This window comes from Acinonyx jubatus, chromosome C2 (genome assembly GCF_027475565.1).
Source record: "Acinonyx jubatus isolate Ajub_Pintada_27869175 chromosome C2, VMU_Ajub_asm_v1.0, whole genome shotgun sequence".
NCBI lineage: Eukaryota > Metazoa > Chordata > Mammalia > Carnivora > Felidae > Acinonyx > Acinonyx jubatus.
In genome coordinates, this window is record NC_069384.1 from 112,481,056 (window position 1) to 112,769,413 (window position 288,358).

The 288,358-nt window shown below is 38.0% G+C and overlaps 4 protein-coding genes, 2 long non-coding RNA genes and 2 pseudogenes across 15 annotated transcripts; 4 read left to right on the forward strand and 4 right to left on the reverse strand.

Moving 5' to 3' along the window:
- Window positions 1-5,390: 5,390 nt before the first annotated feature.
- Window positions 5,391-23,897, forward strand: PFN2 (profilin 2). 5 transcript variants are annotated; one of them, XM_053221314.1, is made up of 4 exons: window positions 5,391-5,750; window positions 7,957-8,149; window positions 13,167-13,208; window positions 13,709-23,897. In XM_053221314.1, exons 1-3 carry the CDS (start codon window positions 5,619-5,621, stop codon window positions 13,193-13,195), a joined length of 354 nt encoding a protein of 117 aa, XP_053077289.1. In that variant the 5' UTR covers window positions 5,391-5,618; the 3' UTR covers window positions 13,196-13,208; window positions 13,709-23,897. The 5 variants fall into 5 exon arrangements, with proteins under 5 accessions (XP_053077289.1, XP_053077288.1, XP_026917416.1 ...); XM_053221313.1 differs by having other exon boundaries at window positions 15,452-23,897; XM_027061615.2 differs by having other exon boundaries at window positions 23,824-23,897.
- On the reverse strand, window positions 14,357-171,400 carry RNF13 (ring finger protein 13). Of its 5 annotated transcripts, XM_027061609.2 has the most exons (11): window positions 170,557-170,832; window positions 150,354-150,430; window positions 145,006-145,135; window positions 137,023-137,103; window positions 109,022-109,147; window positions 80,209-80,296; window positions 73,317-73,407; window positions 63,441-63,546; window positions 54,543-54,636; window positions 16,064-16,144; window positions 14,357-15,775 (listed from the first exon to the last, which is right to left on the reverse strand). In XM_027061609.2, the coding sequence occupies exons 3-11, from the start codon at window positions 145,117-145,119 to the stop codon at window positions 15,411-15,413; spliced, it is 1,146 nt and encodes a 381-aa protein (XP_026917410.1). In that variant the 5' UTR covers window positions 145,120-145,135; window positions 150,354-150,430; window positions 170,557-170,832; the 3' UTR covers window positions 14,357-15,410. The 5 variants fall into 5 exon arrangements, with proteins under 5 accessions (XP_026917410.1, XP_014928002.1, XP_014928001.1 ...); XM_015072516.3 differs by lacking the exons at window positions 150,354-150,430; window positions 170,557-170,832 and adding an exon at window positions 171,169-171,400; XM_015072515.3 differs by lacking the exon at window positions 150,354-150,430 and having other exon boundaries at window positions 170,557-170,819.
- LOC128315278 (uncharacterized) lies at window positions 51,466-54,536 on the reverse strand. Its single transcript, XR_008297938.1, has 2 exons — window positions 54,187-54,536; window positions 51,466-54,156 (listed from the first exon to the last, which is right to left on the reverse strand). It is a non-coding gene; the product is annotated as an uncharacterized LOC128315278 (long non-coding RNA).
- Window positions 105,571-106,486, forward strand: LOC128315277 (GTP-binding nuclear protein Ran-like; annotated as a pseudogene).
- LOC106975207 (mitochondrial carrier homolog 2-like) lies at window positions 148,147-150,340 on the reverse strand (annotated as a pseudogene).
- A 19,478-nt stretch (window positions 171,401-190,878) lies between the features above and the next one.
- On the forward strand, window positions 190,879-221,066 carry ANKUB1 (ankyrin repeat and ubiquitin domain containing 1). Its single transcript, XM_015072518.3, has 6 exons — window positions 190,879-191,740; window positions 193,578-193,721; window positions 202,337-202,553; window positions 211,967-212,081; window positions 215,691-216,629; window positions 220,408-221,066. The coding sequence occupies exons 1-6, from the start codon at window positions 191,651-191,653 to the stop codon at window positions 220,535-220,537; spliced, it is 1,635 nt and encodes a 544-aa protein (XP_014928004.3). The 5' UTR covers window positions 190,879-191,650; the 3' UTR covers window positions 220,538-221,066.
- On the reverse strand, window positions 199,964-227,555 carry LOC113599927 (uncharacterized). Of its 2 annotated transcripts, none has more exons than XR_003420893.2 (3): window positions 227,299-227,550; window positions 227,015-227,137; window positions 199,964-201,237 (listed from the first exon to the last, which is right to left on the reverse strand). It is a non-coding gene; the product is annotated as an uncharacterized LOC113599927 (long non-coding RNA). The 2 variants fall into 2 exon arrangements; XR_008297939.1 differs by lacking the exon at window positions 199,964-201,237 and adding an exon at window positions 215,367-216,785 and having other exon boundaries at window positions 227,299-227,555.
- A 35-nt stretch (window positions 227,556-227,590) lies between these two features.
- COMMD2 (COMM domain containing 2) lies at window positions 227,591-235,514 on the forward strand. The gene is made up of 5 exons (XM_015072519.3): window positions 227,591-227,743; window positions 227,840-227,917; window positions 228,607-228,689; window positions 229,491-229,664; window positions 234,716-235,514. Exons 1-5 carry the CDS (start codon window positions 227,677-227,679, stop codon window positions 234,911-234,913), a joined length of 600 nt encoding a protein of 199 aa, XP_014928005.1. The 5' UTR covers window positions 227,591-227,676; the 3' UTR covers window positions 234,914-235,514.
- Window positions 235,515-288,358: the final 52,844 nt, after the last annotated feature.

Below are 288,358 nucleotides of genomic sequence, written 5' to 3' on the forward strand. Positions count from 1 at the left end.
AGAACCCTCTTCCCACCAAATAAAGAGAAATAAATCTTGCGCAGAAACTAGAGCAAGGGTCTACATGCACACTAGAGAGATGGGGTTGATCTGAGTGCAAATGCCCACAGCAGCTGTGTGTGAGGTGAATCAGATACTCCTGCATTTAGGGGACACCATAGAAAGGGTTAAAGTGGCCCCAGGTTGCTACAACTCCTGAGCACATGGCAGCAGATGCAAATCCTCTTTGAAAGAAAGTGTCCTCAATTTAAGCCATCAGAATTCCCACATGTTAAGATCAAGGAAATATGAATTCACAACCTCTAAAATCACCAAAGATACAGGAGGCAAACCACCACAGGTGAGAGAGATAAAAACATACAACTTATTTAGATATTGGGATTGTTAGATACAGAGAGTATAAAATAACTAGGTAAGAGATGTTTAAAGAAATAAAGTGTGGAACCACAAAGATAGGCAAGCAATTAGAGACCATCAGGAATGAGAAAGATCTGGGTAACAATAAAATGGAACTTCTAAAAATGACAAATAGATTTTTAGAAACAAAAACCTCAGTGTGTAGGGGTTTAACAACAAATGAAACAGAGCTGAAGTGTGAACTGGAGCATGTGGCTGAAGAAATTACCCAGAATGCAGCACAGAGAGAAGATGGAAGAGATGAAAGAAGCTAAGAGATACAGAGAACAGAAGAGTGTTTCCTGAACCCAAACACTACGAAACACTCTGAACCCAAAGATGAGAGAGAACTGAGGAAAAGGAATAATTGAAGAGATAATGATTGAGAATTTTCCGGAAGGGATCATGGACATAAGTCTATCTTACCAAGCAGAGTAAAAGAAACTCAGATATAGATACATCATAGTGAAACTGAAGAACAGCAAAAAGATTCCAAAAGTAGCCAGAGAAAGAACAGATCATTCATAAAAGTACAACCAGCAATGGTGAAAGCCAGAATTAATGCCATGTTTTGAAAGTGTCAGTCTTGCATTGTAAATCCAATCTATTTTTTAAGTATGAAAGTGATATAAAGGCATTTGGGGATAAACAAAAAGAATTTACCAAGAAACTTCCATTAAAAGAACTTCTAAAGATTTACTTCAGGAAGAAGGATAATAGAATGATGGTCTGAGACATAAGAAGGAATGGTAAGTTAGATAGCAAATGTATATGTATACAGTTGACCTTGAACAACACAGGGGTTAGGTGCACATACCCCTCATGTGGTAAAAAATCCATATATAACTTTTGACTCCCCCAAAACTTAACTACTAATAGACTACTGTTGACTGGAATCGTTACTGATTCAAATCATAAGGAAGAGAGTACTGTACTATATAAAAAAAAAAAAACAAACATGTATAAAAAAGCCAAAATCCAGCTATGTAAAGTTTACAAGAGACATCTAAAATTTAAGGACAGGGAAAGGGGGTGGTGGGGTGTGGGTTGAATAGGGAATGGGAGGTTGGGGGGTGAGGAAAAGAAAGGGGAGGGGACAGGGAAGGGGGAGGGAGAGAGAAATGACCAGATAAACATTAATAAAAAGAGAGCAGGAATAGTTACCTTAATATTTGACAAAATAAAAAATTAAGACAAAAAGCATTATTGGTGATAAAAGAGGGCCACTACTTAATGCAATGGTTAAATGTATCAGAATGAAAATATAACAATTTTAAGTTGTATGTATTCAATTAAATAACCTCAAGCTATTAAAAACAAAAATTCATAGAATTTCAAGATAAAATGAAGAAATCTAGAATTGTAGGTACTGTGTTCTTTACTATAAAAATCATAAATAGAACAATGAGTGAATATATTCAAAAGAAAACATGTATTACTTGTGGGATTAAGGGTGGTTTTTCTCCATTTTCTAAGTTTTGTTAATTGTTTCATAATTATTTTTACAACTAAAACACTTTTTTCAAGAACTAAATATGGATGTGAAAATTTTAGCTAATTGAGGGCTTGGGGTAGGCTTAGATAATTATGGTTTTACTATATTTGGGGGAAATTATATAGTTTTAGCCTACACCAATGTTTAACAGGTTAAGTACATTTTAACACAACTTAACTCCTTGTTTGTGCTTTTGGGAAAATGTCAAATAATTTACTCATGGACTTAAAATTCTCAGACACTCCTTGACTGATACATCAAGGGATCTGATTTATTACATAGTTTCTGTTTTCCTAAATAAGAATTTAAACATTTTGGAAAGAATGCATAACTCACTCTTAAATATGCTACCACTGTTTGTTAATTCTGGATATCTGTATCAGCAAGAGCTAAGATTTTTCTCTGCTTCTGCCCAGACATTGCTATTATCACTGTTACCCTGAAAAAAAAAAAAGTAGAGAATGATACAAATTGTTAATTCATTTTTTGTTTTTTAGATTGATACTCCTATGGACTTAACATATTGCTATTCCTAAATATGTTCTTCCTATACTTGTATCTTTTGATATAACGTTGTGGTAAGCAACTTATATGAAATTGTAACAGATCGTGGTGTACAAACAGAAAATAAGGCAACATGCTAGGAAGCTGGTTCTAAAGAAAATAGGTACAAAATTATTTTATTATAGTATAGATCTTCCTCAATTTACAGTGGGATTATATCCTGATAAACTCATGGCAAACTGGAAATATCTTAAATCAGCAATGCATTTAATATACCTAATATACGTATGATCTTACACGTCATAGCTTAACCTAGCGACCTTAAATGTGCTCAGAACATTTACATTAACCAACAGTTGGGCAAAATCATCTAACACACAGTCTATTTTATAATGAAGTATTGAATACTTCCTGTAATTTATTGAATACTGAAAGTGAAAAACAGAATGGTTACAAGTGTATCAGTTGTTTTCTCTTGTGATCACGTGGCTGACTGGGAGCTGACTGTTGACTGACTGCCCCAGCATCACAAGTATCACACTGTATACTGCTAACCTGGGGAAAGATAAAAATTCAAACTCTGAAGTACAGTTTCTGCTAAATGCCTATGGATTACCTGCCACGATACAGTTGAAAACATTAAGTTGAGCCATAATAACGACTGTCTGTACTTAAAACAGATAGTAGACTCTCTTTGAACATATTATTTAAAAACCTAAACTGTAAAACCTCAGTCTATTACATAAAATAAGTTTTTCATAGATTTTACTGTATGCAGTTCTGGGAAAGTAATAGCACTATGTTGAAAAAGTAAAACAGTAATTTTAAGGTGTAGTAAATTTTTTAAAATATGGAAAAATAATAGAAATTCTAAATTCTTTTTTTAAAGTTTATTCATTTTGAGACAGAGTGTGCGTGCTTGGGTGAGGGATAGAGAGAGCAGGAGAGAGAATCCCAGGCAGGCCCTGCACTGTCAGTGCAGAGCCTGAAGTGGGGCTCAACCCCCCTAACTGTGAGATCATGACCTGAGCTGAAACCAAGAGTTGGATGCTTAATCAACTAAGACCACCCAGGGACCCCAGAAATTCTAAATTCTTATGAATGTTTTACCCAATAGATGTGTTTGAGAATCTTTTTAGAATCTTTTGAGATTTGAATATCCAGAAAATTCAGTTGGTCTAATCCCTTTCCTGTTTAAAGACAAGAATAAAAGAATAAAAATGGAATGTAGTTATTTCTAACCCCTTGCTATAATATTCTAGAAATGATATCTCAGAAAAAAGCTTCAGAGTAGAATAAATAACTCAATTTCAATATACTTCAAGTTATTTTATTTTCTCACCTTTACTGTTTAAATTTATTGAATTATAACATGCATACTAACAGCACAAATCACAACTGTACAGCTTGATGAATTCTCACAAAGTGACCAGATCAGTGCTATCAGCACACTGTATCATTAACTTCTGAGGTGATAAATGGCTAAGATTGAAGTATTAAAACCGTCAATAACCACCACAAAGAGGCAAAGTAGTAAAGCAGTAAATGTAACTAAATCAGGTGGGAGCACACCTGCAAAAATAAAACAATTTGGCACACATTTTAGACCACACAGGTATTCTGTATCATCAGAACATGAGAAGATACAATGGTCTCAAACTGATACGTTCCTGACGTGGGGATTCTCCTACTGTGCTTCTCAACCCCCATCCCCCACCCCTTCCCTTGCGGTAGGGGATTTCAGCAGTAAAAATACAAAACTTCAGAATCAATTAGATTGCTTATCAACACTTTTGTCTTCTTTCATGAGCTACAGCTGTGTCCACAAATCGTGCCCTTATGCGTTAACCTTAAATTTGCAAATCAACTTTTCAACGTCTTAAATGAGCCTTCTTCTTTGCCTCGATTGGCAGATCGTTTTTGTTCACCTGAAATTAAAATTATTATAAGACGTCTCCTAATTCCTCGTTCAGTCAAAGCACCCAGAGGTTACTAAAGAGATGAGAGAATCACTGGGACTCTACCTTGTAAACACAACCTATTCTTAGATCTGGGTGCTGCAATTATTTTACCCTTGGATAGCAAAAATATTACCATATTCATCCAGGGAACCCTTTCTTAGAGTTTTTAAATTCTATTTTCAGCGATTTCTTTGACCCACCAATAACTTTCCCAGTTAACCAATAGTTTACATAGGTCGCTACTTGTTCGGAATTTACGAGCAATTTACCCACACGTGATTAGCAGCCTTAAGGGAGTTCTTACTGTCAAAGAATCCACAGAATGTGAGGCCCCGGTACCCCCAAAGCGGCAACAATGAAAGACTGGCAAAGCTCAGAAATGTTCGTGAAAGCCACAAACGGCAGCTCAGATTTCAGGTTGCCGGGGCGCGCCCGCGCGGCTGCCAGTATGGCCAAAGGACAGGGGGCTCCAACGAAGAGGATCCTATTGAGGACGCCCGAGACGAGCGTGGGCGACCTTGCCACTGCCACCCCCAACACGAACAGGAGTAAACACTCCACATCCCATCACCAGGGCAACTCCGCAATCCAACACCGAGCTCAAAATTCCGCATCCCCAGCCACCGGACAGAGAAGACAGGCGCATCGTGGCCCAGCAGCGGGAACTGGAGGCGTCCCAGACGCCCCTGTCCCTGAGGTGCCGAACGCGACGGAGAAGCCGCCCTCTCCGCGGGCCTACGGCATCACCGCCAGCGACCCCACAGCATCGCGACCTCACCGCCGCACGTGGCGGCCGTGATTGTCCCGGAGCGGTATCCCTCCGCGCCCCCGCCTCAGCCTCCCCCTCCCTTCCCGGGACCCTTCGAGTCGGGGCGCCGCGGAAGGATCGCACGCACGAGCGCGCGCACGCCCGCCCCGCCGTGGCCGCGGAGGACTGAAAGGTGCCGCGGTGAGGAGCAGCGGCCGCGGGCACCGTCGTCGCCGGCACTGCCGCTCCGCAGCCTCCCGCCGCTGGTTAGTCAGCCCCGCGGCTGCGGGCGGGCGGGCAGGCAGGCCGGGCGCGCTCCGCGGCTTGTCCCTCACCGTCGTCCCCGCGTCCTCCCTCCGCAGCTCCTCGGGGAGGGGGGCGGTCGGTGCCTGCGCAGAGCCGCCTCCTCCCCGCCCCCGCCCCGCCTCCCCCCGCGCCGCCGCCGCCGCCCGCTGCCGCCGCCGCTGCGCCTGCTGCTCCTCGCCGTCCCCGCTGCAGTGCGAAGGGCTCGAAGATGGCCGGTTGGCAGAGCTACGTGGATAACCTGATGTGCGATGGCTGCTGCCAGGAGGCCGCCATTGTCGGCTACTGCGACGCCAAATACGTCTGGGCAGCCACGGCCGGGGGCGTCTTCCAGAGCATTACGGTGAGGACCGGTGGCGGTCCGGGTTCCCGTTCCCATTCCCGGACCCGAGCGGGGCCGGCCGGCTGTGGGGCCACGGACGGCCGCGCCGGCAGGTGTGGTGGGCGGCCGGCGCCGAGGATGCGGCTGCCGGGCGGGCGGGGAGGCCGAGGCCCGGGGACGCCCCCTCTCCCGGGGCTGCGCTGACCGGCGGGGGCGGCGGCCTGGCTTCCCGGCTCCCGGGCTCCCTGACTGCTTAGGCGCCCCCTGCGTTCCCAGTGCCTGTCCGTGAAGCTGGGGGAGGGGGCGCGCACCGGTTGGGGCCGGGGGGGGGGGGCGGCTTTTTTCCCCTCGTGCGGCTCTCTTTGGTCCCTTGCAAGCCCTGAGGTTTGCTTTGCACGTTCCGGGGTGGAAGCGGGGGCTGGAGGTGCGGGCCGGAGCGCGCGGGGCCCGGGCGGGGGTCCTCCGGCAGCCGGGCTGCCCCTTGCTCCGCGGACAGCGCGCCGCCCGCGCCGCGGGCTGTGGGAGGCGGCGGCTGCCCGGCCCTCGGGATCCTCGCAGCGACTTTGCGTAGGTTTGCCGGTGTCCAGGCCTCTGGGGCTTGAGAGAAATGTACGCCGACAACGTAGGTGGATTCGTGAATCTCGACTTCAGCTCTGGTTCCATAGGATTTTTTTTTTTTTTTAATTCTCCAAGATGGCGAACTGCCATTGATTTCTCTTCTCCTCCTATGGAGATTCATTGATACACCGTTATCCCCAATTACGCAACATAGCTCTAAAAAGGGGGGGGGGTGCCTTTATGGGGCTTTCAATAATCTGTGAAGGCCGAGGGGACACTTCACTTCTCCAAGTCCCTCCCTCTTTAGTGAAGGTAGTAAAGGAACTAATGCAGATTATGCTTCACAGTGCCTGGTTTTCTTGTGACTTGATGGCTTTGACTTGGTTGCCACATGTTTGGGAAATGTTACTAAACCTCCAGTGCTGCTTTATTGTTTTGCCTCTTTCCGCACAAGGGCCTTTTTAAAATTGTGACGGTTGTGACAAATACAGGGGTATTCCCCTAATTTCTTGGCTCCACGCTCCCCTCCCCTCAAACGCCAAAATTCAGGCTCCCTATTATGGGTGCTGCTAATTATTCTGTACGACTTAACATGGTTCAAGATCTGGGTAGAACTCCGTCCTTGATGCTAATACTTTAAGGTCTCCTATAACCGCAGTGGACCACAGTTCTCATGGAGAATTGCCATCTGTCTGGTGATCAACTTTTTTTCTGCAGTCCTCTTGTCTTTGTGTGTGAGTTCCCGCTGCCTGGCTGGGAAGATTGCGGGAGTGTGCTTGGAAATGGCTGGGGCCTGCTATGACTCTGCAGTTCTGATGGGGGCGACGCCTTCCTTCTTATTCATGGAATGTTAGCATGCACGTTTTCTCCTTTCCGGTTCTGGTGGCTACCTCAGTTTCTTTCCCAGTCTCCCTCCATTTTCTCTCTCTTTTTTAAAACCATTACCTACTGCAGTGCTACCAGCAAAATCCTCTTTGCATTTGCCCAGCAAGAAAACTGATTACTGAGGTGGGAGGGGAAGGGAAGTTGCAGAGGAAAAGGAGAGTGGTTAGAAAAATAAAGAGGGAAATATGAATTTGTCAATGCGCTGAGGTCCAAGGTTTGAAGTTCATACTATGGGAGGGGGGGCGGGGGGCGGGGATATTTCAAGTCATTTAAAGCAGAGTAGGAAGGTCTGTTACGCTAGGGCATTTTTTCAAGAGGCTTCCAAGCAACTTTTAAGTTTGATGCAGCATAACTGTAATGTGACTGAATATGATTGACAGGCAGTTGTTAAAAGTTTATAGGTGAATTTTTACCATTACATAACTATTTTAGGTACCATCTGACTTTGAAACAGTTTATAAATCTGAAGTTTACAGTTTATCTGGTGTCAGCTGCCAGTTAACATAGATTCTCTTTGCATCAACTGGTCTTTAGTTGGTACACTGTTAACTGTGAAATTTAACTGTTACAAAACATGTAGTCCTATAGGATTAAGTAATTCTTTAGAAAAGACAAACTTGATTTTACATTAGTGAGATGTGAATGTCTTGTAGTATAGTAGTAGTACAATCTTGGCAAAGTTTTTCCACCAAATGGAGGCCTAAAAGGAATTGATTACAATTTCATGTTTTTTTTCTTTTCTTTCCTTTTTTTTTTTTTTCTTTTTTCCCATTGGCGGGGACAGCCAGTAGAAATAGATATGATTGTAGGAAAAGACCGGGAAGGTTTCTTTACCAACGGTTTGACTCTTGGCGCAAAGAAGTGCTCAGTGATCAGAGATAGCCTATACGTCGATGGTGACTGCACAATGGACATCCGGACAAAGAGTCAAGGTGGGGAGCCAACATACAACGTTGCTGTAGGCAGAGCTGGTAGAGGTAAGCACAGTACTCTTTTGGTTAAAATTTGCACGCTACAACTTATTAAGCAGTTTCCTTAACATTTTGAATAAAAGTGTTAGTCCATAATGGCTATTAAGGTGGTTTTTGTGAACTGCCCAGCACTGAAGGGAGGCACTCCCTTGCTTTTAGACTTACCTACTCTACAGCAGCTGCATATGCTCAGCTCAGCCTCTGAGATCCCGACTTTACTCTAAAATAGAATATTCACATCAACTCTTCAGTTTCAGCTTTAGTAAACTGAAAATCCAAATTTGCCTTTTAAACTGCTTCACATGTCGAATGATAATCTTACGGCACATCCAGATTGTTAAACTGTTCATATTGTTTGGTTACTTCAGTGTTTTTAGTCTTTCACCTTTGCATCTCTTTCTTTTCTTGCATTTTAATTATTCACTGCTCAGCATAAAAAAGGAAAAATGAACATTTGCTCATGTTTCTATTTGAAACATTGCTGGGGAAGAGCAAAATAATTAGAATGAGGTTTTGTAGTAAGCTGCCTATTTACTAGAATATTTTCAAAGACAGAGCGTGTCTGTGATTTAAATTTGAAAAGTAGGAAATTATATTTCATTTATATACTTGGTCCAGAAGTTCTGGTGCTTCCTGACTGTTTTCAACGTTGCAGAAATTCTTGTTTCACTATGTCTCACTACGTTTTTGGAAAAAACTTCCAAAATTGAGGTTTACTATGACATGTAATTGATTTACAAATACATTTAAATGTATTAACCTGTGTAAATATTTTGTAAATTAAGAGGGCTGTATAGCCTCAGATAGAATTGGCACAGCTGATTTTAAAACCAAATCTACCACGTGAATGAACTTGAAGCTACTCTGAGTAGCTGTTATTTGCCCCAGTGGTTCTACCAACTCCTTGTGATTATCTTAAAGGTTACTCTTGTTTTCGTGTGAGTTGACACTTAAAGTATCTTTCTGTAGGAAAATTAGATAACTGAAGTAGTAGACAAATCTCTAAACATTAGTTGACTTCAGATAAATATGTTAAAAAGAAGTATTAACCATGTGACATAAAACCAGAATAAGATTTTTATACTCTACAGCACTACTGACATCTAGTGGTAGCAAGTATAAAATCTGACTTCTGCATGTATTTTGGCGATAGACCTCTGAATTGCATCATAGAAGAACCTGTTGTTGGAAATAGTAAACCTGTTCTAGGATTTTCAACTCAAAAGCAAAGCATAATGAGCATATGAGTAAGCACAAGCCTTAAGTATTTTTTACTTGGTCTTTTCTGAATGGCTTTGAAAATGCTATTTAAAATTTGGTTTTGGTTTTCCTCTGGAAGTAATAGACACATTGAGTCTCAGTGGTAAGACTTAATGGTTTGTATTTAATGAAGCCTGTTAAAGTTGGGGAGAATTTTGTAAATAATCACCTGAGTTTTGTAAGGTTACATTTTGGGGGCCGTTCTGATAATTTGCCATACTAACTAGAAGTTTTTTGCCCTAAAATAGAATATAAATGATCACACATTTTTTTTCTTAGTATAAAAATATTTTTATAGAGCACTGGAGCTGCACTGATTGGACTTCCAAGATGCAGTTAACAGTGTTTTTAGCATATTACTAGTTTGAAAGTTCTCCTTTTTGGAGACCTAGATGACTTCAGTGCCTGACAGTTCATGGAAAACTAACTTAATGTTAACTTATTAATCGGGGTTCTGTCTGCTAAAACTTATGTGACTCTCTTGATTAACACTTCTTTTGAAACACTTTTCTTCTTTCTCTTTCAGTCTTGGTCTTTGTAATGGGAAAAGAAGGGGTCCATGGAGGCGGATTGAATAAGAAGGCATACTCAATGGCAAAATACTTGAGAGACTCTGGGTTCTAGCTGCTAGGCAGACTGTTAAGTATTAGGGTAAAATTGCTCTTAAACTTTCCTAGCTGTAAGCTTGAGTCTTAATTCTGGAAATTTTATTAGCAATGCAGGGTGATGGGGTATGAACCTGTGTCTCCTTTGTATCCCTCTGTTGGTGGGGAAAGGTGTCTTTCTTTCTGCCCTCCCCCCCCTTAAATAATTCTGTTCACTTTTGTTTTGTTTCCCTGTGTACTCCAGCATTGGTTATAGTCATGGGAAAGGAAGGTGTCCACGGAGGCACACTTAACAAGAAAGCATATGAACTCGCTTTATACCTGAGGAGGTCTGATGTGTAAGCAGCCTCTCCCCATCTACCTAGCAACTGTCTTCATCACCACCCCAATTATGGTCACAGTGCTACCAGACTGTAGATGGTAGCTAATTTTTCTTTACCTATTTTCTAATGTCGCGATTCCTGTTTACCCAATGGATCATTTGTATGTTAACCACTGTATGTAACCAACCCTTATCTGGCAACATAATTGCAGCACAATAATGATTTGCATGATACCTTGAAATTCGGGGGGAGGGGGCATGCCAAGTTGGGCATCACTTTGTCTTAGCAATTAATGGGATATTGATAACTAAAATAAGTTAATATTAAGCAAGGTGCCGGTTGTACAATCTCTAATTTGATCAATGTCTTTTCAGCACTTTGAGCATTTACTTAGCTCATTTAGTCTTCCTTTTGTAGCGCATGGTTGGGAGGAAAAAGTGCATGCATCTTTCCTTCACTCCTCTTTTCCCACCCTTCTCCCTTTGCACATAGGTATTTGGTTTGCTTCCATCTTTTATGCATTGCCTGGTTTATTTAACCAAGTAATATCCCTTTTGTTGATGAGCTATTGAAAGCTGCAGTAGTTTGCTTTTAGTATTGTTGTTGCACTTGAGTAGAGACAGACCTTTTGTCTACAAGCTATATGAAGAGTGCAACTGCAAAACAAGAGCAAAAGGCACTTCCTCCCACGACCTTACAGTAACCATACAGATCGAATCCCCAGGGACATTCCATCATTGCAATAGCTCAGATTTTTGTTCCTTTTTCTTTGCACACCAGCTCTATTCTTTAGTAAAATTGTAAAAGGCTGCCATTATGGACATTAGGTATCCCAACATAACCATCTGGAGTGTGTCCAGTTTGTTCTTCATAGGACCAATTTTTATTTGCAGCTTGAGTTTTTATATGAAGTTGCATTATTGTGGACTTGGCTGTCTTGTGATAAATTTTTTTCATATGTGTTCTGTGCCATACTATTGTTAAAATGAACTGTTGCTATTGTGAGATGGATTTTAACTGACCTATTAAAGGTTTCTTTCGAATGGCACTACTTTAGGGACATTCTAGTATTTGCTTCTATTGTTTGGGCCTTGTGGATAATGTACAGATTTAAAAACAAATCTTGTTGCTGATTTGTCCATTTCTTTCCCTGCACTTTGTTACATCTGGGATACAGTCTAACTCATCTGATTTAATATGCATTTAAAAAAATGCCATAACTATTAAACACCTTGTTTACAGACAGATGAAATAAATTTATTCCAACCAAATATTCTAGACTCCTGTTGTTTATGTAAATTGTTGTCTTATTGTTACAGTTGATTTTTGACACATTGGAATATACAGAATAGGCCAGGCTCTGTTACAAGCATAAAGTCTTAAAATTGAGCTTATGGCCTGAGCATTCCATATCCTGTACTATTTATTATAGATAAAATGAGTGCCTGGGAATTTCTTCTTAATGGGCTTTTATCTGTTTTTTTTTGTTTGTTTGTTTTTAAAGGCTTTTAGCCATCATTGGGTTTGTGAGAGGAAAATTGACTTGCCTACTAGAAATTAAATATGTTTTTTCTTGTTGCTGGTCTCTAGATGTGAAATCTAGTGAGCAATAAGGAGCCCAGTGCCAAGAAGGGTTTCTGCATTGTGGATTCTTCTGTGTTGAACTGTCATGTGACTTATTTAGCTTTGAAAGCTCTATTGGCATTGCTGAAGTCAAGCAGCTGGGACTCCCATAAGACAAGACCTTCCTTAGGCAGCATGTAAGATAACTGGGATATTCCTGCAGTGTCTGGCTTTGGAGTGACCTGTTAACTATGACTACGTAATGGTTATGTTTAATTTTATAGGTCATAAGGTCCATGGGATGTATTCAAGTTTTAGCAAATGTTTAATACTGGTTATGAACTGTCAAGCTCAGAGCAGGAATGCTCAAAAGTTGGGGGGTCTAAGGAAAACTGGGAAGCTGGGCAGATTCTGGGCTCTGGAAGTCCCTTTAGAAATAATTGTCAGGTCAGTCTGATTGATTTTAAGTGGCCTGTATGCTACCCTTTGAGAAATGGGTTAGGTAATGGGAATTTCTGCATTACTTAAAATATACTGTTCATAATTAAAAATTCTTTTGATAGTGTTGGGCATTAGTTCTGAATTAGTATATACAGGGAAATAAAAGTATGGAAGATAAGGAGTTTGGGGCTACGTTGGTAGTTGGGCATGTCTTCAATTTCTTCACCTGTTAAGATCCCAGTTATGAACAAAAGATGGGTCAAAAGAAAATTGGGTGCTTGGGTTGTGATGATTTGATATTTTACAGTAATAATATACTATAAAAGTAATAACACTGTAAAGAACTGTTAGGGTAACTATTTAGAAAGCAGTGACCAAAACTGTGAAACCCTTAATGAACCTATAAGTAGGTTGAAGGGATGTGTGTGTTGGTGTTGGCAGGGGAGTAGAAAATGAGAGAGGGCAACTGTATCGCTAAAATAGTAAATGATGAAACTAGCCATTGGCCCCTACCCACAAAAAACACTTACGAAAATGTATACATGTATCTTTATACTTCTAGGAACTTAGCCTAAGAAAATGGGACTATACAAATTTGTATACCAGAATGTCCATCACACCAAATTACTTAAAATAACTAAACTTGGAAAACTGCAAGATTTAACTTTCAGAGTGATGGGTTGAATAAATTATTCTATGTCCAGAGAATAAAACAGTCATTGAATAACATGAGAAAATGCTCACTGATAAATGTTCCATAATGAGGTAATAAACATGTTGCATACAGTGTAAACACATACAGTGTATAATGTATACATGTATTTTACATAGGTATTTCTGAAGGCAAAATATCAAGATAAATTCATCTCTGGGGTAAGTTTCCATGTAACTATACTTTCATACAATCAGAAAAGTTTTAAATTAGGAAAGTATTTTTTAATAGAAATTAGATTTAATTTTATTTAATGTCTTATTTAAAAAGCTATATAGCTCCACCAAGAAGAAATTATGAGAAATTTCAATGAATATTAAGAAAACTAGTAACAATCCTAGACAGTTGTTAATTGACACTTTATAATTTTTTTTTTTTTTGACCACTAAAAGTAACAGTTGGAGATTTTAAAAAGGAGGGCAATTTTTCCTCAGAAAAACTCCCAAGACTTAAGTTTAAAGGAACCAAGTCTTGGATCTGTAGTTTAAGGACTGAAGGGATACAACATTTAATAGCACATGTTATAGTCACTTTTAACTTTCCCTTTTAAAAAACGGTTTTAGGTATATTTTTATTATTTAACCTTAAAAATTATAAAATCTATTTTGTATTCATGTGGCAGATACTGAGTGCAGTGTTCTGTCTTCATACCCTACCTTAGGTTCAACGAAATTGTACAAATGACCAAACACGTTTGGAAAGGTCAGGACTGTGCAAGTACATCAAATTCCAAAGCTCTGCTTCACTACTATAATAAATCGACGATCTGTTTCTCAGGCCTGTGTATATGTAAAAGGAGGTTGGGGGTGAGATGACCTGGTGTCGGTGGATACCGAATTCAGCCTTTTATTTTCCTATGTGGAAATGACTATTTTTTAAATTATTTTTTCAAAAAGAAGTTCAGAAAGTAAAATTTCCCCAGTTGTGTTACATTTCTTTTAATTTTTTTTTCACATTAGACTCCTACACATTGTATCCTTAGTATTTTCTGATACGTTTTGTTGACTAAAAATTTTTCATGTCAATATAGCTTGATCCAGATATTTATTATTTCAAGGCTGTATAGAAGTCTACTGTAAGGATGTACCATAATTACAATAATGTACCATAACGTACACTATTATTGGAATGAATTTTGGCGGCAGTTTTAACTTTTGGGGGGGGGTCCCCAATTGGTTGTGAGCAGTTACCTTGTATAGAATTCTAAGGTGGTGGTTTTATCTGACCTAAATTACCTTAATTATTATGCCTTTGTAGCACTGTGCATATAAATAAGGCTAATGTGGGTAATATTACAGTGGAACAAATATTTGCCATTTCTTAAAGTGGAAAACGTGTTTATTAACATTCAAACTCCCTTCATACAAGGCCATATAAAAATTCTTAGCATTTTGATTATACATAAGTCTATATTTTCTACATAGTTACAGTGATGTATAATTTAGCTTTTCATAATACATTATTTAAATACATCATTAGTTCTGTTAAACATAAGCAATTATTTTCAAATCCAATACTTGAACAATTTCCTCTGTACATAGTTTAGCAGGGCTAATTAGCATAAGATGCTCTTTGTTAAGAGGTATGATCTGTATTAACAGAGTATTAACAGTTGCTGAAGTTTGGTATTTTTATACAGCATTTTCTTTTTTGATCATAACACAAAACCCTTAAGGATACTGAAATTCAGTAAGTCAAGTCCAGAGACATGTTACTTTAGCTGATGAATCAAATTCATACATAACACTATAGTATTTAAAACCTTGGCGGGGGGAAAAAACAAACCTATGAAATCTGCACTAGTACAGACCATTCCTGTCAGGATAAGACTACTTGGGAATAGAAAGAAAAAAAGAGAGCATTGAGTTTCTTTGTGGCGCTGATAGAAGGAAAAATACTAAATTGTTACCCCTATGAGTGATGGTAATTTGGGAAAATACAAAAACAAATATATTCCAACTCAACAACTCTAGGTAAACTTTATGCAAATGGAAGTTGCTTATTAGCTCATGCTAGGTGGCCACAGCATTGACCTTGTGTGTAAAACACGAAACATTTGCATACTGTGATCTAGGTCTTAACCGCAAGCTATACGGAGGCATTTTTTTTTTTTTAAATGTTTTGGCTATAGTTCATTCCAAAAGAAGAGTTGATTTGATGCTTGAGTTACGGCACCAGTCTATTACTAGTTATCAGTGAAATGAAGTATACTCCTGCAGATAAATACCAGATCAAAAAAACCTTCAGTAATCTGATAGAATACTAAAAAATAAGTTATTTCTACAGGAATCTCTGAAGGGAGCAAAAAAATTATATACCTAAATAAACATTTATTAGGAAATAACCCAATCACCCTCTGAAGGTCAAACAGTATTTGCTATGTTGTAATCTCGTTCACCATTAGGCTGCAGCTGGACTACAACACTATGTGCATTAATTTCGTTTTCTGCATCACTGCTGTCGGTATCTTCGTTGTCATCCTCTTCATAGTCTGAAGATTCTGTCATGTTCTGATGTGAGCGGGATTCCGACAAGGCCCCAAATGACTGGGTGCTGACAGATGCCAAAGGTCTAAGTAAAGGGGTACGTTCTGACACTTCATTTTCTTCTTGACTACTGTCTGTGTCAGAGTCTGAGTCGCCTTGAGAAGGAACAACTTTTTGCTTGCAGACTGGACAGGTTTTTTTGGTTTTAGTTAGCCAGGGGTCTACACACTTGCAGTGATAAGCTGTTAAAGCAAAATACACATCTTTTAGATAGTATATTTGGTTGAGAACATTACATTTTTAATTTCTTGCCATGTTTATTCACGTTCTTCTGATCTATAAGTATCATGTATGGGCAAGAGAAGAAAAGTTTGTGAATTTTTATAAATCTACCTCCATCCTTTAATGACACCACTAATTACTAAAAGACTTGGCCTATAGTGTACCACTAACTCTTTTGTCTCCTCCTCTAATACTGAGCCTAAATACAAATTACGTGTAAACTCAAAGCAGTATGTAATTATTCATACCATGGGAACAAGGAAGGATTCTGAGCTTGTCGCCATCTTCATATTCATCCAAACAAATGGCACATACATCATATTCATCTCCTATGACAGACAGTAGTAAATAAAATTAATGAAAAGAGGTAGAGAACTTTCAAATTCTTAAAGTGAGGTCTTCCTCAGTTATTTTAAATGTCTTTTGATTGACCTTTTGATCTGTAAATGATACCTTTGTCTTGTTTCCTGTCAGATCAGGGAGCTGCTTTAAGTTCAGGAACCTGAAGTTTTAATTTAAATAATTAACCTTTTACCTAAAATAAGAAATTAAAAATGGATGTCAAGTTTGTTTACCTTAACTTTGGAAAAGACTATTTTTAAAAGAATCATCATTGTAGTAGTGTTTCACAGGACTATTCAAATGCGGGTTTTGAAATACACAAAGACAACAAAATTTTACTCTTTAGATTTCTTAAAGTCTGGGTAATTTTTAAAGTAAAAATGGAAACAGAACATACTCGTGTTTTTTTTTAATATGTTAGTGGAAAAACATTTGGAATGAGACACTAAGCTTCAAATCTCCTTTCCAAGATTACTAGCTTTGTGATGCTTGGCAGGTTAGTCTTTGATATCCAGTTCTTTTATCTGTAAAGAGATTCTGTCTACCTTGCAGGTTTGTGAGTGAGCAAAAGGCCAGGCACATAGGTATTCACTAAATGGTGTTTATTAATACTGCTGCCCTTTTAATTTCTTATTTGAAGTTACTACCTTTAGAAATCACGAAGGTTTATTAATAGCTCTTTTTGGAATTCATGTGTACTTGATTTTAAAGAAATTAGCAGTCTTACATACAGCAGCTTTTGAAGTTGAGTCAGTAGTGGCAGTGACCCCTGTGACTGTTTTCAATTCGGTGTTTTCCATTAAGTGTATACGATAGGTACAAACTTAAAAATCCCAGGGAACAAAAGATAGATTCATCTGCCTTCACCTTGGAAGACAGATCAGAAATAAAGCCATTGTCTGTATAGTCTGGATGAACATGACCCATAAAGGGAATGATAGTTCGATCAATCCCTTTAACATCCTTTAGTCATTTAAAATTGTACATTCAGGAGGAGTTCTAAAAAGAAAGCTTTAATAACACTTACTATTTTTTGTTCAGTGTTTTGAACTTGGTTACCACAGAATCAAGTATCAAATGCATTTTATAACAAATACAAGCTTCTGTGTTAAAACTTTGTGGAATTCGGTGAGACCGATTATATGCATCTCAAACTATCAAAACTATTAAGCTCAAAGATCAAACTATTAAAAGAGTAAAAGACTCCACTATATCTGTAATTATACATTTGATCCATTTACATGGAGGATGGTTTTAATAAGTAATTCAGTCATCACTGATTTCTCATATCAAACTTTAAATTTTAGTGCCCATCAAACGGTTCTAGTTACCATTAGAGGAGGTAATCTGGTGGATAAAGGCCTCAGTCTTCTTCAGAGGGACGATTCTGAAGCACATGGCTCCTCAGAGGGACTCTGGGGGATGGAGACCCTGCCGTCCACAGAGGTAACTAGCTCAGTAAGACCCACTTCATTTATCATTCCCTCACTCTTCCCCACTCCCTCACTCTTGCTTCCTGAGGTTATTTCCCCAAGAAATCCCCTGCATCTTACTCCTTGTCTCAGGTTTTGCTCTCGGAAATTCACACCATTACAACAGTTTTAAACATTGGATTTTTAGTAACAATTTTACGTATATTCTGTCTTCGTGTATCTAATATCCTATTACTTTTTGCTGAAGATCTAATAAATTCCTGTTGGATCTTCAGCAAAAAGTAATAGGATATTCTGCTTGTACTTTATTATCATATGTGAGTCCTCAGATACTTCATTTTTAAAAATAAAGACAACAAGGGCAAAAGTTGTGTAACACATGGCCTAAAATCTAAAGGAAACTCTGCTATCTAGAAAAGTATCATTGGAAACATCTATTACAGAAGCTAAACTACAGGGTTAAAAATATCAGAGGTTAAGTTCTAATATTACTAAATTTATTTATAAGGCCATCATTGTATCTGGAAGAATTATTTGTGCCAAACCTACTGATTTTGTAGAATTGTACTGACATTTAATTGACCATCTCCTTGCTATTTTAAACTAAGCAATAACTTCCTATAGCCAATACCTCTTATAAATGGCTTTTAAGATGTGATTTGTGTTATTTAGTTCACTGTTACTGAGATGGAACCAATGATTTAGTATTTATTCTGAAGTGAAACACCTCACAATTTGTTTCCTTATAAAATGCCACACATTTTTCAGAAAATGATACAGTTAATATAACTGAACAGGAATGGACTGGTCCAGAACTGTGCCCCAAGGCTCTAAGCCTCATTTTCTTAAGATAGGGAGGTTATCCTGCATTAAGCCAGGTGGGCCCAGCATAATTACAGAGGTCCATAAAAGTGCAAGAGGGAGGCAGAAAAGTTCACAGTCAGGAGGATGTGACTGGATGAATGGTCAGGGAGATGCTATGTTACTGGCTTTGGAAGATGGAGGGGGAGATTAAGTCACTAAGTTTATGGTACTTTGTTACCACAGCAATAGGAAATTAATACAGGCAGTATTGGAGTTAGCCCTAAATATACGGACTTGATACTTCAGAGTCACTTAGCTTTCCTATCAGTCCTCTGAATTGTTCCAGGAGATGGAATTATAAGAAGATGATGGGTCAAGACTCAACAGTATAGTTTGTGATGGTGCACCAGACTGGAGCCCAGTGCTCTGTAGAGAACTAACCCCCCTGGCCTTGGACTTGTGATGAAATGGTAAAGCACACGTGAGAATGCTGGGGGTTTTCATCATAAAAATTTTATTTATTAGCTCTGTAACCTAGTGCAAGATACATCTCCATGTTTCAGTATTCTCAAAACAAAAATATTAACATACCTGTGTCTTAGGATTGTGGATTAAAAGAACTAACACAAGAATATTTTACATAGTGTTTGGTACAAATCGCCCCCTGATAAAACTGGCTGGGTAGGAATACTACTCATGACCTGGTGTACTGGGAGGAGGCTGCTCTCAAATAGCACCATGTGCTTCTGTCACACCAGATGAGCTGTGTGCCTAAAGAGAGGTATGAGCAGTGGTCATTGAATCTGTTGTATCACATAGGGTAATTATGTAATTTAATGAAATATTCAGCAGTTCTTGAACTGTGAGTATAAAAGACTGGTTTTATTTGACAAGCTAGGGTGACTATTAAGAACCCTTATAATAAAAGCTGTTGCTCCCCAACCCCCTCGCCAGCCAAAATGAGATTATATGAAGTATGGGTGAGAAATGTAAGAGATTGGACAAATTTATGTATTGATAAAAAGAATGAAAGCAGAATCCAATTTTGCCCCATTTTAAAATGTCTGAAACTAAAAATGGTAGGAATGCATCATGTACCATGACAACCTAGAAATCCAGTCAGTGGACTCCTACTCAAGACCGTGGCCCAACAGCAAATAACTGTTCAGTGGCTTTATCTGTAACTTAAAGTTAAATTTGAGGCATTTATTTGTATGGTTTATAACTTTAGCAGGTTTTTAAAAAATAACCAATTTGTCCTCGGTACTGGTAGCATAAAAGGGTTTTACAAGTGGTAATAAATGTTTGTTTTGTTACTGTCCGCACCATGCTATAAAATTTTGCTTAGTGTAAACCACTGGTTTTTAACTGGATAGGATTCTTCCCCCCAGGGACATTTGGTGACATCTGTAGACATTTATGGTTTTCACAACAGGGAGATGGTGCTGCTGGCATCTAGCAGGCCAGGGATGCTGCTTAAACATCCCACAATGCTCTGGACAGCCCCTCACAGAAAGGCTTATCCCATATAAATGCCAGTAGCACAGAAGTTGAGAAACCCTAATAGAAAGCCTCTCCAGGTTTTGTCAAATGACAGCGACTTTGCTAATTCGTTAGTGGATAGATGTTAAGTTACAGGAGGGATGAGATTCATGTCTGTTATTTGAAACAGTATGGAAACCTTTCTGTCTAGAATGTTTCTGGCATTATTATTACTTGAATAATGTTTTAGAAAAATTGCATGAATGCTCTTTTAAAGTCCCATCAGTCTGGAAATGTTCTATAAATAGACAGAACTTTGCTTTTCCTCCTGTAAATCTGTTCTTCCTTGTTTCTCTCCAAAACCTTGGATCATCAAATACAGCAAAGGCAATGACCCATCAGAATAGGAATCGCATAGACTTAAAGCAGCCATTGCAGTGGCATGAACTGCTGATCAGGCCTGGCGTGCCCTGAATGTCTCTTTTCCTTAGAGCCTATATTCAATCTGTCACGAAGTCCTGTAAATTTTTATCTGTAAAACATGTCCTGAATCTGTCCCCTTCTCCATTTCCACAATTACTCTGGGCCAATAGCTTGGATTACTAGAAGAGCCTCTAGTCTACCTCCTGTTCCTGCCGCCTGTGGTTTTTCTCCGGCGTGGCCAGCGTGATTTATTTTATTTTATTTTTTAACACATCATGTCAGTTTCATTTAGATGGTTCCCCATCTCACTTAGAATAAAATCTGAGCTCCTTATCATGACCTTCATAAAACTGTATATTATCTGACCCCCATCTCTTCCATCTCCTCTCACACCAGCCTTACCACCCCTTCACACATGCTTCAACCACACTGGCCTTTCATTCGTGAACAAACTAACACAAAAGTTAAGTGGTGACCTGCATTTAGCCATGTTGTGACAGAAACATTTGGACATAACATTAGATCTAGAAAGAGGAATCCCCATTTCTAGAGATGACTAAAAAATGAGCTAGTTTGAGATTAGCTATAGCACATACAAATTGATGCAAAACTTAATTTTTCAGTTTAATAACAAAATAGACCAAGGCTTAAGTCAACTAGAATATGTTTCCTTAAGTAAACGATACAAGAGTGAACATTTAGGGCTAAACATATACAGGTTTCATGAGAGATAATAACAAAAACATTTTAAATAACTTGCCCAGGGAAGATGTACCATTGGGTTCATGAGCTTCAAAGCAAAAATTACTGTTGTGGTAGAGAAAATACCTTGCCACTTATTCCCTACTTTACCAGTAAAGAAAAAAATGAACGCTCTTTCTAGCAAGTAAACTGAATTTTATCTTCTGTTCTCTTCTCCTCCGTACCAGTTCCCAAGAATTCTGAACAAAAGAACAGGACAAAATATTTTTAAACCCAGATTTGCTTGAGAATTCTTCCTGATTATTTTTAAGCCCTGGACAAAGGAACTAATATTTTTAAGGTTACAGTAAAGGCAGTTAAATGTAGTCATAAAAATTAAGCATTTCTCAGTTGATAGGTTAAAGAAACAAAAAACTATAAAACTGAGTATTGCTCCACTTTTACACATTCTGCTTTAAAATGCCGTATTGCTTTTTTCCTGTCCCTGAAATAATATCCTTTGCTTTTTACACCTATCTTGGAAAATCTCAATGATGAAGCTATAAGGCACAAGTGTCTGGTAACTTAAAGTTTATGTCTTGGGGATCAGGCTCCTTCACATCCTGACTGCAGGGGAGACAGCTCGCATGGAGACTGCCTCAATTGTTTAGTAGAAGGATTAAGTGAAAACATAAGGATTTTTCATCTGCTCTGAAACATGGTGTGTAGTAACCAGTCTTTTGGTTATAGACTTGGGAGAAATACATTAACCGAATGGGCCAAACCACAATTTCAATTGAAGAGCTATTTTTGAGGGCAATAATGAGTAGTAAAGAGCCAAAAGGAAGTTGGCTGCTTCAGAAGCAAGAAAACAACTAAAACACTATTATGTGTGTTAGAAATGGCTAACTTGATATTTAAATCACTTAAGTGTTAATCAGCACAAACACTTCTGAAAGAGCTGCCAAGTGAAGGTCAATGAGAAAGCAAGGTGATCACATCCCCAAAGTATGGTCAACTATGAGAGTACTGACTAACCTCACAGATACCGCTAGTGCCACGGCCTCAAGTGTGGTTTCTGTGGGTGGGATTCCAGAATATGCCTATGGAAAACTGGCAAATGCCAAATTTGTTTTGTTTGGCAGATATTTCCAAAATATTATAAATTCCCCTACAGTTAGCATTTCTACTACATTCTAAGCCTACAAGAATTTTCAAGACTTGCATGGTTTGGTGCTGTGACTCACTAGAGTGGTGAGTACCCATAGAAGTGTTATGTGTTTTCAGTCATCCATAGTTGTATTTACAACTGTGAGAAAATGGCAACGATTGGGATTTTTTTTTCTTTCTAACATCTATGTGTACTTTGTCAAAACCATTAGCATATGCTAGAACATGCATGACAAATAGTTCTTTTTTTTTTTTCCCCCTTTAAATGTCAAGTCTCGTGGTAACCAAAACATTTTAAAGCAAAAATACAACCAGCTCAAACTTAGGGCTACTTTCGGAAAGAAACTTCACGTGTAATATTTACAAAGTTACATATTTTTAAGCTGCTTCATGATTTTGGCAATCTTTTTTTTTTTTCATCATAAAGGAAATGTTTAATCACTGAATTTTTATAACACTAATATTTATGATTTTTACTTAAGGTTTTGTTTTTATAATAATTGCCACCAAGTGCTGTGTGCCAGGCACTGTGTTATAAGCATTTAACATACTGATTTCCATATTGATTTAAATCTTCTCCCACCCCGCTCCCCCCCTTGTGAAATACAGGTACTGTCAGTCACATTTACACGTGAAGGAGTATATGGAGAGTTTAAGAAACTTGCACAAGGTCACACAGCCAATAAATGGTGATCCAGAATGCCAGCACAGGTCTGTCAGACTAAAGTCCATCCATGGTCTTAACCATTAGGCCTGTATTGTCTTCCGGCACATCTACTTAGAATTTCACATTTAAATAATCCCCTTTGATTCACAATGTAAAAAGAGCAAGCGTTTAAGAAATACTTTTAACCTGTCACTTAATTAGAAATAAAAATGTTTCCAATTCATAAGCCAGAGCACTTTTTTCCTTCATATTGGTCCATATGGAAAAGGAGCAAAGATAGTTTATTTCTGTCTCCATGGCTTCATATTTTTACAAACCTTTCTAGGATGCTACAAAAGAGCAGCTATATTCTAAAAGTTTAATTGAAGAACACACATTCTTTGTGTTCTGATGATGAAATGTGATTGTGCACAGTAAGAAAACAAATGACTCCACTGAAGGAAAGAGCAGGACACTGGCAACTTTGTTTCTGGAAATGTGTTCATGAATTACTTCACTAATTAAGGATAAGAATAAAAAGTGCCTTAGAGGCCATAAATCCATATAACAAGTTTAAAATCCAAATTTAAGCATTGGCCAAATTCCATTTTGAGAGTGATTTTTTTTTTCTTTTTTAAATGTTTGTTTATTTTGAGGGAGAGGGGAGAGACAGAGGGAGAGGGAGAATCCCAAGCAGGCTCCCCAGTGCAGGGTTTGAGCTCACAAACCTTGAGATAAAACTGACTGAGCTACTCAGGTGCCCCCGAGTGATTTTCTTTTTAAACCTAAGTTTCCCTGTCTTCCCTATCTTACTTGGTTTTAACTTGATTGCATTATGCAGGTAAACTGGAGTTATACCCAAGATCTTTCTGGATACAGGAGCAAGTATATTAAAAGATTTGTCATTATCTTGAAGTTAAAAGGCAAAATTAAAGGGACTTGATAATGATAAATATTGTGCCAGACCTCAAGTACTTACATTAAGTACTAAAGGTATTGTTATTCTTTTTTCATTATTCCTTTTCAGGCCCCTAGAAGATCAAGATTTGCAACACCCTTCCAGAGCCAACATCAACAAACTCAAATTATGTATATCCCTAAGTAGTTGCGTGTTCTAATCCAGTAGTTATTTTTCTTTTCCCTCATATAAAAGAAATTAAACAAAAAACTTGAGCAGCTTCAGGCACCCTTGGAGTTAAAGTGGAGGATGCACTGGGCCTACATTACTTTTACATATAGCAGAATTACTTCTAGATACTTTTTTTTTTTTTAACGATTTTTCATTTTTGAGCGATGGAGAGGGACAGAGCATGAATGGGGGAGGGTCAGAAAGAGAGGGAGACAGAATCTTAAGCAGGCTCCAGGCTGTCAGCACAGAGCCTGATGCAGGGCTCGAACCCAGAGACTATGAGATCGTGACCTGTGCTGAAGTTGGACGCTTAACCGACTGAGCCACCCAGGCACCCCACCTCTAGATACTTTTGCCTATCAACTAGATTGGTCTAATATTTAATTACAACCCTCAGTGCAGCAAAAGTGACTTAAAAAAATCATACATTAAATGTCCTTCTAAAAAGTGCATACAGTTATAAGAACAGAAATATAAATAGGTAATTTACCTGGTTATTGTAGAATATGATAAAGTGAGTATTCTCATATACTGCTGGTAGACCTGAAACTTTGGGAAATTAGTTTCACCTCAAAAAAAAAAAAATTCTTTCTCTTTGACATAGTAAATTAGGAAGGAGGTTAAGTGCAGCTGGGGGTGGGGAGAGGACAAGAAAAGAGGAATGGGAAGGATTAAAGTCAGGAGACAACTTATTTTATTTTGAAATGGTAGTAACTGGAGAGTAAAGATAGGGTAGGTAGTATTTACAAGTACAGTGTCAGAAGTCAAGAATTTGCATTGCAGCCCTGATATATAATGTTTACCTGGCTTTGCACCCTCAGGTATTATACGTAATCTGTCTGAGTCTCATTTTCCTTATAAATGGTCATGATAGTACTTTCCTTAGTTGGTTGTTCCGAGAACTAAATGATGCAGAGTACATGATTTGCTTGCTTTTATATAATAGGTGTGATACATGCTTGCAAGATCTAAAATAGAAAATTACCAGATTTTTATTGGGTGCAATATGCCCATCCCAAGTCAGTTTAATTCCAGTTAACTCACTTGGTATAAAGGACACTGACTTCTTCAGTTAAAGGTTAATGGACTGAAGGTGTAGTTCTAGTAATCAGAGCTACGGGCCAATGATAAAGATCAAGAGTACTATGATACAAACCAACCTACAGGCTCTCAATCCCCTTCAGTCCACCTCAAAGCTACAATGCAGACCTTGAGATCTCTATTCCTGGACATGAAATAATAAAATAGTTCACCTTCAGGTAACTCAAGAATGCACTGATTTCTCAGAAGCCATAGGCGTGACAGTAACTCCTACCCAACTTGGAACCTCATTATTTTACTGCTTTGTGGCCATTATGTAAGTAAGTACTCCGTTAGAGGAACAGAGAAATATTTTCTTTTCTGATTTGGTTTTTAAGAGTAAATTCAGAACAGTTTTGCCCTGAAACAGTTCAACACAGAATATTAACTAGCATTAGTTATAGATTCTTAGCTTTGTGAAGAGATGGACTGTCTTTTACTCACCATTATATCCCCAGTGTTCATATAGTGCTTATTACAGACTGGGCTCCCAATAAATACATGCTAAATAACAAATACCACAAAGCCTTTGTTCGTTTCATGATGGCTGGTTAAACGGGCAGCATCTGCCTCTCACCTGGTACATCCCATATGAACTCTCCCTGCTTCACTATCAATCCCTAGTCTGTTCTCCATTCACCAGCATAAAGGATCCTTTGCCACAGTACTTTGAGCAGGTCATTCTAATGCTCAAAGCCCACCCAAGTTACAGCATCACATGATACAATCACAAGTCCTTGTCCTGGCACGATCTAGCTCCCCGTCTATCTCTGACTTCCTCTCTAATCACTCTTCCTCCACCCCACTACCACACTGGCCACAAGCTCTTTACTGTTCCCTGAATATGTCACACTGTTGTCTCAAGACCTATGTAGTTCTCTTCCTCTGGCTGCAGTGTTCTCCCCTTCCCTTCACTCCTGTTTATTCTCTGTTCAAAGTGTCCTCAGAGAAGTCTTCCCTGTCTTTTCTAAAATGGTATCCCATCTCCTCTCCCATCACTCATTTGTTTTTCTTTATTGCACTTACTGCTATATGACTTTATTTTTTATTTGTTCATTTGCCCCCACTAAGCTCCACAAAGGCTGGATTTTTTTTTCTTTTTTATTTATTGCAGCTTCCCTAGCACCTAGAAGAGTGCCTGGCACAGAGTAAAAGTACTCAGTAAATATTTATTGAAGGAATATATGATTAACTACCCAAGTTATTCCCAGGAAATCTTGATTTCTGCCTCCAATTGCTCATCAGAAGACCTAATCACATAAATCTAAGTACAAAAGGCTAAATATTTTTATATAATGTACATAAATTCTGTAGATCCTGACTGATGGAGTAAAGTTGGCCTCAGATTTTACTATCCAGGTCCAATGTTGAATATGCCAGCCAGCTCTAAAGACAACAAAAGTACTATAAAGATTATAATGTTTTGCACAGTGGCAATATCTGATCTTGTGGCTACTGATCATCAGATGGTATACAAGAAGGAAGAGCTCACTGTACTAGGAGATACAGGAGAAGGGTTCTTAGAGAGGGACTAGGGTCAGGCCTTCAAGATAATCTGGATTTAGAAAAACTAAGGAGGAAGATACTAATGGGAGAATAACGGTTGAAAAGCGTTTGCAAAGAAGAAATAAACATAGCAGAATCAGTTATGCAAGGTTAGAGATAAAGAGCAGTGGAAAATAAGGTTGGATGAGTGTGGTGGAGACAAATTATGAAAAGCTGTGAATACTAACAGGACTCTGAAATGACTTCTTAGGCCACAGAGATCAATTGAAAGCTTTCAAGCAGAGGAATGATTGATGTATGAAATAGCATCTTAACAACTGTTGATCAGTGTGCTGAAGGGACCCAGGCCTGGGATACAGAGCTCAGTGAGCCTAAAGACAGTAAGACTGACTGGATTGTCACTCCCAAGATTCAAGTAACAAACTGATGAAGGGCTTGCAAGAATGGATAGAGATGCTCTGATCCAATAATCATTTTGAAAGAACAACTCATTGAATCTGGGGACTAGGTGTACGTAATAAAAGAGAGGGGTTAAATCAAAGATGATGTATGTAATTTTAAATGATGGCTGTTTGCTTAACTTTTAAGTGTTTTACTTGGCATTATTAGGATACAACACGAGCAGGAGAGGGAATGGAAGCAATTAACAGGCTGGCAATTTCTTTTTTATTTTTTTTAACGTTTATTTTTTGAGACAGAGAGAGACAGAGCATGAACAGGGGAGGGTCAGAGAGAGAGGGAGACACAGAATCCGAAGTGGGCTCCAGGCTCTGAGCTGTCAGCACAGAGCCCGACGCGGGGCTCGAACTCACGGACCGTGAGATCGTGACCTGAGCCGAAGTCGGACGTTTAACCGACTGAGCCACCCAGGCGCCCCGCAATTTCTTTTTTAAATCAAGAATGGGGCACCTGGGTGGCTCAGTCAGTTAAGCGTCTGACTTCGGCTCAGGTCATGATCTCACAGTCTGTGAGTTCAAGCCCCGCGTCGGGCTCTGTGCTGACAGCTCAGAGCCTGGAGCCCGCTTTGGATTCTGTGTCTCCCTCTCTCTCTGACCCTCCCCCGTTCATGCTCTGTCTCTGTCTCAAAAATAAGCAAACGTTTAAAAAAAATTTTTTTTAATAAACCAAGAATGGATAAGTTAATTCTAAATAATAAAGAGATGGTTAGTGTTTTGTGATTATATTTTATCCTGAAATAATGTGTAACTGTTACTAAAGATTAATTATAGCCTGAACAACATTTGCAGCTTATTTAGACCACAGTGTGTCAGAACGCACTCTCTCTGCAAAGGTAGAGTATCTAGACTTTCTCACTGGATCACACATTTTATTGTAATATAAGAAATGTTGTATTGTGATGGGAAATCTTACTTTCCATGGAAATATATATAAATTACATTTGCCCTACATTAGAAATTCTTTGAAAATGGGAATCACATTTCTGATCTGTAAGTTTTTTAAAATGTCCATTATAATAACAGACATACAAGGACATTTACATGGCAAATATAGAATAAGTGCCTGCTCGACACCATGAATTATATTAAAGCAGAGGTTAAAGGAAGAATAGGGACTTAGAGGTAAACAAAGCAGGGATGTATGGGTGGCACAGGAAGTAGCCCATGTGGCTAGAATGTAAGATGCAAAGAGAATGGGATGAGGTGAGGGGTAAAAGCCAGGCTCAGACCATAAGACCCTTAGGCTTAAAGTAGAAGTTTGACTTTATTCTTACATATAAATGATTCTCAGAATAAACCATGGAGGTTTTCTTGCTGTATATCATTATGGACAGGGAGTTCCGATCTCCCAACACCAAACACAGTAGCTGGTCAAATATATGCTGACTAATGCAGAAGGGAAAACAGTTTGGGACATAATTAAGTGTGAAGATTGTATAGATTATCTAGGCAGAGATGTCTATTGGCTAACTGGAGATACGGGACTGGCCTGGAGCTTAGAAGAAAGGTCTGGGTAGGACATAAAACCATGGATGTCATCTGAAACAGCTCGCTAGGAAGAGGCAAGAACTAAGGAGAAGATAATCTGATATAAAGCCCACAGATCTGTGCCTAGCACACAAAACTCTCAAATGTTTGCTGTTAAGCAGTGAACCAAAAGATAAATGGCAGCAAAGGAGCCTCCTGTTTTACAGAAGAACAAGACTAAAAGTACTGATGACTGACCAGAAGCAGTGCTACCAAGTGCCTACTCAACCCACGACACGCCAGGACCAAGAAACAGGCATATAAGAGAAGTTACTGATGGCAGTGAATTGCACATGTAAAGTCTATGGCAGCATAAAGCAGACAAAGGTTGAGAATCTCTGGACCACAGCATACCTTTTTTACTCCTGGAGGGCAGAAACTGTAACCTAACTTTGTGAAAGTTTCATTGTTTCTTCCTGATTGTGGCCAACATGGAACCAGTTAAACGTGTGTTTAATTACTAAAATGAGTCACACAAGATGACCAGCCTGTGAAAGTTTGCTGACATAATACTATTGGATGGAGAAAAACATCTTTAAAAAAAATTCATAAAAATAGGTCATGGATTAAGAGGCCAAATGGAGCAATATACATGCAAACATTTCCCATAACAGAGTACTCAACAAATGTGCTTTGTATGGTTAGAAAACAATTCTGAGTACTTGAGAGGAATAACCATCTAATAAGACCTAAAGCAGACACTGTCACATAACAACTTCACATTTCTTTTTCTTCAGAAGTTAAGACATCCTGAATATAGTTAACAAGAGCCTAGACTTGCTTAGTTCTGGTCTACAATAATCTGCACTTGAAAAGTCATGATTTTGTCATTTGTACTTGAAAAGTCATGATTTTCTTCTCATATCTTAGAGGTACTTAGTGCAGGTATTATCAGAGGTAGGTTAAGTGGTTAGCTCGAGGTCACACATCTAGTCACAAAACCAAGTCTTTTGGTTCCAAATCTTGTATTTCCACCATACCATTTTGCTGACTTCCTAAAAATTAACTGCTGACTTGCACACCACTATGGGATTCATAAGAACTACTCCCACCCCTCCAGTTATTATGGCTGTGATACAAATTGCCAAAGTTTATCTGTGGTAGAAGAAAACCCAGGAACCAGCTCTAGGAAAGGAAATAACTTGTGACTTCAGCCGAATTTGGGGGCCCTCTATAATTCCTAAAATGGAACAATTCCTGCAGAAAGAAGAGGTAATATAATGAACATTGTTCACTGATTTCTACTGGATTTCTACTAGATCCAGTAAGAATATGTAGTTCCTTTTTTCTTTTTTAATGAGAGAAGTTTTCAAACATGCACAAAATTATAAGATGACTTCATATTACCATCACTGAGTTTCAGCAATTCTCAATATACTATTTTTGTTAGATCCACCTTCTACTTTTTTCCTTAAGATTTTGTTTTTGCTTTTTGTTTTTTTTTTTAGAGAAAGAGAAAGCATGAGTGGGATAGAGGGGCAGAAGGAGAGAATCCTAAGCAGGCTCCACGCTCAGTGCAGAGCCTGATGAAGGGCTCAATCCCATGACCCTAGGATCATAACCTGAGCTGAAATCAAGAGTTGGACACTCAGCCATCTGAGCCACCCAGCCCTTAAGTATTTTAAAGCAAACATTGAGACATAACATTTTAGCAACACATACTTTAGTATGTATCTCTAAACGATAAGGACATTAAAAAAACAACCACAGTGCTATTATCACATCTAAAAAAATGAACTATTTTCTTAATATCACCCAGTACCCAAGGCATATTCAGTTTCCTCAGTTGCCTCAAATCTGTAATTTTTTACAGATATTTACTCAAACTAGGATCCAAGCAGCATCCAAACATTGCACCTGGTTGGTAACCTGTCTCTTTTAATCTAAAAATACCGTGCCCCCATTGTGTATCTTATTTGTTAAATAAACTCGGTCCTTTGTCCCATAATGTGTCTGCATTCTGGATTTGGGTGATTGCATGGATGGTTGGTTTTCAAGATGGTTCTAGTGCTACATCAATCATTCTATGTTCAGAAATTCTACTGGCTCAGTTGGCACCTTTATGCACAGTATGCTTTTAAGAAAAAAGCAGTACTACCTTAAGGCACTTTATTACTCTCTGCCAAAAAATAATTGTTAAAAATAATAAAAATCTGATGGCAAAGAATGAACAATAACCTCCTAGAGCTGTGCAGTGTACAACCTGTGCAATTTTATGTTGCAGCCTGGATTTAGAATTCTTGGTAAGATAATTTACCACAAGAAAAAGTGGGTGGGATTTCTTTTTGACAAACTGGCTTACTTCAGTAAGTACTTACTGACTTAAACTTGAAAGGCATAGGGGCACCTGCGTGGCTCAGTTGGTTCAGTGTCCAACTCTTGATTTTGGCTCAGGTCATGATCTTGCAGTTCATGAGTTCAAGCCCCGTGCTGGGTTCTGTGCTAACAGCATGGAGCCTGCTTGGGATTCTCTGTCTCCCTCTCTGCCCCTCCACCACTCATGCTCAAAAACAAACATTTACAAAACAAAAAACTCAGTTTTCAACATTATCATTAGCCTTTGAAAGTGCAGAACCTGACAGTCTTTTCACACTCTCGACTGTGTAGCCCCAAGCATCTGAACCAAGAAATAAAAATCAAGTTTAAGGTTTTTGGCAAACTTTTTAAAAAAATGTGGTTTCCAATTCTATGTTGATATGGAAACCATTTTTTTTTATCTTAACCTTTTCATTCATAATTATGGGAAAGAAGTATGACTTTTTCACAGACAATAACAACTATTAAAATGTGTTTAGTCTGCCACTTCTAAGAGGAAATTAATCCGTTTACTCATTGGTTCTAAATTTCTCCTAATTTGGCTTAAAACAGGATAATCACAGGTATGTTAAGAACAAAGTTTTACACTCTCCAAATGTGGCTGTGCAAATTAGAAACTATTGTCTCTATTGTGTCAGTGGATACAATAGAGGACACATTAGCAAAGGTTTGGAACTCTGGCAGCTGCTGGTAACTATTTTTAGGGCTAGTGTAAATGAATTTAAATGGCTTATGATTTAACTATAATTTGGGGCAAATATTTAGGTTCCTACTAAGTAAGCCTTGCTAGGTATGAATGTTTCATAGAAATTGAAAATAATACAACACAAAAAAAATATCTTCAAGGTGTAGGCTAATTTTAAAATGAAAGGCCTAATTTTATGTATTGGGAAGTTACAAAAAGACGAATTAAATCAAAATGTTTTCTAAACTCTCTATTCGGTAAGGAAAACCAGTGTGAGATATTAATTTTATAAGAAACTTGAAATATGACAGTTCCTTGTTGATTTATGTTTACCATTGCATCCTTAATGTTTAGGTACAACAGTGTGCCTAGATAGAGCACAGCAAGGGCCTAGTATATATTTACTGAATGCATGAATAGATATTTAAATTCAGAATTAACTATAGAAGTTACGTAAGAGGAGTATTTTTTAAAAGCATTTTTCAAAAGTCATCTATAAATCAGTAGTAATATTAACAAATAGGGGCACTGGGGTGGCTCAGTTAGTTGAGTGACTCTTGATTTCAGGTCATGATCTCACAGTATGTAGTATCAAGCCCCATGTGAGCGTGGAGCCTAGTTGGGATTCTCTCTCCTCTTTCTCTACCCCTCCCCCTGCTCATGTGATCTCTCTCTCTCAAAATAAATATTAGAAATAACAAATAGCTTTCTTGGTACTAGAGCACAAAATGGAAGATTGGTAGACGTGATCAGACCTAAAACTTTATAAGGATACCAGACTGACCTGGAAATGTGTAAAATAACAGCAATTCTCATAGAACTCTTGTAGGATGGTAAACTGGTATAAACCCCTTGGAGTGTGGCACACTCATTAAATTTGATGACATACATATTTTGTGACTTGGCAGTTTCACTTCTAGGTAAATCAATGATCCAGAGAGACACATATAACCAAGGTGTGAATTTTCCACTCTGTGGGAACCCATATCAGGACAGAAGAACATAAATTGTAATTGATTAATTGCTGGAGGCTCAGTATGGACAAGTTTGAGAGTTGGAAACTCTGGGGTGGGGGTGGGGGGTTCTGGTCCAGCATAGAAGGAGCATAGAAGTCATCATTGTTCTAACAAAAAGCTGAGCAAACTGAAAAATCATTCCTTAGATCAGAGAAGTGAAGTCATAGGGCAAACTACTGCACCCAAAATTGGAGTTATAGACAGGTAGATACAGAGATCACAACTAATCAGAGCAGAAACTTCCTGAGCAGAGGCTTCCATGGGAACTACTACTGGGGTAGGGAAACCTAAACTGTAATTAATGAGTTGCCAGAGGCTCAGTCTGTACAAGCCGAAGAGTTAAGAATCCAGGGGAACTGGAACATTTTTGTTTTACCTTGTGAAGCTCTACCAGGTTCTCAGAGCAAATACTGGAGAATAATCCCCTTGGACTTCTGATAGGGGAGGGGGAAAAGTAGCCATTCTGAAATATGCCAGAGCATGCTGTTCTTAACAAATCTGCACCCAAGAAAAACTATTTAACCAGACCATAAACTACTGTGGTTTTCATCAGAGTCTAACATGTTAGAAGGCAAATACCCAGTTCCAACGTCTATAGCCATCAGGTCCCACCAAAGGCTGGGAAAAAACTGAGAAGCATTTGTGAAGTTCATAGCCCAAAGCCACAAGCTTTCTAAAAGACTGAGACAATCAAAGGACTAAAGAACACTTCTCATCCCCCCACACCTTATGACTACACCACCAATGACCTATTTCTGTAGTTCCTTTAACTCAGAACATCATGTTCAGCTTTCAACAAAAAATTACAAGGGACGCTAAATGGCAAAAAACCAGTTTGAAGAGACAGAACCAAACTCAGATATGACAAGGATATTGGAACTATCAGACCATGAATTTAAGACAACTAACATGCTAAGGGCTCTAATAAATAAAGCAGGCAACAAGAAAGAACAGATGGATAATGTAAGCAGAAAAATGAGAAGTCTAAGAATTTTTTTAAAATGCTAGTGATCAAAAAACACTAACAGAAGAATAACTCTGATGGGCTCATCAACAGACTGGACAAAGTTGAAGATAGACTCTGTGAATGATGCATCAATAGAAACCTCCAAAATTGAAAAGCAAAGGAAAAAAAAAAACAGAACAAAATACCCAAGAACTGTAGGATAACTAAAAGAATAAAGAAAAGTGTACCATATACACAATGAGAATATCAGAAGTGAGAAAAGCACAGAAACAGTATTTGAAGCAATGACTGAAAATTCTCCCTTATGTTAACATAAGATCTAAAAAGGAAAAAAAAAGGGAGGGGCAGGAATATCAGAGAACATGGAGCAGAATAAATTCTGAAAATACACTACACCTAGACAGGCATATCATATGCAAATTGCAGAAAAATCAAAGATACAAAAAAAGATTTTGAAAGAAGCCAGAGGGGGAAAAACACTTTACCTATATGGGCACAAAGATAAGAATTACATCTGATTCTCCTTGGAAACCATGTGAACAAAAAGAGTGAAGCGAATGTTTAAAGTCTTGAAGAAAAAAAACCCCACCAACCTAGAACTCTGTACCCTACAAAATTACCCTTCAAAAGCAAAGGAAAAGAATGATGTCAGCAAGATGACAGAAAAGAAAGCCCTAGATCTGCCTTTGGCCATGGAGACACAGACTTAATGACGGACCAAATGTTCCTGTAAAGAATCTAAAAAACAAAAGGTTTCTGTACCCCAGGCATGGGTGAAGCCAACAGCATCAAAAAGCCCAGTAGAAAATGCATGACACTATCCACTCTGTCATACCAAAGCCCCTCTTTCTTGACACATCATGTTTGGGAGGAAACCCCCAATTCCTGTTTTCTACCTGGGGAGGTAGAATGTATGTCCAAAGTCAGAATTTTAGAGGGACTGCCCAAGGGGAGTTTGTCTTGATGGGTCCACGTACCAACAGTCCCCAGGTTGGGGATCTCTGGGGGAAAAAAATCCAATAGGCCCTAGAGTCTGCAGTACTACAGGCACACACTAGGTAGAGCTCCAGTATCACAATTTACTATAGTACAAGAAGCTGCAATATTGTAGATGTACAACAGGGGGAGAGCCTGAGTAGAAACCAGCAAACCTCTCCAAACAGGAGATAACGTGCACAAGCCCAGAGAGGGTGCATACCCAGAAAGGGCTTGAGAGGTCTCCATATCTCTAGTCAGGGAGAAAGTCCTCTCTGTTAGAAACCAGACTGCAAAATCTGGGAGAGTTGGTTGATTATTCGAATGCCCAAATCCCAATAACAAATAAGATACACAAAGAAGCAAGGAAACATAACACATTTAAAAGAACAAAGTATATCTCCAGAAACCAAACTTAAAGAAAGAAATCTAAAAATTGCCCAAGAATTAAAAAGTATTGTTAAAAGGACCTTAAATGAATTAAAAAGAAGAAAGACAACAAAATAAGGAAATTGATACATGAGAAAAATAATATCCACAAAGCAAAACTATGAAAAACCAAACAAATTCTGGAACTGAAGAATACAAAAACTGAATTGAAAATTTCATAGAGGGTTTCAGCAGGAGACTTGACCAAGCAGAAGAATCTGTGAACTTGAAGATGGGCCTTTTGAAATTTCCAAGGTAGAGAACAAAAATAAAAAAGCAATGAAGAAAAATGAAGACAGCCTAAGGAACATCTGGGACATCATCAAACAGAAACCTATCCATTACTGGTATCCTAGAAGGAAGAAAAGAAAGGGGCAGAGAACCTACCTGAAGAACTGGCCAAAATATCCCAAATTTGGGGAGAGAAATAAACTTACAAAGTCAATAATCTCAAATAGTTCCAACAAGGAGAAGTCCAGAGAGATGTACTCCAAAACACATCGTAATCAAACTATCAAAAATCACAGATAAAGAATTTTGAAGGTAGCAAGAAAAATGTGACTTGTCACAAAGGAACTCCTTTTAAATTATCAGATTTCTCAGAAGAAACCTTGCAGGCTAGAAGGGAGTGGGATAATATATTTGAAGTACTGAATGAAAATAAATGCCAACAAAGAATACTATAGCTAGCAAAAAAGAACTTCTTCCAAAAACAATGGAGAAACTAAGACTTTGCCTGATTAAAAAAAAAAAAGAAAAACAAAACAGGAAACTCATCACCACTAGACCTTCCCTATAAGACATTCTGGAAAAAGTCCTATAAAATGAAATGAGAGGACAACACAAAGCAACACAAAACCAAATGAAACTATAAAATTCCCTGGTATAAGTAATGACAGATAAATATAGAATACTATAGTAGTGCAATTGCAGTGAGCAAATCACAAAAATGTAGAGAATACGTTTTTTAAAAGCATAAAAAGTAATTATAAATCAATGTTAATGGATATATGTAATATAAAAATCTGTATAATTAACAAAATGGGAGAAGGCAGATTTGGAGTAGTTTTTATACATAACTGAAGTCACCAGTTTACAACAGACTATAACTTTTAAGATGTTTTGTGTAATTGTAATGATAATCACAAATATTATTGATAGAATATACACAAAGGGAAATGAGAAAGAAATCAGAACATGTCATTATACACATAAAAAGCCAACAAAATATAAATGAAGACAGCAAGAGGGAAAGAGACCAAAAAAGCTACAAGACAGACTGGAAATGAATAAAATGACAATAGTAAGTCCTTCCCCATCAGTAAATACTTTAAATGTAAATGGCTTAAATAATGCCAATTAAAGACATAGATCAACTGAATGGATTTTTTAAAAATCCAAGGGGTGCCTGGGTGTTTTAGTCGGTTGAGCATCCAATTCTTTATTTGGGCTCAGGTCATGATACCAGGGTCACGGGATCAAGCTCCATGTCAGGCTCCATGCTGTGCGAGAAGCGTATTTAAGATTCTCTCTCTCTCTCTCTCTCTCTCTCTCTCTCTCTCTCTCTCTCTCTCTCTCTCTCCCTCTCCCCTGCTTGCACACACTCAAATAAATAAATAAAAGATCCAACTATTTGCTGTCTACAAGAGAATAATTTTATATCTAAGGACACATGGTAGAAGTGAAAAGGTCGAAAAAGATATTCTATGCCAATGAGAGCCTCAAGAGAGAAGTGGCCACACTTAAATCTAAGAAAACAGAATTTAAGATAAAAACTGTCATAAGAGCCAAAGACATTATATAATAATAGAGGGTCAATTCACTAGGAAAACATAGCAGTTACAAACATATATGCAACCTAACATTAGAGTACCAAATATATGAAGCAAACACTGACTAAAGGAAGAAAGAAAAAGCATGACAGTAGTAAGAAACTTCAATAACCTGACTTTCAGATATGGACAGAACCATCACACAAGTTCAATAAGGAAACAGAGTATGTGAACAACACTATAGGCCAATTATACCAAACAGTTGTAGTACAGAACACTCCAACCAGTAACAGTGGAATATACATTCTCCTCAAGAGCAACTGGAACATTCTCCAAGGTAAGGAGACATGTTGGGCCACAAAATAAATGTTAACAAATTTCAGAAGATTGAAATCAATAGAGTATCTTCTCCAACACAAGGGAATGAAACTAGAAATCAAGAGAAAGAAAACAGGAAAATCCACAAATAGGTAGAAACTCAGCAATGTGCTCTTAAATAACTAATGAGTCCAAGAATAAATCACAAAGAAAATTAAGAAAATATCTAGAGACAAATGGAAATGAAGACACAGCATACCAAAACTTATGGGATACAGCAAAAGCTGTACTAAGGAAAGTTTATAGCAGTAAACACTTATATTTAAAGAAGGAAGTTCTTAAATCAACAAACTAACATAGTATCTCAAGGAACTAGAAAAGGAAGAATAAACTCAAAGTTAGCAGAGGGAAGGAAATAATGAGGATTAGAGCAGAAATAATGAAATAGAGAATAAAAAAATGGGGAAAAATCAGCAAAAGAGTTGGTTTACTGAAAAGAGCAACACAATGGACAAACCATCAGTTAGAATAAGAAAGGGAGAAGATTCATGGCTAAAATTATAAATGAAATATGAGACATTACAACTGAAGTCCCCCAAATTAAAAGGATTAAAAGAGACTATTAGGAATAATTATAGGCCAGCAAAGTGGATAACCAAGAAAATATGGATAAACTCCTAGAATTGTACAACCTATCAAGAGTGAATCATGAAGAAATAAAAAACTTAACAGACCAATAACTAGTGAAGAAATTAAAGCAGTATTCCAAAATCTCCCAACAAAGAACAGCCCAAAACTATATGCCTGTTAAATTCTACCAGACATTTAAAGAACACCAATCCTCAAACTCTTCCAAAGAATCAAAGAGGAGGAACTATTCCCAAACTCATTGTACGAGGCCAGCATTACCCTAGAACCAAAACCAAAGACATAAAATCACAAACCAAATTCTTGAAGAATATTGATGCAAAAACTCTAAAGAAAATATTCTCAAACCAAATTCAACAGAACATTAAAAGGACCATACACTACAACTGAGTGAAATTAATACATGGAAAGCAAGGATGGTTCAACATATGAAAAATCAATATAATACACCATACTAACAAATGAAGGAGAGAAAACATGATCATCTCAATGCAGACAGGAAATTTGAGAAAGTTCAATACACTTCCATGATTTAAAAACAAAAACACGGGGCGCCTGGGTGGTGCAGTCGGTTAAGCGTCCGACTTCAGCCAGGTCACGATCTCGCGGTCCGTGGGTTCGGGCCCCGCGTCGGGCTCTGGGCTGATGGCTCAGAGCCTGGAGCCTGTTTCCGATTCTGTGTCTCCCTCTCTCTCTGCCCCCCTCCCCCCGTTCATGCTCTGTCTCTCTCTGTCCCAAAAATAAGTAAACGTTGAAAAAAAAATTTTTTTTTAAATAAATAAATAAATAAATAAATAAATAAATAAATAAATAAAAACAAAAACACAACAGGGGCGCCTGGGTGGCTAAGTCAGTTAAGCGTCCGACTTTGGCTCAAGTCATGATCTCACAGTCCGTGAGTTCAAGCCCTGCATCAGACTGTAATGACAGCTCAGATCCTGGAGTCTGCTTCAGATTCTGTGTCTCCTCCTCTCTCTGCCCCTCCCCCACTTTACAAATAAACATTTAAAAAATAAACATAAACATCAAAAGATTAAAAAACAAAATACAACAAATGGGAGTAGGATGAAATCACCCCAACATAATAAATTAAGCCATATATTAAAGACTCACAGCTAACATCATGTGCAGTGGGGAAAGACTGAAACTTTTATAGGTCAAGGATGCCCACTCCTCCCTCCCAAGAGGAATTACACAAGAAAAATGAAGAAAAGGAATACAAATTTGAAAGAAAAAAAAATTGTTGGCAGATGACTTGATCTTACATGTGGAGAGCCGTAAGTATTTCCAAGAAAAATTGTTAGAATAAGTAAATATGTTCAGCAAACTTACAGGATACAAAATGAAAAGTCAGTTGCATTCCTATACACTAATAATGATCAATGTAAAATGGAAACTAAGAAAATCCGATTTATTATAGCATAAAAAATATACTTAGGAATAAGTTTAGCCAACTAGGTTAAAGATTTGTACACTGAAAACTACAAAACACTTCTAAAAGAAATCAAAGAAGTTACCAATGAATGGGAAGATATCTTGTGCTCATGGATTGGAAGACTTAATATTCTTAAAATATTTACACTACCTAAAGTGATCTATAGATTCAATGCAATGTCCTTCAAAAATCCCAATGACATTTTTTGCAGATATAAGGCAAAAAAAAGTCCTGAAATTCAAATGGAATCCCAAAGGACACCAAAGAGCTAAAACAATCTTGAAAAAGAACAACAAAGTTGAAGGCCTCAGATTCTCTGATTTCAAAATTTAGTACAAAGCCACCGTAATTTTAAGTAATTAAGACAGTGTAGTACTGGGACAAAGACAGATACATAAGCCAAAAGAAAAGTAAAGCACCCAGAAATAAGCCCTTGCATGTATGGTCACATGATTTTTGGCTAGGGTGCCAAGTCTATACGGTGAGGAAAGGATAGTTTCTTCAATAAAAGGTGATGGGAAAACTAAATTTCCACATCTCAAAAGAGTGAAGTTGGACCTATATACAAAAATGAACACAAAATGGACGAGATACCTAAAAGTAAGACCTAAGCTCTTAGAAGAAAACATAGGGAAAAAGCTTTAGGACACCAGATTTGGCTGTGATTTCTTGGATATGACCCCAAAAGCACAGGCAATGAAAGAATAGACAAATTGAAAAAAAAAAAATTACATCAAATTAAATAACTTGTGTGTCAAAAGAAACACTCAACAAAGTAAAAAGGCAACATACAGAATGGAAGAAAGTAATTGCAAATCCTATATCTGAAAAATTAGTATCCAAAAATACATATATGGAGCTTCTACAAATAACCCAATGAAAACTTGGGTAAAGGACTTGAATAGACATGTCTCCAAAGATGATATAAAAATGGCTGATCAGCACATAAAAAAATACTCAGTATAACTAATCATTAGGGAAATGCAAGTCAAAACCATGAGATAGCCCCTTCACACCAATCAGGATGGCTATTATCAAAAGAACAGAAAATAAATGTTAGCAAGAATGTGGAAAAGTTGGAACCCTTATGTATGTATGGTTGGTGGAAATGTAAAATGGCACAGTAATTATAGAAAACAGTACCTAAATTTTACCAAAAAAAATTAAGAATAGAATTATTACATCATCTGGCAATCCCAACTCTGGATATATACCCAAAAGAATTCAGAATAAGGTCTCAAGTTATTTGCACATCCATGTTCACAACTGCATTATTCACAATCACCAAGAGGTGAAAGCAACCCAAATGTCCATCAACAGAAGCAAGAATAAAGAAAACTTTAGGTATATGCATACCGTGGAATACTATGCAGGCTTTAAAAAAAAAGGGAATTCTGTCATGTGCTATAACATGGATAAACCTAGAGGACACATTAAGCAAAATAGGTAAGTTAATAGAAGGACAAAAAATTATATGATTTTACTCATATGCAGTACCTACAGTATTCAAAACCATACAAATAGAAGGGAGAAAAGTGATTACCAAAAACTGGGAGGACTGGAAAGGTGAAATAAGTGCTTAATGAATATAGTTTCAGTGTTACAAGATTAAAAAGTTCTAGAAAACTAGGGGTGACTGGGTGACTCAGTCAGTTAAGCATCTGACTCTTGATTTCAGCTCAGGTCATGATCTCACAGTTCGTGAGTTTGAGGCCTGTGTCGGGCTCTGTGCTGACAGCATGGATCCTGTTTGGGATTTATTCTCTCTCTCTCTCTCTCTCTCTCTCTCTCTCTCAAACAAAAAAAGTTCTAGAAATCTACAATACAACAATATAATATGTTTAACACTGCTGAACCGTGTGTTTAAAAATGATTATGAGCATGAATTTAACGTTAGGTGTTTTTTACCAAAATTAAGAAAAAAAAAGATTTAAACACACACACAAAAGTGAAGGTAAAATACTTTCTCAGACAAACAAAACGAAGGAACATGTTGCAAGAGAAGTTAAAATAAGTTCTACAGAGAGAAGAAAAAGGATATAGGTCAGAAATGCAAATATACATAAAGGGAGGGGGAGTACTAGAGAAGGAATAAATTAAGGTAAAATACTTTCATTTTTATGATTCTTAATATAACAGATAACAGTTCCTTCAAAATAATAGTAGCGACAATGTATTCAGTTATGTATGCTTATCTAAATGTTTATATAGGTGTATGTATATATGAAATGAACAAAAGCAATGATACAAGCCATGGAAGGCGGGGTGAAGAAATTAGGAATATTTTGTTAGAAAGTATTTCACTACCAGTATATTGTTACTTGAAAGTTAGTTGTAAATGTATAGTGCAACTGTGGGGAAATCACTAGAATAAAGAAATATAATTAATATACTAAGGTAGGAGAAAAAGTAGAATCATTTAAATGCTCAACTGAAACCACTAAAGGCAGAAAAAGAATGGAAGACAAAAATAGGAACAAAGAATGAAGGCAACAATAATAAAAAGTACACTTACAAAATGGTAGATGTTAATACAACTAAATCAACAATCGCTTTAAATGTCAATGGTCTAAATACATCAACTAAAAGATTTTCAGAGTAGATCAAAACACAGGGGAGAGCCAACTATATGTTATCTATAAGAGACCCATTTGAAATAAAGGCACAGATTAAAAATAAAGGACAGGGAAAGGGATACCATGCCACTTTAGGTGAATGTTTGTGTCCCTCTAAAATTCTTATGTTGAAGCCTAATACCCAATGTGAGGAAATTTGGAACTTTGGGATGTGATTAAGTCAATAAGGGTGGAGCCCTCACAAATGGTATTAGTGACCTTATAAAAGAGACCCTAGAGGCTCCCTTGCTCCTCCTGCCATATGAGGACACAGTGAGAAGACAGTTGTCTACGAATCAGGAAGTAGGCTCTCAACAGACATCCAATCTGCTGGCATCTCAATCTTGGACTTCCTAGGCCCCATAACTATGTGACATAAATGTTTGTTGTTTACCCACTCTGTGGTATTTTTTGTCACAGTAGCCTGAACAGACGAAGATACATGCTAATAACACTAATAAAAGACAGCAGAGTAACTATGTTAATTTCAGATACAGCAGGCTTCAGAGCAAGGAAAGTTATCAAAGATAAAAAGGGGCATTATATGATGATAAGGGGCTCAATACTCCAAGAAGACATAACAATTCTTAATGTGTATGTGCCTAAAACCAGAGCACAAAATACCTAAAGGCAAACATTATCATAGAGCATTCCTACAAGAAGGCAAAGGAACCCACATTGAAAACTGTATTTACAGAGGACATAGTCCTATATATAGAAAATCCCAAAGAATCCATAAGAAAACTACTAGAGCTATAAATTCAGCAAAGTTGGAGGTTACAAGATTATATAAAAATCAGTTGGGTTTCTATACACCAGCAGTGAACAATCCAAAAAGGAAATTAAGAGATCAATTCCATTTGCAACAGCAGCTGAAAGAATAAAATACCTAGGAAAAAAATTAACAAAGTGGAACACTTGTACACTAAGAATTATAAGATAGTGGTGAAAGAAATTAAAGACAACCTAAATAAAATGGAAAGATGTTCCATGTTCATCAATTGGAAGGCTTAATATTAAGATGGCAATAATACCCTAAGCAATTTATAAATTCAACACAATCCTTATCAAAATTCCAATATCCTTTTTTGTAGATATGGAAAATGTGGTCCTCCAAATGTAATTGCAAGGGATCCTGAATATCTAAAACACTCTAAAAAAGTTGGAGAAGTCACACTTCCCAGTTCAAAATACACTGCAAATCTAAAGTAATCAAAACAGTGCAGTATGGCTTAAGGACAGACATACAGAACAATGAAAGAGACTTGAGTGTCTAGAAATAAACCCATACATGTATGGCCAAGATTTTTGACAAGGGTGAAAGACCATTCAATGAGGAAAAACGAATCTCCTCAACAAATGGTTCAAACTATTGCCTTTTAATGCTCTATGTATGTATGTGCGTGTATATACACATATATATGTAAATAAACTTGGAGCCTCACATTATATATAAAAAGTAACTTAAAACTGATCAAAGACCTAGTGTGAGCTAAAATCATAAAACTCTTAGAACATGCAAGAAAATCTTCATACCATGGATTTGGCTATTTTTAATTATGACAATAAAAGCATGAACAAAAAAAGAATAGAGACATTGGGACATCATAATTAAAAACTTTGTGTTTCAAAGGACATTGACAAGGATATGGAGAAATAAAAACCTTCTGCACGGATGCTCAGGATGTAAAGTGGTGCAGTGGCTGTAGAAGACAGTATGGGTGGTTCCTCAGAAAGTTAAACAGTGATTACCAAATGACGTGGCAATACCACACTTAAGTATGTACTCAAGAGAACTGAATTCAAGAACTCAAACATATACTTTTACAACAGTTTTTCATTGCAGCATTATTCATAAGAGCCAAAAGGTGGAAGCAACCCATGTATCCACTAGCAGATGACTAGATAAACAAAACATGGTAGAAACACACAATAAAATATTCCTCAGCCACTAAAAGGAATGAGGTTCTGGAACCTGGGAGGAAGATCACAGAATAGGAGGACCCTAAGCTCACCTCATCCCATGGATACAACTAGATAACATGTACATCAGTGTAAATAACCCAGAAAAGGACCCAAAAACTGGCAGAACAGACTCTCCACAACTCAATGTAGAGACAAGGCCACTCTGCAGACAGCAAGAAGGGTTGAGACATTGTCAAGAGCTCATTGGGACTGTCTAGGGGAGGGAGGGAAACCACAGGTACAGAAAGGGGAGAGGACCAGACCCTCACACCAATCACTTGTGGCATGGGGAAACCTGCATGAAAACCAAAGGGGCATAATTTTATGACTTCTTACAACCAGCTGGGCTTAACATCAGGAACTTTACAAATCAGCAGGCTCAGCTCTGAGAGACCCAGGTGGGTGAGAGGAAACAGAATCCCCACCCTTAAAGAGACAGCACAACGAACAGCCCCACGGAGATACAGCATAGAAGCATTAGTTTGGGGGGGAAAAAAAGCTTGGGGTATACAGGAAGGGGATATGGTTAATAATCTCAGAATGTGTGTTGGAGGCAAAACTTCTCCAGGAACAAAGGAGCTGGCAGGCCCCATTTTCTTCCCCCACCCCCCAGCCTAGATACATGGACACATCTGCAGGAACCAGCAAAGCAGCAACATTTCCTACCTAATTTGCTAACAGTGTGTCCCACCCTTGCATTCTCCTACAGACCTGCGTCCTCCAATATGCCCTTGCCTGGAGCCCATCCATAGTAGTGCTGCAAGCCTGGCCCAACAGGGTCCAGCACCCCTCCAAAGTGACTCCTGCCCCAGGGAGAAGGAAAGATAACCATACACACCATTCCAACTGCACCCCAGCAGTGGGCTGAGGGCTGATATCTGGTCTGACTGCAGGCCCCTCCCACCAGTAAAAGCTTCTCAAGGGACAATACAGGGAAAGTGCCCTGCAGTTATATGCTATTACATCTCTAGAAAATGCCTGGTCTGACTCAACTCAAGCCCAAGGTGGCCTCAGACTGTCCCACTAACAACATAGGGACCAAACCATGCCCACAATGGGCAAAGAGAGCCATTGCAGATGTTGGGCCTGAAAGTAAAAGCAACTCAGCCACAATAGTAGGGCAAACACAACACACATGGGAGACACCCCTGAAGCACCAAGTTCTGATGAACAGGGGACACTGCACTGCAGGACATTACAGGACCTCTTCTTCATACAGCCACTACTTTCAAGAGCAGGAGACAGCTGACTTTCCTAACACATAGGAACAGACACAGTTAAACAAAGTGAAGAGGCATAGGAATGTGTCTCAAATGAAAGAACAGGACAAAGTCCTAGCAAGAGACCTAACCAAAACAGATAACTAATATGCCTGACAAAGAACTTAAAGTAATGGTCCTAATGATACTCACTGGACTTGAGAAAAAAGTGAAGGACCTCAGTGAGATGCTTAACAAAGATATAGAAAAAATTTAAAAAGAACCAACCAAAGGTGAAGAATTCAATAACTGAAATTAAAAATATACTACAAGGAATAAACAGTAGACTAGAGGAAGCAGAAGAATGGATCAGTGACCTGGAGGACAGAGTAATGGAAAGTGATCTGGCTGAAGAGGAGAGACACAAAATAATAACAAAAACTGAAAACAGACTTAGCGAACTCAGTGACACCATCAAGTGTAATAACATCTGCATTATAGGGATCCTACAGGAAAAAAGAGAGAAAAGGGGGAAGAAAACCTATTTGAAGAAATAATAGCTGAAAACTTTCCAAATATGGGAAAGGAAACAGAAATCCAGATCCAAGAATCAAAGAACCGCCCTATAAAATCAACCTAAGGTGGTCCACACCAAGACACACAGTAATTAAAAAATGGCAGGAGCACCTGAGTGGCTCAATTGGTTAAGTGTCCAACTTTAGCTCAGGTCATGATCTTCTGGTTTGTGAGTTCGAGCCCCGTGTCAGGCTCTGTGCTGACAGCTCCGAGCCTGGAGCCTGCTTCAGATTCTGTGTCTCCCTCTCTTTCTGCCCCTCCCCTGCTCACACACTGTCTCTCTCTCAAAAATAAATAAACAAAAAAAATGGCAAAAAGTAGTGACAAAGAGAATTTTAAAAGCAGCAAGAGAAAACAATTACATACAAGGGAAACTCAATAAGCCTATCAACTGATATTTCAGCAGAAACTTTGTAGGCCAGAAGGGAGTGGCACGATATATTCAGAGTGCTGGAAAAAAAAAAAAAAAAAAAAAAAAAAAAAACCTGCAGCCAAGAATACTCTATACAGCAAAGCTGTATATACTCTATATAGCAAAGCTATTATTCAGAATAGAAGGAGAGATAAAGAGTTTCTCAGATAAACAGAAGTTAAAGGAATTCATCACCACTAAACTAGCCCTACAAGAAAAGTTAAAGGGGACTCTTTGAGTGGAAAGGAAAGTCCATAAGGAGGAGTAAAAAAAGTAGGAAACATAAAAGCAATAAAATTAAGTATATCTATAAAATTAGTCAAGAGATTCATAAAATAAAAAGATACAAAGTTTGACACACGTAACTAAAAGGTGAAAGGAGGAGTAAAGAATGGGCTCAAATTTAAGCAACCATCAACTTAATATAGACTGCTATATGCAAAAGATGTTATATACAAACCTAATGGGAATGACAAATCAAAACCAGGAACAGATATGCAAAAAATAAAGAAAGGAATCCAAGTATATAACTAAAGAAGACCAGCAAACCATGAGAGAAGAGAACAAGGAACAGAGAAGAACTATAAAAACAACCATAAAACGGTTAACTAAATGGCAATATGTACATACCTATCAATAATTACTTTGAATGTAAATAGACTAAATGCTCCAATCAAAAGACACAGGGTGATGGAATGGATAAAAAGCAAGACCCTGGGAATGCAAGCTGTTGCGGCCACTCTGGAAAACAGTATGGAGGTTTCTCAAAAAACTAAAACTAGAACTACCCTACGACCCAGCAATTGCACTACTAGGCATTTATCACAGGATACAGGTGTACTGTTTTGAAGGGACACATGCACCCCCATGTTTATAGCAGCACTATCAACAATAGCCAAAGTATGGAAAGAGCCCAAATGTCCATCAATGGATGAATGGAGAAAGAAGATGTGTATGTGTGTGTGCGTGTGTGTGTGTGTGTGTATAGAATATATATAGAATATATATATACACACATACACGTACACACGCACACACACACAATGGAATATTACTTGGCAATCAAAAAGAATGAAATCTTGCCATTTGCAGTACGTGGATGGAACTGGAGGGTATTATGCTAACTGAAATTAGAGAAAGACAAAATCATATGACTTCACTCATATGAGGACTTTAAGAGACAAAACAGATGAACATAAGGGAAGGGAAGCAAAAATAATATAAAAACAGGGAGGGGGACAAAACAGAAGAGACTCATAAATATGGAAAACAAACTGAGGGTTACGGGAGGGGTTGTGGGAGGGGGGATGGGGTAAATGGGTAAGGGGCACTAAGGAATCTACTCCTGAAATCATTGTTGCACTGCATGCTAACTAATTTGGATGTAAATTTTAAAAAATAAAAAATAAAATTAAAAAAATAATAAATCTTAAAAAAAAACAAGACCCATCCACATGTTGCATACAAGAGACTTCAGACCTAAAGACACATGCAACTTGAAAGTGAAAGGATGGAAAAGCATTTAAAATGCAAATGGAAGTGAAAAAAAAGCCAAGGTAGACAAAATAAATTTTAAAACAAAGAGTGGGGGCGCCTGGGTGGCGCAGTCGGTTAAGCGTCCGACTTCAGCCAGGTCACGATCTCGCGGTCCGTGAGTTCGAGCCCCGCGTCGGGCTCTGGGCTGATGGCTCAGAGCCTGGAGCCTGTTTCCGATTCTGTGTCTCCCTCTCTCTCTGCCCCTCCCCCGTTCATGCTCTGTCTCTCTCTGTCCCAAAAATAAATAAACGTTGAAAAAAAAATTAAAAAAAAAAACAAAACAAAGAGTGTAATAAGAGACAAAGTCACTGTATATAAAGAGTACAATCCGACAAGAAGATACAACAATTGTAAATAGTTATGCATCCAACATGGAAGCACCCAAATACATAAAGCAGCCAGTAACAAACATGAAGGAACTAATCGATTGTAATACCATAATAGTAGGTGACTTTACACCTCACTTACATGAATGAATAGATCATCCAAACAGAAAATAAATAAGGAAACTGGCTCTGAATGATATATTGGACCAGATGTATCTAACAGGTATATTCAGAAAATCCATCCTAAAACATCAGAATACACATTCTTTTCAAGTGCATATGGAAAATTCTCCAGAAGAGATCACATATTAGGCCAAAAACCAAATTTCAACAAATTAAAAAAGACTGAAGTCATACCTTGCATCTTTTCTGACCACAGCAGTGTAAAACTAGAAAGTAACCACAAGAAAATAATCTGGAAAGAGCACCAATACATGGAAGATAAATAACATTTAACTAAACAATGGATGGGTCAACCAAGAATCAAAGAGGAAATTAAAAAAAAAATACATAGCAACAAATGAAAATGAAAACACAGTGTTCCAAAATCTTTGGGATACAGCAAAGCTTTTATAAGTTTATAGCAATATAGGCCTAACTCAAGAAGCATGCAAACATCTCAAATAACCTAACCTTACACCTAAAGGAGCTAGAAAAAGAACAAAGGAAAGAAATAATAAAGATTAGAGCAGAAATAAAATAGAAACTAAAAAAACCAATAGAACAGATCAATGAAACCAGGAGCTGGTTCTTCGAAAAGATTACAAAATTGATACCCTTTTAGCCAGATTCATGAGAGAGAGATAAGTGAAACAAAATCAGAAATGATAGAGGAGAAATAACTATTGATACTACAGAAATCCAAAGGATTATGAGAGAATATTATGAAAAACTGCCTGAAAATTGGACAACCTGGAAGAAATGGATAAATTCCTAGACATACAACCTTCCAAAACTGAATTAGGAAGAAATAGAAAATTTGAACAGTGATTGCGAGCAATGCAATTGAATCACTCATCAAAAAACTCCCAACAAGCAAAAGTCCAGGACCAGATGGCTTCACAAGTAAATACTATCAAACATTTTACAGGAGAGTTAATACCTATTCTTGTCAAACTATTCTAAAAAATAGAAGAGGAAGAAAGGCTTCCAAATTCATTCTATGAGGCCAGCATTACCTTGATACCAAAACCAGATTAAGACACCACAAAATAGAAAGCTACAGGCCAGTATTTCTGATGCACATAGATGTAAAAATCCTCAACAAAAATATTAGCAAACCAAATCCAACTATACACTTAAAAAAAAATCACCAAGATCAAGTGGGATTTACTCCTGGGATGTGAGGCTGGTTTAATATTCACAAACCAATCAACTTGATATATAACATCAATAAAAGGATAAAAACCATAAAATCATTTCAGTAGGTAGAGAAAAAACATTTGGCAAAATACAACATTCATTCATGATAAAAACCCTCAATAAAGTAGGTTTAAAGGGAACATACATCAACATAATAAAGGCCATATATGAAAAACCAACAGCTAACATCATACTCGGTCAAGAACAGAACAAGGATGTCCATTCTCACCACTTTTCTATAGCATAGTACTAGAAGTCCTAGCCATAGCAATAAGACAACAAAAAGAACTAAAAGGCATCCAAATTGGTAAAGAAGAAGTAAAACGTTCACTATTTTCAGATGACAAGATCCTATTATACAGAAAGCCTTGAGGACGCCACCAATATCTAGAATTGATAAATGAATTCAGTAAGTTTGCAATATACAAAATCACTATACAGAAATCTGTTGCATTTCTATACACTAATAATGAAGCAGCAGAAAGAGAAATTAAAAATATAATCCCTTTTACAATTGTACCAAAAATAAAATACCTGGGAATAAACTTAATCAAGGAGGCGAAAGACTATACTCTGAAAACTATAAAAAGCTTATGAAAGAAATAGACGATGGCACAAAGCAACGGAAGGATATTCTATGCTTATGGATTGGAAGAATAAATATCATTAAAATGTCCATACTACTCAAAGCAATCTATAGATTTAATGCAATCCCTATCAAAATACCAACAGCACTTTTCATAGAACTTGAACAATCCTAAAATTGGTATGGAACCACAAAAGACCCCAAAGAGCCAAGCAGTCTTGAAAAAGAAGAACAAACATGGAGATATCACAATCCCAAATTTCAAGATATAATACAAAGCTGTAGTAATCAAAACAGTGCAGTACTGGCACAGAAATAGACACATAGATCAACAGACTGGAATAGAAAGAAACCCAGAAATAAAACCATGGTTATATGGTCAATTAATCTTTGACAAAGAAAACAAAACTATGCAATGAGAAAAAGTCTCTTCAACAAATTATGCTGGAAAAACTGGACAGCTATATGCAAAAGAATGAAAATGGACCACTTTCTTACACCATATACAAAAATAAACTCAAAATGGATTAAGGACCTAAATGTAAGACCTGAAACCATAAAAATCCCAGAAGAGAGCACAGACAGTAATTTCTCTGACATCGGCTATAGAAACGTTTTTCTAGATAGGTCTCCTGAGGCAAGGGAAACAAAAGCAAAAATAAACTGTTGGGACTACATCAAAATAAAAAAGCTTCTGCACAACAGCAAAGGAAACAACAAAACTAAAAGGCAACCTAGTGAATGGAAGAAAATATTTGCAAATTAACCCTCATAAAGGGTTAATACCCAAAATATATAAAGAACTTATAAAACTCAATTCCTGCTAAAACAAACAACAACAACAACAACAACAACAACAACAACAACAAATCCTCAACGTCCAAAAAAACAAATAATCCAGTTAAAAATGGGCAGGGGCACCTGAGTGGCTCAGTCAGTTAAGCATCTGACTTTGGGTCAGGTCATGATCTCTCAGTCTATGAGTACGAGCCCCACATCAGGGTCTGTGCTGACAGCTCAAAGCCTGGAGCTGCTTTGGATTCTGTTTCCTTTTCCCTCTGCCCCTCCCCAACTCGTGCTCGCTCTCTCTCTCTCTCTCTCTCAAAAATAAACAAACATTTAAAAAAAATGTTTAAAAATGGGCAGGAGACATGAACAGGCATTTTCCTAAAAAAGACACACAGATGGCCAACAGACACATGAACAGATGCTCATCATCACTCAACATTAGAGAAATGCAAATCAAAACAACAAGGAGATAACACGTCACACCTGTAAGAATAGCTAAAATCAAAAACACAAGAAACAACAGGTGTTGATGAGGATGTGGAGAAAAAGGAACACTCTTACACTGTTGGTGGGAATGTAAACTGGTGCAGTCACTCTGGACAATAGTGCGGACGTTCCTCAAAAAGTTAAAAATAGAACTATGACATGATCCAGCAATGACACTACTGGGTATTTCTCCAAAGAGTACAAAAACACTAATTCAAAGGGATACATGCACCCTGTGTTTACAGCAGCATTATTTACAATAGCCAAGATACGGAAGCAGCTCATGTATCAACTGATGAGTGGATAAAGAAGAGGTGGCATGTACATACAATTGAACACTATTCAACCATAAAAGAGAATGAAACCTTGCCATTTGCAATGACATGGATGGAGTATAATGCTAAGCAATATAAGTTAGCCAGGAAAGATGAATACCATATGACTGGCCAGAGAAAAATAACATATAAATACCATATGATTTCACACATGTGGAATTTATGAAACAGAGAGAGAGACAGAGGCAGAGAGAGAGAGAGAGAGAGAGAGAGAGGCAGGGAGAGAGAGAGACAGAAAGACAAACCAAGCAACAGACTCTTAACCATAGAGAACAGACTGATGGTTACCAGAGGAGGGGATGAGGTGATGGGGATTAAGAAGTAAGAAGTGCACTTGTTGTGATGAGCACCAAGTGATTAAAATAAAAACTTAAAAAAAATGCAATTCAAAAACAGGAAAAATTCAATCATATTGTTTTGGAATGAATACACAGGTGGTAAAACTTAATACAAAGACGACGAAATGATTATCATAATGGATGATCTTCCAATGAGAAGGAAAGGATTATAATCTAGAAGGGTACACAGTCGTTTCTGAGGTGCTAATTATGTTCTATTTCTTGTGTGTTATACTTCACACTAAAAACAAAAAACAGAAAAAAAAACCAACAAAAAAAAACAGGATGGTAAGGATAAACACCACTCCAGGGGTGCCTGGGTGGTTCTGTTGGTTAAGAGTCCGACTCTTGATTTTGGCTCAGGTCATGGTTTCATGAGTTTGAGCCCCATGTGGAGCTCTGTGCTGACAATGCAGAGCCTGCTTGAGATTCTCCCCATCTCTTGGCCCTTCAGCCACTTGCACTCTCTCTCTCAAAATAAATAAATGAGAAAAACACCATTATGTTGACTGGTTCATAAGAATAAACCTTAAAGGGAGGTTCAGGCTGCCAGGCAATCATAGTTCATTGCCCTGGTCCATCTGCCCACTTACTCTCCCAGAATATTTCATACCTTTCTGCTTTAAGCCTCCAGTATCTCCTCTCCCATCATCATCTACAGTCGATGACTGAAAATGGAAGAAAACTTCCAGACTTACCACCATCCATACCCATGTCCCAGGATTTTGCACCCACATATTTCCACCTTCCCTTAGCTCAACTCTCCATGTTACCATGTAAGGCCAGTCCACCGACTTGTGCACCAGCGCCCATTCCTCCTGCTCAAAGACGGTATTATAGCAGTTCTCCCATCGGTCACCTGTTATCATCAATTTCCTTCAGCAAATGTGCTATTTCTTAACCCGACTTCTCCACCAGCTAGCTGCTACCCCATTTCCTTGCTTCTGTTTGTGGTTAAATTTCTTGAAAAAATTGTCTGCAGTTACTGTCTCTGATCCTTTTCCTTCCATTCTGTCCTAAACCCATCACAACTGGTTTTTTGGCTTGTCAAAACTGCTCACCAAAGATAATCAATAACTTCTGAAGGTCAGCTGTCGGCTCTCATCTTACTTACCTATCAGGAGTATTTGACACAGGTTATCACTCCTTGCTCTTTGATGGACTTGCATCTCTTCAGTTTCCAGTAAACCACTCTCTTCTGATGTCCCCCCGACATAACTGTTCACTCCTGTTCTGTCTCTACTGCCTATTCTTCTTTCTTACTTAATGTTGGAATGCCCCAGTATGTCTTTGGTATTCTTCTGTCCACCTATACTTATTCTCTTAGTACTGTCACCCAGACTCATGATTTAAATACATCTTTATACAATACTTACAGTTCAGATCCCTCTCAAACTCCAGACTCATTTATAACATCTACTAGACATCTGAAATTCCATATATCCAAAACGAATTTCCTCAATTTTCACTAAGAACTTGCTCCACCATTCATTAACCATTCTTATTTCTGTTTAGGGCAATGCCATTCTTCCTGTTGCTGACACCAAAAATCTGGCATCATCCATGGTTTTTCTCCCCACATCTAGTCCACTAATAAATCCACTGTATTCAATCTTCCAGATATATCCAGAATTTAAGATTTCTTCACCTCTTCCACTGCTACCACTTAATCCAACCCACATTCATATCTCACTTGGATTACTGTAATGGCCTTTTATCTGGTCTCTCTGCATATAACCCTTATCCCTCTATACCCTGTTCTTAACATAGCAGCAGAAAGACCCTTTTAATATTTAACTGACATATTACCTTTCCTCTGCTTAAAATCCTATACTCCTCTTATTCTGATGAAAAACAAACTATGCATGCCCAGGACAGTATCAACTTTTTAAACTTTTTTTCTGGGTTTAGGAAACACACGAATAAGCACAAAATGGAGCTTAAAAAAAGTGATCCCCAAAGCCAGTCCTCAAACTACTTCTGGCCTATGAATAACTTCTACTTTAATCCACACTGAATGATGACAGTGCAGTACATTTTTATAAATGTCTCTATTTATTCCTCTTAACATGTGGTTTTTCCTTTTTTAATTAAATTTTATATTTTTCATAAAATAATGGTTATTATAAACGGAAGGTTTTAAAAACACTTTATTACTTGGAAAATAAAATTTTGGCAGAACTAAATTTTAATGCCTTCACCGTTTCTCCTCTCTATGCATTTTCTCTGCTGAATTAAAAAACAGAACACTTTTACTGGTATATAGAATTGAAGAGTCTGGGGACTACTAGCCAAAAGGATTTAACAAGCATGTACCTGCACTAAAAGCTCACTAAAGCATAAGCAGTAGAAATTACATTGGCTAGATTATTAGACACACACCCCTCCCCAGCTCTGTCAGTACTGGTTGTGTGGCATTAAAGTTTTTTGCCTCTCTGACCCTCTGTTTCCTCAACCATAATGCCCATTAAAGTACCCAGTTCACAGGAATATGAAAATCAAATCAAACAATATATTTAAAATACATTGACATATAATAGCTACATGTGTGTTTAGTTAATGCAACAGTATTAACTATGTGTTTAGTTAATGCAATGTTAATACAGTGGGTGGTATATGGTAGGAGAGAGAGTGGACCCAGTGTCAAGGAGAGTAGACCATCCTAATGCACAGAAGTATTTTATCCACTTAGGTTCAGAAATGCCGGCACATGATGACAAGAAGAAGCATTCTGGTCAAGTTTCACTACTGTTCATAAATTCTCTGCAGACCGTTTGCCCCTCTCTTGCCTTCACCAGAGTACCCCACAGCAAAAGACCACCTCCCACATCCGCTCACTGTTAACGGAGTATTAGGCACAGGGTATGGCAAAGATACAGAAGGTAGTTCTAGAGTAAGGTCAGAATGTATTCTTAAATAAACTAACGGTGATTATTTAGAAAATAAAAATATCCACTTACCTTTCTTGAATTTATGCACGGGGAGTTTCTTAAGTTGATCTTTACGAAGTCTGTTTCTTCTAGCTCTATGTCTATCCTGGACAAATTTTGTGATCTAAAAATAAAAGAAAAAAAAAGAAATCAGATATTAAACATGCAAATAGAAAATGGCTATTAAAATAATAGACATGTTTTAAGTGTCTGGATAGCTCCTGCAAATCAAATTCAGTTTACTTACACCCTAATCGTATTATTATTAATTGAAGCACTAATTAAAGCACTAATTACACAGGTGATTAGTTACCCCAAAAATTATGCTTTTGAATTTTTATTCATTGACCCAAATTATCTTTACTTACTTTAACAGAAACATTATAAATAACATAAAACTAGTTTTGTTTTGCAAATAGAAATGGTAGACCATAGATTACAAAGATTCCACTGGACCAAGAAGAAGGCAGAGTTGAAATTCCTGTCAATTATAAACTAATAAAATTTTCAAACATACATTTATTAGTCACCACACTCTCAGTTGTAGCAGCAAACTGAATAGAAGTACTACCTAACACCTGTACTATGAATATTCAGAAGTATTCAGATAAAATCTATAAGACACTTCAACTGTAAGTTACTATGCTTGAAAAAATGAAAAGTAGTCCACAGGGGCAGAGCCAAATGCCAAAATTATATCCATGAAAAGAAAATTTTGATCAATTTGGCTATATCAATATGAAGGACTTCTGTCCTCAGAAGACACTATTAAAAAATAAAAGACAAGACACAGACTGAGAGAAAATAGTTGCAAATTGCATATCTGATAAGGAATTGTATCCAGAATTTATAAAGAACTCAAAACACAATAACAACAACAAAAAAAATAAGCAACCCAATAGACAAAATAAAGGGCAAAATATGTAAATAAACACTTCACCACAGAAGATACAACCATGGTAAATAAGCACTGGAAGAGATACTCAATTCAACATAATTAGTTCAAATCACAAATACCACTATATAGAATAGAATGGCTAAAATTAAAAAGACTGACTATATCGAGTGTTGGCAAGGAGGTGGAGTTACTGGCACTGTGATACACTACTGGTACAACCACTCTGGATGCTGATGATTTCTTATAAATTTAAACACACAATTATCCTATACTCAATTACCCCACTCATACTTACAGAAATAAAAGTACACGTCTGTATAACAACTTGTACACAAATGTCCATGTCAGATTTATTTGTAATATCCAAAACCCAGAAACGACCCAAATGCCTATCGATGGGTAAATGGATTAAAAAAACAAAAACAAAAACAAAACCTGTGATATATTCATACAATCAAATACAACTGGGTTAAAAAAAAAAAAAAAGAATAAATATACTCAAAAACTATATTAACCTCAAAATAATTGTTCTGAGAGAAAGAAGGCAGACACAAAAGAGGACATAATATACAATTCCATGTGTAGAAAACTGAAGAAAATACAAACTAATCTATAGTGACCAAAAGCAGACCTGTAGTTGTCTAGGGATCGGGCGAGGAGGGGGCGGTGGGGGAGGATGAGGACATGACCCGTGAGAGGCAGGGATTATCAAGGAGCATGAGGAAATTTTTTGAGCTGACTGATATTTCAACAGTGATTGTGGTAGTGGTTTCACAGGTGTGTGTGTCAAAACTTACCAAACTGTACAATTTAAATATGTGCAGTTTGTCATGTGTTAATTATACCTCAATAAATGCTTTTTAAAAATTCAATAGTAACCACTAGAAGAACACTATAATCTAAGCTTTTAAACCAGTAGGAGAAAGTGGAGTCATCCAAATCTTCAAAGAAGAAGAAACAAACTAAAAGTAAACAATAGAAATTATTCCAAATGTATGTGTAATTGCAAAAATGTAAGTGGATTAAATTCACCAGGTTTTTTTTTTTTTTTCTGAAGAGTGTATCATATTGGATAAGGAAAAAAATCCAACTATATGCTACTTACAAGACACAAGATTAAAATTAATGACACATTAATAAAAATATAAAGGTAAAAAATAAAGGAATAAAGGTATGCCATGAAAATATTAAGCAAAAGAAAGCTGATGTATCAAGTAAAATAGAATTTAAGACAAAAATCATTAGGAGGTAACATGACAATACAAAAAAACAACACTTCATCTAAAAAGGACAAAATTATAGGAGAAATACCCAAATTCCAAGTTCAGTAATTTATAGCTAAAGCAGAGAAAAAATTTAAAGACTACAGACCTATGCTGCCTGATATAGTAGCCACTAGGTACATGTAGCTACTGAACACTCAATATATGGCTAGTCTCATTTGAGATTTGCTGTAAAATTATAAAATATACACCAGATTGTAAATACTTAGAACAAAAAGAATGTAAAACATATTTCATAATTACTTATATTAATTGAATACTGAAATACATTTTAGATTTAGTATTTAATCTCACCTTTTTCTTTTTATCTTTTTTTTTCTCTAAGTTTACTGATTTATTTTGAGAGAGAGAAAGTACACGAGTGGGTGAGGGGCAGAGACAGAGAAGGGGGGAGAAAGAATCCCAGGCAGGCTCCACACTCCGCACAGAACCCGCCCACATGGGGCTTTATCTCATGACTATGAGATCATGACCTGAGTATATCTCGAGAGTTGGACCCTCAGTCGACTGAGCAACCACGTGCCCCTCTTTTTATCTTTTTCATTTGACTACCAGAAAATTTTAAATTACAATAAATTTGGGTTCACAGTATTGTTCTATTGCCTAGCACTGTTTTAGAAAACAGAAAAGTACCAAACAAACATAGAGAATTGTGATGACTGCACAAATTCTATGAATATACTAAAAACCACTGAATTAGACACTTTAGGTGTGTCAATTTTATGTTATGTGAATTCTATGTCAAAATGGTTTTTAAAATAAAAAAAATACACAAAACAAATGCGAAAGCTCAAACTAATGTACATATATAGAACTTTGAACTCCACAATTCTTTTCACATACATGGGGAGTGTTCACAAAATATGGCCACAAAGCAGGTCTTTGGAAATAACCAAAGAATCTATAACATACAATGTCTTCTGACCACAATAAAATTGAATTAGAAATCAATAGAAAAAAAGAAGATACAGAAAAATATGTATGCTCTTTGGAAATGTAAAACTTTATTAAAATAGTTTATAAGTCTCAGAAGAAATCATAATGGACATTTGAGTTTCTGAGGGGGCCTTAAAATTAGCATGCCTCTTTGCCACCTGGATTCTAAATAACTTGAGAAATAAGATCATGAACTAGCAAATAGATGCAGGTGGAGTACCTAATGCAGTGGAGAAAGAATTAGAACTTTTTACTGAACCACAGAATGAGACTGCCTTACCCAGCCAGGTACAGACAAAACTTCTCTGGAATGGAACAGGCCTTCCCTTCACTCACCCCCAGAATTGCAGAACTAGTCCTGGAGAAGCTGGAAATAGGTTAATCCCAAGAGAAAGGTGGAGCTGAGCGACGCATGCGCTAGGTTTATTCTTCCCAAATACACCACACACATAAGATACTTCATCTCCCCTAAGACAAATGAGTGAGAGGGTAAGGAAGAGCTAGGAATTAGAGTAACTTGAGTTCTCCCTTCACATGAATGGAAACATCAAGAGTGCTAAAGAAATATTCTATATAACAACAAAAAATATTTTTAAATGTAAACCAAATTGAAATAATATTCCTTATCAAATGCTAGGAATTGAGGCTAACATCACTGTTAAACAGAAATTTATAATCTAAATGCATTTAAATCTAAATCTGGAAAGAAAAAAACTAATAAGCATTCAGCTGAACAAGCTAGAAAAAGAAAAGCAATATATCCAAACAAAACAGAAGAAAAATGATGCTAAGAGCAGAAATTCATGAGAGACATAAAACAGTGAAGACTTTAGAATATAATTTGCAGTGGAATCGAAGCTGCTTTACATCGGAGATTTTTTACCAATTTTAAGTACAGTGATGGATCTTCAGATCATAGAGCATTGCCTAATTCATCATAGATGTGAAATGAATATTTGTTTAGTGAAAGGAAAAAGAAAACCGTCAAGGTCTACTTCTTTGAAAGACAAAACAGATAAATTAATAACACTGTGAAAAGGCACGGGCAGATATGAATAAAGAGAACTCATTTCACATACAGTAGAAATTCTGAAAGAAAGAAAGAAAGAAAGAAAAAGAAAGAAAGAAAGAAAGAAAGAAAGAAAGAAAGAAAGAAAGAAAGAAAGAAAGGAAGGAAGGAAAAGGAAGGAAGGAAGGAAGGAAGGAAGGAAGGAAGGAAGGAAGGAAGGAAGGAAGAAATGCTCTTTAAATTGTTATGTGAAGGGTGCCTGCGTGGCTCAGTCAGCTAAGCGTCTGACTTCAGCTCAGGTCATGATCTCATGGTTTGAACCCCACATTGGGCTCTGCACTGTCAGTGCTTGGGATTCTCTCTCCCTCTTTCTCTCTGCCTGTCCCCCCACTTGCACTCTCTCTCTTTCTCTCAAGATAAATAAACTTAAAATATAGTTATGTGAATATATAAATATTAATCACCTGATCCCCCCTATACTTGAAAACAGATAAAATAGACAATTTCTTAGAAATATAATTTCGTAAGAAAAAGTAGACAACCATCTGAATGCCCAGGTAACTATGAACACAGTCAGCAGGTCTAGATGATTTTGTAAACAACCTTCACCAAAAAGTAATACATAACCCCAACTTTATCAAAAACTATGTTAGAAAACAGAAAATAAGGGTAATTAGTTTTATGGGGCTAGTTTGATCTAGTCTAGTTATTTATTTGTAACTGATTAGTGGACCCATGCAGTTCAAACCCATGTTACTCAAGGGTCAACTATATGGTAAAATACACATAACGCTAAATTTACTCTGAACCATTTTTAAGTGTATACCTGGGTGGCACTAACTACATTCACATTACTGTGCTACCATCACCACCATCCATCCATAAAACTCTTTTCATCTTGCAAAACTGAAACTCTGTGCCCATTAAACAATAATTCCCCACCTTCCCCCTCTCCACAGGTCCTGGCAACTACCATTCTACTTTGTGTCTCTGAATCTGACTACTCTAGGTATCATATATAAAGAGAATCATACACTATTTGTACTTTTGTAACTGTTTCATTTAGCAAGTCTTATTTCATTTAGCTTATTTCATTTCATTTATTTCATTTAGCATGTCTTTTTTCAAATTTTTTTTAATGTTTATTTTTGAGAGAGAGAGAGAGAGAGTGAGACAGAGAGTGAGCAGGCGGAGGGGCAGAGAGAGAGGGAGACACAGAATCTGAAGCAGGCTTGAGACTCTGAGCTGTCAGCACAGAGCCTAATGTGGGGCTTGAACCCATGAAACATGAGATCATGACCTGAGCCGACGTGGGACGCTTGACTGACTGAGACACCCAGGTACCCCTCATTTAGCATGTCTTTAAGGTTCACCCATACTGTACCTGTGCCAGAACTGCCTTCCTTTCTAAGGCTAACATTCCATTGTATGTCTATACCACATTTTGTTTCTCTATTCATCCATCGATGGACAATTTGGTTGCTTCCACCTTTCAGTATTGCAAATAATGCAGCTATGAACATAAGAGCACAAATATCTGTACAACTGTTTTCAATTCTTTTGGGTATATACCCAAAGTGGAATTGCTGGATATGATAACTCATTGTTTAATTTTTTGAGGAACTGTCATACTGTTTTTTATAGTGGCTGTTCCATGTGCTTATGGGATTGTCTGGTTTTGATGTTAAGATCATTCTAGCTCCATAATTCCAAAGCTTTCCCTTACCTGGACATTCAGAATGCTAATATTTTATTTAGGATTTTTTGCATCTATGTACAAATGTAGAACTGATCCATATTAGAAATCTGAGTAATCCAAAATGAAAGACAAAACTTACACATCATAATCAAATAAAGTGTATTCCAAATACAAGATTTTTATAATGTACAAAATAAATTAATGTGATCCACCATAAAAACAGACTAAAAGAGAAAAAAAACCCAATGATCATTACAACAGATAAAAGACATAATTCTGCGCCCATTCATCATTAAATAAGGAAAAAGAAAAGTTTGATTTCTTTATTTCTAAGCCTTATATGGCTTTTTTCTCTTGATTTATCAGAAAATTCGGCATAATGTTAAATAAGAAGTGCAACAACAGGCATCCTTTTTTGTCGTTTCTGACTTTCAAGGGATGTCTTTTTTTTAACGTTTATTTTTGAGAGAGAAAGAGAGAGAGCACAAGAAGGGAGAGACACTCTTTGAGAGAGAGAGAGGGAGACACAGAATCCAAAGCAGGCTCCAGGCTCCGACACGTCAGCACAGAGCCCGACAGAGGGCTTGAACCAACAAACTGTGAGATCATGGCCTGAGCCGAAGCTGGATGCCCAGAAACCCCTCAAGGGAAATCTTCTAATAAATTAACCATTTAATGATGTCCATTTTTCAGTTTTTAGTTAATAATCTTTATCAGCTTAAGAGTATTCACATCTACTGCTACTCTGCCTACATTTTTTGTATGTTGTTCTTTCTATTATTCCTTGCTCTATACTGAAAGCCCAAGAGAAAGAACAAATTCAAATTACCGTAGAATTCAGCAAGTTTGTAGATACAAGATTGATACATAAAAACAATGTCCACTGTCCAACTTTCGGTTTCTAAATACAACTCTTCAATAAAAGAAACCAGGGCTCCTTGGAGAAACATCTAATTCTAGGGCTGGGGCAAAAAAAATGTAAGAAGAGCCTGAAGCTTCTTATAGTACCAAATACAAAAGAAGTGCTTAGAAAAACAAAAAGATGGATCAAATCAAAGGGACACATGACCTAGTCTGACAGAGCTCCTCATGGCCAAAGCTCAAAATTTAAACAACATAAATAATGTGGTATTGGATTCTAACCCAAAGAATAAAATAAATATATAGGAGTATGTAACCAATATAAATAAATGATTGAATAAATAAATAAATGCCAAGAAGAGACAAATCTTTCTTACAAAAGAATTCCAAGAAATATGATATACGTGGCAGATACTCTCTCCTACTCCTCACTTCAGATCTTAATGCCTGCCCCTCCCCACCTATAGGATGGGTTATACTCAGTGCCTCACTTCCAAAGTAAGAACAGAATAGAAAAAGAGAAAAATATTAACTGTGCAGTGGAGAAATCTGGCTTAATCAAGGGATGAATGTTAATACCATTAGTTATGTTATGCAGATATCATGTACCCCCTGGCAGTTCATCTCTGTTTTTAAAAACCTACCCCCCACTCCTCAAAAAACCCATAACCCAGTCTAATCATAAGAAAAACTGCTATCAGATGAGGGACATCCTACAGGATACCTGGCCAACACTCCCTAAGACTAAGGTTATTAGAAACACGGAGAGACTAACTGAGAGACAGTCACAGAACAGAGGAGGCTGGGAAGACATGCTAACTGTGTGGTGCCCTGTTTTGGATCTTGGAACAGAAAGTGAGCATTAAAGGAAAAAATAGTGAAATCTATACAAAGTCTAGAGTTTAGTTACTAGTAAGGTACCAACGTCACTTTCTTAGTGACAAATGAACCACAGTAACATAAAATGTTAACAATGGGAGAAACTAGAAGAGGAATGTACAAGAATATTCTTCTTTGCGATTTTTGTGTAAATCTTAACATTCCAAAATTAAAAGTTTATTTAAAAAAAATCAATAATATTCTTATATCCTAATAATAACCATTTAGAAAATGCAATTTCAAAAGTCAAACAAAAGACATGCAAAATGTTTACAGAAAAAAATGATTAAACTGGTGGATATAAAAGTTCTAAACAAATGAGAAATACCACAGCATCACAGAAAGACTGAACATTTCAAAGATGGCATTTAATCTCTAAGTTAAACTATAATGCCCATATAAATAACAAACTCATTGGACATTAATATAAATATTATTTATAAAAAAATTAAAAAGTGAGTATACTGGGGTTATTTTATGTCATTGCAATTCTCTTTAGTATCTATCTTAATACAGTGGTTTTATCTGCTTCTGCCTTCAATTTGTTTTGATATCACAAACCACGTAGTTTCTAGAAACTTCCGCCTTAAACCGTGAAGGAATGAGAGTGACAAAGGCAAATAATATCTTAATATTATCATGAAAATAATTTTGACCTCACAGACCCATTAAGAGTCCTGGGAGCATACTTTGGTAACCACTGTTTTGGAGAAGTAATGTGTCATTGCCCTTACCCTCAAGCCCTCATACCATTCTTTATTTACATTTTAATATGAAAAATTTCAAAAATGGAGAAGAGTTGAAAGAATTTTATAATACCCATATATCCATTACCTAGATTCTATAACTGACTTTGAACTGCACTTTGTATCACCTATCTATCCAACCATCTATGTACCCATCAATACACCTCTTTTTCTAGTTTTTTTTTTTTTTTACAGTGTACTTCAAAGTAAGTTGCAGACAATCAGTATATGTCCCCCCAAATACTTTAGCATATAAATCATTGCTCAGAGTTTAGTATTTTTTTCCCCTTAGGTAAAATTTATATACAATGAAATGCACAAAATGTAAGTGATATGTATGCAACCTAAACCTCTCTCAAGATACAGAACATGACTTACCCTGAAAAGTTCCCTCATACCCTTGTCAGTAAATCCCTCACCCTTCTCTAGCCCCCCCAGAAGCAATCACTGCTCTGATTTTCCCTGCCCCCAGATTATCTTCACCTTTTCCAGACCCAATCATATAAATGGATTCATACGATAGGTACTCGTTTATGGAAGGCTCCTCTCACTCAATACAATGTTTTTAGAATCATCCCTACTATGTTTAAAAATATATTTAACATTGATTTACCTACCATGAAAATGACGATTAAGATGAGACAGATCCCCACTATGATAAGGAAGGGGATTAGATAGTATTCCAGAGGAAGACTAAATTCTGGAACTAAGACAATGTGGCCCCTACAACAAAACAGAAAGTAATAATTGAGAAATATTAAGGAGTGCCAAGTTATAATGTTAATTAAAAACAAAGAAAAACATTTTAAAAGGCAATTAGACATTACGATTCAGTCCACTAGACACATTTTCTAAAATATGATTTCTAATAATTTAAGAGATACTTTCTCCATCTTTCAGTTTATTTTCATATTTGCCAAAATAACTTGCCTGTATAATTAAAGAAGCTTTTAGAATGGGTAGAGGAAATCAGCCAATCAATACTTACTGTGTTCATCCCGGAAACATGTTATTTACTGAATTTAGTAACCTCGACAAAATTCTGCATGTTTTACATGCAACATCACATTAAAACAATGGTAGTACCTTGGGTGGTATGTCAACAAAAACCTCCACCCCAACCAAATTACTACTCAGCAGTCCCTCCTATGGTAAAACCCTGAAGCCACTATTAATAAAAATATACTCCCTCTTCTCTCATATATGCTTTCCACGAACTTCTTATACCAGGTACAATGGACACAGCCCCTGTACTCTATGTTCCTTTATGAGATGTGGTATAAAACACTGGCAAAGGAATTTACAGGAGCTGTACCTTCCTCTCTATTCTCCACCTTCTCCATTGCTTGACTGGAAAAAGCTACAAAAATATGTATGTTGTGGGTGGAGGGATGGAGAATGCTACATGCCTTACTCCCTTTTGTCATTAACCATGCTATTACTTACTGTGGTGTTACTATTCCATAAGTTGACAGGGACGCATAGAATGAAACTATGATCAGAATAGGAATAGTATTTTTGTTGTGTGAGCAAATTTGACACAGCTGCAAAATTCTGCATTGTAAAATACCTTCAGTCTAGGGAAGGGCCTATATAACGGTCAGTAATAGGACTGACTTCCCTGTTGTATTCCTGTGCTGCCAGTATAGTGACAGTAACACTACATGGTAATCCGCTGCTGGATGATGTTTTAGGCAGTGAAGCCTGGCACTTCATAACACAAGGGTCCAGTGCCACACAAAAAATCTCAATAAAAGGGAAATAAAACCAGGTCAAGTCCTCCCTTCACAGATGTTCAGGACACCATAGTACTTAAGAAAAAAAAAAACCAAAAACATGAAATCAAATTATGTCTATCCCCAAGCAATTTTTAAGTTTTAAGGCTATTGTTATATTCAAGCTTCACCAAATACAAAAACAAACAAAAATGATAACACAAGAAATTTGCCCCCAATAATTGAAATATCTTCTGAAAATATTTACAGATGGTTAAGAATACTAGAATAAAAATAGCTTTTTATTTCAACAGCTTTCCAGCAGAATCGGGGATGACAAAAGATTCACATGCATTTTTGTAGCTTTACATAAAATACTAAAATGATCTATCAGTATAAAAAGAGCAAAGCAGCAGACCTGGGCTGCTATATTTGGTACCATCTCTTCCAGCATGGAGCCAGCTCTGCAAATAACGTCTCTATGCTCCCACAAACCTTCTGAAACTGTGGGAGCTAAGGCTGAGATGCAGTCACAGGGGTGCCATAAGATGTTGATCTGCAATCTCCCTACCCTGCCCCTACCAACTTGCTATAAATTAACACTGTTAGGGATTAGAAGCCATACCTAAATTCATACCCATTCATGCTGCATATCTAAATTCAACCCATTATAGGATCTAAATATCTCAGCAATAGCAAACTTTACATCTTGTACATTGTTTTTTCTTCTTCTGTTACGTTAACAACTTCTTATCTCATAGACTTTATTGAAAACTTCCTATGTATGTGTAACCATACAAATGGAATCAATCCCAGAATTTTCTAGTAAGCACCGTGTTAGGATTCACAGACCTGGGTTCTAAATCTAGTGTTCTTCTATATGCCCAATTAATGCTTGCCTGCTATGCCTCAAACCATTTTAGTTTACTGTCAAGATGTACTAGAATTTTTAAGGGGTCTACAAATGATAGAAGGTTTTAAGCATCTTAAAGCAAGATGCTAAATGAATGTTCAAGACGCTGCTTTTTCTTTTTTTTTTTTTAATTTTTTAAAAATGTTTTATTTATTTTTGAGAAAGAGACAGACAGAGTGCGAATAAGGGAATGGCGGAGAGAGGGGTAGACACAGATTCTGAAGCAGGCTCCAGGCTCTGAGCTGTCAGCACAGAGCCCGATGCAGGGCTTGAACCCACGAAAAGTGAGATCACGACCTGAGCTGAAGTTGGATGCTTAACTGACTGAACCATCCAGGTGCCCCAAGACACTGCTTTTTCTTAACCAAATTGCTGATGGTGGAGGGTGGTAACAGTGATGGTACAGGGCAGGGAACTACAACAATCAGTCCTCTAGCTCTATTTCTATTTCTTCTGTCTAGGCTCTCACAGCTGAGTCTGCAGACTCATCCCTCATGTCCTAATCCCAGATGAATTTGTATTTGAAGGAGATACTTAAACAGCGTTAATAAGTATTTTTACACTGCCTCTACATCCACCCCTAAATATAGTACACTCTATGAGCTCTGCAGCTAAGATTTGATCATCAAAGCAGAGTCCTAAGCAACCCAGGAAATCATGTCTTATTCTCCTTTGCATGAATTCCCAGGCTAATTTCAAACCAGGTGTCTAGGCCTAAACTTTATAACAATAATACTCTAACTTCCCAATCCCTCTGGGAAATTAAAATGTGATGATGGCTGCACAAGTGTAATACACTAAAATCACTGAATTGTATACTTTAAAATTGGCAAATTTTATAGTGTATAAAATATGACTCAGTAAAGCCATACAGATTTTTGTTTGAAAGAACAAATAAGCAAGAATTCCTATAAAAAACCTGAAAGAGGGGGGTGGGAGTGGGGAAGGGCTAGCCTTTCAGATACCAATTATTATAAACCCTATAGCAAAAAACAGAGTGGTACTGGTGGGCCAAAGATAAAGAATAGAAAATTCAGTTATGTATGGAAATACAGCAACATTTCAAATGGGGTGAGGGGACACACATTTTCAGGAGTAGTGCTGGAGTAACTGGTTATTTGACAAAAGATATAACTGGTTCTATTCCTCAAGGTTTATATAGGATAAATTACAAATAAGCCAGAGATTTAATGTTAAAAGAGGAATCATAAAGTATAAATGTGGGTCAATTCTTCTATGACCCAGAAGCAGGGGACATTTTCCTAAGACCAGCAGCCCATTGGAAAAGATTAATATATCTGATTGCATTTAAAAAATAGCATCATAAATGAAATTAAAATTTCAAAGTATTAAAAAACACTTGTAATATATCACAAACAAATGGTTAACATACCTAATAAATAAAGAGCTTCTAAAAACAGAAAAGAAAATTGCCAGCAAGCTACTAGGAAAAATGAGCTAAACAGTTCATAGAAAATGACATGCCAACAGGCCCTATGCCTAAGAAAACATGCTCAGTTTGCTCATGGAAAGAAAATACATACTAAATCTACAACAGGAAACCATTTTTTACCTAACTAGTAAAAATGGAAAAATCTGACAACATTCTTTGTTGGTGAGGCTGTGGGGAAAGAGACATCATATATTGTTGGTACAACCTGGAGCGTGGAGCCTGCTTGGGATATTCATTCATTCCTTCATTCTCTCTCTCTCTCTCTCTCTCTCTCTCTCTCTCTGCCCCTCCCATGCTCATATTCTCTCTCAAAATAAATAAATAACATTTTAAAAATAAATAAATAAAATTGTTACTTTCAAAGGTAAGGATGGGAACAAGATGGACAGGGTGGATGACACTTTAGAAGCTGACCTTCTCTGAATACACATTGTGTTTTGGTGATTTTGACTTTAAGTTTATACATAATTATAAAAATCACAATGGGAGTAAAAAGCAGTCCCTAAAATCTAAAAGCAACATGAATCAAATAGACCTGTGTTTCCAGTTGCTATCATCAGCACACAGAATTATTTCACAGATTTTAAAACATGGTAATTTGATTTTAGATCCTTATTATGATAGAACTTAAAGAACTTAAACAAAGGCAATAGTGTTGGTATTGTTCTGAGTCTGTGTGTGTGTATTGTGCAATTAAAAAAAAATAATTATTTGGTATCTCTGAGCACAGAAAAATAAAATATAGATGTAAGATCAGCAAAATACAGTAAAAACGTACGGTCCTGAACTTAAGTTGGAAACAACAATATGTGCTCATGATTTATTGTATCTTTAAAAACATATTATTCTACCTGAAAGCCGTACCCTGTAAAACAAAAGCCAAAACCAAAAAATAAAAAGCAAAAAGCATATATACTTCTTAGCTGTGTCCACTAAAAAGCCCTAGAAATAATGACAAACCAAGGAGCAATGATCACCCCTCAGTCTCTAAATACCGTATTCAATTAAAAGGAACCAGAGCTTCTTGAAAAAATGACTGGTTCCAAGTCAGGGGGAGGAAAAGAACGAGATGGGCCTGGAACAAATGTTGTGCAGAAAACAAGAAGCAATCCAAAGCCCCAGATTTACATCCAAAGAAATTAGGATTAAACTTCAAGAAGTATGAAATGGGAAAATGTGAATGAATGTCAATAAAGATCATAACTGCAATGCACTGAAGCATACTAAATGAGTTTTAACTCATGAGTTCATTATGATACTTTGAAGATATATATAAAATCATCTTTGGAAGATGATAGCGAACCAAATCATTTGAAAAATAGTAAATGAAGGCAAAGAACTGTTTATCCTAGATTTCTTTCTCTTTTTTTAAAAAAAATTTATTTTTAAATGTTTATTTATTTTGAGAGACAGAGAGAGCATGCATGGATGCAGGGGAGGGGCACAGAGAGAAGGAGAGAGAGAATCCCAAGCAGGCTCTGCACTGTCAGTGGGGCTGGATCCCACAAACTGTGAGATCACAACCTGAGCAAAAATCAAGAGTCAAGACGCTTAACCGAGTGAGCCAGCCAGGCACCTTTATCCTACAGCTTTCTTAAACAGACTGTGTATCAGGGTAATCAAATAATTGATATGAATTAATCAAATAACTTGTATGTAATCAAATAACTTGTATGAAGGTGCACGCTCTCTTCATACAAGTATTTTAGCCAATAAATTAAAAGAAACTTAAGACATAAGAACCACTGCAATGTATGGACATTATTTGGATTCTCTCTCAAACAAATACTTTAAAAAAAAAAAAGAAGAAGAAGAAAATCTGACAGTTGGGAAAATCTGAAGACTAAAATATGTGTTGATATTAATGTTTACCTTTTTTCAAAAAAAAATAGAATAATGATAATATATTTTTCTTTCTTTCTTTCTTGAGAGGTGGGGGGACAGCATGTGAGTGGGGGAGAGGAACAGAAGGGGGGGGGGGAGAGAGAGAGAGAGAGAGAGAGAGAGAGAGAGAGAGAGAGAGAGAACATCTTAATCAGGCTCTATGCCCAGCACAGAGCCAGACGCAGGGGCTCAATCCCACAACCCTGGGATCATGATCTGAGCTAAAATCAAGAGCTGAATGCTCAACTGAGTGAGCCACTCAGGTGCCCTGATATTTTTATATGTAAAAATATCTTCTAGTGATATATTCTGAGATGTTTACAGTTGAGATGACAGGATGTCTGGAACTTGCTTCAAAAGAATCTCAGTGTGGGGAAGAAAGATTGAAGGGGTGGGGTTGGAGGGTGGATAGTAAAAAAAATTGACCACAGGTTGACAACTTTGAAACTGAACAATCAGATTCATTATACTCATCTCTCCACTTTTAAATACTCTTGGAAGTTTTCATAATAAAAAACAGAATAAATAACAAGTGTTGGCAAGGATATGAAGAAAGGGGAACTGCCATGCACTGCTGGTGGGAATGTAAATTGGTACAGTGACTGTGGAAAACAGTATGGAGTTTCCTTAAGAAATTAAAACTAGAGGGATGCCTGAGTGGCTCAGTCGGTTAAGCATCCGACTTCAGCTCAGGTCATGATCTCGCAGTGAGTGAGTTCGGGTCCCGCATCAGGCTCTGTGCTGACAGCTCGGAACCTGGAGCCTGCTTCAGATTCTGTGTCTCCCTCTCTCTGCTCTTCCTCCACTCACGCTCTGTCTCTCTCTCTCAAAGATGAATAAATGTTAAAAAAAAAAAATGAAAAATAGAAATGCCATATGATCCAGTGATCCACTACTGGATATTTACCCAAAGAAAACAAAAATACTAATTCAAAAAGAAACATGCACCCCTATGCTTATTGCAGCATTATTTATAATCCCTAAGATATGGAAGCAGCCCAAGTGTCCATCAATAGGTGAATGGATAAAAAATATGTGGTATGTATGTGTACATACACAGAAACACACAAACATACACACACACAATGGAATGTTACTCAACTATTAAAAAAGAATAAAATCTTGCCATGTAACAACATGGATGGACCTAGAGGGTATTATGCTAAGTGAAGTCAGACAAAGAAAGACAAATACCAAAATGTTTCACTTATATGTGGAATCTAAAAAACAAAACAAGCAAAAACACAGATTCTTAAATACAGAAACTGGTGGTTGCCAGAGGGGAGGTACGGAGGGGGATGGGTGAAAGAGGCAAAGGGGATTAAGACGACAAACTCCTAGTTATAAAACAAGTCATAGAGATAAAGTACAGCACAGGGAATATGGCCAATAATACTGTAATAGCACTGGACAGTCACAAATGGGGACTACACTTATCGTGCTGAGCAGTGAGCAATGAACAGAATTATTGAATCACTATGTTGTACCCCTGAAACTATTATAACATTATGTATGTTACACAACATACAACAGTATGTCAACTATGCTTCAATAATAATTCTCTTAAAGTAGAATAAATTAATGGGTGGGTGGGTAGGCAGGTAGGCGAGCAGGCAGACTGACAGGCCAGCTCACAGATGGATAAGGGAGATGTGTACGTACTTGTTTACAGTCCCTTGTGCACAACTCTGAAACCTAAAAAGTTTTAAAAAATCATGTTGCCTGGGGGTGTCTGAGTGGCCCAGTTAGTTAAGTGGCCAACTCTCTCTGCCCCTCCCTTGCTCATGTTCTTTCTCTCTCAAGATAAATAAATACTTAAAAAAAAATCATGTTGGCAATTCATCTGACAGTCAACATGAGCTGAGCTGATAAAATACTCATGCATTCATTGTAGATGTATGTATATAATTTGTTTGATTATGGGAGGCTGCCTCAAACTCTATTTGGAACGGTACTTAACTTCTAAAAATCCCCCACAAGACATCTGTCCCACAAGTTAAGTTAAGGGATTCTGTGGACTTATGATACCATGGAAGGGTCGAAATATTATGTAAATAAAGCATGCTATAAAATACTATGTAGGGGCACCTGGGTGGCTCAGTCGGTTGAGCATCCGACTTTAGCTCAGGTCATGATCTCACAGCTTGTGGGTTCGAGCCCCACGTCAGGCTCTGTGCTGACAGCTCGGAGCCTGGAGCCTGCTTCAGATTCTGTGCCTCCCTCTCACTCTGCCCCAACCCACTCGCATTCTGTCTCTGTCTCTCCCAAAAAAAAAAAAAAAAAAAAAAAATTAAAAAATTAAAAAAATAAAATAAAATACTAAGTATTGTACGTTCTATTTTATAAGCACATCATCATGTAACAATGTGAGTATTCAAATACGGGAAAAGTTTAACACTTTTTAAACAGTAGCTGCTGTTGTTAGAGAATAGCATCATCGGACTTTCATTTTGATGCTTTATATTTCTGAATTTTTCTATGCTTTACTAGCATGTATATATTACTTTTTAATTTAAAACGTCATGATTTTATAATTAAAACTAAAAAAGACTTTATAGTACATATTAAAGTATACGGAATTTTTCTAAATGAGGGAACAATATTGAGGTAAAAGTATTAGTTCTCCCCTCTACTAACTTAACAAACACAGCTGACAAAATAGCATCTTGCATAACTTTTTTTTAAAAGTTACTTATTTTGGGAGAGAGTGAGTGGGGGAAGGGCAAAGAAAGAGGGAGAAAGAGAGAATCCCAAACAGGCTCTGCACTGACAGTGTAGCACTTGAACTGCAGGACTTGAACTCATGAACCATGAGGTCATGACCTGAAACAAAGTCGGACGCTTAACAGACCAAGCCATCCAGGCACGCCTTGTATAACTATTTTTAATACAACATCCAAAATTATGTTCTTGACCTTAAAATAGATGTTCTGAGACTATAATATGTGAACAATATTTTAAATATCAAAACTGCATGGGGAAAATGCCAAAAACAGCAATAGAAAAACTTTCCCTCTTCTTTTTATGTATTTTCTAACTCAAATGTTGGTGGATTTTCCCACCTAAATAATCAGGATTGGATTTTATTTTGCCAGTTTTCTCTTTTGGAAAATGTAGAGAATAAGAGATAACAACAACCTCTAGAGGGTTGCTGTAAAGATTAAATGGATAACAAATGTAAAAGTCTTACTTTCATGAGTGCTGGCACTTGCTAAGTACTCAATAAACATTACTGCTTTTATTACTAATATTGTTATTATTGTTCTTCGTCAAAAATCTGTTCCTGCCCATTGTATGTTCCACAGAAGCAGCTCTGAAGTGCTAACTGCAATGTTTTCTATATTAGATGAAATACCTGTGCCTTAGTTTCAAAAGGTTGTGTTACTGGAAATGCAAGCTGATGCAGCCACTCTGGGAAACAGTATGGAGGTTCCTCAAAAAATTAAAAATAGAACCACCCTACAACCCAGCAATTGCACTATTAGGCATTTATCCAAGGGATACAGGTGTGTGGTTTCGAAGGGATACGTGCACCCCAGTGTTTATACCAGCACTATCCACAATAGCCAAAGTATGGAAAGAGCCCAATGTCCATCGACAGATGAATGGAGAAGGAAGATGTGGTATATATATACAATGGAATATTTCTCAGCAATCAAAAAGAATGAAATCTTGCCATTTGCAATTACGTGGATGGAACTGGAGGGTATTATGCAAAGTGAAATTAGTCAGTCCGAGAAAGACAAAAATCATATGACTTCACTCATATGAGGACGTTAAGAGACAAAACAGATGAACATAAGGGAAGCAAAAGTAATATAAAAACAGAGAGGGGGACAAAACAGAAGAGACTCATAAATATGGAGAACAAGCTGAGGGTTACGGGAGGGGCTGTGGGAGGGGGGATGGGCTAAATGGGTAAGGGGCACTAAGGATCTACTCCTGAAATCATTGTTGCACTGTATGCTAACTAATTTGGATGTAAATTTAAAAAAATAAAAAATTAAATTAAAAAAGAATTTGGGAAGGAAAAAAAAAAGGTTGTGTTACCCTCATAATGTGATTTGTGGTAGAAATTCCATACAGAAGGTTTTATTCCAAATGAAACCTTTTAAACTTGAAAACAAACTTTATGCCTTTATAAAAACCAAGTCAATAACACACTGTTTTGGACTGTGTTTATAAAATAGCAAATCTCTTTTTAATAAAATACAAATGTCTAATGATAAATATAAATCACATTGTTTCTAAATACCAATGGTTTGATTAAATGATAAAAGGGAAAGTTTTATCTTTTTAGCAACATGAGTACCTTAGGCTCTCTAGAGTGAGCATATTTTCAATATGTAATAATGCACAGAGAAATTATTATAATAAAGTCTTATAATCATTATGACTTAAGAGAGAACTTAATTTAGCACAATAGAGTTCATTTTAAAACACAACCTTGGTTATAACTAACATAGTTCTACCCTAATATAAAGGAGAATTTTAAGCTACATGATTATTTTTCATATCCATTACTTACCCTTTTTCATATGTGAATTCATCTTTCAGGGAATTAGCTGATGATTCCCCAATAAAGACAGATGGAATGTCAATTTTCTTTAGCACATCAACTGTATAAAATAATAATAAAATTATTCTTAAAAGCCCATACTCAGTGTACAATCAACTTTACTTTCTTCATAATAGCAGCAAACATAACTGGAAACAATTACAATAAATTCAAATTGGTTGATTTTCCTGATTGCAGATTTATACCATCATCAATCTCAGTGGTTGAGAAATACTGTTACATTTGCAATAACAAAAGCTAACATTCTGCATACATACATTACCTACTACCTCAATAGTCCCATGATGATTGGGATAATCATTTTTAATATTTCCTTTCAATTTATTCCTCTTTAGACACAATTAACTCTTAGAAAAGGAAGAAAATATTTTAAGTTTTGTTTCCACAAATAACTTAATTCCTAAATGAAAAAGTAAAAAAGCTTTTTTTACATACCCATTCCCAGGAGAGGTATAGGCCAAAAAATGTAAGAAAAGACCACTTTACAAAAGTCTCAAAAATGACACCACACATCTATGACTTTCCAGAGTGAAGGGCTGACAGGAGTTGAGAAAGGGCATAAAATAGGAAAGCTGGGTAAATTTCTACTTCCTCCTAAGCCTGGAGTTCATTGGAAAGCTTTGTTTTGTTTGGTGTCTTAACAAACTGGACTCATACCTATATTGCAAAACCAAAATCAAATGCCAACGGAAGAGAAGTTTGAAAAATTACCCATTACTCAGGAAGATCCTCTTAAAGTTACAATAGAAAAAGAAGTCTTATTTTTAGCTGTGAGTTAATTTAACAAATATGGCTTTAGAGAAAGTCCATTTGTTTCCATTACATTTTCACAATAACTTTGTTCTACATTTCCTTTAAAAAACACACACACACATTTGTTATTTATTTTCAAAAGGGGGGGGAGGACACCAGAAGAAAACCAAAACCAACTATAATCCTTCCCACCTGAAGACAAAGGTTCTATTTGAAGTAATAAACAGTTCTATAAGTTTCAACAAGTACATTTTTCACTCCTAGATTATTGTTTTATGCAAATATAGTCATTCACTCCACACATTCCCATTCTCTCTCTCTCTCTCTCTCTCTCTCTCTCTCTCTCTCTCTCTCTTTCACATACACATACCCATATAAGCCCCAGGAGGGTAGGAACCTAAATGGTTGATAAAGGAATATTTAATCACTATTTTTATATCAGTGGGATCAATAAAAATTTTATTTTTTTGTATCAATGGGATCATATAATAATGGAAAAAAGTATAAGCTTTTTTTCACTCAATGATACACCTCAGATATCCTGTCATGTCAATAATTATTAGAAGTGATATAACTTCTTTGAGTTATCATATCTAAAGAGATGTAAAAAGTTCCTCCTTTTAGTCAGAAGAAGAGGGGAAATGTATGCAAATATGAATAGCCATCTTGGAGACTTTGCAACATTACTCATCTACAGAAAACAAAACCAAACATGTTCTAGTTCACAAAATACTTTTAAAAACACTAAATTTTAATTCTAATCCACAAAACAATCCTGAAGTACACATTGCAGATAGTATTATCATGGTATCATAGACAAATGATAATTTAAATGGCCAGCCCCAACCTCTCCAGATTCATATATCCAATTGCCTGTTCAATATCTCCACTTGATTAGCTAATAGGTGTTTCAAACAACGTTTCTCAAACAGAACTCTCAAAGTCTCTTTCCTTTCAATCAGCTCTACTCCTACCTAGTCCTTTTCATCTGGGTAAACAACATTTGGTATTCACCTAGTTTCTCAGGCTGAGCATCTTGGAATCATTCTTGACTCCTCCCTTTCCTTATTCCTTCTATCAAATCCTATCAACTTCAAAATATATCCATAATTCTATCACCTCTTATCAGTCACTTCTAATACTCCAGATCACCATCACCTCTGGCAACATTCTGACTGGTCTCTTCCTAGGCACTCCTGCCCATCTTTCACCTTCAATCTGTTCTCCAAAGAGATCCAAAGTGATCCTTTTAAAATAAAAGATCAGGGGCTGAATGGCTCAGTGTCCGACTTAGGCTTACCTCATGATCTCAGGGCTGGTAGCTGGTGAGCCTGCATCAGGCTCTGTGCTGACAACTCAGTCTGGAGTCTGCTTCAGATTCTGTCTGTGTCTTTCTGTGCCCTTCCCCTGCTCACGCACTGTCTCTGTCTCTGTCTCTGTCTCTCTCCCCTGACTCTCTCTCTAATACAAGTAAACACACATACACACATAAATAATTTTTTCAATTCCTTATAAAGTAAAAGATCACTTCAAACCTCTATTTAAAAGGTACACAGAACAAATTCCGAAGTTCTATAAATACCCCCTCTCTAACCTCATCCTCTGCCACTCTCTCTGCCTTGTTCACTCTACTCCAGCCAAGGTGGCTTTCTGCCACATCTTGAAAACACCAAAGATGCTTTATCTTTGAAGCTTTGCATTTTCTTGCTGTTCCCTTTCCTTGGAACACTGCTCCAGAAATCTGCATGGCTCAGCCTCTCACGGTAGACCTAATTCAAATGTCAAAGCCTCATAGAAGCCTTCTCTGACCACCCTATCTAAAACGGCCACTCTCCTCTAGTCCTTGCCTTGCTACATCCCTTCAGCCTGACAGGATTTTCTTTAAAGCACTTATCACTACTTGACATGCAGCATATCTCTTTGATTTTGTGTTCATTTCCTCTCTCCCACCCTAGAATGTAATAACAGCAGTAATGATAACAGCTGAATAACCATTAAAGGATTATTTTGCTGCTATTATATAATTTATAATGAATATACAATAATATAATTATTAGGTAATAGCTAAGTAACCACTACATGATTGCTAAAAAGCAGGAGTCTTCTAGATGGTTTATACATCTGAATTCATTCAATCTTCAACAACAACCCAATGAGTGAAGTACTGTTATCATTCCCATTTTATAGATCAAAGAAGTGAGGGACAGAGATGTAAAGTAACATACGCAAGATTGCATAGCTAGAAGGCAGTCCAGCTGCAATTCAAACCCTGGCAGGCAGTACCCAGAAGCCACACTGTTAAATGCTGCATTCTGCTACATCAATGAAAGATATGAGAGCAGAGCCTTCAACTGAATTATTCCCTGCTGTAGTCACAGTGCCTAAAACAATACCTGAGAAGTACACTTTCAAAAAACTACTTGTTGAAGGAAGACAGTAAGGAAAAGAGGAGAAGAAACAAACTCGGACATATTGATAACTTGCCCTGGTAAAATAATTAGGAATTTTCATAGCCAAGACTCAAACTTGGGGCTCTACCTCCTAACCTAGGCTCTTGCAACTCTGCCATGGCATGGGTTTTCTCATACGCCTGCTTTTATATGATCTTCACTACCCTGTCAGGTCAAATAAGAATTAAAATTATTCACACTTTTACAGAGGAAAGTAAAGGGCTTAAAAGGTTAAGTTAACTTTCCCAAAGGCACAGGCTAGTTCACGTATCAACTAACCTAGAAGAATAAATCCCACTTCTGTGATTGGGTGTTTTCCCCATCACATTCTGCCTCCTCCTAACAGTGACAAATGTATTGGCTCCACTGAGCGAACCCACCCTATGTTCTGGCTGAAATAAAAACAAATTCTTTGTGTGAAATGTCTGTATCAAGGGGCTTTTAAAACTTCCTTTTGTTTTTAGATACTAGAATGTCTGCTCTTAGGAGAACATGTGCAATATTCTTTGTGGCTACAGACTAAGCCTTTAAAAGGGGGGACAGATACATATCCTCTTTTTTTTGGTAACATTTATTTATTTTTGAGAGACAGAGCACAAGTTGGGGAGGGGCAGAAAGAGAGAGGGAGACACGGAATCCGAAGCAGGCTCCAGGCTCTGAACTGTCAGCACAGAACCCGATGTGGGGCTCAAACCCATGAACCACAAGATCGTGACCTGAGCCCAAGCTGGATGCTTAACCAACTGAGCCACCCAGGCGCCCTGATATATGTCCCTTTTAATGAATCCGTGCTTTCCTTTCCTCTACTAAGTAATAGCAAAGATGAAAGTGGTAAAGGTCTTTTTTACAACATTTGTTTTTGGATATATGAAATGTCCAAAACACACATTCCCAAGGATGGAGCAAAATAAATTCAAGCAATAAAGTCAAGAACCAAAATTCTGACCAATCTTTGATATATATAATAGCTCAGGTGGAACATTTCCATGGCAACAGCAAGATTACTTGGTTATATGCTACATTTAGCACATTTTTCCTTAGGAACTGGCATGATTACCACAAAAAAGTTTACGGTAGTACAAAGGGAAAAACAGGTGTTATCAGTTAAGCATCCAACTTCGGCTCAGGTCATGATCTCACAGTTCCTGAGTTGGAGCCCCGCGACGGCCTCTGTGCTGACAGCTCAGAGCCTGGAGCCTGTTTTGGATTCTGTGTCTCCCTCTCTCTCTTTCTCTGCCCCTCCCTGTCTCACAATGTCTCTTTCTCAAAAATAAATAAATATTTTTTAAAAATTAATAAAAAAAAAGAAAACCTGTAAAAAGACTAAATAGTTTGCAAATATTAATCTGTTTAACCCAAACAAGACCTTAAGCAGGTCTTCAGGACTCATAAACACTAGGCTCAGGACTTTAGCAAAACACACAAAGAGTAAGTCCCTTGCTCAAAGCTATACAGCTAATACAAATGGAAGCTTCATGATGTGAATTTAAATTCATACCTATTTCTGGAGTATTTATGCTTTACATTTTGCTAGCAAAATATACAGGTAACAAAAGCTACTGACCTGGTTTTTGTTTTTTGTTTTGTTTTGTTTAAGGAGAAGAAAGTTGTGTCAAATCTGCAGTGCCAACAGTTTATTTGGTAAGTAAAATACCTTTGTCAATTCCTTTAATTCTCAAGCAGTGACTATCAAATGTTTTGTGAAATGCTAGAACCTCTTAAGAGTTCTTCATGCATTATAATGATTTAATCAGCTAGGATATTAAATAATAATTTTAAATATATATGGAAATACCAAAATATATACCAAGTTTTACTTTTTTTCCTAATGTTTACTTATTTTTGAGACAGAGATTGACAGAGCATTAGTAGTGGAGGCACAGGGAGAGAGGTAGACACAGAATCCGAAGTAGGCTCCAGGCTCTGAGCTATAAGCACAGAGCCCAACGCAAGGCTCAAACTCATGAACCATGAGATCCTAACCTGAGCCGAAGTTGGACGCTCAACTGACTGAGCTACCCACATGCCCCACCAAGTTTTACTTTCTAGAAATTGTAGCTTTTGCCTCAGATTACCAGCGGTAAGAAGGAAGAGGGTTCTACTCAAACAATAACAACAAATACTATCTTAAGCTATAAAAATATTTTTTAGTCAAGGACTCCAAAATACTTCCTATTAAGGATCTAATTATTTAAAGTCTTAAAGATATTCCAACGTAGGATATCAGTCCATAGCTTTATGTCTGCTCTTTGCTCCAAGCTCTTTCTTGCATATAAGACTCAATGGCACTTAGTAGCCAGAGGTATTATGGTTATGTGCTAGAAGAAAAACAAAAATAAAATACTTAATCATGAATGTTGGCAGTGTGTTTTGGGTTTTGAACCCAATTTCCAATGTGTATGTGGGGGCTCTTCCCCACACCATCAAACAACTCAACTCAATTCTGACATTATCTACCTGGAGATAGCATCTGATTCCACAGGTTAAAGATTTAGTCTCACAAAAAGCCCCCACCCATTCAGACACCAGTTGTAAATCCAGATTATCATCTGTGCTTTTGATCTACCGATTAGAGGTTCCAGTGACAACCCCCTCCTTGGGTCTAATGAATTTGTTAGAGTGCCTCATGGAGCCCAGAGAAATTATCTACTTACTAGATAGCAGTTTATCATGCAAGAATGTAATTCAGGAAGAGCCACATGGAAGAAATGCATAGGGCAAGGTTTGTGAGAAGGGTACACTCTTCCAGGCATGGAACTCTCCCCAAATCTCCACATGTTTACCAACCTAGATGCTCTCTGAACCCTGTCGTTTTGGGTTTTATGGAGGCTTCATTACACAGACATGACTGATTAAACCATTGGCCACTGGAGATCTATTCAACCTCCAGTCCCTTGCCTCTCCCCAGAGGTCAGAGAGATGGGACTGAGAGCTCCAATTCTCTCATCAAATGGTTGGTTTTCCAGCCTACCAGGCACCTTCCTTAGGTGGAGTCCAAAAGTCATGTCATTAACATAACAAAAGATAACTTTATCACTCTCACCAAATTAAGTGAAAGCATACAGCTTAAAAATCTCAGATTAAAGCCAGTTATTTGGTTAAAATTGGCTCATTTTCCCTACAAGATAATATTTAGTCGAGAATAAGGGAAAACATTCCTATTTTGAATAAAAAGCTATAGGCATGTCACTGTATATTAAGAAACTAATAACCAACTTGTGTAAGAAAGCTCAAGTATGTAGCTTTGAAATTTTATAAGAATGTAGCAGCTACTTAGTATATCCACTTAATATTGTGAATCTCTAAATAAATCACAAAAATTCTTCTATGGAAGCCTTAACTCAGCATGTTTGTCTCTATTTAAAGCTTTGGTTTTCCTTTGGTTTTTGCCAAAATATCAATACATCTTCTACAATGAAACACAAAGGTAAAAGAAAAAGAAACAACTATTTGGAAAAGAACAAGTCAAGTTCACTTCAATATGAATAAAATTGTCCCAACAGGGTTAAGATGAGAGTTACCTTTCTGATAGAAAAGAAATTTGCTTTTTAAACAGAAAATGTGAAGAAAAAAATCTTAAGTTTTAGTTTCAAAAGATCTGTCAAACAGGAGAGAAGAAAAGTGATACCTGTACTTACTGTCGTTGGATCCCATGCTAATGAGGTCATCAGAGTCAACATTGTGAACTATGGCTGCTTTGTATCCTGCTCTCTGTGCATTTAAAACCTGCAGGTCAGAAAAACAATCATGATATGAGGAAGAGAGTGCATTGTCACACAGTCACTCAACTTCAACATAAATTAGCAAGTCTGTACCATGTGTCTAGGACTAGATTATGTATATATGTAAGAATGGATCTCAAATATGTTCTTGAAATAGAACATGTTTTACAATTGATTATCAATGACTTTAGACATCTTCTTGACTTCGTTAATGGCACTAAATGAATGAGAAACAAATAAAAAACAGAGATACAAGCTCAAATACTAGAAAGATCCAAAGCAATAAACATGTCTAGTGCTAATACCTAGAGACTTGCTATGCTCAGGCTCAAGAGTCATCAGCCCTTGAGCACTGAAATTGACTTCTGCTGCTTACTAGTGGGATAAACTTGGACAAATTATTTTTCCTCATGTGGATTAATCAGAATAATTTTATCCTACCACTGAAAAAAAAAAATCCAACCAATCTTCAGGAGATAAGATTGCCTTGAGGAATCAATATTTTATTCATCTTTACAGCCTCTATAGCACCTGCAAAATAGCCTCACAGAATAGGCACTCACTAAACATTACTTGAATGAGTAAATGTATAAAATATATGCTCTAATTAATAGCCCACATTATAACATTACAAACACAAGAGAGGAAATTAGGCAGAGCTCTTTTTTTTAAGCTTATTTATTTATTTTGAGACAGAGAGAGGGAGGGAGGGAGGGAGGGAGAATGCGCACTTGTGAGCAGACGAAGAGCAGAGAGGCAGAGAGAGAATCCCAAGCAGACACCATGCTGTCAGCACAGAGCCTAAAGCAGGGGTTCAATCCCAAGAACCATGAGATCATGACCTGACCTAACTCAAGAGTCTGAGCCATCTTAGTACCCCAAGCAGAGACAGTTTAAGAAACTAATTAAAATAGCATAAATAGTTCACCCCACACAGTAGTACTGCTCTAACATTAGGAATACAGCAAGAAAATTAACCAGCCAACAAAACTGTTGCAAGGAATGTTCTGTAGTCCTGCAAGAAAATGTCAATAATAAGAAAGGTTTTTTTTTTTGTTTATGTGTCCATTTTTAAGCAGATTTTGTTACCTAGCTAAAATTGAGAAAATGCTAGCTTTAAAGCTTCTTCCCCATAGATACTGCCGCTGTTTCAAGGGGAAAGAAAAATACTCTTAAGAAAGATTATTAGTTTCTAAATCTTATTTCTTATTTGCTACTTATATATTAATCTATTATTCATTCATTATATTACCATAGCAGGCAAGACTTCATGTAGATTTCACTTAAACAAAAGTAGAGTTGGCTGGGGTTACTATTAGTTTATTTGATGCTTTAATGACCATTTTAACTGTTCCCCAAAAGCTAACCAAGTAACTGAGGAGAAATGTTTCTTGCACACATCCAAGAACAACTGTTCCCAGAGATACAATTTAAGAAATATAACATTCATATCAAAAGCTGTTCTCTTCTAATAAAAAAACAAGTTTGGTTTTCTTTTTAAAGCCAATTAATGCACACAGTCATTGAAATTACATTTATTAGCTTGTTTCTCTGCAAAATATATATTTGTGAGCAAAGATACAACATGATAGGACACGCAGAAAAGAGGTCTCAGGAGCCATAATAAAGAGTAAAAAAGGGGGTGCCTGGGTGGCTCAGTCGGTTGAGCATCTGACTTCGGTTCAGGTTATGATCTCCCTGTTCATGCATGGGTTTGAGCCCTGCATCGGGTTCTGCACTGGCAGTGTGGAGCCTCCTTGGGATTCTCTCTCTCTCCCTCTCTCTCTGCCCCTCCCTCCTCAATAAATAAATAAACATTAAAAAAAAAAATAAAGCTTCTCTGTTAAAAAAAAAAAAAGAGTAAAAAAAGTTGAACTCAGTAAGTATTTGAGTTCACATAATAAAACTACATTAAGGTACTGTGCGACACAATGCAGAACTCAAAAGGTGAATCAGAAACCATCACTATCCTCAAAGAGATCTCAATACTCACGGATATCCAAACAGGTCAAGTACTTTCTTGCCTCTCTATCTGCTCACACTATTATCTCTGCTAGGAATAAGGTTTTGTCTTCTGAACCAGGCCTTAAAATTCCGTGATCTCCATGAAGCCTTCCTGTTCAATGCCCTATTCTGCATGTTTTTTTTCAAGCACCCACATAATTCCTCCCCTCTTAGAGTATTTATATAAATTTTTTTACATTTTTCTTAAAGATCTTATATAGTGCCTTACATTATATTTACATATACATGTACTATCCCATTTTGGAAAAAACCCTTCATGGGGTCCTTAAATTTCCCGCAGTTGTCTGTGTGAACTTTTGTGGTAAGAAGGGACAAAGCAATCATCAATTTTACAAAAGGTTTTCTGACCCCCAAATTGTTAAGAACCACCAAAATAAATTATTGGATTTACAACAATCTGCTACATGTATAACTAAATCTAGTCATTAGGTTCTTAAAATTCCATGGAGCAAATGAGGAGAAACATTTCTTTCACACATTCAAAATGCAATTGTTTCCATAAATACAGTATTATATCATTATCAAAAGCTGTTCTCTGCTAACAAAATAAAATTCCTGAAACAGAAAACTTAGAAAACCACTGAAATGCGGAGGAATTTTGAACGTACAAGTGTGAATTCCAAAAAATAGAAACATGTTTCCCCAAGGCTTTTGTTATTGTTTTTATTTATCTCTAAAATAAAGTATTAAAATTAAATCAAGAAACATATTACATATGGAACCAACAGACTTATGAATACAAACAAGGAAAATACATCCATGTTTATGAACCTCAAAACTCATGTGTCAGTCAAATTAAATTACATTTTTAACTAAGCAGCAGCTGGTATTTTTAAGAACACAAGGCAAAAATAAAACCTAAATCATTTAGTAAACACGCGCAAAGTTTCACATTCATAAAATGCAACCTCAAACACATGGTGTCAGATGGAGGCAAAGAACTCAAAGATTCATGAATAAAAAGCATGCACGGTGAACAAACTTAAATTCCAAGAGACATCAAAACTGAGAATTTCAGTCAAAAGCCTTCTGAATTGTATTGCCAATCTGCCTTTTTAAAAAGACTGATTGATCAGAGCTATTAAGCTGAAATTGTGATGAATACTGTAAATATTTTACATCCAATCAACAAACTAGCTGCAACTAAATTATGATGCCCAGGTGGCACCTACCCAAGAGTTTTGAAGAAATATGGACTGCTGACTTGTCATTATAAGTAGCCAGTATGTCAGAAGATAGCAGACTGCCAATGGAAGAGCCTTCAATAAGACAGGTTCTAAAAAAGGAACCCTGGAGGGGCACCTGGGTGGCTCGGTTGGTTAAGCGTCCATCTTTTGATTTCAGTTCAGGTTACGGTCTCACAGCTCATGAGAGTGAGCTGCATGTCAGGCTCTGCACTGACAGCGTGGAACCTGCTAGGGATTCTCTCTCTCCCTCCCTCTCTGCCCCCCAACCCCACTCTCAAAATAAATAAATAAGAGGAACCCTGGAAATGACACAATAGTCCATCTTATTTCCAGACTGGACAAATTCGTAATACTGACACTAATAAAATAAGCCTTGTAAGAAGAATTGATTGAGCTGTCAAGATTGTAAGTAGAGATCTTTTATGGGACACAAAGGCATGAGAAGTTGGGGGAAACTGTTGATGGAATACACATAACAAGCTGCAGAGCAAAAGCTATAATGAATAAAGGAAACCTCTATATGCTAGTGCTTTATATATACTATCTCTAATACCTAACACAACTCTACATAGTATTTTGGAAATGAGGAAAAATAGGTAAATGAAACTGCCCTAAGATCACATTTAGGCAGAGCTGAGATGTGAATACACTTTTATCTGATTACACAGAGAAGCATGGGATTTCCAATGATTCAGGAGGAGAAACAGAACAATTAATCTCACTTAACATTTTACAAATGTCTGGGAAGAGGAAGTAAACTGAGAAAGCATCAAGACTCAGACACCATGATTGTAAAATCTTGCGGGCCAAATAAAAAAGTGCTAAAATATTGTAACAGAGTTTGTGGAAACATAGAGGGGAAAAAGGTGTAGGCTGAAACACCTATGGCAGATTTTATGGGACTGTATGACCCTTTAATAAAGAGAGAAGATTTGAGCTAACAGTAGAAAAGAGTTGGGGTAAATTTCTCATATGAAAGAAAAGAAAAATAACAGAAGTCAGGATCTAGCAAAGCCTGTTAAAAACAAAACAAAATAAAACACAGAGTTGACATTACTAAACAAAGAAGAATGTCACTGAAAGGAAGAGCAGCAGAGCAGTTAAAATTAGAAACTCTTGGAATGAGACTACCAGGCTTCAAATTCTGACTCTGTCATATGCAAGCTGTACAAACTTAGACAACCAAGCACTTAAATAGTGCTTAAACAGCACCTGGCACATATTAAATAAGTGCTGGCTATGATTATTGTCATTGCTATTGATTTTTACTGTTGCTCTAGGAGACTCAGAGGTGAGGAGAGAGAGAAAAAAAGGGGACAGATTGTGTAGTACCTTAAAGACCATTCAGAAAAACAGATAAGGGGTCTACTCTGTCAAGGGTTTACATAAGGCAAGTGAATAAGGGGTTGACATGGCTAAGGCAGTATTTTAGAACAATTTGGTATACTGAGATTGATCTGGAAAGGAAAAACTGAAGACTCAGGGCTGCTATGACAAGGCAGAATAATAGAATGATGGAAATGGTATGAAAGAAAATAGAACGATGGCAATGATATGAAAGAATGCTATCTTTTATTCTTCTTCATAAACTAATTTTTGAACCTAGGAAACTTGGGGGACGCACTTAACCAAAAATGGGAAAGCTGAGAAGTGCAGGTTGTTTTCATAAGGACAAAGAAAGGAATGACTCTGAGCACACTAAATCTGAGAGGTAGCAAGGTTTCTATATATAGAATTTTTTCTAGGTAGATAAAACAGATTAAGATGAGATAAAAACTTAAAGATTTTCAACATTAATTCACTCATTCATTCAACAAATATTTGAAATAAATCTACCCACCTGGTGTTAAAAATAATTACCTTATCAAAATAACACCAGCATTCTTCACAAAGCTACAACAAATAATCCTAAAATTTGTATGGAACCAGATAAGACTCTGAATAGCCAGAGCAATCTTGAAAAATAAACCCAAAGCAGGAGGCATCACAATCCCGGACTTCAAGCTGTAATCATCAAGACAGTATGGTACTGGCATAAGAAGAGACACTCAGATCAATGGAACAGAATAGAGAACCCAGAAATGGACCCACAAACCTATGGCCAACTAATCTTTGACAAAGCAGGAAGGAATATCCAATGGAATAAAGACAGTCTCTTCAGCAAGTGGTGATGGGAAAACTGGACAGCGATATGCAGAAGAAGGAACCTGGACCACTTTCTTAACCGTACACAAAAATAAAATCAAAATGGATGAAAGACCTAAATGTAAGACAGGAAGCCATCAAAATCCTCAAGGAGAAAGCAGGCAAAAACCTCTTTGATCTTGGCCGCAGCAACTTCTTACTCAACACGTCTCTGGAGGCAAGGGAAACAAAAGCAAAAATGAACTACTGGGACCTCATCAAAATAAAAAGCTTCTGCACCGCCAAGGAAACAATCAGCAAAACTAAAAGGCAACCAGCAGAATAGGAGAAGATATTTGCACGACATATCAGATCAAGGGTTAGTAGCCAAAATCTATAAAGAACTTACCAAACTCAACACCCAAAAAACAAATAATCCAGTGAAGAAATGGGCAAAAGGCATGAAAAGACACTTCTCCACAGAAGACATCCAGATGGCCAACCGACACATGAAAAAATACTCAACATCACTCATCATCAGGAAAATACACATCAAAACCACAATGAGATACCACCTCACACCTGTCAGAATGGCTAACATTAACAATTCAGGCAACAACAGATGTTGGCTAGGATGTGGAGAAAGAAGATCTCTTTTGCCCTGCTGGTGGGAATGCAAGCTGGTGCAGCCACTCTGGAAAACAGTATGGAGGTTCCTCAAAAAATTAAAAATAGAACTATCCTATGACCCAGCAATTGCACTACTGGGTATTTATCCAAGGGATACAGGTGTGCTGTTCCGAAGGAACACGTGCACCCCAATATTTATAGCAGCACTATCAACAATAGTCAAAGTATAGGAAGAGCCCAAATGTCCATCAATGGATGAATGGATAAAGAACATGTGGTACATATATACAATGGAGTATTACTTGGCAATCAAAAAGAATGAAATCTTGGCATTTGCAACTATGTGGATGGAACTGGAGGGTATTATGCTAAGTGAAATTAGTCAGAGAAAGACAAATATCATATGACTTCATTCATATGAGACAAAACAGATGAACATAAGGGAAGGAAAGCAAAAATAATATAAAAACAGGAAGGGGGACAAAACAGAAGAGACTCTTAAATATGGAGAAAAACCAGAGGGTTACTGGAGAGGTTGTGGGAGGGGGGATGGGCTAAATGGGTAGGGGGCATTAGGGAATCTACTCCTAAAATCATTGTTGCACTATATGCTAACTAATTTGGATGTAAATTAAAATAGTAAAATTAAAAAATTAAAAAATTAAATAAACTTTTAATAAAACGTAACCCATTCATAGTTTTACATTTCCTACAGTCTTCAAACCCCTTTAACATCTATACGTGAACTAAGTGTACTTTGTTTTTCCTCTTAGAGGAGATACTACAAAGAAGCAGACCTGTGTATATCTCTAAGCTATATACCTGCAAGAATTGTAAAAATTCAACAAAGCTGACTTTCCTTCATGGGAAAGGACCTTGAAAAGAACTCAATTATTGTATCAGACAGCAGTCCAGATGGTCATGTAAAATAAGAGACACTTGTAACAACAGTATTTTTTTATCTGAAATTCATTTCAAATAAAAGACTCAAGTCTTTATCTGAATTATAGTATTCTTTTTGCATGAAGAATAATTTGTAACACTTGAACAACAGGGAAAAGGTGAGCTCAAAACCAAGATTACTTCAGAAAGACAGGTAATATTCCATGAACACCATACACTTACCTCATTGTAGCTGCCCAGTGTTTCTGAGAACATCTGCCTTCAAGTGATGGGCAAAAGATATTTGATTCAAAATGGTAGTCAATTTTAAATATATTCTCTAATTTTTGTGAAAAAACCTTAAGTTTAGTTGATTATTTCAACATTTTATTCTAAATGTAAAAAGGTGATTTATTTTAACTCGGAAGCTGAAAGAATGTACTGAAATATGTCAGAGTGTGTAATTCATTCAGAATAAAAATATGATTTAGAGGGAAATTTCCGGGATGTTACAATTTTATTTACTAAAACAAGCAAAGTGATAATAGAAATTTTAAAAGATGCAATAAATATAGGGAAAATTCTACTCTCCTGGCTTGGGTATAAATATAAAAAATATATCTATCTCGAGATGCATTGTAAGTGCTTGACTACTAGGAAGAGAATGCCTAAATTTTCTTGAACTTCCATTTAATCATGTGGTACCTTCAGTGACTTTAAAGCATCTTTTATTTTCCTTTGGCTCTCAATTTACTTTCCTGCCCAAGAATGAACTTGAGTTCACATTTTAAATAGATACTTTAAAATATTTCTACATTGATAGTGTTGTCTACAAAAAAAATAATTAACATCATATTTTCTGGTGAAACACTAAATGTCTTCTGAGTAACAGCAGCAAGGGAAAGATATTCACTCACACCACATCTATTCAGCATTGTACTGAAAGTCTGGCCAATGAAATAAGGAAGGTGGAGGGCACAGGGCAGAGTGGGGGTGGAGAAGAGAGAAGAAAAGTGATTACAAAGATCACAAAGGAAGGTGCTCTTAATTTGCAAACTGATATAATTAACCTGATGAATTAATAAAAGGCTACAAGAGGAAACAAGTGAGTTTAGAATTCTATATCCAGCTTAAACTCTTCCTTCAAAAATAAAGATGAAATTAAGATATTTCCAGATCAACAAAAACAGAATTTGTGTCAGTAGACCTACAAGAAATATTTTAAAAACTCCTTCAGGCTGAGATGAATGAAGAGTAGTCAATATTTTGAATCTACAGGGGCACCTGGGTGGCTCAGTCGGTTAAGCATCCGACTTTGGCTCAGGTCATGATCTCACAGCTTGTGAGTTTGAGCCCCGCATCAGGCTCTGTGCTGACAGCTCAGAGCCTGGAGCCTGATTTGGATTCTGTGTCTCCCTCTCTCTCTGTCCCTCCCCTGCTCACATGCTGTCTCTCTCTCTCAAAAATAAATAAATATTAAAAGAAAAATTTTTTAATAAAAAAAATAATTTGAATCTACACAAAATAAACAGCATCAGTAAATGTAACTACGTAGGTAATATGAAAGCAGTATAAAGACATTTTTATTTGTAACTCTTTTCTTCTATTTGCTTTAGAAGACAGCTGCTAAGAAAAATAATGTCTTAATGGACTTATATAAAGATACTATTTATATGACAATAATAGTACAATAGCATGACAGAGGAGGTAGGGAATAAAGGTATATTGGACCAAAATTTTTATATACTATTTAAACTGACTTAGTATTAATCTGAACTACATTGTTTTAATTTAAAATGTTAACTGCAGTACCAGGACAATCACTATGAAAATAATTTAAAAATATATAGAAGAAACAATAAGGAACTTAATAAGGTATGCTAGAAAATACCCATTTAACACAAAAGAAGGCAGGAATTGAAAAAATAAAAGAGACATGAGTGAGAGAAAACAAATTAAGTGGCAGAGGTAAATCCTATTTTATAAGTAGTTACATTAAAGGTAAACAGACTGAATATTCCAATAAAACACCAGAGAATGACAGAATGGATTAAAAAACATGTTCCATCTATGTGCTTTCTATAAGAAAATCAAACTTTAAACAATTCAAGGACACATATAGGTTGAAAATGAAAGAAAAAAGATATATCGTGCAAACAGTACAAAACTTAAAGATAAAAATTCTTAAGACAAAGACATTTTATAATGTTTTCCATCAGGAAGATACAGGCACTATAAAAGTATATGCACCTAAATACAGAGTTCCAAAATATACGAAGCAGAAACAGAGAAAAGTCAAGGGAGAAACACACAATTCAACAATAATAGTTGGATACGTCAGTGCCCCACTCTTTCTAATGGATAGAAGAACTAGTCAGAAGATAACAAAGAAATGGAAGACTTGAACAAAACTATAAACCAGCTACACCTTACAGACCTCTATAACACATTCTACTCAACAATAAACATTCTTCTCAAGTGCATATTCTCCAGGGTAGACCAGATGTTAGGCCATTAAATAATCTTCAATAACTTTAAAAGTACTAAAATCATACAAAGTTCTCCAAACACAATGAAGTTAGAAATCAATATTAGACGGAAATTTGAGAAATTCCCAAATATGTCAAAATTAGACAACACAGCCTGAATAACCCATGAGTCAAAAAAGAAATCACCAGGGAAATTGTAAAATACTTTGAGATGATGAAAACAAAACATATCAAAACTTATGCAATGCAGCTAACACTGTGCATTTGACAAAATCAACACACTTTCATGATAAAAACCCTCAATAAATATCAAAACAGTATGGTACTGGCACAAAAATAGACACATAGATCAATGGAAAAAAATAGAAAGCCCAGAAATAAACCCCACACTTAGATGGCCAATTAATCTACAACAAAGGAGGCAAGAATATACAATGGGAAAAAGATGGTCTCTTTAACAAATGGTGTTGGGAAAATGGTCAACTACATGCAAAAGAATGAATATGGACTACTTCTTATACCATCCACAAAAATAAACTCAAAATGGATTAAAAATCTAAATGTGAGACCTGAAACCACAGAACTCCTAGAAACAAACATAGGCAGTCATCTCTGACATTGGCCTTAGTGACATTTTCCTAGATATGTCTCCTCAGACAAGGGAAACAAAAGCAAAAATAAACTACTGGGACTACACCAAAATAAAAAGCTTTTGCAGAGTAAAACAAATCATTAACAAAACAAAAAGGCAACCTACTGAGTGGGAGAAGATATTTGCAAATGATTTATCTGGTAAGAGGTTAATATCCAAAATATACAAAGTATACAACTCAACACCAAAATATCTGTTGATGAGGATGTGGAGAAAAAGGAACCCTAGGTTACCGCTGGTGGGAATATAAATTAGTGCAGCCACTGTGGAAAGCAGTATAGAGGTTCCTCAAAAATTAAAAATAGAAATACCCCATAACCCAGTAATTCTACTACCGGTATTTACCTAAACAAAACAAAAACACTAATTCAAAAAGATATATGCACCCCCATGTTTACTGCTGCATTATTTACAATACCCAAGACACAGAAGCAACTTAAGCGTCCACTGATAGAAGAATGGATAAAGAAAATGTGGTGGATGTGCGCGCGCGCACACACACACACACACACACAATGTAGGATTACTCAGGCATAAAAAAGAATGAGATCTTGCCATCTGTGGGACAATATGGATGGACCTAGAGGTATTATGCTAAGGGAAATAAGTCAGACAAAGGCAAATACCAAAAAATTTCATTTATGTGTGAAATCTAAAAACCAAAACAAAGCAGAAACGACGCAAGTGCAGACAGCAAACTGGGGTTGCCAGAGGGGAAGAGGATGAGGGCAAAAAGGGGTGAAGGGGAGTGACAGGTACCAGCTTCCAGTCACGGAAAAAAAAAAAAAGTCACAGGGATGAAAAGTAGAGCATAGGGAATACAGTCGATGGTATTGTAATACCATTGTATGGTGACAGACGGTAGCTATGCTTGTGGTGAGTATAGTGTAACACATAGAGTTGTTAAATCATCATGTTGTACACCTGAAACTAATGTAACATTATGTGTTAATTACACTTCAGTTAAAGAAAATGGAAGAAAAAGGATAATCTTCAACAAATGGTGCTGGAACAATTAAACATCCATATGCAAAAAAATGAAATAAAAAACAATTTTGATGTATCCCTTGTACCAAATTCAAATGACAACTAAAAATGAACCACTTAGACCTAAATCTAAAACATTAAAACTACAAAATTCCTAGAAGAAAATATAAGGGGAAACCTTTGTGACCTTAGGAAGGCAAATTTTTTTTTATATATAACACCAAAAGTACATTCATAAAAAGAGAATTAGGTTTCATCAATATTAAGAATTTCTTCTCTTCAAAAGGCATGTCAGGAAAAAAACAAGCCATAGGCTAGAAGAAAATGTTTGTACTATGCATATCTGATAAAAACAAAAAACTTGATTAACTTTTTAGAATTCATTTTGATGATTATTCTAGTAATGACAGCAAAAGACTAAAGAGACTCTCTACCAAGAAGGCACACTGGTGGCAAATACACATGTGAAAAGTGCTCAGAAAAAAACTGATGAATGCATGAATGAATGAATGAATGAGTGAATGATGGGGTCTGGCTTTCCTGAAGGCATCTGCTACTTGATTAACTGTTTAGAATCCATTTTGATGATTACTCTAGTGATGACAGCAAGTGAAAGAATTCTAGTGCAAACATACATACGAAAGCAAGATAAAAATAAGTTGTAAATATCTCTATCTTAGGACCCTTCTAGTAGGACAAATCACTTTTAAAGTGTTGGCTACATTAGGATAAACACAGTAAAGTAGGGCTGCTTCTTATGGTATTTCTTAATAAAAGATGATGGTATCATGCCAAGTTCATCTGAGTCAAACAATTTGGGGGGGAACCAATTTTATTTGGTCCATATCCTCAGCTTTCTAAAGATCTGCCCTGATGCAGGGGTGGATTTTAGACTATTCAGTTAAGGCTGCAAAAATGACAAATTCCATAAAAAGCTCTTATCTCAATTAGGCCTTTGATAGGTACTCAGGGAGTTCAAGATAATACTACTAGACAAAGAGAGTGCAGATGGACATCCATCAATGACTAACAAGAACATATGTCTCCACCTCACCACCTTGGCTATAGTAAGAGTTCCTGCTTTGTTTCAAGGCTAACAATTTATTTCCTCAGCTCTCCTCATTTGCAGAAAGTATCTAAGAATTAAAAGTTGCTATTATCTTCTTTCCATAAAGACTTTATTAGATGATCTTTGGAGGCCTCCGAGATTTTATGCTTCTCCCTTCATCTCTATTATTTCATATTTTAAATTTTGATTTGCAACCCATCTTATGGCAGAATAAAAATCTTCACTAGTCTCATTCAGACATTTTTTTCCTCTACTTGTCTTTTACTTTCTCCTGAAGTAGAGTAGAGGCTACTGACATGTTCCTCATCCAGCTCCAAAGCATATCAGTTTGTTTTAAACTGTTTAGGGAATTTAAACGGTGGTCAGACCCTTTGTATTTACTCATATGCTCTCAGTACTATCATGAGAGCATACTAAATAAAGTTCCAGGAGATGATCTGGCTACTGAATACAGCTTAGACTACGAGATGATAAAATTACATATACTCAGCGGAAGTTCATTCAATAAGTTCCACAGCTAGGTAGTACTTGCTAGAGAGTTTGGAGGTGGGGTCCTTACCACTGCTGCTCTTGGGAGAGCAGGTTAAGTCCAAAGTTGCATGGTAAAAGGGCCATCCTCCAAAGATGGGGTCCTTAATGACTACTAGGTATCGAAGTTCAATAATTTAGTGACTTTGGTTCACTAGGAAGGATATAAGTTGTTGCACCACGAATTCTAGCTATTGGTGCACTGCCTATCAAAGCTGTGGACCTTAAAGTAAAGAGCAGGTGTGCACAAATTCCACTGGAAGCATCACCACACTTCATTCAGTTTCACTACAGGGAGGATGATCAGGTTAGGACATATGAATTAAAGGACATATCTTTTTAAGTACAATAAATGGAGAAAAATGTAAAGGAGCTAAATTTGGCTTCTGCTATTGGTAATAAGAAATAAGTTTCTTGGCCACACACATGCTAGCTAACCTTATCTCATGCTCTCACATATAGAAGTTTCCTGGAAGTGAATTCCTAGTTCGCTGATTTGCAGCAATTAGAATTCAGCAGGCCCCACGGGCACTAGTTCACGTAGGATTTCTTCACTGCTGGTACGATGTTCAGCTCCCCTATCAGAAATGTGGAGATAATGCTAGAATCTATGAAACACCAATTCCTACTGTAGCCATTATGCTTAATATATGATAGCTGGAATTAAGTCTCCTGATTTTTTTGTAAACACTTCAGTGCTGGCATGAGGGCAGGCCTTGAAAAAGTAATGATCTCATCTTTTCATGATATTGTTCATATAAATGATACCACTGAATTTAAAAAAAAAATTGACATAGAAGAACTTCCCCATCCTGATAAAGAACTTCTTGGTAAAAACTTTAATTATCAGAAAACTAAACCTGGTATCATCTAGAAAAACAGAGATCTGATAAAATAAACTGACATTTAGGATATTTTGAATGTAAGATTGTATGTTCCTTAAGGAAAGGAACTACCTTATTTGTATATATTTCAAGCCTAGAAGAAGCTCTCTCACATAAATATTTGTTTAATCAAACTAAATCACAACCAAGGTAAAGGTCTATCCAGCCCTACCCAGCAAGACATACGCCACAAAAATAAAAGTTCCTTATCTCTGTGCTTAAACTTAGTTCCCCTGGAAATATATGCCAAAAATTTTACTTCAGTCATCATGGATAAAAATGTTCCTAAAATATTTTGCATTTTCCCAACTTTCTCAGTAAAAGGTACCCAATATGATTTGACCTTTTCCAGTGACCTGGGGATCATTATGAAATATGCTTTCTCAAACCCCAGCTGGTTTTTCTCTTTAATGTTAAGTGTCAAATGTCACTTCCTCTCTCTCTGTACTCACTAGTAGTAGGCTACTAGTAGTCATTCCAGCCTTTCCCCACCCTTAATTCTTTTCGGTGGTACAGAAACAAAAAGGTAACCCTGATAAGTGTTCAATTCTTAAAAAAAAAAAAAAAAAATCAAGTACATACAAGTTCCAAGAAATTGTCAAGAAAAGCATGTGGTTTTAATGCTGAAACGTTGTGACATATATTATGGTGATGCAAAGGCACGCTTCCTCTCTTATTTAAGGTTATATTTTAAGAGTGTTGACCTTTTGACAAATGGTAAATGTTTAGGCTTGGAGATAAGTTGAATTTATTTGTTTCGTTAGAAAATATTTTTGGTAGGGCTGGTAAAATCTGTGTCCGCATGCAAAGCCATACTTGTTTCAAGTATAGCAGAAAACAGAAGCTAGAATCCTTGGGAACTTTAAAAATTAAAGATTTTATGTTACATTCCAGTAGCAGCATTTTATTTTAAACAAAATTTTTAATGTTTTTTTTAATTTTTTAACATAATTTACTTTATTTTTTAATTTTTTTTTAACATTTACCTATTTTTGAGAGACAGAGAGAGACAGAGCACAAGCAGGGGAGGGGCACAGAGAGAGGGAGACACAGAAACTGAAGCAGGCTCCAGGCTCTGCTGATAGCACAGAGCCCGATGCGGGGCTTGAGCCCCTTGAACTGTGAGATCATGACCTGAGCTGAAGTCAGACACTTAACTGACTGAGCCACGCCGGTGCCTCTTTAATATAATTTATTGTCAAGTTAGCTAACTACAGTGTATACAGTGGGCTCTTTGATTCAGGAGTAGATTCCCGTAATTTATCACTTACATACAACACCCAGTGCTCATCCCAATAAGCGCCCTCCTCAATGCCCATCTCCCATTTTCCCTTGCCTTCCACTCCCCATCAACCTTCAGGTTGTTTTCTGTATTTAAGAGTCTCTTATGTTTTTGCCTCCCTCTCTGTAACTATTTTTTTCTCCTTCCCTTCCCCCATGGTCTTCTGTTAAGTTTCTCAAATTCCATATGTGAGTGAAAACATGTATCAGTCTTTCTCTGACTGACTTATTTCACTTAGCGTAATACCCTCCAGTTCTATCCATGTTGCTGCAAATGGTAAGATTTCATTCTTTTTTCATTGCTTAATAGTATTCCAGCGTGTGTGGGGGGGTACACACCACATCTTCTTTATCCATTCATCAATCGATGGACAGTTGGTCTCTTTCCATAATTTGGCTGTTACTAGCACTGCTATAAACATTGGGGTACCTGTGCCCCTATGAGTCAGCACTCCTGTATCCTCTGGATAAATTCCTAATAGTGCTATTGTTGGGTCGTAGGGTAATTCTATTTTTTTTTTCTTAAATGTTTATTTATTTTTGAGAGAGAGAGCGAGAGAGAGGGAGAAGGAGAGAGAGAGAGAGAGAGAGAGAGAGAGAGAGGGAGAGAGGGAGAGAGAGAGAGAGAGAGGGGCAGGCAGTGTGAGCGGGGAAGGGACAGAAAGAGAGGGAAACACAGAATCCGAAGCAGGCTCCAGACTCTGAGCTGTCAGCACAGAGCCTGATGTGGGGCTTGAACCCATGAACCGTGAGATCATGACCCAAGCTGAAATTGGACACTTAACCGACAGCCACCCAGGCACCCCAAGGGTAATTCTATTTTTAATTTTGAGGAACCTCCACACTGTTTTCCAGAGTGGCTGTACCAGTTTGCATTCCCACCAACAGTGCAAGAGGGTTCCCCTTTGTCCACATCCTTGCCAACATCTGTTGTTTCCTGAGTTATTAATTTTAGCCCCACTGGCAGCATTTTAAAGTCAATCTTTGTTTTGGTACATGCAAAAGCAATTTTTCAATATTGAGGGGAGTAAAAATTGTGGGTAGTAAAATAATTTAGCAGACTTAGGTGAACTTTTTTTTTTAATAAAAAGAAATTTCATATACCTGAGTATTATAGGCAGTATAGGTGAATACTATTTCATCAAACTTTACTATAGGATATGTGTTGTTTATGTATCAGGGCATAAGCAAAAATAAATTTCTTATTGTGGATTTGGCTGTAATTTCTTATAGTCAAAATTTGAAACTGGGGTGCCTGGGTGGCCCAGTGGGTTAAATGATAGACTCTTGATTTCAGCTCAGGTCATGATCTCATGGTCCTGAGATCCAGGACCCACCTGCGTAGGGGCTCTGTGCTGAGTGTGATACATGCTTAAGATTCTCTCACCCTCTCCCTCTGCCCCTCCCCAACTCCCTTCATATGCATGTACTCCCTCTCTCAAAAAAAAAGTTTGAAACCTACTTATTATAATGAGTTCTTCATGTTCTGTACAATATCTGCAACAGAAAAGAAATTTGTGCTTTTCATTACAATATTATTCTGCAACACACCATCACCAAATGAAAGTCATTAGCTCATAGGTCTCTAAATTGTACTGCTTCCAATGAAGTTTTAATATTGTATCTGGGAAATGATTAGTACAATAAATTAAAACTAAAAAGAATCCTTTTTTTCTTAGAGACATTAAGAAAACCCAAAATAAACCATTATGTACAGCTATTTCTAATGTTGCTACTAATTTAAAGATGCTTTTTCAAAAAAAAACTTCTAGGGAGGTGCCTGGGTGGCTCAGTCAGTTAAGCATCCAACTCTTGATTTGGGCTCAGGTCATGATCTCACAATCGGTGAGATCGAGCCCTGCACTGGGCTCTGCACTGTCAGTGGAAGCCTACTTGGGATCCTCTCTCCTTCCCTCTCTCTCTGCCCCTCCCCTGCTCTCTCTCACTCTCTCTCAAAATAAATAAATAAAATAAAATAAAAAACTTTTAGGGGTGCCTGGGTGGCTTAGTTGGTTGAGCGTCCAACTCTTGATTTCAGCTCAAGTTGTGATCTCGAGGTCCATGGGTTTGAGCCCCACATGGGGCTCTGCAGTGGCAGTGTGGAGCCTGCTTGGGAGTCTCTCTCTCTGCCTCTACCCCACTCATGGGCATGTGCTCTCTCTCAAAATAAGTGAATATTTTAAAAATATAATAAAAATAAAATTAAAGATTAAAGATGTTACTTTGTAACAAACTTTACCAGTTAAAATTAACTACATCACTTAAAAGTTGCCTAATAAATTTTCAGAAGTGCAATTTAATAGAGGTATCCCATAAGTTTATGGATAACTATTCTCTAGTTACATATGCATATTAAAATGCATGTTAAAATGAAAAATCTGATCATAATTCATATTTTTTGGATACTGCTGGGATTCATATTCTAATCAAATCTTTATTATTTCTCATCCTAACGAGAAGCTCCCATTCAACCCACCCACCACTGTAAATAAAGCTTGTTGAAAGAACTTTTTGTTTTATAAAAAAAACAACTCTCTGAACTTGCTATCAGCCAACTAGGAATTCCCAAGTAGTGACAGACTTGTACTACAATTGAAATGTAATTGAGGGAACAGTTTTACAGTGAGCATTTTGGTGCTTAGCGCCACCCAGTGGCAGACCTCTGAGTATATGCCCTCCTTTACTGCTTGCTCATTTTGGTGTTCCAGGTATTGTAACAAAAAGCTCAGTACACAGAATTGCATAAAACACAGGCTCTCCTCCCAAGAAGCTGAAGTGAGAAAGTATCCAGGGTTTCTTTAGGCTAGAATCAAGCTAGGGAGAAATAATAATATATAGAAGAAAAAAAAAAAGAATCTACAGTAAAGAAAAAAGAAACGCACAGTACTTTGGGGGTTTGGTCTGGCCTTAGCAAAGAACTGTTTTCATCACAAGCTTTTTCAAATACAAGACAGAAAATGAGCAGCTTTAACAAGCAATCACTTTGTGGTACACTTAACATCACTTTATTAAAACATTTGAAATTACTATAAAAAATATTCCAAACAGGAAGCTCCCTCATGAAGATCAGATATCAATATGAGTTAATATGATCGGGAGATGAAATAAAACCTAAAAAACAAAAAATTTACCATGGAGCCTTTAATGAAGTTTGATTAATTAACATTAATTAACATCAGTAAGTAACATTTCTCTCTCAAACTTGAGTAGGGAGTACTCAGATATTCATTATCATAGCACACTATGTATGCATACATACGTTATGAATTCTTTTTCTGTGTATGCTAGTTTCAGAACACAAAAAGGTAAAAAGTCAAAACAAAAAAAGAAAACAATTTCTAACACACATCCTCGGTGGTTCTGGAACCTGGCCTCTTCTGACCATGCTGGCTAGACCCAGGGTGTTGGCAATTCTAGTGTAATCTGCAACAATTCGAGCTTCACTTTATGATCCAACCTCCATGAGACCTCTAAGGAAAATGTAGAAAATGCAGAAAACGTAGTCTAACTCTGCTTCCAAGTGCCAACTGAAAAAATTCTCTGGAAAACTCGTTTTCTTTTCTTTTAGAATTGCCAACACAAAGCAACAATAACTCAACCATCAGCCTGGTACAAACTACTCTTTCTCTCAACTTAGATGTCTAACACAGGAGAAAAAATTCTTTTCTCTAAAAGGGAAAGAGATGAGGTAAAGAAATTAATGGGAGACATAGAGAATAGAGATAGTTCTCGAAACTCGACCATGACCTTCCTTTTTCATCTAAAGAAGTAAGAAGAAATTAAGAAGCAGAATCTCCTTCTCAAATGATCAAAGCAATGCAGATGAGAATGGAGCAGCACCAGTGGCTCCAGATGAGAATGTAAAAACTTAATTCTACCTATAGAATAAAAATGCCTAGAGATGTTACAGCAGGGAATGATCAATAGTTGAAATAAGATCCAGAACCGTAGCAAGCAATCCCGCCAAGATCAAGTCCCATTCCAACCCCATTTTTTCCCACACGTTATTTTAGGATCAGTACACCGTCATGTTGGGAAAAGCTACTCCACAGAAGGCGGTACTAGGGCTCTGATGATGTTTCACTCTCATTAAGGGGAGTTCATGGATATAATCCATCTTGCTCTCTTCCTCTAGATCCCAGCTTTCCTCCCTATCTAGACAGACTTGTGTATCTCAATAATCTGATTGTCTTGACTTGGAAGCAAAAGAATGTGTGGGGAAGAGATTTGTAAATAAAGTAATGGGCATTACATGTTTCATTAGGTTAGGGTAAAGTAAATGTAATTTGCTATTTTTCAGTTTTCTTTCACTGAATATTACTTCCCTGGTAAAAGAAGAATATTTTATTGTTTTAATATTGTGTAAATGTTATAAAGGAAATATAAATGTATATAAAGGAAACTAATTATTAAAATGCAGATATTTTTATCAATTAAAGGGTAGAGGAAACGAATAATTTAATGAACACACAAAGCTGTTTGAACCATATATAGGTAAAAATGTTTCCATACCCCAAATATCCTTGAAAACATTCCTTTTGTAGAGTCTGTTAAACATGATTCTGAAGTACATTAATAACAGATGCTATAAGTTACTTTGTAGGAAAATAGAAAAGAGTAGGAAAAAGTTAAATAATAATATGAAGCAACTTGGAGATAATTTTGTTTAATTTCTACTCAAGGTCATATCTACTCGCTTGGTACTACAGAAATAAAAGTGAAATTGTGGGGGTGCCTGGGTAGCTCAGCCGGTTAAGCATCGGACTTTGGCTCAGGACATGATCTGCCGGTTTGTGAGTTGGAGCCCCGCGTCAGGCTCTGTGCTGACAGCTCGGAGCCTGGAGCCTGCTTCTGATTCTGTCTCCCTCTCTCACTGCCCCTCCCCCACTTGTGCTCTGTCTCTGTCTCTCAGAAATGAATAAACGTTAAAATTTTTTTTTTCTTTTAAGTGAAATTGTGGGAATCCCATGTAATATATCAGCCTGGAGTCCTGAAAAAGGTAATGAAAGGTAAACCTAGAAAGGAAGACCAGGGGATTATTTTATAACAAAATTTCATCCAAAAAATGGTATGTCTGTTTATTACAAGATCATCCAAATAACCTAAAAATGTTAGTGGTAATTTTTTTTTAATTTTTCAGAAAACATGGGGATCTCGAGAAAAATGTTTATGGGATAAATGAGTATCTAGATTTAGAAATATTTCCAAGAACATTAAGTGAAGTGAACATGGAGCCAATAGAAGGTTCCAATAATACTGTTTATTCTTTAATACATTTAAAGTATAAGCCCTTAAAGTGTTCTAAATTAGTTCATTCAGCAAATACTTACTGAGCATCCACCAAGTGCCATACAATGTATTAGACACTAAAACTACAGAACCTAAAACATTATCTTTTCCCTCACAAAGATTAAATTTATAAAAGAAACAGTGATTAAATGGGATTAAGTAATATATTGAAAAAGAAGTGATCTATTCAACCTTAGAGAAAATTGGGAAAGGTTTCAGGCTACTTCATATCTTAGAGCTAAAATAAAGTCAGGCTGTCCAGAAAGACAAACAGAGAGAAGGTAATCCAGATAAAGGACACGGTAAAAACCAGACAGAAAGGGAGAGACTGCTCAACACATATACGGACTTGTGAACTATTGAAGAGTAAGGTAATAGGGCAGGCAAAGTACAGATGTGACTTGAGAGAAAGGCAGGAGTCAGGTCAAGGGGGTTTGCATGACACCTAAGTTTTATACAAGTCACATTCCAACAGAAGATGAGTACCAAAGTATCCTTATCATCTACAACCCTAATGCAACTTGATCCATGTCAGGAAAAAAAACAAAAAAACAAAACATAGAGGGAGTAACTAAGTTCTTTCAGTTTCATGAAAACTGGCCTATACGGCTTTGTAGCTGCATTGTTCAAAAATAATCATTAGTTGGCACAAAAACAGACACATAGACCAATGGAATAGAATAGAAACCCCAGAACTAGACCCACAAATGTATGGCCAACTAATCTTTGACAAAGCAGGAAAGAACATCCAATGGAAAAAAGACAGTGTCTTTAACAAATGGTGCTGGGAGAACTGGACAGCAACATGCAGAAGGATGAACTTAGACCACTTTCTCACACCATTCACAAAAATAAACTCAAAATGCATAAAGGACCTGAATGGGAGACAGGAAACCATCAAAACCCTAGAGGAGAAAGCAGGAAAAGACCTCTCTGACCTCAGCCGTAGCAATCTCTTACTCGACACATCCCCAAAGGCAAGGGAATTAAAAGCAAAAATGAATTACTGGGACCTTATGAAGATAAAAAGCTTCCGCACAGCAAAGGAAACAACCAACAAAACTAAAAGGCAACCAACGGAATGGGAAAAGATATTTGCAAAGGACATATCGGACAAAGGACTAGTATCCAAAATCTATAAAGAGCTCACCAAACTCCACACCCGAAAAACAAATAACCCAGTGAAGAAATGGGCAGAAAACATGAATAGACACTTCTCTAAAGAAGACATCCGGATGGCCAACAGGAACATGAAAAGATGCTCAATGTCGCTCTTTATCAGGGAAATACAAATCAAAACCACACTCAGATATCACCTCACGCCAGTCAGAGTGGCCAAAATGAACAAATCAGGAGACTATAGATGCTGGAGAGGATGTGGAGAAACGGGAACCCTCTTGCACTGTTGGTGGGAATGCAAATTGGTGCAGCCGCTCTGGAAAGCAGTGTGGAGGTTCCTCAGAAAATTAAAAATAGACCTACCCTATGACCCAGCAATAGCACTGCTAGGAATTGACCCAAGGGATACAGGAGTACTGATGCATAGGGGCACTTGTACCCCAATGTTTATAGCAGCACTCTCAACAATAGCCAAATTGTGGAAAGAGCCTAAATGTCCATCAACTGATGAATGGATAAAGAAATTGTGGTTTGTATACACAATGGAATACTACATGGCAATGAGAAAGAATGAAATATGGCCTTTTGTAGCAATGTGGATGGAACTGGAGAGTGTGATGCTAAGTGAAATAAGCCATACAGAGAAAGACAGATACCATATGGTTTCATTCTTATGTGGATCTTGAGAAACTTAACAGAAACCCATGGGGGAGGTGAAGGAAAAAAAAAAAAAAAAGAGGTTAGAGTGGGAGAGAGCCAAAGCATAAGAGACTGTTAAAAACTGAGAACAAACTGAGGGTTGATGGGGGGTGGGAGGGAGGGGAGGGTGGGTGATGGGTATTGAGGAGGGCACCTTTTGGGATGAGCACTGGGTGTGGTATGGAAACCAATTTGACAATACATTTCATATATTGGGGAAAAAAATAATTAGAGCATAAAATGGTAATAAAATTCAGAAGTACATGCATTGCACCATATCTGTTTACCAAGCTTGTCTAGAGTTCAATTAAAATAATTATTTGATAGACCTACCCTATGACCCAGCAATAGCACTGCTAGGAATTGACCCAAGGGATACAGGAGTACTGATGCATAGGGGTACTTGTACCACAATGTTTATAGCAGCACTCTCAACAATAGCCAAATTATGGATAGAGCCTAAATGTCCATCAACTGATGAATGGATAAAGAAATTGTGGTTTATATACACAATGGAGTACTACAGGGCAATGAGAAAGAACGAAATATGGCCCTTTGTAGCAACGTGGATGGAACTGGAGAGTGTGATGCTAAGTGAAATAAGCCATACAGAGAAAGACAGATACCATATGTTTTCACTCTTATGTGGATCCTGAGAAACTTAACAGAAACCCATGGGGGAGGGGAAGAAAAAAAAAAAAAAAGAGGTTAGAGTGGGAGAGAGCCAAAGTATAAGAGACTCTTAAAAACCAAGAACAAACTGAGGGTTGATGGGGGGTGGGAGGGAGGAGAGGGTAGGTGATGGGCATTGAAGGGAGCATCTTTTGGGATGAGCACTGGGTGTTGTATGGAAACTAATTTGACAATAAATTTCATATAATAAAAAAAAATTAAATAAAATAACTATTTGAAGAAATTGCTGACTTAGTATTAAAACCACATGATGAAAATATCTAGGACCTCCAGGACAATGAACAGACTTCTGATAACTAATCTTTATTTGGCTATAAACACAGAAATTTGTGTCATTCTGAAAATTTCTGTTTTATGTGATTATTTTAATGTTCTTGACATAACCAGATATTTTTACAAATTGAAAAAAAGTCATATTTTCTTTTTTTTTTTTTTAAGTCATATTTTCCACTGGGATGCCAATTCAAGTCTTCTGAGAACTCTCTGCCTCAGGACTTTACAAAGTCATTTTTCTAATTAAACGATTTAATAACGCCTTAATTTATTTACCAGAGCCATCAATGTTTTTTAACTTCAAATACTCACCAAAAAACTAGCATTTCCAAACAATTACATTTTGTCACAGTAAAGAACAGCACTGTACAAAGATAAACAAAATAACATTGTTTTGCTTTTCCTCTAAAGAGCTGTATCTTTCAGAGCATACAGTTTTTGTCAGTGTGAGTAAAAGTGATTGTTTTCAGAATAAGCAGCTGGCGGGTAATCAACCGTTGTTACTAGCACTCTGGATATTTCACATATCCAAATACTAATTCTGAGTACAGGTTTTGCTGCATTTCTTTAGAGCAAGACAAATTTAAAGGCTCGGATGTGCTTCTCTCAACAGAAGACAAAAAATTAAAACAGTGCTCTCTTTAATTTAGAATGTGACAAATAATGTAATTTGCTACCTTCCAAAAATTGTTAACTGCATTTCTGCATTCTTATCGGCTATCTCTGAGTCACAAAGCAATGGGGATCGTTTGTATAGAAAAAAACCTTTTTTTTTTTAATTGTAGTTTTGTTCTTTTAATTGTAATTTTTTTTTAATTTTTAATTCACTTTATCATTGACTTCTAAGGAAGAAGTAAATCTAGGTTTCTTATAGTACAATACTCATCTTCAAAAAAAATGTGAAGCATTCCAAAACGTAAACCCTAGTGTACCCACAGTACCAAGATTACCACCACCACAATTACTAAAAGATCCTGATGAAATTTTACTTCTTCTTTCACTTCTGCTATCTACAATAGAAAGGGTTCCTCCGAGGAAAGCTTTGTAAGATATAGCTCATTCTCATTTGTCTGTGATAATCTGGGTATCATTTCTGATAAGTGGCGTGACAAAAAATATAACCTTGCAGCTACTATCAATTCCAGCATTCTGTATGGGGCTGAATTAAGCACTTCCAGTACTTGGTTCCAGAATGCTACATCAGGAATAAGGAGGTGAGTTATTTTTCTATTTTCTTAAGTCAATGTATTCATACAAAATTGTGGATATATATGAATGAACCCCTATTTTATACAAAGAGCTATTTATTTTCAATTCAGAAAAGTACTAGAACATACATTCTAAGTGTAGGCTCTATAACATACCTAATAAAAAATGATATATAACCATCAATTGGGAAGCCTAGAAAATACAGGCAAAGATTTTTGATCAGAAGATTATAGCTAATAGAGCTAATAGCCTATCAACCAATGACCACCCTTAGAAAGGAAATGCTCTTTGGGATGACATTCCAGTTATTTTTCCAGTAAGTGTGATGGCTTTATCCTTATCTATTTAACACTACCTTGACAGGTGATGCATATTTCTTATGAAACTTATATTTTATACATTACATGCTGGCATGACTAAACTGTCCTTTATAAACCATATTAGAAGTTTCACAATCAACTGTCACTGAATTACTGCATCACAGTGTAACTTATCAGCTAATAATTTAGTTTCTGAAAGGTCAGTGTGATGTTTAGTTTTATGTGTCAACTAGATGGGGCTAAGACTTGCCAGAGAGCTGGTAAAACAGTATTTTGGAGTATGTCTGTGCAGGGGTTTCTGAAAGAGATTAGCGTTTGATTCAGTAGACTAAGTAAAAAAAGATCCACCACTCTTATCAACGTGTGTGGGCATTATCCAATTTGTTGAGTGCCCAAACAGATGAAAAGGTAAAGGGAAGGCAAATCCTCTCTCTCTTCCTGATATCCACCTTCTCCAGCCCTCAGACATCAGAGCTCTTGGTTCTTGGACCTTTTGATTCCAGGACTTTACACCATTGGCTCCCTTGGTTCTGAGGCCTTGGGACTCACACTGAATTATACCACTGGTTGTCCTAGTTCTCCAGCTTGCAAACAGCAAGCTGTGAAAAACTTCGAGGCCTAATACAGTTAGCATCTTTGACATCTTTATCCTTATTCTGTTTTACACCAATGGTAAAAAGTGTAAAACATCAATGGCTAATTCCTGTTGCTTATTTACTCTGTGCAAGGCACTAACTGATAAGCATTTCACATTGATTATTTCATTTGATCTTCATAACAATCCTATGATGTAGGGAACATTATAATTCCTATTTTACAGATAAAGAAATTGAGGCACACAGAAGTAAAACAGTTGCCCAAGATCACACCACTAATGAGCAATAAAAAATAGCATCCAGGTCAGATGGGCTGGAGACGCTTCTGGAAGTAATAGCACAATGGCTGCCCAAGAAGAATTCCAAGTCCAGTCCAAACTTGAATTGGCTGGCGATGGTGGCAAAGGAAAAATGATGTTCGTGAAACATCACCTGATGGGCGAATGTGAGCAGTACATAGCCACCTTGGGTGTTGAGGTCCATCCCCTCGTGTTCCATACCAACAGAGGACCTATTAAGTTCAAGGTATGGGATATGTCTAGTCAGGAGAAATTTGGTAGGCTGAGAGATGGCTATTACATCCAACCTCGGTGTGCCATCACAATGTCGGATGTAACATCAAGGGTTACTTACAAGAATGTGCCTAACTGGCATAGAGGTCTGGTACGAGTATGTGTAAACATCCGCATTGTGCTATGTGGCAACAAAGTGGACATTATGGACAGGAAAGTTAAGGCAAAATCTATTGTCTTCCACTGAAAGAAGAACCTTCAGCACTGTGACATTTCTGCCAAAAGGTAACTACAACTTTGAAAAGCCCTTCCTCTGGGTTTCTGGAAAACTAATCAGAGACCCTAACTTGGAGTTTGTCAAACTTCTCTCCCAGGTGAGGATGATGACGTATGAGAAAGTGCAGCTGGACCCCAGCATCGGCAGTCTGGTTTCATAGGCACCTGCCCTGTAACGTCAGTGGTGCAGGGTGTTGCCACTTTATTGTACAGCTGAGCAGAACATATGCTTCATCTCTGGGATGCTGAAGGAAATGAATGCTTCGGAGTGAATGCGGCAGTTTAAAAAACACCTTCATATTTTGAACCTGCATATTTATCTGTTTTGGAATGCAGTTGTTTCCTGAATTTCAAATAAAAGACTGCTGTAGTCACATCACAGTATCCAGTGGTGAAATCTCATTTGTCACTGTCATTCCCATTCCTTTTTGTTTAAAATCAGAATAAAGTTATTTCAAATGAGAAAAAAAGGGGGGGGGTGTATTCAAATGTATGCAGTCTGTTTCCAGACTTTAATTAAAATCAATGTGTCTATCCTGTAAACTGAGGTCTCATATTTTTGTTGTTGTTGTTAAGTTTATTTATTTATTTATTTGGGGAGGGAGAGAGAGACAGAAAAAGAGAGGGAGAGAGAGAATCCCAAGCTGGTTCCACACTGTGAGCACAGAGCCCAATGTGGGGTCGGATTCACGAATCTTGAGATCATAACCTGAGCCAAAGTCAGACACACTTAACTGTGTGTCTTAACACCCAGGCACCCTCGAGGCCTCATATTTTTCATAACTAAGACAAGACAGAAACCATTAGGAACAACATGAATAAGGAGTCATTAGCTTTAAATGGCTATAATAAATACTCTGTTGTTTATTTGTGAAGAAAAGATAAGAGAGTTAAAAAAAAAACTTGTACAATAAACTAGGACCTTATTCATTAAAACTATGTCTACATGGTGAGGTATAATGAAAAAATTTTTAATACTTTTCTAAGATGAGAATCAATTTAAACATTTTTACATGTACGTGTTTTTTAAAAATGCATTATACACCTAAGCAGAAGCCTTACCACTACACTACACAGTTTAACAAAACTTTATTGCTCATCTACTATGCACTCCGATACAAATTAGGTAACTATACGTGAACTCTAAACACGGTAAGCTCACATAAATGAAATATATATAATAAAAAATAATAATGTGAATAAAGAGTAAGGGAGCTATTTACAAAGTGGAAGAGTGGCACATTGGGCTGGAATGATTCATTCTGCCAGAGAGGGCACAAAGAAAAGTAAGCCTTCCAGGAAAGATAACATCCTCAGCTAGCACTTAAACATCATCTTGGCCAGAGATCTTGAACAGAGAAAATAGTACGTATAATTAGGCACAAAGGTGTAGTTAGCATTGTATGACAAGTCAAGAGACTTCAAGGAGGTGGTATGGTTGCAGAATAAAATTCAAGGCAGGAAGCAGGAAGAGAGGAGCTGAAATCCAGCTAATCCTAAAACTCCATTAGCAGCATTCAGACTCATGATGAGGATCTGCTAAAGGGGCAAGAGGACTAATAACTCTACCACATATGCATCCCTGAGTTGTGTTTCTACCATCAAAAATAAACATTCAATGACAGTATTTTCCTAAATTTTGCAGTGAACCACTTCCCATCCCGAACTAAAAATTTTCTTAAAAAAAAAAAAAAAGTATTATAGTTTCTAGTTAATAAAGACTGGACTGAACCAAAAATTACATAGCATAATAATGCAAAAACCTTAGAATCAGCAAATTTTGGTTTACTTTTAATTTACTGGCAAGAAATTAATGAAATATTACAATAATATTTCCTTTTTGTTGGAACAGTCTGCAATTATTACGATTTAGTTCTGGGTCAAATCTTAAAATGGCTTAAATTCAAACTATTATAAAAAAAAGATATAACTCTGAAGAGCAAGAAATCATTTGACTTCGACTCTAATTTACTTCGCATCTAAAGACAAGAGTTTCGGTTTGGAACCGATATACAGTAGTAACAACACCTATCATTTCCAATGTGCTCTACATTTCCAAACCCTTCTGGAGTTATTATTTTATTCCTTTAATAAGTTTATTATAGAGGTGTCATTTCTTTCATGAAATGCAAGAAGCAGAGACAAAATTCAGGCACATCAGGAGTCTGTTCCCGCTGAATAAATCATCTAAGATCAAGCTATGTCAAATACATGAAGTAATATCCCATGTCTATTCTCTAAGATACACGCAAGAAACTACATGACACTCAGGTCTGAGGTAGATCAGTAAAAGTAACATCAAGGCTTATTTTATACAGGCCTCAATGTGTTTCTTTTGCCAAGGCCATACCAAACCAGATTTGTAAAGACAGTATTAAAAGCATTAAAAAACCACACCTTTAGAGCAGCACTGACGATAGTGAGGGATGTCCTATGGCAAACTTTGTTTTACTTATCTGACTTAACCCGCTCCAGGGAGACAAACTGCGTACAGGTGATGGAATCAGCTTGTTACAGAAGAGAAAGCCCGATGTCAACATAAATATAAATATACATGTAATATTGATAATGGAAGAGTAAAGGCATAAAACTGAAGGTTAACGTTTCCATTCCTAGATTAGATCAAGCAAGATTCCACTATTAAGCCACAGTTCAAGATTCCCAACTTCTACCTGCAAACTCTTAGAACCAATAACAATCACTTTTATCCTAGTCAATTTTGTTTACAACCTTATTAAAACTGTGAATCGTGAAACCAACGCTGTCTCCCTCTCTGTACTGGCTGTTAAAAGCTTAAAGGTCAATTCTGTAGTAGATGAATGAGACTTAACCTGCTACTCTCTTGCTTGCCTTCACCAACTTCACCTTCGTTTTGCTTTTGTCCTCACTTTTTTTAAGCTGGATGACTTGTGTCAACTCTCTTAAAGCCTTTCTGAAACAAGGGAGAATTCAAGGTAGATAAACTAAAAAAACAGTAACAAAAAAATGAAAAAAGCAAACATTACCTTTACATCAAAATTACAATCAAGTCTTCTAATTAACACGATGAAAGTGCCAGATGAATTATCTTTTAATGGTGGAGGCACTATGGGTTCACAGGCATTCTCTGGTTTTGAATTAATCAAAAAACCCTGTAAAAGAATTGGCAAGAAGTTTTTTCTTTGTTAAACTCAAGAATTAAATACAACTTAACTTCTACAAATATCTTTTAAATATGTTTCATGTATTTTGCATTATGCTAGATGAGTTATCTGGGAGCTGTGACAATTCCTACCCTCCAAATATTCACAATCCAAGGACTTCTAAAGCAGTATTTGATTTCATAAGCATTTAGTTTTTTAAAGTAAGTTCCATTTCTACTATTAAAGTTCTCTTTTTGATCACACATAAGCCTATCACCCCAAAGACCACCCCAAAGATAACCACTGTTATCATGTTGGTGTATTTTCCAATGATGACTGACATTTCTAAACCAAGTAAATACTTTTTTAAAATTAACTTTTACACTTCCTTCATGTTATCAAGCAATGAAAATGCACAGCATTTCTGGGAATTTTGTTCTATAGAAATACTAGCCTGAGTATATAAAGGTGTATGTAGAAAGATGCTCCATGCTATGCCGTGTTTAACAGTAAAAGCTGGAAATCATGTACGTCAATAAGGTAGCCATTTAAAAACATATATACAATAGAAAAATAATGCAGCCATTAAAAAGAATGAGGTAAATCTATGCACACTAAATTGAGAAGGTATCCACAAGATAACTATTAATTTAAAAAGAAAAGAGCAAGTTGCTTTCCCAGAAATACAGGATGGTTTGACATCAGAAAATAACATGAAATGTTACATTAACAGATTAGAACATAAAAATCAAATGGCTATCTCAACGGATGTAATAACTGAATAAACACATAAACAGATAACAGAATTCAATGAATTTATAAAAAAGTAAGCAATTAAAGCTATGACACAGTTTCTTTAACAATAGTCCAAATGGTATGTGAAGGGCTCACACCAACCACCTATTCCACAGGACATGGCAATTTCTCCGGCTGAAAGTTGCGTGGACTGGCTTGTAAAGGGGAATGTTTTTGCAAATGTTTCAGGAATAAAATGCAGCATACCTTCATTTATTCATAAAATAGTTTGCCTTCTGGATTCCATAGAACACTTGGTTTTTACTTTGCAGGGAAATAGAACTGCGGTTATCCTTCTAGCAATGAGTATTTGCTTCAATCATGTTAAATTTACACCCTGCTGCTTTTCTGTGCCTGTCTGCACAAACAGTAACTTCTTGCTTTGATGAAAAAATCACATAATGCAATTCTTTTCAAGACACTTAGAACAGCAATTAAACTCAACCCATGTAGTACGAGCAAGGCATATAACTCAACGAAAGTGAAGACAGTATGAACAGTTAAGGCCAAATTTCCTGTGTCTGGTGATGTCAATTCCATCATGATTGCCACCTAGTGGATAGCAATTGAAAGACACATTCCAATTTCAGAGATGCTAAAACAAGGGGTTAATAAAATAAATGCATCTTAGAATCAATGCATTTATGGTAAGTACAGATACACACAAAAAAAGATCTACAAGTGAAACTAGAAAAGGGTTTTTGTTTTTTATAACTTCTATATTGTTATATCTGTTATGACAAATGTATTATTTTTAAACATAAGAAAATTTATAAAAATCAAATACACATGAGCCAAATGCCCAAAAAACAATCTAGTTGCATTAACAGAAAATTGAGTAAAGCCTTAAAAAATAGGTTTTTTCCTTAAATTATTAAACATTATCTTTCCTGTGGACTATGCTAAAAGAATAACTTGCTATTAATTCCTATTCTTCCCTGAGATATGAGTCACTTAAAACTAAACGCAAACTTAGTTTGTATCATCCACAAAGTATACAAGGTAGTATAATGGGCTTTGTCAATTGATTTGGCACAACTCTCTAGGCTCTTGGATAAGAATATCAAACAAGGTGCTGCTTTAAGCCAGGTCCACATGCCTAGTGTCACCTCCCTGGGCCAATCTTTTCTTATTAAAAAGATGCTTGCAGGGTACCTAGGTGGTTCAGACCGTTAAGCATCCAAGTTCAGCTCAGGTCATGATCTCACAGTTCATGGGTTCAAGCCCTGCATCAGGCTCTGTGCTGACAGCTCATAGCCTGGAGCCTTCTTCGGATTCTGTGTCTTCTCTCCGCCCCTCCCCTGCTTGTGCTCACTCTTTCTCTGTCTCAAATATAAATAAACGTTAAAATAAAAGGGGAGGGGGCGCCTGGGTGGCTCAGTCAGTTAAGCCTCCAAGTTTGGCTCAGGTCATGATCTCGCGGTCTGTGAGTTCAAGCCCTGCATGAGGCTCTCTGCTGACAGCTCAGAGCCTGCAGCCTAATTCAGTCTCTCTGCCCCTCCCCCACTCATGCTCTGTCACTCTCTGTCAAAAATAAACTTTAAAAAAAAAAACAAAAACCGATGCTTGCTCTGTAATTAAAGATCCTCCTCATTTCTACCTTCTGACAGTGGCACTTTATGCCAATATGTAGGATATTCAAGAAAACTACCAGTGCCTACAAGACTTAGGAACTAGATGTCCATCTATTCTCTCTTTGTTGTAATTGCCTGATGTTTAAACAATGCTGGACAAAAATTGTGCATGCAGACTGGCACCTCAGTATCATCAAATGTATAATGCAGTAGGCTCACTACATATAAATATGCTGATTTCTTTTGAAATCTTTTATGACTATACATAAAGCAAAGTGCACCAAATATAATTTTCCAGTTTGATGAATTTTCACTAACTGAACACACATGTATCCGGAAATAGAACTCCGAAAGTTCCCTTCATCCTCCCTGCCAGTCACTAGTCCTCAAACCCCATTCCTAATGTCACCACATAGTCGTCTAACAGCTTGATTTTTTGCCTAATTTTATACTGGAGATAAACAGAACCATACAGTATAGTAAGTGGTCTTTTAGACTCCTTTCTCTCAATGCTGTACTTGTGAGAGTCATCCCTACTGCTGAGCAACCACACTGTTGAGACACTTGGCAGATCTTTCGCTGCCATTTCTATACAATGTTACATTGTGTGACGATGCCAACATCTATTCTACTGCTGATGAGCATTCGGGGAATTTCCAGTTAGGAACTGTTACAAACATTCCACGGACACTAACACAGGTGCATATCTGTTAAGTATGTACATAAAAGTAGAACCATAGGCTATCAAGCTGGATCAGAGCATATCAAGCTTTGGTAAATCCTGCCAAGCAGTTTTCCAAAGTAGTTTGGGTTACCACTTTTTAACTAGAATATTCAAAATCATCTAAACATAAAAATTATACCGAATGTAATTTTGCTTGAATGCTTCAGGAGGTATTTAGAACTACAGTATTTCAGGATAAAAATTATGAAAACATCACTTTTGTTGATAAATTATACTGATTAATAAAATCATAGAGAATTTGATAAAGTGGTTTTGTTTAAAAGATTGCGTCAGGCTGAAAAGAGCCTTAACTTTCCTTCCCTTCAGCTTGCACTGATGTTAAGCTACATAAATAGTAAAATTAAGAAGAGCATATGTAGTTATAATGTCAACAGAAATGTTGAAAGCAAGGCAGCAGTACATCCTTCTCTTTGCAAGAGTAAAAAATAAAAGAAGGAGAAAGTCAGAGAAGGGTGAGTTGTTTTGTTAGTATCTGAAGTTGTAAATTAACTAATTAATTGCAGTAACAGCAAGCAGTTAACATTTGTTGAGCCTTAGCACTCAACACTGTGTCAGGCACTATGCCCTTTCAGTATTCTAAATCAGTTAATCTATGCAATGACCCAAGGAGGTAGCTACTATTATTATTATTATCCTTATTTTAAAGATGAGGAAACTAAGTCTCAAAAAGGTTAGGTAACTTGCTCAAGGTTACATAGCAGGCATGCAGTCCCAGAAAGTTCTCAACCACTAAGCTATACTCCTCCCGTAAAAAGTCAAAACAAACCAGAACAAAACAACCTCGACTAGGTGAAAAACAAAATGGGCAACAAAAAGAAGAATGAACATTTACCAAAATGAACAAGCCAAAATGTTAGTATAAAAGGCAATTAAGGCTGATTCCAAAATCTGATGTAAATACTTTAAACAGCGAAGATGTCAGGGGTGCCTAGGTGGCTCCGTTAGTTGAGCGTCCGACATCGGCTCAGGTCATGATCTCACGGCTCATGGGTTCAAGCCCCACATCAGGTTCTGTGCTGACAGCTCAGAGCCTGAAACCTGCTTCAGATTCTGTGTCTCCCCCTCTCTCTGCCCTTTCCCTACTCAAGCTCTGTCTCTCTCTGTCTCTCAAAGGTAAGTAAACATTGAAAAAAAAATTTTTGAAACAACACAGATGTCAAAGGAAACTGCCATAATTTTGACATTCAAACATAGACCAGAGTTACACCGATCAGACTTTATTAGCTAATGTTTTCCTAATGTGAGTGAGAGAGATGGATTTATTCCTATCAACAACTTTCAACAATGTTAAAAATATCCACTGTTCTTTTCTCTAATTCTATATTAGATCATTCTTCCAAAATTTATCCATAATTTTCACATATAGGATACATTTAATGTCTTTGTCACAAACGGTTAGAGATTATGCTCTTCTTATATAGTAAAATATCCTTTAACCACTACTCTTATCATATTACTTTAAATTCCTTTAACACTACTCTGAATACAGTGGTCACATTTCATTGTAAATAAGAGGATGGATAAGACTGAGTCCCTACCCAAGTAATTAATATCTGGAAAGAACTAACAGATCCAATAAGAAGAAACAGAATATAAACAACATACAGTATAACTGCATAGAACAGAGAAAGCCATTCTAACTATGGGAGGCAGTAGCAGAAAAAGTGGCATTTGACTTGGTTCTTAAACTTTAATTTGAGGTCAAACACTGAATATACTACTATATGCAGAAGGTATATAGTAGGGTCTTAGTGGAAAAACCAGTGAAATCTTAAAGAAGTCGGTACTTTATTTAATATATTGTAAAAATATTAATTTCTTAGATTTGATAAATGTACCACAGTTATATAAAACGTTAACATTAAAAGAAACTGAGTAAACAGTATATGAGAACTCTCTGTACTATTTTTCTATAATAGTTTTTCTATATAGCCTTTCTATAAGCCTAAATGTATTTTAAAAATTTGTTTTGAATAAATCAAACATATCAACAACAGTAACAACAAGAAAGTAACAACAGGAACTACCACTCTTCAGCCTGTTCTAGACAGTACATTTCCAGTGATGCACTGTAATTGATGTATTGATGTTTCTGGCAAACAAATCAGTTTTGTCAACAAATTTTTGACATATGTTGCTACTAAGCTATTTTTCTCCTCTTTTCAGCATGTTTCTTTTAAGACTCCAGGGCGAAACATTAGTATTTTAACCATTCCAAGCTTCATGCCATTTGCAAATTCGATAGCCATACCTTCCATGTCTTTCTGCACATCATTGAGGAAAGCACTGAATAAGACAGAAATTTGAGGGTTATATACTAATTAAAAGTTAATCCCTTAACTGAATTATAAGAAAAGGTTTAAAAACCTCACAAATTAAGTATTACATTTGTAGCATTTTTCAAATCAGTACCTGAATATCTTTCATCTCAAAGTTACATCTCATATACTGTTAGAATCCTCCCCAATAGCTTTTTTTGGTTATATATTTTACCAGTGAGTTAGATTTTAGACCTTAATATCTGACTAAAAGATGTCACAAAAATAAAATAAGCCCATAAATAACTGAAAACATTAAAAAATACTTAAAAATGCTATCAGCAAATACTATTTAGACCAACTATATAATTTTTAACACATTATTTCCGAAAAAGTTCAAAAGCTTTGGTAACAAAATTTGGCTCATGTTAATATTCTAGGACTGTCAAAGCTTAAAAAATAAAAAAAGTCCCAGACTACTATATATGTTTATTAATTGCACTGAGATTAAGAATAAGGAAAAAAGGCATAAAGATTTATACAATGTCAATATGCAATTATAAAATCACCCATCTTGATAATGTACTCCAATAAGAATTTTTGAGTGATTTGTTTAGATTTGATAATTAGCATTCACTAACTACCTAGTAGATGCTAAGATGAACTTCCATTTCCCAGCCATGACAGAATAACAGGGGCTAGTTTTATCCTCTTGCTTTAAATAACTAGCAAATTAAACAAAAGGTGTGAAATATCATCTTTCAAAGAATGGACCACAGCACAAGACAGCAACTGCTGAGAAGAAAGAAATAAATGCAATGAGCCCTACAAACAGCTCAACTCAGTATCTAGAGATTCTAGGCCTCAGAATAGGGCAGGGGAACCCAACAGTTGAGTGGTCTCAATGAGTTGAGGAAACAGAGCTCAGGGGTTGGAGTGGCAAAGGCAGCTAAAGTTTTGTGAAGCACCATACTGGGAATAAGGGAGGGCTCCAGATACATGCAGAGATGTCCACTCAAGTCCTTGGATGAGTAGTAATCTGCATTTGTGTGGGAGGAAGCTACCAAAACTGAGAAAGAAAGGAGTAAACAGAACAATCCCTGGAGCCCACACAGAGCTGGGAAGAACTGTATTCTTATCAGCTGCAGAGGAAAATCTTCCTAATACAGAGCACCAAATAGAGTCCTCAGAAGACTGTTGCCTCAGAAATGGGCCAAATTGGCCCTAAACATTTGAAATGAATGAAAATAAAAACACAATTTACGAAAATTTGTTGGACACAACTAACATAGTACTTAGAGGGAACTTCAAATATTTGTATTAAAAAAGAGTAAAGGTCTCAAATCAATGGCCTTAACATTCATCTAAAGAAACGAGGAGAAAAAAAAAAAGCCAATGAAACCCAATATAAGAGAAAGAAAGAAACAATAAATAGCCACTTTCCTTACACTGATCCTATGTATTACTATAGACAAGTGGACAAACTTAAAGAAGCTGAATAACTTGCCCAGTGATAGAACCATAATTTGAAGCCCAATAATGCTGACCCCAAAGCCAATGTCCTTCCTATCTTAGCACAGTATTCATCTTCACAGACAGGAGGATTAAACCAGGACTACATTCCAGTTTTCCCTATTCTCAGCCTAGCACTCAAATAATTTTGCCATTGTGCTAATATAATCATCACTTGTACGGCAAAAGTTCACAAGTGCTTATTAAAAGGATTAGCATTCTAAATCACCTTTTTTCTTCTTCTTGTACCTTTCTATTTTCCCACCTATCCCCAAATCTTTCATTGTATTATGTTAAAATTTGATAAGTGGCTTACCAGACAACTGGTTTTTCAAGTTATTTGCTGCTGTTGAAGCTAACTATCATAACTGATGTGAAGTCCTAGAGGATAGCTTTACGCTCACAAAGGCATTATCATCCCTGTTTTAGAGAAGAAACAACTTAAGCTTCAAAGAAGACAACACACCTAAGAATCAGCTGCTAACTCATGGTGCTATGAGTCAAACTGATTCAAATAATGTATCCTTTCTTCAAGAACACATTGTCTTTCAAATTTAATATAAACACAAAATGATTTCCGTAAGATTGGTGAGACTAAAGATTATTCTTTAATGCTATTTCTGGTTTTTGTTTGGTTTTGTTTTTTAAGTAGGCTCCACACACAGCACTTGAACTGGGCTTGAACTCACAACCTTCAGATCAAGACCTGAGCTGAGAACAAGAGTCAGATACTTAACAGGCTAAGCCACCCAGGCGCCCCATTTCCATTTTTTAAATTAATTTTTTTTACTTTAATTCCCGTAAAGTTAACATACAGTGTTAGTTTCAGGTGTACGATATAGTGATTCAACAATTCTACACATTACTCAATGCTCATCGTGTTAAGTTAGTCTTCAAAACCCATCATCTATTCCACCCATCCCCCCACCCACCTCCCCTCTGGTAACCCTCAGTTCGTTCTCTATAGTTAAGAGTCTGTTCCTTGGTTTGTCTCTCTCTCTCTTTTTTTCCCTTGATTGTTTTAGTTCTTAAATTCCACATGAGGGAAATCAGATGGTATTTGTCTTTCTCTGACTTATTTTTGCTTAGCATTATACTGTAGCGTCATCCATATTGTTGCAAATGGCAAGATTTCAATCTTTTTATGGCTGAATAATATTCCTTTGTATATACATACCACATCTTCTTTATCCATTCATCTATGGATGGACACTTCGGTTGCTGCCATAGTTTGGCTACTGTAAATAATGCTACAATAAACATAGAGGGTACATGTATCCTTTTGAATTACTATTTTTGTATTTGGGAAGTAAATTACTAGAAGTAATGTGATTACTGGATCATAGTTCTATTTTTATTACTTCTGTTATTATTATGATAATATTTGTACTAAACAAATATACTTGGAAAGAGAAAAACTCACAACTTAGAATGAATTACAAGGTGTCAAGAAGGAAATTGGAAGCATCCAATACCAAAGATAGTCCTATTTGTATAGAATCAGTCAGTAAAATGTTTACTTTATTTCAATACATTTATCCTAACATATAATAATTATTTATTTTAAGAAAACATTTCTTGCTTTATACAAGGATTCATTTTCAGATTCCATTACAAAGCAAATTCTCTTAGCATGTGCAGTATTATTATATCATTATGCCAAAAGTTACAAGCAAAATATGCTTGCTTTGGGAGAGGAAAGATTAGGGAATAGTGGTCAGGCCAAACCTATATAGTGAATAAAAAGAAAGGAAGAATCATGAGCAGTAGTGAGTTCCAGTTATGCTCCCTGTGATGCCAGGTCACTGTTGACAGTTTTGCATCTCTGATCCATACAAAGTACTAAATATGAACAATACTCCTAAATGAGACATATAAAATAAGATGAGCTAGTCATCAAGGTGTGAGGGTGAGCACAAGAGGTTGGTTAATCTCCTATATACTTCCTACTGTCAGATAGCAAAGTAAATCCTGAAGTTGGGAGTTTTTAATCCTCAAGTTTTTTTTTTCCACAGAGCTCCTGAGGGCAAGTAGAAAACAGATGGCAAAAATTACCCTAAAAACAGCAAACATCAAGCTACCAGATTCATAAATATGGCTTTTCATGCTCACTGAAGAACACTGTTGAACTGGCAAACTGCTCAATATATTTACAGACAGGGGCGCCTGGGTGGCTCAGTCGGTTGAGCGTCCGACTTCAGCTCAGGTCATGATCTCACGGTTCAGCTCAGGTCATGATCTCACGGTTCGTGAGTTCGAGCCCCGTGTCAGGCTCTGGGCTGATGGCTCAGAGCCTGGAGCCTGCTTCCGATTCTGTGTCTCCCTCTCTCTGCCCCTCCCCCATTCATGCTCTGTCTCTCTCTGTCTCAAAAATAAATAAACATTAAAAAAAAAAAAAGAAGAAAAAGAAATATATTTACAGACATTTTGGTCATTTCCTACTTCATAATCTATTCCCAACAGGTCAACCTGAAGCATTAATTGTCATTTTAATTCTTTATTCTACTGATACACCGGTTCACTGAACAAATTTGCTGAATCCCTACTGTAATTCAGGAACTGTCAGAGAGAAAGATTCTGCCTTCAAGAAATTTACATTGTATGCCAGACACCATATTACAACAGAAATGAGCATGATAAAGTACTTGTTGTGAATACCTCTATGGTAACATTCTCCTTCCTGGTTTTACATCGATAAGCTTTTCAATTTTTAAATGCTGAATATAGCTTTTATACCTACTCATATTGGTAAAATTGCTCAGGGCTGAGAAAATACTGCCACAAAATTGCAATAATTTTCAATGCACATACTTCCTTAACATTTGATATAAAAATTGGATAATTACCAAGTATAAGATAAATCATATAAGTAAGTCTCAAAATAGAAAATCCTCTTAATAATCTGGGGCATCTGGGTGGCTCAGTCAGTTAAGTGACCAACTCTTGATTTTGGTTCAGGTCATGATCTCACAAATCCTGAGACTGAGTCCCACGTCAGGGTCTGTGCTGGTAGCATGAAGCCTATTTGGGATTGTCTCTTCCTCTCTCTCTGCCCCTCCCCTTGTGTGTGTGTGTGTGTGTGTGTGTGTGTGTGTGTGTGCGGCCACACACACGCACACGTATGCACTTTCTCAAAATAAATAAACAAACAAATAAATAAATAAATCCTCGTAATATTACCTTTCCAAAAGCAGAGGATATAGAAGAATGTTTTTACTATCAAAGAGATTATCTATTTCAAAAGACTAAGAGAATCTGTTCCTTCAAAATAGCTAGGTTAAGCCAAGAATGGTAGTTAGTAAGTTGATGAGAAATTTATGCTGAAGGAGAGCTGAGGTAAGAAAATCCAAAGTTTGTGGTATTTGAGGGGCCCCTGAGTGGCTCGGTCAGTTGAGTGTCCAACTTCAGCTCAGGTCATGATCTCACAGTTCATGGGTTCAAGCTCCACTTCGGGCGTGCTGCTGTCAGCACAGAGCCCACTTGAGATCCTCGACCTCCTCTCTCTCTGCCCTGCCCCACTCGTGCTCTCTCACAAGTAAATAAAAACATTATCAAAAAAGAAACAGTTTGTGGCTTCTGAGCCACAGCTCACTCCCCTGCCACTAGCTCAGTGAGATGGAAGCTCCACTCTGTGGCAAAGGTCACAAGGCTCCTTCTCCCCTCAGCATCCAGTTAAGGACTATGGTACCTCAGAAGGAGGGGAAGATCACCACCATTTCTCACCTCTCCAGCTCCAAATTGCAAAGGTTAAATTCCTGGTGAATGTGGCAAAGTACACAGGGCCAAGAACACTGGGGCCCTGGTCACCTTCCTCCTAACTCACCTGCAGGACAAAGGATCCATGCTGGGAGAGGCAAATAGAGTAGACCAGAGATAACTACCCACAACCAGCACACTGCACATAAAGCAGAGTGTCAATGAAAAATGAAAACATTAATTTTATGCTAGGCAATCATCTGGGAGATATAGCAATATTCGTAATAAAGGAATAAGCATAGGAAACCATAAGTGCACAAGCATTTCCTAGAGAAAAAACCAGTGAGACTGATGCATTTTGAATGGAGCCAATTCCCTATCAGTGGCTCAGAAAGTTTGCCCACTAAGAGAGGCAGTCTGTAAGAAAAAAGACCTCCAAAGCTCTTCCTAAGGAAACTCACTTTATTTGAAACAGAATGTGGCAAAGTTCATTTAAAAAATAATGAAGAAGTCAAAGAAGAACTAGCAGGGGAAATTAGAAAATGTCTGGAGACAAATGTAAATGAAAACACAACATACCAAAACTTAGGTGACGTAGCAAAAGCAGTGTCAGGAAAGAAATTTATAGCTGTAATTACTTACATTGAAAAATAAGAAATATTGCAAATCAACAACCTAACTTTATACCTGAAGAAACAAGAAGAACTAAAACCAGGGGCACCTGGGTGGCTCGGTCAGTTGAGCTCCGACTTCAGCTCAGGTCATGATCCTGCGGTTCGTGAGTTCGAGCCCCACATCAGACTTACTGCTGTCAGTGCAGAGCCCACTTCAGATCCTCTCCTCCTCTCTCTGCCCCTCCCCCGCATGCATGCCCTCTTTTTCTCAAAAATAAACATTAAAAAAAAAAAAGAACTAAACCCAGAGCTAGCAGGAAAAGGGAAATAATTACTAAAGCAGAATTAAAGTCAGAATTATTTAAAAAAAAATAGAGAAAATCAGTGACAGCTAGAGTTGATTCTTCAAAAAGTTCAACAAAAATGACAGCTCAACAGGACTCAAATAATGAAAATCACAAAACAAAGAACATTACTACCAGGGCACCTGGTGGGTAAATTGGTTAAAATCCCAATGATGTTTTTTGCAGAAATACAAAACTCCACCCTATAATGTATATGGAATCTCAAGAGACCTCTAATATTCAAAACAATATTGAAAAAGAACAAACTCAGAGCTCTCATACTTCCTGATTTTAAAACTTACTACAGAGCTACAGTAATCAAAACAGTCTGGGGCTGGCATAAACACAGACACATAAACACCAATGAAATAGCATAGATATCTCAGAAATAAGCCCTCACATATAAGTCAAATCACTTTGACACGAGTACCAAGACCACTGAACTGAGAAAAGATGGTTCTTTCAACAAATGGTGTTAGGAAAACTGGATATCCACACGCAAAAGAATAAAATTGTACCCTTATCTTATGCTAAATAAAAAATTAATTCAAAATGGATCAACGACCTAAATGTAAGAGCTAATATATAAAACTCTTATATGAAAACATAAGGGAAAAACATCATGACATTGGATTTGACAATGATGTCTTGGACATTAAAAGCACAGGCAACAAAAAATAGATGATTTGGATTTCATCAAAATGAAAAATTTTTGCATTAAAGAGCAAAAGACAAGAAAGACAACCCATGGAATGAGGGACAATATTTTTCAATCATACATGTAGTAATGTATTGACATTGAGAATATATAAAGAGATCCTAGAACTCAATAAAAACAAGTTAACCTGAATTAAAAATACAGGACTTGGACAATCATTTCTCTAAAGAAGATAAACAATGGCCAAAAAGCTCATGAAAAGATCCTCAGCATCTCTACTCATTAGGGAAATGAAAATCAAAACCATACTTCCTATCTGTTAGGATGACTGTAATCAAATAAAATAACAAATATGGACACAGATGTGAAGAAATTGGAACTCTTTGTGCACTGCTGTGGGAACTTAAAATGAAGGAGCATGAATTTCCCTCCTCACATTCACGTACAGAATATACAGCTACACGTGGAGCAACCCCCCCCCCCCCCGCAAGATATCTAGAAATTAGCTACATGATGCCTACACATCAAGCAACTAAGAAAATACTAACATAGTTAACAGGAAAGGCTGAGACATACCCTTGCTAGAAACCCCACCCTCAGTACAGTGCCATACAATCAAGAGGGAACATCTAATTCCCAGCTTCTCTCTGAAAAGCAAAGGTTTGGGACCACACATCTAGCACTCCGATTTTTAAGGCTGCCATCCAGGGGACTGGCCCCCAAATCACCTAGCTCTGAAAGCCAAGAGGGCTTGTGTCCATGAGTCCCACAGGCTGTAGCAAAGAAACAGTTTGTAGCGAATGCAGGTGCACCCAGCATGGCTATCATCTAGGGCTCAATACAGAGGGAGCAGGCAAAAACACCCATCTCCCAGTCTTTTCCTGGAAAAGGTTTGACTACATAATGTACAAGCTGCTCCCTGAGGATCTAACTTCTAATCAGCACACATCTAGTTACTGACTTCAATCATCCCCAAGGCCTAAAAAGCTGGTGGGCACTTCCAACTCCTTCTGGCTCACTCCAACAATAAAACCAAGTCTCCAGCTTCTCTCTAGAAGTGTGTCCACATGTCTAGCAACCCACCTCTTATGGCTGCCACATGAGGGACAGGCCATCAAATTGCCTAGCTTTGATAGCCAATAGGTCTTGGCATTCTCAAGTCCCATAGGACCATATTAAACAAAAAAAAAGCAGTTTTTAACAGGTGTGGAAGCCCTCACTATCTACTACTCCCCCCCCAGGGCTCAGTACAGAGGATGCAAGCAAAAATATCCAGCCCTGTCTTTACCCAGAAGGGCTATGACTACATACTCCACCAGCTGCTGCCTGAGGTACTGGCTTATAATCAGCCTGCATGTAGGAACTGACTGAGATCCTCCCAGATGCCTGACTGATCTGGTGAGCACATTCCCTGCTGTCTACCTGCAGCTCACTCAAAAAAACAAACAAACAAACAAACAAAAAAAAAAACCAAGCTTCCAGCTTCTCCCTGAAAGGAGCTGGTCCACACATCTAGCACTCCAACTGCTACAGTTGCCACCCAAGTTGACTTCCAAATCACCTAACTCTGGGATCTGATGCGGCTTGGTATTTCATGAGTACCCCAAAACATATAAAACTATGAAATGATTCCACTTGGGAACACAAGCATTTCCAGTGACTACTCCCTCTAGCTCACCACAGAGTAAGTAACCAAAAACCCCTACCTTCTAGTTTCTCCCTGACAGGGGCTAGACTGCATATATAATATCCTGACTTTCTAGCTGTTGCCTCAAAGTTGAGCTTCCAATTAGTATGCACTGGAGAGCCATATTAAAGTAAGGAGATGGTAGGGGCACCTGAGTGGCTCAGTTGGCTAAGTGTCTAACTCTTGATATTGGCTCAGATCATGATCTCACAGTTCATGGGATCAAGCGCTGTGTCGGGCTCTGCTCTGACAGCACAGGGCCTGCCTGGGATTCTCTTTCTCTCTCTCTCTCTCTCTCTCTCTCTCTCTCTCTCTGCCCCTCCTCTGCTCACACTCACACTTTCTTTCTCTCAAAATAAATAAACTTAAAAAAAATAAAAGAGATGGCACTAGGTGGTAATTCAAATCCACAAGCATAAAGAGAACCAGAATAATAAATGAGGTTAATATAACTACATTATGAATATATACTTATTCTCCTCTCTTCTCTCAGGGTTCATTAGTAAATACAAAATTATATAAATTAATAATTAAGACAAAGTACCAACCAACTACAAATAGAAGGATAGAAGGGAATTTTTCAACTTAATAAAGGACATTTATAAAACTATGCAGCTAACATCATATTTAATGATGAAAGACTATATTCTTTGCCCCTACTGAACAAGATAAGAATGTCTGCTCTTGACACTTCTATGCAAAAAGGTACTAAATAGGATTATTTAGGAATTTCAAGGATTATTTGCCTTGTCCTATTTTAGACATTCGTTGCTTTCCGGTCAAAGAAACATTTCAAATTTCAAAATAATGAAAAATGTTCTCCAATTTAAAAAATGTACTGGCAGGTCTAGCCAGGGCAATTAGGAAAAAAAAAAAAAAGTAATGAAGGAAAGGAAGGAAGGAAGGAAGGAAGGAAGGAAGGAAGGAAAGCACTCAGATTGGAAAGGAATCTGCAGAGGGCATGAGTTTATACAGTTGACCCTTGAACAACATGGGATTGAACTGCACAGGCCACTTACAGATGGATTTTTTTTTTATATATACTATGGCACTATAAACGTATTTTCCCTTTCTTCTGATTTTCCTAATAATATTTTCTTTTCTCTAATTTTACTGTATATTTTATATATTATTTTATGTATATAAATGTAATACATATACAAAATATGTGTTGACTGTTTATATCATCAGCAAGATTTCTGGTCAACAGTATTAGTAATTAAGTTTTTGGGGAGTCAAAAGTTATACAGTTTTTTGACCACGTAGGGGTCAGCGCCTCTAAATCCACATTGTTTATAGATTGTATCTAGAAATACAATAGTCAATTGTATATAGAAAATCCTAATGAATCCACTGAAACACAATTAGCAATAAACAAGTTCAGCAAGGTTGCAGAATACAAAATCAATGTAAAAAATCAACCATTTCTACACACTTGCAATGAGCCATCTGAAAAGCAAACTAGGAAAACAATACAATTTTTTGATAAAACAGTATCAAAAACAAAATATGCAAGAATAAATTTAATAATAGTGGTATAAGACTTGTACACTAAAAGCCATAAACCTTTGTTAAAAGAAATTTAAAAAGACCTAAATAAATGGAAAGACAGTCTAATTTTATAGATAAGAAGACGTAATAGTGTTAAGATGGCAATACTCCCTAAATTAATCTACAATTTTGACTGAATCTATGTCAATATCCTAGATGGATTTTTTTTTTCCCCAGACACTGACATCCTAAAGTTCAAATGGAAATTCGAGGTATCCAAAATAATCTTGAAGACAAAAACAAAGTTGGAAGACCCACACTTCCCAAATTTAAAACTTACTACATAGTTGTAGTAATCCAGACAGTATGGTACTGGCATACAAGATACACAGATCAATGGAGTAGGATATAAATTCTAGAAATAAACTTCCATATTTGTGGTTGACTTTTTAAAAAAAAAAAAAAAAACAAGGGTGCCATGACAATGTAATCTAGAAAGAATAGCTTTTTCAACAACTGGTGGTGAGAAAACTGGATTATCCACATTCAAAAGAATTATGTTGAACCTCTACCTCACATTAAATAGAAAAATAAATTCAAAATAAAGACCGAAATCTAAAAACTAAGACAAAATAGTCCAGGAAGAAAACATACATAAATCTTCATGACCTTGGATTAGATATCGATTTATTATATAAGATACCAAAAACATAAACAACAGGAGAAACCATAGATAGACTGGACTTAATCAAAATTAAACAGGAGGCATCATCAAAAAAATGAAAAGACAAGCCAGAGAATAGGAAGAAGTACTTACAAATCATACATCTAACAAGGGACTTTTACCCAGAATACATAAAGAAATCTTACAACTCAAAAATAAAAAGGCATAGAACCCAATTTAATTTTTTTTTTTAACATTTATTCATTTTTGAGAGACAGAGTGTGATTGAGGGAGGGGCAGAGAGAGAGGGAGACACAGAATCCGAAGCAGGCTCCAGGCTCCGAGCTGTCAGCCCAGAGCCCGATGCAGGGCTTGAACTCACACCCCGCGAGATCATGACCTGAGCCGAAATTGGACACTTAACCGAATGAGCCAGAACCCAATTTTAAAATAAGCAAAGGATTTGAATAGACATTTCTTCAAAGGACATATATGACTGGCTAAGAAGCCCATGAAAAGATGCTCAACATCACTAATGATTAGGGAAATGCAAATCACAACCACAATGATAAAGCACTTCACACCCACTAGAAAATCTATAAAAGATAGACAGATAGATAGATAGATATTAAAAACAAGTCTTGACAAGGAAATGGCGAACTTGGAAACCACACACACTGCTGGTGAAGCCGAAAATGGTGAACCCACTTTGGAGCAGTCTGGCTGTTCCCTACAAGACTAAACAGAGTTACCATATGACCCAAAAATTCTACTCCTAAGTATATACTCAAGAGAAATGAAAACATAGGTAGACATTAAAACATATACACTGATGTTCACAGCAGCATTATCCATAATAACCAAAAAGCAAAAATGCCCAAATGTCCACTAACTGATGAAGAGATAAACAAAATGTGGTATAACCATACATTGGAATATTAGCTGCCATCAAAAGGAACTAAGCAATGATACATGCTATGATATAGATGAACTTTGAAGACATGCTAAGTGAAAGAAACCAGAAACAGAAGGCTACATATTATAGATCCCATTTATAAATGAAATGTCAAGAATGGGCAACTCTTTAGAGAGTTTGGAGAAAATAAATTAATAATTGCCTAGGGCTGCAACTGGAGGGGTTCAAGAGAAACAGAGAATGACTGCTAAATGGGTATGGAGTTTCTCTTGGGGGTGAGGAGAATGTTCTAAAATTCATTGTAGTGATAACTGCATAACTCTGAATATACTAAAAGCCACTGAAAGATACACTTCAAATGGGTGAATTGTATGGTATGTGAATTGTATCTCAATAAACTTGTTATTAAAAAAATATGGGGCAGTGGGCTGGCTTAGTCTGAAGAGCATGACTCTTGATTGCAGGGCCATGAGTTTGAGCACCATGATGGGTGTAGAAATTACTTAAAAATAAATTAAGTAAACAAAAATGAACTATTGGGACCTCATCAAGATAAAAAGCTTCTGCACAGCGAAGGAAACAATCAGCAAAACTAAAAGGCAACCAATGGAATGTGAGAAGATACTTGCAAATGACATATCAGATAAAGGGTTAGTATCCAAAATCTACAAAGAACTTATCAAACTCAACACCCAAAAAACAAATAATCCAGTGAAGAAATGGGCAAAAGACAGGAATAGGCACTTCTCAAAGGAGACATCCAGACGGCCAACCGACACATGAAAAAATGCTCAACATCAGTCATCATCAGGGAAGTACAAATCAAAACCACAATGAGATACCACCTCACACCTGTCAGAATGGCTAACATTAACAACTCAGGCAATCACAGATGTTGATGAGGATGCGGAGAAAGAGGATCTCTTTCGCCTTGCTGATAGGAAGGCAAACTGGTGCAGCCACTCTGGAAAACAGTATGGAGCTTCCTCAAAAAATTAAAACTAGAACTACCCTATGACCCGGCAATTGCACTACTAGGAATTTATCCAAGGGATACAAGTACGCTGTTTCAAAGGGGCACATGCACCCCAATGTTTGGAGCAGCACTATCAACAATAGCCAAAGTATAGGAAGAGCCCAAATGTCCATCGATGGATAAATGGATAAAGAAGATGTGGTGTATATACACATATACACACATGTGTAAACCTGTTTACACATATATGTAGTGTATATACAAGGGAGTATTACTCAGCAATCAAAAAGCATGAAATCTTGTCATTTGCAATTACGTGGATGGAACTTGAGGGTATTATGCTAACCAAAATTAGAGAAAGACAAATATCATATGACTTCACTCACATGAGTAATTTAAGATACAAAACAGATGAACATAAGGGAAAGGAAGCAAAAATAATATGAAAACAGGGAGGGGGACAAAACATAAGAGACTTTTAAATATACAGAACAGAGGGTTGCTGGAGGGGTTGTGGTTGACGGGATGGGCTACATGAGTAAGGGGCATTAAGGAATCTACTTCTGAAATCATTGTTGCACTACATGCTAACTAACTTGAATGTAAATTTAAAAATACATTAATTAATTAAAAAAACTTTTAAAAACTGAGGACATAAAGCTAGTCAATGAACTAGATGGTTTTTAGTAGGACTTAAGGTTGTATCTTAAATATTCCTGTTTTTACTATTAGTGTTGTTTATTAAATTCTTAGCAAAAAAAGTAGTATCTGTATTGCCTAAGGTCATCTAGAAACACATGTTTCATGAATGCTCTTGAAGGGGATCACCTCTTTGCACAGGCTCCAGCCCACTGTAACTAGTAAGTACTATTTTTACAGACAACAAGAAAACATGTTTTTATCTTATGGAGATGCTTTTTTGTTTTTCTTTTTCTCTTTGTTTCCTAGATCACATTGGGTAAGTGGAAATATATTCCAAATTCCTATATGATCACCTCTTGATTTTAGAATATTGACTGTTCCAACTAAATATAATTTATCTTGTTAAACATCTGTACCTTTCTCTACATGATCAAAATAAGATTTGATTGCAGACAGAATTTCACTTTTGTAGGTAAATTAACAAGTACCTTCTCCCTAAATTCACTACTTCAAACTAATCTGCAGGCATAATAGCTTACTAATGACCTTGTCATTAAAAGGGGGAGCGGGGGGGGGGGGGCTGGGGAAGGGCAATAAGCCATGGTGTCTAGGACAAAGCTAGGAAATGAGATCAACAATTCCCTTTTCACTCAAATTGATGTTGAAAGAGTTAAATAAAGAGATATTGTAACAGATCTATTTACAATCCTTTGGTTTTTCTATATCAAATCTAATTCCTAAAAATAACATAACTGATAAAAATTTAAAGATTGTTGCCTTGAGTTTTACTTAACACAGAAGTAGTTGTTTGTCAGGATTTTTATTTTCTGATATCCAAGCTCTATGAAGAAAGGCCATCTGTTATGTGTTTCCCATTCAGCACACTTATAATGCTTCACTCCATAGACCATATCTTGACATTTTAAAAAACAAAATGACTGTGCCCTCTGGTGGACAAGGCCTTTTAGTAAATATGTTACACACCACACCACCATTATAATCACATCATTGTCATGCTTAAGAAAAAAATCCAGTCACACATTATCACTCCACTCTAAACACCAAACCAACAGAGTAGAAAATCAAAAGCTCAGTCTGTGGTATACTTGTAGGATTTGTTACATCCAACAAGATTGTTGCTCTAAAAACAAAAGGAATTCTAAGTGGACTGAGCTCACGTTGGGAACACATATCCTCTAAAATCACCTCCTAAACTGACAAATGGTCAACACAAGCCAGTAAGGAATATTTATTCACATTTTATACTCTGTAGTACTTGACAGATCCTCTAAAAACATAAGGGCTTTAAACATGTTAGTCACTTACATAACTCTTAACAAAATCTTTAACAGCAAAAGAGTTCAGAAACAAATACAGAAAGTAAATCTGTGAAAACTTAAGAGGCAGCAGAGAAATTCTTTAGTTTTGTCAACAAAAGTGAATCCTGACTAAAAAGAATTCTTTGGTAATGAAGCAAAAAACATATTGTTTTCTGTTTTTGTTTTTTGAAACAAACAGACCTTCAAGCATTCATTACTCATCACATCATTTGCCATTTGCAATTTGTCATAACTCAGTCACAGTTGAGCATAATCTGGTTAACTGAAGTTGAATACAAACTAGTTATCAATCTAATTAAGAGGGCCAGAACTTAAAATTGCTGATGGAAATGGTCAGATCCTAGCTACAGAAATTATTTCAGTATTAAGTATTCAAAGAGAATGACGACTGGCAAAAAGGGATAATGCAGGTAAACATAAAATAGAACAGTACAAAGTAATAAGGGTATTAGTACTAGTAATTAGTTTTTCTGTTAATTTCAAAGACAATGATTACAGATTCATTTATAAAAGAAATGAGAAATATATTGAATGTGGAAAAAATTAATTATTTCACTATGGCAAATTATCATTGAGATAAGAAGTGGAGTATTACCAAATTCCCCAGAGTGGTCAGACATTCTTGTATACCAGCAGTATATAAGATTACCTGTTTCTCAAATCCTTGCTGGCCATTGATATTGTTACACTCTTTATTTTCATTAATCTCATGAGTGTGAAATGGCATCTAGTTGTAATATACACAAGGAGGGATTTTTAGAGATATAACAGCAAAAAAAAATTGACATTTTATGTATCTACCAATAAAATAATGAAAAAATTGTGGCATATTCATAAAATGAAGTATTATGCAACAGTTAAAATGAATGCAGACAGTATAATACAGATAAATTGCAAATATAGTGTTGGGTGAAAAAAAAGCAAGTTTAAAAGCCAGAGCAAACAAACTTTAAAACCAGGTGCAACAATGTTTATAGATTCATATAGAAGGTGAAAAATGTTTTATAACATAAATGGGAAAGATATAAATTTCAGGATAATGATTATCTGTGAGGAGGAAGATGAGGGAATGAAATTTGTTAGGATAAAAAATGCTTTGGGCGCCTAGATGGCTCAGTCAGTTAAGCATCCGACTCAGTTTTGGCTCAGGTCATATCTCATGGTTCATGAGTTTCAGCCCCGCATAGGGGCTCTGTGCTGACAGTGAGGAACCTGCTTGGGATCCTATCTCTCCCTCTCTCTCTGCCCCTCCCCCACTCGTATTCTCTCTCTCTCTCTCTCTCTCTCTCTCTCTCTCTCTCTCTCTAAGTAAATAAACATTTTTTAAAAATGTTTCAATGGCACTGGTAACATTTTATTGCTTCTTAAAAACGCAAATTATTAACATCTAGGTGGTAGGTATATAGGATGTTCTATTATTCCCCTACTCTATCCTCTGTTTGAAATATTTCATAATTTTGGGGAGCCTGGGTGGCTCAGTTGGTTAAGTGCCGACTTCGGCTCAGGCGATGATCTTCCGGTTCGTGGGTTTGAGCCCCACGTCGGGCTCTGTGCTGACAGCTCAGAGCCTGGAGCCTGCTTCCCATTCTGTGTCTCCCTCTCTCTGTGCCCCTTCCCCGTTCATGCTCTCTCTCTTCTCTCTCTCTCTCAAAAATAAATACATTTAAAAAAATTTTTAAATAAAAGAAATATTTCATAATTTTTAATAAGTGAAAGCAACCTAAACACAATGACAGCCAATGATAGAGGATCGGTTACATTATGGTATAATTCAAGTATTGTAAAAAAAACAAAAAAAAAACTGTGATGACATGAATGCATATATATTTACATGAAAAGATATCCATGATACTGGATATGCCATGATATTGCTAAATTTTAAGAAGACACAAAATAGCATATACAAACACATTTTTAAAATGGAGGAATAAGAGTGTCTATAGGAAATTCACACAGTTATACCCAAGTCTACCACTGCAATCTCTTCGTTGTAGAATTATATGATTTTCATATTCTTCTTTATACATGTCCTATAGTCTCTCAATTTTTACGGTGAGCATATATTGCTTATAATCAGAAAACTATTTTTTCATGGGAAGAAGAATAAAAATTTACTTTTACCATTTCAAATTGAGAACACTAGCAAGGAAATCTAGTGAAAACTACTAAGTGAACAAACAACACAGAAATCCAGTAATGAAAACAGGGAAGTTTGGGGAAGTGTGCTGAGTTAGGAGACCAGACATCTTAGCCTTCTTTGACTTATAAAGTGGTAGGAAACTAAACAGGTCAGTGTGGATGGGCCCAAGGATGACAGAAGAGACTAGGGCCCAAACTGCAGAAGAAAAAGAGCCATGGTCTGATTTGGGGTATTCTACACAAGATGGGAGGGATATGTGTAAACTTTCCATGCTTTTCTTCAGGCTCTCCTTCCCTTTACTCTCTCCACGCTTCTTTTCCAAGTGATAAACTGTCATGATGAAATAATTCTTCACTATTTTCCACATCTTAATGAGATGCTCTGTCCCCTGATAAAGTTAATAAATGAATGAGCAATCATTACCTTAGAAATAGGAAAAGTTTTATTTTAAAAGCTCAAAATTCACTGAAGAAGTGCTCTTTTTGTACATTTGTGCATTTGAGAAATGTCTTTAGATTTCACAATTCCTATTTTGTGTATAAACTGGTATGGTTTTACTTCGTATTTTAATGTGTCATTTCCTTATTTATCCTTTGAAAAGAGAACTCTGACCTTTGTTTCAGTCTACAAATTGAAGGTGATATTGTGACAGTTAACAAGTTCCTGGGAGCTAGGAAGCCACGTATATTCAGCCTTAGCAAGACTTCTTCATATCACAAAACTAGCCAGTGTTCTGGGAGGGAAAATAGAGCAAGTAGCTTTAAGCATCTTCCCTACAAAGAAAGCAAAGGAAGAATCACAAATAAGGCATCCAAGCAACCACATTTCCTTGCAATGTTTGCATTTTCCTTCACTAGAGAAAAAACAAAATCTCTCTTCTAATCTCAAGCCTTTGTATTAAACAAAATCATTTCTTACAAAAGAATCTCAAAGTTAACCAGTAAATTTTCAAACAGTAAATTTCAAACTAGTGTGGGAAATTAACTAGTGATAACATAGGGTGCCAATTTAAGAATAATTATCAGGAGAAATAAATCATATGTCATATAAGGAAAACCCTGTATTTTGTACCTTTGTTCCCAATACCGGGAATGATACAGTCAAGGACAAATTTGCATTCCAAGACCTTCATCGTCTAGGTCTTCTCCTCATAACACGAAGAACATACACTAAGTACTAGATTACAATACTGTATACAATGATCATAGTATATCTAGCCCAAAAGGTAATTTGCTGAAATTAAGATTTGCCATTGATAGCTATACTCAAAAAATCAGATGCTAGGCTTACTGATTAAGGCTTCCTTAAAGATAAATCTTGTTTTGAATTTTTTAGTAATCGTCGTTATCTCCTCTACTTATCAAGTCACTTCTTACAAGTATAGCAGTAAGAAACCTAGAAAAGTTTGATCCTTCTGAGACTGGCCTTCAATATGTAACTAAATTATTCCAACTGTATTGATAATAAACTGGAGTCTAGCAAGACAGCTTGCTAGCATGACAAATCAATACATAAAACCTTGACTATTCAACAATGCTCTCTAATAGTTGGTTATTCATATTCAAAAGATAAAAATAGAGGCCTATCTTACAGTACACCACCAAATAATTCTGGGTAAAGATCTCATGAGCATGGAGTGGAGAGCATGGGGAAACTTTATAAATTTTTGGAGTAATAGAAGAAGCCTAATGGGAACTATCAGTAATGAATTCTTAGTGAATATCTAACTCTGGACAATGACCACGCCATACAGCATTTCATTGCCAGGTCTCCTACAAGATATTTAGATTTAAGGGAACATATTGATGCCATATATCTTCTCCTCAGATCTGAGGCACAGCCACAGGGTCTTTAAAAATTTTTTTTAAAAAGTTAAAAAAATTTAAAAAGTACCTGCCAAAACAGCCAATCAAACTCTGTAACTGAAAACACAGAGCTTCCCCCAGGGAAAAATATCAAACCCTTTTTTAAAACTACAATACTAACACACCATATTTTAATCCAAGATTCTCATTTTTACATTAAAACTCAAATTTCTTTGGATTTCTGATTTTTATATACTTGAATATTTTTTTGAATGTCAGAGGGGGATAGAAAAGCCTCTAAACACCATTTGCTTACTATTGGCATATACAGCAATGGAATGTAAACATACAATTTCGACTGACATGTGTTACATTGTAAATATCTGATCTCTTACAAATAATAGAATCCAAGAATATCATAAAACCTACAGAATATAGAATATATGCCCACCAAAACTATCCCACCTAAACTCTCTGAGAAAAGTTTAAAAGTAAAATATTTCTCAGCCACATCTCTTAATAACCATATTGTGCTTTTAAATTAACTTGCTTATACTTTTAACACATTTGATTGGTTTTACAGACATTTCACTACAGCAAGCTATCCCCATTTCATCATCATCATGTCCTCCTTGTAAACAATAATAGCCTATTATTTGTGAATTCTGATTCTGAGCAATGTCAAGCCAGCCATGCAAATATAAAAGATGTCCATAATGATCCAACAATTTGTTAGAACATTCTCTCTTTATTGCCACTTCCTGGGCTTGCCCTATATTGTCACAGTGCAAAAAGTAGGCAGATATTTAACACTACTCTTTCTTTGACAGTGAATATACAATTTTGTCAAAGTATCTTTTAAATGTAAACTGAATTTACAATAGCAGAGTAATAGAGGAGCACCAAAAAGACTATGGTTATCAGGAGTTAATGGAACTCTTTAAACAAGCTTACTAAGAAGAAAGACTATTCAGTAAAAGGATCGCCCGACTCCTTAGGCTGAATGAAAGAAAGGATGCCAGCTCAAAATCATTGGTAAGCATAGAAATGCAAATTACAACAAAATAATACTTTTTGCCCATCAGATTGGAAAGGTTAAAAAGACTGGTAATATCCAGTGTGGAAAAGGGTTTAGAAAAATGGATATTCTCTGGGGCACTTGGGTGGCTCAGTTGGTTAAACATCCAACTCTTGGTTTTGGCTCAGGTCATGATCTCACAGTTTGTGAGATCAAGGCCCTTAGTCAGGCTCTGAAGCGACAGCGCAAAGCCCTGCTTGGGATTCTCTCTCTCTCTCTCTCTCTCTGCCCCTCCTCCCTCCCCGCCTGGCCACCACCACAGGCACACACACACACTCTCTCTCTCTCTCTCTCTCAAAATAAATAAATAAACTTTTAAAAAATTGAGTATTCTCATGCAGTGTTAATAGGAATAAATTAGTACAGCCTTTTGGAAATGAAATTTATTTTATCTATGAAAATTTCAGATGAACACACCCAGGGACTCCTCAATTATACTTCTAAACTTCTATCCTAGAGAAATAATTTAATTTTGGATAAGAAACCAAAATATCTGTCCATGGGAAATGGCTAATAAATTATGGTCCTTCATATTACAGAATACCATGCAGTGCTTACTAGGAACATGCTAGATCTATAGGTAAAGCTGTGAAAAGATCTGTTAGACATCAAATGCCAAGTGTGGGGAGGTGGGGGAAATCAAATTTCAGAGTTAACACTGTAGGGGAGATCTGTCATTCATAGTACCCCAAATTTTCTGAAACCACTTTCTCCACACAATGAATTCTACCTTCCCAAAGTAGACTAAAACAACAAAAATAAAAATAATAACAAACACTATAAACCATATTACCCAGCATCCATCATAGCTAGTATTTCACTTAAAGTACATGGCTAGTAACTATGTGGCCTACAGGCAAATAGAACAATCAAGGTGTAAGATTTGAGAAAGAGCCTGGCAAAGGATATTTCTTTAGCTTGGGTGGCATGGCAGTGGAGGCAGGATGTTTTGAGGTAAGACCACAGAGGCTTACTGATGGGAGAAAAGGTGATGTGCTTTGGGGGTCAGTGGCGGCATCAATCCTTTATCAAGCCATTTTTACAAGGAGGTTCTCTGTTTTGTTCCTGACAATTTGGAAACTGCTTCTCCAGGATATGATACTCTGGACATCTTTAGCTAGAGTTGATTCCATTATAAAAATTAAGAAACCTTTCATATACACAAATGGTCATCACTTAAGAACTTCCTGAGTTCATAAATTTTGAACTAAAAAGCACCACATATTCAGAAAAAGATCTGAAGGTCTGTAAGATCACATAACACCCTGATGTTAACACTGAAGAGGGAAATGGGATTGATATGTATAGATGAGGAAGGGGTGATGGCAGGCTTTTCCTGTTTCCTCAATATACTTCTTTTCTGTTTAAATATTTTTACAGTAAGAAATAGTCCTACAATTCTGGGAGTTTGTTTTAATAACTTAAAATCTTCAAAAAATTAAAAACTAATATGCCCCTCCTAAAGGTGTCTGTCATCCTAAATGACAATAATCGTTTTATAGTACTTAAAAGTGGAATTTTAAGAGAGAACAACCTGAAAACATTCTGTGGTACATATATACACAATTTCATATTCTAACTTATATAACATAAAAGCCTCATATTATCTTGTAATGGGGAAGGACTTTCTAACCATAACCCCAGAGGTAGAAGGAAAGCATAGCAATTTTTAACTACATAAACAAAACTACTGAAACCTTAAATTTAAAAGATGAAGGACAAACCAGAAAAAATGACCTAAAACACATATAGCAAATAATAGATTAATATTTCCAGTATATAAAGAATTCTTAGAAATCAGTAAGAATAGACATTTTGTTTGTTCGTTTTGGGAGAGAAAGAGAGAAAGGGGGAAGGGGCAGAGAGAGAGAGAAAGAGAATCCCAAGCAGGCTCCATAGTGCTGTCAGCACCGTCTGATGCAGGGCTCAATCTCACAACTATGAGATCATGATCTGATCCGAAATCAAGAGTCAGATGCTTAACCAACTGAGCCATCCAGGCGCCCCAGTAAGGATAGACATTTTAGTTTAAAAATGGGCAAAGAGCATTAACAGGGAATTCACTCTCTTATTCACATGCACGCATTCACACACACACATGCATACATACACCACACACACACACACACACACACACACACACACACAGGGCAAAAGACATTAATATGTTCAATCTCATTAGATTTTTTTGTCAATTAACTAAAATTTGATAATATTTAGTATTGAAGAGGGTATGGGGATAAAATACAGTATCAAACACTATTGGTGGGATTCTAAACTGTCCCAAACTTTCAAAAGGCAATCTGGAATATACAACAAAATTTTAAATGTGTTCCATAACAGAGCAATTCTACATTTGGAAATGTATCTTATGCAAATAAATAGACAAATACAAAAAAATGAAGACATTCACTATAGCACTGTTTATAATAGCAAAAACTGGACAACTTAAAAATCCACATGAAAAATTAAACAAATAAATGTTCAAAAATTCATAGTATTTCCTGATAATGCAAAACCTTCCAGCCACTGCAAATAAAAACATAGATCCTTCTCTAATACCATGAAATGATGTTCTAGATAGCAAATTAAGTCAAAAAGCCTGGAAACCAAGTAGCATGTTTCTATCAATGTTAAATACAGATTCATTATATAAGCAAACACTTACACAAATATATACATACACTTATATCTATAAACACACACACCCACCCACACTGGGCATATATCTTAGAAAACAGTTTAGAAATACATACCAAAATGTTAACAGTGGCTAGTTCAGAATGATTAAATTATCCAAAAAAGTGAATAGTCTGAACCCTTTACAATGAATATGTATGGGTTTTATGATAATAGTAAGAATATTTTCATTCTTTAAACAAATAATGAGCAACAAAAATCACCTTACTAAATACCTTGTGCTTTTACCATATATTACTATTTTCTTACCTTTAAACCTTCAGCTGGAAGTCTATAACCAAATCTTGCTGGAAGGTCATCAAATGTCTGAGATGCATTTTCAAAATTATACTAAATATAAAATTAAAAACAAGTTACAACCAAGTTACACATAACACTAAAACAAAAAGGTTATTTAAGTTGTCATTTCCACAATTTGATCCACTAACGCAGCTTAACACAATTAAATCAATTTTGTAAATATACATTCACTAAAATAGCAAGGAATATATACAATTTACTACATATACAACTGCATAAATTAGATTCTAATTTCACATAATTATTAAACAGCAGCAATTCTATAACATTAAACCACTTACTACCTCCTGAGTTTTTCCCACAATTTCCTAGCAAGGAATTTTCTTTATTTCTTTTTTTAATGTTTATTTATTTTTGACAGAGAGAGCAGGAGTGAAGGATATGCAGAGAGAGAGGAGGACAGAGGATCTGAAGCTGTCTTTCCCCTGACAGGAGAGCCCGATGTGGGGTTTGAACTCACAAACCATGGGATCATGACCTGAGCCAAAGTCACTCAACTGACTGAGCTACCCGGGAGCCCCCACTCCCAGCAAGGAATTTTCTAAACAGATTATTTTCCTGCAAGAGTTCCATCTGACTTTCTCTAAAGGGTCTGATTTAATAGAAGAGATATACAGGATATCTGGCTCTAGCTTACGAAAGATGCCTTTTCCCCAGAGAAAAAAGAAGCACCAAATCATTTTTAAGAAATTATCATTTCGGAGGAGTTAGAATGGCAGAGAAGTATAGGGACCTGGATTTCCCTCATCCCTCAAACACTGCTGTTTTGACGTCAGAACACTTGGAGCACCCACGAAATCAGCTTGCAAAGGGACACAAAAACCTCCACAGGTGGAGGGAGACAGCTTAGCTGAATTGAGATGCATGTATGTGAATTGGGGGAGATAAAACGGTGGCATAGACACAGAGTGGGGGAAACCCTTCTGTGGAGAGACAAAAGGGAAAGAAAAAGAGGCTGTGGAAGTCCGGTACTGGAAGTCCCTCTCCAGACCACAGACCAGGGAACAAGAAATAGGGAGAGTGCCAGTTTGTACTTCATAAACAGTCTTAGGAGCTGAAGACTGGAATTTTCAAAAGTGTGGGACTTTCTCTGGACTGGAGCCACCGCCATATGTGGGCACCGGGGGAGGAGGGGAGCCAGCCCCAGGCATGGTAGGACCTCAGGGGGCACTGGGAGAGAACAGTCCCCTTCCTCGAGTACTGTGGGAAGAGGATATGTTGCCCCTCCAAGGACAACAACCCTGCAGGTGCCAGCCAGAAGCCCTTTGTTGACTGGGCAGAGTGGCACTACCCCAGAACCAGGTTTGCACAGAGTGGGATCCTTTAAAACATCCGGTTTTGAATCCTGGCAGAGTGCCTAGGAGACACAGGGGGACTGTGGTGCAGGGCAAGCTGACTGCTGACACTGCTCTGTGAGCATTGCCTGAACAGCATGGTTTGAGATACCCAGTGCAGGGATGAGAGACTGGGGTGTCGCCATTTTTCTCCCCATCACCAACACAGTGGGGCCTCAGAGAACAGGACAGCCACCCCCTGTGAAGGTGGCACTGCTTACACCAAACCCTGCCCCTCCATGCCAGGAAACGGCTTATCTACTTGAGCAGGACTGACACCGAGTGAACCAGACCGCCTCTCCTCCAGATCAGCACAGCCACCAGTCCCAGGCACCAACAGACAACTGTCCTGCTGTTTTATGTGTTCTGGTCTTCTTTTTCCTCTTTTCTTTCCTTCTCTTCTCTTTTTCCTTCTTTTTCTTTCTACCCTCTTTTTTTACCCCCCCTTTGGAATCAGGCTCATAGTTTCTGATTTGATTTTTGGTCAATTCTTATTATACATATTTCTTTCTTTCATTCTTTCTTCTTTCTCTGTTCTGTTTTTTGTTGTTGTTGTTGTTGTTGTTTAATCAAGCAGTTTTACTCTACTCTCTTTACACCTTTTCTGTATCTCCTTCTTTATTTTCCTCTCTCTCTGGATTAAGCCTTATAGTTAGTTTCTTTGATTCTCTGCCTGGTCTTTTTTTTTTTTTTTTAATCCACCCCTTTCATTTTCCTCTTTGTTTGGGATAAGGTTCACCACCCCCCCCCCACCTTTCCTTTTTTTCAAGGTTACTTCAATGAACAAATCAAAGCACACCTGGTAGAAGGTCCAAATGATCCACTACTAAGAGCAGTGGGATAGAACAGCCAAATACACAACAGCAGAGGGCTACCTGAAGTGCCAGGCCCTGGACAGGGTATGACTTCTTTTTAATATAGTAGTACTCGCAGGTGCAGGTCATACAACAAGCTATCAAAATGTAAAAGACAAAATGACGAACCAGAAGAATTCTCCTCAAAAGAAATTTCAGGAAGAAATGACAGCCAGAGAATTGCTCAAAACAGATATAAACAATATATCTGAACAAGAATTTAGAATAACAGTCATAAGACTAATAGTTAGCTAGGTTTGAAAAAAGCATAGAGGACAGCTTATAATCTATTGCTGCAGAGATCAAAGACCTAATAGTCATGATGAATTAAGAAATGCTGTAAATGAGATGCAAATAAACTTGACGCAGTAACAACAAGGATGGAAGAAGCAGAGGAGAGAATAGGCGAAATAGAAGATAAAATTCTAGAAAATGATGAAGCTGAAAAAAAGAGGGAAAGGAAATTACTAGACCATGAAGGGAGAATTAGAGCTCTAAGTGATTCAATGAAACAAAATAATATCCTCATCATAGGAGTTCCAGAAAAAGAGAGAGACAAAGGGGCAGAAGGTTTATCTGAACAAATTATAACTGAGAAATTCCCTAATCTGGGAAAGGAAACAGGCATCTAAGTCCAAGAGGCACAGAGAACTTCCTTCAAAATCAACAAAAACATGTCAAACCATGACATAGCAGAGTGAAACTGACAAAATACAAAGAGAATTCCGAGAGCAGCTAGGGACAAACAGGCCTTAACCTACAAGGTAGACACATAAGGGTAGTAGCAGAGATGTCCACTGAAACTTGGCAGGCCAGACGGGAGTGGCAGGAAATATTCAATGTGCTGAAGAGGAGAAATATGCAATTAAAAATTAAAAAATTAAAAATATGAAATTAAAAAATGCTCACTGTGGGGGTGCCTGGGTGTGGCTCAGTCAGTTAAGTGTCTGACACTTCATTTCGGCTCAGGTCATGATCTTGTGGTTCATGAGATCCAGGCCCGAGTCAGGCTCTGAGCTAACACTGCAGAGCCTGCTTCAGATTCTCTCTCTCCCTCTTTCTCTGCCCCTCCCCTCCTTGTGTGCATGCATGCGCACTCACATACTCTCTTTCTCTCTCTCTCCCTCTCTCTCACAGTATAAATGAATAAACATTAAAAAAAAAAAAAAGAATGCTCACTGTTAAAATTTCTGCAGTAGAAAATAAAGTTACTCCTCTCTGGAATTCCATCTCCAGTTACTGCCATATATTAGTTTTAATCCGCTTCTTTCAAAAAAATCTTTTCCTTAACCAATTCTTTCCTTCAACAGCAGGCTTAACAGATTTAATTCAATTTAAAAAGTTACAAATGTTAACAATTATTGAGCATTTAGGAGATCATGTTAAACACCTAACAGGTGTTCATTTATTTAATCCTTAAAAAATCCTTATAAAGTAGGCCACTATTTTACCATCCTCATTTTACAGATTGGCCACAAAATGTTAACAAAAATTTGTTCTAGGGACACCTGGGTGGCTTAGTTGGTTGAGTGTCTGACTCTTGATTTGAGCTGGGGCCATGATCCCAGGATCATGGGATCAAGCATGCCACTGAGCGTGGAGCCTACTTTAGATTCTTTCTCTCTCTCCCTCTGATTCTTTCCCCCACTCATGCTTTCTCTCTCTCTAAAAAAATAAATAAAATTTAATTTAAACAAAAGAAAAGAAAAGAACTTGCTCTAGTAAATTAGAAGAACCAGGATTCTCACCCAGGCAGTCAGGTCCCAGAGTGCTGGCTCTTAACTCAGTGCCCCACACTGTCTCTCATACAGTCTCATTTCATATGTAAATGGAGACTTAAGAGATATGAAGCTATTTGTCCAAGGTCATGCGACTACAGAGTGGCAGAACTGGATTTCAATTCAGTTTTCAAATCTGTTGCAGAAGCTCTTAACAACCATGCTATATAATCTGATCCATTCAGACTACTAACCACTGGATGCTTCTCTCTTACTCTGCCCACTGACCCTCACAACTACCTACCAAGAAGTAAATTCTCTCTGACAAATAAATCCCTACAACAGAATCAAAAGGCAGACTGGGAGTAAACCAAAATCGGCTTGTTTGACTCTCTCTGAAACCACATTAAGATAGGTACTACTTTTCAGTAAGATCATGGCACAGCTCAAAGCTAACAAGTCACTTGTAGCCTATATACCTGAGAATAGTCCACATCGATCTGGTTATCTCTAAAGTGTGATGCCTCTGCCAAATCTAAAGCTCCATGTTTCTAGACACAAACCTACATAATTCATAATGTCACATTTCATTTTGGGTCAAAGAAGAGAGATATGATAAAAGATGATGAAGATGAATTGCTAACAGAAATAATAATCATTTAAAGTATCAGGGTGCCTAGGTGGCTCAGTCGATTACGTGTCTGACTCCTGATTTTGGCTCAGGTCATGATCTCACAGTTCATGAGATGGAGTCCCACATCAGGCTCTGCCCTGTTAGGGCAGAGCCTGCTTGGGATTCTCTCTCTCTCTCTCTCTCTATCTCTCTCTCTCTCTCTCTCGCTCTCTCTCTCTCTCTCCCCCTTCCCCACCCACAAGCGCACACCCACTCTCTCTCAAATAAACTTTAAAAAATCAAGTACCAAGGAATAAATGTTATTAAAAGAAAATATGAAAAAATTAAATCTCCAAGGAAAGTTAGTAATCAGTTCAAACATTTATTGAATTCCTACTACATGTAACTCTCACTCAGCACCAGAAACAAAGTATAGTAAGACACAGTTCTGCCTTCCAGGTACTCACAATCTAGGGGACTTACTGAGTAGTCAGCAACACACTATAGTAGCATCTCCATATTCTCTTAGAACTCTAACCAGCTGGACAAATACTGTTGTCAGGGAATTAACAAATGGTAGAATTCAACCGCCAAAAATAAAATCATCTGAATTTTGTCTTTTCAAAAGGAGCATACTAATACCAGCCCAAAATGGACCAATCTGATGTCCAACTTCTTTAAATCTACACTCAGATTTCATGATGCTCTTATTCACTTAAAAGGAAAAGCTAACATTTTCTTGCTCTTGACTCATTTCCTTTCGATGCTTGTGTTACTGATCTAGTTCCTCTGCCGTGATATTTAGTTCCTCTTTTTACTAGTTACTGCCTTCACAATCTACTCCCCTCCAGCTATTTCTGCATGGTCAGCCTTCTATCCTTTGGTGTCAGCATAATGACCAGATTTAAGTCCCATTCTGATGGTTCCTTCCCTAGATGATATCAACATACATTCCACATTTACCTGCCTGAAACACACGGAATACTGCTGGCAAGCACTGATTGTTCTTCTATACCTAATACTTTATTTTGTCTCTCCATTAACAAAAAAGCAAACACCTTGGGCCATCTCATATACTGCTCGAGGAAGTGACTGAAGGATGAGGAGAATGATTATATAATGAAGATAAAAAAGATAAAGCATTTACTGTGTGTCTGATACTGTTCTAAGTAGTTTACCTTATCTAATCATCATTACAACATACCAGTTTACAAATAAAGAAACAGAAGCACTTACAGTGGCTAAATAATTTGATTAAGATCACACAGCTGGTTAAGTTCCCAGAGCAGTCCACTGAAGCTCCTTTAACCCATCACATAGCTAAACCATAAAATAACAATCCACTTCAGGTAAAAAGTAAAGAAGGAAGTTAAAGGAGTGGCAGATATTACAAAAAATAGAAGAAGGGGAGAGGAGAATATAAAAGAAATCAAAGGAGAAAAGCCAGACATGGAGGACTTCATTCCCTATCAGTCCATAAATCTTCTACTTCACTTCAAAAGTCATCCCAACTGGGGCGCCTGGGTGGCTCAGTCGGTTAAGCATCCGACTTCAGCTCAGGTCATGATCTCGCGGTTCGTGAGTTCAAGCCCCGCGTCGGGCTCTGTGCTGACAGCTCAGAGCCTGGAGCCTGTTTCCAATTCTGTGTCTCCCTCTCTCTCTCTCTGACCCTCCCCCATTCATGCTCTGTCTCTCTCTGTCTCAAAAATAAATAAACGTTTAAAAAAAAATATTTAGGAAAAAAAAAACAAAACAAAAGTCATCCCAAGACTATTCCAAGGACTCTGGGGACCAAGTTAGAGGGAAATTTGCATATCAATGGACTCCTAGTCCTTCAAGGTTCCACATCTACTCCATCTAGACTATTCCAGAAAAATCTAATTAACCAGTTCCTTACTAAAGAGGGTAACAGTGAGAAATCTCATAGGGATTTGAGTTGCTATTCAAAAGGTGGGATACAGAAACCAGTCTGGCTCTCCCAAATTCCACAATGATCCTCAACACTTCCACAAGTACCACAGTATACAGAAACATGGCTGAGCACCACATCAAGCTTCGGTCAGCAACAATTCTGGCCCTTCTGTTTCTAGAGTGACCTAATGTCATTAAGCAAATCACTTGCACCTAGAAATTTAAAATAATAAATCTTTAGCATAGCACCTAGAGTATAGATGTGTAGACACACATATATACATACACACACAGTTAGTTCTTTTTCTGGCTTCAAAGAAATGAAAAACAGGAAATATATACACTTCCCAGTGCAGAGGACAGTAAAACAACCTAGAAAGAAATACTAAGGTTTTGAAGAGCAATCTTCTTTTCTAAAAACTTTTCTATCTACCATCAAAGATCAGATCATTCTGCTTCCCTTCTCATTAATATTAATCTGAGGTTGAAATTTCCTATAAGCATCTTATATAATTTTTTAAAATATCAAGGGGTGCCTGGGTGGCTCAGTCGGTTAAGTGTCCGACTTTGGCTCAGGTCATGAACTCACGGTTCGTAAGTTCGAGCCCTGTGTCGGGCTCTGTGCTGACAGCTCAAAGCCTGGAGCCTGCTTCAGATTGTGTGTCCATCTCTCTCTGCCCTCCCTTGCTCACATTCTGTCTGTCTGTCTGTCTCTCTCTCAAAAATAAACATTTAAAAAAAATGCTTTTTAATATTGGGGCACCGGGGTGGCTCGGTTGGTTAAGCATCTGACTTTGGCTCAGGTCATGATTTCATGGTCCTTGAGTTCAAGCCCCGCATTAGGCTCAGTGCTGACAGCTCGCGGCCTGGAGCCTGCTTCAGATAACGTGTCTCTGTCTCTCTCTGCCCCTCCCCGACTCAGGCTCTGTCTCTCAAAAATAAATAAACATTAAAAAAAGTGATGTTATCAGGGGCGCCTGGGTGGCTCTGTCGGCTAAGCATCTGACTCTTGATTTTGGCTCAGGTCATGATCTCACAGTTTGTGAGTTTCAGTCCCATGCTGGGCTCTGCACTCACACTGTAGAGCCTGCTTGGGATTCTCTCACCCTATCTCAAAAATAAATAAATAAACATTTCATTTTAAAAAATTAAAAAATAATTTAAAAATTAAAAAAATAGTTATCAAAGTCATTAGAGCTATGCTAATTACCAACAAAAACAGTAAGATTCTATACAAATACACAACATATAGATTCATGTGTGCAAGAGCACTCTTGAAAATGCACACAGTCTCAAGAGCAACATTTATCAAGTACTTACTGTATGTGAGATTTTATGTTAGATATTAAGTAATAAAAACATGAGTAAAGCCCTCCACTTCCAAGTAAAAACCATGTGTACGTGCCTGTATGTTCATAGGTAAACGTCTTACCATTTAGGACTTCTTAAAAGCTCTTCTTTAAGGGATGTTTTTAAACATGAATAAATCTTACTGTACTTACTGCTAAAATGTCTGCTTCTACAGGTAGTAGGTTTAAGAATGCAAAGAGCTGGACAGTCAAAATGGTATAGACTTGTGTGGCTGACAGCATGAGCATCCCGATGGAGAGCAGCATCTTGCTGTAAAATCACCTGGAAGATAAGCAAATAAGTAACGATGAGCTCTGGTACTTGGTCCCTGAAAACAAATCACTTAATATGTTAATTCCTGATGTCCAAAAAAATCTTACAGATGTGTTAACGTTAAAATTAAACATATTTCAAAAGCATAAGAATTTAGACAGATTTGGACATTTAAGTACACATCCAAAGTTAGTCAATAACCACATAACTCATGGTAACTAAGTTCTGTGTTTTAACCACTAAACAAATATCCTTCCTTGGTTCTCAGTATGTAGTACGGCTTGTCTACTAATTCAGTTAGGAAGGGAACTAGATTTCAATGAATATAATGACTAAAAAACACAAAAAAATCCCTTTGCTTTACAATTTTTACAATTTTATTTTTTTAATGTCTATTAAAAAAATGTGCAGGAGAGGGACAGAGAAAGAAGGAGAGAGAGAGAATCCCAAGCAGGCTCCACCCTATAAGCACAGAGCCCAACATGGGACCCAAACCCAGGAACCATGAGAATATGACTGGAGCCAAAATCAAGAGACAGACACTCAACTGACCGAGCCACCCAGGCACACCTACAATTTTAAAGAATTTTTATAATTCTTTAAATATAACTAATAATTTCACGTGCAAATTAACTTTTTATTTATTCTTGCATATTGCACCCACTTTAGAGAATATAAGAGAAAAACCAGCCACATATTATAAATACGCTTTGGTCTGTCCCTCCTAACGATGTATGTACCTTTTTCCCTCTACATCCTAATGGCAATAGTGCAGCTACCTTTTCCAACTTCACCCAATTTTCTATGAGTCCTTAGCTATCTTGCAGCAAAAAGATACCATTAAAGGACTAAACAATAACCAAGTAATAAGATTAAAATTCTCTTGGTAGGCCTCAACGATCAGTATAACATATTTTTTTAAAGGTGAGAACAAAGTTTGCAAAGACAAGGGCCTTTAATTTTATTTTATTTTTATTTGAGACAGAGAGAGAGAAAGAGAGAGGCAGAGAGACAGAATCTTAAGCAGGCTCTGCACTCAGCACGGAGCCTCATGAGGGACTCAATCCCATGACCTTGAGATCATGACCTGAGCCAAAACCAAGAATCAGATGCTCAACTGACTGAGCACCCCAGAGACAAGGGCCTTAATAATGAACTATTTCAGTAAATGCCACTAACTCAAGTAATACTAATTTTGATGATGATTACTGTTGATAAGGCTCTGTATCAACAATGTGACTCTTTGACACACTGAAAGAGAAATGCCTCTAAACAATTTTTGAACTACCTTCTTACAAAACCATTAAGATCAAAGAAGAAATGAAGTTGTCTCTGTCTCTCTCTCTCTCTCAAAAAAAAAAAAAAAGTATAGATTTGTTGCTATTAGTTTCTTAGGAAATACATGTTATAATATACCTTTGTTCAGAAAAGAGTTAACATAGCAGGCCTGAGGCTGCTATCATTAGAAAGACCTGCTTGCAGAATTGGCCCTTCTTATTTCAGGAAGGTTCCCATCATTCCCTGATAAGAATGTCTCATTGTGTCTGAACTCTGCAAATAATGTGGTTATGTTGAAAACACATTTTCTTTCTGATAATCTGAAATTCTGAATGCTAGGTAGAGGGTACTTACAAGCACAGTCCCCAATAGAAACCCTGAGCACTGAATCACTGAACAGTGCCCAATATAAACCCTGGGTACTGAGCATTTGACATGTGTTGTCATAACTTAGTGCTGAGGAGTTAAGTATATCCTGTGTGACTCCATTGATAAAGGACTCTTAAAAGCTTGTATCTAGTTTTCTCTGGACTTTACCCCATGAAAAATATCTTTAAACATTTGGAAACTAAACAACACAATTCTAAATAATCCATGGACTAAAGAAAAAGTCTCAAGAAAAATGTAAAAAAATGCATTGAATTGAATGAAAATGAAAATACAACATATTAAAGTTTGTGGGACACAGCTGAAGCAGTGCTGAGAGAAAATTTATAGCATTGAATGCATACATTCGTAAAAGAGAAAAGGATTCATTTTGATAATCTAAGCTTCCATCTCAAGAACTTCAGAAAAGAACAAAATATACTCAAAAGAAGCAAAAAGAAATAAATAATAAAGATAAATCCACACTGTAAAGGCCAACTGAAAGTAACACGGATATTCAAGTTGATGTTCAAAAGGTTAACCCTATGCTTAACACAGGTACTCAAGGACTTCAAACCAATGCTCAAGGCACAATAGCCACTGGACTGTTCCTTCTTTTACTCTGGATATGAGACAGCAGAGACAGAGGGGAGGGGGAACATGTACGTGTGTATTTAACAACAGGCAGTGGGTTTGGTTACACTTCTTTTTGCTTTTATTACGTTTTGAAAAATAACACGTTCTGGAGATTTTATTGTCTGTCTTTACAAAACCAGTCCTTATAGATTGTTGAAAATGTGCAAAAAATTTAAATCACTCATAATCACCAAATTAAGGAATAACTAGCATCCATATTTTGGTGTGTAACCTTCCATTCTTTTAGTGATATGTACATTCAAATATATATTTAGCAAAACTGGGAATATACTATATGTGCACATTGTTTTGTTAACTGTAATCTTTTCACTTCATATATTGTGAATATTTTCCTAATTCATTAACTGTACTTGAAAAAATTAAAAATTTCAAACCCTGTACCATAGCATCCCCTGGAGAACCAAGCAGCTAGCAGTCCAGGAAACCCTCTGGGGCTTCCACACTTTTCAAACATTTTTTCCAAGATCAAATGACTATTTAAAAAGCGGCCAAACTGTATACAAATCAACATTCTCTCCCATTACTCCATGCATCTGGGACTATAGAAATGTCACTGTTGGGGCGCATGGGTGGCTCAGTTGGTTAAGCATCCAACTTCGGCTCAGGTCATGATCTCACGGCTCGTGAGTTCAAGCCCGGCATCAGGCTCTGTGCTGACAGCTCAGAGCCTGGAGCCTGCTTCATGTTCTTTGTCTCCCTCTCTCTTTGCCCCCCTCTCTCTTTGCCCCTCTCCCACTCATGCTGTCTCTGTCTCTCAAAAATAAAAAATAAACATTAAAAAAAAAAGTCCCTTTAAAAAAAAAAAGAAAGAAATGTCACTGTCCCTGCCCCACATCTTCAAATTAACACTCTCAGGTCACAACAATAAGTCTTCCTACAGGGGACCATCCAGAAAAAACAAGCTATTTCCTCAGTTCATATTTCTGTCTTTTTGTAGCATTACCAGCACTCTATCCAAGAAGTATATATTGAGGAGTAGGAAGGGGACCCACCAGCTAGCACACAGTTGTTGACAGCCACAACATTAAAGACAAGCACAGAGGGATAGGTCAATATACTGGCAAAAAAAAAAAAAAATCCTGTGACAGCTTGGGAATAACTCTTCATTTCACTCCTGGTGGAAACTGCACTGTCCAGTGCATAGGTATTGATGAGGTACGCCGGTGAGTTACAGAGCCACAAATAAGTGATATCACCTAGGAGACAAGGAATAAGACCTGCAAAAGTCCTAGGATGCCCTCTTTGCAATAGATGGTTACTATGGAGTCACGAAGTCCATAATACTTGGATTTTCTGCCAATGAATTGTTCCATAGATCCCAGACTAATCGTGTGGAAGGTGTGACGAGGGTAGCAGCAGAATGAGCCACCATCTTTCGAGTCGTCTCCTTGATAAATTGGTCGAAGGAGGGTGTGACTTCTTTCTGTACATTTACAGGGCCTAAATAGTCAACCTTGTCACATTCCTGGTAACGCTGTAAAATTTTACCATGGACCACAGTTCCAAGGACTCCTGAACAGTCTTGGAGTTAAGCCTGTGAAAAACCTACACTTCCCATGGATGTTTGCAATGTGCTGAGCATAACAAAACAGACCAGGGAGCTGACTTACTTGCCAACCAAAAATATTTTATCCTACTATTGGAGGAAGAGGCTCATATCCTACATGAGCAACTGGGACAAGATGGTGAGGCCAGAGCCCAGGAGCACCTGACTGGCCCCGTCCGCCATCATGGTACCTGAGGATATTTTTTTTAAATTATACTTCATACACTGGGTTTCCTGAGGACATTTCATACACTGGGTTTCCTGAGGGTACCTGAGGACATTTTTTTTAATTGTATTTCATACACTGGGTTTCCACACATGACTTTGTTTATACAAAATGAGAACTACTGGTTTAAAACAATATATAATGACCACATGACATTCCATGTGAATGCACTATAATGGATTTAATGGAATGCGCTCTAATGGATCAAACAGAATCTCTATTGTTAGAAAACTTTTTGACTATTATAAACTCTACAATAAATACTCTTGTAGTTAAACTCCATAGGCACACTCTTATTTTTTTTAGATTAAAGTCACAGAAGTGAGTAGTAGTATTATAAGAATACTACTTGTGGTAAGAAATAGGAGATCCAGTATTTGATACACGTAGGTTTATGTTGCAGCACTGACACATACGAACAGTGTGATTTTGAGACAAAATGATTAAGTTGCTTCATCTGTAAAAGGAGAATTATTTAGGACTTAAAAGGACAACTCTGTGGAATAAATACAAAAATGCATATAAGGACTTAACAGCAGTGGAATACAGGAGGAAGAGTGTTTTTGGGTGGTGCTGCCAATAGACAAAACAGGTAATACCGAAGGAGAACTACAGTTAGTGGAGGTGAGCACAAGTGGGGCTGTTTTTTTTTTTTCATTAATGTTTGTGAAATATTCTGGTGGGCATGTAAACAGAATGCAATAAATAGAAGTCAGGAGCTCTACCCAAGGCACAGAGAGGTGTAGTATCATCAAGAAATATGTGATAACTAAAATGATTTTAACGCAACAGTGAAAATCAAGAAGAGGGCTAAAGAAAACTCTAAAGAGTATATAAATTTAAGGGTCGAGAGAAAGGGAAAACAAAGAGACTGATTTCACAAAAGTTAAGAAAGAAAAGAATTTTGAAATGAATGTGGGGGGAAGGAAGGCAATCAACAGAAGTAAATGTTGAAGAAGTGGCAAACAGTCTAAAATTTTCAGAGTCTGTCCAACTAAACATTTTTATTTCCCCGTAGTCCAACAGGAACCCTTGTTCTGATCAACTCACAATTTCAAAAAATGCACTCTGCTGTCACCAGCTTTATATCTTGTGATATATGTATCATCTATAACAATCATGTGTTAGCCAGAAATTAAAATACAATCATCTACCTTCAAAGGAAAATTCAGGAGAAAATGATGAATCCTATGATATTATATGCAAATTTTTGTTTAAATATATGCAGTTTCTGTGGAAAAAAGATCCATAGTTATTAACACACATTTTCAAAAAAAAAAAAATCACACACACAAAAAAATAATCACAAAAATCTCCAAGAAATCTTCTGGAGAGAAAGGTTAATAAGTTTAAATCCTTCAATACTATCTTGTAGCACCTAAACTACTGGGTTAAGTCAAACTGTATTACTAGACAACATTACTTACTGTAAAAATGACTTCCTAACTGATGAAAAGAATGACAAGTGGAAAGACTGTTAATTATAAAAGCTTGTCACAAAAACAAAAACGCTCCCCAAGGGGTAATCTCTCTTGAAATCAAGTATGACCCTTAAAGAAACCTGGAAGCTACTCACGACTGTTACGAAAAGGGGTTCCTTTCCTATAGGCGACTCTCCTATGCTGCTCTGATAGCCACCCACATACGCTTGTCTGTCACAATTCAGTATACTCTTGGTTGAGTATAAAAGCTGTACCTGAATGAACATAAGGCTTCTCAGTTAAGATATATCTTATGCTGATAAGCCATGTTCCCAGCCTGTATCCTTCCACAAAGCTAGTGAAACCTGATGTCAGGTTACACCCATTTAGAGTGTTATTATCAACCAGAACCCCTGATTCATCATGCAGAGTGGGTGTTATACCTTTCTTCCCCATTACAATTCTCATCAGTCTCTGATCTTCAAATTTATTCAATTACTGCAGCCTCTATAACAGAATTCAATAAAGTATTATTTGTTGTGACTCTTATCACTCCCAAATAGAATGCATTCTATTGAGGACATTCTTTTTTCATGATTTTATTTAAATTCTAGTCCGTTAACATACAGGATAATATTAGTTTCAGGAGTAGAATTCAGTGATTCATCACTTACATATAACACTCAGTGCTCATCATAACAAATGCCCTCCTTAATACCCATCATCCATCTAAGCCCATCGTCTACCCACCTCCCTCCATCAACCCTCAGTTGTTCTCTATATTTAAGGATCTCTTATGGTTTGTTTCCCTCTCTCTTCCCCACTCCCATATGTTCATCTGTTTTGTTTCTTAAATTCTATATATGAGTGAAATCATATGGTATTTGTTTTTCTCAGACTTTTTTCGCTTAGAATATACTGTAGCTCCATCTACATTGCTGCCAATGGCAAGACTTCATTTCTTTTTGATGGCTGAGTAATATTCCAGTGTGTGTGTGTGTGTGTGTGTGTGTGTGTGTGTGTGTGTGTGTATACACACACACACACACCACATCTTCTTTATCCATTCATCAGTCGATGGACATTTGGGTTCTCTCCATAGTTTGGCTATTGTTGATAATGCTGCCATAAACATTAGGGTGCATGTACCCTCTTTGAATCTGTATTTTTATATGCTTGGGTAAATGTCTAGTTCTATTTTTAAGTTTTTGAGGAACCTCCATACTGTTCTCCAGAGTGTCTGCACCAGTTTGCATTCGCACGAACAGTTGCAAGAGGTTCCCCTTTCTCCAAAGAGGACGTTTCTTTAGAACGTTTTTGAAAAAGCACACAGAAAAGCCTTCTAATAAAATTGAAGCCACCAATTCAGCCCCTCTGGCCAACCTAGTGGTCTAAGTTTTAGCAAGCACCTTTAACCTGACTGATTAACTAAACCTTTCTTTGTGGTTCTACAGATCTTGCATTGTTTGCTAATAAGACTCAGAACCAAACCCTGTTGTACAACCTCCCCCTCCCCCCCCCCCCCCCCCCCCCCACCTCAGTACACAACCTCTGAGCACTGCAATGATAACATCTGAAAGCTGACACCACTGAGTCTGCACATAATTAAGAATTGCTACAGACCACTATGCTCCCCTTTTACTGATTAACTGCCCTAATGTTCCTTTAAAACTCTTTGGGCCTGGCACAAACCTTGGAGTTTGTTTTTGGACAAGAATCTACCCTCTCCCCAGGTGGCGTTCCTCCTAAATAAAGCTCATATACCTTTCCTTTTTTCTTTTTCTTTTTTTTGGGCCACGTTTTAACTTAAATTCCAGCTAATTAATATACACATTACTAATTAACATAAACATTAGTTTCAGGTGTAGAATTTAATGATTCGTCACTTATATACGATACTTGGTGTTCATCACAATCATACTACTTTCCGAACAAAAACAATCTCTTGAGTATTGGCCTTCCAAGCAATGAGCAGCTGAACTTGGGTTTTTTGGTAACAAAATCTTGCTAGTTACAAATATCTACCTCTTTTCCTCCATCCCACCTTCTCTCTCTCTCTTTACTCTCTTTCTCTTTTCGTCTTTCTCCATAATTAACAAAAATAGGAGTATTCACTCTAAGTATTCCTAAAATCAGAAGTCTACATTTCTTCAAAGGAAGTATTTAGTAGAGAAAATGCAAAAAAATCCTTGAAAACTACCAAGCAGGTTTCTTAGAGGTATAGCCATCATCACAATCTCTGATCATATCCAACTGTGCCTACTACTTGACAGAACTTCACCCATTATTAACAGACATTTTATCTGAAATTAGCTTCCTGACTGTCTAAAGTTTTCCAACTGGCAAATTCTCATTCTACTTTCTGTTCGGTTTATGTCGCCTAAAATGTATTCTTGTCAAAACTATTTTAACCCAATTCTAACAAGACTTCAGAGCTAACTTCAAGCTTACAGGAAATACATAGAACAGGAAAAAAAAAAAAAAAGGCTCTAAGACAAGGTGGGTGTTACCTGAGAGCACTGCACCAATTCCTGTAAAATTAAATGGAATAAACAAAATAGTGTAGTGAGATGAAATGGGAAAACAGCATGAAATATGAAACATTAAATCCAAAAGCAAAAGTTTCAAGCAAACCAATGATAAAAATACAGTTAAGGAACAAGAGGGGCAATGTGAATGTGCTCTAGATATTAGATACATTTTTTTTTTTAAGTAACTGTTCATTTTCTTGGGTATGATGGGAGTATTGTGGTCAAATGAGAAAGTCCTTATTTTTGGAGATGCATAGTGAAATACTTAGGAATGAAATGTCATGATACCTGTAATTTACTTTAAAATACACAAGTCAAAAAAATTAAACCAGAAGACTAGTGAATGTTAAATCTAGGTGAAGATTATATTGAGATTCATTATACTATTTCTCTGTTTATTATACAAATTGTCAAACACAGAAAAGTTTTTTTAATGTACCGAATAAATCATTTTAACTCTTCAAGGATCTTCTTAGAAGGCCTTCAGCCTTATTTTTAAATGTTGATATAATATACATAAAATTGTTTAAAATGGTAAATTTTGTTCAGTGTTAAGTTCAGGAACAGTAACTACATTTACACTGTTGTATAACCAACATCACCATTCATCTCCAGAACTTTTCATCTCCCCAAACTGAAACTCTGTAACCATTAAACATGAATTTCCCATTCCCCACTCCTGCTATCCCCAGCAACAATTTTACATTCTGCCTCTATAAATTTGACTATCCTACATACCTGATATAAGCAAAATCACTTTTTGTCCATTTTTGTCTGGCTTATTTCACTTAGCATAATGTCGTCAAGATTTATCCATGTTGTAGCATATGTCAGAATTTCCTTTTTAAAGGCTAAATAATATCCCATTATATGTATATGCCACATTTTCTGTATCCATTCATCTACTGATGACACTTTGGTTGTTTCCATCTTTTGGCTATTGTGAATAAAGCTGCTACGAACTGGGAGTACATATAACTGAGTCCCTGCTTTCACTCCTTTGGGGTATATGCCCAGAAGTGGAATTGCTGAGTCATTATGGTAATTCTGTTTAATTTTTTGAGGAACTGCTGTATCGTTTTCCACATCAGCTGCACCATTTTACATTCCTACCTGCAATGCACAGGGTTCCAATTTCTTTGCATCCTCACCAACACTTACTATTTTGTCTGCTTGACAATAGTCATCCTACTGGGTGTAAAGTGTTATCTCATTTGGTTTTGATTTTTATTTCCCTAATTATTAGTCATGTTGAGCATCTTTTCATATGCTTATTAGCTATTTGTGTGTCTCCTGGAAGGAATAATTATTTAAGTCCTTTGCCCATTTTTAATCTGGGTGTGGATGTTGTTGAGTTATAAAAGTTCTTTATATAGTATTTATTTCCCTTATCAGATATATGGTTGAAAACTGTTTTCTCCCATTCCATGGGCTTTCTTTTCACTCTGTACAGTGTCCTTCAGTGCACAAGTCCAACTCACCTATTTTTTCTTTTGTTGCCTGTGCTTTTAATGTTATATTCAAGATATCACTGCCAAATCCAATGTCATGAAGTTTCTCCCCTATGCTTTCATCTAAGAGTTTTACATGTTAGTTCTACATTTATGTTTTTGATCATTTTGAGTTGTTTTTGTATATAAGATGGGTCCAACTGCATTCTTTTGCAGGAAGATATCCAGTTTTCCCAATACTGTTTGTTGAAAGGACTGCCCCCCTCCTCCACTCAAAGGTCTTGGCACCCTTGTCAAAAATCACTTAACTATATATGTAAGGATTTATTTCTAGGCTATCATATTCCAGTGGTCTGTATGTTTGTCCTTATGCCAGAACCATACTGCTTTAATCACCGTAGCTTTGTAGTAGATTTTGAAATCAGAAAGTATGAGACTTCCAACTTTGTTTTTTGTCAATATTGACTAGTTGAGCTCCCTTGAGATTCCATATGAATTTTAGGACATATTTTTTTCCACTTCAGTAAAAAAAAAAAAAAAAAAAAAAATTCATTGGTATTCTAATAGGGATTGCACTAAATCCACAGATCACTTTGAATAGTACTGACATCTTAATAATACTAAGTCTGTCAATCCATGAACATGGGATGTCTATCCATCTATTTATGTCTAATTTCTCTCAGCAATGTTTTTTAGTTTTCAACATATAAGTCTTTTGCAATCTTGGTAAGTTTATTCCTCAGTATTTTATTCTTTCTGACGCTATTATAAATGGAATTGTTTCATTAATTTCCTTTTGTGATAGTTCACTGATTTTTGCATATTGATTATATATCCTTCAACTTTGCTGAATTTGTTAGTTCTAATAAGGTTTTTTTGTGAAACCTTTATGGTTTTATACATGTAAAATCATGTTATCTGTAAACAGATAATTTCACTTCTTCCTAATTTGGTTGCCTTTTATTTTTCTTTCTTGCCTGATTGCTCGGGCTAGGACTTCCAGCACTCTAATAAGGACTAGAAGTGGTAAAAGCAGGCATCCTGGTCTTATTCCTGATCTTAAAGGAAGAGCTTTCATTTTCAGTCTTTTACCACTGCATATGATATTAAGTGTGGGATTTTCATATATGACCTTTACTATGTTGAAGTAACTCCCTTCTTACTTATTCAATGCTTTTTATCATGATTTTTATCAAATGCTTTTTTCTCCATTAATTAAGACAGCCATGTGTTTTTTTTTTCTTTACACTGTTAGTATGATGTATTACTGATTATTTTTCATATGCTGAACCATCCCTGAATTCTAGGAATGCACTTGATCATGGTGTTGTTGAATTTGGTTTACTAGTACTTTGTTGAGGGTTTTTGCATTAATACTCATAAGAAATACTGGTCTGTAGTTTTCTTATAGTATCTATCAGTGTCTGGCTTTCATATCAGAATAATGCTGGTCTTATATAATGAGCTAGGAAGTATTCCCTCCTCTTCAACTTTTTGGAAGAGCTTAAGGACTGGTATAATTCTTTTTTAAGATATTTGGTAGACTTCACCAGGGAAGCTCTCTGGTCCTGAGCTTTTCTTGCTTGGGAGGTTTTTGATTATTGATTCAACCTCCTTACTAGTCATAAAATCTATACAGATATTCTATTTATTCATGACCTAGTCTTGGTAAGTTGTCTGTTCCATTTCAACTAGGTAATCCAATTTCTTGTTCTACAATTATTCACAGTACTCTTTCATAATTCTTTTTATTTCTGTAAAATTGGCAGTAATATGTCCCTCTTTCAGGTTTGATTTTAGTGGAGCCTCCCTTTTTTTTCTTAAAGCTATTGAAAGGTTTATTAATTCTGTTGATCTTTTCAAAGAACCAACTCTTGATTTTGTTAATTTTCCCTTGGCCTTGTTTTGGAGAACTTGAGCACCCTGGCTGGTACATATAATTATCTGTACAGCTGAAGAGCACAGATGCCAGTTACTCATCTAATGCTGGTCTGGTATTTGCAAAATTTTAAAACTTCCCCAAGCATCACAGTAAATCCTAAGCTCACTTTAAATCTATGACAATACCATACAACTCATCTACACAAAAATACAGACTAAAACTTCATTTTACAAATGGGGCTGCATTTAATGAATGTTTAGGACCAATATTACTTTCAGGAAATTCCTTTCCAAACAACATTTAATTCTGAAGATAACTCACATCCTGACATCAACTAGTTTAGTGCTAAATAACACTCATGAAACAGCTAATCAGCTCCATAGGAAAGCCTCTGAGTAAGCTCTTATTCTACTGATTCCCAAGCGACATTCCTGAGCATCACTAGCATTCCAAAAATGGACCAAAATACTCCACTGCTAAAATAATGGTAATCTCTTCCTAGTTTGCCAAAAGATTTAAAGGATAGTAATTTCAATTTGGTTTTCTCCATAAATGTATCTTATACTACAATAAGCATCAAAAGCAAGCATTAACAGAAAATACATGTGAACAGCTAGTTAATGACTTTAGTGTAAAATTTATAATAGCCAAATCACATTTCATAAAATAGGTTTTTTAATAAATGTGCTAATGGTCATGTATGTATATTGGATACATGTGGTACTGTTTCCTCCAAAATAGTGTTCTCAATTCATACAAAAATTGATTATATCAATAACTTCATAGTGTTCCTTAAAAAGCATCATGACTTCCAAGAGTTTTAACAACTGGGAACTACTAATACACTGTAGTTAAAAAAAAAAAAAAAAAAAAAAAAAAACTATGCTGCATGGGAATTTAAGAAATGGTTTAGAGGTTGTCATGAGCAAAAGTGTTAGAACAGAAAAAACAACAAGGCTTAACTTTTTAAGCAAAAATAAGATACCTAATAGTTCTTTGCAAAAAAACCGAAGGTTGATCCAAACTGAAAGCAAGCCCCACCTAAGATTTTTAACTATTGCCATCAACCAAAGCAAAATTTTTTTAGATTCCATGAAAATGCTTTACAATTTTATTTTTCCAACAAATGAAACAAAATGAACACATTTTTAATTTAAAAAGGTTAGCAAATAGCAAAACATCAATTCTTTCCAAACTCAGGGCTTCATACAAACTATTCCCAATGTTTTGTATGTAATCCTATCAACTTTTCTCCCCACAGAAACAATACTGTTTTTATTTTCTTTACATATTACCTGCATGTTTTAAAACTTTTGTAAAGCCTATTTATATATTGTATACGAAACAAAAATCTAGAAGAAAATGCACAGAAATCTTAACAGAAATCCATTACACTTCAAGTTTTCTAAGTGTGCATTACTTTTATGCAAAAAAAAAATTTATGAGCAAGCAATAAGGTCTTATAATTCACAAGTCTATTCACAATTTAAAGATCTGAAGTGTGCAATCAAAAGAAGTGTAAAAAAAAAAAAGGCGGATCTTGAGCTGAGAGTTAAGAAATCCAGCTGTCCTTTTCTCTCTGTAAGCACTGCATAATACTCAAAAGGTTCCATCCCACACTACAGTTCTTATAGTTAGTTGCCATAAAGGTCAAATGTAGCAGCTATTTGGGCTCTGAGGAATGTGCATCAGTTGGCAATAAGTCACGATGAACCACAGATGATATCAACTGTGAGGCCATAGATTACCAGCACCCCACTTCCACTGGCAAAGAGCTCAGCACTGTGCTCACACCCAAAGACATGACCAAACCAATACCAAAACTTCAAATTTTTAGGTCTGTCTCCTGGAACCACTCCAGGGATTAATTCTGTATTAGCAGAAATTCAATTAGGAGACAGAAACTATAAAGTAAATTAAATACAGAATGTTTAACAGAAGTAATTAGTAAACTAAGATGTAGTAAGGGATGGCAAGGAGCGAGAGACAAGGATTCTATACTTTAAATATATACAGTTTATAGTATGCAATTATAAGTCAATAAAGCAGTTTTTAATTTTTTTAAGAAAATTATTAAACTATGGTTTTAGTTTTTCCTGATTTTTTCTTCTGTATTTGGGGCACATGGCTGAGGCAGACCATCACCAGATGTCCTCAACCATATGTACTGCCGACAGACCACGCAGCAAGAACAGGAAAAGGAAAACACAAGTCACAGGAACTAGGAAGGAAAAAACCCTTTCTCTAGTAAATTCCCTCTAGCACCCTGTCTCCTCCAGCATCCTGTCCCCTCTAGGACCCAATAAAGCTTAATATCATGCTCTTTGTAAAGAACTTCTTAGAGTCCAGTCCTTTATCGTGGAGCAGGTGAGTTTGGAGTAGAAAGATAACAAATTGATAATTGACATTATTATCTTTCTGTTCATGACAGTATTTAAATAAGGCAGTGCTTCTCTCATTTAACAATAGGAAAAAGAGGAAAATGAATATATGGCCATTAGCCTGTTATTAAGGCACAGACTCTCTTTCCAGTTCTCAAAGAGCACCCATAGTCTCATTGAAGTAGCATTTATTTTTAAAAGCCACACAAATTTCATATTCTATTCTAGGCTATTATCCATGTATGTTTAAAATAATAAGTGTTTACAATTACACAACAATTGATTATTATGTTTATAAGTTTCTAGAAGCTGCCTATATTCCTTGGCTGGTAAGCCCCTTTTCCACCTCCAAAACCAACATTGGCAGATGATACCTTTCGCATCACATTATTCTAAACTCCTCTTCTGCTTCCTTCTTCTAAAGACCCTGCCTGGAGAATATAGGATAATCTTCCTACCCCAAAGTTCTTACCATATCTGCAAAGTTCCTTTTATCACATGAGGTAACATATTCACAGGTTCCAGGTGTTAGGATGTGGACATCTTTGGGGTCATCGTTCTACCACAGTAATTATCCCATTTCTCATCAAATTTTCAACTTATTCATTTAGATCAGTATGGGATTATACTGATTTCATTCAATGGGTTATAATCTGCCATAGTAATTATTTTTTGATGCTTAATTGTTCCCGACTTGGCTCAAACAGCTTGTGTCTTTTTTTAAATGTTTATTCATTTTTGAGACAGAGAGAGAGAAAGAGAGAGAATGAGCGAGGGAGGGGAAGAAGGGACAGAGGATCCGAAGCAAGCTCAGAGCTGACAGCAGCAAGCCTAATGTGGGGCTCAAACTCACGACCATGAGATCGTGACATGAGCTGAAGTGAGATGCTCAACCGACTGAGCCACCCAGGCTCCCCAGGCTTGTGTCTTTTTTATATGTCTCCATCATTCTTGAGCCCCTCTTTGTTGTCTGACAAGATTTTCAAGTCTCATCTTGTAGTTTTCCTGCCTCAGCCCTAAAACTAAGCCCTTTCTCCAAGGAGAATATCCTTGTTTGTAGGAATTTTACATTAAAGTATTTAGAGCATCAGGTCAACAACTTACTCCCAAATGACTGAGGAAGACAAAAAAAAAAGGTTGCTATACTGTTCTTACAACTTTTTTGGAACTTTGTGATTACTTCAAAATAAAAAAATCATACATTACTTTATATTAATCATGCCTTCCGAAGTTCAAAATAAATTATTTGAAGTTTGTGTAAATATTAGTGCAGATGACTGAAAATTTACCAACTCCAAAAACCTGGAATTCACTAGTATAATCAGAAGATCACTTAACATTATGCTGGAAGGACACCCCAAACTTCATATTTAGGATAATCTCACATCATAAAAATAAAAATTATTTAGTGTTCCACTTTCCAACTTCATATTTATCTATATGATCCTATTCATTTGGGAAAAAAGTAAAGGACTATTAAAACCAATAAATGTTACAAAAATCAGTCATGTCTCCACACAGCAGCAATGAATAATTAAAAAATGAAATTAAGAAATAATTCCATTTATAAAAGGTATCCAGAAGAATAAAATACCCAGGAGTAAATTTAATCAAGGAGGTAAAAGACTTGTACACTAAAAACTATAAAACATGGCTGAACAAAATCAAAGGCCTAAATAATGGAAAGATACCCCATGTATTAGAAGACTTAATGTTGTTAAGATGGCAATACTACCAAAAGAAATCCGCAGATTCAGGGGCGCCTGGGTGGCTCAGTCAGTTAAGCATCTGACTCTTGGTTTCAGCTCAGGTCAAGATCTCAGTGTGTAGGGTCGAGTCCCGCGTCGGGCTCTGCACTGACAGTGTGCAGCCAGTTTGGGATTCTCTCTCTCCCTCTCACTCTGCCCCTCCTCCCCCAAAATAACTAAACTTTAAAAAAAAATCCACAGATTCAATACATTCCGTGTCAAAATTCCAATATCCTTTTATTCAGGAATGGAAGTCATTCCTCCAATTCTAACGGAATTACAAGTCCCCAGTAGTCAATATAATTCTGGGAAAAAGAGAACAACGCTAAAGGACTCATACTTCCTGATTTCAAAATCTTACTGTAAAGCTACAGTAACCAAAACGGTGTGGAATGGGCCTGAGGATAGACATGTCAACCAATGGAATTAAGACCCCAAAACAAACCCATACATCTATGCCCAACTGGTTTTTGACAGAGGTGCCATGACCATTCAAAGGGAAAACAACAGTCCCTTCAACTGTACACCAAACTCAACATATAATATGTGAAAATTAACTCAAAATGGTTCGGTGACCCATGAAATATGAACTAAAATGATAAAGCTCTTATAAGAAAACATAGGAGCAAGTCTTCATGACCTCAGATTCAGCAATGCAATCTTTGCTAGCACATCAAGAGCCAACAGCAAGAAAAAAAATTGGGCTTCATCAAAAGTAAAAACTTTTATGCATCAAAGGACATTATCAGGAAGTGAAAAGACAACCCACAGAATGGGAGAATACTTTTAAATCATATCTTCTAGGGGTCTAGAATCCAGGATATATAAAAACATTTACAACTCAATAATAAAAAGACAAACATCCCAGTTAAAATATGGGTGAAGAACTTGAATAGACATTTCCCCAAAGATATACACAGGGCCAATAAGCACATGAAAAGATGTTCAACGTTATTCGCCATTAGGGAAATGCAAATCAAAACCATAGTGAGGGGCCCCTAGGTGGCTGTCAGTTAAGCGTCTGACTTGGGCTCAGATCATGATCTCACGGTTTTTGAGTTTGAGCCCCACATCGGGCTCTATACTGACGGTTCAGAGACTGGAGCCTGCTTCAGATTCTGTGTCTCCCTCTCTCTCTGCCCCTCCCCTGCTCACAGTCTGTCTCTCAAAAATAAATAAATGTTAAAAAAAAAAATTTTTTTTTAAGCTATAGCAAGATACCACTTCATACCCACAAGGATGGCAACAATATTAATTTTTAAATGGAAAAGAACAAATGTTGTGGCAATGTAAAAACTGGAACCCTCATACATTACCAGTGAGTTGTAAAATAGTTCAGCCACTGTGAAAACAGTTTGGTGAGTCCTCAAAAAGCTAAACATAGGACTACCATATGACCCAACAATTCCACTCCTGGCATATACCCAAAAGAAATGAAAACTGGTACTCAAAACAAATCCTTATATATGAATGTTGCCAGCAACAATACTCACAATAGCCAAAGGGTAGAAAGAACTCAAGTGTCCATCAACAGATCAATGGATAAAGTGTGGTATCTACAGGGGCACCTGGGTGGCTCAGTCGGTTAAGCATCTGACTTCAGCTCAGGTCATGATCTCAGGGCTTGTGAGTTCCAGCCCCGCATCAGGCCTTGTGCTCACAGCTCAGAGCCGGAGCCTGCTTTGAATTCTGTGTCTCCGTCTGTCTCTGCCCCTTCCCTGCTCACGGTCTGTGTCTGTCTCTCTCCCTGAGAAGTAAATGATTTAAAAAAAAATTTTTTTTTAAAGTGTGGTATATACATACAACAATTACTTAGCTGTAAAAAAGGAAAGAGGTAGTGACACCCACACCAGTGTTGCTGTAACAAGGCAGAACCTTGAAAACAGCATGCTAAGTGAAAGGCCCAAACACAAAGGTCACATGTTATATGATTCCATTTCTAGGAGGCTTCCATAATAAATAGGAGATATCTATTAAACCTAGCGAAACAGAAAGCATATTTGTGGCTGCCAGGGGTTTGGGGCAGCAGTAAATGGGGAGTAACTGCTTAATGGGTATAGGGTTTCATTTTGGAGTGATAAAAATGTTTTGGAACTAGACAGAAGTAGTAGTTGCACAACAATGTAACTGTATGAAATGCCACTCAATCGTGCACTTTAAAATGGTTAGTTTTAGGTTATATGAATTTCACCTCAAAAAAAATTTTAATTTATGTTTATAATAAATGTTGGACAAATGTGTAAATTACGAGCACAGTTCTTTTTTGAAAGTCAAACATGTAAATTCAAGCACAGTAACTAGGCACATAAAGTACTCTTCAACATTTAATAAGGTATTTGACATCTAAGCAAAGTAAGAGTTCAATTCCCACTCTCTCTCTCATGACTTGATTTAGAAATATTCATCCATCTCGTGGTATTTCTCGCTAGAAATTCATTTCCTCTATAAAAGTTTAACTGAATATCTCAATTATTAGAAACTGAGCCTGAACTAGAGCCATATTCATTCAAACTTCAACAAGTTTCTAGCCCTTTAGAGCGGATTCTAAATCAAATTCTTATAACTGACCAGTTCTCTTACTTCAATAAGTAGACTACCCCAAAATTTCAGTTGTCTCTTCAAGTTATATTAATGTGGTTATGAACATTTAAATGTCTTAATGTTCAAATATTTCATAGTTCTGATATCCTAAAACCACAAAATTAACATTTGTCCTCAGAGTTAAGACTGATTTCCTCAAGCAGGGCTATATCATTGAAATAACATATCTTTCTTGTGTACAATTCTCTTAAGAGGAATGTAAAGGTAGATACACAAATGCCTAATCATATTACTTCCTGCATAAAATTTGTTAACAGGTTAAACAACTTTCAGAATAAAGTTCAAAACTAAACTGTAGCTTAGCAGAGAAAGTTTTCCATAACGTCTCCAGCTTTGTCCCTTGCCATTCACTCTTCCTCAGTCTTTCTTTCTTCTCTAACCAGATGAACTTTCTCTTCTTACAGCCTCTCATTATGTAATGTGCCTTCTCTATGCCACCACAATGTAGCAAAACTAAATTGTTCATCACTCCCATTATTCTTTAAACTCCTTGAAGTTAGAGATTATAGCCTTTTCTCATTTGTATACTCAGCACCTGGCACAAAATCAAAGGCTGTTAGAAAATTAAAGTACGGAAATACAGATAACTATTAAGATCCATTATTAGAGTCTAAAATACTATGGTTTGTGACCATTCCAGAGGAGTTGGGGAGTGTAGTTCTAAAATACTATGGCTTCTGGGGCATCTGAGTGGCTCAGTTAAGCGTCTGACTTCGGCTCAGGTCATGATCTCAAGGTTTGTGAAGTTTAGCCCCGTCGCACTCTGTGCTGATAGCTCAGAGCCTGGAGTCTGCTTCAGATTCTGGGTCTCCCTCTCTCTCTGCCCCTCCCCCACTCATGCTCTGTCTCCCTCTCTTTCTCAAAATAAATAAACATTAAAAAATTTTTTTTTAATACTATGGCTTCTTTTTCCTACATAATGGCAAAAAGGGAAACTATACATTAGGTTTTGTTTGGCTTCATTTTTTAAAATTATAATGCAGTCTTATTAGTAACTAACATCAAATAGATAACATTAATTTTGTAGACATATTTTTTAAATATCTACCTCATTAATTCAGAGTATAAATTTAGTCTGACTACCATCCAATGGAAGCTCTTTTATCTGCATTAGTAAAATGAATTACTACAATCGACATTTTTTAAGTCTTAAAAGTAGAAATTCTTTGACTAAAAAAGTTCCAACATCATTTTATAAATGAGGAAATGAACTGAGAGGTGCAGTTATATAGTCACCCAACTAATTAGTGGGCAAGTTGGGTCCACCCAGATTCCCTTAATGTTGATGCTTTCAGCTCCAATATAATTTTATTTCCATTTCAACCTCATAGACAAGCAGGCAATGCAATTTACAACATCCTTCATTTTTTCCCAATCGTCAATCTAATAAGTACTTGGATCCTTAATACTTACTACATTTAACTGATTCCTTTATCTTTAAGATTTGTTCCCTTTAACATAATTCCTTCTCCCTATCATGGATGTTTAATGAATACCTACATTTGCTGAGTATAAATACATCAAAGTCATCCCACTGGGAAGACGAGGAAATGGGTAGACACACATGAGTAAGAATAACATAGTCCCTTATTTCAAAGTGCTCTACAATATTAGTTACAATCTGGTATCGTACTCTTATTATCTTTTTAAAATTATGACCTTATACATACATAGTATAAGAAAGATCTAATTGGGGTGCCTGGGTGGCTCAGTTAGTTAAGCGTCCGACTTTGGCTCAGGTCATTATGTCACAGTTTGTGAGTTTGAGCCCCACGTCGGGCTCTGTGCCGACAGCTCAGAGCTGGAGCCTGCTTTGGATTCTGTGTTTCCCTCTCTCTCTGCTCTTCCCCTGCTGATGCTCTGTCTCTCTCCTTCAAAAATAAATAAACATTAAAAAAAAAGATCTAATTACTTTTCATTATTAAAATATACATTATTTCTCCCTCTAGAAGATAAGGTCCATGAGAGCCAAATATTTGTCTCTTTGGTTCACTGATCCACTCTGAGTGCCTAGAACAGGGCCTTCCATCAAAGGTACTTAAATATTTGTTGAGTGCATGAATGCTATAAGTATTAGGATCCAAATAGTAGGATGGAAGTACTATTTCCAGTAATGATGTGACAAAACATGTAAACCTTTCCTTACCCTAATGTGTGTGCCTAACCTCCAATTTTTTATTTGATTGGCCAATTACTCAGACCTTATATTAAACAGAACTAAAATTAGTTCACAGATGGGTAAACTACACTGTTTAACATCATGCCCTACCCAACTGCATCAAACCCTAGTAAATCTGCCAAGAAACCTATAAGCCCTTCTACTACTTAGACCTGAGCCCTTTTTCAAGTATAAAAGGTCTCCAGATGTTTTCCTTCTTTCCTGTAGCAGCTCAGAATTGGGATTATCATTCTCATCATTTTACAGAATGAAAAACTGAAGCCAGAGAATGGTTAGCAGAAAGTTAGATTCGTTCACAGAATCTCTATTCTTCCTACCACATCATGCAGCCTTCTCCTGTTATCCTTTGAGACTCTTCTCCCACATTCCTGGCTATAAATACAATCTCTCTGGGTCCCCTCTTCTTTGCTGTGCCCATAATAAGCACACAGACTCTCTGATTGTAAAGGTTTTGCTATTAATAATTCAGGGTAACAAAGACAAAAGGGCAAAAATAACAAATCTGGAGATGTTACAACAATTCAATGCTCAACATGTGTGTGTATAAATGCCTGGTACTATATAAAAATCATAGCATCTTTCCAAGTTCTTACTGTGAGAATCCCAAGCCTCCAAATTTACTGGTTCTCTTCTGAAATAATAAATATGAGCACCGCTAGGTTTCCAAAATTTTTCCTCTCCCTCCCTTCCTCCCAGGACACAAAATATATTACAGGGAGAAATAGTGGGTACATCTCTATCAAGTGAGAAATCTGCATTTCTAAGGACCTTCAGGAGTCACATCACTCCTATAAAATTCTGACCCACAGGAGGATGACTGCCTTAGACCATCTCCTCACAGTGTGAAAAATTGGCATTTTCTCTTTTTATGGAATACACAGAGCTCCCAGCTCCCACTTTACATTTCCAAACATTTGAACAACTCCTCAGTATCAAAATTAAAACCCCTATCATAAATTCTCCTCCTAGGGGCACCTGTGTGGCTCAGTTAAGCATCTGACTCTTGATTTCCGCTCAGGTCATGATCTACAGTTTATGAGATTAAGCCCTGCATCAGTAGGGCTCACAATGACAGTGTGCAGCTTGCTTGGGATTCTCTCTCCGCCCTTCCCCTGAATGCGCACATGCTCTCTCTCTCAATTAATTGATTAATTAATTAATTCTCCTCCAACATTTGCTTCTACCAGGACTTGTTCTTCATCATAATATCTTTTTTTTTTTTTTTAAATAACATCACTATCTTAGGCCCATACTCAGGTCAGTTCCCAATGTTGATGTCAACATTTCTCAAATCTATACCCTTCATTATAATCCCACCATCACCTTTTCTTGTCTCAACTACTCTAATTAAACTCCAGGTATTAAGCTCCTTCACTGTATTTCTGCTCCATTTTCATATCCATAAAGAGGGCTTCTTCTCAACTAAGAATAGTGTACAAAATCTTTATCTGGCATTTAAAGATCTCCATACTTTGCATCGATCTACCTTTACCAGCCTGTACCTTAAACATACAACCTCAGCAAATGTTCTCTGCTTTCCTACCTCTATTTATTTGCTTGGGTAGCATCCTTATGAAGAACTCTTTCCTCTCCCATCCTCCTCCAACTGCTAATAACCTTTCAAATGATCACATCCTCAACATAAAAGGAAAAAGGCTGAGGCACGTATCATTCATTGCACACATTCTGTTCAGTGTTTTACAAATGATCTTAATCCCCACAAAAACATAATGGCTTAAGAGTATATTTTTGAGGAAGGAATTGAGGAAATGGAGGGCCAAAGGAGCTTACCCAATCTAAACAAGCAAGAATCCAAAATAACCTCATAGTATTTTGTATTTTTTAATAAAACATGGCACAAGATGGACAAGCTTGATAGTCAGGATGCCTAGGTTCAAATTCCAGTTGCTCCACTAGCAATCTGTATGAACTCAGCAAGTTATGTACTTGTAAGGTCTTTATTTCCCCATCTATAAAAAGGGAATAATTGTACTACTTACCACATCAGTAACAGAATTACATGACATAATGTAAAGTGCTTAGAATTGTATTTGGCCCATAGTAAAAAAATCAATGTTAACTGATATTAGTGTTGTTATTTTATCTATAGGCTATAATATGTGAACTGACAATACCAATTATATGTTCTTATTGTTCCCAAATCACTTTTGGGCAAAAGCTGTATAAAGCTTGGGCGCCTGGGTGGCTCAGTCGGTTAAGGGTCCGACTTCAGCTCAGGTCATGATATCGCAGTTTGTGAGTTTGAGCCCTGCGTCAGGCTCTGTGCTGACAGCTCAGAGCCTGGAGCCTGTTTCAGATTCTGAGTCCCTCCATCTCTTGGTCCCTCCCCTGCTCATGCTCTGTGTCTCTCAATAGTAAATAAATGTTAAAAAAAAAAAAAAAATTTTTAAAGCTGTATAAGCTTAACAATATATTTTTTTTTATTTTTTTTAATGTTTATTTATTTTTGAGAGAGAGACAGAGAATGAGTGGGGAAGGAGGAAAGAGAGAGGGAGACACAGAATCTGAAGCAGGCTCCAGGCTCTGGGCTGTCAGCACAGAGCCCGATGCGAGGCTCGAACTCACGAACAGTAACATCATGACCTGAGCTGAAGTCAGACTATTACCGACTGAGCCACCCACGTGCCCCAACAATATATTTTATTATTGCTCAATAAATATTTGCAGAACACAGGAATTTTTAAACAATGATTAAACTGCCATGCTTTATTAAAAGAGATTCATTTGTCTATTCTGTTTCCTCTTTTGGGGAAACTAACAATACTTCCTAACTTTCTTCCCTTTTTTAGGCCACATGAAACTACCATATGCAATGCCACATGGTAGTAATATGTCAAATGGCACAAAACCATTATTGAGACTCAAACTTATTTGTCTTCTGCCATATGTTACTAACTCCCAGGTTTTAAAATGTCCAAAATGACACTTTTTGTTTACACACCAATCATTTCTAGGTAATAGTAACATGAAGCAAGTATACCATGATATCTGACCAGGCCATTTCATTTTATACATCTTTATGGCAAGAACTGTAAGGCATAAAATATTTTAATTCAAAGATATAAACTTATCATACCCTTAGTCCTACCTTAACTTTGCTAAAATGAGTGCCTGAAAAGCTTCTGATAAGTGTGTTACCCTGGAATGCAGAAAAATATCAAGGAAGGGTGTTGAATGCTATTAACAGTGTAAGCCCCTCCAAAATGCTTGAGAGAAAGAACTTTGAACAAGGATAGACGAGAACTTATTCCAAACCCTTCAGTATTAAACCTCACAAACCAAGATTATGTCCATACGATTTACTATTACATATGGTGATACCACGCTGGCTGGCTTCAGATAAAGACAAAGTTAAAAATACACATATTAATAAAACACTTGTCATTCCTGACATGGAAATAACTGAGCTCCTACCCAATCGTTTCAAAGACGAAACAAGCAAACAAAAAGAGACCCCCAAAAACTCTGGAAGCTTAACTACGTAACAGACATTTTATTTCAACAAACTCCTACAATTCTCCCCTTACTCACAGGTAAAGTCACAGAATCAGCAAGGAGCAGAGCTGAAAGCTGGACCCAACCATATTTGGGATCCAGTGTTTTCCATAATCCACAATGACATGGTATACATTTGCATCACTCTCTTCATATACACATATTTTATTAAAAAACTGAAAGAAAAGCTTCAAAAAAATAGTCTTACTCTATAGAATGTCCTCTGATATTTTTTCTCTTTCTAATGTTAATGTCAATGTGCTAAATTGATTCCAAAACCCATTAATAAGTCTCCATGGGCCCCAAACTACAACACTGCACTACAATAAAAAAAAAAAAAAATTTAATGTTTACTGAGGGGGGGTGCGGTGAATAGGGGAGAGGCATAATGAGAGGGAGACAGAGAATCCGAAGCAGGAGGCTCTGGGATGTCAGCGCAAAAGCCCTATGTGGGGCACGGAACCTACCAACCATGAGATCATGACCTGGGAAGAAGTCAGATGCTCAAGGACTGAGTCACCCAGGCGCCCCTGCACTACACTTTTTACCTCCCGTTTAAAATTCCTTTTAACTGCTACAACAAGTCTAGTTGTGTTTCTCTGAAATGGAACTAATCTTCCCAACCCATTAAAAGCTGTCCTTAAAAAGATAAAACCCTTGAAAGCCCTTTAAATCTTGAATTGATCTATTTCTCTACTACAACCCTTTGGAGGCACACCCATCTTAGTTATTTATATTGTATCAAAAACTGCAGATGTTCTCCTTGGAGAACAACAGATCATTGTTGAAAGGAATGCGTTAGTTTTCACTGTTCCTGCTGCATCACTGAGGAACATTTCACACTCAGGGCAAGTTTGGGGCAACAGAAACGAACCTGAGCAGCTGCCCACGGTGCTGAAACGGAGGATGAAACAATAATTTTGGAAATTTACTCCTGCCAGATTAGGACAAAATAAAGGAATTCACCAAAAACTAGCAGAGAACACTCAGTGGCTGCCACTTAAGTTGCTTGAATGCTTCTCGGATAGCTTGGCTTTTGTGTCTGCCCACTCCCTCACTGGGACAGAGTTCTTACAACAGTGCAGGTCAACTCCGTAAGTACCCTGGTAGAGCTGCTGGCTTTAAGAGGACTGCCACATGGAATCTATCCCTAGTAGAGTCGCGTCCCACCTTCAATCTGAGCTTCCAGTCAGGGGTGGAGGAAGGTTACAAAGAAGGGAGGTGACTGCCCTCCTTTTTTCAAAGGCTACATAGTCCCCGCAACTGTAGTCAAGCGATATCGCCCGGGGACTTTGCGGCAGGTGACTGACCAAGAGAAGCCTTCCAAACATCTTCCCAGGCTCCTGCCACCGCAGGATGGGAATGTGAGAAGCCAAACAGATAATATAACAACTTTACACACAAATTCAAAGGGTGGGGGTGGGGGAGAGCGGGAATCTGCCGTCAGAGGGCAGAGGGTTTTTGTTTTTGTTTTTGTTTTACCTTTTGCAAAAAGCCTATTTCCTCCGCACCCAGCCTGGGGAGGAGCAGCAAAGATCTCAGCAGCCGGGCCGCCACGGAGGGCCGGTGAGGGGGTGTGTTCCCCCCGCCAGGCCCCAAAGGAATCAATCCCCTGCCCGGCCGCCGAGAGGCCAGAGAGGCTCTTACCTGGAAGCCTGGCCCCGCAATACAAATAGGCTCGCCCACCGCGTCGCTGCGGGAGAAGTCCCTACCCTGACTTCATGACTGAATATCCGCACCGACCCCCACAGCCGGAATCGAAGTGGGGACGACAACACCAAGGCTAGACGGAAGTCCCGCCTCGCGGGCCTCATTGGCCGGCACGCGAAGACGAAGAAAAACCATTGGGCCACAGAGCTGTTTGCTAAGGCCCTTCCCACTCTCACACAGCGTCTCGCTGCTTGCTCCAGCTGGCAGGGAGAAAAGCCCAGTTCGTGGAGTGGCGTCTTGGCCGCGTGATCGGTCTTCCCGGGAAGGAAGGGGGGGGGGGGTGCTTCTGCAGCGCAGCTGAAGGATCCGCTTTTTGGCAGGGGAAGGGGCAGGCTGGCGGAGGGGATTGGCTGTGAAAGCCTACCACCCACTGTTCGTCCCCAGGCGTGGAGGCTGCGGGGTCAGCAGGGGACCATACGGAGCGGCCAGGGCCAGCCGGCTTGGTCCGCTCTGGCTTTGGGACGAAGCAGCCCGAGACCCAGCTGGCGGGCTGCCCCTGGGCGGGGCTGGCTCTGGCACTGTTAAGTCTCTTCCCTGCACCACACTCACCCGACTGGCTGAAGGGGCGAGGACGAAACCTCATCCCCACTGCATGGAGTCCAGGCTGAGATCCGATGGATGGGATCAAGTCCCACCAACGCCTTAGATAAGAGTCCGGGTCGCGTTGTTAGAGATGCGAGCAGACTGAAGGCTGAAAGCGAGTACCCGGACGCCTGGCTCGGAGCCGTGCTGACGTCAGCACTCCGGGCCTGACACGCGCCATCCCCGGGACTCAGCAAAAGTCAAACCGTGTGATTAAGCCTTAGGTCAGCCTTTTAAAACCCGAGCCTCCTTTTGGCGAGCCAAAAACAAAACAAAACAAAAAAACTCTTCCTACCGCCCTTCTGATTAACCTTCGGACCCGAGTATTCCAATCTTAAACCAAGCTACTTTGAATTTAAATTACCTGGATTGGAACATCCTCACTGATTAACCAGTTACCAACTAGCTACTTTAAAGAGGCACTGTGCTTACGGCAAAGAATGCCAGGAAACCTAAATTCTGGTCCTGCTTCTGCTTCAAAATAATGTCCCTTTAAAAATCCATTACAGGCTTCGCATTCTTCAACCTCATCTTTTCAACAAAGGAGGGACTAAAGGGGGTTATCACCAAAAGAACCACCTGTAGAACACCACTGATGTAACTTGTAACCTTGATTGCCCTCGGGATACCTGCGTGGCTGGGACAAAAGAATGGGAGGAAAACTTTCCCTACTGTGTATGCCTTTTGAATTTTGAACCTTGTGAATATTATGTACTCAAAATTTAAACACAAAAAATTTTAAAAATAGAATTCAACAACGGCCATCAAAGGTACTTTGCTCTCTTATGTATTATGGGTACATATTCTATACATTCTTTGATTTTCATTAGTTATGAAGACATTCAATACTTAATACACAGATCTACCTCTAAGAAAGTCATAAATAAAGGGGCACGTGGGTGGCTCAGTTGGTTGAATGTCTGACTTTGGCTCAGGTCATGATCTCACTGGTTTGTGGGTTCAGACCACCGGCTGTCAGCACAGAGCCTGGAGCCTGCTTCTGATTCAGTATCTCTCTCTCTGCCCCTCCCCTTCCTGTGCTCTGTCCCTCAGGAATGAATAAACATTAAAAAATATATATTTTATTTTAAAGAAAGTCATAAATAAAAACCAGAATTGGGAAGGAAAGGGGGGGAACAAACAGAAAATCAGAATTGGAAATATTACATTACATAAAGGCTAGTGTAATAAATGCAAACATAGCCACAATATCTATAAGCATTTTATTAAATTATCTCAAATTGGTTTTATGTTAAATCAGAGTTCTTGAACATCAAAAAAAGCAAAAAATAATATTGTCCACATTTTACATGTTAAAAAAAAGCTTTATTTCTTAAATAAAAGCACCTTTAGTATAGATCATTTTAATCTGACTTTATTCTCCTCTTCAGATCACAACAGGTATAGTTCTTCTAGTTATGAACAAGGTAATGTGTGAGCTGTACTGCATTTATGCAGAATTATGCAGTTATTGTCTGCAGAAGCAATTATTCTCCCCATTGTGCTGACTGAAGATAAATTGGAAGAAAATAGATTGGGAAAACGTACCAATTTGTTTAAAAGTAGGTTAGACAGCAAGATGGATAGATATCTTAGTTACATAGTTTTCAAGAACATGAAGTGTTAATATGGCACATGATACTAATAGTTACTAATTATCTCTGTATATTAAAAAACAAATAAAGGAAAATTAGCTTTTAGGACTTCGTATCTCACAGTTTGTTTGGGTTTTTTTACATCCTCCTAAAAGTAGAAACAGATAGCATGTGAAATTGTAGTATTTCCTACCTCCAAATATTATAAGACTGCAACAACAACTAAAAAGACAAGATACCCAAATGCCTAATTGTCTAAAATGGCTTAGAAGTAGTTCTCTCTAGTGCAAAGAATGCAGGCAGTGTCTTTAAGCGCTGATATCAACTAGAAACGTTAAGATGATTCTCAACCTTATTATATTTAGAGTCAGAAAACAAATGGTAATTTTACAATCAGAATAAAACCTATTTTCATTTTGAAAAGAAAATAAAATTATTATTGTGATAAGGAATGGAATCCATAAAAAATCCATAGGAGTTCATATATGTAGGAGTAGGCACATTTGAAAAAGTACAAAACATAACTAAAACTGTTCTAGGGAGTTTTGGGCCAACATTTAGAAAAGACTCCCAATTCTTTTTTTTTTTTTTAAGATTCCCAAATCTTTACCAGATTCCAAACTAATGAATAAGTTCATCTTGTAAGATATATAGTGAAAAGTTCAGAACACGAAAAGACAAGTATCAGAAAGGTTTTTCAACAATGCTTATTTTATTTATTTTCAAGGGAATTGAAAAAGGTCAAACCAAAAAAAAAAAGTCTGTTTCAAGTTAAATGCCTTATTGGGGTGTCTGGGTGGCTCAGTAGGTTGGGTGTCCGACTTCGGCTCAGGTCATGATCTCACGGTTCGTGAGTTCGAGCCTCGCGTTGGGCTCTGTGCTGACAGCTCAGAGCCTGGAGCCTGCTTCGGATTCTGTGTCTCCCTCTCTCTCTCTCTCTCTCTCTCTGCCCTTCTCCCACTCATGCTTTGTCTCTCTCAAAAATAAATAAACATCAAGTTAAATGCCTTATAAATGATCTGGTGGCTGTTTCCCTTGGGGTGAGTTGCCTGCCTCTCTCCCTCCCTCTCTCTCTCTCTCTCTCCTTACCTAAGATGAATGACATACAATTTCAACTTTTCCTTTCTTATTTGGGACACTGAGAAGCAGTCTTCCTCTATTTGCTAACAAAGTTATTACAAAATAAGCAAGCAAAAATTTGTGTGACATAAAGTTAATAAAGATGGAAGAACTCAGGAGTGTGCTTTGAGACAGTCATTTTGGGAAACAATTTGGCATTATCTGGAAAGGCTGAAAAAGAACATTTTCTATGACACAGCAATTCCAACCCAGGGACAATACCCTAAAGAAACACACACACACACACACACACACACACACACACACACACACACAAAAGAAACAAAACAAATTCACATGCAGGTACGTTGTAGTGAAATTTAAAGAAGATAAAAGAAAAACAGCAGTTCTGAAATAACAACAAAACAACAACAACAACAAAGGATGGCAGCTGACTTTCTCAATAGCAACAACAACAACAACAAAAACCCTGGAAGTCAATGAAATAATATCTTCAAATACTTAAATAAAATAATTACAATCGTCAACCTAGAATTGTATGCTGATTGCATCATTTAAATGTGAGGGCAAAGTAAAGGCATTTTCAGAGGAAAAACAGCATTTACTTCTAAGAGACTTTTATTGATAGAACTTCTAAAGGATGTCTTCAAGAAGTCAAAAACTGAACCGAAAAGAAAAGGGTAAGATGCAAGAACATATGGAAAGCCAAGAAATTGAGTATAATTTTCAAACCAGTAGGTGTCAAAAGGGAATAAAGCATACGTAATTACTCCACTGGCAGGAAAGATGAGGTGGGAAAGGAGCATATTGTAGGTATTATAAATGGACAATACAACACAAGGCACAAGAAATACATTAATCACCCTCTAAAAGAGGTAAATGGTGAGGCAGGGGAGGCAGCACCTGGGTGACTCAGTTGGCTAAGTGTCTGACTCTTGTTTTCCGCTCAGGTCACAGTCTCGAGATCCGTGGGTTCAAGGCCCTTATCGGGCTCCGCTCTGATGGTGTGGAACCTGCTTGGGAATTCTCTCTCTTTCCCTCTCTCTTTGCCCTTCCCCCTATCGCTCACTCTGTCTCTCAACATAAATAATAAACTTCAAGAAAAAAATTTTTAAAGAGGTAAATGGGGCAAACTTCTCAGTTAAAAGACAGATTGTCAGCTATATTCTTTTTTAACAAGATATAGTAACTAAAACTTAAAGGACACCAAAGGGTTGATAATAAAAGGAAGGGTAAGATATGCAAAGCCATTAACAAGCAAAAGAAAGTTGATATAGCTGTATTACTGTCAAGAGGCAAAAAAACAGGCCTAAAGTCAAATGCATTATTATCAGGATAAATAGAACTATTTAATAATAAGGACAAGGGCCGCCTGGGTGGCGCAGTCGGTTAAGCGTCTGACTTCAGCCAGGTCACGATCTCGCGGTCCGTGAGTTCGAGCCCCGCGTCAGGCTCTGGGCTGATGGCTCAGAGCCTGGAGCCTGTTTCCAATTCTGTGTCTCCCTCTCTCTCTGCCCCTCCCCCGTTCATGCTCTGTCTCTCTCTGTCCCAAAAATAAATAAACGTTGAAAAAAAAAACAATGACAAAAAGAAAAATTTGCAAAGAAGTTATTACCATTATGAACCAATATGCATCTAGAAACATCTCAAAATGTTTAAAGCAAGAATTGACAAACTTAGAAGGACAGGTTGGCAAATCCATAATCAGAATAGAATTTTATACAGCATTTTAAGTAAATGATGAATATTTAGACAACATGTGAAACATACAGAGAGCCCTATAAATATTCTTTTCAAGCACACATGGGATCTTTTCCCAAATAGCAGCATACTTATTGTAATGCAAATATCAACAAATATCAAAGAATTAGTGGCCTATAACCCATGTTTTATGACTAGAATATAATATTAGGTTTCCAACTATAAACAGAGTTGGTAATTTTTCAAACTTTAAGAGAATACTATAAAGAACTTTAGAATAATAAATATGAAAAAATAATGGACAATTTCTAGAAAAAAGCTTTAACTTCTGAAACACATGAGATGTAGAAAACCAAAGAAGACTAAGAAAATTGAAACTGTTAAAAAAAATCTACAGCCCTCTCCCATAAAAATCAACTCCAGAAAGTTTTAAAGATGAGTTTACCATACCTTCAAAAAATAGGTAATAAAATTTTCATAGAATCAAAAGGGAAAGCTATTCAATTAATTCCATGAGGATAATATAACCTTGATATCAAAACTGAACAAAGACAGTACAAGAAAAATAATAGGCCAATCTCACTTTGAATTCATATGAAAAAATCCCAAATAAAACAGTGGTAAACTAAAACTAGCAAAGCTTTGAAACAAACAAACAAAAAACGATGACAAAATAGTATTTATTCCTGAAGATAACATTATAAAATTTATTAACAAGATTCACCACACTAATATATTAAAAGTAAAAAGCTATAAGATTACCTTGATATATGCAGAAAAAACATTTGAGAATTAAAGGAGGGACCCATACTGTACAAGACTGTCAAAGAAACCTCTCTGAAAAGACAACATGAGATGAGATTTAAAGAATGAGGATTCCTACATTGAAAACCACAGGAGCCAACTCTGGTCAATTTAAGTTTAAAAAGGCAATTTATTTAAAGGCTATGGGGATACTCACAGGATTAAAAGGATGCCTGAAGTACGCTCTCGTAAAGATCAATAACCAGTAGCTCTAATTGTCCCGTAGAATTAACATTCTCATCCTGGCAGTACTACTCCAGCCATTTTTTATCACTCTGCTTTCAGTTCAAATCCCAGGAAAGGAGTTTTCCACTGGCTTACCTTGTGACACAGATTCATCCCTGATCAGGGTGCCTTAATTAACTGTCCCATCAGATCATACACCAAAAGAGAAAAGTAAGTAATTGCGGTGATATTATCAAAAGAAAATAGAATAAAGGCAGAGTAAGAGCACTCAGAAAGAATTGAACAGCATGTTCAAAGGTCCTGAGGTGAGAACAAGTGGAGCACATTTGTGGCTAAGGAAGCTAGTGGGGCTGGGATGTAGTGAGGGAGGGGAAGAGTGGTAGACTAGGTTGCAGTTGGGCATTACTATTCAAGGTATGGCCCTTGACTGGCCGAATCAGACCTATCTGGGAGTTTGTTGGAAATTCATATTCTCGGGCCCAGGCTGAGAATCAGGCCAAGAATTCTCCAAGTGATTCTTGAATTTGAAAGTCACTGATACAAAGGTTTGTAGACCATAGTAAAAGTTCCAATTCCATCCTAAAGTTAATTAGGAATTTCAAGCAGAGAACCACCCCTGCAATTACATAAGAAATAGATTGAAGAAAGACATGAGTGAAAACAAGGAAACCAGTTAGGAGATTGTTGCAATAATCCAAGAAGAAAATAATGGCCAGAATCAAAGTGATAGCAGAAGAGACAAAAAGAAATGGTCGGAATGAAGATATATTTTGGAGTTCAAATTATGAAGATTCACTGATGGATGTGACAGATGAAGGTTTTTAGTTTGAGCAACTGGGTGGATGGCGGTACCATTTATGACCTGGAGAAACCTGGGTTGATGAAGGAAAACAAAATTTGGGGAGCAAAAAGCACAAGCTCGCTTTTGTACATGTTAAGATTATGATATCCAAGTGGAGATGTCCAGTAGGCGTCTGAATAAAAGTAAGAGTGGTACAACAGGAGGTATAAATTTAGAAAACACAGTTGTAAAAGTAGCATTAAATACACGAGAATGTTTGAGATCATTTATAGTGAGCAGTCTCCTCTGCAGCATTTTAATAAAACTACTAAACTAAATAAAACACATTTAGAGCTAGCCTGTAGCATAAGTCGAGCAGTTGGTCACCTACATATCATGTTTTGAGTAATGCTTGGTTTGGGCCCCCAATTTTTCCCACATGGAAACCTTACAATGGTATCTTAAATTCCTAAATTAATTATTTTCTTTGGAATCAAAAAGATTTAACTGTCAGCCAATGATACCTCACATTTGATAGGTAAGTCCTCTCCCTCAATACTTTCTTGCAGATTGCAAAATCAAATACATTTTTCAGGAAGAGAAGGAAAGTCCACAGAATGGGAAGCACTGAGCAGAAAAGATGAGGATACAGGAGATCTGAGATGGCACTGTCCCAATATGCAGGGCTTTGATGCAAATGCAAGTGTTCTCCACAATTTAGCCACTACAGGGGACAAGACAACAGCATGCGCTAGCAGAAGGGAAGGGACAAGGACGATGTGTTTGATTTTACTAAAGAGGGCAGTGGTTAAAGTTAGAATTTAACTTAAAAGTTCTGTATTGATCTAAAACATTCCAACAAACAAATGATACGTAATTAGCCTACTGTTTGTTCTGTTTCAGTTATGTTGACAATAAACTGTGTTTTAGAACTGCTATTTCTCCCAGTACTGCTTATTTTCCTCATAATAGTTTTCTTTTCTGTTCACTGATTATTTCCTGTATCAAGCATGAATTTATGCTGGCTTTTAAGTCCACAATTTTACTTCCTTGAAAGAGACTTTGCATCTGGTGACTAGCCCCATAGTCTGGAAATTCTCCTGATTTCTATCCTGATTGTAGTTAAGTCTTATCAATCTTGGCAATTTCATGAAATGCATCTGCTCCTAGCATGTTCATTTCCCAAACTAAAGAGTGGGAGAACTCCTTACTTACTCTTGCCATGTGTTCAAATGATCCAATTAAAGCACTAGGTATGTTAGATAGTCATAATAACCAGACACAGTAAAATCTTGGATTGCGAGTAACTTGTTCTGTGAGTGTTCTGCAAGACAAACAAACATTTCTAATAAATTTTAACTTTAGACAAACAAGCGATGTCTTTCAATACACGTAGTACGTGATGCTGAACGTCACCGGGTCACAAATGAGCCAATGGTTCTTCTCTCTCTCTCATTGTGGGATTGTGGGTGGTCATCGCCCATATTCAGATGCTCAGTCTCAGGCCACAGTGTTTGGCAGATATCAGTGATTTTTCAGAACATTGGAAGGTGCCCACAACTGGCACTAGTGTATGTTTTTGTCACTTCAAAGCACATACGGACAGTTCTTTGCTTTTCCATACAAGAGTAAGCTTAGTAAGCTTTGCTTCATTCTAGGTCAGGCTGCCTGAGGATAGACCATTTCCTCTGCTGCCTTATTGCCAGTTACATTAAATACAATATATGATAAGAGTTTATTAATACTGCGTATACGATGGCCCCCATGCAGCAAAAGATTCCATTGAGCTAATAGAGAGCAGTGATTCCATGAGTGATAGTGAAAGTCATCCTAGAGCGCCTGGGTAGCTCAGTCGGTTAAGCTTCTGACTTTGGCTCAGGTTTGACCTCATAGTTCATGGCTTCGAGCCCTGTGTCGGGCTCTGTGGCAACAGCTCGGAGCCTGGAGCCTGCTTCAGATTTTGTGTCTCCCTCTCTCTCTGCCCCTCTCCTGCTCATGCTCTATCTCTCAAAAATAAATAAATGTTAAAAAAAATTTTTAATAAATAAAAAGAAAGTCGTCTTACACAGTAACCCTCCTCTCTCTTGCCTCCCTCGCTCCAGACACTTTTCAAAGGTAAGTGGAGGTTAATTTGTTTATTTTTCTTTATATTTTGTACGTTCTTCGTTTTTTTGTATTATAGCATTATAATCATTTTTATATGAATATTTTTAGCTTGTGGAATGAATCATCTGAGTTTCCATTATTTCTTATGGGGAAATTCGCTTTGATATACAAGTGCTTTGGATTAAAGCATGTTTCCAGAACGAATTATGTTCACAAACCAAGGTTTTACTGTAATGTAAAAAAGATATATATCATATGAGAATTGCTAGAATTGATTGCCATTTTTAGCCTTTCCTTCTTTTACTTAGTCTTCCTTCTCTGTTACTTTAATGATTTTATTGATTATTCATTGGTCTCTTCATATTCAGGACCAAGTAAAATGTCTAATTAGGCAACTTTAGTCTCAAGACTTTCAAATCATTCCTTTCAATATTGCTATTTCCCATGTCTAGCTCTTGATTCCCAGGTGATTGGTGCTCTCAAAATATTCCCAGACTTTTCCTTGTTCCTCTGCACCCCTAAATAATAATAATAACAATGGTAGCAGCAACACTGTACTAAGTTTTTTATACATTATTTGATTAATCCTCATGACAACCGTAGGTTCTACTAATGTGTTTATTTTTACAGATCAGGAAGCTGTGGTTCAAAGAAATTAAATAACTCATCCAAACTCATGCAGCTAGTGAGAAATGGAATAGACCTCTCAGGCTCTGGAACTGGGATTTGAATAAAGTCCATCCATATCAGAGCCTGAGTTCTGAACTGAAATGATGAACCATAAGTAGCCAGCATAACATGAGAAAGAGGGCTTTAGGTTGGACGCAGATAACTCTCCTGGGGGATCTTGGGCAAGTAATGCAGTCTCTTGTTCCTTGACTTTATCATATTCTATCTCTGCATAAAGTACTCCTTATCTGAGCCTGTCCTTCACTCTCCAACACCTGACATTTACCTGTCTTTGATCTCCAAAGCTGTTTCCAGCTGTCGTTGAGAAAATGTTTAAATAAATGATACAAGAGTATTAGCTTTCTTAAAGGTATATATTTTATGTTAGCTTCCAAAACTACCATACCTTAAGTGAAACTGAAATTTTAGATACTATAATGAATGAGAGGAAAAACTTGGCAGGAGAAATCTTCCTGGTATTCCTCCACTATGATGTCACGTAAGCCAGTGCTTCTCAAACATTATTATACATAAGAACACCTGGGAGTTTGTGGAACTGCAGATTCTGATTCAGTAGGTCTGTGGTGGGGCCCAAGATTCTAAAGTTCCAGCAAGTAGCCAGGCGATGCTGGAAATCCCCAGACCAAACTTCTAAAGCATCTGTTCCTTTTACAGGTTGAGTCCATTCTCTTTAATCTATCGTTTCTTTTCATGTTTTTCTTTGCTAAATAGCAAACTCAAGAAACTGTAAAGTCTGATTTTTAGTTCCCTCTTTGGTTGACCCAGGAGGGTATCCCTTACCTTCTTGCAAACTGCCGTGCACTTACAAAGATGCACTATATTTAACTCAATGCATCTAGGTGTTTTAGGATTGCTTAAACCTGCATGATTGCTTTTTCAGTTAAAATTAAAATAATAATATATTACTTTTTAAAAAAAAACCTGGGGCACCCAGGTGGATCAGTCAGTTGAGCGTCAGACTCTTAATCTCAGCTCAGGTCTTGATCTTAAATAAAAACAGAAACAAACTGAGTAAAACTATACCTTAAATGAATCAGGAATAATATGAGGATAGGAAGAATACTGAGAATTAAGAATTCTACTTCCTTTTTTCAAACTTGATTTTATTCTCAAAAAACTGGTCTATTGCAGCACAAGGTCCAACCTAGAACTACAACAAATCCTTTTTTTTTTTTTTTAATGTTTATTTATTTTTGAGACAGAGAGAGACAGAGCATGAACGGGGGAGGGGCAGAGAGAGAGGGAGACACAGAATCGGAAACAGGCTCCAGGCTCTGAGCCATCAGCCCAGAGCCCGACGCGGGGCTCGAACTCACGGACCACGAGATCGTGACCTGAGCTGAAGTCTGACGCTTAACCGACTAAGCCACCCAGGCGCCCCAAATCCTTTCTATGAAAAGCTTTTCCGATTATAAAGAACTACTTAGAAGAGCGAGTCAACACAGTAAATCATCACGCCTAATTCATATTCAAAGTACGGACTACTAGTTCTTAAACTTTTGGTAGGTTGACAAGAGTGAAGCAAGCTTTGTGGTCAAAATAAGCTTGCATATTTTCACTTGCAAAAAAAAATAAATATTTTCTAATAAATATAATTTCTAAAATTTCATGAATTTTAGGGGCGCCTGGGTGGCTCATGGTTAAGCGTCTGATTTCGGCTCAGGTCATGATCTCAAGATTGGTGGGTTTGAGCCCCACGTTGGGCTCTGTGCTGACAGCTCGGAGCCTGGAGCCTGCTTCAGATTCTGTGTCTCCCTCTCTCTCTGCCCCTCCCCTGCTCATGCTCTGTCTCTCTCTGTCTCTCAATAATAAATAAATGTTAAAAAAAAAAAAGAGGCTCATCAGGTGATTCAACTGCATATTTATGCTTTCTTAGATGAAAACAACAGAACTTAGTGACAAAAATTTAAAGTTACAAAAATAAAAGCATAATTATATATTAAAAATAGATGCTGCAATGAGACACCACTCCGCACCAGTCAGAATGGCTAGCATCAAAAAGACAAGCAATCACAAGTGTTGGCAAGGATGTGGAGAAAAGCGAACCCTTAGGCGCTGTTGGTTATTACTAAATTGGTACAGCCACTGTGGAAAACACTATGGAGGGGCCTCAAAAAAATAAAAATAGAATTATCATATGATCCAGCGATTCCACTACTGGGTATTTACCCAAAGAAAATGAAATCACTAATTCAAAAAGATATATGCATTTACTGCAGCATTATTTACAATAACCAAGTATCGAAACAGCCCAAGTGTCCGTCGACAGATGAATGGATAAAGAAGATGTGGTATACGTATATGGTGTGGTGTGTGGGTATGCGTGGGTGTGTGGGGGTGTGTATGTGTGTGGGGGGGTATGCATGGGTATACACACATACACACCCATGCTTCCCCCCCACACACACATACATACATACAATGAAATATTACTCAGCCATAGAAAAGAATGAAATCTTGACATTTGTGACAACATGGAAGGAACTAGAGGGTATTATAATAAGTCAAATCAGACAAAGAAAAACAAATACCATGTGATTTCATTTATATATGGAATCCAAAAAACAAAACAAAACAAAACAAATGAACAAACAAATAAACCAAACAGACTCAAATACAGAAAACAAACTGATGGTTGCCAGAAGGTGGGTGGGGGATGGGCAAAATAGGTAAAAGGGGATTAAGTGGTACAAACTTCCAATTACCAAATAAGTAAGCCCCAGAGATGAAAATTGTAGCATAAGAAATATACTCAATAATATTGTAATAACATTGTATGGTAACAGATGGTGTCTACACATCGCAGTGTGCGCTGAGTAATGTATAGAATTGTCAAATCACTATGTCATGCACCTGAAACCAATATAATATTGTATGTCAACTAACCTTCAATAGAAAGAAAAAAGATGCCATCAGTTCTCCCAACACATCAGCATTCAGCATTTTTCATGCCAAATCATATATTCCCAAGGTAATTACTATTTTAAAGGACCACCAATCATTCAGTATTTCTTTATAATATCATTTACCACATGACATAAAGTTCTATTTCTTGTTGTTTTGTATATATCATATAACATGCATGACATGTATCAATATAGCATAAATCAGAAAATATTTTAAAATCAATTTAAACATGTAATTATTTCAGGTGCACCTGGGAGGCTCAGTCAGTTAAGTGTCTGACTCTTGGTTTTGGCTCAGGTCATGATTTCACGGTTTGTGGGCTAGCAGCATGGAGCCTGCTTAGGATTCTATCTCTCTCTCTCTCTCCCCCCCTTCCCCATGCTCTCTCTCTCTCTCACTAAACAAACAAACAAACAAACATTAAACATGTAATTATTTCCAGAGTTTTTAAAAGGAAACTGAGGTAAGGGGTTAAACTGTAATAGGGAGAATGCCCTGACTCTAAGTGCAGAAATAAGAATCAAGTAATGATTCTTGACAGATTTCCATTCTTGATAGATATTCTTCATAGATATCTATCTATGAAATATATGAGAGATCAGAGAACTAAAATATTACTCAGTGATTATGACACAGTTGTTTCTTTTTTTTTTTAGCTCAGTACAGATCTTGTAACATTACTTTTTTTCTTACTCTTTCTCCCTAGGTATGTGTCATTTTCCTATTTGCTTGTGTCTCCTGTATTTAACCTAATTCTTTCCTACCATTATTCCTACTAAGTACTTGCTTCCCTATTTCCCTAGATTTGTCTTACTTTTTCCATGCTTATCACTATTATCTGACCATTCTCTTTAAACAAAGCTTACTTATTGCTTATTATTTATTGTCTTTGTCCCTCCCCACAATTCCTTACCTACCCTTTAACCTTTCCTCCATTCCAAACACACATACTCATTCACATTAAACTAGAAACTCTGGGGGTGCCTGAGTGGCTCAGTTGGTTAAGCGTCTGGCTCTGATTTGGGCTCAGGTCATGATCTCACAGTTTGTGGGTTCGAGCCCTGTATCAGGCTCTGCACTGATAGTGTGGAGCCTGCTTAGGGTCCTCTTCCTTTCTCTCTGCTCCTTCCCCTACCCTCAAAATAAATAAATAACCTAAAAACAACAACAACAACAACAACAGAAAACACACTGTCTTATTCACTGCAACGATCCCTCACAGAATAATGCCAGATACATATCAAAGGCTCAGTGTACATGCACTGAATGACTAAAATGAATGAACAGTATATCTTCATGTCAAACCAAATGTCTCTTCACTTCTATACCATCTGTTTTGTTTGTATATTTCTGATCATACTTCATCCTTTAATACAGTTCCTAGTCCAGGTGTGTTGGACAACCACCATTTTCCGTACTCATGGAAAATCCCTTAAGGTCACATTCATCACCAAATCTTTCAAGGACCTAGCATATTCTATTGCATGTAGAAAGCACCCAGTAGGCTAACTAAATTAATTAAAAACTCCTAGGAAAAAAAAAAACAACTCAAAAAAAAGCCTCTAGATGCTAAAGCAAGCTATTCCTAGATTGCAAGTAAGAAAATTTTCATCATTGCAAGCTGTCCCTGGATTGCTAAGAGAGTTTTAAGTCTACTTATCATTTAATTATTACAAGGTAACTTTTAATGATATCAATCTACAATAACTAGCTTGTTTATTCACACTGCAAGGCACTGGCCACTGGACATACAAAGGTGATTAAGACACTGCCCCTCCATGGAGGAGGTCACAGTCTAATGGACAGGCTGACACTGACATAATAAATGGAATGCAGTATAAAACATCCCACAATTTAGACATGTATGATGCAGGGGTGCCTGGGTGGCTCAGCTGGTTAAGCATCCGACTCTTGATTTCAACTCAGGTCACGATCTCATGGTTCATTTGTTTGAGCCTTGTGTTGGACTCTGTGCTGTCAGTGTGGAGTTCCTTGGGATTCTCTCTTTCTTCCTCTCTCTCTACCTCTCCCTCGTGCTCTCACAGGCACTCTCTCTATATATACAAATAAATAAACTTCAAAAAATTTTTAAAAATTTATGATGCAGTGAGGGAATAGAGAGAGGGAGGCCAACTTTTCTGGGGAGATCAAGAAGGACTCTTGAAAGGACTGAGTTGGGTTTTGTTTTAGTTTTTGTTTCATATTACTGTATTTTACCTAATTTAATTTTTTTTAATTTTTTTTAACGTTTTATTTATTTTTGAGACAGAGAGACAGCATGAGCGGGGGAGGGGCAGAGAGAGAGGGAGACACAGAATCCAAAGCAGACTCCAGGCTCTGAGCCATCAGCCCAGAGCCCGACGCGGGGCTCGAACTCACGGACCGCAAGATCGTGACCTGAGCTGAAGTCGGCCGCTTAACCGACTGAGCCACCCAGGCGCCCCCCTAATTTAATTTTTTGACTAGTCAATGAGTTCACATGGTTCAAAACTTGAAAGATATAAAGAGAGAATACAAACACAACAACAAATGCTGGTGAAGATATGGAGCAATAGGAACTCTCATGCTTTGCAGGTACGAATGCAAAATGGTACAGCTACTTCAAAAGACAGTTTGGTGGTTTCTTACAAAACTAAACATACTCTTACCATACCATCTAGCAATCGTGCTCCAGGATATTTACCCAAATGAATTGCAAACTTACATCCACACAAAAAGGCTCACACAGATGTTCATAGCAACTTTATTCATAATTGCCAAAACTTGGAAGTAGCCAAGATGTCCTTCAATAAGTGAATGAATAAATAAAGTGTGGTACATCCAACAATAGATTATCCCACACTAAAAAATGGGCTATCGAGTCAGGAAAAAGACACAGAAGAACCTTAAATGCATATTACTAACTGAACAAAGTGTATCTGAAAAGGATGCATATTGTATGATTCCAACCATATGACATTCTGGAAAAGGCAAACCCATGGAGACAGCAAAAAGATAAGTGGTTACCAGGGGTTAAGGGAGAAAAAGGGGTAAATAGGCAGAGAACGGAAGATTTTAGGGAAACAAAACTATTCTGGATGATACTAAACTGATGGATACATGTCATTATACATTTGTCAAAACCCATGAAATGTACAAGACCAAGAGCATACCCTAATGTAAAGTATGGATTTGGGGTAATGATGATGGGTCAGTGTAGATTCATCAGTTGTAACAAACGTACCATTCAGTTTGGGTTTTTGATGTGGGAGGCTGTAATGTGTGGGGGCAGGAGGTATAAGGGTATAGGAGAACTCTATGTACTTTCTGCTTAATTTTGCTATAAACCTAAAAGTTCTTTAAAAAACAATGTCGGGGCACCTGGGTGGCTCAGTCGGTTGAGCGTCCAACTTCGGCTCGGGTCATGATCTCGCAGTCCGTGAGTTGGAGCCCCACATCAGGCTGTGCACTGACAGCTTGGACCCTGTTTCAGATTCTGGGTCTCCCCCTCTGTCTGCCCCTCCCCTACTCGTGCCTCTGTCCCTCTCTCTCTCAAAAGTAAATAAATACTTAAAATTTTTTTTAAAAAACCCACTGTCTATTAAAAAAAGAAAGAGAATATAGTGAAAAGTATTGTTCTCACCCTTGACCCTTGGCTGCTCAAGTCTCCTCTCTACAGGCACCAATGGTTCTAGTTTCCTGAATATAATCCCAAGAACTTTGAGGTATATGCAAACCTTCCATATTGTATATCATATCTATAGACATGATTTCCCTCTTTCTTCCTCAAATGGTAGTATACAACATATTCTGTTTTGCACCTTACTTTTTTCACCTAATGATATACATTGGAGATTTCTCCACATTGGTACAGAAAGAACATTCTTATTCTTTTTTATTGCTGTGTATCATTGTATGAATGAAAAATAATTTATTTAATCAGTCCCCTATTGATGGACATGGAAGATGTTTCTAATCTTTTGCTATTACATACAATTCTGCAACAAATAATGTTGTACCTATGTCATTTGCAAATAGGCATATATATTTGCAAGGATAAAGTTCTATAAATAACACTGCTATGTCAAAAACATGTGCATTTATACTTTAAAATATATTTCCAAATTTTCCTTTATATGGAATTATACCAAAATATACTCCCTATAGCAAAATATGACTACAGACTTAGCAAGAGTATGTAATCAACCTTTTGGATCTTTTCCAATTTCCTGGTAAAAAATAGCATCATGTTATAGTTTAATTTACACTTCCTCCTATTATGAGTTAAGCATATATAATATTTGAAAGCCATTTGTATTTCCTTTTCTGTAAACTGTTTATATCATCTATTCATTTTTCTACTGATTCTTTTGTCATTTCCTTATTGATGTGTAGGTATTCTTTTTTTTAATGTTTTATTTATTTTTGAGAGAGCGCAAGCAGGGTAGCAGTAGAGAGAGGAGGACAGAGGATCTGAAGGGGGCTCTGCACGGACAGCTGTGAGCCCAATGTACGGCTTGAACTCACAAACCGCAAGATCATGACCTGAGCCAAAGTCGGGCACCAACCAACTGAGCCACCCACGTGCCCTAGGTACTCTTTATATATTAAGGAAATTAACCTTTATTTGTAATAGTTGCAAATATCTCCTCACTTTGTCCTTGGCTTTATATCAAGTGGGTTTTTCCATGCAGATTTTTTAAACTATAGTTGAATTTATCAGTGTTTTCTTTAATGGATTCAGTATTTTTTGTCATAGAAAGATCTTATCACTGAAGGTGATTTTTAAAACTTCTTATAGGGGCGCCTGGGTAGCTCAGCTGGTTGAGCATCCGACTTCGGCTCAGGTCATGATCTATCGGTTCATGAGTTTGAGCCCCTTGTCAGGTTCTGTGCTGACAGCCTGGAGCCTGCTTAGGATTCTGTCTCCCTCTCTCTGTGCCCCTCCCTGCTCATAATCTGTCTCTCTCTCAAAATAATAATAATAATGATAATAAAAAATATAATTCTTATAAACATATAAAACTAATGTTTTTATAGTTCTATTTTTACATTTAAATTTTTGATTAATTTTTAATTTCTCATGATGCAAGGTAAAAAGTATAGTTCCTTTTTTTTCAGGTTAATCAAATACTATCTTATTTCCCCACACCATCCCCACTGGCGCAAGATGCCACTTTAATCATATACTAAACTCTTATGAGTCAACTTTTATGCTTTCCATTTTTCCACCGATTTTACTGACTGTTCATGCGCCAGTGCTACACTGTTTTAATTATTATACCTTGTAATATGTTTTAAATCTGGTAGGTGAGTGTCTTTAATTACTCTTCCTTTCCAGAGTTCTTCTAGCTATACTGACAGCTTATTTTTCTATATTAATTTTAAAACCATCTTGCACAGTTCAGAAAAAATCCTGTTCGTTCACAATACTGTACTGTATACTTGAAAATTGCTAAAAGTAGATATTAAATGTTCTTACCACTCACACACACACAAAATGGTAATTGTGTGAGGTGACAGATGTATTAATTAACACTGCTATGGTAACCACTTTACAATATATACATATATCAAATCATCACATTGTATATCTTAAACTTACACAATATCATATATCAATTATAGATCAATAAAGCTGGAAAAATCCTGTTGGTATTTTTGTTGGGATAATATTGGTTTATAAATTAATTTAGGAAGAATTGATGACTTTAATGGTTTTTAACCTTCCTTCCAACGTAATGGTATGTTGGTTTACTTGTTTAAGTCTTTTATGTTTGTTGATTATGTTTTTACATTTATGTTATATATCTCTTATGTGTTTCTTGCTCAGTTTACTCCTAAGATATTTTTTCTTTTATAAATGGAGTATTTTCTTCCATTATGTCTTTTATATCTGTCATTTGTTTCTTGAGAGCTACTAATTTTTATATATTAATTTCAAACGCAGCCACCTAGCTGAATTATCTCATTATTTGTCATAGTGTCAAAAATTGATTGTCATGATTTTTTTGGTTTACAAAAAAAATGTCTTAGAAATGCCTTCTATGATAGGGATAATTTTACTTTTTTCCAATTATTATTTCTCTTACTGAAACATTTTGGCTAATGTTTTGGTAATAACACTAAACAACAATTGTGGTGATCGTGAATATTCTTACCTTGTTCCAAATGAAACTGAATCTTAAAGGATGACTATAAATTCAAACTCTTTTAATTTGGGGGCACCTGGGTGGCTCAGCTGGTTGAGTATCTGACTTCAGCTCAGGTCATGATCTCATGGTCCATGAGTTCGAGCCCCACATCAGACTCTGTGCTGACAACTCAGAGTCTGGAGCCTGCTTTGGATTCTGTGTGTATGTGTGTGTGTGTGTGTCTGTGTGTCTGTGTGTCTGTGCCCCTCCCCTACTCATGCTATCTCTCTCTCAAAAATAAATAAACAGTAAAAAAAAAGAAGAAGAAGAACTCACATAATTTTAAGTGACAGAAACCAATTAGAGCATGCTTAAGCAAAATAGGTGGAATGTATTATATAAATACAGAGTGTCTCACAATTCAAGGGCAGCAGAAACCATGGGAGTGCTCTCTATGTCCTGTGTTCGTCTTCATATGTCTGTTTCATTCTTTCTTCTTAGATTTCTCTGCCACTCAGTCACATTGGAGGAAGAAGATGATTTACCCACAGTGACTAAGTTGCATGTTACAGATCAAACCACAAGTTCTTATTTTCCTTCAGCCAAAAAGAAAGGATTCTGACAGTTCCATTCTGGTCCAAATAACTGATGATGAGAAAAGGGTCACATTACAAACATCACTGCTGGCGACAGAGGTAAGGAGTAAGTACTTAATGACGTAATTTTGAGCGGGGCATTTACTCCAAAGGCAAGACTACTATAACATACAAAAATACACATGTATTTCAGGAAGCTACAAAGCACTTGGTTGTGATTTCTTAAAGTACATATGCTTCTTTAAGATCCTATGTCTTAGGTTGGTTTCTCTGGAAGCAGAGCCTGAGACAGGGATTGGGATGCATATCAATTACTGAGGGAGTGCACAAGAAAAACTAGCAAGGGAGAGAATTCAGCAGAGTTGGGAAGAAGAAAAAGTGAGAAAGAATGTAGTCTCAGGTAAAGTCCAGCCATAGTCTGATCTACAAGAATCTTTTGCAGAGTTTTCACTCCCTAAGATGAGAAGGCAGGCATTTTGTAGTCCCTTAGCCATCTGTTATTAAGGCGGGGTGCCTAGTTGTTTGGCAAGACAGCTCCCATCAACTTAGGGCAATTCTTTAGAGAGGGGGGTGTAGCTATGAGCCTTCGCCAGTCAACAGACACAGCAGCTTGGGGGGAGACACTGAAACAGCATGAACTACAGCCTATGCTAATAAACTTCTTATCAAAATGTTGACAACATAAGAAAATATCATGATGTTGCAACACTTGAAAAATATGAGGCAAAAAGAGTTAGTTTTGCAATTAAATCCTTTGCCCTTTTTATGTTTTCCATTTTCTCAAATTTCTTATGGTTGGAATTCAGGTTGGAAATCACAATGGAATCAACTAACAGGTTAATATTTATGGAGCATCTATCATGTGACTCACATTGTGCTAAATGCTGTTAAGAATACAAAGCAATGCAAGATGAGGATTCTGCTGTGGATGAGGAGGAAATGGAGGAAGAAGACAAGATTTATATACACAAATAATCAGACATAACAGCAGTAAACCAAGTTTATCATACTGGGAGAGCCTTAGAATTAAGTTCCAGTACAAGGCTTACTCTATAAACTTGAGAAATGGTGCTTAATATCTTTTCTCATTTATTGAATAGAGTTTGAAATATTTTCCACCAATGCTAAGGGAAGTTGAAGAAAATAACAATGGTAAATTGTTCTAAATAACATGAAGGCAAGGACTAAAAGACATACAACTATATCGTGTTGCTATTGGAAAGATTCCATTACACAGAGATGCAAAGGGAAAACCACAGTCATTTGCCTCTGCATTCATCTCCCTGGTGCAAGTGGGCATTGTTCTGTACCCCATGGCGGGATTAGAAATACTGCCAGGGAACAAGTACACAAAGTTGTTAAGGAAACCAGAATGCATCAGCTCAGAGTTATTTACAGAGAACTTTCAGGATTATCACATTCAATAAAATCAACTCTGTTTAAACATGCTTCACTGCTTGCCAGTACATCCCAATCACGTATCTATTTTGAAGGGTCTTTCAATCAGCTGCACTTGAGTAAAAATTCAAGAGTCAGTGAATGATGGTCACATCACAAAAGTGTAATTTATGTGTGGCATTTCTGTATTACATGTTTGATCTTGTTCACACTTGCCCCAACCATTGTCAAGTTCGTTGGCCTCTGTAATATTGGAACAAGGTGGCTGTTGACTGCCATTGATAGAGAGACATTTCCTCCAATGCAGCTGTTGTCTGTGTTACCCAATACTGATACAGCAGGACTTGTCTCTTCACATTCTCTCCACTCAGCTTTCAAGCTAGATAGTAACACTGCCTCTGGCCATCGTTTTTGTCCTTAATTGTGAATTGGAATTTTTCCAGCTATCCAATTCTTTGAAAAAAGTTGCAGGGTTGTTTGTTTGTTGAGAGAATGAGGATTTTCATAGCCTTTGAGGGATCTTTTGAACCATTTGATGTTTCAGCAGATGAAACTGTGGAGGCTGTCAAGCTGATGATAAAGGTATGTGCTTTGTCCCTAAGCCACTAAGATGTATACTAATTTTAACTATGCAATAAATTTAAACTGTACGTGGGGCAGAGATACTATTAGGTACATTTCCAGCAAACAGGGAACTAAAACTGTTTGAAAATATCATTATTTGCTTACATAACAGTTTGATAAGGATATAGTAACCATGGAGTTGTTAGACAGGAAGCAAACTGAGTCAGTAATTCTCAGGAAAAAAAAAAAAAGTTTGACTTCTCTTTATGAAATGTGTGGGTTGTGCACTGGCCAGGTAGTATTATTGCAATTCTTCATAAAAGGACAAAAACAGGGCATTAACTCTAAACTATATAAGTAGAGCATGCCAATTGTCAGATAGATGGCCCATTTGGTGAACAAGTAACTAGAAAGATCTAAAAGATTTTTGAGGTGGAGAGGACTATAGACAACTTCTGAGCTATAGCCTCATTTTGCAACCAGGGAAACTGAAGCTCAGAGAGGCTGACCATCTTACTTATGATTACAGAACCAGGATAAGAAATAATTTGGATTCAGTATCTCTTATAAATTTTTAGAAATATCCCCTCTAAAATGGGAACTTAAGACAAATGTTTAGGTCCTGACCATCAGATAGTAGTTAACTTCGAGATGATCATTTCTATTTGCTGAGGAGCATTTATTGAATCGCAGGCACATGATATTTAATAGATTACTATGATTACTGAAATTTAGATCTTCTAACACAGAGGGTCTTAATCTTTCTATGTCATGAATCCTTTGGCAGTCTGAGGAAGCCTATGTATTCCTCAGAATGTCTTTATTTTTTTTTTTAATTTTTTGATGTTTATTTTTGAGACAGAGAGAGGCAGAGCATGAACGGGGGAGGGGCATAGAGAAAGGGAGACGCAGAATCCGAAGCAGGCTACAGGCTCTGAGCTGTCAGCACAGAGCCTGATGCGGGGCTCGAACTCAGGGACTGTGAGATCATGACCTGAGCTGAAGTAGGACACTCAGCCAACTGAGCCACCCAGGCGCCCCCCTCAGAATGTCTTTAAATGCATACAATAAAATACATACAAAGAAAAGGAAACAAGCTATATTGAAATATGGTTTTCAAACATTACAAAACAAATTTGTGGGGTGCCTGGGTGGCTCAGTTGGTTCAGTGTCCAACTCTTGATTTCAGCTCAAGTCATGATCTTGGGGTTGTGGGATCGAGCCCTATGTCGGGCTTCATGCTGAGCATGCAGTCTGCTTAAGATTCTCTCTCTCTCCCTCTGTCCCTTCCCTGTTCACATGCATGCACGCTCTCTCTCTAAAATAAATAAATAAATAAATAAATAAATAAATAAATAAATAAATAAATATTTTTTTAAAAACCAAATTTGTGATATGGTGGACTTAACATATTGACAAATTTTAGCAATGCATCCAATAACTTGTAATTTCAAAGTAGTGATCAGTATAATATTTTGAGATTTCTGCAACAACTATAGCGTGATATGAAAATAGCTATGACTTCTACTGGTGACAAAGTCACAGATATAGCCAACCACTGTTTCTTTAGTTTGTTGCCTATATACACAGTAGTTTGTTGCCTATATATATAATCTCAGTTTAATTTAGAGTTAGTAAAAACAAAATATAGTTATTCCCAACTAAATTCTATCCGTAAACTTTTGTGGAGGTCTCTAGACTCCAAGTTAAGAGCTCCTGTCTAATACCTTTTCCTCTGTCCAAAATAATTTCATAATTCTCAGTGGGGGAAAAAAATGTAAAAGAAAAGCGATTATATTGCGGGTCTAGTAACGTGGAGATACACTGCTTTGATAATGTGCTATTGATTTTTAAGGATTATTTCCACATTCCTCTCTCTGAAGATGAACAAGGCAGGCGGTATCTGGAGCTGATGTATGCTGGAGCAGCCCTAAAGGACAGCTGGAGTCTTGCGGATGTTGGAATATCTTTTTGTTCAACTCTCAAATGCTTTGTTAAGGTATGGTGATCAGAATAACATTTTTTTTAACGTTTTCTTATTTTTGAGAGATAGAAACAGAGCATCAGTGGGGAAGGGGCAGAGAGAGAGGGAGACACAGAATCTGAAGCAGGCTCCAGGTTCTGAGCTGTTTGCACAGAACCCGAGGTGGGACTCGAACTCACGGACCGCGAGATCATGACCTGAGCTACAGTCAGAAGCTTAACCAACTGAGCCACCCAGGTGCCCCCAGAATAGCATTTCTCCAAGATACCTACTTCATTTTGAGTAAAGTGTGGATAATTCAACAAAAGTAATTTCATAACTTAGGAAGAACTTTTCTTGCCTTCTCCTGTCTTTCATTTGTCTAACTGGTCTTATTTCTGCTGTAAGGGGAAATAAGGTGTGGAGTCTGGATAGAGTTCCCCTTGTTTACTCCTTCTCTCCCTTCCCTCCTCTATCCCCTTTGCTGCTGCTCCAAACAGTCATCCCAGAACAACCCACTTACAAATATCAGAATAAGGCCAAGGCGTAGATCTGGAATATTGATGTGGAAGGAAAATTCAATCACTTCCATGGGTCCACAATGGATTAGGGGCAGTGGAGTGAGGAAAGGAAGAAATTCTCAGTAACTGTAAGAATGAAGGGGGGGGGATGGGCACCTGGGTGGCTCAGTCAAGTGTCCAACTTCAGCTCAGTTCATGATCTCACAGTTCGTGGGTTCGAGCCCCACATCAGGCTCTGTGCTGACAGCTCAGAGCCTGGCACCTGCTTCAGATTCTGTGTCTCCCTCTCTCTCTCTGCCTCTCCTCCACTTGCACTGTCTGTCTGTCTCTCTCTCTCAGAAATAAACATTAAAAATTAAAAAAAATTTTTTTAAATGAAGGGGCAGTTTCTACATCCAAATCCAGTGAGAGTAGCCCTTCGTTAATTATGTGTACATACCCCAGAGACAGCCTTTTCCATTTATAGTGCCCTTAATTAGTGGTGCTTAATTGGGGGTCCTTAAGCACTTTACAAAACCCTAAAATTGCAAAATAAGCAAAATTATGTGCCTGGAGATTTTCTGGGTGGAGGATCCTTAACTTCTGACAATTTCTTAGAGACAGGTGGCCTAAAGAGTTTAAGAGCTGATCTCTAGGGAAGAAATATGATTCAATAATAGTTCTTTACCCCAAATGAAAACATGATCCTCAAGAAACTAAGCAAATAAGTACACATTCTCTGCTAAATGGGGCACTAATTTTCTCATATTTAGCACTTAAAAAATGTTTATGATAGCCAAAGCTAATTCTTTTTGTTTTTTAATATGTTTTATTGATTAAGTGGAGAGTCTATGTTTAAAAAAAATACTCTAGAATATTTACTACTGGGGCACCTGGGTGGCTCAGTTGGTTATGTGTCCAACTTCGGCTCAGGTCATGATCTCACTGTTCCATGTCAGGCTCTGTGCTGACAGCTCAAGGCCCGGAGCCTGCTTCAGATTCTGTGTCTCCTCTCTCTCTGCTCCTCCCCTGCTTGCACTCTGTCTCTCTCTCTTTCTCAAAAATAAATTAACATTAAAAACTTAAAAAAAATAAAAATAAAAATAAAAAATAAAATATTTACTACTAAGTAGTAAAAACAGGTCACAGAAAAATAAGCATTGTATGATCTCATTTATGTAAATAAAAATAACATATTTGTATATGTGTCTTTAATGTTTTATGAGCATTTATTCATGTGCTATTGTTATATTATTGAAAACTGTTTAATTACCAAAAAGATAAATAAAAATAACTCTGACTTCTTTTCTCCCTCTGCACTAAAATAATTATAGTATAATACTCTTTTGGGTAGACTAAATTCCATCTCATTTCTTTTTTTTCCCCAATCTCATTTCTTAAATGTCTTTTCCTCATGTCTTTAAATATACTCATATACTATGTTTTTGGTAATGTACAGGATAAACTTTTTTTTTTTTATTTAAAAAAAATTTTTTTTTAACGTTTATTTATTTTTGGGACAGAGAGAGAGAGACAGAGCATGAACGGGGGAGGGGCAGAGAGAGAGGGAGACACAGAATTGGAAGCAGGCTCCAGGCTCTGAGCCCAGCCCAGAGCCTGACACGGGGCTTGAACTCACGGACCGCGAGATCGTGACCTGAGCTGAAGTCGGACGCTTAACTGACTGAGCCACCCAGGCGCCCCCAGGATAAACTCTTTAAAATGTCCTGGAATTTTCCAGTGCCAAGAATGATGTTTGAGATATATTGTTTGTTTACCTGGAGATAGTGGTATAAGTTTATTACTAATATTTGAGCTGGCTGGAAGAGATGGATTGAGCCACAGCTGTTTAGGGACGTAGATAATGTGTGTTAAGAGTATGAATAAAATACTATTATTGAACTCAGCACTGGCTTTATTTTCCTTATTTAAAAAATTCTTCCTTTTATGTATTTTTGACCAGGTAGTACACTCACATAGATAAAAGATGCAAAAAGTATATATACAGTAAAAAGTCTTCCTCCTACCTTTGGCCCCTCAGTTTCCCTCCCTCGATGCAATCCATTTCATAGTTTTACTTACAAAAATATTTTATAAATTCTGGCAATAAAGTATCATCTATCACAGTGATGCAAGCTGTCTTCTCACTGAATTCAAACCTTTCTCTGGAGTTTAAACTCCTAACGGAAAAAAAAAAAAAAAAAAAAAGAGTAGAGAGGTAAAATGGGTTTACCCAAAAGAGGCAGAAGCTAATTATGCATCACAGGACTGGCCAGCACATAGGGTTTAATTAAAAACTCTCAAGTTCAATGGAAATCTTACTGATCTTAATCTTCACTTTCTCCAGTAGAATCACATTTAGAGAAGTTCGTATCACTGGTTTTAGGAGAAAAACAGTATCTTGAATCTGAAAGAAGAGATTTACCTGCAAAAGCCATAAATATTGGCTTTTATCCTGCCTTAGTTCCTGTTTAGATCAGATGATAAAACAGGCCTATTTCAAAAGTCCACACCATTTACTGTGTATGAATAATAACAGTCCAAATGGGTTTACAACAACAAAAATACATGATGAAAATATCCCATGCCTCAGAGAATGCAGTCAGACCAGTTCTGTGCTGTTTAATCTATCTTAAGTAACTAACACAAGGCTGCATTCTAAGTCATGTTGTTGCTTTATTGCATAGTTAGATGTATACAAATTTAAGTAGTACCTTTCCTATTTAACTATGGTACTTCACGCAATTAGTTTTACCTTCTGAGAATCTCGAAAAGCTAGAGGCTCTTCATTTATTTTGGTACAACTTAGACATACCAAGATGAGAAACAAATGCTTTTGCAAAGTTTAAAAACTTGCCAAGTAAACAACTTTCTTTTTTAAAAAACTACTAGTGGATATTATGAAACAAATCCAAAATACTTGGTTTCTTTATCGTGCTTATATTTTTGTGTGAATTACAAGGCTTGCTTGTGTGAAAAGAGGAAAAGACTTCTGATAAATTAAGAGGTGATCTGCTCTTAAGTACATTTTTTAAATAGTCAATATATTTCCCAGCTTCCTTGTGTATTACACCTTCTCCTTTAATGGTAATGTAGACCCATTTGGAAAAGTGAATGAGGAGGTGATATGAGAATAGTGGGGAAGGAACATTGTATTCGTTTTTTCTTCTTTGGGAAAAAACTACAGAAACCATAGATGTTATCTTCTATAGCACATATATCCAAGTTCTATTAACACAGGAGTCAGTCCTGCCCATTCATTGCTGCCCATTCATCCGGTAAACCGTGGCATGATGCAGTGGAAAGGCCTAGGTTGTCAGACATGCAGAAATGCTATCGTACTTGCCCCCTTCACTCCAACCAGTGTTATTGTGGAAACTATTGCTTGAGTTTTGTTGGCACCCACTGCCTTGAATAGCACCTGGCATATGAGGCTCTCTGTAAATAGGTGTTGAATAAATAAGTTGACAAAGGCCTTGAGAGGTAGAGTGTGAAAATTAACAAGAAGGTATATGATTGTTATCAGAAATGTTATAGCAAGGTATTGAGATGCATTTCAGGGTTTGGATTCCCTCCCTTACTGTGACATCTCTCTCCCTCTCTACCCTCACGGCAAGGTGCTCCTGCATCCTTGCCCTATATTTTCTTATCTAGCATCAGTGTTCTTAGCTGCAAGCAGCAGAAACAAACCCTGGACAATTGAAGCAGAAAATAAACATATTGAAAGACTACTGGGTAGTTCACAGTCTTGACAGGAAGACTGAAGAATCAGGCTCAGAGATTATGGAGCCAAAAACAATGTCTTAATCAGGCCCTAGGACTAGTCCAGGAAAGCTACCACTTCGGCTACCTCTAAGCCCTTGAAGCAGGTCCTGGAAACACCAGCAATGCCTCAGATCTGCCACTGCCACAGAGGATTCCCTGTATCTGTTCCTGCTCTGCCTTACTGGCCTCTAATTCAAAGTAGGGCTGGATGGGTAGGCCTGAGTAGGAGCATCCTGGTCACGTGTCCAGGACCTACTGCAAAGGGGGCTAACAAGCAAATCTTTCACAGGTCACACCTTCTACCATGTGAGGTGGGCTCAGCCTCCCTGACACTCCTTCTGGGTTCCCTGCCTCCTTCTCTCACCATATTTCTACCAACCAAGGGATGGCGTTAAAGCTTAGTTATTCCTTTCGCGCATCCTTGGAATGTTATTTTACGGTAAGAGATCAGATTAATTGTGGTAGTATTGAGTAAATGTCTATTAGACAAGTTGGAGAAGCTTAAAATATATTACAAGTCCTAAAATTGATTCAAGTTACTATACCTTTAGCTTTTGAAAGGCACTCAACATATAAACACCAAAATCCAGGAGACACATAATATGTGACTTTAGATTTTAAATATACTTGACACACACAAAAAATGTATAAATATGCTTCTTAAAAATGTAGAATTTACAAATGAGAGGTGGCTGGCTGGCTCAGTTGGAGGAGCAAGTGACTCTTGATCTTGGGGTCATGAGTTCAAGCCCCATGTGGGGTGTAGAGATCACTTAAATTTAAAAAAATTTAACTTAAAAAAAGTATAATTTACAAACAAAACATTGTTCTAAAAAAATGTCTATTTTTTTAAAGATAAGCCATAAAGAATAGTATGTAAAGAATTTGGTGAAGAAAGGTATTTGAATTCAGTGTCCTAGAATTCAAGTATAACGTCTTCAGGATGATTTTCATACAAAAGAAGTTTACGAGGTTAAGATGTTTATGAAGACATCTCAACTTGAATTCATTCAGTTCAACAAAAGCAAACATTATTTTTTTGTGTGTGTGGTTGGTTAGGAGGTTTTATTTTATTTATTTATTTTTTCAATATATGAAGTTTATTGTCAAATTGGTTTCCATAAAACACCCAGTGCTCATCCCAAAAGGTGCCCTCCTCAATACCCATCACCCACCCTCCCCTCCCTCCCACCCCCCATCAACCCTCAGTTTGTTCTCAGTTTTTAAGAGTCTCTTATGAAAAGCAAACATTATTTATTTCCTCTTTTCATCTACTCAGGAATCATTGGGGCAAGTTTCTGCTTTTTTAGTGCTGCAACTCCAGAAGAGCAAAATCTAAAAAAGCAGAACTTGTAGAAAATGTATAGCAGTGTTCAAAACTTGCATTAACTTTTGTTTTCTTTCCATCTGTTTCTCTTTAACTTCTCCTATTTTATTGTTAATGCACATGTTTTTACAGTGAGTTTGCACTTGGTTTCTTAAGACAAAAGTGGAATTATTGCCATGAAGTAGATCTATGTATTTGTTTTTATTGAAAAATAAGACATTTTGTCTGTACCTCCTACCTACCATGGTGTCTTGGTTTATTTGTAAAGGGAAAAATCTAATTTTATGTATGTTCAACAATTATTTGCGGTAGTATTGTTTATTTAATAACATCTGACTTCCTTGAGTATAACTACCAGTGTTCCCTTTAGAAAATTTGAAGAGTGGCATCATAGAGCTAGAGAGATGGCTTTTCTTATGTAGATAGAATGAGTTGGCAAGTTGCTATTAATCAGCACCTACCTGCTCCCCCTCCAAATAATCAACATGAAGAAGTGTCTCCAATATTGGTCTGCCTCATTAGAACTTAAAATGAGCTTTTTCACAAAAATAAGGTTTATAAAATGATAGATAAATAGAGTTAAAATATTACAAAGAGAACTGTATTCCAGATACATTATGAATTAAATGGGCCTGGGAAGTTCCTGGGTGCTAAAAAAAAAAAAAAAAAAAAAAAAAGAAAAAAGAAAAAAGAAAAAAAAAGAAAAGAACAAACTCAAAATAAATAAATAAATAAAATAACAAATTCTGTAGGTGTTAATTTTCTTGCAACTTAAGAACCTGGCTTCATTAATAATAATATTTTTTTATTTACATTTTTGATTTTCATCTAAACATTGCCGTATATTTTGCAATTCTAACTTATTACTTGTTTCAGAGCTTTATGTTTACCTAGGTTATAGATGCTTGTGTTTATTCATATTATTAGAAGCTCCTTTTTAACTTAACTCTGTAACATTATGTAATTGCTAGTTAGCTATTAAGAGTGACTTGGGCCTTTGCTATTTTGTTTGCACATTACACATTTAATTTTAACTATAAATTAGTATCGGTACCAAGGGCTAACAAGAAATCAGAGTAATCATAAAAGAAATAAGGAACAGCTATTATCTAAAATATAATTTTTCTCCCCCCCCCCACTCTTTTTATTCAGTTTTCATAGAATTTCTTCCTACCTATATATATCACATGGATTAGGTTGGCCTTTAATGCAGCCATAGGAAAACATAAACATGGCAAAAGGGAAAGGGTGAATCCTATGTCCTTTCAATTTTTACTGAGCAGATTTATGAGAAGCTATTGAGTAAAACTGTTCTAAGCACTTCAGACTCAGGAAACAGAGGGCCGGAACCTGTTTCTGGTGATTTGAGTCACTGAAATGGGCCCCAGATCAAAGCTTTGAAGCCTAAATGTTCATCAATAACATTCATTACTCCTTTAAAGCCTCTTTCAAAGAGATCTGCATGTTGATTATATCATGGCAATGTGTGACCTGGGTGGAGGGGAATGAATATAACATATTATAAGCCTGAAACAGGGAGGGGCTCCTGGGGAATCCAAAAATAAATTTTGATAGGAGAAAGGGAGAGAAGAACAGAGGCTGAACAAGAGAGCAATGACTGGCTGGAGCCCCCTTCTCAGTTTTACTTAAGACCCCTCTCCAAGAGTCCCATGTTACAGTGGCAGCACTGTGCATTCAAATCTGCCAAGCCAACTAGAAGCCTTCGAGGAAAAAAATGATTGTCCTGAATCCGATAAAGAAGAAGTAAAGTCAATTTCACTTTTTTTGTTAGAAGAGTGAAAATGTTAATAGTCTTCTCTCCGCCCCCTTCACATTTCCCGTTTCCTGTGTTTTTAGTTTTAGTTTGCCTTGATTCACCTGTTGTTAACAGGAGGATGAACATTTTCCCCAAAGTTTCCATTTTAACTCTACTTCAGATCCATCAGTGCCACTTGCTTTCCTATTTGGATTGCAAAAGAAAAAGAAAAATGCAAAAGAAAAAGAAAAAAGGAAAATTTTCACTTATATTTAGAACTTCCCTTTTTAAAGAGTAAAAATAAATACACGTTTTTTTTTTAAGTCAAACCATACAGACAATGAAAAGCATAAAATGATAAGCCAACTATCCCCCCAATCTTGAACTTGGTTCCACTCCTTAGAGACAACCTCTTAGAAAGGATTTTAAGGGGTGCCTGGGAGGCGCAGTCGGTTAAGCATCTGACTTCAGCCAGGTCACGATCTCGTGGTCCGTGACACAATCTCGCGGTCCATGAGTTCGAGCCCCGTGTCAGGCTCTGGGCTGATGGCTCAGAGCCTGGAGCCTGTTTCCGATTCTGTGTCTCCCTCTCTCTCTGCCCCTCCCCCATTCATGCTCTGTCTGTCTCTGTCCCAAAAATAAATATTGAAAAAAAAAAAAAGAAAGGATTTTAAAAACTGACCAAAGGTTTAGAATCCATTGTATTTCTTTTTTCTTAATGTTTATTTATTTTGAGAAAAAAAAAGAGAGAGAGAGAAAGCATGAATGTGAGGGGCAGAGAGAGTGGGAGGGGGAGAATCTCAAGCAGGGTCCATGCTGTCAGTGCAGAGCCTGATGCAGGGCTTGATCCCACAACCGTGAGATCATGACCTGAACCAAAATCAAGAGTCAGACACTTAACCATCTGGGCCATGCAAGTGCCCCGAAGAATCCACAGTATTTCCAAATCAATGCACAACATAACAGTGGAGTTGTTTCTCAACCAACACCTCCATAAGTGCAGCTTGGATATAAATTATCAACATGCCTCTTGTGTATCTAGGTTTGTCGACTAAAAAAAGGGGTCTCAAAGCCCTGCCAAGTCTTCTTTATGCCACTCAAAGCAGGAGGACTCCTTAATATCCTTGGGACAGAAGAACAAGAGTTAGACCAGAAGCCAGGGAACCTAACTGGCCTTTGCCCTCCTTAACACCCATGTCATGGAAGTTACAGGCACTTAGGGCCACCCTCCAAAACGTTTTTCCCTTGCTCCAACCCCAAGACAGTGCTTATTCTTAAGTTCCTTCCTTCTCTTTCCCCTTAGGAAGAAGATAAGCCAACTCTCTATGTGTTCAATGCTGTGACCCAAGAGACAATGCCAATGATGGAGAACATCTCCCTTCTTAGTAAAAAAGTGTCTGATCTGAGAACACTGGTAGCTCTGAGATGTGGCTTTCCCGTGAGTGTCTTCTGTCTCCGGACCCCAAACGGAATGGAGATGTATGACTGCAACACCCTCAGGGACTACCAAACAGACATCGGTACTGCCCACTATATTTGATACTAACTACTGCTCAGCGCTAGGGTTCTTCGATACCAGATTTGCAACAAATGGAGCAATTGTTTCCAAACTAAAACTTCTGTAACCTCAGTGGGGATGTAAGTTATCCATACACCTCTCTGGTAGCTGGGTCTGTAGACTAAGAAATAAGAAAGGTCTCATAGCCCTGCCAAGTCTTGTTCTCTTTTCTCAAAGTAGGATAACTTGTTAATATCCTCGGGATAGAAGAGCAAAACTCAGACCAATTTATATGTTTCTCTTTCAAAATATATTTCAAGAATACATAGAAGGAAGTTCAAATACACATTCTTTTTCTCCTTTTTAACACGAATGGTAGCATGTGAGACTTGCAATCTTATTTTAAGATATTATCAGTTACGTTAATCTTTTAAACAGCATGAAGCAGATACTGTGCAGGCATTCATCCCTGATGTATAGATTAGTGAGCTGGCATTCATCCCTGATGGACACATTACAACCTTTATTTAAATATTGTACTTCCAGGTTGTGACTGCTGTAGCCATACACCATGAAGACAAAATCAAAGGACCATCAGATTGTTTTAACTCTATTGGAAAATGGTTCAAACCTTACAGAGATTCTTGCTTGAGGTGAATGAATCTTTGTGATAATTAGCAGAAGTTTAGGTAACGTTGTGTTGTCACATTTGTTGCAATGGAATTGGACTTCTCCCAATTTATAGTAGGGCTTTGTAAACATCATTGAATTAGGCAGTTTTGCTTTTTATAACTGCTAAATTTTCATTTATTGTTATTTCTCTTGACTCTTATATTTGCTAATTCTTTCATGGTACTTTAATTGAGGCTCTCAAAACTTTTGACATCATTTATCATCCTGTTTTTGACCAAAGGAAGTGATGTTCTGGGATTTGTCCTGAGAGCACCTCACAGTAAAGCACATGCCAGTCTGCATGCTTGCTAAGAGATCAGCCCTGCCCAGAAGATGGTGGAGGCTTATGTGAGTAAGGACACACAAGAGGCATTTGTCCCCAAGCAATTTATGATCTAGTTATTTAATGAAACATAAAAGGATACATGAGAAAATTAGGGTGACTGCTCTTCAGGCCTATGGTACTCAGATTATAATATGACAGTTTACAGCTAGAAGAGAATTTAGAAATGGCTTGGTCTAACCTCCAATTTTTATAGATTTAAAGAAAGCAAAAATATTCCAAATGGTTGAATGATTTGCTCAGGATGTGTCAAGGATAAACCAGGCCTCCTAAAATGACCACCTAGGAATGATGGTTTTCAAATGTCAGGTTCTAGGGGCTCAAGTATGACCAGAGTAGGCTGCTTTGGCCACCATTAGAACACAGGCCATAGGAGGAGAGGCAAGGAAAGAAGAGCCTCAAAGAGAAGGGAGGAAAAGTCTTTGGGCTGCTTCATATCTTTGTGCAAAGCATCCCTAGTGTTCCTCAATAGCTAGTCCACCTTTTTTAACTAGAGGGTAAAGGAGTTACGATCAGCCTGTCTTCCAGGTTCTCCCCTTCCCAGTCAATGAGTCATCCCTGATGCTATCAAGAGTTGAAAATTGACCCCTTTCTAAAGACAGTGGAAAATCAGAAGGCTTCTGAGAAACAGTCAAGCTCATATTGAAAATCAAGGACTTCAGGGGTGCCTGGGTGGCTCAGCTGGTTAAGCATCCAACTCTTGATCTTGGGTCAGGTCATGATTTCGCCATTTGTGAGTTCAAGCCCTGCGTTGGGCTCTGTGCTGACAGCACAAAGCCTGCTTGGAATTCTCTCTCCCTCTATATCTGTCCCTACCCCACTTGTGTTCTCTCTCTCTCTCAAAATAAAGAAATAAACTTAAAAAAAAAATCAAGGACTTCAGTAGCTCATTTAGTCTGGAAATACTTACTAGCTCATATAGAGAGATGCAAAACTGCTTCTGCACTCCAAGCATTTATAATAAAGTGGTAGAAAGAAGGCATGCACATATATTTAGTTATAATCCAATAAGTCAGCTCAGTGTAGGCTGAAGGGCTCAAGGGAAGGCATTCTGGAGAATGCTGGGTGTGAGCACACAAAGATAATCATCTGAAATGAAGAAGGGAAGACATTCCAGGCTTCTGAGCCAAAAGAAAAACACAAGCCACAGGTTCACAAACATGGGTTTAATCCAGGGAAGACAAATATCAGGAGACTGTTCCAAAGAGTGGAGGAGCCTCGCTGAGACCAATAGGAAACACAACTGGGGTCAGATTGAGAAAGGTCTTAGGGGTGAGGCAACAGAACTTAATATGTAAGCTTAATATGCTTGCCACCAGAGCCATGTACATTCTGGAACAGAAATGTTTTAGCAGAAGTTTAATCTGGTAGCAAGCAGCATGAAATACAGATAGGAGTGAAGAGAGAAGCAAGGTGATACGCCAACAGGCTTTCTGAGAATCCCAGTATTAACCAATTCCACTAGCAACAGAAGAGATGAATCTGAGAAACCCAGGAAGTAGAGACAGGATGTCAGGCTGAATCATATTTAAGAAGAGGGAAGCACCAAGGCTCTGACACTAGGACGGTGGTGGTAAAATTTGGGAAAAGGAGCTTATGCTTTGGGTCCTGAACTTTAGATATAAAGAAACTCAGAGAGTATGGTTTATTTCCTAAAAGTTACTCTGCTAGTTGGTAGCAAAGTTGTAAGTACATGTGACATCATCTAATTCTCCTCCATGACAAATATGGGGTGAGGGCTTAATGATGGGTTGGGTTAGCAGATACTGCTGTAGGCGTCCTGCCCATGGGTCAGGGGCCAAGCCCTAGGAGATGTGCTTTCCTGAGAGAGTAAGTACAGAAAGGAACATGTCAAGGGCCAAAGGCCAGTGGTCAGGACATGCTGAAGTCAGGGCAAGTAGACAGAAGAGGAGTCAGAAAAGGAGACATGCAAAGTTGTCAGAAGTGGGAGGGAACTGGGACTTTGCATTGTCACAGATGACAAGGAAGAGACTGTTTTCAGGATGCTGGTAAAAGGCCAAAGACAATGTCTGAGAAAAACTTTTTGATTTGGCTTAAAGGTCACTGGTGAGCTCAGAGCAGTTTTAATAAAGAGGATGGAGACAGAAAGATTTCAGGGATTAAAAAAAAGATAAGTAATTAGAGGATAAAGGATGTTTTTGGTGATAGAATATTTAATGATGAACTTATCAAGAATTTGCCAAAGCTAAACATTCTCTAATATTTGTGATTTTGTGACTTGAGGCTTATTGGTACATCATATAGGTACAACACACACCCACACCCCCACACCCACACCCACCTTTTCTTGTATCAATGTGTATGGGACATTTATATGTTCATTTTAGCCTCATTTCTAGGTTTTTTTTTATTTTTAAATATTTATTTTTTTATTGAGAGAGAGAGAGAGTGCAAGCAGGAGAGGGGCAGAGAGAGGGAGACATAGAATCTGAAGCAGGATCCAGGCTCTGAGCTGTCAGCACAGAGCCCAATGCAGGGCTTGAACTCATGAACCGCAAGATCATGACCTGAGCTGAAGTCAGATGCTTAACTGACTAAGCCACCCAGGCACCACGAGCCTCATTTCTAGTTCTTAAATCGTTATCCTGGCTTTTGCTTTCCTCTTGCTTATCTATGTGCTTGTTTGCTAGTTACTCTGTCTATATTTTCTATATGCTTATAAACTGACATTAATCCTTTCTGGAACAACTGTGCCTTACAAACAAGTGAATGAAGGAATACCTTTCCTTTACAGAATGATGCCATTGGTATTTTTCACTATAAATGCCATGTGGCATGTATTCGTGGCCAGAATGAGCACATTGTATCTCAGAGACTATTCCAGGAGCAGGGTCCTATCAGACCCTAAAATCTCAGCTGGCTCAAAGGCCCTTCTACCAGCCCTTAGGCCCCTTGAAGACCTACACGTTACTTTAATTCATTTTATAAATGAGAAAAATGAGGCTCAAAGAAGTTAAGTGACCAGCTCAAGGTCATACTGCTAATAAATCATAATCACACACTCAGGATTGGGTTCTTTCCAACAATTTATATTGCCAACTTTTATTGGCACCTACTTTTATTCATGCTCTTTAATTTCTGATAAATGTGTTGTTTTGCTTCCCACTAGGGGAAACCCACACCAGAGAAGTGATTTCCATATTCAGGAAGAAAAATCTCAGATCAGATAGGCAGATATTGACCTCAAAGTATGGATGAGGAATCCGGAACCTTGGGATACAGGGACCACATAGGGAGAAGTTGAAGACAATTACCTAGAACAGGCACTGTTGCTCATACCTGCTTTCCTGAATGGCTTGGCATGATGATCTGCTCATAGAGAGTGAGCAGATCCAGGTTTTATAAACATATACCATTTTGGGGGTCTTTGAAAAAAATTAAAAATTAAGAAGAGAGGATTAGAAAACTCATATAGTGAGAGGTCCTGAAGCTTAAGTCTCATTAGTTTTACTTCCACTTACAACATAGCATATTTCAAGTAAATTTCTATTTTTCCAACAGAATTCTTAAACTTATGAAGACATTTAATATGTGACAAAAGAAGCATTACAAACCAACTGGGATGGAAGGATTATCCAATAAATGGTTAACTTGCTTAGAAGTTCTCTGGATTTTCAAAAGTTGAGCATTAAGAGGAAAAGCATCCATTGTTACCTTTGTTCCTTCAGAAATGAGGACTGCTTCATTGCAAGGAACTAAAATTAATAGTTACAACACCTGTAACAATTGTTCCCAGATACGGAGTTAAAGGAGAATAAAATACAGGGCTCGATGGAGATGCCCTACTGCTGATGAGGATTTAAATCATATAGCCTTCTCTGCAGTTTTCAGAATCAGGGTTCATCGACACTGGACAGGATGATCGAGGAAGAGCTGAGATCCTAATGCTAGGCAACCACTTAGGAAAGGGCAGGTGGGCCAAGAAGAAGGAAGTTAGTCTCAAATAAGTCCTGCTGGTGGGATCCCTGGGATAGGTAGATAGATCAGTCTGCAACTACATTTAGGAAGGCAGAAGTTGATCTCAGGGTGACCCAGCAGGGGCCTGGTGGGTGAGCCATAGCATAGCATCAAGGTAGTGAGTGAATGAATAAATAAATAAATTACATAAGAGGTGACAAACCAGACAAGCTAGTTGTTGACATCAGAGGCTCTGACAACACGTAACAGAAATCTAACCCCAGAGATTGGGGTTCAGAGTAAGAACTTCAGCTCCAGGCTCAGAGAATGGATGAATCTCAGTTCTAAAACCCAAAAGGTAGAGTAGGATACTGACATTCTTGTTCTGGAGCACAAGGTGGGGGCTTGGTCAGGAGGGATAAAAAGGCAACTTGCTAGAACTGAGACAATATCTGAGCCAGATGAACAGAAATGCCAACTTCCCACCTGAACTACTGGCTTAACATATTCCCTTTTACTAGAATTAAGGTTATTTCCTGGCCCTAGAGCTTGGCTGGCTCTTCAGATGGAAGCTGTGCGGCCTCAGCTGTAAAGGATCAAGGAGGCTGCGGTACAGTGTCAATCAGGCTTTTCAATGCTCATCTGTGGATAACAATTTTTTTTAAGAGAGAGGGAGAGCAGGAGCTGGGGACAGGGGCAGAGAGGCAAAGGGAGAGAGAGAGAATCTCAAGCAGGCTCCAAACTCAGCACACAGTCTGATGCAGTTCTCGATCCCATGACCCTGGAATTGTGACCTGAGCCAAAATCAAGAGTTGGACACTCAACTGACTGAGGCACCCAGGGGCCCCTATGGGTAATTTTTATAGTAAACTACAAACACAGCAAATCACTTAAGTCAGGAGATGAAATAAATGTACTTGGAACAGTGTTTAAAGTCCCTTGTTTTCAGTGCTACTCATAGGAGTCAAACCTTTAAATAAGAAAGTTTAAGAACAGCAAGAAGCTTCAGAGCAACTAAATCTATTGCATCAAGGATAATAAACACCTGCAAGTATTTATTATAAACTTATTATGTGTCTGGGCCTGAGGGTATGTATGGATAAGCCAAGTCACACATATTCCCAGTTCCTACTGCCAAGGCCATCATATTGATTCAAAGGCAGTCAGCCAATCTACAGATTGTCCAATGACATCAGCTCTCACAGCTGAGTCAATTAAATTCTTGTTTGGAGACAAAGATAACACAGAGGACAGGAATGTAGGCACAGAAGCCAGATTGCCTAGGTACAACTCCTGATTCCACTACTTACTGGGTATGTAAAACCTGGGCAGTTTACTGAATCTCATAGTGCCTCAGTTTCCTTAGATGTCAAATGGAGAGAATAATACAACCCATACTTAGGATTGTTGTAAATGTAAAGTACTTATTCATGTAAAGTACTTAGAATAATGGAGAGCATATAATAAACATTCAATGAGTATTAGCTGTTCATATTCAATATATTATTATCATTAATTATTACTAGCCTTGTGAATTCCAATTGGGAAATATAGAGAGACAAAACTGGTTATCAGTGTGGGCAGAAAATTCACGGTGTCATGACGTAAGGTTGGGTCATGGCAAAGCAATGTTGCACGCATACCTCAGCTACGGCAGGACAAACTGTAAGAAGGCAGGGCAGCCTGTTAGCAGAGAAAGGGAGGAGACACAAAGAGCTAGAGGGCTTGAGAAAGAGAGAGAGAGATCCTGGAGCTCCTGGGAGTTGGGGAGTGGCCCATCTTGAGTACTTTTGTTCGCAACGTACAGCAGATCTGGCCCTTGACTCAGTACAATAAACCCCATTTTCCTGAGGGCCTCCTTGCAGCCCAAAAGTATAACTAGAACAGAACCCACAGACTGGATGAGACATAATGCTTGGGCTCAGAGAGTTCTCTGTCAGGGTTTATAAACTGGGAATTCCAAAGCAGAAATGTATTTTTAACAATAAAGACTTTCAACATACATTATGGTAACCAGTTGAACAGTCCTTTTATCTATTGAGAGCGGTGAGCTAATGACATAATTAAGAAGGGCTTCCCGGAGGAGGTGATTCCAGGGTTGCATCATAAACTATTGGCAGGAGGGCGTGGGTAAGAAGTCACAAGAATTCAGACAGCAAAAGGAGAGACCCCAAGACCAGAAACAGCCTATTGTGCACACTGAAGTGCAGGCCGGCCTCCTGGGCTACAAAGGGCTAGGAGGGCAGTAGGTGGCCAAAATGGATTTGGGAAATAGGGTAGAATTTCCTTCAACAAATATTTACTGATCATCCACCATGAGCCAGGCACCACCAAGGAAAGTGAACATAGAGCTGTGAGTAACAGTGGCAAGATTCCTAGCGTCTTGAAGCTTGCAGTTCAGTGGGAAAGGCAAGCAGCACTGAGTAAACAGAAAAAGAGCAAATTTTAAATAGAAATGAGAACTTCTTAGTAAAAGGAAAACAGGATATGGGAATAGGGAGTCATGTGGTAGCATGGGGGGGGGGGAGGCTATTAGATGGTTAGCTAGAAGAGGAGATGACAGTTGAGCAGAGACCTGAATAAAGGGATGAGGAGGCTGGTGGGAGCTTCCGGAGGTAGATTTAGGTGAAAGATCATCTAGGCCTGAAACAGGGTGGAGCCGGGGAGACAGAGGCAAGGAAATGGTTCTTAAACTTTTATGAGATAAACTTTTCAGGCCTTAGCTATTGTGCGTGACAAAAAGGGAAGGACAAAGAGTAACTCCTCAATGTCTAGCTGAGGGAGGTAACAAGGAAGACAGTGGTGCCACAAACTGAGACACAACACAGGAGGAAGAGTAGGTTGAGGAAAGATGAGTGGTCTTTCAGAACGATGGCTTTATAGTGCACTCTCTTAGATGCCTGTGTCCCCAGTAGGGGGACTCGAGCTGAAGCAGAGGCCTGGTGTGGAGATTTGGACTTTGGAATGAACGCCATGTGGGTGGTCAGTGAAGCCAATAGCATCACTGAGATTGCCTTAGTCAGCCAATATTCAGTGAGCACTTATTAAGTGCCAGGCTATGTGGCAAGTCTTGAAGGAACTTTCTTTTTAGTGAGGACATGAAAAACAAAAAAGTCCAAACAAGAAAAATGATTTAAAGTACTGATGATAGGAGCTATGAAGAAGTTAAAATAAAGTCATAGGATAAAGACTAAAGGAGTTGGGGGGCAGGGGGCAGGGGGCAGTGGTGGCCAAGAGGGTCCTTTGTGAGGACATGATGCTTGAACTGAAAACTGAATAGGGACACTATCCTGTGAAAAGCTGGATGAAGACCCTTTGAAGCAAAAGAAATTACAAGTCTTCAGGTCTTGAGATGGGAGTAGACATAGTGTGTCTGAAGGACAGGTGAAAGGTCAGAGTGGCTGGGACAGAGTGAGTGAGCCAGACAGGAAGGAGATTGGGTTTTATCCCGGGGGAATGTGTAGAGAAAGAAAAGAAGGCTGAGGAAAGAAGATTCCTAAAAAACACCAGCCTGAAAGACAAAGGGTATGAGGTGCTACCTAGCGTAGACCAGGAGAGAGTAGACTTTTGAGGAGCAAGTGACAAATTCTCCAGCAGCAGGATGCCTGGGTGGCTCAGTCAGTTGAGTGTGTGACTCTTAATTTCAGCTCAGGTCATGATCCCAGAGTCTTGGGATCAGGCTGCATGCTGAATGTGGAGCCTGCTTGGGATTCTCTCTCTCTCTTCCTCTGCCCTTCTTCCCTACTTGCACTTCCTCTCTTTCCCCATTAAAAAAAAAAAAATTCTCCAGTGGCAATGAACACATTACTTTCATGTTCATAATACAGAATATCTATTTTGTGAAGGATAAAACAAAAGGATCATTCAACTCCACCCACAGCCCGCTTGTAAGCTAATGGCCCCAAAAGCCCATTAGTCCTGTCACAGTTTCTTCAGTTTCCTTTTCCAACATACTGGCTTCAGTTGACATGGTGATGTATAAATTTTTTTAATGTTTATTTATTTTTGAGAGAGAGAGAAAGAGTATAAGCAGGGGAGGGGCAGAGAGAAAGGGGGACACAGTATGCGAAGCAGGCTCCAGACTCTGAGCTGTTAGCACAGAGTCCAATGTAGGGCTAGAAGTCACGAACGTGAGATCATGACCTGAGCCAAAGATAGATGCTTAACCGATTGAGCCATCCAGGCGCCCCTACATGGTGATGTATATGTCAGCACGGAATCAATGTCCACAGGACTATTTTAAGATAGGTGCAAAAAAGTATTGCAGCTTATATGCAATTGCTGTGCAGCTGGGAAAACGGAAGTGCACAGAAGTTAAATGGCTTTTCCAAGTGACTGCAGGCCTAAGCTAAAAATAGCATCCCTGTCTACTTAGTCCAAGGTTACTTTTCGATTTGCATCTAGCTTGTGCCTCTGTTGAAGAAAGCTATCCTTAGAAGTTTTATGGATTTCTAAACCACAGTGATAGACTGGGATGATTAACTGCCTCTCTTGATCCACAGGCACAACACTTCGTTTGGACGTCTGGGATGGATGGAAGGAATTTCTGATGGGTTGTCTTCTGGGACAAAAACTTAAAGTCCAACGCTATTTATCAAATGAAGGACGAGTACTCAAGTATGGAGATAAGACAAATGCTAAATTAAGTAATTTTTACTGAACTTCCATAGGACCTTGAGCCATCAATTCACTCTACAGCTGGAGTGCTGCACCATGCCAATTCCACTTAGCATGAATTAACCTGAAATTATTATTGAGATTTGCTGGAAAAAGATAGCAGGGATGTCACCAAGGCTGACTGCCTTTGGTGATGGATTGCAATTCAGGTAGACTTTCCTCAGGAAACACTAACTATTTAAATAAGTGATGTCAGTTTGGTTTGGAAATCAGACTTTTAACAGCACTTTGAAAGCCCGTCAGAATAAGTACCTTGCCACCCTCATATTCAATTATCCTAAAAAGCACTGATTGCTAACTGATTGGCTGAAACATTGGCTGCCTCTCCCTAAGCTCCCAAGGAATTTTTCAAACTGCTTTTAATACAAGCCTTCATACTTCTGCCATACATGAACACGTGTGACTGGGGCAGTGGATGGTAGGCTCAGAGAAGCAGGTGGTCATTTTAATGTATCTCTGCAGTCAGCAGCTTCTCATACATGTAAGTTGCATTACTCTTTAGGTTTTAATTCAATGGTATTTTAGGACAGGGACCCCTCTTGGTGATTCAATCATGCTTTACAGAAGCCCACACACCCAGCAAGAGCTCTAAGGGCTCTAAGAAGTGACAGAATAGAAAACAGCTTCTGTGATTGTATATAATATTCAATATTCTGAATTAATTTCTATTCAGAGATAGTGATACTTCCCTTTTTTCATGTTCTAAATCTGAAGAAATGGCTGTATTGCATTGTTACTTTAATAGTGCATATTTATTGAGTACTTTATAACAAGACACTGTGTTACATGTATTACCTAATTTTATACTTAGAACAATTTTATGAGGTAGATACTCTTTTATCACCAATGTCACACAGCTAGCCAGGGCACAACTAGATACCAAATCCTAACAATTTAATTCTAATGCTCAGATGCTTAACCATTCCACTTGACTTAATCCTTAAGTAAAATCTGGGGAGCGTGAGCAGTGGGGGGTGTGGCTGTGTGCCTGCTTTAGACCCTGCCCCCAATGTACACCCATGCACATGGCTCAGCTGACCCAGCTGGGCCCACAGGCTCACTCAGTTCCAGGCCTTATCGGCTCTGGTGATGGGTTCCCAGACTGCAATCTCCCTGCCCACACTATCTGTAGTTCTCATCATGCTGAAACACACACACACACACACACACACACACACACACACACAGGAACCGGATAGACAAAGGCACACAGGAGAGGAGGGGAAAAAGAGAAAAAAAGACCTATCAGCTCAGAGAATATACATGATCAGGCTAAAAAGCTCCTTTTATTCTGTCACCCAATCAGCAATTATCTATTGAGCATATACCACACATGATCCTAGGAATATACCAATAAACAAGATACGGTCCCTGCCTTCAACCTTACAATCCAGTAAAGGAAACAAAAAAACAAGTAACAGTGTGCGTTGGTGGTATAGTGGTGAGCATAACTGCCTTCCAAGAAACAAGTCACCAATTCCTGGAGAAGCAGAATTGCAAAATGATTAGGGACACAAACTCCAAGGCCCTTCTGCCTAGGTTCATAGCCCTACTCCCCAAGTGTTTAGTGTGTAAACTTGGGCAAGTTATACAGTCATCCTGTACTTGTTTCTTCCTTGAGGAAAAGGGAGTAATAATTGCATCTGTCTCACAGAACTGTTTCAGAGATTGTGTGACTAAATCATCGGAATTTAGAGGGCTGGTTGGCACATGGAAAGCGGGACATAATTGCTACGTGCTGTTGCTGTCACCATTCAGTATGAAAGTGTCATGGCATGGATACAGTCATGATCCATGATATTGGATTGGGAATGTATACAGTGGGCAACTAACTAGACTTAGGGGATCAGGTAAAGCATCCTGAGAAAGGCAACTGAGGTCTGAAGGGCTGATACTTAGGCAAATGGGAGGGAGGAAAAAAAAAAAAGATATTCCAAAATTGATGGAACCACATGAACAAAGTCCCAGGGGGCAAGAGAATAGCTTCAAAGAACTGAAACAAGTTCCACATGGTAGGTCATGAAGTGAGAGGGAGCTAGTGGCCGGAGGCTAGAAGGATAAGGAGAGGCCAGCTCTTGCAGGCACCTGTAGGAATGTGAAGGAACTTGGGCTTTATCTTTTAAGTGCTGGTGAGACATTGAAGGAAGGTAGAGAAAAGCCATGATGAGACCTGCACTTTAGAACATTGCTCTGGTTGCAGTGTGAGGAATAGAGGCAGGCAGGGGACAGGGAGATAGTCAAGAGGTAACAGTGGCCTGAACGAAGCTTATGACAGCAGAGGTGTGGCTAAGAAAACTCGACTGTGAAAAGATACATTTAGAAGATAGAATCAGTTAGTCTAGGTAACAATATGAAGGCCAGTTAGTCCATCCAAGAGGGACTCTTCTCCCCAAAATAAGAAAACTGATCACATTCAGAGATGCTGATTTGCACTAATGAATTTTGGGAAAAAAAAATGATGTGTGAACCAAAATGCCACTGTATTAAGGCATAACTCTAATTAGTTATAATCTAACTGTGGGTCCTGGAGACCCACATGTTCTGAGAAGGTCATCTCCTCGTACAGGAAAATTACACAGGAAGCCGCATACACAACAAAAGATGGTGTGGTGAGCATGTAATCAGAGACAGGAGGGTCAGTTGGTTTTGGATGTAGGTGGTTTTGGATGATGCCAGGCAAGCTTGCCTCCATCTCTATAATGGGGTCCGATAGCCCTGCCCAAGTATATCCTGGACAATACTTAGTGGACTCTGTCTAGGTTTGCCTCCCTAACTCTTACTTCTCTGAACAGCCCCCACCAGTCATTTGACTTACGCTTTATGGAGTATTGGAGGGATAGTAGGAAGGCCAGTGTGGCTCTAGGACAGTGACAGGAAAGGGGGTTGTGGAAAGTGGGGCAGGAGAGCGGGGCAGGGGCCTGATTGTAAGAGGCCTTGTAGGTCAAGGTGAGGAGTTAGGATTTCAATTGCAATGGGATGCTATTGGAAGGTTCGGAACAGAGGATAAACTATCTCCCGTTTCAGGAATAAAAAGGTCACTGAGCGCTGTGTGAGGAAAAGCCCATAGGGAAATACAAGGAGGTGGGAGACAGTTAGGAGACTATGGCACTGGCGCTGGTGGGAGTGCAACGTAGTGGTTTAGATCTGAATAGCAGTAGAGACTTTGAGAAGCCAGAAAATAAGGGCTGATGGTAGAAAATACAAAACAAACATAGAAATCCATATTTCTAAAATGTGCTGGATTTCTTCCAGTACTTTCCCAATTAATATAAAGGTTACTGTTTTCACTGGGACTTTGAGTTTCATAAAAAAGAAAACCACTCCAAGGAGCCCACTTTGAATTATTTGCCTGTGCATAATGGGATAATCTATACAAGCAGGATCTGTGCAGTTTAAGCTATATATTACCATACACCTTTCCTGAGAACATTCTATGTAAAAGTTAAGAAGAAATAAATATCTTAACTAGTATGTTTTGTAACTACATTATCAGTTTGCTGACTTACTAAACTTACTAAACACCCACTCCCACTTGTTTCATTCACTCAGGTATCAGAAAAAGGTAGCTCTGTTCATCGCTGCCTTCTATGGGTACATCGAGCTCACTGAATGGGCCCTGAAGCAGGGCGTGCGGCCCGATGAGGCTGTCGGTGTTCACCCCTATCGAGCATGGTGCCATGAAGCCCTTCATGCAGATGTCTCTAAATGCCCCATTCATGCAGCTGCAGAAGCGGGCCAACTGTTGATTCTGAAGGCCTTTGTCAACTGCAGCGTGCTGTGCCTGGAATGTAAAAACGCAGCGGGGCAAATCCCCCTGACCATCGCATTTAAACACAAGCATAAAGACTGTGTGTTGTATTTATTGAGCAAAATGTGGTCCACGGTTTCTTTTCCGAAAATATCAGTTCCCATGAGGATTTATATTAAAATAAAACAATGGGTCCTCAAATCTCAGAGTCACAACCTTAATAAAAGCCAGCTTTGCGGCGCAAGGGTCCTTGGGGCAAAAGTTGGAGACACTGTGATGGTGGATGGTTTCACCACACCACAAATGACCTCCAAGGGCTGGCATAAGGCTCAGAACAAGGACTCACAAAGCACTGTGAGTAAGCTACCACCTCTCAAGGAAGAAACTGCAAGCAAGAAACCTATCAATCCTTTGGCAATTTCACAGCAGATCACAAGACGACAAACCTTGAAATTACCTCCACCGGTAGATGCAAATACGTTCTTTAAATTACAAAGACAGCAACAACAAAATCAGAAAAAAATTACTGCTGCAGCTAAGAAAAAAGAAAAGTTCATAAAAAATACATATCTCCCTCAAGTCCCCCTCCCTCCAGTTTCAAGAGTGGGCTATTCACACCCATCTTTTTACTATGCAACACCCAGTGCTGACTTTTTACTCAAATCGTCCTTTGCGTGCTTCTCAGAGCACAGTGGTAAGACTCCAAGGGAGAACGCCATCTACTGCTTAGCCGTGGCCAGGTAACGTTTTCTCTTTAAATACATAAGGACAAACCTTTAATAGGGCTGCTCTAGGGCAGGAAGTGGTCCATGAAGTCCTACCATGCCATATAATGTAATACAGGTTGTACGAATGCATCAGTATCCAGCTTCAAGGACCTCATCTTAGCCTTGTGTCTAGGACAAAATGAACTGATTTTACTGGCCAATCCAATCTGTGTAGTATCTGTGTAGTAAAAATCATTTTACTCCTCAGGCTTTCAGAAAGAAAAGAGACAGTAGAAAGAGTTGTATCAAATAACAAGGTCTGGGGCACCTGGGTGGCTCCGTTGGTTGAGTGTCCAACTCTTAATTTTGTCTCAGGTCATGATCCCAGGGAGTGAGCCCTGCATTGGGCTCTGCCCTAAGCATGGAGACTGCTTGAGGTTCTCTCTCTGTCTCTCTCTCTCTGTGTCTCTCTCTCTCTGTCTCTCTCTCATTCTCTCTCCTTCCCTCTATCCCATCCCCCACTCACATGTTCTTTCTCTCTAAAAATAAAATAAAAATAACAAGGCCCCTTGACTCTTTTTTTAACTAATAAGAAATTGTTAATAATTAAAGGGAGAAGGGAGAGACTTGAAATGGGGGAGAGACACATCAAAAGTGTCATGGAAGACTGGATGGTAATGGAAGTGGAAGGAAAGAAAGGAACAAGTGAATAACAGACTGAACCATAAAGACTTCAGCTGACTTACTGGGCAAGATATATTGGTTGGGAAAGATCTATATTGGACAGGGTGATAGAGTTGACATTAATATTAAAGGTCAGCTTAAAAAGTAATCCATTGTCACATTTAAAGACAAAAACCAGTGTATCAGGAGTGGACTTTTCAGGCACATTCATTTCATAAGATAAAATTTGACATATTGGTCATCAGATTTCACTGAAAACACAACTCTGATCAGATCTCAGGTCCCATCCATTACTTATGTGGTTTTTTTTCGTTCTAATATTACAGTAGAATATAGATTTATGAGTGGTTTTCCCCCTTACTCAATATAATGAAAAGGAAAGAAAAAAAAACAAGGCTAGATTGTTTCAGTTGCCTTTCAGTATTTGTCTTTATTTCCACTCTACTTTATTTCAGCTAAGCTGTTGCCACCTAGTGGGCTATAAAACTGGCAAAATTTGGAACAGCACAATGAAACTAACTGCTTAACAACTTTAATTTTCATAATTCATGAGCTATCTCTGACTAGAATGTATAAGAGATAATCTAAAATTCTAGAAAAATACCCAAGAAAATTATTAATTGAAAACATTGGGGTGCCTGGGTGGCTCAGTTGGGTAAGCATCAGACTCTTGATTTCGGCTTGGGTCATGAACTCGTGGTTGGTGAGCTCAAGCCCCACATTGGGCTCTTTGTTGACAGTGAGGAGTCTGCTTGGGATTCTCTCTCCTTCTCTCTCTGCTCCTCCCCTGTGCATGCATGTGCGCAAGAGCGCTCTCTCTCTCAAAATAAATAAACATTAAAAAATTATATAGTTGGGGCGCCTGGGTGGCTCAGTCGGTTAAGCGTCCGACTTCAGCTCAGGTCACGATCTCACGGTCCGTGAGTTCGAGCCCCACGTCGGGCTCTGGGCTGATGATGGCCCAGAGCCTGGAGCCTGCTTCCAATTCTGTGTCTCCCTCTCTCTCTGACCCTCCCCCGTTCATGCTCTGCCTCTCTCTGTCTCAAAAATAAATAAAAACGTTAAAAAAAATTATATAGTTATCTTAAAATCATGCTGTAAACATAAGAAAGGAAGCACTGACTAGTTTTATCAATAGATGTACATTAGAAATCAAAAGATGCGCTTTTAAAACATTCTTAAGTGCTTATTATGTCCCAGAATGCAAACATGCAAAGGTAAAGCAAGGAGTTAATCCAGAACATTAATGATGAATGAGGCAAACTTGGATGGAGTTCAAATATTTGAAATACTAAGGTAATTTTATGCAAGATTGCTTCTGATAGAATTGGTGGAAGCCCTTTAAATTTCAAGAACTTTGCCAGACAAAAAGGGTGGTGGTAAAGAAAAGGAGTCAGGTACAGGTGCCAACATGGTCAAGGGCACTGCTTTATGAAAGGGTAAGAGAGAAATTTAGTTTTCAAAGAAGTCAGCAGATCTGCAAAAGGCATTTTAGGGGACAGGGAGAAACCGGCTGAAGATGAAACTAGCAAGGTAGACTGCATCTGCATGGAGAAGCGTCTTGGGTGCCCAAGTGGAGAGTGCGCTTCTTGTTAGGAAGTAGGTAGGAAGATCACGGAAGTTCTTTTTTTTTTTTTTTTTTTAATCAGACAAGTCACATAATCAGTTTGTGTTTATTCTGGAAGATGTATCTGGTGAAGATGTGTGTTAGAGTCACTGGGAAGAAGTCTTATTGAAGCTGTGGAAGGCCTAAAGTAGAGTTAGGAGGCTTCAATAAAGGAAGCAAAGAATGATAAAGACCTGGACTAGAGCAGAAATAGTAGGGAAGAGGAGAAAAGCCAAATATGACAGATACTTCTGAGGAACAATCTGCAAACTTTGATTGCTAATTAGATGTAGAAGTAGAGAGAGAAGGAGGAATTGAGTTTTATTTCTAGAGTTAGACATGGTGAGGAGATAGCAAAGTCACTGTGTTATTAGAGCAAGGATACTGAAGGGGGCAGGTTTAGAAAGAAGATAAAAGACATGGAAATTGGAAGTGTCAGTCAGGATTTAGGAGTCATGGATATGTGAGTTGAAGCAATTGGTAAATAAGGCCTCCCAGGATGAGGGTGCAGAGAGAGAGGAAGACAAAAAGGACAGAACCTCAGAGGACCCTTCTAAAGTAAATCACATTTGGGATGCCTGGGTGGCTCAGTTGGTTAAGCATGTGACTCTTGGTTTCGGCTCAGGTCATGATCTCATGTTTTTGTGGGTTCAAGCCCCGTGTCCAGCTCCATGCTGAGGTGCGGAGCCTGCTTAGGATTTTCTGTCTCCCTCTCTTGCTGCCCCTCCCCCACTTGCACTATGTCTGTCTTTCTCAAAATAGATAAGTAAACTTAAAAAAAATAAAGTAAATCACATTTATATCCTACAAAGTAGGAGTAATGATATTCAAATCTACAAGTCCTTATTAGCATATAGTCAGGGAATAGCTACTATAAAACATTAAATTTCACTGCATTTCAGTTAAAGCCTATTTAATATCATTTTTTGAATTAAAAACATTTTTTTTTTTTTATTTTAGAGAGAGTGTACAAGCAGGGGAGAGAGGCAGAGGGAGAGAGAGAGAATCTTAAGCAGACTGCACACTCAGCGCGGAGCCTGATACAGGACTGAACCCTTGACACTGAACCCTTGTCAGATCAAGAGTCTGACACTTAACTGACTGAGCCCACCCAGGCTCCCCAAGGCTATTTAATATATATCTTATCAATGAAAAATAACATGTTTCTGTTGTGGAGGAAAAGGAAGAGAAGGGAGACACCAGAGAATATATCATCTATATAAGGATGCCTGGGGATACAGAAAAAGATTCAAGCTAGAGAATTCTGTATGACATTGATTGGTTTTCTGATTCTAGGTGTGAGTGCTAAATTTCTAGTATTTCTTGGGAAAATAACACTTCCACTGCTTCACAAGGAACCAGTTTCAGAAAGATTCCAACTTTCTATTTTATAACCTATCTGTGTGAGAAGATAAACTAGCCACAGTTACAAAATGAACCTTAAGATTTCTATCATTTCAGCAACAAACAGGGACAAGATTGGACTTCCTTACAATTTTTTTTTGTCTTGTTTTCTTGCAGTGCCTTTAAAGAGAAACGATGGCTTCAGCAGTTAGGAATAGCAAGAGTTCTAGCCAAAAAGAGCATTTCTAACCTGACCACACAAGGAGGCCTGACAGCATGTGAAAATCTTCCAGAAATTGTGCTTTGAAGAGTCATGACAACCTCAGTTTGGGCAAAGACCTGATCAAACAGAACCTTCAGTTCTAATGTTAACATTTCAAGTAATTAATGCTATAAGTTCTAATAATAGTTCTAATGCTACACAACTATCAACAGGATATTTAATATCTAACACCAGGTTTTCTTGAATTCCATCACTGGCAGTGAACATTCCAGGCATGTGTTTTGCATAGTTTGAGAAAAGAATCTATAAGCAATGGAAGGTAGTAGTCGCCTTACAGAGTAGGGAAACTGGAAGGATGGGAACAAAGAATGGGGGTGAGAACTTTTACAGTTTCTCTTTTTTTGTTTTCCTGGGTTTATTTTTAATGCTTTCTTTTTTTTTTAAACCATATTAATGTAGAACATAATAAAAATAAATTCATTTTAAAAGTAGGACGGTTACAAACATCCTCCTACAAAAGTCAAGTTCTGGTCTTAGATATCTTTTGAACTTCTGCTAAAACATTGCTTTCCATTAATTTTTTTAAATTGATACACACAGTGAATTGCACAAATCTTAAACATAAGATTCTATGGCTCTGACAAATATATACATCAATATAACCAATACCCCAGTCAAGATGCAAATACTTCCATTTCCCCAGAAAGTCTCTCCAAGCTCCTATAACTAAGTCCATCCTAATCCCCTATAGGCATCCACTTCTCTGATTTCTGTACCCATGCATAAAGTTTTCTAGTCAAAGAAATCATATGATTGGTCACTTCTGTTTGCTTTTGTTGCTCCGTGTAATATTTATGCTGTTGCATGTATCAATAGCATTTTCTTTTCTCTCTCTCTGTAGTGATATTCTTTTTCATTCCTGGTATTGGTAACTTTTGCTTTCTCTACTTTTCTTTTTGTCATAAAGAGTCTTGCTGATGACTTATTGTTATTAAACATAAATGGTTTTTATCAATTTTAATAGTTTAGTTTTTACAGTGAACTATTCCTTTTAATTCTTTCTATTGTATATTTGTGTTCTAATTTGTTTCTTTTTTTTTTTTTTACAGTTTTTACTTCTCTGATTAAAATTTTCATCTGTCATCCAATGTTTTGGACATATTATTCATAGTTATTTTGGAGTCCAGGTCTAATAACTCCAATATCTCTACTTCCTTCATTCAGATCTTTCTTTGACTTTTCTTTATTACCTAGTATATTCCATTGTATGGATACACCATAATTTATCTGTTCAGCTGTATGTGTATTTGGGTTGCCTATAATTCTGTGTTATTGTGAATAAAACTACTCTGAATATTATTGTAAAGGTCTTTTCCTGGACATAAGCTTTCATTTTTCTTCGGCAAATACCTAGGAGTGGAATTATTGGATAATATATTGGATAAATGTATATTTAACATTATAAGAAATTGCATAACAGTTCTCCAAAGTGGTTTTATGATTTTATACTCCCATTAACAACGTACAAATGTTCTGATTGTTTCACATACTTGTCAAAATTTGGTGTCATCAGTGTTTTTGATTTTGTTATTCTAGTGGATTTGAAATGACATTTAATTATGGTATTAATTTACATTTCCTTGATGACTAATGATACTGCAGGCTTTTTCATGTGCTTATTGGTCATTTGTATATCTTTTGTGAAGTATCAACTCAAGAGTTTTGCCCATCTGAAATATTGGGTTGTCTTTTAATTATTAGTTTATTGGAGATTTTTACATACTCATGATACAAATTCTCTGTATGATACAAATACATACAGATATATGTATCGTAAATATTTTTTCACAGGCTGTGGCTCACTTTTTCATTTTATTAATGGTGCCTTTTGACGAATGAAAGTTTTTAACTTTGATGAAGTACAATTTATCATTTTTTTTCTTTTATGGTTAACGTCTTCCATTTTCTCTTTAAGAATCCTCTGCCTATCTCAAAGTTGTGAAGATATTCTCGTATGTTTTCTTCTAGAGGTTTCATAGTTTTAGTTTTTACGTTAGGTCTATAGTCCATCTTGAATTACGTTTGTGTGTGTAATATGACGTGAGCATCAGGATTCATTTTTTCCCCCTGTTTATCAAATTGCTGTAGCACCAGTTGTTGAAAAAACCATCTTTTCTCTCATTGAATTACCTTGGTATCTTTGTCAAATATCAGTTTACAATACTTATGGATCTATTTCCAGACTTTTGTTCCATTGATCTACTTACTTATAATTATACTATACCACACTGTCTTAATTACTATAGTTTTATAGTGGGCTTTGAAATCAGGTAGTATGACTATTCCAGCTTTGTTCTTCTTTTTCCAAGTTTGTTTTGGCTTTTCTTAGTTTGTTTCCAACAACTAACAAACTTAGTTTGTTTTCTTAGTTTGGCTTTCCAAGTTTGTTTCCTTTCATTTCCATATAGATTTTTTTTATTTTTTGAACATTTATGTATTAAAATAAATGTCTCTAAAGAGATACAGAGCGAGAAAGAGCATGAGTGGGGAAGGGGCGGGGAATGGGGGGGGGGCGGACACAGAATTGGAAGCAGGCTCCAGGCTCCGAGCTGTCAGCACAGAGCCCAACATGGGGCTCAAACCCACAGACTGCAAGATCATGACCTGAGCCGAAGTTGGACGCTCAACTGACTGAGCCACCCATGTGCCCCTTTCCATACAGATTTTTAAATAAACTTGTCATTCTCTATTAAAAAAACCTGTTGGGATTTTGATTGGGCACAAGTGATATCTTAATAATATCGAATCTTGCAACCCATGATGTATTTCTCTATCCATGGTATATGTCACCATTTATTTATATCTTCCTCTATTTCTTTCATCATTTTTTTTTTTTTTAGTTTTTGGTGTAAAACTCTTGTTAAAATTTTCTTTTTAAATTTTTAATGTTTTTATTTATTTTTGAGACAGAGAGAGACAGATCATGAGCAGGGGAGGGGCAGAGAGAGAGGGAGACACAGAATCCGAAACAGTCTCCAGGCTCTGAGCTGTCAGCACAGAGCCTGATGCGGGGCTCGAACTCATGGACTGTGAGATCATGACCTGAGCTAAAGTCGGACGCTTAACTGACTGAGCCACCCAGGCGCCCCCCTAAAGTTCATTTTTTAAAAATACCTTTAAGTTTCAAGTTAGATATTTGGAGTTGGGCCACATAGAAGATTAATGTAAAAGAAAATACAAAGATGATGCCAAATAGATATAAGGCAGCATGTGTATAGGTGCTAGTTCATTGTAGAGACAAGAAGGGATAGATAGTAACTGGAAGAGGACCCAGGTTCTGGGGCACTGGTAACATTATATTTCTTGATCTGGGTAACTAGGTGTGTTCAATATGAGAAAATTCAACAAAAAGTATTTTTTATCTTTTCCATTTTATGTACCTATTTTATAATCCAATTGAAAAGGTGAACTAAAATAATTTTTAAAAAATCATAGGAACTAATTCATGCATTTTGCGCCAGATTCAGACCCATGAGAGGGCAATCCATGTGAGTGATGGGTATGACCAGGCTCTTATCCTCTTGACAGTATGTATGCTGAACCGAACTGCAATTCCTTGCAGAGGATGATAATATCTTACATAACATTGAAACACAGCCAAGGAAATTCTGGTGCAAAGATTCTGGGGCTGGGATGTCTGAGAAGGAAAAAGGAATGTGGGGATATCTCAAGGAAAAGGAAAGTGGATGAGGTGGAGGGAAATAGAAAAATAAGGAAAGCATGTGAGAGGACAATTGATATGAACCCTTTTTCCCTGCCAAAATCAAATGAAAAAATACTGAGTATATTTTCTTCACTTTAGCCCCAGAAGTAAAATGGCACGAAGTGACTTTAAGACCTTACGTACTTACAATGTAATACAGTTGTAAAGCATTAGTATTAGCATGTATAGGCATACCCTGGGACACTTAGCCTGAATCTTATTGGAATCAGAGTTAATCAGTTAATCAGTAGAAGTTGCTACCTTCTCTGTGGGGTTCCAAATCATTTTGTTCAAACCTCAAGTATTAGCTCATCATACTCATATTGACTTCACCTAATTGTCCCCCTCAATTTATTGTCATTGTGTAGAGGGAAAGACATTGTTTTGTTCACCTCCAAACTGCCAAGGCATAGCATATGCTTGCACCTTTGAGTAATTGCTCAACAAACATTTGTTGCATCAAATGAATGGATTTTAGGATGACTATGCACACAGAATTCTCAAAGATTTGGGCATATAAAATCTTCTATAAAATAGAAATGCTCCAGTTTGCAAATCTTTCAGTTTTTTAACATGAATTTATTGTTTAATTTGATCATTAAAATAAATTTCTTGGGGTTCCTGGGTAGCTCAGTTGGTTAAGTGTCCAACTCTTGATTTTGGCCCAGGTCACAGTCTCACTGTTCGTGAGTTTGTGCCCTGCACTGGGCTCTGTGCTGATGGTGCAGAGCCTGCGTGAGATTCTGTCTCCCTCTCTCTCTGCCCCTCCCCAGCTTGCTTTCCATCGCTCTCTCTCAAAATAAATAAATATTTAAAAATCAATTCCTTAATGTGAACTTATTAATTCATTTAAGCATGATAACAGCCCTGTATGGCACAGAAGGGCAATCATCATTAAAACACCCGTGGAGATGACACTAAAGTAAAGGGGACGATCAAGTGAAGTCAATACAGTATAATGGGGCACCTGGGTGGCTCAGTCGGTTGAGCGTCTGACTCTTGATTTTGGCTCAAGTCAGGATTCCGGAGTTGTGGGATTGAGCCCCAGCTTGTGGAATCACGCCCTATGTTGGGCTTCGTACTGAGCATGGAGCCTGCCTAAACTCCTCTCTCTCCCTCTTCCTCTGCCCCTCCACTGTTTGCATGCACACTCTCTTGCTCTCTTTCTCTCTCAAAAAAAAAAAAAAAAAAAAAAATCAAGAGGCTAAGTTTATAACATTTAAAAACAACTTGTTGGAGGCCTTATAGGAAGTGTGAAAGCCAGATCTGGAATCTAGACTTCAGATTTTTCATTCAGGTAATTTCCTCTAAACTATGATATGACATTTAGTAATAAAACATTGCTCTGGGGGTGCCTGGGTGGCTCAGTTGGTTGAGCGTCTGACTTCAGCTCAAGTCATGATCTTACAGCTTGTGAGTTCCAGCCCCACATCAGGCTCTGTACTAACAGCACAGGACCTGGAGCCTGCTTCTGATTCTGTGTCTCCCTCTCTCTCTGCCCCTCCCCCGCTCATGCTCTGCTGCTCCTGTCTCAAAAATAAATAAACATTTACAAAAATTTTTTTAAAAACAAACAAAAAAAACGTTGCTCTGTAAATTATCCCAGGGAGTTCTAACTCCCAGGTTGTTTCCCCCCAGCTATAACTTGGCTTCTTGACCACTTTCTTTGGCCACTCCATTCTGTTACTTCTATTCACCACCTTCACCCCCGCCACCCGCATTTTTAGTCCCTGAGATCACAGGGAAGAAAGGCTATATCATATTGGCATAGTATTATATCTACTTGTAGATTCATTTAGGCATTTCTTATTCCCCATGAAGGTATGATTCTTGAAGTATCTCCTTTGTGCCAGCTGAAACTGGTTCCTACTGCAATGATCCCCTCATTAACCCATGGATTCACTACAATCTTTGACATGTGTCCATTATATATTTGTCAAAAAATCATGATTTTACTTTTTTCTGAAAACTATTCTTAAATAATAGACATTTTCTCAATTAGGAATAAAAGCTTCTTCAGGAAACGATGCTATTTTTGCTGATCTCCAACTTACAGTCTAAGAAAATATTGTGCTCTCTCTGCAAATGCTGCTTCAAGACCTAACTGACAAATTTAAAGACATTCCTTTCTGTGCCCCTCCTTTCTGTGGAGGAAACAATTTCAACGTGAAGGACAAGGTACACACAGCAAACAGAGCTAAAACAACTTCCAATTTTCATTTCTGCCCAGGAGATAGTACAGAGAGAATTATCTCAATCCCTACATATAACAATAGATATGAAATCTCTCTCTACTCCCTCTTCTCTTTCCCCCCACCAACTTCCCCACCAAGGGGGGTGAGATTTGGAAAGTCCTGTTCCTATCAATTGGCAATTCCATAGTCTCCGATATTTGAACCACAGCAGGTGAGAAGAAAAAGCTAGGAAAAGACCCAAATTTTCACACTGTCTCAACACATAAAGATAAAAATATTGTTCTGAACTCTGCAAGCATCAGTCATTGTTGTCATCATCATCTTTTTTTTTTTTAATGTTTATTTATTTATTTTTGAGAGACAAAGAGAAAGAGAGAGCGCACAAGCAGGGGAGGGGCAGAGAGAGATGGAGACAGAATCCCTAAAGCAGGCTCCTCGCGCTGTCAGCACAGAGCCCAATGCTGGGGTCAAACCCACACACCGTGAGATCCTGACCCGAACCAAAAACGAGAGTCAGTCTTCAACCAACTGACCCACCCAGGCACCCCTTGTCATCATCATCTTTATCTTAATTCATAATCACTCCTAGAAATTGTTACAAACCTTCAGGTTTCAGCCTGCTGTGTAGAATGATGGGCTTTGGAGCAGGTCGTCAAGGGATCTGACCCTCTCCTTCCAGCTGTGTCTCTGGCTTATTATGTGATCTTTGGAGCTTTGATTCGTCATCTGTAAAAACGAGGTCATAGCTCTTGAGAGAATTAAATAAGATCAAATAAGATAACATATACAAAAACTCTGTGCAAACTAATAGCTCTATAAAAGTTAGTTTCAGTCGCTTGACCTTTCTCTGTTTCCTTATCCCTCATGGGAACAATAATGGTACCTACCTCATAGAATTCTTCTCAACTCTAAATAAGTAAATACATGTAAGAACATTTCCTGATACAGTGCTTAATACATGTTAGCTATTGATATTATTCATGTAGGCTCCACATGGGGGCGTGCAGGATTTTAAACGTTGTTTCATCTTCCACGGAGCATGGCACCGCGCATCCACCAGGCTACGTCTTTTCAAAACGATTTGCTAGCGGAAGAATCTTCCAACTACAGAATACACCATCGGCGGGCGTTCGAGTGTAGGACTCAGGCCGGAACCCAAAGCTGGGGATGTGGAGAAGCCGGAGCTTCTTTGCGTTTGGACGCTGGCCCCGGAAGTGGCGAGGGCGGGGTCAACACTGCCGAGTAAAGTCCTCTGACTTGGGAAGATGCTGCTGGACCTTTCGGAGGAGCATAAAGAGCACCTGGCCTTTCTGCCGCAAGTGGACAGCACGGGTCAGGGGACGCGGCCGCGGAGGGTGGTGTTCTGTGGTCTGGGGAGGGGAACAAGGGGTGTGCCCGGCGCTCACGGTCTCCTGGTTTCCCTTGCAGTGGTCGCCGAGTTTGGGCGGATTGCGGTGGAATTCCTGAGGCGAGGCTCGAACCCCAAGATCTACGAAGGCGCCGCCAGTAAGCCTGGGAGGGGCACTTCGCGGGGAAGTGCGGGCCATTCTTTGGCACCCTGGAGAGATAGGGGTTTTTGCAGCTCCAATGGTCTAGTTCTCATTGTGGTAGAATAAAAGCAGAAAGGCTCTTCAGGGCGCAGATCCTGCCCATCCCCTAAGTAGCTTTGAGATTTTTAAAGCTTCTATTAAGTCGGTGTTGTCATCCGTAAAATGGACATACTACCATCTGCCAGAGATACTATGATGCTTAAATGCACCAAAGCGTGTGAAATAGTTGGGTGAGCCATTAATATCATGCAAGTGTTTGGTTATAATTACTTCAGATATCCGCTTTTGCTGCAGTATTGTTTTTTCCCTGCCGGACAGGGTAGTTTCTGAGATTGTCAGCCCTTGAATTCCACTTATGCCAGACTTGAAGTAGCTGGACATTCAAGAGAAGGACTAAGGACTGTATGCCTGATGCTAGTCTGTCTCCACGGGTCTGCATTTTGAAAAGAAGTTTACACAGCGGCAAATACCCAAAGCATTTGTCCAGCAGTGGAGAATGAACAGGAGTCTATTACTAAGTCATTATTTTTCATCGTAGTGTTTGAAAATATGGAATAATGGATAATATTTATTACTAAATAAGAATTTGAGTAAAAGGATAAATATCACACAATAATTTATTTGCTTTTTTTTCTTTTTTCCCAGGAAAACTAAATGTGAGCAGTGACACTGTCCAGCATGGTGTGGAAGGATTAACATACCTCCTCACTGAAAGCTCAAAGCTTATGGTAAGGGCTTCTGTGGAGTGTGTGTATTTCTTCAACCTTAAAAAGCTCCAGTGTACTCTGTATCATAGCCTCATAGCCCTGGCAGGCACCTGCTTATTTCAGTAATGTTGTTAATGGTTTATAATTGATTTAGTGAAGCCATGCCTAAACAATATGGCTGTAATGTGATCTGCTGGTATGAAAGCCTCTTGCTAGTATAAATTAGAATTCTCTCTAATTCTGCATGTTATTAAGCCATATACAATAGTGGGTATCCTAGGAAGGGGGAGGAATAAATGATTTTTTAATTTTTATTTTTATTTTTTTGCATATTAGCAGTATCTGACTTGACGGAGAATAGGAGAGAAACTGGGAATTTAAAAAAAAATTTTTTTAACGTTTATTTATTTTTGAGAGACAGAGACAGAGCACGAGTGGGGGAAGGGGCAGAGAGGGAGACACAGAATCGGAAGCAGGCTCCAGGCTCTGAGCTGTCAGCACAGAGCCCAACATGGGGCTCAAACCCACGAGCTGTGAGATCATGACCTGACCTGAAGTCAGAGGCCCAACCGACTGAGCCCCCAGGCACCCTGAGAAACTGGGCATTTTAATAATTCTTTTTATGTTTAATACAAGTATTTTTATGTATCAGAAACTCAGACTTCAAAATAGTGGGTAAGAGTTATCTCTATCAAGGATGTAGTTTCTTTTACCAGGCAGAAAAGAATTAGGAGATATCATATTCTTTTGTGTATATCAAATATTTTAGCATTTCTAGACAATCATAAATTTGATGTTCTGTTAAACTTGATTCACTTTCAGATTTCTGAACTGGATTTCCAAGATTCTGTTTTTGTTCTGGGATTCTCTGAAGAATTGAACAAATTATTGCTTGAGCTTTATCTAGACAACAGAAAAGAGATCAGAACTATTCTGAGTGAATTGGCACCAGACCTTCCCACTTACCACAGCCTTGAATGGAGACTAGATGTACAGGTATGGTTTCCCCCACCTGACAAACTATAAGATTAATTTTGGTTCTATGTCTTCAGGCTTATTGTATTCTTTACCACCTTAACTGAACTTTGGTTTGAAACTTTATTTTTTTAATGTTTATTTTGAGACCATTTTACAAATAGTTCATTTTCTGATATGCTTAATGTGTTTACATCAGTTTCACTTGCAAAGTTTGTAACAAATAGGTTCTTTTGGTAAGGAGATGGTCATGCAAATTTTTAAAGTGGTATTTGATTTTTAAAAACTTTTATGCCTAAGCAAAACATACATGGATTAAAGTGCATACGTCATTGTATAGCTCAGTGAATTATCACATGGTAAAAACACCCATAAAACCAAGACTTGCCCATGACAGGCACCCCAAAAGCATCCTCTTTGCTTCTTACCAATTCTCCTTCTTTCCTTTCCAAAGGTTAACGAGCACCCTGACTTCAAATACATAGATTACTTTTACTTGTTCTTTAACTTTCTATATATGAAATGATTCAGTAAATATTCTTTTGTGTCTGGCTGCTTTTACACTACGTTTGTAAGATTCAGTCATTTGCAAAGCCACATTGATAACCGAAAGGGAGTTCTCAGACTCTTGTATGTAGCCCTTTATCAAGCAGTGACAGCTAATAGATGTTTATTGAATGTCATCATTTGCTGATTAGAGCTGTGCCAAATGCATTGGTACACAAAAGAAGTATGAGACATTTTCTCAATTGGAAAAGATGTTATATACTCAGGGATATTAGGTGTTCTCAAAATAACTAGTAATTACAGATAGTTATAAGTTACTGGAGGGGGGGAATATAGTTGTAGACATAAAGTTACAGCTATGTACTGTACTTCACAAACATAGCTTAGGTCGTTCAGTGGATGCTTGCAGAATCCAGGAAAGCTTCAACAAAAGGAGGTAAAATTTCAGAAGGGTCAATAAATAGAGAAAACCAGGGTTAATGTTCTTGGAAGAGGAGGCAGCATAAGCATAAGGGAATGAGCTTTGAATAGGTTGCACACTAGTTCCCAAACTTGACTGCATATTGGAAAGGCATGGATAGTCTTAAAATATTTTCGTATCTATGTTCCGCCCCCAGAGATTCTGCTTTATTGTTATGGGGTTTGGTCCGAGCATCAGAATTTTTTAGAGTTCCGCTTGTTAGCCAGGTAATTCTAATTTGCAATAAAGTTTGTAAATTACTGTTATAGTGGATTCTTCCTGATTTGAATGGTGGTAACATGGTCCAAACAGGATACAGAAATTCATTTAGAGGGTTTAGCAGTTATAATCCAGTGTAATGAGTGCTTGAATAGGTATAAACACAGGGTATGGTATAAACCAGATTGTAGGCTCTATGAGGGCAGGTACTGTGTCTTGTTCAGTACTGTGTCCCCAGCACAATGCCTGGTACATAATAGGCATTCAGTGCTGAATATAAAAAAAGGTGGGGGAGGGTAAGTAGCTTCTTAAATTATTTATCAAATATTTTTGTACAATTATCATGTGTTAGGTATTGTGGATTTAAAGAATCAGACACAGTTTGTGCTCTCGGAGACATAAGCAGCAAATCCTGTGGGGCTATGGGAAGGAGGAGATCACTGTGGCCAAGCTTCTATGTTTAGGTCCTTTCATAATAACCAGGTGGAGGAGATGTGAGATGGTCATGTTTATGAGATTCAGTAGTAATTTATCTTGTAAATCTTTAGCTCTCTCTTGGGTGTGGGTAATTTCTGACTTTTGGGTTCTGGTAGCCCATAGAAGTTATTTTTTTGGCTTTATCGATTTGCATTGAGTTTTTCCATTATGAAGACATTTTTAGAAATTAGAAACAAGCAATTGAATTTTCTAAAACTTGGGAGAGCTCATTTACCCAGTGCAATGGGTTTGAATAGTGTGTTACTGCAAGAACTAATATAGTTTAAAGTTGAGTGTATACTGAATGAATATTGCTTCATGTGGTAAAATGCGTTTAAGGGGTAAAAAAGCTACTTAGAGAACTAATAGATTTTCTGAGCTCATTAGTCAAAATTATTACAAGGGATTTTAATTGGAGTAGATTCTTCTTTATAGGAGGAAGACTTGTCAGATGAAGATCAGCTGAATTGCTAGGAAACTAGTGACAAGTTACAGGACGTTTCGTTTTTGAGTAACTGATTTGTCTCATGGACACTGGTAGTGAATGGACAATTACCATCTAATTGTGCAGTTGCTTATGAGAAATACATTAATCATCATAGTTCAGTTTCTAGTAGAAACATTTCCCTTCATAAATTGCCAGCACAATTAATGCAGTTAATAACATAAGTAAATTGAATGCATCTGAGATTGGTGAGGGACGATTTACCTTTAGGACTGATCCATTTAAATTGCTTTTGTTATTTTTACAAAGAGAAGGACAGAACATAAGTTTAATCAGGAACCTTGTGGGCTACTGTTCTTTATCCTGTAGTACTGTCCTTGAAATTCATTTCTGAGAAAAAAATTAGGTCTAAATATGTCTTACTAGGTGTTTGTTAGGGATGTTGTATAACCTTCATCTGGAAATTTTAAAGAATGATATAGATGCTTATTTGTAAAGGATATTAATTTAGATATGTTGTGTAAAAGTTTGAGGATAGATTGAAGCTTTGGATGAAAAATTTATGGTTTATACACCTAGATACATTTGGTCCCTGTCTATCAATGCAGATATAGAGGAAAAAGAAGTATAAACAATGTGTAAGTGAATCAGTAAGTAGTATTTTCAGTCATCATATTTATAGTTTACCTATCTTTCATATCTATAATTTTCTGTACTGGAGAAATCTTAAAGAGACACTTTAACTTATATGTATCTGTATTATTTTGGGGACTGGCTAACTCAAGGGGATTGACCTGTTGTTTCCAAATTATTTTTAGACATTAAATTTCAGTATCGTGGGTTCTTTTGGAAGCCAGATCACCTAGAATTAATTGGAAGAAGTTATTAGTCAGAATATTCTGTGTTGCGGTATAAATTAATCCTGAAATCTCAGGGTTAGATTTTTGCTCACTCGGAAGTCTCTTCAATTGGGCTTCTTGTCCTTTTGACGTGACTCCAATAATTTTAGGTAACAATCTTGCTTTCCTGTATAGCAAGATGTCTCAGGCTCAATCTTGCACAGTTGTTATCCCAGACCTCTAATCAGTTACTCCTTTAAGGAGCTCCTGGCTCCTTTTAAGGAAGAATGGTCTTTAGAGAACAGTTGGTGCTAGAGCTAAATGCCTTCGCTTTCAAGTTAGCCATTGTTTCTAGTAGTTTCCTTTTTTTTCTTTTAAAAATATGTCAATGGTACTTTTTAAAAAAATTCAGAATATATCATACAAATAAAGATTATAGATACTCAGTTTAAAGAATAATAGTAGGGGCGCCTGGGTGGCTCAGTTGGTTGGGCGGCCGACTTCGGCTCAGGCCATGATTTCGCGGTCTGTGGGTTCGAGCCCCGCGTCAGGCTCTGTGCTGACAGCTCAGAGCCTGGAGCCTGTTTCAGATTCTGTGTCTCCCTCTCTCTGACCCTCCCCCATTCATGCTCTTCTCTCTCTGTCTCAAAAATAAATAAACGTTAAAAAAAAAAAAAATAATAGTAAAACAAGTACCCATTGCCAAGCTTAAGAAATACACTGAGGGGCACCTGAGTGGCTCAGTTGGTTAAACATCTGACTTAAGCTCAGGTCATGATCTCGATGTTCATGAGTTCGAGCCCTGCGTCAGGCTCTTTGCTGACAGCCCAGAGCCTGAAGCCTGCTTCAGATTCGTCTCCCTCTCTCACTGCCCCTCCCCCACTCGCACTCTGTGTCTCTCTTTCTCAAAAATAAATAATTTAAATTTTTTTTTTTAAAGAAATACAATGAAACCATCTGTGACCTACCACAGTTACAACCCCTCACACTTCCCTGAGGTAACCATTTTCCTGAATTTGATGTTAATCCTTTCTTTATAGTTTTTGGGTTTTTTTCCCCATTTGGCAAGTGAGTACTTTATCTTTTTTTAATTTTTTTTAATTTACATCCAAATTAGTTAGCATATGGTGCAACAATTAGTTTAACACATTTTTTCATTAAACTTTAGTTTTTATGTATTCTTCTGCAACTTGCTTTTCTGATTGAACATTTTCTTTTTAGAATTATCCATGACAATTTATATTGCTGTAGTTTGTTTCTTTTCATTGACATTTAGTAAGCATTTTATTTTTAGGAATATCCTCAATACACCCATTCTGTTGTTAAAGAGTATTTGAAATGTTTCTAATTTTTGACTCTTGGAAACAAATACTATTGTGAATATACGTATATATGTAAGAATTCAAGGTATATACCTAGGAGTGGAATTGATGGTACTATTATATTCTTTTCCAAAGTTATTCTCTTACCACTCTGACCAGCAGTGGATGAGAGTTCCCATTCCTATCACTTGCAGTGCCCCACATGGGCAGGTTTTTAATTCTCGCCAGTCTGATATGTGTAAAATAGTATGTTATGTTTTTATTGCCATTTTCCTAATTACTAATAAAAAGTTGAACATGTTTTCCTATGTTTATCTATTTGTGTTACTTCTTTTGTGAATTGCTTACTTAGGTCTTCTGCACATTTTTCTTGGTCTTATGGGGTTTGTTGTTGTTTTTAATCAGAACATTCTGATTAAATTTCATGCATTCTGAATACTGATCTTTTGTTGGGGGAGGGGGTTCTATGCGTCATAAAATATCTTATCAGTTTGTGGATTGTTTTTCCACCATCTTTAGGTATTCTTGAAAGAAAGTGTTAATAATTTAAATGTATTTCAGCTTATCAGGTTTTTTCTTTGTGGTTTGTGCCTTTTATATCATGTTTAAGAAATCCTTCTGCCGGGCAAGGTTGCATATACATTGTCATGCCTTTTTTCTTTCCAAAGGTTTTAAAGTTCATTTTTCATTTTGAAGTCTATGATTTATATGAAATTTGACTTTTGTATATGATATAAGGTAATTATAAATATTATATGTTCAGCATGATAATTAGTTATTCTCTTACTCCATTTAAAATGAAGCTTGCAAGCAGAAGCCTCAGGCAACAGATAAAACCATCAGTGACTATAAAGCTACACCTTAATCAGAATGGAGATCACAACACCAAAGTTCTGCAGACAGACCCAGCCACTCTGCTCCATTTGGTTCAGCAATTGGAACAAGCATTGGAGGAGATGAAAACAAACCACTGTAGGAGAGTTGTGCGCAATATCAAGTAGTTCCAGTTTTCAGGACTGGAATCACTGAATCACTCACGTATTGATAATGCGACAGTTATTTTTTAATTTTTTATTAATTACAGTGATAAATACATATAGTTCCCATGAAATTTCTTTTTCTATGACAAGATATTGAGGTCGTGATCAAAAGCTAAAGTTAAGGGGTGCCTGGGTGGCTCAGTTGGTTAAGCGTCTGACTCTTGATTTGGGCTCAGGTCATGATCTCACAGTTCATGTGATCAAGCCCTACATTGGGCTCTGCGCTATTAGCATGGAGATTTTCTCTCCCTTTCTTTCTGGGCTTCCCCTGCTCGCACTCTGTCTCTCTCTCAAAATAAATAAATAAACATTAAAAAAAAAAACAACGCTAGAGTAAAGTTCCTTTCCTGGTGCTAAATGTGGTCTGTTTCTTGACTAATTAAGATGTATTTTATATGTTAAAAGTGTATGTACAATTGAATCAACTGGAAGTGAATCTGTCCTATTCATATCTTTGGTGTATATGAATGTCTTTTATTCGTACTTCTTTTGATTGCTTAACCTGACTGTTCTTTATTGACCAAAATTTGAAAATAAAATTCACAATGTAATATTACTGCTATTCAGAATATTTTTAGACAGTTCATTGTTTTTGACTTTAAAAGCACCCACAATGTTAGTAGCTATGGAATAGTTGGAAGTAAATATGAATTTTTTTAAATGCTACATTGTTTAGGGGGTTCATGCATTTTTCCTGGTTAGTAAAGGTAATAAATACTATGTTGCTTAAGTTTGAGTTGTCATGGCTAATTTGCTTAAATAGTACTCAAATTTGTGTGATCATATATTACATTTTATCAAGGACCACTTTTTTTCCCTAGTATGCAAAGCATCTAAGAGACACACTGTCATTTACATTTATACACAGTGAATATAAGAGTAATATAATCACTTATTAATTATCTAAATATAAATTACAGTGACTTTTTGTCATTTTTTTTTGGATGCAGTATATAAAAAGGGCAGGAGTCCATGTTTACTACATGTAAATATCCCTTCTTTACAAACTTGATTTGTTTGTTTTTTAGTAACTATAAACTGTCGGCTTGAAAAACTCAGATACTGATGTGTCGATTGGCCTGATAGAGTACAGGGACACAGGGAGACTTAAGGAGTAGCAGATTTAAGGAGAAAAAAAAAAAACACGGTGGAAATGGGGGTTCAGTCTTAAATGTATATATATCTTATTCTGAGAGCCTCATCCCCATGGAGCAATCCAGGAACGCCTTTAGAGCCATCAGACTCAAAGCTGCAATCTGGGTTCTATCAATGCCTTGCATCCTAAGAATTAGAGATTTTCGGGTCAGAGTGACATTGTGTTTCTTCTCTTAAGAGAGAGTCGGTAAAAATGAACTATTGGGACCTCATCAAAATAAAAAGCTTCTGCACAGTGAAGGAAACAGCAAAACAGCAAAACTAAAAGACAACCGACAGAATGGGAGAAGATACTTGCAAATGACATATCAGATCAAGGGTTAGCATACAAAATCTATAAAGAACTTATCAAACTCAACACCCAAAAAACAAATAATACAGTGAAGAAACGGGCAGAAGACATGAATAGACACTTCTCCAAAGAAGACATCCAGATGGCCAACCGACACATGAAAAAATGCTCCACATCACTCATCATCAGGGAAATACAAATCAAAAGCACAATGAGATACCACCTCACACCTGTCAGAATGGCTAACATTAACAACTCAGGCAACCATACATGTTAGCAAGGATGTGGAGAAAGAGGATCTCTTTTGCCCTGCTGGTGGGAATGAAAACTGGGGCAGCCACTCTGGAAAACAGTATGGAGGTTCCTCAAAAAATTAAAACTAGAACTACCCTATGACCCAGCAATTGCACTACTGGGTATTTATCCACAAGATACAAGTGTGCTGTTTTGAAGGGAAACATGCACCCCCATGTTTAGAGCAGCACTATCAACAATAGCCAAAGTATAAGAAGAGCCCAAATGTCCATCAATGGATGAATGGATAAAGAAGATGTGGGGGGTATATATATATATACACCGTGTATATATACAACGGAGTATTACTCGGCAATCAAAAAAAATTAAATCTTGCCATTTGCAATAACGTGGATGGAACTAGAGGGTGTTATGCTAAGCGAAATTAGAGAAAGCTATCATATGACCTCTCATATGAGGACTTTAACATACAAAACAGATGAACATAAGGGAAGGGAAGCAAAAATAATAAAAGAGAGGGGGACAAACATATAAGAGACTCTTAAATATGGAGAACAAACAGTTACTGAAGGGGCTGTGGGAGGGGGTATGGACTAAATGGGTAAGGGCATTTAGGAATCTCCTCCTGAAATCATTGTTGCACTATATGCTAACTAACTTGCATGTAAATTTTAAAAAGTAAATAAAAATTAAAAAAAAAAAAAGAGTCTGGGGGTGCCTGGGTGGCTCAGTTGTTAAGCATCTGACTTTGGCTCAGGTCATGATCTCATGGTTCAGGAGTTCGAGTCCCACATCGAGTGAGCTTGAACACCCCCTTCGGGTGAGCTCTGCTTCTCTTTCTCTCTCTCTCTCTCTCTGCCCCTTGCTCACTTGCACCCTCTCTCTCTCTCTCTAAAAAAAAAGAGAGAGAGGGAGAGAATCTAGTAGGGAACAGAGACCAGTGGAAGAAAAGCACAATTTTAATTGCTACCCATTTAATTGTCACAGGTATATGTTCTGCAGTGGCAAAATAACTAATATTAGATATTTACTATAATCAAATAATTTTTAATAATTATGTTAACTTGGTTAATGAAGCTTTCATGTTAACAACCTCACAAACTAAAAAAACACTATATATATTACATGAAGTGATAGTAGGATGTCATCAGGTTTAAAAGCAACATGCCTGCCAACATTCTGTGAGGCTTCTTATTTATCCACATTTGGTAGAAGATAAGCAGGTCTGACCCCAGCCAAGATTGAAATAATAGCACTGTGTCCCTTCAAGGCAACCTTTCTTCTATATCCACTGATCTAACCCCAGTCAAAACAAGAAAGCAGGTACTAGTCTTTTGTTATTTGTGTCAAGCTCCCCTGGCCTCCTTTCTCCGTACCTTATTCTTTCTGATGTTCTGCCTTCTTTACCCTTTTGGGCCAGAATGAATTGGGAGCAGTCTGCTAACTCTTTGAATGTGAGGCTCACTTTTAGTACAGGGCACTGAGTAAGCCTATTTCTTTTCTTGTTTAAACATTCCACATCCTTAGGAACTCCCTTGCCCTGTTGTTTTATGGCACATTGGTTATTTTTTTTTTTGAAGCTAATATATGAACATATTTTCTGCTGATGTAATCACTGTTCTGTGCTCCTGTATGAGCAGGTATCATGACTCTGGGTAATGTGCCTTTCTGTCTTTATCTCAATTTTTAGTAAGTCATTTTGGATTATAAGTATGTTGATTTTTCAGGATTGCTGTATCGCTCATGTCTCAAAACCAGAATAGTAACATATGTCAGAACAGAGCTGTTGAGTAGGGAATGACCAATATATATATCACAAAGTCTATATATACTTCACCCATTGGAAGTCTTTTTTGTGTTTCACAAGATTTCAGTGAGCTTTTTTTGTTATTGATGTTACCAAGCTTAAGCAAATTTAAAGCAGCAAATTGGAAAGGTGGTGGGGATGCCATAAAAACAAAATACACCTTTGAAAACTGAGAATCTGTTGCTAAGGAAAGTATGAAAAATCATTAAGAGTGTGTGAAGGATGTATGTGTGGAAGGATGTATGAGTCCTTAAAATTTGTAACACTGTGAGGCCTTTTAGGGTATAATCTTTGGAGAAAGTTAAGAGGTTAGTCTTTAGAACTGGACAAAAAGGGTATAAATTTAGCATAATAAGATACAGCATAGTAACAGGGTTTAGAAAATAGTCGTGTAGACTGAGGATCTCATTATTTTATAGCCTTGAATTATGTTCTGTACACTTCCTAGTGGTTTCTGGGTGGTAAGATTATAGCTGTTTCTTTTCCTTCTTAATTTCTGTAAGTTTGAATGACTCATTAAAAAAAAAACCAACTTTGGAATCTGAAGGAAGGAATAAAGACCATGGAATTTAAATACAATTTTAGTAATATTTTCATTCAAAATTTCAATTCTTGGAATGATATACACATAGCTCTCCAAAAAACTGAGCTATTCAAAACTACTCAGCCCCCAAAGAACTCAGGCTGAGAGTTGTACATATAGGGTTGGTCCTGACTCCCTTTTTTCTTTTTTTCCTTCATACTAGCGGAAAAAAAAATGAGACTCTCAAAACATTATTTAAGCCAATTCTTTTTCTACATAATATTACATCTAAATGAAGAATTACCTGTGTTCCTCTTTTTCTACATAATATTACATCTAAATGGAAAATTATCTGTATAGTTTTTAATCTCCAAAGGAAAACAAATAATACTTTGTAGTGTTTCACAGCCCTTATGGTCAAGAAGTTCTGCCAACTGCTGTATTAAAGTGTTCCTGCTCTACTCTATCACTCTTCTCTGTATTTATTTTTATTTTTTAACATTTATTTTTGAAGAACAGAGAGTGCGGGGGAGGGGGGGAGGGTAGAAAGGGAGACACAGAATCCAAAGCAGATTCCAGGCTCTGAGCTGTCAGCATAGATCCAGACGTGGGGCTCAAACCCACGAACTGTGAGATCATGGCCTGAGCTGAAGTCAGACGCTTAACCAACTGAGCCACCCAGGCTATTTTTTAAATACATATATATTTAAATGTATGTATTAAGTCCCTCCTTAACTTATCCTTCCACAGTTTACATAATCATAGGCTACTGTCCTCTCTTTACCTTTCTTTTATAAATGATAGAAAATATTTTCATGAAAAGAGTATCATACTACATTGCTTCTGATTTAAATATATTTACTTTTAAAATCACCAAGGTTCCGACTCTTGATCTCAGCTCAGGTCCTGATCTCAGGGTTGTGAGTGCAAACCCTGCATTGGGCTCCACACTGGGCATGAAGCCTACTTAATAAAATTAAAAATAAATAAATAAAACTACCATGACTGTTGTATTCAAACTTAAATATTTCTCTTAAAAACAAAACAAGCAAGCCCAACTCCACCATTACTGTGGTTAGTTCAGTGAGTTTTACAAACTTTGAAAGTGATGTTTTAATTATAAAAGCAGAATAAGCCCATTATTTCTCTACTTTGCAAAAAATGTATACGATGGATGTAAGAAAACAATGATCTACCTTATGGCATTAAAATACATATTTAATGGTTCGATCAATGAATAGCAATGGCTCTTTTTCCCATGTTTGCATAGCTCCACCCCTCTCTGCCCAGGAACTCAAATGACTTAATTATGGTTGATAGGCACGAATCTGTAAGATTCTACTTACCATATGGGGAAATATAGGGAAAGTAATTTTATCTTCTTAGTAGGCTTTAAGTAAAAGGGAGCATCAGGAATACAAATAGCTACATCAGAGTCCTCTGAAATTTGGCTACTACTTAAGTCATTGTCATTTTAAACTGAAGCCACTTTTTGTAAGATGAATTTTTTTTTATAATTATAGCATAAACTGTGTTTGTTATCATAGGAAATATTACTAATTATGTAGCTGTCAGAGTGGGAGGCCATGCTCTTTTCTTGTTCTTGAGACTAAATTGACACTTTTTATTTGGAAAGACCACGATTTTCATTTTCCTGTCTTACAGTTACCCTATTTTCTCTTTTTTTTAAATTTTTTTTTTTTTTAATGTTCATTTGTTATTGACAGACAGAGCGTGAGCATGGGAGGAGCAGAGAGAGGGGACACAGAATCTGAAACAGGCTCCAGGCTCTGAACTGTCAGCACAGAGCCTGATGCAGGGCTTGAACTCACAAACCGTGAGATCATGACCTGAGCCAAAGCTGGACACTTAACCGACTGAGCCACCCAGGCGCGCCAAAGTTATCACATTTTCTCTTGCAGAACAATCTGCCCAACAACCAGCTAAAAAGAGGCAACACAAAAGGGTTGTTTGCCCTTTCTCACAAACCATCTGAGGCATTTTACCTGTTTTATTCTTAATTTTTCTTACTCTTTATTCTTATATTCAGCTATAATCCAGTCATTTATATATGTCATTGTGTTGATAGAGAAAACAAACCAAATTTTAAAACCTTTTCTAGCTCATTCTTACAATGTTACCGATTCAGTTTTGTTAAATATTTATTAAGTGCTTTGAGTGACCCATGTTGTGTGTCAAACAAAGGATAAAATCCTAATCTCAGTTTAGAATGCTCTCAGGCCATTCCATCCTTGAAGTAGTTTAATCCATAAACTTATAGATTCAGAAAGGAATTTCCTAAAGAGGCTGTTCTGAAGAAGGGAAGTTCCTATGGGCTTCTGTCTGTTAGAATCCCTTTTCCTTGAAATTCCACCATTTTCTGAAAGGTAAAACTCTAATGTGATTCAATAGCTAGAGCTGTAGAAGTGTGCAGAGGAAAGGATAGATCACTATGGAATATTGTGGAATACTTGGACCTGGTTAAGATGGCAGAAATTATCCTTACTTCCTTCCCATTAAATTGGGGTTCCTTGAGGTAACCAGAGGTGTGATGGGAAAAGCAAATTTAATTCTTGTTTTACCTGCATGCCAATGTTGTGATTGTCATAAATCCAATGAGAAGTGGATGCCTGTGGTTTGGAAGGAATGTGCTTAGTTCACAGAACGAAAAGGCTTCTTAGTTAACTCAAAGACTAAAAACACACGGATTAAAATTCAAAGAATGAGGAAAAGAAAATCCAGGGAGGTCTTTTGAGTTTCATTGGGGCAAGTATAGATGGGTGGGATATGATTTCCTGGCATGGTCTACAAACCATATGCTTTTATTGCAAATAAATAAGAAGGTCTTACAAAGCTCAGGTGAGTTTAAATGCTACAACATCATAAAGTTGCTTGATTTTCAGCTAAGACTGTTGCACAATTCATAGAGCAAAAGAACTAAGAAAGACTGCTGGCAATATTTTTAGTACCCGCTCTCCCAAAAAAAGAGCAAGGCACTTTCCTAAAAGGGGGAAATGATATGAGCAGTGTAATTAAAATCTTTAATATTTAGACTCTTAAGGATGTAATTACTGGGTATTCTTTTCTATGCTTTTTTTCTTCTACTCTTTGTCTTTGCCCAGATATAAATACCAAGTTACATGCCTTTCTTAGGCTCTTACAAACAATTTCTTTTCACGCTAAATCTCATGAAGCCTCCTCTGTTCCTTAAAAAAAAACATTTTTTTTGTAGAAATAATTCACATAAAGTTCACCCTTTCAAAGTGTACAATCTGGTGGTTTTTAGTATGTCCACAGAGTTGTACAACCATCCCTACTATCTGATTACAGCACTTTTTCATCACTCCAAAAAGATACACATATCCATCAGCTGTCACTTTCCATTCCCCCTCCATCCAGCCCCTGGCAACCGCTAATTTATGTTCTATGGATTTGCCTCTTCTGGACTTTTTATATAAGTAGAATTATATCATATGTGGCTTTCTATGTCTGGCTTCCTAGCATTATGTTTCCAAGGTTCATGTCATAGCATACATCAGGACTTCATCCTTTTAATGGGTGAATAATATTCCACTGTGTAGATATTTTCTTGGTTTTTACAGTATTTGAGTCTTATTGTTGGTCTTACTATGGAATTAATCTGTTGCATTTTATTTTATAGTGTTTGTAGGAGAAACTCTGATAGATTTAGTCATGTATTTTCTACCATGATGGTTTCCTATCATTTTCTTCCCAGATACAAGTTAGAAAAGTCAGGGAACAGTTTCTTCCTAGCCCGTTATTTGTAGAGTTATTCTTCCAGTGAACAGAGGTTTTAGTTTTAGTCTTATTCAAAGTTATACCAGATGGAGAATTCATTAACCTGTTAAAGAGACTTTTAGCAGAAATCAGCTCCAGAAGCAATTAGATTAACATTGTATCTTTATTTTTATTTCAAAGATTTCCAGAGCTCCTGGGTGACTCAGTTGAGCATCCCAACTCTTGATTTTGGCTCAGGTCATGATCCCAGGGTTAGAGGATCAAGTCCTGCTTTGGGCTCTGCACTGAGCATGGAGCCTGAATAAGATTCTTTCTCTCTCTCTTGTTCTGTCTGCCTCTGCCCCTCTCCCCTGCTCTCTCTTTCTCTCTCTGTCTCCAAAATAACAACACCAATAACAATAATAAAATAAAAGATTTCCAACTAAAATGAGGAATGTTCTGTGAGCATTTTACATATTTAGAGAAGATAGGAAAGCAACTAAGGAGGATTTATGTCCTCCCATATTCATTTTGTGTATTTTCATATTAGATAAAACTATTAAAAATTTATAAAAATTGAACAGAGAAAAAGGCATTTACTTTTGCTTAAGTTTACTCCTCAGAATATTTGTAAACTAATTATGGGGATCTTTAGGACACCATTCTCTGGATAATGCAGCTGCTGAAGCCACTTGCCTTCTGGGGCTGATAAGCTAGTGGATGGAATGGAAAGGTACGTAAACATTAACTCAGAGTGTGACTAGGCAGAGGAAGAGATACAACAAATAAGGAGCTCTGCATACGTAAGAGAGAGAGTGAGTAGTTCTCACTAGGGGCATCAGGTAGGTACTCTTTTGCCCTTGATCATTTTCGCACTTTTGGTCATTGCACCCCAAGTTACATTTGGGGAATAATCTCTTCCTAATTGAATATTGTTTGGTGGGACTGTCAGAAAAGAGATGACACCTTTTGCTATTCATGTAGAACCTGTAAGTCTCTCTCCTGGGACTCTGAAACCTGAGGAATTAGAGAGAGTGGTTAACACAGATTCATTTTAGTGGTAGCCTTGCAGGATGCTTGAGACCTGTTCCATGGCCTCACAAAAATGTTCCTGTCGTTTAAGGGCCTGGTGTCAGAGCTACCTTTTTATTCAGTAGCGTACCTAATGTGTACAATACATTTGTTCTCTGTTTGGGTTAGGGTCTAAAGAACCCTAAGTGCTACAGAAGACAATGATACAATTAGATGAATTTTGTAAAATTGGCTACTTTATTTCATAAAGTGGGAGTTCTGTAAAATAGCTTTACAAATTGTCATGCATCTAAAAGTTAGACAATATTGTAGGATATAGGTTGACTAACAAACTCATAGTTAGGATCTCACAGTCTGATTAGTGAGACCAGATTCAAAAGAGTCTTTACTAGCATTTTCCTTTTAATGTTCTGCTATTCCTTTTATTTGCTTTCTGTATCTTCTTTATTGTGTCTATAACCTGTTTCCTTAGAATTTAGAAAATCCGGTGGTTTCACTGTAATCTTTTAGTTAGTATATCACAGTTTGCTTGTATAAATAAGATGAAAACATAAAATAGTAATTATCAAATGGAACAATGCCTAGAGTAGCTCCTGGCACATAATAAAGAAATTAATGAGCAAATCAATGAGTAAATAAGAGTGATGAGTGAACAGTATATACAGTATACCCTGTGGAACTTCAGTGTAGAGAAAAAGCACTTCAGCTTGGAGTGGTCAGAAAAGTGTTTCTGAGTTGAGAGAAGGGCAGAAGTTGAGCAGATAGACAAGCAAGGTGAGCATTCTATGCCGATGAACAAGAACAAAGGCACGCAAGTGGAAAACCAGAAGCTGCACTTTTGTAAGCTGGAGCTGTGGTGTGCGTGGTGGCTGCTGCTTTTGTGGGCCCCTGTGCAGGATGAACTGTCACTGCAACCTTAGATCAGGTCCTCCCCTCACGATCCCATTTCCCTTTCAGCGTGTTTTTGTTTTGTTTTGAGAAAGAGGGAGAGGGCACAAGTGAGTGAGGGGCAGGGAGAGAGAGAGAGAATCCCACGAGGGACAGAGAGAGAGGGTGAGAGAGAAAGAGAAACCCATGAGGAGGGGCACCTGGGTGGCTCAGTCAGTTAAGTGTCTGACTTTGGCTCAGGTCATGATCAAACGGTTTGTGAGTTCGAGCCCTGTGTCAGGCTCCTTGCTGACAGAGCCTGGAGACTGCTTCAGATTCTGTGTCTCCCTCTCTCTCTCTGCCCCTCCCCTGCTCATGCTCTGTCTCTCTCTCAAAAGTAAACAAACACTAAAAAAGAATCTTTTTTTAAAAAAGAGAAACTCACGAGGGGCAGAGAGGGAGAGAGAGAAGTGGGGCTCAACCCCACTTTGAGTTCAACCAAAGTAGAACTCAAACTCACAAACAGTAAGATCATGACCTGAGCTGAAATCAGATGCTTACCTGACTAGCCACCCAGACGTAATCTCTTTTGCTTTTTCTAGTGGAGGTTGGTATTCTCTGGAGCCTTGGATCTTTTAGGAAATGGGAGGAGTGTCTGTCATTTATTCACTGTGTCTTTATTATTTTGTTTTAATTTTTTTAATGTTTATTTATTATTGAGAGAGAGAGACAGAGCATGATCATGGGAGGGGCCGAGAAACGGGGAGACACAGAACCTGAAGCAGGCTCCAGGCTCTGAGCTGTCAGCACAGAGCCTGACACAGGGCTTGAACTCACAAACCAAGAGATTATGACCTGAGCCAAAGTCAGACACCCAACCAACTGAGCCACCCAGGTGCCCCAATTCACTGTGTCTTTAAAACCTTCCCCATTCCTCCTTGTTTCAAAGCCCTAGCTCATTAGCATTTATGCTGTTCAGCTCTGTTCCATTTACCATTAATAGCTGCCTTTCATGCATTTCCTGGATTCTTCCTCATTTCTACCCATTCATCCATCTGTCCATCCATCTAACAAGTATTTATTGAGCACCTACTATGTTCCTGGTCTGTTTTAGGTGCTTGGAATACAGTGGGGACAAGGGAGTATGACTGTTCTCATTGAGCTTACATCCTAGTAGGATGATTGATTGAAAAAAAAAAAGTGAACCATAATTTCAGGTTGTGCTAATTGCTCTAAAAAAAAATAAAAATAGGAGCACCTGAGTGGCTCAGTCGGTTAAGTGTCTGACTCTTGGTTTTGCCCAGGTCATAATCTCACAGCTTCATGGGTTGGAGCTCCATATTGGGCTCTGTGCTGGCAGTGCAGAGCCTGCTTGGATTCTCTCTCTCTCTCCCTCTCTCTCTCTCTGCCCCTCTCCCATTTGTACTGCCTCTCTCAAAATAAGCCTTAAAAAAATAAAAATAAAAAAGCAGATTGAGGGTCAGAGCGAGGAGTTGAGAACTGCTATTTTAGGTAGACTGGTCAGAAAAAGCTCTGAAGAGGTCACATTGGAGCAGAAACCTGAATGAAGTGAAGAAGCGAGCAATGGAAGGTTTGGAAGAAGAGCATTCGAGGCAGCAGGTAAAGTATATGTAAACACCCCAGGGTGAGTATGATGTTAGTATGCTTAAGGGAGTGCACAGAGGTTGTCATGGCTGGAGGTAAGTGAGGACAGAAGTGACCAGAGGAGTGGGCAGCAGCAGCAACACATGGGGCCTTTAGCTCCCAAGTTTTCTTCTCCCCCAAGTCCTTCCATCAAACTGGGTGTGTGGATGATCCATCTAATATCTCGGCTTCTCCTTTCTTTGATCTCATTTCCCAAGGCCTCCCCTGTTTCTTTCAGCCACTTGGCTTCCCCTGCTCCACTCTGGACCTCATCCTCTACACTCCAGACCTTGTCCCTACCTGAACTGTTCTGTTTCTGAAATCACAGTTTCGGACATTCTGTCCTCTGAAATTGATCCCACTCATTGGGCAATAACTTCCAGCATCCAAGTTCTTCAGTTCTCTTGCCCTGCCTTCTCACTGGTTAAACCCCTCTGCTTGGGCCACCTCGGTGGTTCAGTCGGTTGAGCGTCTGACTTTGGCTCAGGTCTTGATCTCACAGTTTGTGAGTTCAAGCCCCACATCGGGTTTGCTCCTGTCAGCCTATCCACACAGAGCCTGCTTCAGATCCGCTGTCCCCCTCTCTCTGCCCCTCCCCTGCTGCGCTCTCCCAAAAAATAAATATTTTTTTAAAAAGCCTCTGCCTTTCTATATTTCCCTCCTTATCCAGGTCGGATTCACAACCCATCACTTCACACAACCCATCACTGCCAATATTCTAAATCCTCTCTGTCGTACTTTGCACTGCACCTGTCTTGTCTACCATATATGAATCCAACTGTCCCTCTTTTTTCTTGCCAGTTCAAGGGCTGCTGAGACCTACAGGAGAAAATATGCAGAAACCACTCAGATGATCGAGCTTTTATGTTAATGGTCATGACCCTCAAGTCTTTAACACTGCCTGACTAGCCCACAGTTTCCCTAGTCAGCTCTCTCTCATTTTCAACAACCATTTCAAACTTTCTCTGCTCCCCTTAAGCCTCTGATCCACTCACCACTGCTTCTCATTCTCCATCAATAACTGCCTCCTTCTTCACAGAACAAATAGAAATGATCAGATAGGAATTTTCTCCACTTCTGACCAACAAACTTTTAAAACCCTCACTGTTTTCTGCACTGATACTCCCCCTTCTCTCCTATTCCAGTAGAAGAGGCATCCCTTATGTTTCTTGATCCTGTTCTTCTCAGCATCTTGACACTTTTGTATTTTCTACTTATCCATCTTCCTGATTTCTTCACATAAAAAAAGATCCCTATCTTAATATCCCTTGACCCACATCCGTTTCCAGTTACCACACACTCTCTTCTCCATTTCAGTACTTCTGAAAAAGTTCACCTTCCCTTCCCAAGCCACCCTTGGTAACATTTCCAGGACCCTCCATGTTGCTAAACCCAATGGACATTTTCCAATCCTCATCTTACTAGATGTTACAGCAGCATTTGACATGGTCAGTTACTCTCTCTTTCCAAAAAATATACTTTTTGGGCGGTGCCTGGGTGGCTCAGTGGTTGAGTGTCCAACTTCAGCTCCGGTCATGATCTCACAGTTCATGGGTTCGATCCCCGCACTGGGCTCTGTGCTGGCAGCTCAGAGCCTGGAGCCTGCTTCGGATTCTGTGTCTCTTTCTCTGCCGCGCCCCTGCTTGCACTTTGTCTCTCTCAAAAATAAACATTAAGAAAAAAAATTTTTAAATATCCTTTTTTTGAGAGGAGGGGTATCAAACACTCTTCTATTTGGCCCTCTACATCTCTAACAATGTGTCCTCAATCTTTGCAAGACTGTTCTCTTAGTTGTACATTTTCCCCAGAGCTTTGTCCTTAGCCATTCCTCTCTACAGACATATGCCAGGTAATTTGGCTCATTTCTTTGGCTTTAATTACCATCAGTTTGCTGATGGCTGTCCATTTTGGATCTCCAGCTCTTATTGCCCTCCTGAATTTGAGACACATGTAACTACTACCATCTGTGTGTGCTTAGACGTCTAACAGGTACTTCAAACTCAAGATGAACAAAATTGAACTTTCACAAACTTGCTCTTCTTCCAGTGTTCTTTATTCAAGAAATAACATTGCTCTCCACCCAGTTGCTCAAATTGGAGACATGTGTGTCACTCTTGGCTTTTTTTTCATCTCCCTTTCACGCACCACAAATGGTCCCTTACCAAATACTACCAATTCCACCTTCGTAATATCACTCAGATTAGTCTGCTTCTCTCCATTCCCATGGCCTCCCTGCTCTTGCCTAGGCTGTGATATCTGCCTCCCGTCAACTCTCTGACTCCCTCTTATTAAGCTCCCCATTCTCATTCCCAGGCATTCCCTACACAGCAGGCAGAATTATCTTCCAAAATGGAAATCACAACCTTTGATTGTTTAAACCCCCTCAGTTGGTTTGCATTGCCTTTGGGATAAAGCCTTGGCTCCTGCCTTTATTCCAGTCTCATTTCTCTCACATTCTTCTCTTCCCATGCTATGTTCTTTCATTTCCTTCACGTTCACTGTCTGGATCCTCTTCTGTCATCTACCAAGGTAACTCATACGCATTCCTCTTGTTTTAGCTTAACATCATTTCCTCAAAGAGGTTAGGAGAGCTGTTTACACACTACCCTGTTTACACACTACCCTGTGCTGCCCTTATCACAGATTTAACAAATTTTAGTGTAATTACTAGGTAATTACCCCTTTTTTTCTGGATTGTAAGAACTGTGTTTTTCTTGTTTTCCTCTATATCCCTGGTGTCTGCCACTATGACTCATACTTGGTAAGCTCCTATTAAATGTTGAAGGGAGAGAGGGAGGGAGGGAGGGAGAGAGAGAGAGAAGGAAGGAGAGGGAAAGAAATGTAAAAGGGAGTACAGAGCAAAATCTACATACATTTTAAAGGTACCACAGGCTCCAAACAAATTTTGCTTTTCTGTCACACAAATATGGTTTGCATTAACCTCACAATACAAGTTATATATCAGCCTTTCTTTTTTTCCTTTAGTGGGAAGATATATTTAGAACATTTAGTCAGCAGATTCTATTGAATGGACAAAACCAGGTTTTTACTTAGACCAGTGGTTTTCAGCCTAGGCTGTCCTTTGGAATCACTTGGGGAGTTTAAAAATTCTACTCCCTGAATTCCAGCCTCATAGATTATCATTTAATTAGTCTGAGATTTGTAAAAACTCTCCACATGATTCTGATCTACAACGGGAGTTAAGATCATGACATGACAGGTACTAGACTTTTTTTCTTTGTGACATGCTTCACTGACTGACATTGGAGCTTGCTGGAAAAAAAGAAATTCAAACTATCCAGATTCAGCAGTGCCCTGATCCACCCACTAGTGCCCTCAAGTGCAATTAAAAATGGCTGAAACAGTCAAAAGAATTTGTTGGGACAAGTAACTGTCAAGTGCACAGAAAGTGTTGGTTTCAGGCAAACTTGATCCAGTGGCCCAGTGATGGCCCCAGGGACCCCCATGTCTTTCTGTTTTTCTTACTTTCTGTTTTTCAAAGTGTTGGCTTTCTCCTAACTTAGTCCCTCCTCATGGCTAAAGATGGCTGCTAAAGGCACCTGGAAAGTAAGCCCATCTTTGACCCGGCATCATTATTGGAAAAAGGTTTTAGGTTCACTCTGATTGGATTAGGTTACAAACCAATTGCTGTGTTCACTGGGTTGGAATATGCTAGAACAAGAGTGGAGTTTTCTTCCCAGGAATCATAACAATCCCCCAAATGAATACAAGGTCTTTTGAGAAGGAGGAGAGAGAAAAATCAATGCTGAGACCACCAAATAAATGCCTAACTACACAGTGGTTTGGCCTAGCAGCAGAATTTGGTCACAAAACTGTAGTTGTATTTAATAGTATTATACTGTATACTATAAAGTATATAGTGTAAGTAACATAGATACATTTCCACAGCTAGTGACTATTAATAAACCAAATATGATTATATTCAATACAAAACCATTTAGTGAGAAAGAACTTAAGGACAGAAAGTTTTATTTGGATCCAGCAAATATAAGTTGCCTCATGTATGGTTTTTGCTTAATGCCTCAGTGAACAATGTCTTTTCGTCTCATTTTAAAAAACAAAAAAAATCTTAGACCCTCCAGAGTGTCTGATTTGTGGATTCCCACCCTCTAAGCTGAGTGTTACCAGCCAAAAAGGTTCTGTTGAGCTTTGCTTTTTATAATTTTCATTATGAAAGCATTAGGGTTTAAATTTCTCCCCAAAATATATTATTGAATTATAATATTGGGCTTGCCATTCCTAATGACATATGTGAAAAAGGAAAATAACACCACACACACACAAACTCCCTTAAAAGCCCCCCTCCCTCTGCCTATCCCCCAGGGCATGCTAACTCTCCCTAGTTGGAAACTCACTGTTCTAAAGTACTCTCACCAAATATCCTTCTAATTATAATGTGGCTTTGCATCAAAAGTTTCCCATAGACAGAAAATGTGCTAACCAGCAAACATGGATTTGGGGTCTGCTTATAGTTATGTTTCCCATCGCAAGTTAATTCACTGGTGCTCAGCAAGCCTTAAAGTCCCACTGTGTCTACGTGTGCTAACATTTCAGTTTCTGAGTTTATAAAACTGAGGACCACAATTCCAGAACAAAGCCCGTGCCAAAAACGTTACCAGGAGCAGAGATGTTATCCTGTCCTGGTAGCCAGACAGTCATTGTTCAAGCCACCCTCACCAGACACCTTTCTATCCGAATTGTACCAGTAAAATCCTTTTAAAAGAGAGGCATAAAACAGCACAAGTAGAGTTTCTTTTACCATTTAGAAATGCAGTGCCTGCATTCTGTCCATATACCTAGCAAGATAATGCACATTCCTAGATACAGTGAAAGAACAAGACCCTCAGGATCATCATGAGTCTAGAAATTCCCTTGAAGAGAGCTTATGGGGAAGAAGTCGGTAGCTAGAATGTGAGCATTGAGTAAATATTGGCCATAAAATCTTTGGAATCATCACCTTTGCAGGGAGCGAAGAAGCTTATTTGCAAGAGATGGAGACCAAATTCATCTGCAGGGCTTCAAGTTGTGCTATTCTTTAAAACCCAAAGAGGGTTTTCCAGTGATGAAGCATCATAGGCAAACCCTCTGCAGAGATGCAGTTATTGTTTTTAACTATAGAAGATTTCATACATACACAAAAGTAGATGGAATAGTATAATGAACGTGCATATACCTGTCACTTAGTGGCAATGAACTCCTGGCCAATTTTGTTTCATCAAAACCCCACCCACTTTGCTCTGTGTCACCCACTCCCACTCCCATGTGATTTTGAATCAAATCTCAGACTGAGATTGAGGTTTTTAGTTGAAGAGCTAACTTGTTTTGGATGACAGTGTGAACATGGTCACCACAGCTGGAAGACTTTCATTTCTTCAGATTATGATTCCCTTATGGTAACATATCCTTGCTAAGTATGAGATTAGGCTGCATTATCCCAGTGAGATTTCACTTGTACCAGATGTGCTGTAATTTAAAGGGTCGTCCACAGGAAATCAGGAGCAAGTCTGAGGACTGTAGGAAAGGTGTGGAGGCCAGATCCTCACCTTGAGTCTTAGAGAACTGGTCTGGGTTTGGCTCAGCATGACCACAGTGGGCCACGGGAGACTCCTGCTGCCACACATGGTATTGTTCTAACACTGAAGATTCCAGACTCTGGGAAAAATGTCTTGAGTTCTAACTACCTTTTGGGTCAAAATCACACTTTCCCGAGTGAAAAGCTAAAGGCATTCTCTGAAGGAGTATACATTCCCATCGTCACTTGGAGGTGGACAGCCACAGTGGGCTTTGAAGTTAATGCACATGCCTTTCTCTCATGGGCTGAGGGAATCTGAGGGTTTGGATTCCAGTTAGAGAAACAGGCTAGAGGGCCACCTATAAGGGGCCGCAGACTTGGCTTTTGCCTTTTTAGGTAGAGAAAGTCTAGGACTTGGCGCTAAACATTCTGATTGAGGCCACATCTGGTAAAAAGTATAGGTTGTCTTCCTGTGTTGTATTTTCCTTCTATTATCTCTAAACCTTCAACAAAGTCATATTAAAAGTTGTGTTCTGGCTTCGCCAATCTGGTGTGAACTTAAGTAAAGAGGTTGGGTACACACAAGACAAATCAATACAAGAGACAACAATAGAAGCAAGCTGCCATGAGAGACCAGTCCTGACTTGCAGGAGGGCATTTGCACAGAGGTCCACCCCCCTCTACCCCTGAAAGCCAAATGCAATGACCATGATGGTCCTATGGGACAGCAGAATATTCCTAAGGATTCTTAGGGTTATTTGGAAGGGGAACCTGGTGAAGACTGGGCTTCCTATTACCCCATGGGTAGGATGGAGGTACAGAAAACATGACCTGTGAGTCCTGAGCCTACTAGAGATAAAGAAATATTAACATATGTCATACATGATTGATGTGGATATCAAATATGTAAATTTGTAGGTTACATTAAGAAAGTGTTAACAGGATTTCCTTTGGGATTTCACTTTGTATTCTTCTATACACTAAAAAAAAAGTTTACAAAATATATTTATTACTTTTATAATATAAATTAACTAAAAGATAGAAAGGTATGTTTAAAAATATATATTACCTAGGGGTGTCTGGGTGGCTCATCAGTTAAGTGTCCAACTCTTGGCTTTGGCTATAGTCATGATCTCACGGATCGTGGGTTTGAGCCCCACATCAGGCTTTGCACTGACAGTGCAGGGCCTGCTTAAGATTCTCTCCTCTTTCTGCCCCTCCCCTGCTCTTGCTTTCTCTCAAAATAAATAAACTTTAAAAATATACATATATAGGGACGCCTGGGCGGCTCAGTGAGTTGGGTGTCCGACTTCGGCTCAGGTCAGGATCTCACGGTTTGGTTCGTGGGTTTGAGCCCCGCATCAGGCTCTGTGGGGCTCTGTGCTGACAGCTCAGAGCCTGGAGCCTGCTTCGGATTCTGTGTCTCCCTCTCTCTCTGCCCCTCCCCTGCTCGCACTCTGTTTCTCTCTCTCTCTCTCTCTCTCAAATAAACATTAAAAAAAATGTTTTTTAAATACACATCTATGTAACCTAAAAACATTCCCCAGCTGAGCCAAGAAATGTATGCTACATTAGGAATTAAATAATGGAGGAAAATAGCATATTATAAATATTACCCCAGGATAGTTTACATTTGCCAGGTTCCTTCTAAATTTTCCTTCTGAGATTTTGTCCCTTTTTTTTAAGCAGAAGAAGACAAAATATATATCTTATTGAACTACAAGCTGTGGAACAATTATAGCATTCCTTCAGGCTTACATTAGAAATGATGTTAATCCCTTGCCATAGCCTTAGATCAGGGTTCTCATCTCTGAATACACACATACAGCCTGGCCCCAAGTTGAGTAAACCTGGAGTAAGCTCATGTGAGCCCACCTCTTTTCTTAATTTTCAAAATTCTACAGGTGATTCTGATGTATGGCTACGGTTGAAGTCCTGCATTAGAACTGGGGAGAATGTTACAGGGAATACACCCAGGGGACTCAACCCAAACTTCTAGGCAATGTGACTAGGCAGTAGTTGACTGGCCCATCCTGAAGATTCCCCACAGATGAGAAAATAGCAGAGCCAAACATAAATTGAACCTTAACAAAGAAGCATGGACACCCTTGTAATTAAAATATATTTGTTAAAAAGTTATTTTGAATTGATTTTTCAATTAATCTGTTCTGGCTTTTGAATCTGTTAGTAGTTTTTTTCCTTGTATTTCATGAAAATGCAATATAGGTGAATAAAGAGGAGAAGAGAGAATAACGCTGTGCTAAAAAAGATAGTTTTAGAGTGGACTTTAGGACTATTTTGGAGTTGTTATTCACTTCAAAGGGGCAGAAAAATATTCAAACAGAGGTAGCATAAGGTTAGTGTGAAAAATGTTGGTGGAGCCTCTAGTTTGGTTGCTCACTCTCCAGGATTTGGAGCCAATATATTAATTCCGTATATCTAGTTGCCTCAATAGCACATTCAAAAAGAGGTGGAACTGAATGTTTCCCAGCCTTATGGTTCTGTGTGTCTGTGAAAGAGAACCGTGAAAGAAGGGGCAGGTAAGGCCTAGGAAGGGGGATATACCTTAGAGAGTAAACTAAGCTGGGATTCTTAACCTGCGATCTTTGGAGAGCTTCAAGGTATCCATGAACCTCCTGAAATTACATACAAAATTATGTATGTGCCCTTTGTTTCTGGAGTAATGGCCCATGACTTTTATCAGATTCTCAAACCATTGGAAAGGATTAAATACTGCTTTCTTTTTCCAATTTATTGATTTGTTTGTTTATTTTAAAAAGAGTCTGGGGCACAGGGACGGAAGGTATAAATACTATTCAAGTTAGGATAGAAAAGAGGACTTATTGATTTAGTCAGCTATCTGGAGGGGTCCCATTGGTTCTTGAAGCTGGAGCAGAATGCTGGTAATCACATTGTTTGAAGCCTGTCATGGGGAGAAAGAGACATGGATAGGAAACCATAGATGGAAATTCAAGGTCAGAGAACAGGTAGATAGCAATGGTTAAAACTGCATGAGGGTACGTACATAGGGATACATGTATCATTCTCTTTACTTTAGATTAGGTTTGACATTTTCCACAATAAAACATTAAAAAAAAAAAAAAAAGCTCCCCAGAGAGTATTCTGGGAAGATGCCAGAGTAGGAAGCACCAGAAATCTATCTTCCTATCTAGACAACAACTGCGCTAACAATCTGTCTGAGGTAAGTACTTTAGAACTCTCAAGTCTATGGAAGGCTTGCAAATTCCAGGAGAAGGGTTGGATGGTAAATTGAGGTTAATTTTGGTCAATTTCAGCTCTAAGGAGAGTAGCAGCTACTCACCTTCTACCCCTCAGGCCTTTGGCAGGCTGCCCAGCTTGTGTTTCTGGAGCATCTGCACACAGTCTCTAGAAGCTGGGGTGAGAATAAAGGACCCTGTCCTCCCACTATCAGGATCTGTGCTCTGACTGTAGAGTGCTGTTTCTGATCACAGAGGTGTAGACAAAGAGGCAGGCAGCTATTGTTGTACCGACCCCCGTTGTCACAAGCCCCTACCCCTCTGGCTGAAGGGACTTTCAGGGGATATAGAGGGCTAGCACCTTCCCCCTACCCTTCAGTTTTTTCTTTTCTTCCTTTTGGGAGCCAGACATTGAAAGCTAGGACATTCAAAAGCAACTCAACATAAGGGAAATTAGAAAGTCATGGCACATGCTCAGGGGAAGGCACAGGCTCATAAAAGACCTGAGAAGTCCTTAAGCTTATACCTCAGGTGACCCTTGGCAGGACAGCCTACAACAAAAATAAAAAATAAAAAACAAACAAACAAAAAAACCCACAAAATAGCAAATCTTGGAGATAGAGGAGAATCTGATTTTCAGAGGTAGCATATTATCAGATTCAAATGTCCAGTTTTCAACAACCACAACCACAAGGCATATAAAGAAGCAAGAAAGTATGGCCCATTCAAAGGAAAAGAAAAGAAAAAAGAAAAGAAAAGAAAAGAAAGCAGTAACTGTCCCCAATGGTGAATTTACTAGACAAAGACTTTGAAACAACTGTCTAAAGATGCTCAAACTAAAAGAAGATGTGGAGAAAATCAAGAAAATGATACACGAACAAAATGGAAATACAAATAAAGAGATAGACACTTTAAAAGAAAAAAAAATGTGTAGCTGAAAAGTACAGTACCTGAAATTGAAAATTCACTACATGGATTCAAAGGCAGATTTGCACAGGTAGAAGAGTCAGTGAACTTGAAGTGAAGACAATTGAAATTATAGCTTCTGAAGAACAAAAAGAAAAAATATAGAAACAAAACCTGTGGGACACCATCAATGGAGCAAAGTACACATTGTAGAAGTCCCAGAAACAGAAGAGAGAAAGGGGCAGAGAGAGTATTTGAAAAAATAACGGCTGAAACTCTGTAAGAATTTTGGAAAATTCACACATTTGTGGAAACTAAAGAAGTCACACAAGAAATTAGAAAACACCAGGGGATGAATGAAAACAAAAGCACAACATACCAAAACTTACGGGACACAGTGAAAACAGTGCTGAGGGGGAAATTTTAGAGCTGTAAGTGCTTACATTAAAAAATAAGAAATATCTCAGGGCGCCTGGGTGGCGCAGTCAGTTAAGCATCCGACTTCAGCTTAGGTCAGGGTCTTGCGGGTTCGCGAATTTGAGCCCCGCGTTGGGCTCTGTGCTGACAGCTCAGAGCCTGGAGCCTGCTTCAGATCCTGTATCTCCCTCTCTCCTCTGCACTCCCCTGCTCACACCCTGTCTCCCTCTCCTTCAAAAAAAAAAAGACACACACACAAGAAATGTCTCAAATCAACAACCTAACTTTACAACTTAAGGAACTAGAAAAAGAAGAACAAACTAAACCCAAAGCTGGGAGAAGGAAGGAAATAATAAAGATTAGAGCAGAAATAAAACAGAATAAAAAAACAATGGAAAGTAGAATGGTGGTTGCCATGGGATAGGGGCAGGGAAGAATGAGGAGCTGATTTTTAAGGGGTACAGAATTTTGGTTTTACAACATGAAAAGAGTTCAGGAGGGGGCGCCTGGGTGACTCAGTCAGTTAAGCTTCCAACTCTTGATTTCGGCTCAGGTCATGATCTCATGGTTTCGGGAGTTTGAGCCCCACATGGTCTCTGTGCTGATAATATAGAGCCTGCTTGAGATTCTCCCTCTTTCTCTGCCCGTCACCCTCTCAAAATAAATAAATAAATAAATAAATAAAAAGAGTTCAGGAGAATGGGCGGTGATGATGGTTGCACAACAATATGAATGCATTTAATACCACTCAAAAATGGTTAAGATAGGGGCTCCTGGGTGGGTCAGTCGGTTAAGTGTCTGATTCTGCTCAGGTCATGAACTCACAGTTGATGGGTTCAAGCCCCACATTGGGCTCTGTGCCGACAGCTCAGAGCCTGGAGTCTGCTTCAGATTCTGTGTCTCCCTCTCTCTGCTCCTCCGTAGCTTGCACTCTGTCTCTGTCTCTCAAAAATAAATAAAAATGTTAAAAAATACTTAAAGAAATGGTTAAGATAATACGTTTTGTTATGTTTATTTTATCACAATAAAATAAATCAGAAGAAAAATTTAAATAAAGAGTCCCAGATGAGATAGCAAGAAGACCCTGAGAAAAAGTCCTTGAGAGCCATTGAACTTGTCGTGAGAGCAGAGGTTAGTGGCCCATGTCACCCTCTTTCCCTAAAGGGAAAGCCCTTTAATTTTCTGATAATCACATAGACTTAAAAAAAAATCTCTGGGGTCTGGTAACTTAGTCACATTGATACAGGGGTATTGAGTAAAAGAGTAAACAATTTTATGATATTTTTTCTGAATAAGCATTTTAGGGATAGAATTTTGTGTAATTCTCCCTGTTGTTCACTTATTTTTTAGTATAAATCCAGCCTTCATGATATGACAATTTCTGTTCTTTCCAAAATGAGGGTAAAAATGTTACTTGTTTTATTAACAGTGATATAAAATTTTTGACAGGAACATAAATGCTTAGAAGATATCTGAATACTCATAAGTTACTATAGTCTTTTTCTAAACCTCTACTTAAATCAGACCCTCCAAATGTATGAATTTTTATGTCTTTATTTTCAATTGTGAATATTTTCTTCCACTACCTCTTCCCCACACCTAATCAGGGAATTAAATAAAGTCTTTCAACTAGTTTCCCCTTTACATATTGGTTATGTGAAAACTGTCACTCTGTCCTTCACCTCTTGGGCACCAGGGGGCAGACATCTTAAATTTCACTTACCTGGGACACATCTTTTTCCCTCCACAGCAAAGTTTTCTCTGGATTTTCTCCAGCGCTTTGAAGAAGCTTAAAGGAACCATTCAGTTTCAGGCTCTTCCGGATAATTAACGTCTTTCCCATGGCTCCTTGGTTCAACACACCCAGCAGAGACCGAAAGTAAGGATTACTCAGGAGGCAGCCCCACCACCCTTTGTCAATCTGCACAATCAAAAGAATTGTCCTTGTAAATAGTCTTTGTGAACAATCAGTTCATAATCTTTTTCGTTGTTATTCCTGTTAACTTTTAATTGTTTCTAGGCTAAAGACAATCTAAAATTCTATTCATTACTCTAGCCTTCAAAGATTATGAAGTAAGATAATGGAAGTGAAACTGCTTTCGAAGGGGAAAGAGGCACCATAAAATTGCAAAGTGCAGTCACCTTTAGGAGATATGTTAACTAGACGAGGACACTTGCCTAATAAGTAATCAATAAATGGGCAACAATGATTGCCAGGGATACATTTTCAAAACAGTAAAGTTAACTTTTGGTCCTCGTAAGTACAGATCTTATAGTTTGTTTTTTCTTATGATTGTGTTGTTGCGCTTCCTTTTTTAAAAATTTTCATTTTCCAAACCTGTTAACTCTTGTGGACGTGTCCTAAACTTCACATTCAGAACCACGCAAATAGCCATTTGCTCACCTACAGAATATTGTGGATATTAAGAAATCTAGAAATTGAATTTAAAAAATAAAGTAGGACTTTCTGTTTGTTTACTGTGAGAAACCAGGTCTCAACCATCAATAAGCAAATAGTTCCAAGAGAAAATGTAAAAGTACAAATATGTAAAATATCTTTTTTTTCCCCTAATGCCAAATAAGAATATTTTTATTTTCCTTTGGGCCATCCCTCAATCACAGTACATTTAGAGTAGTTTCAAATTTCTTTTTTTTTTTTTTTTAATTTTTTTAATGTTTACTTATATTTGGGAGAGAGACAGAGTGCACAAGCAGGGGAGGGACAGAGAGAGAGATGAAGACAGAATCTAAAGCAGGCTCCAGGCTCTGAGCTGTAAGCACAGAGCCCGACGTGGGGCTCAAACCCGAGAGCCGTGAGTTCAGGAACTGAGCCAAAGCTGGATGCTTAACCGACTGAGCCATCCAGGCGCCCAGAGAGTAGTTTCAAATTTCTTAGGGTTGTTTTTAATCTGTCTTTTTGTTCCTTTAACAACTATGATCAGATTTATCTGAAGGGATCAAAGACTTCAGAGCACCACAATAGCAGTATCTGAATTCAACACAAATAACCCTGGCTGGATAAAAAGATTTTTTGCTCAAAGTTTTTTCAGCCATTTTCTTTGTAAGCAAACTTGGGACCATTATTCGTAGGAAGACAATGTTATAAATGTTGGTGAAGCTCCCTGCCTCACCTCCACCCAAAACAAAATAGAACATTTCTGGTTAAATATGTTGCAGTCCCCTCTGGGATCGCCACTCTTTGTTATTGTTACTTTAACTGTTTTTGTGATTACTGGGAAGAGAAATTTGTATTTGTACAGCCCTTTATTCATACATATTCGCGTTTACCCGTCTCCCAACTCTCATGTGAAAGACATCTCCACCTTATGGAGTGGACAACTGCCTTAGAGAACTTAAATAGGTTGATAGATTTAAAAATTTTTAATTTAAATTTAAAAATTTAAAAACTGAGCGCTTGGGCGGCTCAGTTGGTGAAACCTCTGACTCTTGATTTTAGCTCAGGTCATGATTTCATACATAGTTCATGAGTTGGAGCCCCCCTGTCCGGCTCTGTGCTGATACGTGGAGCCTGCTTGGGATTCTCTGTCTCCCTCTTTCTCTGCCTTGCCCCCCATCCACCCACCCCCCCACACACAGTGCTCTCTTGCTCTCTCTCGAAATATATGAATAAACATTTAAAAAATGTTCAAGATACAGAGGCGCCTGGCTGTTTCAGTGAGTAGCGAATGTAACTCTTGATCTTGGAGTTCTCCCATGTTGGGTGGGATGACTACTTAAAAAAAAAAAATTAAAAATTCAAGATATAACATCGTTACAGGAAAATTGGTTTTTTGTTTTCTATTTTTTTAGAATAGACCATAATCCTGTATTTCTAATGGGTTAAGTGTGATAAGCTTTTTTTTTTTAAGTCAAATATTTGAACTTGAAATACTGAGTACCTGGGAAAATATATTCTGAACTTCAATTCTCTCAACCCTAACCTGACCCCAGATCGTGAGCTTCAGACCCCTTCTCATGCTGCAGGACAATAACGGTGCCACCCCTCACCCCCACCAGTTTTGTTTTCTGTGGTTTCAGTTACCTGCAGTCAGCCACCATCCAGAACCAGAGGATCCTCCTCCAGAGGAATCGTCAGAATGTCAATAGCAACCTAACTCATTCACCTCTCCTCAGCTTATCCTAGGCATTTGGTCCTCTCACACCATCACAAGAAGGGTGAGTACTACAACACAATAAGATGTTTTGAGAGAGAAGAGATACCATGTTCATATAACTCTTATTACAGTATATTGTCATAAGTGTTCTATTTTATTACTAGTTGTTGTCCTTAATCTCTTACTGTGCCTACTTTGTAAGTTACACTTTATCATAGGTATGTGTGTGGAGGAAAAGGCATAGTATAGGTAGGGTCCGGCACAGTCTGTGGTTTCAGGCATCCATTATGGTTACTGGAACAGATCCCCTGCGAATAAAGGGGGGACTATTGTATTACCTTTCCTCTCCACCCACATACCCTGCTCACCGGGTAGTCATTCACATTCACAGGATATGTCAAATCTGGATGTTTACTTGGGAGGCAGTGTGGGTGGAGGGAAAAATGTAGCCCTGGGCATCAGGCACCTCCCCTCCCTGTGACCTTGAGCAAATGTTGTGATTTGATTAGCCTCAGTTTCCACCTCAGCAATGACACGGTAATAATACATACCTCTTAGTTAATGAAACATCATTTGTGTCGTCCTGGAGTGTAATTGGTTCTAAAATACTTCCCATCCTCTTAACTAGTAAATTCTAGTTATTGCTAGTTGTTACTATCAGAAAATTATTTTCCCATTTTAGTTATGGTTTAGAGTAGTGAGTACAGTCAGGAAACCTACGGCTGGGCTGTTACTATGTCATAGGAATTAGCTTTGGATTGACCTCACACTAATGTTTAATTTTTAAAAATTTATTTTTCATGTTTCAAGAATATAAAGGTGGGGTACACAATCCTAATTGTGTAAGGGACAATTACTTTCCTTTTTTTATTTTTAAAGATTTAAAAAATTTTAAGTAATCTCTACACTCAATATGGGGCTCAAACTCACAACCCTGAGATCAAGGGTCACATACTCTACCAAATGAGCCAGCCAGGCGTCCTTGCTTTTCCTCCTGATACAAGCTTTTATCAGCAACTAAAACACCCTGAATAGTCAAGAAGTGGGGTCATATCATATCATAACAGGAATTGTTGTGAATTCAGGAACAAGGGAATGTTGATTAAATGGCAGTTTGAGGATTGAACATGAAGAAAGCCATGGCTAGGAAAAAACTCTGACTTGGGGAATTGATAATTATTTGTGGTTTTGCTCACTTCTTCTCTTTCCCCTATCAAGGTTCCCAATAATTTAAAATTTAAAAGTATAAAATAAAATTCTGCCTTCCTCACCTTCCCTTTTCTTGCCTTGCCTTGCCTTCCCTTTCCTTACTTTCCATTACTTCAGCCTCGCTGAGCATTTATTCATACTGAGACATATAAACTGAGCACCTAATAACAGACACTGTGCCAAGCACTGAGAATGTAATGAGGAACAAAACAGCCATAGTCTCTGATCTTATGAAACTCATATTGGTTAGAAAGGCAGACAATAAGTAAACAACAATAAATAAATAAATAAATAAGCAAACATAAATAATATGATGATTTGAAAGAGTGCTAAATGTTATGTGGAAAATAAAACAAACAAATACAACAGAGTAACTGGGGAGCCTCTTTAGATTGGGTGGTCAGAGAAGGCCTCTCTGTGGAATGACCTTGAACTGAGACTGGCTAATGCATTCTGAGCCATTTGAAAATCTGAGAGAAGAGCTTTACAGGTTTCAAAGATAGCAAAGGTTGAGGCTTTGTGGTGGGAATGAACTTAGTTTGTTTTAAGGAACAGAACTGGAGGAGTGATGGGAAGAATGGTAGGAGAGGAGGTCCGAGAGGTAGGCCGAGGGGAGGGACATTTTGTGAAAGACTGTATAGACTGTGGTGGTTAGATGTTAGATTTTATTCTGGAGCTTTTTAAACAAGGAATCTGTCTAAATGATCTGCTTAATGTCTTAAAGAATTGCTCTGTACTGCTGGTGGTAATGATTAGAAGCAAGGACACCAGTTAGGTTAAGCACTCAACCATGACTCCTAAGTTTGGGACCAGAGCAACTTGGAGCATGGCAGTGCCATTACTGAGCTGTTGAAGAGTAAATTTGGGTTAAGGATGTATCCCAAGAGTTTGTTTTTAGCCATGTTAATTTTGAGATTCCTTCTAATACCCAAATGCAGATGAGCACAAGCCCTGCTTTGGGTGAGCCCCACTTCTCTTTTCCCTCACCTCTCTCTCTACACCTCACTGTCTCCTTCCTAGGATTCTCTCCTTCTCTCTCTGCACCTCACTCACCTGTGCCCTCTCCTCTCTAAAAACAAAAAACACATATACTTCTGACACTCATGAGAGAGAGTAGACTTGGAGATATAATGTGACAGTTGTTAGGGTGAAGACTGAGTCATTTATTTAAAAAAATATATATACTGAGTACCTATTATGTATTAGTGGACATATTATATAATCACTAGAGCAGTAAGTTATATAATTACCTTAGAAGATGACAAGGGTTATAAAAAAGAAAAAGTTGTGGAGGATTAGGATTGTGAGAGTAGAGCTGGTTTATGATTTTAAATAGGGAAGACAAGGAGGCCTCATTGACAAGGTGAGGAGTTATCAGTGAGGACACCTGCCTGGACACCCAGGCAGAGCCAGTACAAACTCCCTAGGATGAACACATACTTGGTATGTAAATGGTAAGAGGGCCTGGAGAGCTGTGAGCTAAGTCCTGGATGAAATCCTTGTGGGCCCCGGGGCCCATCCTCTTTAAGAGGTCAGATGGATGAAAGGGAAACAGTCAAAGAAAACTGAGAAACAGCAGCCTAAGCAGTAGTTATAAAACCAGGAAAATGTGGTACCCTAGAAGCCAAGAGAGGAAAATGTTTCAAGAGAAAGAGACAGGTCAGCCAGTGCTGCAGAGATGGTAGGTGAGATGAAAGCCAGAAGTGACTGTTAGAGATGGTTTTTGGTGACCTGGGCAAAAACAGAGTCAGTGGAATGATCTGGATGGAAGGCCAGCTGGTGAAGGTTGAGGGGGAAAGTCTACGAAGGACAGAACTAGTGGTCAGGTTGTGTCTGCCCAGGATCTGAGGTAGATTTTCTGTATAAGATAAAATAACAAGTTCCAGTGCCCTCTCTCACAAAAAAAAAAAAAAAAAAAAAAAAAAAAATGCATCTTGTAGCTCTTTTGGGTGTAACTGCACAGCCTTTTGTGGCACTCAGTGAAACATCTGGCTGAGCTGAACCACTTCCATTCAGAATGACCACACCACCAAATTTATCCATGAGCTCATCTTCATGAAAGCCTAGAGTGTATTGCTAAGTCTCTCTGAACAAGTCACTTAATCATTTTGTGTAATTTCTCCATGCCATAAGCCGGGTTGCCAGAAAACTTATTAGCTACGTCTATGGCTTTTAGAAGCATTGCTACAAAGAAACATAAGTACAGAGCTTAAAGCTGTGATTTAGTTGTAAAATATTATTATTACACATCCTTGTCCCTTCATTTTAGGTATTTTATTTCTTATGAAAATGGTCTTCATATAAACCCCTAAGAAGAGACAGGAAAGAGAACTTCATAGTGAATGTCAAATAGCTAGTGAGATGAGTGGAGTTTGGACACAATAGTGTCCCCCCACTTCCCAGCACACATACACACTCATACCCTCACTCCTACTTACTCACAGGCACACAGTCTAGAAGTTGCTGATACTTGGCATCTCAAAAAATAAACAGGAGGGAATCTACTTGGTTTATATCACTTCTAACAAGTCATGCTAATGATAATAGAATTATGTTATGATTTTACTACTGATCTCATACACTTTTGGCAGTATTTCAACATTTTGGTTGTTCTTTTTTTTTTTTTTTTCTGGTATGTAGGGCTCCCTCCTCTATGCTCCCTTATTTTCCTCCCAAACTGTACCCATATAGGTGAATCAATACATAAGCAACTTGGGTGGAGTTCATCAGTAAAAGTATCCTAGAACTGGGGAGTGAAATGACTTTGGCACAGTGGTTAAGAGAACAGACTTGAGCTGGGACCTGGGTTAATATCCTGGCTCTGCTCCTTACAAGATATGAGAACTTGGGCGAGTTTCTTAACTTCTTTATGCCTCAAATTCTTCCTTTGTTAAAAAGGAATAATTACAATGCAGGTATTAATACAATTCAGGTATTAATGCATCTCATCTTAACAAAAACCCTACAAATTAGGTGCTATAATTAAATCTATTTTACAGATGAGGAAAACAAAACATAGATGTTACATAACCAATCCTAGTTTCCAATCTATTAAAAATAGATTTACCATGTAATCCGGCAATTCCACTTCTGGGTATATATCCATAAGAATTGAAAGCGGGATCTCAAAGAGATACTTGTACACCCATATTCATAGTAGCATTATTTACAGTAGCCAAAGGTAGAAGCAACCCAAGTGTCCATCGAAGATAGATGTATAAACATAAGGGGGTGTATATATATAATAGAGTATTATTTCATCTTAAAAAGGAAGGAAATCTGACACATGCTATGATATAGTTGAACCTTGAAGACATTATGCTATGTAAAATAAGCTAGTCACAAAAAGACAAATACTGAATGAGGTACATAATACTATATGAGGTATTCTGAGCAGTCAAATTCATAGAGAAAGCAGAATGGTGATTGGAGGAAATAGTAGGGGCTGGAGGGAGAGCAAAACGGGGAGTTTAATGAGTACAGAGTTTCAGTTTTGCAACGTGAAAAGAGTTTTGGAGATTGGTTGTACAACAATATGAAATATACTTAATACCATTGAATTATACACTTAACAATGGCTAAGATGGTAAATTTTGTTACGTACATTTTACCACAATTAAAACCAAAACAAACAAATAAAAATGGACCAACCAATAAAACAAAAAAATGAAAACAGATTAGGGGGAAAAAAACCCACCATAGGAGGGCTGAGAACACAATGATTCTCTGTCATTCAGAGTGACAGAGAATTTAAAAGGCTGCCCGCCTGTTGGATAAGGAAGATATGAACTCTATCATTGACAAGCTCGGGTACAGTGTTCCCAAGTGAACCCAATAGAAATGTCCCATCATCAGCTAAGGATGCAGGTCTGAGGTTGGTGATCTGTACTAATGGAGGTGCTAGGAAGATAAAGCAGTAGCCCTTTACTGCAGGGTGGATTAGACGGGGGGGAGGGTGAAGATGAGGACAAAGGAGACATGGAGGATGATTGCCATAATTCTAGTTTAGGAGGATGGCGATGGTACTGGCACAACCCAGGAAGGGGAAGCTGGAACCTGAGCAGCTGGAAGAGGCGATTGTGAGCTCAGTAACGGGTATGTTAAGATCAGGATATGCAAAGCTATTCAGTTGGCAGTTAGTTTGGCATCTGAGAAGGTGATTGGGGCTGAGAAGCCATATTGCTTCTTGTCCACCATTTTCTCAGGTGGACTCAGTTCTCTGAAAAAATGGTTCCCTCTCATATTCCTGGTGCCCATGAGCATATTGGAGACCCCGACAGTGCTTTAGGGAAGAGAATTGCTTAACTTTGTTTAATCTAGTGTTTTCTAAACTCATTTGACTCCCCTTTTTTTTCTAAACTTATTTGCCCTCCCCCTTTTTTTTTCATGAGACATCTATTAATTTACTGAGGACTACACATTGGGGAATTGTTCTCTCTGATCTATGCAGATATTTTTCTCTTGACAAAGTAGAGCAAAGGAGAAACTGGTTAGAGGGTTGATAGATCTGTGGGTATTTAGTGTATCTCTATTAAGTCACCAAAGCAGAGTGAGGAAACTTCCAGAAAATCCAGGCCTGACCTGGGAACTGAGGACACTGACCTTTGTGCGTGGGCAGTAGTGGGTGAAAGCTGCTGGGGTTTTGATCAAAGGCAGCTTGCTGTCTTGGCTTTCTACCTACATTACATGTGCCAGTAAAGCCCTGGTCCAAACCTCCCATGGTTCTTTTTTATCCTCTACGTTGGCTTCTTGTCCTTGCTTTTCCATTTGCATAACTAATGCACACAACACAGAGTTCCTGCAATTTTAAAGACAGCTGGCCAGCACATCTTGGATGCTGATGTCAGGAAACATCTGGAAGAGGGCTAAAGTTACTGCAGGCCCAACAGAGAACAATGGAAGCACATTAATGTGGAAAATTCAGTATGGGGGGGCTTGTGTACATAAAAATGGCTGCCAGGCCAACTTATAAAAGCCTTATGCAAAATGCTTTTGTAGTTTGGGCATTAATACTACTAAGCAATTGAGTGGTAGGCCAACTAAAACTGAAATATAGCTACTCTGTTTTGAACCCTTATCTTTGAGGCTTTCCTGTCCTTTTTCTTTTTTTTTTTTTTAATGTTTATTTGTTTAATTTGAAAGAGAAAGAGAGAAAAAACATGAGTGGGGGAGGGGTAGAGAGAGAGGGAAAGACAGAATCCCCAACAGATCTGTGCTGTCTGTGCAGGGGCTCGATCTCACATGAGAGCATGACCTGAGCTGAACTCAAGAGTTCGATGCTTAACCAACTGAGCCACCCAGGAGCCCCAACACTTGCCTTTTCTTAAAAGGTTTCCTAGAGGGGCACCTGGGTGGCTCAGTCAGTTAAGTGTCCGACTTCAGCTCAGGTCATGATCTCACGGTTTGTGAGTTCAAGCCCCGCTTCAGGCTCTTTGCTGATGGCTCAGAGCCTGGGGCCTGCTTCAGTTTCTGTGTCTCCTTCTCTCTCTGCCCCTCCCTGACTTGTGCTCCTTCTCTCTCTGTCTCTCAAAAATAAAGAAATGTAAAAAAAAAAAATTAAAAAAAAAAAGGTTCCCTAGAAGTCCTGCCAGCTAACCAAGATACTCCTTTGATGAAGAATCATAAACTAGCGTTTTATTTCATAATAATTTTAAGCTAATCTCCCTCTTTCCTCTTTGTTCTCTCTCAAAATATAAAGATTTAAAATACAGTTCTGGTACACATATTTTCACTATCTCTAAGAAGTCAATGTTGGCAGAAATAAATTTATAAAAATTGTGATTGAAATATTTATTTACAAATTTTTTTTTAATGTTTATTTTTGAGAGAGAGAGAGAGAGAGAGTGTGAGTGAGAGCAGGGGTGGGGCAGAGAGAGAAGGAAACAGAATCTGAAGCAGGCTTCAGACTCTTAGCTGTCAGCACAGAGCCCAATTCGAGGCTCGAACTCACAAACCATGAGATCATAGCCTGAGACAAAATCCGACGCTGAAACCAACTGAGCCACCCAGACACCCCTGAAATATTTAAATATGAACATTATTTCCCAAGGCTACATGGCATAGCGATTGAAAGACTGAGTTTTAGAGTTTGGATTCTAGCTCCTCCTCTTAACCAACTATGTGTGACTTAGGGTAAATTACTTAATTAGCATAACTTAATCTGTAAAATCGTTGTAATTATTCTGCCTATTTAGATTGTCATAAGGAGTATGTAGGCTAATGTGTGTTATAAGTGCTTAGTGACGATGAATCATGGGAACCTACTCCCAAAGCCAAGAGCGCACTGTATACACACACTGTATATTAGCTAACTTGACAATAAATAATATTTTTCAAAAAAATAATTTAAAAAAAAAGTGCTTAGTGAGATACGTGGCCCAGGTCAGCTATTAAAATTGTGATTTTGCTGATATCCAAGGATTAAGAAGAAATCCTAGCTATAATCTATTTCTCAATCCAACTCCAAACATTGAGCATTTGCTTTCAGTTTTCTGGTTTACAAATGTACATTTTCAAATCCTAATTTGGAAACAAATCCTAATTTCTCCCCCAAATGTCCCTAGAGTTATACCTACTGTTTTACTTTATTCTGCAGAAGCTAAAGTGGTATTCTATTTCTCATACGAATTAGTGATTACCATCCCATATTGTCTTCCAATATTCAGACTCCTTATTCTTTGTATGACAACTGCTTTTTCCCTTTGAAAACTTGTGGATTTTCTTCTATCTCCTGGGTTCTGAAATTTTACAGTGACGTGCTTTGTTGTTGTCTGTTTTAATCCATTGTAGCAGGTACTCGTTGGGCCCTGTCAATCTGGCAGTTTGTGTCTCTTGGTTTTGAAAATTTTCTTGAATTGTTATTTATTATGAGTTCCTCCGCAGTATTATTTTTATTCTCTCTTTCTGGAACTCCTTTTTATTAGAATATTGGGCCTTGTAGACTAATTCTTTCCTATTATCCCTTTTTTTTTTTTTTTTGTCTTTTGTTTTTTTTTTTTTTTCTGAGAGGTCCTCAACTTTATCACCTTAAACCTTCTGTTAAGTTTTAAATTCTTTTACAATATTTTAAATTTCCAAGAGTTCTTTTTTCTCTTTCTATAGTATTCTAGTATCTCTCTCTCTCTCTCTTTTTTTTTTAAGTTTATTTATTTATTTTTGAGAGAAAGAGAGCACAAGCAGGGGAGGGGCAAAGAGATAGGGAGACACAGAATTCAAAGCAGGCTCCAGGCTCTGAGCTGTCAGCACAGAGCCCAACGCGGGCCTCGAACCCACAAACTGTGAGATCATGACCTGAGCCGAAGTCAGACGCTTAACCAATTGAGCCACCCAGGCACTCCTGTAGTATTTTATTCTTATAATCTCTATTCTACTTCTCTGAAGATATTAATATTAGCTTTTTTTTTTTGAAGATTTTATTTTGCTCCATAGCCTCTGTTTCTTCTCTAGTTTTGTCTTCTTTGTTTTTTTTGTCTCTATATTTCCTGGTGGAGGCTTTCTTAACATGTCTGGTAATCCTTACCTTTTATCAATATTTTAGATCTGGTGAGAAGTTCTGTGCCATGGACAAAATTGTTAAGTTTGGGGTGATCTGCTTGGGCAATTTATATGCGGTGGGGTGGCGGGAGAATGTCATTATCTTTAGGTCTTTTTTCTTGGTCTGTTTAAGTTTTCCAGGGAAGAAATGTTTATTTTCTGTCTGCAGGGGGCAGTTATACCAAGCTGCCAGTGTTCTGGAAGTGGACTGAGGATTACAACATTTCATTATATAAACTTTTATTCACATCTCTCTGCTTTCAGTATAGTATTCCCAGTCTTAATCATGCCTAGTGCCCCTAATTCTGGCTTTGAGATCTTTATTATACCCTCCACAGAAGAAAACCTCATCTTCTCGTGGGACTGGGGAGAGGCAGTCAACTAAGCTACATTTGAGAGGGGGACTTTTGGCGTGGCCTGTCCTGGGAATTGGGTTGCTTCCTGGTTTTCTTCTCTGTTGGTTTAGGACTTAGCTTTCTCAATTCGCTAAATCAGATAACAACTGCCCTACTTTTCAGTTTCTAAAATCATGTTGCTATCATTATTTCTTCCTCCGTTTAATTTAAAAAGTCCCTTTTTTTAAACAATGTTTATTTATTTATTTTGAGAGAGAGAGCAAGTATATGAGTGGGGGAGGGGTAGAGAGAGGGGAAGAGAGAGAATCCCAAGCAGGCTCCTAGCTGTCAGCATCGAGCCTGACGCAGGGCTCGATGTCACGAACCACGGGATCACGACCTGAGCCAAAATCAGGAGTTGGGGGCGCCTGGGTGGCTCAGTCGGTAAAGCGTTGGACTTCGGCTCAGGTCAAGATCTCGCGGTCCGTGAGTTCGAGCCCCGCGTTGGGCTCTGTGCTGACAGCTCAGAGCCTGGAGCCTGTTTCAGATTCTGTGTCTCCCCCTCTCTGACCCTCCCCGGTTCATGCTCTGTCTCTCTCTGTCTCAAAAATAAGCAAATGTTAAAAAAAAAAAAAAAATTTCAAAATCAGGAGTTGGACACTTAACTGACTGAGCCACCCAGGCAACCCCCAAATCCCTTTATTTCTATTTTAAGGGGTATTTGGGAGGAGAGAGTAAAGATATTTGTTCAATCATCCATATTTAATCACTATTTTTCATAGAAGATATTCTTAGTCTAATGATTTATTTGAAAAATTAGATTTTCTTTGCCAGAATCCCAAATCAAAGAATTTTGATGAGCTCAATCAATGTGAATAGTTTTGTAAATGTATTTATTAATTTCTAACCAGTTTTTAATATTTGGCCATTATAAGTGCTGTGTGGTAAATGTTTCTCTTTGTTGGCAAAACCTTCTTGGGTTGTTCATCACCTTTTATGTGGTTATAGATGTAAACAACATGTGTGCCCCAGATGGGCTCTGAAATCCAGGCTCCCACTTTGTGACACACTCCTTAACAACACCCGAGGCTTCCAAACACAAGTCCCTAAATCTACTCATTTCAGCTTGTGTCCTGGCAACTCTCAAGGGAGAAATCTGGGATGACTAAAATCTCTATAATGAGAAAACGCCTACATTTCAATATCCGCTTTGGTGGGAAACTTTATATTCCACCTTCTTTCGACAGAGTGAGGTGTGGGTAGATTTGGACTTAAGGCATGAAGGGTGGGGAGTCACCACATGAGTAGCAAGATGAGCGAGGATTTAGGTCCCTGGTAAACGTGAACACCTTCCACATTTTAAACCTTGATTTTATTTGTTGAAGTAAGAGTTCCTACAATTGATACTCTCCTGCCAGAGCTGATTTCAGGGGTAGGGGGCAAGTCAGGCAGTAAAACAGAGTGAACAGCCCCTGCAGTCTCAGAGAGGCGATGGCCAGCCTGGTAAGTGAGAGTCAAAACTGAAGCCCTTTAAACTGGTTTTTGGCCTCCACAGTCAAAGGAAGACTGATCTTGCTTATTATTTCATTAGTCAATCAGAATGTGTCTAGTAGTTTTGTTTTGTTTTGTTTTTTCGGTTTATAAGAGCAAAGTCAAGAAAAAGCTGCCTTTGAAAATCAAGGAATCATAGTAATTGTTATTACTTCGTACCTGCTATTTGGTGGGTACTTTACATACGTGGTCTCATTTAATCTTCCCAAACAATTTTGCAGTGTTATTATTACATCTATTTTGCATATGAAAAAATATGAGTCTCTGAAAAGTTGAGTAACTTACCTAAGATCACAACGTTATTGAAAATTGAAGAGCATTTAAAAGGAAGACTTTTAGAATTTTTCTCAAAAGCCCAGGTTCTTTGTATTAAGCAAGCCGCCAGGCTCAGACAGACAATGCATGTAAGAGTTTTATATTGTTTGTGCAATGCTCATTTTTGAAGGTAGGGCACTTTTCAGATGTGCCAAGAGGAAATGTGTTTATTATTGCTGATATATAACAAAATCAAAGATAAATTTGTCCATTTTATAATCCAAGTATACACAATTACATGACAGAGATCATCAGCCTAGCAAATCACCTTCCAATACAGGTACACAGATGACAAACACAGGACACAAAAGGGTCAGCTGAGGGTGCCACTTGCCAGAGCTGCCATTTTGTCTGTGTTTGGAGTCCTGTGTTCTAGTCCTGGCTTAATTTTTAATGGATTATCTCCATGGTTGATTGTAATTCTGCCTTGTCTGATAATTCCACCTCTCACTGCATCCATGTAGTGACAGTCAAAGCAACCTTGTTTATATAGTTAAGACTTTTTAGCAACAGCCAATTTGTCCTGCCGTTTGCAACAACCCGGATGAAGCTGGAGGGCATTATGATAATAAGCCAGAGAAAGGTAAATACTGCATGGTATCACTTATATGTGGAATCTGAAAAACAAAATGAAAAGTTTTAATTCCTAGAGACTAGAATGGTGGCTGCCACGAGCTGGAGGGTGAGGGAAATAGGGACAGGTTAGTAAAATGGTACAAAATTTCATTCCTAAGATGAACGAGATCTGAGGATCTAAAGTATATCATGATGACTATAGTTAATAATACTATTTTGTATAATTAAAATTTGCTAAGAGAGTAGAACTGAAATGTTCTCAATAACTACCACCACAAAGTACACATGGGAGGTGATGGATGTGAACTTGATGGTAGAATCCTTTTGTAATATATACAGATAACAAATCCTCACATTGTACACTTTAAATATATTATAATTTTATTTGTTAATTATACCTCAATAAAGCTGAAAAAAATGTTCAGTCACTTGGACAAGGAATTAGTTCTTGATCCAAGCTGTACCAATGAGACCTTTCATCTATGACCTTGGAATTGATCTTAAGAAACTTCTAGTTCATTCAAGGGATGGGATCACCTTCTGCCAAGTGAATAGGAAAACTGAGAGAGCTGGCCTTCAAGAGAATAATAAAACACAAAGGAAGAAAGATGAGAAAGACAGGGGCTTTAGGGTTCCCTCCAGCACTTCAGACCCCAGATCCAGAGGGTTACCGAGGCCTAAATGCATCATTGCTCTTGCTTTTATGAGTTAACCATAAACCTATGTGTTCGTTCCCTGGTTTTAAAAAACTAAACTAAAAATAAATTATTTCAGTCAGAGCAGGCCCAAACTTCACAAATTTAACTTGTGTGCCATGACACAAAAGAAGGTTTGGAAGCTTAAGACTAGAGAGATGTTTAGACAGTAGCATTGCACTGGAACAGAGGGATGGTAACTGGGAGGAGGATGCACAGATTTCAGTTTTCAACCACCAGTTGGCTGTGATGGCACTTCCCAAGTGAAGGAATGTGGGGTGAAAAACAGACTGAGGGGTGAGAGTGAGATGATTAGCTCTACTTTAGCCACATAGTGCCTGAGGTGCCTGTGGGAGCACCATGTGGAGATGTGGTGTCTAGAGCTGGAAAGTGTACTATAGGACTTGTCAGCATAGGAAAGGTAGTAAAAGCCATGAACGTGGATGAGTTTGAGAAGACACCATGTAGTGAGATGACAAGAGGGCAGGGCCAGAACTTGGACCACTAATCTCTCCAGTCCTAGGGCTGTTTGCATTACAGTGGTCTCTTTTGTCAATGGTATTTGGGGGGAAAGACATTTTTAGCAAATATAAAGTGGCTCCTGAAGTGGAGTATCCCATTGCCTTGAGACTGCGCCCTCTACATTTTAGAGTCTCAAAATCATCCAGGTATTTGGAGACTGGATGGTGGTGAGATACGTCAGGGTTTGACGCTCTTTTGGGCTGCTCCTTTTCTGACTTTTTCATAGACTTCTTCCATTAAAAAATGTGCATACTCCAAGGCCCATTGCCCTCATGCTCTATATGCTCTGCCTTAAAAAAGTCAGTGGTGTGTGGCAAAATGGGCATGTCCTTGGCAGCAGGCAGACTTGGTTTAGAATTCTAGCTGACTGTGGCCTTGGACAAGTTAATCTTTCTGCTTTTGTGTTTTCCTCATCTGTCAATCTGACTAGCGATATATCCCTGGCAGAGCTGGACTGGAAACAATATGTAAAGGCATCCTACACAAAACCTGACATACTAAAGTTGGGGCAATTATCATCAAATAGGGCATCTACTCTAATGGACTTTTTGTTTTTCTTGTTTCTCTTTTCTGTGAAAATCACAAAGAGTCTGATTAAAGAATATGCTCTGATTTGATATGAATGAGACCGAATTTTCATATTGCTAAAGTGATGATAGATGATTGGGACTCTGCTTTAAAGCCAGAGGTGCTATGGGGTGCCTGGGTGGCTCATCAGTTAAGTGTCCGACTTTGGCTCAGGTCATGATCTCACAGTTTGTGGGTTCAAGCCCCACATTGGGCTCTATGCTGACAGTTCAGAGCCTGGAACCTGCTTCCGATTCCGTCTCTCCCTCTATGTCTGCCCTCCCCCACTTGCAGTCTGCCTCTCTTTCTCAAAAATAAATATTAAAAAAATTTTTTTTAAAAAAACAACCAGAGTTTCTAAAGTCCTTAAACTATCTAGAAACAGTCCCATTAAATTTTGCTGATGAACAAGCAATGCTGAAAATGTGTTTTCTTTCTTTCTTTTCTCTATGGAGAAAGAGGATTCCTGTTCTAGAACATGAAGGATAGGTTGGCAAGGAGGACACAGGGATGGCTCAGTTGGTTAAGTGTCTGACTTTGGCTCAGGTCATGATTTCACAGTTCATGAGTTCAAGCCCCATTTCAGGTTCTGTGCTGACAGCTCAGATCCTGGAGTCTGCTTTGGATTGTGTCTCCCTCTTTCTCTGCCCCTCCCCCGCTCATGCTTTGTCTCTCTTAAAAAAATAAAACATTAAAAAAAAAAGTATAGGTTGGTAGGGGTATCTCTCTCCTTTTTCTTTAAGCAGATGGTAATTTATTATTTTTCCTCTGTTGTTAGATTCCCCTCAGAAGAATTAGGTGTGGGATATTAGGGCCAATGCTCCTCCTTGCCTCTCTTCCCTTTACAGATACCGGTTTCTGCAAATAACTCCACATTGACATTTGGGACTCTGATTCACCCCTGAGCTCTATTTTCATGCCTCTGGTTAGATGCTGGTCATTTCCATCTAGAAACACCACCTCTCCTCATGTCCAATTTTTAAAAAAATGTATTTATTTATTTTTAGAGAGAAAGAACAAGCAGTGAGGGTCAGAGAGAGAGAGAGAGAGAGAGAGAGAGAGAATCACAAGCAGGCTTCATGCTATCAGTGCAGAGCCCAACACGGGGCTCGAGATCATGACCTGAGCTGAAATCAAGAGCCACATGCTTACCTGACTGAGCCACTCAGGTGCCCCCAACATTTACAACACAGAGTATCATCGTCTTCCTCCAAATACTTCCTTAGCTCTGACCTTCCTCATTTCTCTCGTCAGTGCCTTTATTTTCCTGATAATACAAGCTCAAAAATTGGGAGACTGGGTGGCTGAACAACATGACCAGGGACCTCAAATGTTCCTGTCTTTTGGTTCACTCATTTTCAGGCCTTCTGGTTACAAGACAGAAGCTAGAGATGTAGGCATCACCACCAGACACGCAATGTGCAGATGAAGAGAGAGCATCATCTCCTGTATGCCTAGTAAGAATGAAGAAATCTGTCCTAGAAATCATTAGCAGACCTCTCACATCTCATTGACCAAAACTGGGCCACATGCTCATTTCTAAATCACTGGCAAGGAGTGTAGGGTTCTAATGGTTGACTTAGGCTAATCAGAATATACCTCTGAGCCAGGGATAGGATCATCTTCCCTGAGGTGTGGATACACAAATGAAAGTTCTACTAAAAAGAAAGGAGGTGGGCGCCTGGGTGGCTCAGTCGGTTAAGCGTCCGACTTCAGCTCAGGTCATGATCTCGCGGTCCGTGAGTTCGAGCTCCACGTCAGGCTCTGGGCTGATGGCTCAGAGCCTGGAGCCTGCTTCCGATTCTGTGTCTCCCTCTCTCTCTGCGCCTCCCCCATTCATGCTCTGTCTTTCTCTGTCTCAAAAATAAATAAACGTTAAAAAAAAAATTAAAAAAAAAAAAAAGAAAGGAGGAAAGAATAAAAAGAGGAAGATAACGTCATTCTGGTTTCCTCCTACCATCTTAGTCCAAGCCCTTGTGAGCTCCCTCAGGGACAAGTGTCATAGCTTCCTAACTAGTCTCCCAACATTCTTTCCCTCACAGCCCACCTTACACAATATTGTCAGATTAATCTTCCAAAAACACTGCTTTGCCACAAAGCCCTTTTGTTGAAAAAAATGTCATCAGTTTTCTCTGACCTTTAGAGAAACATTCAATCTTACCGTAGAGTTTTGAAGACATAGAACATAAGAGTTGGAAGACCCAGGGAGATTGGAATGTCAAAGGCTGGCACCAGGAATATTGGCTTTATTATTATTTTTTAATGTTTATTGATTTTGAGAGAGATGGAGAGCACGCAGGGGAAGAGCAGAGAGAGAGAATCCCAAGCAGGCTCCGTGCTGTCAGCGCATAGCTGGAATGGGGGCTTGATCTCATGAACTGTGAGACCATGACCTGAGCAGAAATCAGGAGTCAGATGTTTAACTGACTGAGCCACCCAGGCACCCCAGGAATATTGGCTTAAACTGGACTAGAAAAACAGTGTGTGGTCTCACCTATACATTTATTTTTGTCTAACCAAAGGCTCGATCTACAGAAATCTCCCTAAAAGAGCAATTTTCAAACTGAGTTAAGCAACTTTCCAAGGTGTATGCACGTGGATTTATTATTTTTTTTATGAGAATTAGTTTCCAGATTTTCAACTTGTTCTTTCTGAAAACTAGGTAATTCTTCATTTTCAGTTTGCATTTCAAAAAACCTCCCTTCTCCTTATTCATCCTGGATCTTACCTTGGAATACTACCTCTAGGGTCTTGAGAATCTCTGGGAAATAGGGGAAAAGGAAAACAAAGGGGTGATTTGAAGTATTGATTTTGGGAAAGCCTTCTTTGATGATTAGGCAAAATCACCAGGTAGATCTTTCTGTTAAGGATGAGTTGTGGCTTTAGACGTGGAGCATTTGGGCCTGTGTTGGAAGGCTCTGGATTCAGATATGTTGTAAGAGTGTAGAGGTGGAGTGACTCCATATCTCTTGTTCCCTGATTATTGTTAGAGAATGTATAGCTCTTCAAAGAGACACATGATGGCAAAGACCACTTCAAGCGCTGAAAATGGTGTCTATTTGTTCTCAGTTATTCTCAAAATTCAGCCCTAGAAGGGACCATTAGTTGGAAAGAATCTGTCTATGCATAGGAGAAGCTGTGCAGGTTTCTGATGCTTATGCAGGGCTGAGTGACACAGCTAAATGGGGCACACATCGGATTTTCATAGTGTTCCTAAGTGTCCCTCGCTTTTACCAGAATACAGTGTGTGTGCTCTCTAAACCTGTGCAACTTGGGGGGTGATGTGCAATTTTTAAAAATTTAATTGAAATGTTTTCTGAGACGACTACATTCTCTACTACCCTAGATAAAAATTTCTTGTGCTTTCTTTATATTATATGGACATCACTTGAATAGAGTAATTAAAACTTACATATATGAAATGACATCGTGGAATGTCTTTCCAGTGGTAGTCAATTATCATTTATTCTTTTATTTATTTATTTTTAATTATTTATTTTGAGAGAGAGAGAGAGCGAGCGCCCATGTGCAGGCGCCAGACTGTGAGCTGTCAGCACAGAGACCAAAGCAGGGACGCGGGGCTCGAACTCGCAGACTGCAAGATCATGACCCGAACTGAAGTCGGACCGTTAACTGACTCAGCCACCCAGGTGCCCCTCTCATTTATTCTTTTAAAACAGTGTATTTTTGGGGTGTCTGGGTGGCTCAGTTGGTTTTGCATGTGCCTTTGGCTCAGGTCATGATCTCGCGGTTCCTGAGTTCGAGCCCTGTGTCAGGTTCTGTGCTGACAGCTCAGGGCCTGGAGCCTGCTTTGAATTCTGTGTCTCCCTCTCTCTCTGCCCCTCCCCTGTTTGCGCTCTGTCTCTCTGTCTCTGTCTCAAAAAATAAACAAACATTTAAAAAAAAACTTTAAAAAGCCAATGTATTTTCTCTCTTATTAACACAAAATAACATAGTATGCTAACTGCCAGACTACTTCTTAGCAGTTCATACTTTTTCCCTTTCATTAAACAAATGGGAAAGTAATAAGTTTTAAAACTTTAGTGGATTATTTTCTGATTTTTTGTGTGTGATTGGTATTTAATCCACCCCGCTTCTGTGCCCCCCTCCATGCCCAGGTCCATTACCTGCAGACCATGCACATTTGCCAAAGGAATATACCAAGACGTTTAACATTCTTTTTTTTTTTTTAATGTTTATTTATTTTTGACAGAGAGAGAGATAGAGAGAGAGAGAGCGAGCATGAGCGGGGGAGGGGCAGAGAGAGAGAGGGAGACACAGAATCCGAAGCAGGCTCCAGGCTCTGAGCTGTCAGCACAGAGCATGACGCGGGGCTTGAACTCACAGACCGTGAGATCATGACCTGAGCTGAAATCGGACGCTCAACTAACTGAGCCACCCAGGTGCCCCAGACTTTTAACATTCTTGCTTCCTTAAAATTTCAGCTACATTTTATTATAATTATTACAATGAAGTAATGAAAAATAATATTTTAAACTGTTTTATACATTTTTAATTTTCGTTTTAATTTTTTTAAATTAAGTAGGCTCCACGCCCAAGGTGGGGCTTGAACTCATGACCCTGACATAGTCTACTGAGCCGACCAGGTGCCCCTAAATTGTTTTATACATTTTTAAATGGCTACATAAATTACATTAGCTCTATATCCTGATGTATGGCTTATAGTAATTTATCTTAGAAGGTGTGTTCCATCACTTCTCAGGGGTTTCATACTACTCCTCAAATTGCATTTTAACTTACTTATTTGAATTGATAAATGAATGCAGATTTTTTTTCCAGCAGAATATAAATCTGATTTAGCTGATTTATACAAAAGCACTAAATAAATAATGTATTGTTGAAAGTATATTAAAATGAATATTTTTATTTTCAGAGTAAGCAAGACACCTTTAATTGAAAGAGAAAAGAGGTAGTTGTTCGATAAATCTTAGTAGAAATTTTTAGCAGCCCCCCTGGAAATTGCAGGCTTTTGTAACTGGGTAGTAAATCATTTTGGTCTGACCAAATCACTTGACTGCAAGTCAAGTTGTTTCTAATAAAAAAGTTCCCATAAAATTAAAAGGAGTCCTTAGTTGAGTTGTTTGCTGATGATTCAAATAAGTTCAAGTAATTTAGTTAAAACTGCCTTAAAAAAAAGCTTCCATTCCTATTTTCTTATTTCAGTGCAATTTTCTTGGCAGTAACATTTATAAAAATGAAAAATAGAAATAAAATTGATGCTCTAGCTTGGGACACATGAACGAATTGAAAACAGTCTCATCCATCTAATTAAGAACTGCACCTTTAATAAAATTTTACTTTTTGTGTTTAATGTTTCTCTTAATTTGTTATATATGTGGGTTGTTTTGATAAATTGTACACTACTGGTAAGTATAATGCTAACATTCTTTTTGATATTTTAGAGCCTGACAATGGTAGATTCTATTAGCTGCTTCCTAAAATTTGTTTTCCCCTTCTTTGGGGGCACAGCTAGCCTACATTTCCCCATCTTCCTTGCTGGAGAGTGTGGCCATGTAATTGTTCTGGCAACAGAATACGAGCGGAGGTGGTGTGGGTCACTGGCAGGACCGTCCCCGTAAAATCTCTTTCTTGCACTCTTTGCTCCTTCTACCAGCTAGATACAGCTAAGAATGAGGCTCTAGGAAAGGGATTGGCAAACTTTGATAAAAGGCCAGACAATAACTATTTTAGGCGTTGCAAAGCCATATAAGGCCTCTGTCTCATATTCTGCTTTTTTTTTTTTTTCATTAAATAGCCCTTTAAAAATGTAAATCTATTCTTAGCTCACCAAGCACAAAAAATAGGCCAGCAAGCTAGATCCTTGTTCAGGGGAATGGCAGAACCATGTGATAGAAGGAGATTGGGTCCCTTAATCACTGTGTGGAGGAGAGCACCTTGTTTATTTGGGCATCTCACCAGGACTAGTATGTAAGAAAGAAATAAACTTTGTGTTGAGCCATTACATGCTTCAGTCTACTTGTTGCTATAGCCTAGGCTAACAAAAATACAGAAAATTTAAAAACTTAATTTACAAACGTTTTTATTGCTTTAAAGTATAATAGTAAATAGGAAGACCTTTGGACACAATAATATAGATAAAAGTACATAGGAGAAGTGGTATAAGAATATAAGCTGGCTCTGTGCTGACAGCTCAGAGCCTGGAGCCTGTTTCGGATTCTGTGTCTCCCTCTCTTTCTGCCCCTCCCCCCTCCCCCACGCTCGGTCTCTCTCTCTCTCCTTAAAAAATAAATAAACATTAAAAAAATAAAAATAAAAAAAGAATATAAGCTTAAGGACAAAAGGGAATGATGTAAAATTTCTGACTGTTAAAGAACCTGTTTATATATATATTTTTTAAATGGATGATGATGGGCATAAGATTGCTTGGATTTTAGATTCAACTGGAGATTTTAAAAAGAGTATTACTATGGTTTCTTTTAAAATACCTCTATTAATAATATGCTGGAAATTACAGACTTTGCAATTATTTAAACATATGAAATATTTTAGATGTCAACTAAAAATTTTGTGAAGGGATTCATGGTTTTAAAAAATTCTTTTAGGAGACATGCCAAAAATCTTTGAAGAGAATTTCAGGCACTAACTTTGAAGACTCAGAACCAAACCTCTTTTGAAAGCTTCATAGATTCACGGGCTGGAAGAATGAGCAGGGGCTTTTTTGGTCCACCTCTGCCCTTTTTGAAAGCCTTTGTCCAGGTCACCTTAAAAAGTGTTCAGAGAAATGTCTCTGCATGTCAGGAGCCCTGCCAGTGGTGCCATTCAGCTAGGTGTAGATTCATGTCTTCTGACCTTAGATTCCTCACTGAATCATGAGGATGAGAGCTGTTTGCTTCCTTCCTTTCAAAAGTCTTCCTTTCTTGGTTGTTCTGAGGATTCCTGAGTTAAACATTTGTAGAGTACTTTGCAGTATTTGGCTGAAACTACAAAGTCGCATTTGTTATTGTTGGAGGGATAAAAAGTATTATGCAAGTGCAAAGTATCATTTTCTTTCCAGGCCATACAGCATTACCATGCTGATCCCCCAAGAAATTCTTGACCCGTCCTCTTGCAAGGCCTCTTCATTTACATAACTGGCCACAGATTGAGCTAACAAAGGTCTCCTGGGAGAGGATTTGCACTTTCTTCTTTTCTTCAGAGAGTTTGTCCATCTAAGAGGTGTGTGATAACTTTGTCCTCAGGCAGAACTGATAGTCTTTACTTGGTCCTCCTACTCCAGGAATGTGTAAGAGAGGAAGATCCTGGACAGGGAGTAACTCAAGAAGTCAGTTCTTCTTTTGATCTGTTCTTGTCCACTCACATGACCCTGGATAAGTCACTTCCTCTTTCCTTATCTATGAGTCCTTCACACTTACAATTTCCTCTTAGCATGTCAACATGCTGAAAAACACTGAAAGTTTTAGCATATTGGTATGTATCAGTTGGCAACATGCAATATATACCAAGAGAAGTACAACTGAATTATACGAATGAGAGATATTATTGTCCAAATAACTTCAGGATAAAGTTCTTTATTTAATTCCAGTTTTCATAATAAATGCGTTTTGTGCTGTTAGATCTGTGTGGCTGTTGCTGGTGGTGGTAGAGGTGATGATGAGGGTGGTAATGGTAGTGGTGGGGGTAGAGGTGATGATGATGGGAGAGGTGATGGTGGTGGTGGTGAAAGTGACAAGGGTGGTCGTGGTGGTGGTGAGAGAGGTGATGGTGGCGATGGTGGTGGTGGTGGTGGTGGTGGTGGTGGTGAGGGTGGTCGTGGTAGTGGTGGAGGTGATCCTGGTGATGGTGGTGGTGGTGAGGGTGGCAGTGGAGGTGATGAGGTGGGGGTGATGGTGGTAGAAATAATGCTGGTGGAGGTGATGATGGTGTTAATGGTGGTGGTGAGGGTGGCAGTGGAGGTGATGAGGTGGGGGTCATGGTGGTGGTGGTGGTAGTGGAGGTGAAGGGGGCTAGTGGTAGAGACAGTGGTGTAAACTTCACAGTGACCTTGCATGAAAATACATATATTAATGCTTTCATCATGGAGTCAGTTCATCTTTATAATTCCCGTAGCACTTCAGCACACTGTCTGCACAAAGCAGGTACTCAATAAAAATTTGACGAAAGAGTGTCTGTCAGATAACTACAGATTCATCTTGCCCTAATATCTGAGGCAAAAATGAATACTCTTGTAAAGATCTCAGGTTTAATATCACTGAATATAATAGGCTTTCTAAGAAAGCTATGAAAATACTATCGCTGGAGTGCTTTTAATTGATGTCGCTCGTACTAACTCTCCAGAGAAGGATGAAACCTTGTGCAGATTATAGGAGCGCTATTTCTTAATAATAGAAAACAGGCCACTGAAGTAAATCTACTCAGGAGGGATAAAAATTTCACAGAAAGAAGTCTGACTTGGACTGTATCTGGTTATTAGAACTAAAAATTGTAAAAATAATTTATCTTATAACCAAATTTACATTATTGTAGAAACTATGGGCTAGCCCTTGAAAAACTAGACCAAGTATTGCATTTTTTTTTTTTTTATGAGGGCACATAATTTTTCTAACTGAAGTTAATAATACACTGGAGTACCTAGGTAGCTCAGTCGGTTGAGCATCTGACTTTGGCTCAGGTCATGATTTCGTGGTTTGTGAGTTCAAGCCCCACATTGGGCTGGCTGCTGTCAGCACAGCTTCAGATCCTTTGTCCTCCTCTCTTGCTGCCCCTCCCCCACTTGTGCGCACGTGCATGATCTCTCTCTCTCTCTCTCTCTCTCACTCAAAAATAAACAAACGTTTTTCACAAAAAATTAAGAACACACATAATACCCTTCACTTTAACATGTAGAAATCATCAAAGGGTTTCATTAATTTTCCCTGATGTCTTTCTTAACCTTTGGATTTTCAGATAATTCTGCTAACATATAATCATCATTGTTGATTTTTTCCCCCAGTTGTTAACTGATCTACCCATTACACAAGATTACAAATCCAGTCGTCCCTCCTTATTTGCTGTAGTGCTTTCTGAGGTTTCCCTTACCCATGGTCAACTGCAGACCAGAAGGAAATGATCCTTCTTCTGATGTATCATCAGAAGGTCAATAGTAGTCTATTGCTACATACTATACCTACATCATTCATCTCACTTGATCCCATCACTAGGTACTTTTTTGTCATAAAAGAAGGGTAAGTATAGTATAATAATGTATTTTGAGAGAGAAGGAGACCATATTCATTTAACTTTTATTAAAGTATATTGTTACAACCGTTCTTCTATTATTAGTGTTGTTGGTAATCTCCTACTGTACCTAATTTATAAATTAAATTTTATCCTAGGTAGGTATGTATAGGAAAGATATAGTATATATAGGATTTAGTAATATCTGTGGTTTCAGGCATCAAAGGGGGTCTTGGAACAAGGGGGGGGGACTACTGTATAATCTAAAAATAATTGATTTAATGAAATCTTTTATTTTTTGCAAGATTTACCTTTTCATTTTGCATTGCGTGGGTAGATATATACCACTTCCAATAATCAGAGACTCTCTCAGTGTTAAATGAGAGAAATGAGATGCTTGAGTGTATATTAATGAATATTTTATTATGGTGACATTTGCTATCCTATACCACAGTGTTTCAGTGGAGCTCCTGATAATTAATAGTCAGATAACAAAGAACCTTGTATTCACTCAGCATCTGTTCAACATTACTGAAAGACACTTACTGTGTCAGGTAACATTTTCCAAAGATGGCTGTACCAATATTTCTCATCCTACCTGCTCATCTTATCATGTGACCTTGTTCCTTTCTGATCAAGAGGTGGCATCTATATCCCGCCCATTAAAACCCGGGTGGACTTTTGTGATCTTTCTGCCAACAGAATGTAGTGAAGTGACTCTGGGTGATTTCAGAGGCTAGATCATATGATGTTTGTAGTTGTGGTTTGTTCATGCTACATTCTACTGCTACATGGTCCCTCATTATTTATGTATTCAACATATTCTTGAAGAGTATTTGGATATTTCAAATTTGGAGTTTTCAGTGCTATGAACTATAAATATTCTAATACATACCTTTGGGTGAACATATGTAAAATTTTCTGTTTGGTTTGTACCTAGAGGTGAAAGTTCATGGCTTGAAATATTTTGGACTATTAAGATTGCTTTTTTAAATGAGCCATCTTTGACATTTAATGATAGCATTTAAAATATTACTTACCTTTCTTCACATTCTAGATATTGTCCATAACCTAAAGGGCACTGTTTTACATCTATAATCAGAATAAGGCAAGAATAAAGGAGCAGAAAGTTAAGACTGGTCACCCCAATAAAACATCACAAAACATTGCTCAGTTCCTGGATTGGAGCCAATTGTCAGTCAGGAGTCCAACTGACCAAAGAGGTGGGCCAGGTCCTCAGGAGTAGGGACCCTGGAACACCATTGCAAGTAATGCTTTAAGGATTGTCAGTCATTTCTGAAGGACTCTATGGCTATATTGACTGTATACTGGAGACAAGGAGATACTCACATTTCAAGGATTACTGGATAGAGGTTCTCAGTTGATACTGACATTTGGAGCTCTGAAGCATTGTCATGCCCCTTTGCCTACAGTTAGATATGGAGATATGAGGACCAGATAAGTAAATGGAATTCTGGCTGAAGTCTGACTTAGAGCAGATTCCCTGGGTACGCAGATCCATCTCTCTGAGTATATAATTGGGATTGACAAACTTGGCATTTGGACTGATCCCCATATTGGACCCTTGGCCTGTGGAGTGAGAACTATTGTGGGGGGGGGAGGGGCAAGACCAAGTAGAAGCCTCTGAAATGGCACCCTGCCAAACTGCTCACTCCCAGCAAGATAGCAAATCAAAACCAATACTGCATTCTGGGGGCGGGGGAGGAAAGTGGTAGAGATTAGTGCCGCCACTAAAGTGTGCAGGGGAATGGGTGATCGCTATCTTATCTCTGTTTAATTTACCAATCTGAATGACAGGAAATGACTAGACTACTGCAAGCTCAACCAAGTAGCCACGTTCTCCTTGCTAGAGCAAACTGGTAAAGTCTCAGGTACTTACTATGAGGTGGTTGATTTGGCAAATGAGTTGCTTTCTATTCCAATTAGAAAAGAGGGTCAGAAATAGCATTCATGTGGAAGGGACAACATTTATTTTTTATAATTTTGCCCCAGGGATAGGCTAACTCTCCTACCCTCTGTTATATATAGTTCATATATAGATCTGGACCATCTGAACATCCCAAAGAATATCACTCTGATGCATTGCATCAGTGACACTGTGCTGATCAGGTAGAATGAGCAAGACGTGGCTAGTATGCTGGAAGCTTTGGTAGGAGACATTCACACCAGAGGATGGGAGATAAACCTGATAAAGATTCACAAATCTGCCACTCCAGTAAAGTTTATAAGGATTCAGTACAGTAGTCAGGGGTAATTTGGGACAACCTCTCCAAAGTAAAATACAGAGCACTCTATCTTGCATCTCCTACTATAAAAAAGGAAGCAAAATGCCTGGTGGGTCTCCTTATGTACTAGAGGCAACATATTCCATACCTAGGAATGTTATTGTGGCCCAAATGCTAAGATTCATGGAAGGCTCTGTCTTTGGAAGAGACCCAGAACAAGACTCTACAGCAGTACAGGTTGTGGCACAAGCAACTCTGTTACTTTACCATATTACCTGGCAGAGCCGACAGTGTTGGAGGTAGGAAAAGATACAGTGTGGGATTTATAGTAAGCCCCAGTGGGAGAGTAACAACATAGGTCCTGGAACTTCTAAAGCAAGGCCACGTCATCTGTAGCAGAGCGTTATACATCTTTTGAGAAACAGCTCCCGGTATGTTACCAGGACCTGATGACAGAGGACTTGGACATGGGGCACTAAGTGAGAAGGCATATCCAATTGCCTATACTAAGCTGGGCTCTATTGGATCCATCAAGTCATACAATTGAACAGGTCTAAGAGTATTGGTACATCTGGGATTGAGCCTGAACAGGATCAGAGGGCGTAAGTAAACTGAATGAGCAGGTATCCCAGATCCCATGTCATTCACCATTGATGTACCAGCTGCCCTCATTCCCTGTAGGGTCCCAAGCAGGGGGAGGAAAAAGTCCAAGCTTGATTTATGGGTCATTCGGTTCAGTATGTGAATGCAAGACAAAAATGGACAGTGGCTCAGGAACTTCCCAGTGGGTAGAGCTTCAAGGATTTCAAGGTTATTTACTTTGTGTTAAAGGAGAGGTAATTGCTTGAAATGCAAATATAAACACTTTCCTGTGCAGTGACCCTGAAAGGGAAAGGACTGGAACACTGAAGACCAAGAGGTCAGAAGCAGAGGCATGTAGACGGATATATGAGAGTGGGTATGAAGTATGAAGATTTTGTGTTATAGATTAATGCTCATCAAAAGTATTCATCATTGAAGAGGCACTAAAAAACCAGGTAGAAAAAATGGATTTGGCCAGTTGATGTTAGCCAGTCTTTGCCATCAACCATCCCAGAACTGACACGATAGACAAATGAAAAGTAACAGAGACAGAAGTTATGCATGTGTCCAACAGCATGAGCTCCCACTTACCAAAGTTAATCTAGCTCCTGCTGCTTCTAAATGTTCAATGTACCAACAACAAAGACTGAGCCCCCAATATGGTACTATTCCTGGAAGAGTCCAATCAGCCAATTGGCAAGCTGACTATAGTAGGCTCACTCCATTCAGTTTGTCTGTACAGGAATAGAGACCTATTCTGGGCATGGATTTACCCTTCCTGCTCACAGTGCCTCAATTAGCACTACTATCTGGAAACTTACAGAATGCCTGATCCATAGACATAAAATTCCACACAACATAGCATTTGATCAGGGAATTCAAAGGGGCAGAAATTACCCCTTGGCTATAGGATCCACTGAGTGTATTACATATTGCAATATTTAGAATGAGCTATACTGATAGCCAAGGCACAGCTGAAGTGCCAGCTTGTAGGCAATACTCTGCAGGGGTGAGGTGCCATCCTTCAGAATGCAGTGTTTATACCATATCAAAGTCCCTTATATATTATATCACTTAGAGGAAGAATGCATGTGTCTACAAACAAAGAGGTGGAAGAAAAAAGTGGGCCCATTTTAACAACACTCCCAGTGGTCCATTGGGGAACTTGGTGCTTCCTATCTTCACAACTATGGAATCTATAGGGCTAGAGGTCCAGGTCCCCAAAGGGAGCACACTCTTGCTAGGGGGCATGACAATAGTACCATTTAACTATAATCTGTGAATACCATGTATACACTTTAGACTCCTGTATCCAGGAGACAACAGCGAGAAGAGTCACCATCATTCTGTCTGGGATCAATGACCATGAGCAGCGGGAGGAATAAAGGCTGGTGTTACACAACGCGTTAGATAGGGAGGAAATGTGCACAACTAGGTGATCCACTTGGTACATCTGGACGTTATTTTTCCCAATTATAACCATGCATGGGCATACTCAGCAGCCCCAGTGTGAGAAGGGTATGATTCCAAGGGCTTGGGTCCCCTAAAGATGAAAGTTTGAGTTGCACCACCAGGTAGGCAAGCCATCAGCACCTGTAGAGGAGACAGCATAGGCTGTGGAGACTTTAGAGTGGGTAATGGAGGAGAGAGAGAAGATAAATACCAGTTCTGGCCTCAAGACCAGCTACCACAACAGAGGCTGTGATTTGTCTCGTTAATCACCTAAGTTTCCCCTCAGGAGAGAGGTCCACGAGAATCGCAGAAGAACTGCTTCCTGAAATGGATGGGGGAGTCAGTCTTTTTGATACATCTGTAGTGAAAGTCATGTGGGTTCACTGCTTAGGGCTCCCTTCAGCAGGGAATCTGTGAGGAGAGCAGTCAGCTGACAGCACCAAGGGCCACACCTGTGGAATTACTGCACACTTCACATGGGGAAGGCTGTGCTGTCCCCAGCACTGACTGTGCTGTCAGTCTGTCAGTGATTGAGCCCAGCAGTGTGCTAAAGCTGAGTCATTCCCGCGCATTCTGGGACACCACTAATGGTCAGTCATTGACTTAGAGTTTCCCCTCAGCCTGGCTAGGACTTTCTTCAAGTTGCACTGCACTCTGATGCACTTGTACCCAATCCTCCTTCCTTCTTTCCCCCTTTCACAGCTGTCAGACCTGCACTGCAATCCAAAGACTTTCCTGGCCTACCATTTTTTCTCTCCTTTATTCTTCACGGCATGTCCCCCAATACATCTCTTACTCATCTAATTCCATCTTGGTGTCTGCTTCCTGGTGGATCTGAATTGACCCACAAATCACGTTTGCTAGTTCTTTTCCAAGTAATCATCTCAATTAAAAAAAAATTTAATGTTGGGGCGCCTGGGAGGCTCAGTCGGTTAAGCGTCCGACTTCGGCTCAGGTCATGATCTCGTGGTTCGTGGGTTCAAGCCCCGCGTCGGGCTCTGTGCTGACAGCTCAGAGCCTGGAGTCTGCTTCAGATTCTGTGTCTCTCCCTCTGTCTCTGCCCCTCCCCTGTTCATGCTCTGTCTCTGTCTCAAAAATAAATAAACATTAAAAAAAATATTTTTAA

What these genes read in the sequence shown, in the direction of transcription:
- PFN2 (XM_027061614.2), top strand. Translation starts at nt 5,619, where the DNA reads ATGGCCGGTTGGCAGAGCTACGTGGATAACCTGATGTGCGATGGCTGC. An exon ending in GCGTCTTCCAGAGCATTACG is followed by an intron (nt 5,751 to 7,956) that starts GTGAGGACCGGT and finishes TGGCGGGGACAG; the next exon opens with CCAGTAGAAATAGATATGAT. An exon ending in TGTAGGCAGAGCTGGTAGAG is followed by an intron (nt 8,150 to 10,252) that starts GTAAGCACAGTA and finishes TGTGTACTCCAG; the next exon opens with CATTGGTTATAGTCATGGGA.
- RNF13 (XM_015072516.3), bottom strand. Translation starts at nt 145,119, where the DNA reads ATGCTGCTCTCCATCGGGATGCTCATGCTGTCAGCCACACAAGTCTAT. An exon ending in TTCCAGCTGAAGGTTTAAAG is followed by an intron (nt 109,148 to 137,022) that starts GTAAGAAAATAG and finishes ATTCTTTTACAG; the next exon opens with GGTTTTTTGATTAATTCAAA. An exon ending in CGTGCATAAATTCAAGAAAG is followed by an intron (nt 16,145 to 54,542) that starts GTAAGTGGATAT and finishes TGTCTGTCATAG; the next exon opens with GAGATGAATATGATGTATGT.
- ANKUB1 (XM_015072518.3), top strand. Translation starts at nt 191,651, where the DNA reads ATGAGGATTTTCATAGCCTTTGAGGGATCTTTTGAACCATTTGATGTT. An exon ending in CTCTCAAATGCTTTGTTAAG is followed by an intron (nt 193,722 to 202,336) that starts GTATGGTGATCA and finishes CTTTCCCCTTAG; the next exon opens with GAAGAAGATAAGCCAACTCT. An exon ending in TACTGCTTAGCCGTGGCCAG is followed by an intron (nt 216,630 to 220,407) that starts GTAACGTTTTCT and finishes GTTTTCTTGCAG; the next exon opens with TGCCTTTAAAGAGAAACGAT.
- COMMD2 (XM_015072519.3), top strand. Translation starts at nt 227,677, where the DNA reads ATGCTGCTGGACCTTTCGGAGGAGCATAAAGAGCACCTGGCCTTTCTG. An exon ending in CTGAAAGCTCAAAGCTTATG is followed by an intron (nt 228,690 to 229,490) that starts GTAAGGGCTTCT and finishes ATTCACTTTCAG; the next exon opens with ATTTCTGAACTGGATTTCCA. An exon ending in AATGGAGACTAGATGTACAG is followed by an intron (nt 229,665 to 234,715) that starts GTATGGTTTCCC and finishes TTTAAAATGAAG; the next exon opens with CTTGCAAGCAGAAGCCTCAG.